The 288,358-nt window shown below is 40.2% G+C and overlaps 1 non-coding gene across 1 annotated transcript; it reads right to left on the bottom strand.

The window, feature by feature from the left end:
* Positions 1–244,468: 244,468 nt before the first annotated feature.
* LOC144998968 (small nucleolar RNA R71) lies at positions 244,469–244,575 on the bottom strand. Its single transcript, XR_013660500.1, has one exon. It is a non-coding gene; the product is annotated as a small nucleolar RNA R71 (small nucleolar RNA).
* Positions 244,576–288,358: the final 43,783 nt, after the last annotated feature.

Below are 288,358 nucleotides of genomic sequence, written 5' to 3'. Positions count from 1 at the left end.
TGTATGACTTCAGAACCTGATCAGGAATCGTAGCTTTCATAAGCCGTTGTCAATGCTGATCTTATCATATACGCGTGTCCTTTCGATAAGGGATCATATATTCCTCCATTCTCAAGATATCGTATAGACACAAGACTTGAATTTCGATCATTCTCTCTATACTGTTTCCCGACTTTCGATTTATGACGACTAACAACAGACTACAATTGAACACATCAACATAGTCCCGGCTCGGCCAAGCGCTTAGGTGTCATCACTAAATCATCAACGGGCCCACAAATATCACTTTTATCCTACCTTGGGTCAAAGGAATGTATAAACTTTGACTCAAATGCTCGCTTGTACTCACTCATCGAATCACACACAACAATAACTTTTATAACACCAAGTTATTGGTGTGTTTACTTATCAATGTGCAACTGACCAGCAAATAACAACTCACATGTGTCAGTTTCAAGACTATACAATATTATCGTCTCACAATCACTCGTGATAAAAACCATTAAGTGATTCTTGTGAGCATGGGTTTAATCCAATACTCTAATCTTATTAAAGCACTCATGAACACTGTTGCAAACTTGTGTTACGTCTAAACTCTTTAGACAATCGACAGAATCTTCATGACAGTCTTCCTTCATACATATTTCCAACGTATGACCAACTGTGGAGGTTCGAATAACCCAGTTATTTTGGAAGTCAAAACATGCAAACTGAAACACAACAATAATACTTAATACTATATGGCTCCAAACTTGTGGGAGTAAATAAAACACTTTTGTTTAAACACCATATTGATTACTCATTATTCATTGTTTACTATTTCAGAAAATTAACTTATTACTCAAATTACAACAATAGTTGTCCCATGCACAAAGCATGCACACTATGTTTCCTATGGTCCTTACTTTGTGAAGTAGATCAATTGAAAAACTTTTCCAATGATGCTCATTTCACAATTCCCAATCCTTATCAATAGTGTTAGAACACAAGGTTCTTGCCACTACTAGAATATGCTAGATTCTAACATTTTATGCAACGATCCTTTTTCAAAGTCATAGCACAAGAGACACCAAGTCTTGGCCAATGAAATTACAAAGTACTCTAGCGTAAATTGTTACAAGACAATTCCATAGACACAAAGTCTCACATTTAAAGTACATTCCTTTGAACATCGTTCTTGCATAAAAATTTCTAATCTAGACATAGACTCTCAATATCCAACTCCCAATATGGAAACATTTCCATATTTTCCATATGACAACTCATTCTTAATAGAATCTTATCTATTCATAATAATGTCGATATGTTCCATCCAATACTATACTTCCACTTACTCACAACTGACCAATCCTCAACGAACTTTAGATCATCCTTTGATAGTTGTTTAATTATTTTAGTCAAAACCGATTCTAGTCCCTTTTCCCTCTTAATGCGCTAGAGATTTGGAAAATTTTAGAATGGTCAAATATTATAGCATTTGCATCGATCCTATACCCGAAGCGTATGGGACATGATGCATAAACTCTTACATAAAGATATGATACCTTATCAATCTTCTACCATAATATTTTATGTGTCACGTTCTCATAATTCGAACTATGAAGAGGGATGCCGTAATGATAATCGAAATTTAAGAATACACTATGTATCCTTTGACTAAATTTATTAAAATTTCTCAATCTAAGCTTTAGATTTTGAAATGAAGTATAATATTCTCTCCCTTAATTATAGAAAAAACAACTTTTCAACCCATGAAACTTTGCAAATTGAATCTTTGTTTTTCTATAACTAATATTGTTTACTTGAAATACTTGCCATATTAATCATACAAACAATACACTTATGCTCCCACTATCATGATCATTATTATCATATAAGCATAACACTTATGCTCCCACTAGCTTTGAGATGTATGCAGAAAACAGCTGAACTTCCAGAACACAATGCCTATTGAATTTCTGAAGTTCATATTTCTAATACCAAATGCTTCGATAAGCTTTTATCTAAGCTTCATAAACTTATACACCTTTGCCTCAGATAGCTCATATTTGTGTATAAACAATTCAGAACTTATATCAATAAGTCCCAAATGTAAGACTAATTGCTAAGTCTCACAATTCGAACTATGGAAAGGGATGTCATAATCATAATCAAATTTGAGAATACAAATTTCACAATTGCTATCTTCATAAAATCTCTCTTAGTGAAAGAATTTCCTCACATTAATTTTCATGAAGGAGGGAATCTTATGACACTTAGATTTTGTAACATCCGGAATTTCAGGTATTATATTTATTCATTTTATTTTGAGTTTTGTGGAAGAACTCGGCGAGTTGGTGCGTAGACTCGCCGAGTAGAGATGAGATTTTTCATCCGAATTAATGACCGGACTCGACGAGTCACATTGGTGGACTCAGTGAGTCCGCGCTGTTTAATGAAACCCTAATTTCTCTGGTTTGGGGCCTATTTAAAGGGCCTTATGGCCGTCATTTGTGTTCACCAGTCCTCAGAGTGAAACCCTAGTGAGCTTGAGCGTTTAGAGTGAGAGAAGGAGGCATTGTTAACCTTGGTGGTGTTTTCTAGCAAGGGAAAGGAAGCTATAGCCAAGAGGAAGCAAGAGGGTTAACTTCCTGAAGATCTGAGATCTAGAACATCACGTTTGAGATACCATTTTCGAACCCTTTTCTGTTGAGGTGATGTTCATGTTGATTTAGGGTTTATTGAGCCCTTTTGTGGCTAGCTCTAGTGCTACTTTGGTCCCTTATGCGACATAGGTTCTCGATCTGGACCCTTGGAGGTCCAGAGTGTCCCTTTGTCCAAGCTTTTTATGAATCCATGGAGGTTTTGGTTTGGGATCTTTGTGCTTGAGGTCAAAACAACATTTATGAGTCATTAGGTGTGATATGAGCGCCAAGACATGAACTTTATGTGATAAATAAGCTTGGAAGGACTGGATCTATGAGTTAGTGCAACAGATCTGACCTCAGAAGGTCGTTTGGGGTTGTGCATGGAATGCACTCGCCGAGTCCATTGGCAGACTCGACGAGTTGGTGCGGGTTGTTCAGGGATTTCGAACCATGGGTTGAGTAACCAAGTTGGGTGAGTGACTCGGTGAGTCGGAATGGACTCAGAGGAATCGGATCCCCGTAGAGACTTGGCAAGTCCATGCCAGACTCGACGAGTTGGGTTGACCGTTGACCATTGACCAGAGTTGACCGGTGTTGACTTGATAGGGTTAGTCAACCTTAGTTGGGAAAGTTTTAATCAAAGATGTATCGTGTTATACGAGGACTCTAGCTAGGGAGATCGAGCACTAGTGATTTTACAGATTTACGAGTTACCGAGATATGCGAGATGAGTCTTCTCACTATACTTTACCTTGAGTAGGTAACCAGAGTTATGTGCCAGAGTATTTGTATGCTATATATATATATATATATATATATATATATATATATATATATATATATATATATTTATGATATGTGTTGTACTGCATTATTTCTATGTGATTTATGTCGTGCATGTTTATAGAGTTAGAACCGGAAGGTTCACAGAGTTAGAACCAGAGGGTTCATAGAGTAGGGTCCACAGACCCACAAAGTTATAGCCTCAAGTGGCTAATATGTGTTATGTGTGGTATTTTGGGGAACTCACTAAGCTTTGTGCTTACAGTGTTTTGTGTTATGTGTTTCAGGTACTAGTGAGGATCGCGGGAAGGCGTCGGCTTGATCAGTACACACACTGGATTTTTATGCTATGAGATCTTGGGATTGTTATATGTTATAAATTGAGTTTCAAACAATGATGTTTTTATCATTTACAAATGAATTATTTTTTTATAAATGCGAAAAATTGTTTTGGAAATTTACGGTGTTACAAGTTGTTATCAGAGCCTTGGTTTGAGGGATTCGAGTACACCTTCGGGCGTATTTGAACTCAAACAGAGGATTTGAGAAATATTTTCAAAAAGAGTAAAAGATTTTTGGAAAATGCAGAGCAGAGTCGTGTGTACGATCAGTCAGTGCTCGAACGGTGATTTCCCAAGATACCTTTATATTATATGTTATGATATTGATATGATGTATTCTCACGCTAGAGTGGGCTAGGTACTCCTATTAGGACTAGAGTGTCCTAATTTGTGATCCCTTAGCCTAGGGAGAGGTGAGCTGCTATGAGATGCTTGAGAGTGAGTCGGGTAGCAGCGAGGAGCTTATGAGAGATATGTTAGAGAGTGGATTATGCATAGTAGAGTACTTGGGATTTGGGATCCGAAGAGGAGGACTTGGGGTGTATACTGATATGGTGCAGACAGTAGTATTGGGCCCGTACTACTGAAAACACCGGGGCGGTGTATAGTCCAAGTAAGAATCTTTGGGATGCCAGGGATCAAAGAGGGATGAGTTATCGAGTGCGAGTATACTCGAGTGAATATCTAATATATCGTATGTTGTATTTCAGAGGTAGATCATGGTGAGGACACGTCTTATGCCAGAGAGCAGTGGGATTAGTGATGAGGAGATCCGCCGGATCATCCATGAGGAGGTGCCTGCGGCCATTAGGGCAGAGGTACCAAAGATGTTCGGGTCTATTAAGACCACGTTTATTGAGAATTTTGACGAGCGTTATGCTGCTCTTTCTGAGGCTGCTGTTGCAGCAGCTACCGCGGCTGTTGTTGCTGTTCCGAGAGTACACCAACACGAAGCCACCAGAGTTTGATGGGATGCATGATATGATTGCTGCGATGAGATGGGTGTCTGACATTGAGGGTTGTTTCTATACATGATCATGCACGGAGCACTTGAGGGTTCGGTTTGCGCTGAACCAGCTTCGCCTGGGGGCGAAGGACTGGTGGAAGTTCACGACAACACACTATTCTCCAGCAGAGCTTGCTGCGGTGACCTGGGAGAGGTTCACCACCATGTTTCATGATGAGTACGTTCCTCCGGTGGAACGGGATCGGTTGGCACAGGAGTTTTTGACCCTCAAGCAGGGTACAAAGTCCGTTACAGTTATCACGAGGATGTTTCATGAGAGGAAGATGTTCTGCCCTGAGCACGTGTCTTCTGAGCAGGCACGTATGAGCCGTTATTTGAGTATTTTGCGAAGAGATATTCGGGAGTTCGTGGCAAACTCCTCATACCGGACATTTTCCGAGCTTCAGGAAAATGCTCGGAAGAGGGAGATTGAGCTAGAGACTCAGGCTAGGGAGGAGGCGGAGTCTCAAGGGAGCGATCGGCGACCGGCACAGTCCCAGCCATCAACCAAGCGGGCCAGGCCCGCTGATTCCAAATCAGGGAGCCAGAAGGGCCGCACTTGTGGAAAGTGCGGCAAGGGTCATGATGGAGTTTGTAGAGTTGGATCTTGCTACAAGTGTGGCAAGGAGGGGCATATGGCCAAGGACTGCCCCAAGGGGTTTGCAGTGTGTTTTCATTGCAACCAGACCGGACACCGAAAGGCATAGTGTCTGCAATTGCGGGGATCAGCTCAGGGAGCACCTCAGGGATCTGCCCCTGCCGCTATCAGAGCTACCGAGAGTTGGCCAATGAAGGCCGAGGCGCCGAAGGCGCGAGGGAGAGCCTTCCAGTTCACCGCGGAGGAGGTCCGCGCAGCGCCCAATGTCGTGGCTGGTATGTATTCTTTCATGCAATTATTTAATGTTTAAGATTTTATGCTTATATTATGATATGCGTAGGTACTATTCTTGTGAATTCTGTACCTGGTTTGCTGTTATTTGACTCGGGTGTGAGTCGATCTTTTGTATCGTTGGCTTTCAGTCGGCACATCAACATTAGTCGAGAGGCGTTGAGTCGACCTCTGAGAGTTTCAATCGCCGACGAGAGAGCAGTATATGCCACGGAGGTGATTCGAGGATGTGTACTTGAGATTTTCGGTGTAGAGTTTACTATTGATTTGGTCCCGATTGCGATGGGGGGCGTCTGTGTCATCGTAGGCATGGATTGGTTGAGCAGATTTGGAGCAGTTATCGATTGTGAGCGGCAGCTGGTGACCATACGAGACCCTAGCGGGGGAGTTCTTACAGTGTACGACGAGGGTACACGCTCTGGGTCAGCGTTTTGTTCGACCGCTAGAGTGAGGCAGTGTCTACAGCAGGGCTGTAAGGGCTTTGTGGCGTATGTAATGGATACACAGGTTGATTCAGAGAGGCCGGGGTCAGTTAAGGAGGTTCCGATAGTGCGTGAGTTCTCGGATGTATTTCCAGAGGAGTTGTCGGGTGTGCCTCCCATGAGGCAAGTGGACTTCAGTATCGATTTGGTTCCGGGGGCCGCGCCTATCACTAAGGTGCCTTATCGCCTTGCGCCTCCAGAGATGCAAGAGTTATCCTCGCAGCTTCAGGAGCTGCTGGGAAACGGATTTATTCGGCCGAGCAGCTCGCCGTGGGGAGAGCCTATCCTTTTTGTCAAGAAGAAGGATGGTTCACACCGGATGTGCATTGATTACCGGGAGTTGAAGAAGCTGACAGTCAAGAACCGTTACTCGTTGCCGAGGATCAACAATTTGTTCAATCAGTTACAAGGAGCATCTTGGTTCCCCAAGATTGATTTGAGGTCTGGAGATCATCAGGTAAGGGTGCGAGATGAGGACATCTAGAAGACAGCGTTCAGGACACGTTATCGGCATTAAGAGTTTGTGGTGATGCCTTTCGGGCTCACCAATGCCCCGGCAGTGTTCATGGATCTCATGAACCGAGTGTGCAGGCCGATGTTGGATCGGTCGGTGATCGTATTCATCGATGACATTTTGGTATATTCAAGATCTAGAGAACAACATGAGAAGCATTTGAGGGAGATCCTCGGAATTCTGAGATCGGAGAGGCTTTATCCCAAATTCTCCAAGTGTGATTTCTGGTTGCGAGAGGTCCAGTTCCTAGGGCATCCCGTTAACCAGAAAGGGATATTAGTCGACCCGGCCAAAGGTAAGGTAGTGATGAGTTGGGAGGTGCCGAGGTCACCCTCCGAGATTAGGAGTTTCTTAGGATTGGCAGGTTATTATCGGAGATTTATCATGGATTTCTCTAAGATTGCAGTGCCACTCACCAGGTTGACCCGGAAGGGTGTTGCTTTTTCATGTGGCCCCGAGCAGCAGGCCTCTTTTGAGACGCTTCGCCAAAGATTATGCGAAGCCCCGGTGTTAGCCCTCCCAGAGGGAATGGAGGAATTTGTGGTATATTGTGATGCGTCGATCTTAGGGTTGGGAGCGGTGCTGATGCAGAGAGGGCATGTGATAGCATACGCATCGAGGCAGCTAAAGCCTCATGAGACGAGGTATCCCACCCATGATCTAGAGTTGAGGGTAGTAGTGTTCGCCCTCAAAATTTGGCATCACTATCTATACGGGATCAGCCTAACCTAAATATACGGCAGAGGAGGTGGTTAGATGTGGTCAAGGAATATGATTGTGAGATCATGTACCATTCGGGCAAGGCTAATGTCGTAGCCGATGCACTGATTCGTAGGGCGGAGAGCGCCCATTGCGAGATGTATGTTTGCGATTGAACATGATGGCTCCGGTGTTGGACACCATTCATGGAGCACAGTCTGAGGTCGTGAGGTCGGAGAACCAGAAGAGAGAGCGAGTTGTTGGGATGGTATCGGAGTTCGTTACCGATGATCGGGGGCTTATGACATTTCAGGGGCGTATATGGGTACCGTTTGTGGGAGGGACGCGTACCATTTTGATGGAAGAGGCTCATCGGTCGAAATTCTCGATCCATCCTGGGGCCACTAGAATGTATTTAGACCTAAGGAGAGAGTATTGGTGGCCCTGTATGAAGAGGGATGTTGCGTGGTTTGTTGAGAGGTGCTTAACCTACCGTAGGGTTAAGGCCGAGCACCAGAGACCGCATGGTAAGTTGCATCTGTTGGAGGTTCCCGAATGGAAGTGGGAACAGATTACCATGGATTTTATCACTAAATTGCCAAGGACTGTTAGGGGATTCAATGCAATTTGGGTGATTATGGACAGGTTGACAAAGAGGGCCCACTTCCTTGCTATCAGTGAGAACTCTTCCGCAGAGAAGTTGGTCGAGGTGAACGTGAGGGAGGTGGTATCGCGGCATGGGGTGCCTATCTTGATTGTCTCAGCCCGAGATGTGCATTTCACTTCCAGATTCTGGAAGAAATTTCATGAGGAATTGGGTACTAGGCTGCATTTCAGAACCGCATACCACCCCTAGACTGACGGACAGAGCGAGCGGAAGATTCAGACGCTCAAGGATATGCTCCGGGCACGTGTGTCGGATTTCAGTGGGAGTTGGGACATGTATTTTCCCTTGGCATAGTTTTCCTACAACAACAGCCATCATTCAAGCATTGGTATGCCACCTTTTGAGATGTTGTATGGGAGGAGGTGTCGGACGCCCATTTGTTGGGGAGAGGTCGGGCAGTGTGTTATGGGTAGTACGGAGATTGCGTTGTACACGACGGAGCAGATACAGCGGTTCAGGCAGAGATTATTGACCGCTCAGAGCCGCCAGAAGAGTTATGCGGATAAACTACGATCCGAGCTCGAGTTCCAGGTCGGTGATTATGTTCTAATAAAGGCATCTCCTTGGAAAGGAGTGATTCGATTCAGGAAGACAGGCAAGCTAGGGCCCCAGTATATTGGGCCATTCAGAGTGATCGCGAGGGTGGGCAAGGTAGTGTATCGCTTGGAACTACCTGCGGAATTAGAGCGGATTCGTAATACCTTCCATGTATCTTAGTTGAGGAAGTGTATAGCCGACGAGTCGGCGGTAGTGCCGTTAGAGGACATTCAGGTGCATGCGAGCCTGAACTATACAGAGAGACCAGTTGCGATTATGGATCAGAAGATCAAGGTTCTGAGGAACAAGGAGGTGCCTCTGGTACAGGTTCAGTGGCAACATCGGAAAGGATCCGAGTTGACCTGGGAGCCAGAACGTGAAATGCAAGAACAACATCCGGAGCTATTTCAGGGATGAGACTTCGAGGGCGAAGTCAGACTCAAGTGGGGGAGAATTGTAACATCCGAAATTTCAGGTATTATCTTTATTCATTTAATTTTGAGTTTTGTGGAAGAACTCGGCGAGTTGGTGCGTAGACTCGCCGAGAAGAGATGCGATTTCTCATCCGTATTAATGATCGGACTCGACGAGTCGCATTAGTGGACTCGGTGAGTCTGTGCTGTTTAATGAAACCCTAATTTCTTAGGTTTGGAGCCTATTTAAAGGGCCTTATGGTCGTCATTTGTGCTCACCAGTCCCTAGAGCGAAACCCTAGTGAGCTTGAGCATTTGCAGTGAGAGAAGGAGCCATTGTTAACCATGGTGGTGTTATCTAGCAAGGGAAAGGAAGCTATAGCAAAGAGGACGTAAGAGGGTTAACTTCCTGAAGATCTGAGGTCTAGAACATCATGTTTGAGGTACCATTTTTGAACCCTTTTCTGTTGAGGTTATGTTCATGTTGATTTAGGATTTATTGAGCCCTTTTGTGGCTAGATCTAGTGCTCCTTTAGTCCCTTAAGCGACTTAGGTTCTGGATCTGGACCCTTGGAGGTCCAGAGTGTCCCTTTGTCCAAGCTTTTTATGAATCCATGGAGGTTTTGGTTTGGGATCTTTGTGCTTGAGGTCAAAACACCATTTCTGAGTCATTAGGTGTGATATGAGTGCGAAGACATGAACTTTGCGTGATAAATAAGCTTGAAAGGACTGGATCTATGAGTTAGTGCAATAGATCTGACCTCAGAAGGTCGTTTGGGGTTTTGCATGGAATGCACTCGCCGATTCCATTGGCAGACTCGATGAGTTGTTGCAGGTTGTTCAGGGATTTCGAACCAGGGGCTGAGTAACCAAGTTGGGTGAGTGACTCGGTGAGTCGGAAGGGACTCAGAGGAATCGGGTCCCCGTAGAGACTCGGCGAGTCCACGCCAGACTCGGCGAGTTGGGTTGACCGTTGACCATTGACTAGAGTTGACCGGTGTTGACTTGATAGGGTTAGTCAAACTTAGTTGGGAAAGTGTTAATTAGAGATGTATTGTGTTATACGAGGACTATAGCTCGGGAGATCAAGCACTAGTGATTTCAGGGATTTACGAGTTACCGAGATATGCGAGGTGAGTCTTCTCACTATACTTTACCTTGAGTAGGTAACCAGAGTTATGTGCCAGGGTATTTGTATGCTATATATATATATATATATATATATATATATATATATATATATATATATATATATATATGTGTGTGTGTGTGTGTGTGTGTATGTTGTACTGCATTATTTCTATGTGATTTATGTCGTGCATGTCTATAGAGTTAGAACCGGAAGGTTCACAGAGTTAGAACTAGAGGGTTCATAGAGTAGGGTCCACGGACCCACAGAGTTATAGCCTCGAGTGGCTAATATGTGTTATGTGTGGTATTTTGGGAAACTCACTAAGCTTTGTGCTTACAGTGTTTTGTGTTATGTGTTTCAGGTACTAGTGAGGATCGCAGGAAGGCGTCGGCTTGATCAGTACACACACGGAATTTTTATGCTATGAGATCTTAGGATTGTTATATGTTATAAATTGAGTTTCAAACAATGATGTTTTTATGATTTACAAATGAATTATGTTTTTATAAATGAAAAAAAAATTGGAAATTAACGGTGTTACAGATTTTATGGTGTATGAGTTCCTATCCATGTGAATTTTCCAAAACCAAGTTTGCGAAAAATCCAAACTTATATGGATTGAACTTTCTTGATTTCTAGCCTTATGGTAACACGGGTGCCCACCATGTCTTCTAAGTAGTTTACCAACTTATCCTTATATATCAATGTACTTTCCATCGATCAAGGCCCTATGTCTTTATGCATTCAAATGAGAACTCATAGAACTCACATATATAATTAACTCAATTGGAATGGCATAGAAACAAAATAATCTCAATACGATAGGTTATAAACGTCAAATCGTGTGCTAGTGGTTATCGATAAGGTTTATTTGTGATTTGTTCTTGAAACCTTATTCAAGATCATTAAAACTCCCACTGACCTCTTGACATATATGATTCTGTTGTCGGGAAACTTTCCTAGACAAAACAAATATTCAAGAGTTAGTGTAGTTGTTATCAAGACAAAACACTTCACATAATTGGTCCTAGTTGTTCTTTGTCTTATCCGTAACATCACAACTTACCAATTTCAAATGTACAAGAATAAGAAACTTTCTTATTCTACATTTGATAAGTGCTACAAACCTACTTAAGACTTTTCACTCAAGTTACAATCTTAACTCTAAGACTTGATATTGGAACGAAGTATGATTGACATCTTGATTTTAACCATTTCTACAATTCTTGATTCCTCTTCTTAGGCATGCAATTGCACTAAGACTCTCTTAGAGGATCAACTGAGACATTGTTCTTAATCATTAAGACTTATCATAAAAACACAATAAAAGTTACTCTCCCTTCTTTTTAGAATAGAGAAACTTTTATCTTTCTTCCTACTAGATTCTTGTTATTCGTTTTGCTATTAATTGAAACTATTTCAATAAACTTAGAATTATATTTAATCTTATAAGTATAACCATATTTACGGAACTTTAGTAAATCATGACGAATATCTTTATCACTCTTGTGGTGGACTTGATCAACGCACAACCTAGTGTACTCGATCTCCTAGTCCTTCACTTGAATCATTGTCAATGAATTTGTCTTGAATTTCCAATTATAAAGTTTCTCATTCATCACACAACCAAGTTGTATGATTCCAAGTTTCTGTACAATTAAAGCTTGGGCAATGAGAAACTCTCCCTATTTGGCAAAATCTCTACATTTCCACAAATAACATAATTAAGAATCAAATCCATTATTACTAATAATAGAAACCTTCAAACATCAATTTTTCATACATTCCATTGCAAGGATAAATAAAAAAGATAAAATCAAAATTTATTTAATTGCGGAAAAACTTGTCCTTACAATGTAATTCAACAGAAAAACTATGCTATTACATATTTCTTAGCAATCTATCTTAACTCTAAAGTAGCAGCTCAAAAATCCGATCTTTGAATCCATGTGATCGAAATCCATTTCTTCATGATCAGATTAAACATGCTTCTTCCTTAAGCTTCCTTTCTTTTCTTCGATCTTGCAAAACATGAAAATGTAGTCTTATCACATCATGTATTAAGAATCAAAAATAGGAACTCATAGAGTTAGTTAATTGATTTTACCTGAAGTAGAGCCATATGTATTGACTCTCCCATCTCTTAGATATCTCAGGTAAATAGGGTAGCTTCATCTCCAATGCCCTTTCTCTTGGAAATAAAGGAAAATGGACTCGCCTGGCACATTACATGGGACAATCTCATGCTCAGTCCTTTATGGACTTCCAATGTTGCCAGTTTCCATTGAATCTTGGGAGTTTGACTCACCAGACAAATTTTCTTGACCAACACGCCAAATAATCTATGATTCAGCAGCTATAAGAAAATAAGTGAGATCAATTAGGGTCACATAATGTTCAATCATATAGTACTCTCTTATGAACTCACTATATGATTCAGGAAGTGACTAAAGAACCCAGTCAACAACCAACTCACCTGAAATCTCAACACCCAACATCCTTAACCTGTCAATGTGTGACTTCATCTCTAAGACGTGTACTCTCTCATTTCCTTGATCGTATCTCTAAACATTATCTTCATTTGGAAAGCTTGCTCCAAAGGATTTAGGAAGACCATTATAAGATTCAGACATCTACGAAATGGGAGAAAATTCAAGTCAGTTGATAAGAATCCTTGATTTAACACCCATAATGAAACACCAAGGCTAGGATCCAACACAATACTCTACAACCTAGAAGAGGGATGTCGTAATCTAGTTGTAGAATATTTGAAGGTAGGTAAATAACGATTTACCAATTTCCACCATGAAAAAGGAAAATGAAGTTTAAGTTTTAAATGAATTGAAACTCCTAGATCTTTTGAGATTCATTGAACTTTTCAATGGCATGTTCAATCTCGATTATGCCCTTCAAGTTTGCGAATGGGATGCCGAGGATCACAAACAAGGTGTCAATAACATACGAATATATGTGGTGCACTCAATGCTAGTATCACCTAGTCAATGTGCCAGTTTGCAACACACGTTCCATTGGTCTATGACAAACATCAAGTCACCCTTCACCACCAACGCCAAACCCAAATTATTGTGCCAATTAACCACACACGCTCCACTAACGTCTCGGAAAGGGTGAAAATTGTCATTCCATGGATTAACATACAATATCACATTTTTCCTAAAGTAACTATGATTTGCTAATTTGAAAAACATTTAGTTACTTTGTACTTCATTATACTTATAATGGAAGGTTTCGTCCTATCCTACCCGTTCGGCTAACGACCCTCCACTAGTCAAGAGTGTGGTGGGTAAGAGTGGATACCCATTCCATCGCCATTTTATAGGCAATTTACTTAAACACCCCTTATAGACCAGCTTCATGAATGAGGCTTACTAACGGTAAGACTGATTGTTTACTCATACATATATATAATATTAGACTTTTAATGTTATATATAGTATAGGCTGTATTTTGCCATTTTAAAATACTAGGTGGCTTAATTTACTAAATTATACTTTTAATTTAATTAAATATAAACCAAAACTTTATGGGTTTATTAAATCTCTTTTAATTATACACTTTAATTAATTAATAAAACCATAAGGGTGTGATTTGACCTTTTCAAATTACTAGGGTTTTAGAACTTAAAATTTCAAAATAAGACTTGTAATTAAATTTTAAAATCCAAAACTTGAGAGAAAGTTTTGAAACTTTTTCAAACTATTAGGGTTTAACTTATTTAAATTTCAAAAGCAAAACTTTTTTACTAACAAACAGCCCTAGGTTCTGATACCACTCATGGATTTTGAGCAATACATCAATCCTATGGTGTACATGCAAACCCTAACAAATTTTGGATCTAGTTTGTCTAATGAACATGCAATTGAATATCCAAATCCATAAACCCTAGATCTAGCATACAATTAATCATATTAACATAAAATAGGGTTTATATCTAAGCTTTGATTGTTAGATAGCAGTAACATTTAATACTTGGCTTCAGAAAGCTTAGTGCATTAAGTGATGCACCTCTAGTGGAGACATCAACACCACTAAGCAACTTGGATGAAGAGGGAAGAGAAGGGATGCACCAAAAATGGCTGGAAACCCTAAAGAAAGTGTTAGCCGCGTTATTGGTGCCCAAGGGTTCCTTATATACTTAGGTTATTAGGGTTATCAAACAAGGAAACCCTAATTGGACTGCTTAAGCCCTAAGCAGTCCATGGACTCCTTCTTTAGAAGCCTTGGACGATTTCAAATGGGTTTCCCCATAGAATTCATCCACTCCACCTTCTATGGAGTCCATAAGCCAATCTATGTGATTATCTTATAATTACACAATAAGTCCCTTAAGTTTAATTAATCTCTTTTAGCCACAAAATTAATTCTTGACTAATATTAATTAAACATTATGATTTCTCCATTAATATTATTCTTATAATATATTAATAAATCATAATTAAAACTTTCTCTCCTTAATTCATCCTACATATTGCTATGGTGAAGGCAACCCAAAAGGACCATGCTCATAATCAGGTCAAGTACATACCAAAATAGTTATGGACTTAGACACTAATCCAACAAAGGTATCATCCAATTCAAGAAGCAAGGCACGCTGTGTAACAGCTCAAATTTTCAAATAAATTTTTCATTTAAAATAAAACATCATTATTCGACAAAAGAGTTTATTCCAAGTTTATTGCAAAAGTATAAATAATAAATCCTCAAGATCTTCAACGATGGCAGTGTGTACGTGTCACGCCGGCGCCTTCCCACGGTCATCGCTAGTACCTGAAAAACATAAACACAACTAGTAAGCATAAATGCTTAGTGAGTTCCCCAGTATACGACTTACCCACATACGCCTTCCGGCCCGGACCTTTCGGTCCACATAACATTGCCTTCCGGCCCGTAACATAATCGCCTTCCGGCCCATAACATATCGCCTTCCGGCCCGTATTACATTGCCTTCCGGCCCATAGTATTTTGCCTTCCGGCCCATAACAGTATAAACATAACACATATAGCATATCACACATAACACATAAGTCATACATCATACCGTTCTTTCTATCACATAAGTCACGCCTTCCGGCCCGTATAAGCATACATCACATATAAGCATACATCACATACAAAGCATCTACCTCCCTAGACATAGCATAAATATAACACATACAACCTTCCGGTCACACAGTCAAACCCTTACGGGTGAAGTATAGTGAGAAGACTCACCTCGTAGTATGCAAGCTATAAACCCTTCGAGCTACTCGCACTCGATCCGCTAATCTGCAGGTTCCCTATAATACCACATACCTTTATTAATGATCTTATCAAACAAGACAACTGACCCTACTAAATTACATACAGGTCAACGGTCAACTTGACCGGACTCGTCGAGTGCAAAGGCAACTCGGCGAGTCTAGACACCCCGACTCTACTCGCCGAGTCTAAAGAACGACTTGACAAGTTCCTGTAGATCTTCAAGCTACTCGCCGAGTCTGAAGAACAACTCGGTGAGTCCTAGTGAACCTTCAAGCTACTCGCCGAGTCTGATCATTGGACTCGGCGAGTCCTCGCCATGCAGTCAATCCGCTGCCTCCTGTATCTCGCATGATTCCGTAGTATATAGATATGGGGCTTCCTGGACTTTCACATATACTATTACAGGGGCTTAAACACTTGTAACAACACTATAATCTATCAATTCCTTAAATGGGTTTCCTAAACCCTAAATTCGCATACAACGTAAAAGCTACAGATATGATCCGAAGATTACCTGGAAACGTGCTCCCTGTGTCCCCAACCTTCAGAACTCGACCCCTTGAACCTCCTTTGATCAGCACCTTGCCTATCCTTGTCTAACAACCTCTTCAAGCTTCCACTAGCCCTCACCCTTGCTCCAGATGCCCACAGACTCCTAAGATATCTTCAATCGGCCAAAAGACGAGACATGACGGCCCTAAAGTCATTATATACGATTCAGAATCAAAACGGCTAGGGTTTCAGCTGAACAGCGTCGACTCGCCGAGTCCCTATTGGACTCGTCGAGTCCAGTCGCGAATCTGTGACCAAGACCGCGGTCCTACTCGGCGAGTCAGGCACCAACACGCCGAGTCCCCTCCTAAATGTGCCCCAAATATAATTTAAAGAAATACCTGAAATTCCGGGCTGTTAAAACTCTTCCCCACTAGAACTAGACTTCGCCCTCGAAGTCTCATTCTGCGAATAACTCCGGATGTTGCTCCCGCATTTCTCTTTCCGGCTCCCAAGTCATCTCCGATCCCTTCCGATGTTGCCACTGAACCAACACCAGAGGTATCTCCTTGTTCCGTAGAACCTTGATCTTCCGATCCCTGATAGCTACTGGTCTCTCGGCGTAATTCAGGCTTTCATCCACCTGAATATCTTCTAACGGAACCACTGCCGCTTCATCGGCTATACACTTCCTCAACTGTGATACGTGAAAGGTATTGTGAATCTGACTCAGCTCCGCTGGCAACTCCAACCGATAAGCTACCCGACCTACCCTTGCAATTACCCGGAATGGGCCTATGAACCGGGGCCCCAATTTGCCCCTCTTCCTGAACCGAATCACCCCTTTCCAAGGAGAAACCTTTAGGAGAACGAAGTCGCCGACCTGGAATTCGAGCTCGGACCGGCGTCTGTCCGCATAACTCTTCTGTCGGCTTTGGGCGGTCAATAACCTCTGCCTCACCCGTTGAATCTATTCGGTCGTCTGAAGTACGATCTCTGTACTGCCCATCACTCTCTGTCCCACTTCTCCCCAGCAAATGGGAGTCCGACACCTCCTACCATACAACAACTCAAAAGGTGGCATCCCAATGCTCGAATGATGGCTGTTGTTGTAGGAAAACTCAGCCAACGGCAGATGCGCATCCCAGCTACCCCCGAAGTCTAACACACACGCTCTAAGCATGTCTTCCAATGTCTGAATCGTCCGCTCGCTCTGACCGTCGGTCTGGGGATGGTATGCGGTACTAAAATGCAGTTTAGTACCCAACTCCTCATGGAATTTCTTCAAGAACCTGGAAGTGAAACGTACATCACGGTCCGAAACAATCGAGGTCGGCACTCCATGCCGAGATACTATCTCTCTCACGTATAACTCTGCCAACTTCTCTGCTGATGAACTTTCGCTAATGGCAAGGAAGTGTGCACTCTTTGTTAGCCTATCCACAATCACCCAAATCGCATCGACTCCCCTGGCAGTTTTCGGCAATTTGGTGAAGAAATCCATCGTGATCTGATCCCACTTCCACTCAGGAATCTCCAAGGGTTGCAACTTACCGTGCGGTCTCTGGTGCTCGGCCTTAACCCTACGGCAGGTCAAACACCTCTCAACGAACCAGGCAACGTCTCTCTTCATGCAAGGCCACCAGTACTCCTTTCTCAAATCCAAATACATTTTCGTAGCACCGGGATGGATCGAGAATTTCGATCTGTGTGCCTCCTCCATCAAAGTAACACGCGTACCTCCCACAAATGGTACCCAGATCCGACCCTGAAATGTTAGAAGTCTCCGCCCATCCATAACGAACTCTGAAATCAACCCGACGACCCGCTCCTGTTTCTGCATCCCAGACTTCACAACCTCGGCCTGTGCCCCACGAATAGCATCTAATACCGGAGTCATCACCGTCAATCTCAAACATACGTCCCGCAATGGAGTACTCTCCGCCCTACGACTCAATGCATCGGCTACCACATTAGCCTTGCCTGGGTGGTATAGGATCTCACAGTCATAATCCTTAACCACGTCTAACCATCTCCTCTGACGCATGTTTAGGTTAGGTTGATCCATCAAATACTTCAAACTCTTATGGTCCGTGTATATGGTACAACGAACCCCGTACAGGTAGTGACGCCAAATTTTGAGGGCGAACACTACTGCCCCCAACTCTAAGTCATGCGTGGGATATCTCGCTTCGTGAGGCTTCAGCTGCCTCGATGCATAGGCTATCACATGGCCCCTCTGCATCAACACTGCACCCAGTCCTGAAATCGATGCGTCGCAATATACGACAAAGTCCTCCATCCCTTCCGGGAGAGCTAATACTGGGGCTTCGCACAATCTCTGACGAAGTGTCTCGAAGGAAGTCTGCTGCTCGGGTCCCCATGAAAATGTAACACCCTTTCGGGTAAATTTGGTAAGTGGCACCGCGATTTTGGAGAAGTCCCTAATGAACCTTCGATAGTACCCCGCCAACCCAAGAAAACTCCTGATCTCAGAAGGTGACTTCGGTGCCTCCCAACTCATCACCGCTTCCACCTTGGCCGGATCAACCAATATCCCTGCCTGATTTACAACGTGCCCCAGAAATTGGACCTCCCGTAACCAGAAGTCACATTTGGAGAATTTTGCATATAGCTTCTCCGACCTCAATACCTCAAGGACCTCCCTCAAATGTCCCTCATGCTGCTCTCTAGACCTCAAATACACCAGAATGTCGTCAATGAATACAATCACAGACCGATCCAGCATCGGCCTGCATACCCTGTTCATGAGATCCATGAACACTGCTGGGGCATTGGTGAGCCCAAAAGGCATCACCACGAACTCGTAATGCCCATACCGCATCCTAAAGGCTGTCTTTTGGACGTCCTCATCCCGCACTCTTACCTGATGGTACCCTGATCTCAAATCAATCTTGGAAAACCAAGATGCCCCTTGCAACTGATCGAATAGATCATCGATCCTCGGTAACGGATAGCGGTTCTTGACTGTCACCTTGTTCAGCTCCCGGTAATCGATACACATCCGGTGTGAACCATCCTTCTTCTTGACGAATAGAATCGGTGCTCCCCACGGCGAGCTACTCGGCCGAATAAATCCCTTCCCCAACAACTCTTGAAGTTGCGAGGACAATTCTTGCATCTCTGGAGGTGCAAGACGATAAGGAACCTTCACAATAGGCGCAGCCCCTGGAACTAGATCGATACCAAACTCTACTTGCCTCGCAGGAGGTACTCCCGGCAAATCCTCGGGAAAAACATCTGGAAACTCGCGCACCACTGGAACCTCCTTCAGTGTCTTCGGTCTCTCGGAACTCTCCCGCGTATCCATCACATACGCCACAAAACCATTACATCCCCGCTGTAGGCATTGCCTCGCCCTAGCGGCCGAACAAAAAGCTGATCCCGAACGGGTACCCTCGCCGTATATCGTAAGAACTCCCCCACTAGGGTCTCGTATAGTCACCAGCTGACGCTCGCAGTCGATAACAGCGCTGAATCGGCTCAACCAGTCCATGCCTACGATGACACAGACATCCCCCATCGCAATAGGAATGAGGTCAATCGGAAACGCGACCCCGAAGATCTCTAGCACACATCCCCGAAGAACCTCCGTAGCACAAATCACCCTCTCAGCCGCAATAGAAACGCTCAAAGGCCGACGTAACGGCTCACGACTAATGCCGATGTGCTGACTAAAAGCTAACGATACAAACGATCTACTCGCACCCGAATCAAATAACACTAGAGCAGGCATAGAGTTCACAAGGAAAGTACCTACACATACATTAACATAAGCATAGCATTTCGACCTTTAAGTAAATACGTGAATGATAACATACATGCCACAACATCGGGCGCAGCGCGGACCTCCTCCGCAGTCAGCTGAAAGGCTCTCCCGCGAGCTCTCGGGGCCTCGACCTTCGCCGGTCGGGTCTCAGTAGTCCGGGTAGTAGGTGTAGCTCCCTGACGAAGTTGCGGACACTCGGCCTTCCGATGGCCTGTCTGATTGCAGTGAAAGCAAACCATAAACCCCTTAGGGCAATCCCTGGCAATATGTCCCTCCTTGCCACACTTGTAGCAACCACCAGCTCGACACACCCCCTCGTGATTCCTGCCGCACTTCGCGCAAGTGCGACCCTTCGGACCTCCCATCCTCGAATCAGCGAACTTAGTCCGCTTGGCTGCCGGCTGAGACTGAGCCGATCGTCGATCCACCTGCCGAGACTCAGCCTCCTCCCTCGCCTGAGTCTCCAACTCGATCTCGCGCTTCCTGGCGTTCGCCTGAAGCTCAGTGAAAGTACGATAGGTGGAGTTTGACACAAACTCCCGGATCTCCCTCTTCAAAACGCCCAAATACCAGCTCATCCGCGACTGCTCCGTAGATACCAGCTCGGGGCAGAACATTGCCCTCTCATGAAACTTCCGTGTGATCACTGCCACGGAATCAGTACCCTGCTTAAGGGTCAAGAACTCCTGAATCAATCGCTCCCTCTCCACCGGGGGAACGTACTCGTCCCTGAACATCTCCGTAAACCTCTCCCATGTCACCGCTGAAATCTCCGCCTGAGTGAAGTTTGCCGTCACGAACTTCCACCAATCCTTCGCTCCCAGACGGAGCTGGTTCAAGGCGAACCGTACCCTCAAGTGCTCCGGGCATGAGCAAGTATAGAAGCACCCCTCGATGTCGGCGATCCACCTCATAGCCGCAATCGGATCCTGCGTCCCATCAAATTCAGGGGGTTTCGTGTTGCTGAATTCCCTGAATAGTAATGAATCACCCCCTTGCGGCCTAGCAGCAGCCACAGCTGCGGTAGCGGCAGCAACTGCAGCTTCAGTAAGTGCGGCGTACCGCTCCTCAAACTCCTCCATCAGAGTGGTCTTAATAGACCCAAACATCTCCGGGATCTCAGCCCGAACCGCCGCAGCTACCTCTTCCTGAATAATCTGACGAATCTCCTCGTCACTCGCACCGCTCGAACCCGCCCCATTGCGTGTGATGACCATGATGTCTCTGAAATACAACATAAAATCATCAGAGACTCCACCAAGTACAATGGTACTCGATACGCGCCCTACTCAGTCTCCGATTTCCAGGGATTCTTACTTGGGTCTTCCACTGGTCCGGTGTCTTCGGTAGTACGGGCCCAATACTACCGACCACACCGTATCAGTATTCGTCCCAAGTCTTCCTCCCCAAATCCCGAATAATGAGTACTCTACCTCTAGTATGCACTATCTACTTGTATGCTACCAAACATCCCATATAAGCAATCTCCCTAGACAAGGCATCACAAAACAGGCCATTCTAGTCCTATCATGTATACCTAGTCTTCTAGCATGCATAACAATTCATAATTCAGTGCATAATATAACATTGTAAGGTATTCGGGGGATCTTTACCGTTCGGGCGCTGGCTGATCGTACACACTGCTCCATCCTTGTTTTACCGCCTTACCATTTACGAAATGTTGTGTCCTTATTATTTAAAAAGGTTTTTCCTCAAATCCCCGGTCTGAGTTCAGTTGCACCCGAAAGTACACCCGAATCCCTCAAACCAAGGCTCTGATACCAATTGTAACAGCTCAAATTTTCAAATAAATTTTTCATTTAAAATAAAACATCATTATTCGACAAAAGAGTTTATTCCAAGTTTATTGCAAAAGTATAAATAATAAATCCTCAAGATCTTCAACGATGGCAGTGTGTACGTGTCACGCCGGCGCCTTCCCACGGTCATCGCTAGTACCTGAAAAACATAAACACAACTAGTAAGCATAAATGCTTAGTGAGTTCCCCAGTATACGACTTACCCACATACGCCTTCCGGCCCGGACCTTTCGGTCCACATAACATTGCCTTCCGGCCCGTAACATAATCGCCTTCCGGCCCATAACATATCGCCTTCCGGCACGTATTACATTGCCTTCCGGCCCATAGTATTTTGCCTTCCGGCCCATAACAGTATAAACATAACACATATAGCATATCACACATAACACATAAGTCATACATCATACCGTTCTTTCTATCACATAAGTCACGCCTTCCGGCCCGTATAAGCATACATCACATATAAGCATACATCACATACAAAGCATCTACCTCCCTAGACATAGCATAAATATAACACATACAACCTTCCGGTCACACAGTCAAACCCTTACGGGTGAAGTATAGTGAGAAGACTCACCTCGTAGTATGCAAGCTATAAACCCTTCGAGCTACTCGCACTCGATCCGCTAATCTGCAGGTTCCCTATAATACCACATACCTTTATTAATGATCTTATCAAACAAGACAACTGACCCTACTAAATTACATACAGGTCAACGGTCAACTTGACCGGACTCGTCGAGTGCAAAGGCAACTCGGCGAGTCTAGACACCCCGACTCTACTCGCCGAGTCTAAAGAACGACTCGACGAGTTCCTGTAGATCTTCAAGCTACTCGCCGAGTCTGAAGAACAACTCGGCGAGTCCTAGTGAACCTTCAAGCTACTCGCCGAGTCTGATCATTGGACTCGGCGAGTCCTCGCCATGCAGTCAATCCGCTGCCTCCTGTATCTCGCATGATTCCGTAGTATATAGATATGGGGCTTCCTGGACTTTCACATATACTATTACAGGGGCTTAAACACTTGTAACAACACTATAATCTATCAATTCCTTAAATGGGTTTCCTAAACCCTAAATTCGCATACAACGTAAAAGCTACAGATATGATCCGAAGATTACCTGGAAACGTGCTCCCTGTGTCCCCAACCTTCAGAACTCGACCCCTTGAACCTCCTTTGATCACCACCTTGCCTCTCCTTGTCTAACAACCTCTTCAAGCTTCCACTAGCCCTCACCCTTGCTCCAGATGCCCACAGACTCCTAAGATATCTTCAATCGGCCAAAAGACGAGACATGACGGCCCTAAAGTCATTATATACGATTCAGAATCAAAACGGCTAGGGTTTCAGCTGAACAGCGTCGACTCGCCGAGTCCCTATTGGACTCGTCGAGTCCAGTCGCGAATCTGTGACCAAGACCGCGGTCCTACTCGGTGAGTCAGGCACCAACTCGCCGAGTCCCCTCCTAAATGTGCCCCAAAAATAATTTAAAGAAATACCTGAAATTCCGGGCTGTTACACGCTGGGCCACATGTATATTGGTCCCTTTAGGGTTTTGGCTCGGGTGGGCTAGGTTGCGTGTCTTTCAGATCTTCCATCCGAGCTCAGTCAGATTCATAGCACATTTCATCTCTCCCGGATGCAGAAGTGTTTAATCGATGATTCTATAGTTATACGTTTGGAGGATATTCAGGTGGATGACTGCCTAAATTATATTGAGAGATCGGTGACTATTTTTTATCAGAAGATGAAAACCTTGACGAACAAGTTTGTGGAGTAGGTGAAGGTACAGTGGCTACACCACAAAGGGTCAAGGTGGACTTAAGAACCCTAGGAGGAAATAAAGGAGCACTACTCGTAGTTGTTTGAGTCGGCGGACTTCGAGGACGAAGTCGAGTTCAAGCAGGGGAGAAACGTAATGCTTGATTTCCTGATATAAATTTATTTCCAAGTTGTTTAGGTTTTCTCTTTGGGAAACGATGTGTTGGAGCCTTAACATGTGTGTCGAGATGAATTTGGCCGCGGAGTTTAATGAGCCCAAACGGCGTGTTGAGGTGCCTCAATGCGATGTGTTGGCATATGTGAAGGAAACCTAATTTTTAGGGCATTGTACCCTATTTAAAGGCTCTAAGTCCCCTTGACTGGCCTCCTTACCAGCCTCCTTTGTTATCTAAAACCCTAAATCAACTATTAAAGTTTCTTGGTGGTGCTCTTGAAGTTTTGAGTGGATTCTTATGGATTTTTGTGCTCATTTGAAGAATCTTTGTAGTTTGAAGGTGACTAGCTTGGAAGGAAGATCATAAATTCAAAATCTCACCACTTGTTGCAGTATCCTTGAGGTATGAAGTTAATATCATGCTTTGTTGTTGATTTGATCTTCTCTTATAGGGTTATGTTATGATTTTTGACTCGTCATTCGGTTGTCTAAGGAATTAAGTTGTTTCGTGGTTGGTCCTGTTAGATTTGAGATTTTTATGGCCTCCTTTGGCTAAAAGGTGCAAGTTGTTTAAAATTCTAGGTCTCATGCATGCATTAAATCCATTATTAGTCCCTCTTTAAGCTTTATAGCTTCGCTTTGGCATGCATGAATATAAATTTGGCAACTTTATGTGGTCATCTGGCTCTAACGTGTAAGATTTGCATTTTGGTGCTATGTCTTACAAGATTATGTTGGATTAGTGTCTAAGCCTGTAAACATATTTGGTAAGTACTTGACCCGGTTGTGCATGGTCCTTTTGGGTTGCCTTCACTAAAGCAACTTGACTGAAGAAATAATAGAGAAAGTGGTTATTATGATTTATTAATATATTATAAGAATAGTATATTAAAGGAGAAATCATATTTGTTTAATTAATATTGGTCAATAATTAATTAAGAATTAATTATGTGATCAAATGTAATTAATTAAAATAGAGGGGCTGAATTGTAATTATGTGATAGTTGCAAATTAGGGCATTGGATGCCCCTTGGATAGGGTGGACGAATTCAAGGTGATAAGGCCTTAGAATTCGTCCAAGATAAGGATTCTAGGCTTATCTTATGGGGTGCTTGGTGTGCAAGTAACCAGATAAGGATAAGGATTGAAACCCTAATCTCTTCCCTATATAAGGACCCCTTAGGCCTTAGAAAATTGGCCACTTGATCCCAAGAAGACCTAGAGTCGATTTTTGCTTCCCCCCTCTCTTTTTCTCTTGCCTCTCCATTTTCTTGTGCTCTTTGTGATCCATTAAAGGTACTATACTTGTGGTACTTGCTTTCCAAGACAAGGAGATTGAAGACTTGTGTTGTTATTACAATATAACAACAAGAGGTATGTAATCCCTTCTACTATATAGATTTTAAAATATCTAGGTGCATGCTAGGGTTCTTCTTATGTTCATAAAGTTGTGTATCTAATAGTGAAAACATAGATCCAAATCTAGGGTTGCATGCACACATAGGATTGTTTGTATAAAACCCATCAGTGGTATCAGAGCATATGGTTAACTGTTTTCAATTAGAATTATACAATTGTATGAATTTGACACTTTAGCGTTTATGGCCAATAAAGCCTAGGAGGCAAGATTTCGAAATTAGGGTTCTTGAACCCTGTTTTCAAAAAAATTGATAAGGGTTTTTGAAACCGTTTCCTTTGTGCCCAAGATTTCGAAATCTAGGGTTTCCAAACCCTAGGGTTTTCAAAATATGCCTCCTCCCCAAGATAAGATCCTAATTTTAGGGATTTAGATAATCCCATACCATTAGTAGGCGTCATTCACGAAGCCAATCTACAAGGGGGTATAAGGTTGTGGCCTATAAAATGGCCGTTTAATGGGTATCCACTCTTACCCATCGCTTCCTTGATTGGTAGAGGGTCGTTATCCGAACAGGTAGGATAGGGAAATCCTCTCCGCATTAATAAGTATAAGAAATCTATATAAAGTAACTAAACGTTTTTACAAAATTCCCAATCTTAGTTACTTTAGACAAAACTGAATTGATGCAATCCCATTAAATTACAGTTTGCACCCTTGCTAAGAAGTTAGTGGAGAGTGCATGGTTAACCAGCACACTAATTGGTTCTAAGCAAAGGTGACAAAGGGTGACTCATTTTTTTTTCATAGTTTGATGGAGCATGTGTGGTTAACCGGCACATCGAATAGGTGACTGCAACAATGAGGGCACCATGTACATTTGCATGGTTATTCACACCCGCTTTGTGATCCTCGGCATCCCAGTCACAAACTTGATGGGCATATCGAGATTTAAACATGCCGTTGAAAAGTATAATGAATCTCAAAAGAAACTAGGAATTATCAATACATTTAAAACTTAAGCCTTTTATGCTTTTCATGGTGAAGAATTAGTGAATCGTCATTCACTTACCTCCAAATTATTTGCATGTTGGATTACGACATCCCTTTTCTAATATGTTAATAATGTTGTTGGATCCTAACCCTAATTTCTCATTTTGGGTGTTTAATTATGGATTCAGTTCTAATCAAAATTTGTTCCTTTCTATTTGCAGATGTCTAACGCAAATGCCAAGAACGTTGCTGCTGGTTCATTCTCGCTAATGAGCCTATGTCAAAAAGTGACATTTGATGGATCGAATTTCAACGAATAGATAAGATACATTCACATGATTGATCGTTACGAGGACAAAGAATATGTCCTTGAAGAGAAGCTTGAAAATATCAATCCGGAAATTGCTACTCCTGAAGAAATGGCCGTCTTTGAGGCCCATGAGCGTGATGCAACGAAAGTTCATTGCATTATGCTGGCCACTATCAATCTTGAACTCCAAAAGTCCTATAAGGACATATATCCATATGAAATGCACCAAGATTTGCTAGAGAGGTACCACCAAAGTGCAAGGCAAGAGTGCTATGAGATCATCACCAACAAGATCACCGCTAATGGAGAGTACCTAACCTCGCATTTGCAAAAGTTGCAGAGGTATGTTGATCATCTTCGCAAGTTAAATGTTAACTTTGGGGAAGATTTAGCTATCGACATCATTCTCCACTCCTTACCCTCGTGCTACAACCAATTTAGGATGACCTACCATATGAACAAAGAAGAGGTCACCTTAAGCAAACTCCAAGGTCTCCTAAGGACTACTGAGAGCAACCTCAAGGACAAGTCTATTGCATCAACTGCCCCTCCACCCGCTGCTCCTGTTTTGGCAATTTTAAAAAGGGAAGAGCAAGAAGAGGAATGCTCCTTCAAAGAGACACCACAAGGGAAAGCCCCAAGATGGTACCTCGTCTAGTGGAACCAAAGTTTGTTCTGCTAAGCCGAACTCAAACCCGAAGGAGGCAGAGTGCCACTACTGCCACAAAATAGGGCACTGGAAGAGAAGTTGCGCGGAATATCTACAAGCCATTAAAGATGGGAAGATCAAGTCATCTTTCGCAGGTATTTACACAATTAAGTTTAATAATTCATCACATGCTATTTCTTGGGTTCTTGATACAGGATGTGGTTTTCACATATGTTCTGATTTGCAGGGACTAACAAGAGATAGGGATGTGGAGCATGGAAGAATAAATCTAGTCATGCGGAACAGAAGATCGTCGCCTGTCACCAAGATTGGAGTGTATTCTTTAATGCTTAGTAATGGATTAGGTTTAGATTTAAGTAATTGTTGCTATTCGCCATATATGGAAAGAAACATCATTTCATTTCATGGTTTGTTTAGACAAGGATTTAGATATTTGTTTGATAATGAGAAAGGTTCTATTTATGATTATCTAAATAGTGTTTTATATTTTGAAGCATTGCCTTGCATTGGAATTTATGAAACTATTATGGCTTTAGATAACCTAGGAAATGATGTATTGTGTGTGGATTCTTCCAATACTATGGACAAAGCATGCTTGTGGCATTGTCGTCTTTGACATGTTACCAAGAAACGCATAGTGCAACTCCAAAATGATGGAGTGCTGGAGTCATTCGACCTTAGGGACGATGACGTGTGTGAGTCTTGTTTACATGGAAAGATGACCAAGTCACCCTTCACTGGTACTTGTGAAAGGGGTGAGGGTCTATTAGATCTCATACACACTAATGTGTGTGGACCCTTTAGATCCACCACAAGGGACACAAGCCGCTTCTATGTGACTTTCACCGATGACTGTAGTAGATATGGGTATATTTATTTAATCAAGCACAAGTCAGAAACCTTTGAAAACTTCAAGGAGTTTAAACAAGAAGTGGAGAATCAATTGGGTAGGAAAATCAAGATGCTTTGATTTGATCGAGGAGGAGAGTACCTAAGTCTTGAATTCCACCACTACCTCAAGGAATGAGGAATAGTTTCACCATTGACACCGCCTAGGACACCGCAGTTGAATGGTGTGACTGAGAGGCATAATCGAACCCTGTTGGACATGGTTCATTCCATGATGAGTCATGCTTCACTACCTATCTCATTCTGGGGGTATGCCTTAGAGACTTCTGCCCATATCCCTAACTTAGTCCCTACAAAGGAGGTTGCCAAAAAACCTCACGAGATGTGGACAGGGAAAGCGCCCTCGTTGGCACATATCAAGGTTTGGGGTTGCGGGGATTTCTTAAGTCGAGAGACTCACGAAAAACTCGAACCTCGTAGTGAGTGGTGTATTTTCATCGGCTACCCGCATAAATCCTTTGGATATCTCTTCTATAAACTGAGTGACAATGTTGTTTTTGTTGTGAGGAGAGGGGTTTTCCGAGAGCAAGAAATCATAAGCCAAGGGGAAAGTGGGAGGCAAATCGATCTTGAATAGACTCAAGAGTCGAGCGATGAAGGAACCTCTAACTCTAGATCTCAACATAAGGAGGAAACTCCGGTTGAACCGATTGACGAATCCTTACCTCTTAGACGTTCCAAAAGAGTTAGATTTCAACCCCAGTTATATGGTTTTCATATTACTATAGAAGGGGACACATATATTAGTGATAGTAAACTAATAAATTTAGATGAACCTAACAGCTATAGGGAAACCATGGCAGGCCCGGAGTATGCAAAATGGAAAGAGCCAATGGACAGCGAGATTGAGTCCATGTATGAAAACCAAGTTTGGAATTTGGTTGACCATGTGCCCGGACGTAAGATGGTTAGGTACAAGTGAATCTTCAAGAAGAAGAGCGCCATGGATGGGAATGTGCACACGTATAAGGCGTGATTGCTTGCGAAGGGCTTTACTCAAACTCACAAAGTTGACTATGATGAGACCTTCTCACCGGTTGCCAAAATAATGTCTATTTGGGTGATGCTAGCCATACCTACATTTCATGATTATGAATATATGGCAACTGAATGTAAAAACCTCTTTCCTTAATGGGAAGTTGAGTGAGGATTTTTACATGGCTCAGCCACAGGGTTTTGTCAGTGCGAAGCATCCCAATAGAGTGTGCAAGCTTAAGAAGTCCATTTATGGACTTAAGCAAGCATCTCTCATATGGAATCTTTTATTCGATGAGAAACTCAAAGAGTTTGGATTTGTATGAAGCGAAGATGAATCATGTGTGTATGTCAAAAGCCAATGAGAGTAGATTTAGCTTCCTCGTATTATATATCGATGACATACTACTCATAGGAAACGACAACCTGACACTGCAAGAAGTTAACTCCTGGCTCGGGAAGTGCTTCGCTATGAAGGACCTCGGAGAGGCTTCCTATATTTTGGGAATAAGGATAGTGAGAGACCGAAGTAAGAGACTAATAGGACTTAGTCAGAATACTTACTTGGAAAAGGTGCTAAAACATTTTAGTATGGAAAACTCGAAGACGGGAGAATTACCGATCCAAAGTAATGCCAAGTTGAGTAAGAATCAAAGTCCGAGTACCGAATCCGAGATAGCAGAGATAAGATAAGTACATTATGTCTCCACAGTTGGCTCGATCATGTATGCTATGACTTGTACTTGCCCTGATGTGGCCTTCTCTTTAAGCATGGTCAGTAGATATTAAGGGAACCCTGGCAAAGCCCATTGGACCGCAATCAACAATATTCTTAAGTACCTTCAGAGGACCAAGGAATGGTTTCTATTCCTTGGAGGGAGTGATGACTTAAAGGTGATAGGGTATAGTGATGCTAGTTTCCAGACCGACAGGGACAACTATCGCTCACAATCAGGCTGGGTCTTTACCCTTAATGGAGGAGTAGTGACTTAGAAAAGTTCCAAGAAAGAAACCATAGCTAATTCAAAATGCAAATCAGAGTACATTGCAAGGAGCGAAGCATCAAAGGAGGCGATATGGTTGAAGAACTTCATTGGAGACCTTGGAGTTGTACCTGCCATTAAGGAGCCTATGGAAATTTTCTGTGATAATGAAGGAGTGGTTGCCTTGACCAAGGAACCAAGGGATCATGATAGATCTCGACATATCGACAGAAAATATCACTTTATTAGACATTAGGTAGAAGAAGGACTCCTCGTAGTTAAGAGGGTATCGTCAGAGAATAACCCATCAGATCAACTTACGAAGGGACTGAGTAAGGTTAAGCACTTGCAAAAAGCTAGGAGCATTGGGTTGAATGACTATATTAGTTTCTATTAGATGGCTTAGAAACGTGTAATAGATAAATGTAATTGACATTTGATGATTAAATAAAGGGGTATTATTTATAAGTATAGTCACTGTCTTGTGTTGATTGTTTAACTATTATTTTGCTTTGCATGTTTTGACTTCCTGAATAAATGAGTTAACTAAGAATAATCGAATTATTCAAACGGTCCACAATCGTTCATATGTTGGAAGTAGGTATGAATGAAGACTGTCATGAATTGGTGTGTAGATTTTCTGAAAGATATTAGACATAACAAAGGTTTGTTACAACATTCATGAGTGCTTATGAACAAGTTTTGAGCATTGGAATAAATCTGCGCTTGCTGGAATCACTTCACGGAATCCCGAGTGATCGCAAGACGATAATATCATATGGTCTTAAAACCAAGATATATGGTTTATTGTTTGCTAATTGGTTGTGCATTGATAATGTGAAAATGCATCAGTAACTTGATGTCATAAAATGCATTGTTTTGTATAACTTGATTAGTGAATAGTAAATACATATAAGTTGAAGTTTATTTGTTTCTTTTATCCTAAAAGGGTAAAAGCGATATCATGGCCCCTTGATGATTTGAGTTGACTTACGTGTCGAGCCCGGTCAGGACTGAATTGATGTGTTCAATTAAGTTCTATGTCAAATGAATCCAAGATCGAGAAACAAACTATTGGACAATAAGTATGACTATGTTCCATGAGATTGTCCGCACGATATCTAAAACAGAGGACTGTACGATCGCTTATCTAAAGGACATGTTGCTAATAAGATCAGAGTTTGACAATGACTTTCAAAGCTACGATTGCTAATCGAGTTATACTTGCATTTATGGTTACTAGACTTATCCAAGTGGAAGACTGTTGGATTAGTGTCTAATCCCGTAACCATATTTGGTAAGTACTTGACCCGGTTGTACATGGTCCTTTTGGGTTGCCTTCACCAAAGCAACTTGACTAGAGAAATAATAGAGAATAACGTTGTTATGATTTATTAATAATATTATAATAATAATATATTAAAGGAGAAATCATATTTGTTTAATTAATATTGGTGAATAATTAATTAAGAATTAATTATGTGATCAAATGTAATTAATTAATCTAGAGGGGCTGAATTGTAATTATGTGATAGTTGCAAATTAGGGTATTGGATTCCCCTTTGATAGGGTGGATGAATTCAAGGTGATAATGCCTTAGAATTCGTCCAAGATAAGGATTCTTGGCTTATCTTATGGGCTGCTTGGTGGGCAAGTAACCAGATAAGGATAAGGATTGAAACCCTAATCTCTACCCTATATAAAGACCCCTTAGGCCTTAGAAAATCAGCCACTTGATCCCTAGAAGAGCTAGAGTCGATTTTTGCCTCTCCTCTCTCTCTCTCTCTATCTCTCTCTTTCTCTCTCTCTCTCTCTCTCTCTCTCTCTCTCTCTCTCTCTCGTGCGCGCGCGCGCCTCTCCATTTGCTTGTGGTCTTTGTGAGCCATTAGAGGTACTATACTTGTGGTACTTGCTTTCCAAGACAAGGAGATTGAAGACTTGTGTTGTTATTACAATATAACAACAAAAGGTATGTAATCCCTTCTACTATATAGATTTCAAAATATCTAGGTGCATGCTAGGGTTCTTCTTGTGTTCATAAACTTGTGTATCTAATAATGAAAACATAGATCCAAGTGTAGGGTTGCATGTACACATAGGATTGTTTGTATAAAACCCATCAGATTAATTGTTTAATAGTTAAGCCCTCACTCTAATAAGCCTAAGGTTTGGTTTTTGAACCATTTTGGTGCTTCCTAAGGGTAAAGTTGGAAACCTTACCCTTATAGATACCATTTTGGTCGATATTTGAGCTTTGGAGCTCTTAGATTTGATGAAGGCAACTTAATGTATTAAGCTATTGGATTTCAACAAACATGATGTGTTTATTTGTAAACATAGCATGATGGATTGGTTTTTCCCAACTTTGTAGTTGATGGAGAAACAAGAAGTGTTGAAGGACAACACAACGTGTTGGGTCAACATGGGCTGTTGACCTTGACTTTTGACTTTTGACTTTAACCAAGGTTGATCTATATGGGGGGGGGGGGGATTGCTGAGGCATTTTCAGTTGTCTCTAAGGAATTGTTTCTGTTTAGGGGTTAAGTAGAGCTGATATTCAGAGCCAGGACCTATTCAGCTATCGTTCAACATTCAAGGTGAGTTTCCTCTCTGGGTTTAGTGTGCCTAAGGCACTTGTAACAGCCCTTATTGATTATGTTGGGATGCTAGAAGTATGCGTGATCCTTGCATGTGTTATGTGTTGTAATGTATACGTGGCTGGGCTCAATTCTAGGTGAAGCCTGAGGACTAGAACATATGTTAGTGTTACGATCATTATATATGTTATCATGATTATGTGATATTAAGTGTATGTGTATAGCGGGTGATACTCAATGACAAACGAGGTGTTGGGTCATTTAATGTGTATTTAAGTCTTTATTATTAGTGGATTGGGCCTGTCCATCCATCATTATGATGCTAGGTTTAGACTATATATAGTGCATGCGTGTATCGTTCTTGGGTTAATTGTTCAGTATTTCCCTACATTTTCTTTAAAGAAAAGTTCTAATTGAACACTTCTAAGGCATTGATTATAAATCATTCAACACACATTCGATCCTTGATATTATTGTTTGATTCAATATTTTTTTTTTAGAATCTATCAATCTTGATATTATTGTTTCATCAGTTGGCATCAGACCAGGAGATCACGTAACACATACGCAATTCTTCTGTTAAGTATTATTAGGGTTTTACATTTTTGGTAGATCTATTCTTATCATCTCCATCGTTTTCATCAATTGTAGACATTAGATTTAGGTCCTTGTTTTACCATAAACTCAATTATTATGTTGCATATCTGATTCTATATAGCTTTTTGTGAGTCAACATTATGAAGCACGAAATTCCCATACTCTTTCTTTCAATCTATCCATCAACATCAGATTTACTACCATAATCCCAATTCTTTTCCTTAAGATTATGAGGTTTGTTCCTTACACTTTAAAGACTATGTTCTCGGTCTTGAAAAACGTCTCAACCATATGGGAAGCTATGATGCATCCGATTTCTCTAACACGACTATAAGAAAGATTTTCAAAACTCAAGCCGACTACAACGCAATTATGGTTGATCATAAAGATACTCCTCAAGATGAAAAATATAAGATTTTAAGCAATGTCAATGTTATGAGAATAATCAGATTCGCTCTTCCTCCAAAGATGTTTCGTTCGGTGAGTGCGTGTTTTATGGCCAAGGAAATTTTGGTTAGGCTAAAGGAACTCTACGTAAGCGATGCTGATCTGGAACATTTTGTACAAACTTTGCTTTTATCAAAGTTTAGTTCCTTTGTTAAAAAGCCAAAAGAGATACTTGATAAAAAAATTTAATCATTTTAATCATCTCTTAACCAGGATGTTAATACACATGGTCTAGCATGAAATGATAGAGCAAAAAGTCACCTTTATGAATGGTTTAAGAGCTGAATGGAAATCAGTTGTATCCACAGAAAAAGCTTATGAATAGTTCAAGAGCTATATGTTGACAAAGCTTGTGGGAATTCTAAGATCCCATGAAGATGAAGTCAAGAAGGATGTAAAGCTTGTATCTAGCATGGGATCATCATCCCTAGTTGCAAAAGGCAAACAGGTTGCTGAAGAAGACTCCGAATCTGACCTCTCGGATTGTGATTTTACGAAAGAGGAATACGCTCTCTTGGTATCTAATCCCAAGATGTTTGCTAAAAATAACTTTGGACGTTTCAAGAATAGGAATATACTGGGAACCTACTACCCAAATAAGCAAAAAGATAAGAGCTTTAAAAACTCTCAAAAGAATGAAGAAAAATAGGAGAAGAAGTTGTTAGGAGATTTTGGATATGATTGCAACTACTGCCATGGCAAGAATCATTTTTCCAAAGAGTGCATGCTGAGAAGAATGAGTGAAAAGAAGGAAGTAGAGAAGGATGAAGTTTACTATCTCCAAAAGATAGAAGAGCTTAGGAAGAAAAAGAGTGCTGATAATGTGAAGCCTACTTTGATTGGTCAGGAAAGGGGCAATGAATTTGGTAGTGTCGAAGTTTGGTCTGTTGATTTCGAAGATGATGAGGTTCGGAAGCCCACACATGGAGGATGTTTCGTAGCGAAGTCCAAAGTGCCTCGGTATGAAGGTAGATGTCTGATGGTTCAGAGTTGAGTCTTAGAACAGAGGGGATACGCAACTGATGGCAGAGAGCCCTCTGATAATTGTTTTGCTATGAGGCATGTTTCTGAATAGGTGAGTGAATGATAATAGGTCATCAATAAGGTACACTCCTTACTTCAATCTCTCAACATCCCTGTTACTCATTACGAATCTGTATTAGATGCTTTAAATTATACTTTCACTAATTTTAGCGATAGTTTAAAGAGAACCATCTACGTAATTCTAACCTAAGTGATCAAACCAGCAGGGTAACGAATAAAAGTGAAGAGAGAAGGATGTGGATAGGGAAGATGGAGTTAGAGCTAACTAGGTCAAAAGATGATGTAATTTACCTTAAGAAACATAATTTGGAACTTTTGAAATAACGAAACATTTTCTACTTAATTGCAAAACGTTTATATTTCAACATCACTCAATTGCATCTTGTTTGTGAAATAGGAAAAAATATTCACAAAATGATTTTACCCTTTCTCGAATTGAAAGACGATGAAATCGATGCAGAGTGCTATAAATGAGAATCCATAGTGTCATGGGCTCTTCATTATGAATAGGTGCCATAGGGGAAATTATCTTCCCACTTCTAGTTGTCACAATATATATATATATATATATATATACGTGTGTGTGTGTGTGTGTGTGTGTGTCTGTGTGTGTGTGCGCGCGCGCCTCGTGGGTTGTTTCCGGTTTTACTAGGAAGTTCTCCCGGTGACCTTTGATTTATTTGTTGGGCAAGTTTCCCCAGTTGTGTCTCAATGTTGTGGATAGATGCTTGCTGATTTCTAAATATTGTTCTTGTCTCTTGTATTGCAGCATCATGGTCATTGTGTTTCTTTTCTGAAGTAGCTATAAATTTAGCAAGCATATCCTCCAAACTTGGTTTTCTTTCTTGCATCGACTCCTCTTTTTGGGAAAACCCTCTTCCTTTTTGTTTATACTTCTCCTCCTTAGCTTTCTTGTAGTCTTCGTAAAGGAGCCACTCCTTCTTTGGTTTTCGCCAGTCATCATCATATTTGTCACCATTGGAGTAGCATACTTGCGCCTTCTTGTTCCCATTCTCGTCTAAGTCACAGTCTCTAGTAAGATGAGCTCCATTGCAATTCTCACAACCCATCCGAATATCATTTATTGTTTGATCCATTTTATCCATCCTCCTATCTTTTCAACATAGCCATGACTGTTGACAAATCTTCTGAAGCTGCATAAGCTGCCCCCCTCGTCACATCATTCCTTGGGTTGTGGTATTCCTTAGAATGCTTGGAGAATTCCTCAATAGTTGCTTTATCACTAGGGGAGCTTTCTTCGTGAGGGGGCCTTGCGAGTCAAGTAATTGCCTTGTTGTAACATTCACTCCATCATAGACTTTTGTACCTTTCCCAAGCCTCATAAAGTGATTCTCCAGCTTGTTGCTCAAAGTTGGCTATGGCTTTCTTTAACTTAACAATTTTTGAAGGTGGCAAAAATTGATCAATAAACTCTTCTTTCATCTTGGCCCATGTAGTGATGGATCCAGGGGGAGTGACTTGCGCCAATCTTTTGCAGCACCCTTCAATGTAACCGGAAGCATTCGAAGTAGCTGAGTCTCGAGAGGCACATTTGGTACATTGAAATAATCAGCTACATCATTAACTTCATCCAAGTGTTTGTAAGCATCTTCATGGTCTTTTCCGTAGAAGGCGATTTCTTTGAGTTGGGCAAGTATGTGACCCTTAAGCTCAAAAGTGGTTGTTGCGGGAATTGCGAGTTGCACAAGTCCCAGGCCAGTATCATCGCATATCCTCTTCTTCGATTCCCCCATGGGTACTTCATCGATGTTATCCATAGAGATAGCTAATTCGTCGTCGGAATCTAAGTCGTGCCCGAATGTAGGTTCTTCTTCTTCTTCGGTTTCGTACTCGGTGTCCTCTTTGATTGGGTCTTCACTTGCTAAAGAGGCGTTGGATGCTCCTGATTTGCTGCTCTTCTTCTTCCCAAAAACCGTCTTTATGCTAAACAAAGGCGACTTCTTAGGTATATTCGAGCTTTCAACGTCTTGGCCTTTGTTTTTCCTCAAAGCTGATTCTAGGTCTTCAAAAGAGGGAACTAATGGAGTGTTGGATCCTCTAGTCATGAAAATCCTGCTACAAAATAGGAAAAATGTGTAAAAAGAACAAAAGATGAAACTGAAAGAAAATAAAAATTAAACTGCCAAACAACAGGGTACTCGCCGAGTAGAGTTGAGTGCGCTCGGCGAGTAGGCTGTATAAAACTAAAAAATATACAAAATTAAATAATAACGATTAAAAACTAATAAATACTAAAACCTAACCTACTTTCTGAATTACTATAAAAAATTAACTTTGTGCAAGATAAACTCACAAAAAGGATCGATAAAACTAAGAATTAGATTTAATTTTTGAACCGTTCCCCGGCAACGGTGCCAAAAACTTAATGTGTAAAAATGCACCGGTTATATTCCTACTCTAAAAATATAATTTTAGCACACAAAGGCAGTGAACCTATCTTTTAGTGGTATAGTTTAATAAGTAGGGTATCAAACTCATGGAACGGAAATTAACCTAATAACTAATTTTAACTAGACAAGTAATAAAAGTAAAGGGTTTTTTTTCAGTTTTACAAGACTAGAAACATAAACATAACTCCTAACACGTAATTAACTAAACAACTAAGACAATTAAAAATTCACCAAATTTAATAAAAGGTTTCTGTTTAGGTCCAACTAATTCACTCCTATGGTCAATTTTATGATAGAATAATATATTCATTGTTATTGGTTACCAACTATAGTGATTAGGTTTGCATTCGCTATTACCAACCCTTAGGAAATTACTCAATTTAAGCAGTGGTCAAGTGTTTAAGCTTATTAACTCCCTAGTTCAATTATTTTGATTAAATAAGATTTGTAATTGGTTAATCAAATTGGTGGTTCAACTAACCTCTTGTTTGTTGGTTTACCAAACAAGCTCACACATTAATTTACCGATTCTCTAATTAATCCTAGTTTCATATTCACTAATCGTAGGCATATAATGAAGTGTTCACATAAATCTTATGAGGTTGACAATTAAGAGATGTTCATGCAGCCTAATTGTCTTCCAATTAACAGAAAATAGTTATAATCAATGCATAACGTTCTTTACCAAACTTAGTTTAATAAGATCGCCAATAGTCAATCAAATAAAGTATAAATCACACCATAGGAGTAAATTAATCTTTCCTAAATAGAAACTACAGAATTTAGCTCATGATTATAGTCACAGAAAAGCTAAAAATGAATTCAATTAAACTAAACATGATTCACTTCTAGATTAAGTGGAAGATTTAACCTAATTCGCCTGAGTCTTCTTAGTGATCAAAGATTAGGGTTCTTCAGGTCTCCAAAGGTATCTCCAGTCGCAGGTTGCTCTCCAAGGAAGCCAAAAAACTCCACAATTCAGGATCTCAACCATTATTTATAATTATCTCAAAACAGGGTCTACTCGGCGAGTAGGTGCCCAACTTGCCGAGTTGATAGGAGAAATCCATGTACGACAAGGATTTTTGAGTTTTCTTCGCGAATATTCTTCGAAACTCGCTGAGTAGCTCCAATTTTTCTCCTCTTTCTTTATTCTCTAGCTTCTAATTGCTTCTCCTTCATCCTATTTTTTTCCAAGCATGTCTTCTGGAATGAAAATATAATTTAGACATTATTAAGTACCTTTTATCCATATTATGAAAATAATTAGCTAATAACTGATAAGAATCTATACTAAACATATGGCTAATTATGCACATATCAAGGCCTACGACTACGTGATCCTTTACCACCCAGGTAAAGAGAACGTGGTTGCAGACGCTCTAAGCCGCAAGTCAGTTGGGTCTTCTACTCCAGTGGCATGTATGAGGATATCAGTGGATTCTCCGCTTGTGAGCTTGATCAGGGAAGCGCTTGATCAGAGAAGCTCAGACAGTGGGTATGCATTTGGAGAACTAGAGACTTGAGAAGATTTGGGGTGAGAACACCCAGTTTGTGTAGGATATCTTATTGACCCACTATGGTCGGGGTTGGGTTCCGATGTCTGGTGGGGTCAGACAGATTGTTTTAGAGGAGGCTCATAAATCCCGCTTCTCTATTAACTCGGGGGCCAACAAGACGTACCGGGTTTGCGATTGAGTTATTGGTGGCCAGGTATGAAAAGGGAGATTGCATTGTATGTCGAGAGGGGCTTGACATGTTGGATGGTCAAGGCCGAGTATCAATGGCCACGAGGTCAGCTACAGTCCTTAGAGATTCCCATGTCGAAGTGGGAACATATCACATTGGATTTTAGCACCAAGTTGTCGAGGACGAAGAAGGAATCTAATGCTATTTGGGTCATCGTGGATCGATTGACCAATAGCACCCACTTTTTGGTGATTCTGGAGAGTTCATCGGTTGAGAAGCTAGTTGCATCTATATCCGTGAGATTGTTGCTCGCCATGGGGTGCTAGTCTCTATTGTTTCAGACCGCGATGTTCGGTTCACCTCCTGTTTCTGGCAGAAGTTCCACGAGGAACTGGGCACGCATCTACATTTCAACACAGTCTATCATCCATACACAGACAACCAAAGAGAGCGGACCATACAGACTCTCGAGGATATGCTAAGAGCTTGTGTTATTGACTTCGGTGGGAGCTAGGACTCTTACCTACCCCTCGCGGAGTTCTCCTACAATAACAACTTTGGTTCTAGGATTGGTTCCCCACCATATGATTTGTTGTATGGATGGAGATGTCGCACCCCAGTCTGTTGGGGTAATATCGGTCACAGAGTGATGGGACGGACAGAAGTAGTTCTTCAAACTACTGAGAGGATTCAGCAAATCAGATAGCGGCTGCAGACTGCACATAGTCGGTAGAAGAGCTATGCTAATCGGCATTGATATAAGTTCGAATTCCAGGTCGGTGACATGGTACTCTTGAAGGTCTTGCACCGGAAGGGTGTGATCCGCTTCAGGAAGAGGGGGAAATTGGGTCCCCGATACATGGGGCTATTCAGGATCATTTCCAGGGTTTACAAGGTGGCTTATAGACTAGAGCTACCAGAGGAGCTTAGTCAGATGCACAACACTTTCCACGTATCATAGTTGCGAAAGTGCGTATTAGATGAGGAGGCAATGGTGTCTTTAGATGGCATACATGTCGACGAGCGTCTAAATTACGTGGAGAGGCCGATTACCATTCTTGAAAGGAAGGTAAAGGTTATGCGGAATAAGGAAGTACCTCTGGTAAAGGTACAATGAGAGAACAGGAGAGGATAAGAATGGACATAGGAGTCGGACGCCGAGATGTGGGAGCATTACCCTGACTTGTTCGTCGTAGCAGACTTCGAGGACAAAGTGTAGTTCAAGTGGGGAGAAGTGTAATATCCTGACTCCCAATGAGAAGTGCATGAAGTACTCGATCTTAGAATAAGAAGAGTCTGTGGATCTAAGTCTTACTTCATCTTAGCATCATTTTGGAGGTAACAAGTCGTTACCTTGGCTTTACATTAGCTAGATCTTGTCCTTGTTGGGATTAAGGCCAACTTTAGCATGTTTGGGGATCATTTTAGGTGTTGGGGTAAGATCTGAAGTTGTGACTTCAGATATTGATTTCCCTAGGTCACTATTGTCATAAAGGAATCAAAGTTGCAAGCTTTGGCCTTTCTCCATTCCTTAAACCCTTTATCTACTTTGGTTTTGATGAGTAGGGCCTCGAATGCATGTAAAGTTTGCAACTTTACATGGAAAACATGTCCTAGGAGGCTAGATCTACTATTTGGAGCATTGGAGTAGCTTAGAATCACCTGGACATGGAACAAATTGCATGAATTCGACGATTCGAATAGTCCAACTCGGCGACTTGGGGAGGATTTTCCCGTTCTGAGTTTCTGCATGGACTTGGCGAGTCGGTTAGGTGATTCGACGAGTCATATGGACGGTTTTCCCAACATTTGGACGTGTTTAAACTTGGCGAGTTGCCTGGAAACTTGATGAGTCGACTAGGGTTTCATGACTTTATGAGTTCTAGATGAACTCAACGAGTCAGTATGCTGCACTCGACGAGTCGGGTCAACATGGACTGTTGACCTTGACTATTGACTTTGCCTTTGATAAAGGGTTGACTAGTTTGACTTCTGGGGTTATTTTGGTAATCTAGGAATATATGGGATTGGATCACTGATGGGTGTAGGTGTTGGTGTTGGAGTTGTATTTAGAGGAGGTTGATATTATCGTTTCTGAGCTACTTAAGAGGTGAGTTGTCCTCTGTATACTAACAGGGTCGAAGGCACCAATGTCGACCCTTTTTAAGATTTGTATCTGGGTTTATTGCATGTTATGCTTTATGATAGGTATCCTAGCTATAGGATGGTTGCTATGTTAGAGATCGGTTAGATCAATATCTTGGGTATAAGATGGTTACTATGCTAGTGATCGGTTATATCAGTATCCTGGTTATAGGATGGTTGTTATGTTAGATTTCGGTTAGATCAGTATCCTGGTTATAGGAAGGTTGCTATGTTAGTGATTTGTTAGATCTGTATGATTATTTGTTTATATGTATGTACACATGTTTGTTGGTTTGGGGGATTGGGTTGAGGCATATCCTGCTTTTTGCTGTAGGACAAGATACCCAGGGCGAACCGGATAGACTGCAGACCCGGGAGGGCAAATACTCAAGCTAAAGGCCCGACGAGCGGTTCAGATAGGTTGAAGGCCCTAAGAGGCGGTCCAGACATGCCAAAGGCTCTGAGAGCGGTCCATGTAGATTGAAGGCCTGTGAGGCGGTCCAGTCAAACTGATGGCTCATTATGCATGTTGTTTGGTTAAATATTTAAATGATATGGTTATATATGTATGGCGTTGGTATTTTGAGGGAACTCACTAAGCTTCGGGCTTAAAGTTGTTGATTATGTTTCAGGTACCTCTAATGATCGCGAGCATGCGAAGGCGTGATCGTACAACTCCTTATATTTCATAATTCTATGTTTTGATTCTGGGAAACTCTGACATTATAATATTTTGAAAACAATTTTTGTAATAGTCATTGATTTGAAAATGTTTTAAAAAGTTTAAATTTGGCATGATTTTTATGGATGTTACAGTGAAGACATTGTTTTTATGTTTGGTATTAAAGTCTATGGTGCATTCGGGGTAACCAGGTTATGAATTGTGCCATTTTAGGGCACAAGCTTAACAATTTATACAGAGACGGGTGAACAGTGTGAACTTCCAACTTACGTTTCACATTCCAAAATGACATCGTTTGGCTCCAAGACTTAAATACAATGGCATCATGTCATCGATGATGTGTCAAATTCGGACAATGTGGCAAGGTGATCGGTTAGAATAAGTGAGGGGACTAAACTGCTAGGTTGCAACACAATTGATTCCCTTATAAAGCCACTAAAAAGTTTAGTGACTAAAAGAGTTAACTCTAGAATCTTCAATAGTTATATGTGTCATTTTCCCTATACAAAAACAACACTCTTAAATATAGAGAAAAGTACAATCTAGCCAAAATTGCTAATGACTTTTTACATAATTAGCAAAAATTCACCATTAGCCTAACATAATCAACCAAACCATATACGAGATTGAGTTACCTATAGTTTGGACTAATAGCTATGGCTTGAAGAGTTTTAGATGGTATTGACCTACGATTTTGGGGAAGTTGTGTTACAGTTTTGCAGCCCATCAAAGGTTTAGGGGCCCTTAGCTCAGATTATAAAAATTAAAAAAAAATGTTTATTTAGGTCAATTTCGGATGTTAGAAGCTAACGAAACTCTTTCCAATGACAGCTCCAAACAACAATAAGATTTTTCCTCTTAAACATTTCTTTTATTTGTTTTCAGTCGTTTACCTTATCTACTAGTATTTGGTATAGATTTTTTTTTTTTGCAAAAGAACGTAAAAAACCATAGATGAGGTATGCCACATGTGCTGTACAAGCTGCTAAGGCATAAAATATGCATTAACAGTTTGTACACTGTAGATGGTAGACCCTATCTATGGTTTTCGGTACTTTTTTTTTAGTTTGTAACATGTATAGTTATTTAGTTTTCTTATTTGGCATGCTATTTAGCATTGATTCGATACTTTGAACGAAATAACATTTGAATGTCAAGAACGAAACAATATATGGAAGGACGACATTGTAGTTGTGGTCTTCCAAAATCCAAAATCAAACTATAGCTTAGTTGAGAACATATCGTAGGTGAGTACCTTTACGTGCGGTTTTGTCCAAAGAAGTGACTTTTTTTATACTACATTAATAGAATGTTAAATCGTGGTCGTGTGTCGAAACTGGAGGCTTATTTGACCCGGTTACGGTTTAGTTGACTATTGATAAATATTTGGTTGTTAAGTCAAAAGTTATTAACAGTAATGGCTGGATTAATAATTTCCTCTTAAATAAATGATTGTAGTTTAAACATCATTAACGTCACCAAATCAAATCAGAAGTGATTAATTAAGTTAAAATGCATCAATCATGGTATCTTTCACGAGTCATAGATAGTTGTTTTGTTTGCAATTTTTTTAATGTTCATTTTAAAATATGTTTATAAAAATATATTGAATGATGAAGGTGATGTTTATCTTTCTTCCGATTGTTGCATAAATTTGGATTAACAGTAGTGTTTTAATACATATATTATTAACAGTAGTGTTTTAATACGTATATTCTTAATGATTTTTATGAAAGGCATTTTAAATATGTGATATGTTAAAGCTACTCAAAATCATTTATAGAAGATTAATAATTGCTGATCCACCAACATTTCTAAATATGGAAAAAGATTTTAGGGAGAAATTGGAAAGGATAAGATGGTTATGTAATTCCATCCGTTTGTAGTTGTGAGCTGGAAACCATGAACGCCAAAAGGGCATGCTTGCCAACAAAGATTCAATCATCAAAAACAAAAAAAAGTTACTCAAAATTGAAAGGTCATCCACCCCTCAAATTTATCAAATTTAATATTTTATTCCTTTCTGCAAATATGTTGTAATAGCCTATTTAAAATATATTAATTTAAAATATGTTATTTAAAATATAAATAACGTAATACACGTAGACAAATACTCCACCGGAGATATAACTTTGACCTACATTACATAAACCAAGCTCTTAGCACTTATCCAAAGGTATTATAGTTAAAGCTAAAAAACGAGATTTAATCCGTCAACCCAGAATAAGACTATTTGGTTGGGTTGACATTTTAATTCATATACTTAAATCGTTCAATTTTTCTAAAACCAATTTAAATAAATAAATTGAATTGAATTGAGTATTTCAATACGTTTTCAACCTATCAATTTGTTTAAAAATGAATAAATTGTATAATTATTATATATATAATTGGATATAATTATTTATTTATAAAGTTATATTATACATGAAAACAGTAATCATATTTTAATTATTAATTATTTTGAACATTGTCACCGTATAAAGTTTATTTGTATTGGTGGTTGTGTTTTAACATGTGAAATTATAAAAAGAAATACCTAATAATAAAGCATATGTTAGTTTTCCATGTTACATTTATTTAGTTTAGATTTATTTGATTATTTATCTTATTTAGTTTATTTATGTTTTTAGTTTTAGTATCATGCTTCATATATTGCGTAAAAGGAAACGATGTACTGGTTTTTATATTGATTGGTTATTTTAAAATATAATATCAATTAATTATTAAGGCTACTTGATATTATAATGTTTTATCGGAAAAAGGTGAAAGTATGGATGCAAAAGGAGTAGTTATATTATATGGAACCAAATTGTTATATTACAATGTTTTACAATGTTTTATATGAAATAGATATATTTGATGTGTTTGGTAAAAGTAGCTGTTAGCTGGAAGCAGGTAACGGGTAGCGGATAGCGTGTAGCAGGTAGTTGATAGCGGAAAGCTGTAACTTTTATTTCTTAAACAAAAGTAGCTGGAAGTTTTTGAAATATATAAAATTAAATAAAATGACAATTGATTAAAAATAAATAAATATATAAATATAGATTTAAGCTAATTATCAAAATTGATTTCAAAAGTTCAGTAACATTTTATTAAATGTTACATGAAGTAGCTTTGAGATTTTGAGCGTTTTGCTTAAACTAAAAGCTAAACGTTCGTACTACCAAACACAATTTTTTGTTTAAACTAGAGCGTTTTGTCAAAAACTAAAAGCTAGAAGCTCTCAAACGCTGCAAAAAAGTCCGTACCAAACATGTCCATTATACGAAAATTTTATACGTATCCCCAAATTGCTTTATATACATCCATGTAAGTGTAATAGTGATTCTGTACTTTTCATGATGTGACGATTTATGTGAGTGTGGTGCATATAATAGCATCCATATTATTTTATAAAACATATTAGTTATATATCTTGAAATTTAAGAAATATAAGTTATAAACAAATCAATTATGTATAAATAATTCATTAATATTTACCAAAAGATTGAATGCTTGAATTAAGGAAAGTAATTAAGAAATTCAATTTGAAGCAAAATAAAAATATTAAAATATTAAAGTCATTTATATAAATTTACTACTTTATAAGTTATGAGAACCACGGTTACAAAATTAATTAAACTTTCTAAATAAAAACTCAAAACTATTAATTAATTATTTTAAATAACTTATTAATTAAGAGATATTTTTTAAGTTATATATAAAATTATAATCGTTGATTCAAATAATACGTAAAATTATATTATCTTATACTTTGTATAGATTTTATTTTATTTTTTATTATAATATTATTAATTTAATATAATTAAAATTTGAAATTTGAAATGGAGAATCAATAAATTAGCAAGTGGCGTTATATTAATTACAAGGCTTAACATGGTGACATATGATAAAAGAACTACTATTTTATTAATATAGGAAGATTTACATTTTTTAAACTAGACATTGATATTAATGAATTTACATCAATAGTATAAACAAACAAGATAAATATAAGGTATAAACATAAACATTATACTTAAAAGTTCTAATTTTTTTATTACATAATAATAATAATAATAATAATAATAAAATATTATAATTATTTCCATGTAAAAAAATTGTTCACCAAAAAACCTATCTATCGTTGCTGCCTTGCGCGAATAGACATCAAGTAATGTATAAAGGTAATCAATATATGTTTAGAAGCCTCAAGGTTTTTCCCATCTGAAGCTCAAAAAAATATTAGTTCAAAGCTTTTATAACATAGTGAGTTGAGTTTAGTTTGCTTACTCTTGGGGCAAGCCATCGTCTTGTTTGGATTTGCATATTAAAATGGTTTGAGCTCGATCGAATCCTAAGATTATTAGACAATTCACAAGATGGATTCTAGTTTTATTCATAAGGCTTAAAACAAGTTGATCTATTTTATTTTAAACTAAAGGGGTACCCATTCGCCGCATGGGATGGAGCTGTCGTCCGATTATAAACGTGCTAAAATCTTCATTTCTCAACCTCCTATTAACATGTGTAGCTACAACCATATTATCTTCCACTCCATATCATCATATTCAAATTCACACACAGATAAATCATAATATTGCAGAAATAACGAAATACTTTGTTTTTTAATAAAATCACTAAATTGTACATTTTGCATTTACTTTTCAACAAAATGTGGTAATATGATCTCCAGTATATTACAATAGAAGCAATGTATTATTATTCTTTAGAAATTTCAATCTAGTTATTCAAAAAAAGTTCAATTTTACAATTTTATCCTTGCTATCATGAAAACAACTAGATACATGTTTCCTCAATCTTGACCTTCTAGCAGATTCTTGGTTAGATTGTTTTCTCTTCTCCTTGCTTAGTTGTCGGTCATTAAGCTTATAATCATTATTCATACGAGTTAAACACATACATAACCATAATAACAACATACTTTAATCTTTCATAATAGTAATATGGATACATTTTATGTACATATAATAACACATACTTACAAATATTTACTGATAATAACAACGTGCTTACAATTCTTTAAAGATAATAATAATAAATAACAAATATGTACATTGCTACTACTCGTAAAAAAAGCACATCCCTATTGTAATTCTTTACTTATAATAGGAAAATACTAAAGTTCTTTACTCATAATAGCAATATACTTGTAGTTCTTTGCCCATAATAGCAATATGTAACTAACAAATTTTATTGTCATACAACATCAATAAAGATAATATAAATATGTTTCATCAAATTTATCAAAAATGTAACTTCTTTTACAAATAATTCCTTTAAGATAAAAAATAACCCAGACTAAAACTGGCTTGAATACCAGTCCTACAAAGACTTAGAAAAAAAAACTGAGACGATCCAATCTCATCCTTAAAAATATGTAATTTTGTTTCTAAAAAATAGAATATTTAAGATCGGACAAAACTGGACTTTGTGCATTTCTACTTAGTTGTATGTTAGATTAACAAATTAGTAACAAAAATACTTGTGCATTTATCTATCATTTATTCTTAGGAATGTTTATTTAGAAAAGATAAAGTTAAGAGAATACAACAATATTCAACATAATTATTTTATTATAATTCATAGAAAGTATCTTGGGTGGCATCCAATCAAGACCATGGATAAGAAATGCTTTATTGTAATAAGATCTTACAACAACAACAAAGAATATGCTCTTGAAGAAATGTGTGTTTCCATTATATGGTTCACTATAATGAGTTAATGATCTAACATCATCTACTGGTATAGGACCTAATGATTTAATCAAATAATAATATTAATATAAAATATTTAAATTCATCTAATCTTTTCAATTACCCATTTTATTAATTGTAACACCCCGAGTACAGAAGAGCAAAGTTCAGGGTGCTTAGTGTAAATACGGAAGACCGAGTCGGTGAGTCAACGGATAGACTCGGCGAGTCGGGTCGCGAATTTGGTCATGTGTTAAGTGACCAACTCGGTGAGTGGGAGGAGTGACTCGGCGAGTTGGCGTTGGGTGGAGAAAAACCCTAATCTGAAGTTTGTGCTTCATATAAAGGACATAATACCCTCTCTTTAGCCTCTCTACACTCCCTTTGAGTCCCATAAACCCTAAAAGCCGTGAGTAAAGCTTGGAGAGTGTTTGGATCTTTGAGAAGTGAATTTGGTGGAGGATACTTGAAGAAGCAAGAGGAAACCATCAAGGATTTCGTGTGGATCCAGAATCCACTCTAGTTTCGGGGCAAACTTGTAACGACCCAAAATTTAAGACCAAAAATTTCTTTTAATAAAACGTTACTTAAAGCAAAGTCATCATTCCAAAACATAATATGAGTATAAGTTTTCAAAACACATGTTCATTATCAGAGTAAACATTCCCAGGTTGTCTAATCTATGGTGTGTGCCATGCGATCACCCCGAGCTCTTCCCTCCGCTACCAGAAGTACCTGAAACCAAAACTGAAAACCGTAAGCACGAAGCTTAATGAGTTCCCCACCCTACCACATACCATGCATAACCACATACTGCACATACTGGGTGTAACAGCTCAAATTTTTCAAACAATTTTTTTTTTCATTTAAAACAAAACATCATTATTCGACAAAGGGTTTATTCCAAGTTTATTTCCAAAAATATAAATAATAAATCTCCAGGATCTTCAACAGTGGCAGTGTGTACGTGTCACGCCGGCGCCTTTCCACGGTCATCACTAGTACCTGAAAAACATAAACACAACTAGTAAGCATAAATGCTTAGTGCGTTCCCCAGTATACGACTTACCCACATACGCCTTCCGGCCCGGACCTTTCGGTCCACATAACATTGCCTTCCGGCCCGTAACATAATCGCCTTCCGGCCCATAATATATATCGCCTTCCGGCCCGTATTAAATTGCCTTCCGGCCCATAGTATTTTGCCTTCCGGCCCATGATAGTATAAAACATAACACATGTAACATAATACACATAACACATAAGTCATACATCATACCGTCCTTTCTATCACATAAAGTCTCGCCTTCCGGCCCGTATAAGCATACATCACATATAAGCATACATCACATATAAAGCATCTACCTCTCTAGACATAGCATGAATATAACACATACGACCTTCCGGTCTCACAGTCAAACCCTTCCGGGTGAAGTATAGTGAGAAGACTCACCTCGTATTATGCAAGCTATAAACCCTTCGAGCTACTCGCACACGATCCGCTAATCCGCAGGTTCCCTATAATACCACATCCTTTGTTAAAGATCTTATCAAACAAGACAACTGACCCTACTAAGTTATATACAGGTCAACGGTCAATCTTGACCGGACTCGTCGAGTGCAAAGGGTAACTCGACGAGTATAGACACCCTGACACCACTCGCCGAGTCTGAAGAACGACTCGACGAGTTCCAGTAGATCTTCAAGCTACTCGCCGAGTCTGAAGAACAACTCGGCGAGTCCTAGTGAACCTTCAAGCTACTCGCCGAGTCTGAAGAACAACTCGGCGAGTTCTAGTGAATCTTCAAGCTACTCGCCGAGTCTGATCATTGGACTCGGCGAGTCCTCGCCATGCAGTCAATCCGCTGCCTCCTGTATTTCGCATGATTTCGAAGTATATAGATATGGGGCTTCCTGGACTTTCACCTATACTATTACAGGGGTTTTTAAACACTTATAACAACAATATAATCTAACAAATCCTTAAATGGGTTTCCTAAACCCTAAACTCGCATACAACGTAAAAGTTACAGATTTCGATCCGAAGGTTACCTGGAAACGTGTTCCCTGTGTCTCCAAACCTCCAGCACTCGATTCCTTTGATCACCACCTTGCTCCTCCTTGTCTAACAATCTCTTCAAGCCTCCTCAAGTCCTCTCTCTTGCTTCAGATGCTCACACACTCCCAGGGTATCTTCAATCGGCCAAAAGACGCGACATGACGGCCATAAGATCGTTATATACGATCAGAAATGAAACGGCTAGGGTTCAGCTGAAACAGCGTCGACTCGTCGAGTCCCTATTTGGACTCGTCGAGTCCAGTCGCGTATCTGCGACTGCGTCCAAGACCATGGCCCTACTCGGCGAGTCATGCACCTACTCGCCGAGTCCCCTCTTAAATGTGCCCAAAAATAATTTAAAGAAATACCTGAAATTCCGGGCTGTTACAACTCTCCCCCACTAGAACTAGACTTCGCCCTCGAAGTCTCTCATTCTGCGAATAACTCCGGATGTTGCTCCCGCATTTCTCTTTCCGGCTCCCAAGTCATCTCTGATCCTTTCCGATGTTGCCACTGAACCAACACCAGAGGTATCTCCTTGTTCCGTATAACCTTGATCTTCCGATCCCTGATAGCTACTGGTCTCTCGGCGTAATTCAGGCTCGCATCCACCTGAATATCTTCTAACGGAACCACTGCTGCCTCATCGGCTATACACTTCCTCAACTGCGACACGTGGAAGGTATTGTGAATCTGACTCAGCTCTACTGGCAACTCCAACCGATAAGCTACCCGACCTACCCTTGCAATTACCCGAAATGGACCTATGAACCGGGGCCCCAATTTGCCCCTCTTCCTGAACCGAATTACCCCTTTCCAAGGAGAAACCTTTAGGAGAACGAAGTCGCTGACCTGAAATTCGAGCTCGGATCGGCGTCTATCCGCATAACTCTTCTGTCGGCTCCGGGCGGTCAATAACCTCTGCCTCACACGCTGAATCTGCTCGGTCGTCTGAAGTACAATTTCTGTACTGCCCATCACTCTCTGTCCCACTTCTCCCCAGCAAATGGGAGTCCGACACCTCCTACCATACAACAACTCAAAAGGTGGCATACCAATGCTCGAATGATGGCTGTTGTTGTAGGAAAACTCAGCCAACGGCAGATGCGCATCCCAGCTACCCCCGAAGTCTAACACACACGCTCTAAGCATGTCTTCCAATGTCTGAATCGTCCGCTCACTCTGACCGTCAGTCTGGGGATGGTATGCGGTACTAAAATGCAGCTTAGTACCCAACTCCTCATGGAATTTCTTCTAGAACCTGGAAGTGAAACGTACATCGCGATCCGAAACAATCGAGGTCGGCACTCCATGCCGAGATACTATCTCTCTCACGTACAACTCTGCCAACTTCTCTGCTGATGAACTTTCACTAATGGCAAGGAAGTGTGCACTCTTTGTTAGCCTATCCACAATCACCCAAATCGCATCGACTCCCCTGGCAGTTTTCGGCAATTTGGTGATGAAATCCATCGTGATCTGACCCCACTTCCACTCAGGGATCTCCAAGGGTTGCAACTTACCGTGCGGTCTCTGGTGCTCGGCCTTAACTTTACGGCAGGTCAAACACCTCTCAACGAACCAGGCAACGTCTCTCTTCATGCAAGGCCACCAGTACTCCTTTTTCAAATCCAGATACATTTTCGTAGCACCGGGATGGATCGAGAATTTCGATCTATGTGCCTCCTCCATCAAAGTAACACGCGTACCGCCCACAAATGGCACCCAGATCCGACCCTGAAATGTCAGAAGTCCCCGCCCATCCGTAACGAACTCTGAAATCAACCCGACGACCCGCTCCTGTTTCTGCATCCCCGACTTCACAACCTCGGCCTGTGCCCCACGAATAGCATCTAATACCGGAGTCATCACCGTCAACCTCAAACATACGTCCCGCAATGGAGTACTCTCCGCCTTACGACTCAATGCATCAGCTACCACATTAGCCTTGCCTGGGTGGTATAGGATCTCACAGTCATAATCCTTAACCACATCTAACCATCTCCTCTGATGCATGTTTAGGTTGGGTTGATCCATCAAATACTTCAAACTCTTATGGTCCGTGTATATGGTACAACGAACCCCGTACAGGTAGTGACGCCAAATTTTGAGGGCGAACACTACTGCCCCCAACTCTAAGTCATGTGTGGGATATCTCGCTTCGTGAGGCTTCAACTGCCTCGATGCATAGGCTATCACATGGCCCCTCTGCATCAACACTGCACCCAGTCCTGAAATCGATGCGTCGCAATATACGACAAAGTCCTCCATCCCTTCCGGAAGAGCTAATACTGGTGCTTCGCACAGTCTCTGACGAAGTGTCTCGAAGGAAGTCTGCTGCTCGGGTCCCCATGAGAATGTAACACCCTTTCGGGTCAATTTGGTAAGTGGCACCGCGATCTTGGAGAAGTCCCTAATGAACCTTCGGTAGTACCCCGCCAAACCAAGGAAACTCCTGATCTCCGAAGGTGACTTCGGTGCCTCCCAACTCATCACCGCTTCCACCTTGGCCGGATCGACCAATATCCCTGCCTGATTTACAACGTGCCCCAGAAATTGAACTTCCCGTAACCAGAAGTCGCACTTGGAGAATTTTGCATATAGCTTCTCCGACCTCAGTACCTCAAGGACCTCCCTCAAATGTCCCTCATGCTGCTCCCTAGACCGCGAATACACCAGAATGTCGTCGATGAACACAATCACAGACCGATCCAGCATCGGCCTGCATACCCTGTTCATGAGATCCATGAACACTGCTGGGGCATTGGTGAGCCCAAAAGGCATCACCACGAACTCGTAATGCCCATACCGCGTCCTAAAGGCTGTCTTCTGGACGTCCTCATCCCGCACTCTTACCTGATGGTACCCTGATCTCAAGTCAATCTTGGAAAACCAAGATGCCCCTTGCAACTGATCAAATAGATCATCGATCCTCAGTAACGGATAGCGGTTCTTAACTGTCACCTTGTTCAACTCCCGGTAATCGATACACATCCGGTGTGAACCATCCTTCTTCTTGACGAACAGAATCGGTGCTCCCCACGGCGAGCTACTCGGCCGAATAAATCCCTTCCCCAACAACTCTTGAAGTTGCGAGGACAATTCTTGCATCTCTGGAGGTGCAAGACGATAAGGCACCTTCGCAATAGGCGCAGCCCCTGGAACTAGATCGATACCAAACTCCACTTGCCTCGCAGGAGGTATTCCCGGCAAATCCTCGGGAAAAACATCTGGAAACTCGCGCACCACTGGAACCTCCTTCAATATCTTCGGTCTCTCGGAACTCTCCCGCATATCCATCACATACGCCACAAAACCGTTACATCCCCGCTGTAGGCATTGCCTCGCCCTAGCGGCCGAACAAAAAGCTGATCTCGAACGGGTACCCTCGCCGTATACCGTAAGAACTTCCCCACTAGGGTCTCGTATAGTCACCAGCTGACGCTCGCAGTCGATGACAGCGCTGAATCGGCTCAACCAGTCCATGCCTACGATGACACAGACATCACCCATTGCAATAGGAATGAGATCAATCGCAAACGCGACCCCGAAGATCTCTAGCACACATCCCCTAGGAACCTCCGTAGCACAAATCCCCCTCTCAGCCGCAATAGAAACGCTCAAAGGCCGACTTAACGGCTCACGGCTAATGCCGATGTGCTGGCTAAAAGCTAACGATACAAACGATCTACTCGCACCCGAATCAAATAACACTAGAGCAGGCATAGAGTTCACAAGGAAAGTACCTACACATACATTAACGTAAGCATAACATTTCGACCTTTAATTAAATACGTGAATGATAACATACCTGCCACAACATCGGGCGCAGCGCGGACCTCCTCCGCAGTCAGCTGAAAGGCTCTCCCGCGAGCCCTCGGGGCCTCGACCTTCGCCGGTCGGGTCTCAGTAGTCCGGGTAGTAGGTGTAGCTCCCTGACGAAGTTGCGGGCACTCGGCCTTCCGATGGCCTGTCTGGTTGCAGTGAAAGCAAACCATAAACCCCTTAGGGCAATCCCTGGCAATATGTCCCTCCTTGCCACACTTGTAGCAACCACCAGCTCGACACGCCCCCTCGTGACTCTTGCCGCACTTCGCGCAAGTGCGGCCCTTCGAACCTCCCATCCTCGAATCAGCGAACTTAGTCCGCTTGGCTGCCGGCTGAGACTGGGCCGGCCGTCGATCCACCTGCCGAGACTCAGCCTCCTCCCTCGCTTGAGTCTCCAACTCAATCTCGCGCTTCCTGGCGTTCGCCTGAAGCTCAGTGAAAGTACGATAGGTGGAGTTTGACACAAACTCCCGAATCTCCCTCTTCAAAACCCCCAAATAGCGGCTCATCCGCGACTGCTCCGTAGATACCAGCTCGGGGCAGAACATTGCCCTCTCATGAAACTTCCGTGTGATCACTGCCACGGAATCAGTACCCTGCTTAAGGGTCAAGAACTCCTGAATCAATCGCTCCCTCTCTACCGGGGGAACGTACTCATCCCTGAACATCTCCGTAAACCTCTCCCATGTCACCGCCGAAATCTCTGCCTGAGTGAAGTTCGCTGTCACGAACTTCCACCAATCCTTCGCTCCCAGACGGAGCTGGTTCAAGGCGAACCGTACCCTCAAGTGCTCCGGGCATGAGCAAGTATAGAAACACCCCTCGATGTCGGCGATCCACCTCATAGCTGCAATCGGATCCTGCGTCCCATCAAATTCAGGGGGTTTCGTGTTGCTGAATTCCCTGAATAGTAATGAATCACCCCCTTGCGGCCTGGCAGCAGCCACCGCTGCGGTAGCGGCAGCAACTGCAGCTTCAGTAAGTGCGGCGTACCGCTCCTCAAACTCCTCCATCAACGTGGTCTTAATAGACCCAAACATCTCCGGGATCTCAGCCCGGACCGCCGCAGCTACCTCTTCCTAAATAATCTGACGAATCTCTTCGTCACTCGCACCGCTCGAACTCGCCCCATTGCGTGTGATAACCATGATGTCTCTGAAATACAACATAAAATCATCAGAGACTCCACCAAGTACAATTGTACTCGATACGCGCCCTACCCAGTCTCCGATTTCCAGGGATTCTGATTTGAGTCTTCCACTGATCCGGTGCCTTCGATAGTACGGGCCCAATACTACCGACCATACCGTATCAGTATTCGTCCCAAATCTTCCTCCCCAAATCCCGAATAATGAGTACTCTACCTCTAGTATGCACTATCTACTTGCACGCTACCAAATATCTCATATAAGCAATCTCCCTAGTCTAAGGCATCACAAAACAGGCAATTCTAGTCCTATCATGTATACCTAGTCTTCTAGCATGCATAACAATTCATAATTCAGTGCATAACATAACATCGTAAGGTATTCTGGGGATCTTTACCGTTCGGACGCTGGCTGCTCGTACACACTGTTCCACCCTTGTTTTTACCGCCTTACCCTTTATAAAATGTTATGTCCTTATTATTTTTAAGAAAAAGTTTTTTCCCCAAATCCCCGGTCTGAGTTCAGTTGCACCCAAAAGTACACCCGAATCCCTCAAACCAAGGCTCTGATACCAATTGTAACAGCTCAAATTTTTCAAACAATTTTTTTTTTCATTTAAAACAAAACATCATTATTCGACAAAGGGTTTATTCCAAGTTTATTTCCAAAAATATAAATAATAAATCTCCAGGATCTTCAACAGTGGCAGTGTGTACGTGTCACGCCGGCGCCTTTCCACGGTCATCACTAGTACCTGAAAAACATAAACACAACTAGTAAGCATAAATGCTTAGTGAGTTCCCCAGTATACGACTTACCCACATACGCCTTCCGACCCGGACCTTTCGGTCCACATAACATTGCCTTCCGGCCCGTAACATAATCGCCTTCCGGCCCATAATATATATCGCCTTCCGGCCCGTATTAAATTGCCTTCCGGCCCATAGTATTTTGCCTTCCGGCCCATGATAGTATAAAACATAACACATGTAACATAATACACATAACACATAAGTCATACATCATACCGTCCTTTCTATCACATAAAGTCTCGCCTTCCGGCCCGTATAAGCATACATCACATATAAGCATACATCACATATAAAGCATCTACCTCTCTAGACATAGCATGAATATAACACATACGACCTTCCGGTCTCACAGTCAAACCCTTCCGGGTGAAGTATAGTGAGAAGACTCACCTCGTATTATGCAAGCTATAAACCCTTCGAGCTACTCGCACACGATCCGCTAATCCGCAGGTTCCCTATAATACCACATCCTTTGTTAAAGATCTTATCAAACAAGACAACTGACCCTACTAAGTTATATACAGGTCAACGGTCAATCTTGACCGGACTCGTCGAGTGCAAAGGGTAACTCGACGAGTATAGACACCCTGACACCACTCGCCGAGTCTGAAGAACGACTCGACGAGTTCCAGTAGATCTTCAAGCTACTCGCCGAGTCTGAAGAACAACTCGGCGAGTCCTAGTGAACCTTCAAGCTACTCGCCGAGTCTGAAGAACAACTCGGCGAGTTCTAGTGAATCTTCAAGCTACTCGCCGAGTCTGATCATTGGACTCGGCGAGTCCTCGCCATGCAGTCAATCCGCTGCCTCCTGTATTTCGCATGATTTCGAAGTATATAGATATGGGGCTTCCTGGACTTTCACCTATACTATTACAGGGGTTTTTAAACACTTATAACAACAATACAATCTAACAAATCCTTAAATGGGTTTCCTAAACCCTAAACTCGCATACAACGTAAAAGTTACAGATTTCGATCCGAAGGTTACCTGGAAACGTGTTCCCTGTGTCTCCAAACCTCCAGCACTCGATTCCTTTGATCACCACCTTGCTCCTCCTTGTCTAACAATCTCTTCAAGCCTCCTCAAGTCCTCTCTCTTGCTTCAGATGCTCACACACTCCCAGGGTATCTTCAATCGGCCAAAAGACGCGACATGACGGCCATAAGATCGTTATATACGATCATAAATGAAACGGCTAGGGTTCAGCTGAAACAGCGTCGACTCGTCGAGTCCCTATTTGGACTCGTCGAGTCCAGTCGCGTATCTGCGACTGCGTCCAAGACCATGGCCCTACTCGGCGAGTCATGCACCTACTCGCCGAGTCCCCTCTTAAATGTGCCCAAAAATAATTTAAAGAAATACCTGAAATTCCGGGCTGTTACACTGGGCCACGTCCGTTATCTTGGGCCTTACCCCCTACCTCAGGCCTCGCCCGCTACAACGACCCCGCCGCTCCGGGCCCCGCCTGGCTTCGAGCCCTACTCAGATACAGATCTGTTTTACTTAGGCCTCGCCTGTCATAGGGCCTCGCCCGTCAACAAATAATAACACATAAACATATCACAACACATAACTAAACACATGCAACTGCATCTGTCCTAAGGCCTCGCCCATGTCCTGCTACTGATGAGGCATGGAACCCCGACCACGCTCCTAATGGTAGTGAGATACGGGCCCAGCCCACTCTCACTCCTGTTCTTGTTTAGCCCTCACCCTTGTTCTGCTACTAATAAGATATGGAACCCCATCCACACTCTGCTATTGGTGAGATACGGGACCTCGCCCACACTCACCTCCATACCAGGCACATACATGTATCACACAGACAGCAAGTATAAACTATCATATAAACAAATCCTTGGGCACCCGCCCGCTATTACTGGACCTCGTCCGGAGTATCATACTAGCATACTGTGCCTAGGGCTAACCCTCGGGTCTTCTACTTGTAACTACATGGGCCGACATTGTGGCCTTAGACCTATTCACACAAAGGGAAACTCACCTGCACTGGCTGAACTTGCTGATGATATCAGTAGCTGCTGCCCTGCAACTCACTGAACTCCTGCTCCCCTTGCTCCCCGAACTACCAATATCAAAGCAATACTGAGTCTAACTGACCCCCGAAAGACAACCATGTCAACCCTGGTCAAAGTCAACCTTCTAGGTCAATCCTACTCATCGAGTCACCCTACTGACTCGCCGAGTTCAAAATGTTCAGATTCCTTCCATTCGCGTCTCGACTCGCCGAGTCAGTCCATGACTCGGCGAGTCTACTGATTTTTGAGTCCTGACCTGTCCAACTCACTGAGTCTCCACCCGACTCACTGATTCGAGTCTCAACTTGAAGGGTTTGGGGTTTCGCAACCTGACTCGCCGAGTCCAAGAACAGACTCGCCGAGTACAAGGCAATCTTCATCTGACTCGACGAGTTGTTCATCCCACTCGTCGAGTTGCTCCACAACTTCATGCTACTCGCCGAGTCCACTCAAAGGACTCGCCGAGTCTATTCAAATCCCTTTACATGCAGAGGACATTTGAGTCATGCATGGACTCCAAACTGTAGATCTACCCTTCCCAAGCCTATTCCTTACGTAAAGTTGCAAACTTTACGTGTGGGGAAGGAGATCTAGGCAAAATACACCATAAACTAGGGTTTAAGAGAACCATGCTCCACCAATATACCAAGAGCTGATACTTTACAGGATTTTAGACCAAAATAAGCATGGATCTGAGGTAGCAACCTCAGATCTGAACCCCTAGTTCGAATGGTTACTCATATGCCAAGAATTCCCAAAACACACACATAGATCTAGGTGTAAAGGAGGGAAAATAGCAGCTTGTTACCTCCAAGATGAACACAACTGAAGTAGATCTTCGATCTACACCTCCTCCTGTGAAGCAACCTTCTTTATCTTCAAGTTCCTTTCCCAAGGTTTCCTTCCTCCAAGCTATTTCTCTCAATTGATGGAAGCCCTCACGAAAACAAGGGTTTATAGGTTCTCTAGGGTGATATGGGGGCTGAGGGAGGGGCATAACACCCTTTAAATAGGATACAACTCCCAGGATTAGGGTTTTCCTCGTTCAGACCAGACTCGCCGAGTCACCTTGGCCGACTCGCCGAGTCAGTCGCTTACTCCTCGACCCGGATCCCGGTCGGACTCACCGAGTCCCTCCTTAGACTCGCCGAGTCTCCCCTTAAAATTGGGGTTTTCTTTCCTTTCTTGGATTTCCAAACATTGGGTGTTACAACTCTCCCCCACTTAAACTAAACTTCATCCTCGAAGTTTGCTATGATCCACCGACTGCGATCTGCCTCCAATACCCCACCGTTCATTCTAACACCAGCTGCCTACCTTCGTTGGCCTTTCGCTCAGTCATTCAGACTAATGTCAATCCTTACTAGATAATAATCTCGAGTCCATCCTGACCCTGAACATTCTGGAAATGCAACTTACTCAACCGACAATCTTTCTGATAATCTCCAAATACTGCACTGCCTCTGTAGGGGTTCACCCATTCTTTCCTTGCACGGTTTGCTTGCCTCCCCAAGGCTATGCTCCATAACCACCTATCTCCTTTGCCACTGTGAAGACCCTGTCTCCATCAAATCTATTACTCCCGCTACTCCTAGTATGGGTCATCATCGCCACTATCCACTGGGCATTCTTTCTACTACCATTTGGTTTCGTGCACCCCACGAACAACTGACTGAATCCTACCATACGCTGCATGCTCGCACTGCTACTGACTGAAAATTCTGCTATTCCATATCTGGCTTCCGGATGAACTGAGACCACCCTGGTCCCTACCAACCTATCAATATCTACATTACCGGCTCTCACCGATCGCTGACTCAACACCACCACTAGTTGCTCCCAGCGACGTTCGAAGAAACTTCCACCACCTATGCAGCTCAATCTATTCTACCATGCTGGAACTACAATTTCCTGGGGTCCACGATCCCCTTATCTAGAGACTAAGATCCTTACCAGGTCCCACCTGTGCTGCTAAAACTCACGGGCCTCGCCCACGAGTCTCACCCAACCATACTACTGAGCAACCCTGCTCTAGGTCTCACCTATATTGCTATTCTCATACGGGCCTCGCCCACGGGTCTCACCCGACTATCTCCTAGAGCGGACTCTCCCAAGGTCTCACCTCTCAAGGGCTATACAGGCAACTCCTTACCATTCTCACCCATTCCCGATCCCTATCTGAATGCTAGGAGATAAGGGCCTCGCCCCGACTTCGCCAACGAAGCTACTACGGAATGCTACGGCTGCCCCGTAGTCTGACAAAACTTCCCACCACTGACTGCTACTGAATGCTACGGCCGCCCCGTAGTCTTACATCACTTTCCACCACTGACTTCTGCTGAAGAAAGCCAAGGCTCTCCCGCCACTCTTCCATGCTCTACATGCTGCTTCTGCCACTGACTGCTTGATGGGTTTTGAGCAATCTAACACTTCCTAAGTGTGCATGCAACCCTAATAAACCTTGGATCTATGTTTTTCTAAATACATGCAAAATAATAATTTTTCCAAGGTTCATAACCTATCTAACATGCCATGGGGTACTTTTAAACATAAAAGAGTTAGAAGAGATTACATACCTTTTTGATGGGATTGATTCTTTGGAGTTTGAGGGCCAAGCACCAATAATGTGAATGCCTCAAATGGAATCACAAATCACCACAAACACTTGGAAAACTTTGAGAGAGTATACACACTCTTGTATTTTCGGCCACACACAAGCACACACACTAGTTCACTCGTTCCATTGCATGCTCCATAAGCATGCTTATATAGTGTGCATGGTTAGGGTGAAACCCTAATAACCCATGTCTTTTCCTTTCGAAGGATCCATGGGTTGAAAGCTCCATGGATCATCCATGGACTTCCATATAAGCCTAGCCCATTAACAAATGAGTATTAGCGCACACTATATAAACCAATAGCCCATAATCTAATTAGTCTTCCTTTTAATCTCTAAATTAATTCATAATTAATTTAAGACTAAAACTAATTAAATAACATAACTTCATATTAATATATTATAACTTATAATATATTAATAAACATATGTGTATAACTCTCATAAAATTATCCATAAATAGTTCGGATGAAATGCAACCCAAATGGACCATGCCGGGTCGGGTCAAGTATATACCAAATAAGTTATGGACTTAGACACCTTATCCAACAGACTCCCACTTGGATAAGTCTAATAAATTTATTTTCCTATTACTTCAGGAACCAACCAGCAATCGTAGCTCTCGAAAAATCTGTTGAACTATGAAGTGCCATTTTAAGACAAGTGATCACATAATCCTCTGTTCTCATGATATCAGCCGGACAAACACATGGAACTATGTCTTGCTTATTGCCTGGCAGTTGTTTCTCGATTTCCGATTTGTTTGACAAAGAACTTAACTGAACACATCAATTTAGTTATGATCGGGCCCGGTACATGGGTCAATACAAAATCATCGAGGGGCCCAGATATCGCTTCTATTTCTAGAAGGAATAGATAAACTTTTGGGTTTTGAGCATTCTAACACTCCTAAGTGTACATGCAACCCTAAATACCTTGGATCTATGTTTTCTCTATTATACATGCAAATAAGAATATCCAAGGTATTATCCTAATCTAGCATACAAAACAATGAGTGTAACAAGATAGAATACATACCTCTTTGATGTAGAAAGTCTTCATGAAGCTTGAGTGCCTAGCCCCAATAGTGTGGAAGCCTCAAATGGAATCACAATCATCAAAACACTTAGAATAACTTGAGAGAGTTCTACACTTCATGAAATCGGCTAGCCCTTTTGTTACTCTCACTAGTGGCCGATTTTGTAAAGAATAATATCTTTATATAGTGTTACAATTAGGGTAAATCCTTAATTGTCATGGCTTTCCATTTCCTTGGATCCATGGGTTCAAATACACCATGGAGCATGTAACACCTCAAATTTTCAAATAAATTTTTCATTTAAAATAGAACAACATTATTCAACAAAAGTATTTATTCCAAGTTCATTTCAAAAATACAATTAAACGAATCCCCAAGATCTCCAACAATGGCAGTGTGTACGCATCACGCCGGCGCCTTCCCACGGTCATCACTAGTACCTGAAACACATAAACACAACTTGTAAGCATAAATGCTTAGTGAGTTCCCCAGTATACGACTTACACACATACGCCTTTCCAGGCCCTGACCTTCCGGTCCACATAACATTGCCTTCCGGCTCGTAACATAATCGCCTTCCGGCCCATAACATATCGCCTTCCGGCCCGTATCATATTGCCTTCCGGCCCATAGTATATTGCCTTCCGGCCCATAACATTTACAACACATAAAACATATAACATAACACACATAGCACATATATCATACATCATACCTGTTCTTTCTGTCACATAACATATCGCCTTCCGGCCCGTATAAACATACATAACATGTATAGCATCTACCTTTCTAGTTATAGCATAAATAACATATATCACATACGACCTTCCGGTCACACAGTCAAACCCTTCCGGGTGAAGTATAGTGAGAAAACTCACCTCGTAGTATGCAAGCTATAAACCCTTGGAGCTACTCGCACTCGATCCGCTAATCTGCAGACTCCCTATAATACCACATACCTTTATTAATGATCTTATCAAACAAGACACTGACCCTACGAAATTACATACAGGTCAACGATCAGCTTGACCGGACTCGTCGAGTGCAAAGGCGACTCGGCGAGTCTAGACGTCCTCCCCAACTTCCCTGTTATTCCCCTTTTTACCCGTCGAGTAACCCCCTTGACTCGACGAGGTCCTTGTGACAAAATCGCGGGGCCACCCCGACTCCACTCGCCGAGTCTAAAGAACGACTCGCCGAGTCCCAGTAAGTCTTCAAGCTACTCGCCGAGTCTGAAGAACAACTCGGCGAGTCCTAGTGAATCTTCAAGCTACTCGCCGAGTCTGATCATTGGACTCGGCGAGTCCACGCCATGCAGTCAATCAACTGCCTCCTGTAATTCGCATGGTTCCGTAATATATAAATATGGGACTTCCTGGACCTTTACACATACTATTACTGGGATTTAAATGCTTGTAACAACACTATAATCTATCTAATCATTAAATGGGTTTCCTAAATCCTAGATTCGTGTACAACACCAAAACTACAGAAATGATCCGAGGATTACCTAGAAAACGTGTTCTCTGCGTCCCCAACCTTCAGAGCTCAATCCCCTTGATCCTCCTTTGACCACAACCTTGCCTCTTCTTGCCTAACAACCTCTTCAAGCTTCCACTAGCCTTCACCCTTGCTCCGGATGCCCACAGACATTTAGGTTATCTTCAATCGGCCAAAAGACGAGACATGACGGACCTAAAGACGTTATATACGATCCAGAATCAAAACGGCTAGGGTTTCAGCTGAACAGCGTCGACTCGCCGAGTCCCTAATGGACTCGTCGAGTCCAGTCGCGAATCTGAGTCCAAGACCGTGGTCCTACTTGGCGAGTCAGGCACCAACTCGCCAAGTCCCCTCCTAAATATGCCCCAAAGTAGTTTAAAGCAATACCTGAAATTCCGGGCTGTTACAACTCTCCCCCACTAGAACTAGACTTTGCCCTCGAAGTCTCACTCTGCGAATAACTCCGGATGTTGCTCCCGCATTTCACTCTCCGGCTCCCAAGTCATCTCCGATCCCTTCCGATGTTGCCACTGAACCAACACCAGAGGTATCTCCTTGTTCCGCAGAACCTTGATCTTCCGATCCCTGATAGCTACTGGTCTCTCGGCGTAATTCAGGCTCGCATCCACCTGAATATCCTCTAACGGAACCACTGCCGATTCATCGGCTATACACTTCCTCAACTGTGATACGTGAAAGGTATTGTGAATCTGACCCAGCTCCGCTGGCAACTCCAACCGATAAGCTACCCGACCTACCCTTGCAATTACACGAAATGGACCTATGAACCGGGGCCCCAATTTGCCCCTCTTTCTGAACCGAATCACTCCTTTCCAAGGAGAAACCTTTAGGAGAACGAAGTCGCCAACCTGGAATTCGAGCTCGGACCGGCGTCTGTCCGCGTAACTCTTCTGTCGACTCTGGGCGGTCAACAACCTCTGCCTCACCTGCTGAATCTGCTCGGTCGTCTGAAGTACGATCTCTGTACTGCCCATCACTCTCTGTCCCACCTCTCCCCAGCAAATGGGAGTCCGACACCTCCTACCATACAACAACTCAAAAGGTGGCATACCAATGCTCGAATGATGGCTGTTGTTGTAGGAAAACTCAGCCAAAGGCAAATGCGCATCCCAGCTACCCCCGAAGTCTAACACACACGCTCTAAGCATGTCCTCCAATGTCTGAATCGTCCGCTCGCTCTGACCGTTGGTCTGGGGATGGTATGCGGTACTAAAATGCAGTTTAGTACCCAACTCCTCATGGAATTTCTTCCAGAACCTGGAAGTGAAACGTACATCGCGGTCCGAAACAATCGAGATCGGCACCCCATGCCGAGATACTATCTCTCTCACATATAACTCTGCCAACTTCTCTGCTGATGAACTTTCGCTAATGGCAAGGAAGTGTGCACTCTTCGTCAACCTATCTACAATCACCCAAATTGCATCGACTCCTCTGGTAGTTCTCGGCAATTTGGTGATGAAATCCATCGTGATCTGTTCCCACTTCCACTCCGGAATCTCCAAGGGCTGCAACTTACCATGCGGTCTCTGGTGCTCGGCCTTAACCCTACGGCAGGTCAAACACCTCTCAACGAACCAAGCGACGTCTCTCTTCATGCAAGGCCACCAATACTCCTTTCTCAAATCCAAATACATCTTCGTAGCACCGGGATGGATCGAGAATTTCGATCTGTGAGCCTCCTCCATCAAAGTAACACGCGTACCGCCCACGAATGGTACCCAAATCCGACCCTGAAACGTCAGAAGTCCTCGCCCATCCTTAACGAACTCTGAAATTAACCCGACGACCCGCTCCTTCTTCTGCATCTCGGATTTCACAACCTCGGCCTGTGCCCCACGAATAGCATCTAATACCGGAGTCATCACCGTCAATCTCAAACATACGTCCCGCAATGAAGTGCTCTCTGCCCTACGACTCAATGCATCGGCTACCACATTAGCCTTGCCTGGGTGGTATAGGATCTCGCAGTCATAATCCTTAACCACGTCCAACCATCTTCTCTGACGCATATTTAGGTTGGGTTGATCCATCAAATACTTTAAACTCTTATGGTCCGTGTATATCGTACAACGAACCCCGTACAGGTAGTGACGCCAAATTTTGAGAGCGAACACTACTGCCCCCAACTCTAAGTCATGCGTGGGATACCTCGCCTCGTGAGGCTTTAGCTGCCTCGATGCATAAGCTATCACATGGCCCCTCTGCATCAACACTGCACCCAGTCCCGAAATCGATGCGTCACAATATACGACAAAGTCCTCCATCCCTTCCGGAAGAGCTAATACTGGGGCTTCGCACAATCTCTGACGAAGTGTCTCGAAGGAAGTCTGCTGCTCGGGTCCCCATGAAAATGTAACACCCTTCCGGGTCAATCTGGTGAGCGCTACCGCGATCTTGGAGAAGTCCCTAATAAACCTCCGATAGTACCCCGCCAACCCAAGGAAACTCCTGATCTCAGAAGGTGACTTCGGTGCCTCCCAATTCATCACTGCTTCCACCTTGGCCGGATCAACCAATATTCCTGCCTGATTAACAACATGTCCCAGAAATTGGACCTCCCGCAACCAGAAGTCACATTTGGAGAATTTTGCATATAGCTTCTCCGACCTCAGTACCTCAAGGACCTCCCTCAAATGTCCCTCATGCTGCTCTCTAGACCGCGAATACACCAGGATGTCGTCGATAAACACAATCACAGACCGATCCAGCATCGGCCTGCATACCCTGTTCATGAGGTCCATGAACACTGCTGGGGCATTGGTGAGCCCAAAAGGCATCACCACGAACTCGTAATGCCCATACCGCATCCTAAATGCTGTCTTCTGGACGTCCTCATCCCGCACTCTTACCTGATGGTACCCTGATCTCAAATCGATCTTGGAAAACCAAGATGCCCCTTGCAACTGATCGAATAGATCATCGATTCTCGGTAACGGATAGCGGTTCTTGACCGTCACCTTGTTCAGCTCCCGGTAATCGATACACATCCGGTGTGAACCATCCTTCTTCTTGACGAACAGAATCGGTGCTCCCCACGGTGAGCTACTCGGCCGAATAAATCCCTTTCCCAACAACTCCTGGAGTTGCGAGGACAACTCTTGCATCTCTGGAGGTGCAAGACGATAAGGCACCTTCGCAATAGGCGCAGCCCCCGGAACTAGATCGATACCAAACTCTACTTGTCTCGCAGGAGGTACTCCCGGCAAATCCTCAGGAAAAACATCTGGAAACTCGCGCACCACTGAGACCTCCTCCACTGTCTTCGGTCTCTCGGAAGTCTCCTGCGTATCCATCACATACGCCACAAAACCGTTACATCCCTGCTGTAGGCATTGCCTCGCCCTAGCGGCCGAACAAAAAGCTGATCCCGAACGGGTACCCTCGCCGTATACCGTAAGAACTCCCCCACTAGGGTCTCGTATAGTCACCAGTTGATGCTCTTAGTCAATGACGGCGCAGAATCGGCTCAACCAGTCCATGCCTACGATGACACAGACATCCCCCATCGCAATAGGAATTAGATCAATCGGAAACGCGACCCCGAAGATCTCTAGCACACATCCCCGAAGAACCTCCGTAGCACAAACCACCCTCTCGGCCGCAATAGAAACACTCAAAGGCCGACTTAACGGCTCACGACTAATGCCGATATGCTGACTAAAAGCTAACGATACAAAAGATCTACTCGCACCCGAATCAAATAACACTAGAGCAGGCATAGAGTTCACAAGAAAAGTACCTACCACAACATCGAGCGCAGCGCGGACCTCCTCCGCAGTCAGCTGAAAGGCTCTCCCGCGAGCCCTCGGGGCCTCGACCTTCGCCGGTCGGGTCTCAGTAGTCCTGGTAGTAGGTGTAGCTCCCTGACGAAGTTGCGGACACTCGACCTTCCGATGGCCTGTCTGGTTGCAGTGAAAGCAAACCATAAACCCCTTAGGGCAATCCCTGGCAATATGTCCCTCCTTGCCACACTTGTAGCAACCACCAGCTCGACACACCCCCTCGTGACTCTTGCCGCACTTCGTGCAAGTGCGGCCCTTCGGACCTCCCATCCTCGAATCAGCGGACTTAGTCCGCTTGGCTGCCGGCTGAGACTGAGCCGGCCGCCGATCCACCTGCCGAGACTCGGCCTCCTCCCTCGCCTGAGTCTCCAACTCGATTTCGCGCTTCCTGGCGTTCGCCTGAAGCTCAGTGAAAGTACGATAGGTGGAGTTTGACACAAACTCCCGGATCTCCCTCTTCAAAACGCCCAAATACCGGCTCATCTACGACTGCTCTGTAGATACCAGCTCAGGGCAGAACATCGCCCACTCATGAAACTTCCGCGTGATCACCGCCACGGAATCAGTACCCTGCTTAAGGGTCAAGAACTCCTGAATCAGTACCCTGCTTAAGGGTCAAGAACTCCTGAATCAATCGCTCCCTCTCCACCGGGGGAATGTACTCGTCCCTGAACATCTCAGTGAATCTCTCCCACGTCACCGCTGTAACCTCCGCCAGAGTGAAGTTCGCCGTCACGAACTTCCACCAATCCTTCGCTCCTAGTCGGAGCTGGTTCAAGGCGAACCGTACCCTCAGGTGCTCCGGGCATGAGCAAGTATAGAAGCACCCCTCAATGTCGGCGATCCATCTCATCGCTGCAATCGGATCCTGTGTCCCATCGAACTCAGGGGGTTTCGTGTTGCTGAATTCTCGGAAGAGCAACGAATCGCCCCCTTGCGGCCTGGCAGCGGCCACGGCTGCGGTAGCGGCAGCAGCTGCGGCATCAGTCAGTGCGGCGTACCACTCCTCGAATGTCTCCATCAGCGTGGTCTTAATAGACCCAAACATCTCCGGGATCTCGGCCCGGATCGCTGCTGCCACCTCCTCCTGGATCATCTGACGAATATCCTCGTCACTCACAGTGCTCGAACTCGCCCCATTGCGTGTGATAACCATGATGTCTCTGAAATACAACATAAAATCATCAGAGACTCCACCAAGTACATTTGTACTCGATACGCACCCTACTCAGTCTCCGATATCCAGGGATTCTTACTTGGGTCTTCCACCGACCTGGTGTCTTCGGTAGTACGGGCCCAATACTACCAACCACACCGTATCAGTATTCGTCCCAAATCTTCCTCCCCAAACCCCGAATAATGAGTACTCTACCTCTAGTATGCACTATCTACTCGTACGCTACCAAATATCTCATATAAGCAATCTCCCTAGACTAAGGCATCACAAAATAGGCCATTCTAGTCCTATCATGTATACCTAGTCTTCTAGCATGCATAACAATTCATAATTCAGTGCATAACATAACATTGTAAGGTATTCTGGGGATCTTTACCGTTCGGGCGCTGGCTGATCGTACACATTGCTCCGTTCTTGTTTACCGCTTTACCATTTATAAAATTTTATGTCTTTATTATTTTTAAAAGATTTTCCTCAAATCCTCGGTCTGAGTTCAGTTGCACCCGAAAGTACACCCGAATCCCTCAAACCAAGGCTTTGATACCAATTGTAACACCTCAAATTTTCAAATAAAATTTTCATTTAAAATAGAACAACATTATTCAACAAAAGTATTTATTCCAAGTTCATTTCAAAAATACAATTAAACGAATCCCCAAGATCTCCAACAATGGCAGTGTGTACGCATCACGCCGGCGCCTTCCCACGGTCATCACTAGTACCTGAAACACATAAACACAACTTGTAAGCATAAATGCTTAGTGAGTTCCCCAGTATACGACTTACACACATACGCCTTTCCAGGCCCTGACCTTCCGGTCCACATAACATTGCCTTCCAGCCCGTAACATAATCGCCTTCCGGCCCATAACATATCGCCTTCCGGCCCGTATCATATTGCCTTCCGGCCCATAGTATATTGCCTTCCGGCCCATAACATTTACAACACATAAAACATATAACATAACACACATAGCACATATATCATACATCATACCTGTTCTTTCTGTCACATAACATATCGCCTTCCGGCCCGTATAAACATACATAACATGTATAGCATCTACCTTTCTAGTTATAGCATAAATAACATATATCACATACGACCTTCCGGTCACACAGTCAAACCCTTCCGGGTGAAGTATAGTGAGAAAACTCACCTCGTAGTATGCAAGCTATAAACCCTTGGAGCTACTCGCACTCGATCCGCTAATCTGCAGACTCCCTATAATACCACATACCTTTATTAATGATCTTATCAAACAAGACACTGACCCTACGAAATTACATACAGGTCAACGGTCAGCTTGACTGGACTCGTCGAGTGCAAAGGCGACTCGGAGAGTCTAGACGTCCTCCCCAACTTCCCTGTTATTCCCTTTTTTACCCGTCGACTAACCCCCTTGACTCGACGAGGTCCTTGTGACAAAATCGCGGGGCCACCCCGACTCCACTCGCCGAGTCTAAAGAACGACTCGCCGAGTCCCAGTAAGTCTTCAAGCTACTCGCCGAGTCTGAAGAACAACTCGGCGAGTCCTAATGAATCTTCAAGCTACTCGCTGAGTCTGATCATTGGACTCGGCGAGTCCACGCCATGCAGTCAATCAACTGCCTCCTGTAATTCGCATGGTTCCGTAATATATAAATATGGGACTTCCTGGACCTTTACACATACTATTACTGGGATTTAAACGCTTGTAACAACACTATAATCTATCTAATCATTAAATGGGTTTCCTAAATCCTAGATTCGTGTACAACACCAAAACTACAGAAATGATCCGAGGATTACCTGGAAAACGTGTTCTCTGCGTCCCCAACCTTCAGAGCTCAATCCCCTTGATCCTCCTTTGACCACATCCTTGCCTCTTCTTTCCTAACAACCTCTTCAAGCTTCCACTAGCCTTCACCCTTGCTCCAGATGCCCACAGACGTTTAGGTTATCTTCAATCGGCCAAAAGACGAGACATGACGGCCCTAAAGACGTTATATACGATCCAGAATCAAAACGGCTAGGGTTTCAGCTGAACAGCGTCGACTCGCCGAGTCCCTAATGGACTCGTCGAGTCCAGTCGCGAATCTGAGTCCAAGACCGTGGTCCTACTCGGCGAGTCAGGCACCAACTCGCCGAGTCCCCTCCTAAATATGCCCCAAAATAGTTTAAAGCAATACCTGAAATTCCGGGCTGTTACAGAGCATCCATGGACCATCCTATGGGTTTTAGCCCAACTTGATTATCCATGGAGCATTAGCCCACTATATAAGTATGGATGATTTACACAATCAACCCATATATTTAATTAGTCTTCTTTTGATCACTTAATTAATCCTAGATTAATTCTTGATCAATACTAATTAAATAATCTTATTATTCTTATTATTAATACACTAGAACTTATAATATATTAATAACCATAAGTGTCTTATTTCTCTCATTATAGTCTATCCAAGTGCATGATGGTATGCAACCCAAATGGACCATGCCGGGTCGGGTCAAGTCTTACCAATTATAGTTATGGACTTAGACATTAATCCAACAGTCTCCCACTTGGATAAGTCTAAAACTATTATTGCGTATGACTTCAGGAACCAACTGGCAATCGTAGCTCTCAAAAGCTTCTGTCGAACTCTGACCTTGTAGATGAACTCTGACCTTGTCAATGACTTGTCCATTAGATAAGGGATCATATAATCCTCTGTTCTCATGATATCAGCCGGACAAATACATGGAACAACGTCGTACTTATTGTCCAGCAGTTTGTTTCCCGATTTTCGATTTGTTTGACAAAGAACTTAATCGAACACATCAATTCAGTTCTGACCGGCTGGTACATAGGTCACAACAAAATCATCGAGGGGCCCAGATATCGCTTCTATTTCTAGAAGGAATAGATAAACTTCGACTCATATGCTTGTTCTACTACTTGTTGAATTGTACACAAAGGCACGTTTTATAACATCAAGTTACTGATGCGTTTACGTGCAATCAATGCACAACCAACTCATAGTTAACAACTCATATCTCTAGGTTTGAAGATTTATATGATATTACCGTCTCATGATCACTCGAGATAAATTCCATGAAGTGATACAAGTGAGCGTGGGTTTATTCCAATACTCATAACTTATGAGCACTCATGAATGTTGTAGCAACCATTGCCATGACTAAACCTATTTAGCCATCTACAAACCCGATTCATGACAGTCTTGATTCATACCTACTTCCAACATATGAACGACTGTGGAGTGTTTAAATAACTTAGTCATTCGGAAAGAATAACCTAGCTATTTTGGATGTCAAAACATGCAAAGTGAAACACAATAATACTCGAATCTAATATGGTCTCAGAACCCTTTTGAATATAAATAAAACCACCTTTTATTTATCACCATATTGATTACACATTATTCAATGTTTCAAATAATCAACTTAAGACTCGAATAAAACAACAGTCGTCCCATGCTCCTAGCATGTACACTTTGTTTTCTAAACAATAGTTATGCCATACCCCAAGTATGCACACTATGTTTGTCTATGATCCTTACATTGTGATGTAGATCAATTGAACATGATTCCAATGATACTCATTTCACAATCCCAAATCCTTATTGTAAATGCAAGAATTCCAAATTCATGTCATTTACTGAAATCTGTTAGATTCTAAACTTATATGCATTGATCCTCTTGTAATGATTATGCACGAAGTCAGAAAGACTTGACAACAACCATTACAGAGCATTCCAAAGGAGATCAGCTCCTTGGGAACATTCTTCTTGCATTAAGTTTCCTAATCTTACATAGATTGAATAATTTCTACCTTTGAAACATTTCCAGATCCCATTTTGACTATCACTTCTGAACAAGAGTTGCTTCCTTACAGATTATGTCAATATGGTCCTTCCAGAATTTATCACTATACTTCCAATTGTCCTTGAGAAACCAATCTTTGGTAAACCTCAGATTGTCCTCGACAATTGCTTAATCACTTTTAGTCATATCCAGTTCTAGACTTTTCCCTTCTCAATGCCTTAAGCATTTGGAAAATTTGGAAAAGATGAATATTATAGCACATGCAATCGATCCTATATTCGAAGCATATGGGACACGATTCATGATGTTTGACATAAAGACATGATACTAGACCAGTCTTTTGCTACAATATTTTTATTTGCCATGTTCTCAAAATTTAAGTATGAAGAGGGATGCCGTAGTCATAATTGAATTTTGAGAACGCAATATATATAGAATTTCCTCAAGTTTGAACCATTCCAACATGAAATTCATATATATTATTGACTAAAAATGCTTAAAATCTCAATCTAAGCTTTAGAATTGAAATGAAGTATAATTTCCTCTCCCTTAATTATAGCAAAACAATTTTTCAACCCCTGCAACTTCACGAATTGAAACTTTGTTTTCTATAATTAACATTGCTAGCTTGCAATACTAATCATAATAATAATCATGCTCCCACTAACATGATGATTATCAGCATAACACTTATGCTCCCACTAGCTCTGACATATTTTCATAAATCTGCTGGACTTCTGAAATTTAGATTCATGTCTAAGCAATTTCAAGAACTATGAAAAGGGATGCCGTAATCATAGTCTCAATTGCTTAGGCATTTGCCATTTCTCACAAGTCCATGTTAGCGTGCCGATTAACCACACGCGCTCCACTAACGACTTTTGAAAATGTAAATAACACAATTGCTATCTATGTAAAATCTACTTAGTGAAAGCGTTTCCTCACCATCATTTTCATGAATCGGAGAGAAATCTTATGGCACTTAGTTTTTATAGTGTATGAGTTCCTATCCATGCGAATTTGTCAACACCATAATCACAAGATAAGGTTAGTGACAAATTCAGCCTTACATGGATTAAAGTTATTCAATCTTACTTTCTTGTCACCTTGGTAGCACAAGGCCCACCAATGCTTCCAAGTTGAACTCTGATAACTCACACGCAAATTCAACTTATTTGAAGTATGTACAGAAATAAGAATTATGTCAACACGATAGGTTGCAAACCTTAAGTCATGTGCTAGTGATAAATTACAGGTTTTACTCTTGATTAAATCATGAAACTCTTTCAGGATCTTTAAGGCTCCCACTGTCCCCTTGACATATAAGTTTCCCCAGTTAAGAATCATTCTTTGACAAAACAAATATTTAAGGGATAGTGCGGATTCTTATCAAGACTAACACTTCACACAATTGGTCTTAGTTGGTCTTTGTCTCATCCAAGACATCACAACTTACCAATCTCAAATGTACAAGAGTAGAGACATTTCACACTACATTTGATAAGTGTTTTAAACCTTACTTTATGTCACTCAATGTTACAATCTTGGAGTATGACTCTAAGAATTGTTTTGGAACGAAGTATGACTCATCTCCTTGATCTTAACCTATCCAACAATTCATGACCTTTCTTCTTAGCCATAACAATGCACTAAGACGTCCTTAGAGTATGAATTTGTGATATGGTTTCTAAATCATTAAGATGATCATAAAACTGATACTAAAGTACTCTCCCATCTTTTCAGATTTGAGAAACTTTTATCTTTCCGCCTAATTTGATTCTTCTCATTTGTTTTGTCATACATTGTAACCTTTCCAATGTTATAGAATTATACTTAACCTTATAAGTATAATCATATTTACTAATCATTAGTAAATCATGACAAATCAATCTTTGTGGTGGACCTTGACCAGCGCACACCCAGTGTACCTAATTCCTTAGTCCTTCAATTGACTCACATATACATGTGATCAAAGAATTAGTCTTCATTTTTCAAGGATGAAAATTCTCATTCATCATACAACACAACTTGTATGATTCCAAGTTTCTATCCAATTGAAACTTGGGTGATGAAAAACTTTCTTCATTTGGTAAATTCAGACACTACCACAAATGAAAGAATCAAATCCACTTTCCAATATTGCTATTACTGGAAACATATAAGAAACAATTTTCCACAGATGCCATTGTAAGGATATTTTTAAAATAAATAAATTAAAACCCTTTTTTTTCCCTTTTTTTTAAAACTTTGCGGAAAAACTTATCCTTACAATCCACATGAAAACCTTGTTATTATCTATTCATAAGCAATATATTATAACTCTTAAGCAACAGCTCAAAATTCTGATTACCGAACCATGCGATCGAAACCCATCTTCGCAATCAAAATCAGCATATACTTCTTTAAGCTTCGTATCTTTTCTTTGATTCTTAAAAGACATCAGCATGTGACCCATTCACATTATGTAATAAGAATCTCCAAATAGAAACTTAGCAGAGTTAGATAGCGGACTTTACCTGAAGTAGAGTCAAACTTATCGACTTTAACATCCTTAGGTAAATTATGACAACTTTGCAACCAATGCCCCTTTCTTTGGCAATATAAACATATGGACCCTTTGATAATGGTACACGGGGCTATCACAGACTTAGTTTTTCTCTTTACCATTTGGTCAACCGAGTTGACTATGGCCGATCCCTTTCCATTGGGAAGAGAATGCTTTTCTGGATTTCCTGTGTCACTATTGTCAATGTCCATCAAGTTTTGAGGAAGTTGATCTTAACAAATAGATAAAATCATTAAGGGTCTTGTCATAGTCTTTTTCATAGGTGTTCTAAAAGAACTCACTATGTGACTTAGAAAGTGATTGAACCACCAACTTTCTCAAGACTTTGACACCCAACTCTCCCGGCTTGTCAATATGTGACTACATCTCCAAGATGTGACCACACCAAGACCTTTACTTGCCAATAGGGCTCGAGTGACCTTAAACTTTTCAAGAACTTGTAGGTGAGGGAGAATAATTGGAGGAGATAGAGGAAGTGAAGCATGATGTTGAGGAACATCATCTTCAAGAGATTTGGGAAGATCATAAATGTCTAAACCAGACATGTTTTGGGAGATATTCAAGATAGTTGATTTAAAGTCCTTAATATGACACCTAATATGAAATATTAAGGCTAGGACCCAACAAACTATTTTATAACTTAGAAGAGGGATGCCGTAATCCAAGCTATAAAATATTTGAAGGTAGGCGAATGACGATTCACCAATTTCCACCATGAAAAACGAAATAATTTATTAGGTTTTAATTGGATTTGAAATTCCTAGATCTTTTGAGATTCATTGAACTTTTCAATGGCATGTTTCAATCTCGAGTGTGCCCTCTCAAATTTTTGTGACTGGGATGCCGAGGATCACAAAACAAGGTGTGAATAACCATACCAATTCACTTGGTACCCTTAATATTATCACCTAATCAATGTGCCGGTTAACCACACACGCTCCATTGATCTATGAAAAACATTAAGTCACCCTTCGTGGTCCTTACTAGTCCAAGTTAGTGTGCCGGTTAACCACACACGCTCCACCAACGACTTGGTAAGGTACAAAGTGTGAATTCCATGGGCTAGCACCAAATTCACATTTTTCCTAAAGTAACTAAGATTGGGAATTATTAAGATTTTAGTTACTTTAGTATTTATCATTAATACTTTTAATGAAGGGAGAATTTAAAGTCATTGTCCTACCCGTTTGGCTAACGACCCTCCACCGATCAACCAAGCGGTGGGTGAGAGTGGACACCCATTAAGTCACCATTTTATAGGCAACAACCTTATACCCACCTTATAGACCGGTTTCGTGAATGAGGCCTACTAACGGTAAAACGACTTGTTCTTATACATATATATAATAATTAACCATTAATGTTATAAATAGTATAAGTGTTGAATTTTAACTCTTTTAAAATTCTAAGGGCTAACTTGGAATTAAAGTATTCATAAGAGAAAACTTTTCAAATTCCAAAACTTGAGGGCAAGTTTTGAAACTATTCAAAACTAATTAATTCCATAACTTATGTGTTTAAAGTAGCTTTAATCCAAAAACTCTTCAAGTTCCATAACTTATGGAAGACTTTAAACAAATAAAAGAATTAACTTTTCTTTATTTTTATAACTTATGGAATTAATTAAGGTTACAATTTATTTATTTATTTATTTATTAATGAAGTGACTCTTGAATTTCCATAACTTGAGGACAAGTTATGGAGTCATAAAATAAAAAAAAAATAAAAAATTCAATGCAACAAGACTCTTCATTTTGTAACCATTACCAACTTTTATGAGTTTTATGAGTCTTTAATGTGACTCTTCATGTAACTTGAGGACAAGTTACACAAACACATTTTATACTCAACTCTTAGATTAAAATGGATTGAAAACAACTATTTCAATTAACTTTTCTATTAATCTAAGCAACTCATAAGAACAAGATAATTCATATCAAACTTCTTCATGTAATTAGTCTAAACCTTAAACTAATACAAAACACGAATCTATTGACAATTATCTTTGAAAATGGATTAGCATGAACATTACCACATTAAAAAACAAGTTTATAAGTTCAAAAACAACGTAGGGTAATGTTCCTAGTCCATTTCTAGCCAAAAAACTCGAAAATATGCTGTTTGGGGTCCAACTCGTCGAGTGCATGAACAAAACTCGGCGAGTTGGATGCATTTTGCCTTGGACTCGTCGAGTCCCTTCATGGACTCGGCGAGTCTGCTGGGCTGACAGCAACAAAACTCGATTTTTCAGCTCCATTTGCAAGTATAACAAGAAAACAAGCCTAGGCTCTGATACCACTGTTGGGTTTTGAGCATTCTAACACTCCTAAGTGTACTTGCAACCCTAAATACCTTGGATCTATGTTTTCTCTATTATACATGCAAATAAGAATATCCAAGGTATTATCCTAATCTAGCATACAAAACAATGAGTGTAACAAGATAGAATACATACCTCTTTGATGTAGAAAGTCTTCATGAAGCTTGAGTGCCTAGCCCCAATAGTGTGGAAGCCTCAAATGGAATCACAATCATCAAAACACTTAGAATAACTTGAGAGAGTTCTACACTTCATGAAATCGGCTAGCCCTTTTGTTACTCTCACTAGTGGCCGATTTTTGTCAAGAATAAGATCTTTATATAGTGTTACAATTAGGGTAAATCCTTAATTGTCATGGCTTTCCATTTCCTTGGATCCATGGGTTCAAATACACCATGGAGCATCCATGGACCATCCTATGGGTTTTAGCCCAACTTGATTATCCATGGAGCATTAGCCCACTATATAAGTATGGATGATTTACACAATCAACCCATATATTTAATTAGTCTTCTTTTGATCACTTAATTAATCCTAGATTAATTCTTGATCAATACTAATTAAATAATCTTATTATTCTTATTATTAATACACTAGAACTTATAATATATTAATAACCATAAGTGTCTTATTTCTCTCATTATAGTCTATCCAAGTGCATGATGGTATGCAACCCAAATGGACCATGCCGGGTCGGGTCAAGTCTTACCAATTATAGTTATGGACTTAGACATTAATCCAACATAAACTTCGACTCATATGCTTGTTCTACTACTTGTTGAATTGTACATAAAGGCACGTTTTATAACATCAAGTTACTGATGCGTTTACGTGCAATCAATGCACAACCAACTCATAGGTAACAACTCATATCTCTAGGTTTTAAGACTTATATGATATTATCATCTCACGATCACTCGAGATAAATTCCATGAAGTGATACAAGTGAGCGTGGGTTTAATCCAATACACATAACTTATGAGTACTCATGAATGTTGCAGCAACCATTGCCATGTCTAAACACCTTTAGCCATCTACAAAACCAATTCATGACAATCTTGATTCATACCTACTTCCGACGTATGATCGATTGTGGAGGTTTGAATAAATTAATTATTCTGGAAGTCAAAACATGCAAAATTGAAACAATAGTAAATAATTGACAATAACAGTAACACTTTACTCATAAATAAGTCACAAATTTTATTCATCATCAAACGTCGATTACATTTTACAAGCTTCAGGAAAAACTATCTAATCTGTAAAACTAATATCGTCCCTCAGCCCAATGCGCCTCGCATGCTGAAAATGCTTAACCCTCGTCAGTCCCTTCATAAGGGGATCTGCAGGATTCTCATCCGATGATATCCTCTTTGTCACGAGGAGTCCTTTCTCAATCTTGTGTCTTATGAAGTGATATTTTCTATCAATGTTCCGGGATCTACCATGATCTCTCGGTTCCTTGGCTAAGGCAACCGAACTATTGTTGTCACAGAAAATATCCATAGGCTCCTTAATAGCTGGTACAACTCCAAGATCTTCAATGAAATTCTTTAGCCATACCGCCTCCTTTGCTGCTTCACTCGCTGCTATATACTCTGATTCACAAGTCGAATCAGCCACCGTCTCCTGCTTGGAACTCTTCCAAGAGATTGCCCCTCCATTTAAGGTAAAGATCCAGCCTGACTGAGAGTGGAAGTTATCCCTATTAGTCTGAAAACTAGCATCACTATACCCTAATACTCTCAAGTCATCACTCCCACCAAGGGTAAGGATCCAATCCTTAGTCCTCCGCAGGTACTTGAGAATGTTCTTTACCGCGGTCCAATGAGCTTTACCAGGGTTCCCCTGATACCTGCTGACCATGCTCAAAGCAAAGGCCACATCAGGGCGGGTACAAGTCATAGCATACATGATCGAGGCAACAGCGGAAGCATACGGTAATTGGCTCATCTCAACTATCTCTGCCTCTGTACTCGGACTCTGAGTCTTACTCAGCTTGGTGTTTCTTTGGATCGGTAAATCTCCTTTCATGGAATTCTGCATGTTGAACCTTTTCAACACCTTATCCAAGTAGGTACTCTGACTAAGTCCAATTAGTCTTTTACTCCTTTCTCTTAATATCCTTATCCCTAGGATATAGGCAGCCTCCCCTAGGTCCTTCATAGCAAAGCACTTCCCAAGCTAGGACTTAACCTCCTGCAAGGTTGGGATGTCATTTCCTATAAGTAGTATGCCATCCATATACAGTATCAAGAAGCTAACTATACTCCCACTAACTCTGACATACACATAAGACTCATCTTCACTTCTCGAGAAACCAAACTCTTTGACCTTCTCATCGAAACAAAGATTCCAGCTACGAGATGCTTGTTTTAATCCATAAATGGACTTCTTAAGCTTGCATACTCTATTTGGGTACTCTGCACTGACAAATCCCTCTGGCTGATTCATGTACACATCCTTAGCCAACTTTCCATTAAGGAAAGCGGTTTTGACATCCATTTGCCATATTTAATAATCATGAAATGCGGCAATGGCTAACATAACCCTAATAGACTTAACCTTTGCTACCGGCGAGAAGGTTTCATCATAATCAATACCCTGAGTTTGAGTAAAACCCTTCGCGACCAGTCGACCCTTATAAGTTTGCATTTTTCCTTCCATGTTGGTCTTCTTCTTGAAGATCCATTTGCACCTGACTGTTTTACGGCCTAGTACATTGTCAACCAAGTTCCCAACTTGATTGTCATACATGGACTGCATCTCGTTGTCTATAGCCTCCTTCCATTTGGCAGACTCTGGGCCTGCCATGGCTTCCTTGACACTGCTAGGTTCATCCAAATTTACCAATGTACTATCACTGATAAATGTATCACCTTCCATAGTAATATGAATGCCATAATAAAACGAAGGTGTGTTTCTAACCCGTGTGGAACGCCTCGGAGGTACAAACTCGTCAGCTGGATCAACAGGAGTTTCCTCCTCAGGTTGATTGCTAGTGTCTGAGGTTCCTTCACCAGTTGATTCTTGAATTTCTTCAAGATCAATTTGCCTCCCATTGTCTCCTTGGCTTATAAATTCTCTCTCACGAAGACCCCTCTTCGTGCTACAAAGACCACATTCTCATTGGGTCTGTAGAAGAGGTAACCGAAGGATTTCTGTGGGTAGCCGATGAAAATACACCTTTCACTTCGGGGTTCGAGCTTATCTTAAGTCTCACGCCTCACGAAAGCCTTGCAACCCCAAATCTTGATGTGATCTAAATTGGGAACCTTCCCAGTCTACATCTCATGAGGTGTTTTGGTAACCTTCTTTTTAGGGACTAGATTAAGGATATGGGCGGCAGTCTCTAAGGCATACCCCCAAAAAGAGATTGGTAACAAAACTCGACTCATCATAGAGCGAACCATGTCTAACAAGGTTCGATTACGCATCTCAGCTACACCATTCAGCTGTGGTGTCCTGGGAGGAGTCAATTGTGAGATAATCCCACACTCCTTAAGATAGTCAAGGAACTCGGTACTAAGATACTCACCATCTTGATCGGATCGAAGCATCTTAATATTCCTGCCCAATTGATTTTCTACTTCCTGTTTGAATTCCTTAAACCTTTCAAAGGTTTCTGACTTATGTTTGATTAAGTAGACATACCCATATCTACTAAAATCATCAATAAAAGTCACATAATACCGATTAGCATCCCTTGTGGCGGTTTTGAAAGGTCCACATACATCAGTATGTATTAGGTCCAACAAACCCTCACCCCTTTCACAAGTTCCAGTGAAGGGTGATTTTTTCATCTTTCCAAGTAGACAAGATTCACAACTATCATGCGATTTAAGGTCGAATGATTCCAAGACTCCACTCTTTTGGAGTTGGCCTATGCGTTTCTTGTTTACATGTCCAAGATGACAATGCCACAATGATGCTTTATCTAAGCTAGTAGAAGAATCAATATAAAACACATTATTTCCTAAGTTGTCTACAATTGACACAGTTTCATACACACCATCACAAGGTAATGCTTTAAAATAAAACACATTATTAAAGAAAGCATCAATACCACCACATCCATTATCAAACGAAAAGGTAAAACCTTGTTTGTACAATGCATGAAAAGAAATAATATTCCTTGCCATTTCAGATGAGTACACACATTTATTCAAATCTAATTTCAACCCATTATTAAGAAACAAAGTATAAACTCCAATCTTGGAAACAGGTGAAGCCTTCCTATTCCCCATGATCAAGTTTATCTTCCCGTGCTCCACATTCTCACTTCTTCTTAGGCCCTGCAAATCAAAACATATGTGAATACCACATCCTGTATCAAGCACACAAGAGTTAGAATATGATGAGTAATTAGACAATATAGTGTAAATACCTGTGTGAGTGGGTTTCACATTCCCATCCTTTAGATCCTGCAAGTACTTAGGGCATTTTCTCTTCCAGTATGCCTTTTCATGGCAATAAAAGCATTCAGCATCCTTGGGAATGGCAGAAGGAGTGACAGAACCTCTCTTGGTCTTCGATGAGGAGCCTTCAAGAGGCTTTCCCTTGGTACCCTTCGAAGGGTGCTTCCTCTTCTTCCCTTTGCCATGCCCGATAGCCAAAACAAGGGTAGATGTTGGAGTAGGAGTAGTAGAGGTAACAACCGCCTTACCCTTAAGACCGGATTCCGCGGTCTTCAAGAGTCCTTGAAGCTTGCTGAGGGTGACTTCCTCCTTGTTCATATGATATGTCATACGAAAATGGTCATAACAAGAAGGTAAGGAGTGCAAAATGATGTCAATTGCCAACTCCTCAGGGATGTTTACATTCAGCTTCAGCAAACGGTCCACATACCTTTGCATCTTTTGCATGTGGCCCGTGACGGATTCACCGTCCTTCATCCGGGTAGTTATTATGGAGGAGATTATTTCATACCGCTCTTGACAAGCACTCTGATGGTACCTTTCCATCAGGTCTTGGTGCATCTCAAAAGGGTAGAAGTCCTCATAGGACTTTTGGAGCTCGGCTGTCATTGTGGCCATCATGATGCATGCCACCTTAGTAGCATCTCTCTCATGTGTCCTAAATTCAGCAATCTCCTTAGGAGTAGCAGTAGACTCATCAAGCTCTTTTAACTCCTTATCGAGGACATATTCCTTGTTGTCATAACGAGTCACCATCCTGATGTTCCTTATCCAGTCCATGAAGTTGGGACCATCAAAGATGACTCTCCCACAAAGATTCATGAGAGAGAAAGAACTAGTTGGGTTAGAGCCCGAAGCATTAGTGTTGGAAGACATCTGAAAGAAGAAAGTAAGTTTAGATTAGATATATAGAGTCCTTAATAAGATACCCAAATGTAATATTAAGGCTAGGATCCAATCACAATATATTATACTTAGAAGAGGGATGCCGTAATCTAAGTAATAATATATTTGAAAGGTAGGTGAATGACGATTAACCAATTTCCACCACGAAAATGAAATGATTTATTAGGTTTTAATTGGATTTGAAATTCCTAGATTCTTTGAGATTCATTGAACTTTTCAATGGCATGTTTCAATCTCGATTGTGCCCTTCAAGTTTTGTGACTGGGATGCCGAGGATCACAAAAAAAGGTGTGAATAACCATGCTAATTCACTTGGTACCCTTAATATTATCACCTAATCAATGTGCCGGTTAATCACACACGCTCCATTGATCTATGACAAACATTAAGTCACCCTTCGTGATCCTTACTAGTCCAAGTTAGTGTGCCTGTTACCCACACACGCTCCACCAACGACTTGGTAAGGTACAAAGTGTGAATTCCATGGACTAGCACCATGTTTACATTTTTCCTAAAGTAACTAATATTGGGAATTAAAAGGAGTTTAGTTACTTTATAATAATCATTATACTTTTAATGAGGATTTAAAGTCATTGTTCTACCCGTTCGGCTAACGACCCTCCACCGATCAAGCAAGCGGTGGGTGAGAATGGACACCCATTAAGTCGCCATTTTATTGGCAACAACCTTACACCCACCTTATAGACCGGCTTCGTGAATGAGGCCTACTAATGGAAAAACGACTTGTTCTTATACATGTATATAATAATTAACCATTAATCTTATAAATAGTATAAGGGTTGAATTTTAACTATTAAAACTCTAAGGGTTGGAATTAAAGTTTACTAAAGTGTGTGAAACTTTACAAATTCCAAAACTTGAGGGAAAGTTTTGTAACTATGCAAAACTTTTCATTTCATAACTTATGAATTAAAGGTTCATAAAAATGAAGACTCTTCATTTTCATGTAACGTATGTGTTTTAAGTGTGTGTTAAATAAAAGTGACCTTTGGAAATCCATAACTCGAGGACAAATTATGGACTCCATTAAAACACATAAATGATCAAGAATTAATTCTAAACAATTCAGCAAATAATTCCTATCATTTTCTAAATTCATAAGAACATGAACATGACCATCAAAATTTCAAGAATTATATGAACACATAAAATCATGGAATTTTGATATATGCTATTGTAAATGGATTAGAACAACCATTACACCAACTAAAATAAGTTTTAAAACACCAAAACGGTTTAGGGTAATGTTTCTAGTCCATTTCCAACAGCAAACGTCGAAAATATGCACTCTGTCGATCCTACTCGTCGAGTGCATGAACCTACTCGGAGAGTAGGTTGAAGATACACATGGACTCGGCAAGTCCCCCCATGGAATCAGCGAGTTCATCAGTCAGACAACAAGTTTTTCGACTTTTTCAACTATTTTGCATCAACTATCAAACAAGCAAACCTAGGCTCTGATACCACTGATTGGTTTTGAGCAATCTAACACTTCCTAAGTGTGCATGCAACCCTAATAAACCTTGGATCTATGTTTGTCTAAATACATGCAAAATAATAATTTTTCCAAGGTTCATAACCTATCTAACATGCCATGGGGTACTTTTAAACATAAAAGAGTTAGAAGAGATTACATACCTTTTTGATGGGATTGATTCTTTGGAGTTTGAGGGCCAAGAACCAATAATGTGAATGCCTCAAATGGAATCACAAATCACCACAAAAACTTAGAAAACTTTGAAAGAGTATACACACTCTTGTATTTTCAGCCACACACAAGCACACACACTAGTTCACTTGTTCCATTTCACGCTCCATAAGCATGCTTATATAGTGTTCATGCTTAGGGTGAAACCCTAATAACCCATGTCTTTTCCTTTCCAAGGATCCATAGGTTGAAAGCTCCATGGATCATCCATGGACTTCCATATAAGCCTAGCCCATTAACAAATGAGTATTAGCCCACACTATATAAAACCAATAGCCCATAATCTAATTAGTCTTCCTTTTATTCTCTAAATTAATTCATAATTAATTTAAGACTAAAACTAATTAAATAACATAAATTCATATTAATATATTATAACTTATAATATATTAATAAACATATGTGTATAACTCTCATAAAATTATCCATAAATAGTTCGGATGAAATGCAACCCAAATGGACCATGCCGGGTCGGGTCAAGTATATACCAAATAAGTTATGGACTTAGACACCTTATCCAACACTGCTAACACGAAAGCATCCAATGCTATTTGACCTCAAGATCTCCATTCCATCTCACACGAGTCCTACAGGCGACCCTGCACCGGAATCCGAACCACATACTCACCATTCCCATTTACACGCACGGACTGATAGGGAGTTTCTCAACACCCCACAACCCTGAACTACTCAATCCATCCAATGTTGAACTACCTCTTTTCCTTCCTAGAAATCGCGTACTCATTCTGTATTTGCATGCTCTTGCCCTTGTACACTCAGAGGATTCTCCCCCACTTCGATCCTACTTACACCTCGATGCTCAATAAGGAGAAATCCCAATCGTTGCTACCATTCCATAATCAATCCGCTGAGGAATCCCAAGCTTACCATAGCTAGGGATCTAGCATGTCCATTCTAAAACTTATATGGCTCCGATTTGAGTTTTAGAAAGAACACCCAAGTAAACCTTGAGAAGTCATCAACAATAACAAGGATGCATTTGTTACTGCCAATGCTCTCAATTGATGATAGACCACATAAGTCGATGTGAAGCAACTCAAGTGGTTCAACAACTTTTGTATTTATGATTTTTGGGTGACTTTGGTGACTTTGTTACCCCATTTCACAAGCAGCACATAAATGTTCTCGATCAAACTTGAGCAGTGGAAGACCCCAAACATGATCACAGATGACTAGCTTGTTGATGTCTTTGAAGTTGAGGTGCGAGAGCCTTCAGTGCCACAACCAACTTTCATCTTAATGAGCTTTAGATAATAGACATATGGATGGTTTTTCTTTGATTAGGTTGAGACTCGGAGGGAACATTTCACCTTTTCGTTCTGATTTGAGAATCACTTTGTTGGTTTTCTTCTCTATTATTTCTGAACCTTCATCATCGAATGAAACTTTGAGACCCGTACCTCCCACTAGTTGAGACACACTGATGAGGTTATGCTGCAATCCCTCTACATAGGCCACCTTCCTGATTGTAAAATCCCCATTGGTTATCATCCCATAACCCTTGATTGTTCCATAGGAGTTGTTACCAAACTTGACGTTACCACCGTTTTGAAGGGACCGAAACTCCCTTAGTTCTTCCTTTCTTCTTGTCATGTGACGCGAGCAGCAACTGTCTATGTACCATTCATCGTCGAACTGCTCGTCACTTATAACCTGCAAAAATTAAGCAAATTTAGGAACCCAAATTTCTTGGGTCCTTGTGAGCCTTTCACAGAAACAGGAATAGCAAGAGAAGCATCAACAAGATAAGTTCGTTTTATTAAGGTTGTTTTATCTTTCCTCTTAATAGTAAACACTTTGATTTTATTAGGGTTAGTTTCAAGTCTTTTAGATTTAGGTTCAGGAGTTTTCACTTTAGCTTGCTTTCTGTCTTCATATGCTGAGGAAATCCTACTTTTTCCTTTCAAATCCTTCGTCGATTGTGAGCTTGGTGTAGGACACAAATTATGCTTAGAAGAGGAATGAGAACGAGAAGATTTAGAGGAATAGAATTTAGAATGAGAATCTTTCCTGACTTCTGGTTTGAAATGATCCTTTTGGTTTTAATCATTTGAAGGACCGAAGCTAAACCTTCGGTTGCTATTTGCTGATGGACCGAAACTACCTTTTCGGTTGTTGTGAGTCTCTGGATCGAAACTGGATTTTCGGTTGCTGTTTCTATCAGGACTGAACCTATTCATTCGGTCTTGTACTTTCTGTTGCCCAAAAGTCTTCTTTTGGTTCTTTTGATCAAACCATACAAAGCTCCTTTTATCTTTATTCTCTTCTCCTTTTGGCTTGGATTTTCTATTAAAGTGAGTGTAGTGAGGATTTTAGGAGCGCCAAAATTGCATTCGCTCTGAGAGATTTTTCTTGTATCTCAGATTCCTCTGGTGCTTTTGATTGTTCACCTGTTTCGGTTGTTTGTGAATATTTGCCTTCTGTTTCGGCTTCTGAACAACAGGTTCACTTTTCACGGAAGAGGTTTCACTTGTTCAGGAGACGTATTCTACTGGAACCTCTTTTGTTCCGTTGGTACTGGGTACATCATAGTTGGTAGGTTTATTTAGTGGTTCTGCCACGTATCTACCTTTTTCCTTCCATGATGTTCCCTCCGACAAACCAACTGTTTCATCTGCATTGTCTATCAGTGCTGACCAGAAATACTCATCACAACCATCTACATTATCTTCATTCAGCAGCGCAGTGACTTCGGCAATCTGATGTTCGGTTACTCCTGTGACCTTATAAACTTGATTGGGAGTTGTTCTTACCTTTTGGTAAACAACAGCTTTTTCTTTAAGAACTGGGGACTTACTTTTCGATAAACGAGCGAATTCCACCGAATTTTCAGAAAACAAAATTTTGTGGTTTTCAGGTTCGCTCTTAGTAAAATCTAAACAGTCAACCTCATCCTCTACAGAGATTTCACTCATGTCATCATCCTCATTAAGTTCAGATGCATTTTCAACATCAATTTTATTTTCTGAACTTAATTTGGTACTCAATGAGTCAAATTTTTGTATGGTTTCGGCTCTGAGTTTTAACTTGTCATTTTCATCCAAAAGGTCTTTGAGCATGTTCTTATGGTCTTTGGACTTAATAAATGATTCAATTTTGTCAAGACCAAACATATAAGTGGGACTTACATCATCTGAAGATAGAACACTTTCACAGTTGTATGCTTCAGAATCAATTTCATCCTCCTTTAGCTCAAGAAAGGGCAAAATCATGCGATGTATTTTATGGCCTATTTCACAGTTCAAATACAGTTGTGTAATGTTAGTATAAAGTCTTTTTGCAATCAAACAAAAAATGTTTCTTTGTTTTAACAATTTAAGATTATCTCTTTGCAAATAGATATTTTCATCGCTAGACCTAACCAGCTCCAACTCCTTCTGCTTAATCCACTTTCTTCGCTCCTCACTCTTGGATGACACCCAGCTCATTTGGTCAGTTAGATTAGAATTCGTGACACGCGTTTGAGTTAAACAACTATCTAGATTTGAAATTCTTGAATTCAAGTTATTTAATTCTTTTTCATACGATGCTTGTGGGATTTTAAATGAAACAAAAATGGATTGTACCTTCTTGATCAGTTCATCAAGTTCATCGATCTGCACACTGAGAGGCTTGGCTGTAAAGCACACATGCTCTCGCTCGTTAGTCGCTTCATTTCCACCATCATTATTACATCCCCTCACCTGGGATACTTCTGTCACCATCAAGCATCTTCCACTAGCGTCATCACTCTTCGCCACATAAGCCTTTCCATGAGTAGGCTTTCTCACTTCATCATCTTCTGAGTCGGTCGACCATACCTGTACGCCACCGAACTCATCATCATCTACCGAACCCTTCACAATTAAAGCATTCATGGAGGGATTAGTACCAGCTTTCTTCCTTTTAATCTCCTCCAGTCTTTTCAGGAGACTCGCTTCTTCATCCTTCTCTGCCATTTTCTTCAACACGCAATCTTTTGCGTAGTGATTTTTCCCTCCACAAAAAAACAGCTGACACCAGAATCAACTTCACCCTTCGCTTCTTTCTTTGGTTCTTCAACCTTTGGCTCCTTTTTTGCTTTCTCAGAGTTATAGCTTCCTTGCCAATTTCGGTTGTTGTTGGTAGGAAACTTATTCTTGATGAACCTCCTGGTATTTGACACCATCATGGCATAGTCTTCAGATGTTAGATCGTAGTCTCCCAGATTTAGATCTTCTTCTTCTTTTGTTGCACTCTTACCCTTTGACAGAAGGACCAAGGACCCAAAGTTTGAGACCACGCTTTTTTCTTGCAACACAGTCTTTTCCTAGGATTTTAGAATCCCAACAAGTTTCGCCAAAGAATATGACTTAAACTGCTCATGTGCTTTAACTGTCGACACAACCGCCCTCCATTCGGGTCTTAAGCCATTTAAGAAAGTGACCTTCTGTTCGATGAGATTTCTTTCTATATTATGTTTGATCATCTTACTAAGAAGATGATTGAACCGATCGAACGTTTGTGTAACAGCTTCCTCTGGCTTCTGCTTGAACTCTCCAAATTCTGAGAGAAATAGGGTCTGAATTGAGTGCTCTAGATCTTCATCTGTGGAATACAGTTCTTGCAGCCGATCCCAGATTTCCTTTGCTGTACTACGTGAACTTACCAATCGAAACGTGTCAGATTAAAGGGAGAATCGAATTAGTCTCAATGCTTTAATGTTGCATTGAAACTTTTCCTTTTCGTCCTGAGTGATGTCCTTCACATCTTTAAGGAGATCATTGTACTCCTTCTAAGTTTTAATGATTCTTGAAGTGCTTGAATGAGAGAATGGGCCAACTGTGATTGCTTCCCATATAGGATACCTATTATCTTCCGACCCAATAACATAATCTTCAAAATGGTGTGTCCACACTTCGTAGTCTTGAACGTAGAGGATTGGGATCTTGTTTGTTGATCTGATGCTATTAGAGATGTTGATGGGATTGGATTGAGAATCGTCCATGCTTGATCGTTTAACCTGTTATAAGATCAGACTTTGTAATATGTGACAACCCGATATTTCAACTCTTTGTAATGGCCCAATAGGTCAAGTATTGTAAACATTTTTGAGTTACTAAAATTAAGTTTGATAATAAAATGTCCAAAAAGTTTCTATTTAAATTCTTCTATGTTTAGATATCATTAAACCATGATCGTACGTAAAAAGGACGCCCAAATCCGACTTCGTATATTGAAGTTATGATTTTTCCAAGTCCAGCTTAGCAACAGACAGCTAAAACCTTGAATCAGAGATCAAGCGACATTTGGCCGGAATGACCTAAACGAGAATCGAAGGTCTCGACAATGGTATTTCAACGGTAAAAAGTCTGGCAAAAACCGACGTCAGAAAAAGAAGTTATGAATTTTTAAAGAAATTCCTTAATCACATCATTTTAATAAATAAATATCAAAAATAATTTTGGAATTTGCCAACGGAATCTAAACGAAACTTGTAGATCATAGTCTCACCTTCGCGGGGATATAAAGAACGTCGAAAACGGAGTTCGTATGAAGGAGATATGAATTTTTGAAGTTTGATAAATAATTTATATATAATTTTTATTAAAAATTCGATATTATCCGAAGAGGAGTCAGCCTAGGGCCGAGGTACGCGCCGCGTACTCGAGGCCACGGCCTCGAATCGTCCACGTCGCCCTATGCGAAGCTATCCGACCCGCTGTCCCATCTGACCTGCCCCATCCGAAATACGTAAGCAATGACGTCCCGTACGCGCCGCGTACGGGAGTACGCCCTGTGTACGAGGGCCTTCCAGCCCCCTATAAAAGAGGTGCGAAGGGTTCCGGAAAAATTGCTCATTCACTCTCCTTTTTCTTGCGTTTTACCTCGTTTTCCATGCTCGCACTACCCCGAAGCCCTGGTCATTTTTGCTCAAGTCCCGAGGGTCGATTTTACTCCCGAGATTCCCGAGAATCCCGAGAAAAATCCGTTTCCCGAGATGAAACTCTGCCCGGTTTTCGATCTCGCTATCTTCAAACTTCCAAGTGTGCTCATACCCCTTTATTCAACCTTTGAAATGCTTTTAAATGTTTTAAATACTTTATGGGGGGGGGGGGGGGAATAGAAGTTAAACACTTATAGTTATTGCTTCGGTCACATGTGATTGCATTAATCTTATGTGATTAATAACTAGGAAACCAATGATTTCATCACTGTTCAAACTGTTTTACTTCAAAATGTTTTACAAACTCTTTTACTTATCAAATGCTTTTATGTAAACTTTGTTTTACTACTTATAAATTGCATGCCCATATATGTATAGATATATAAGTAATATTTAAAGGGCTTAGGAAGGCCATCCGCCCTATTTCCTTTTCGCGCACTGAGATGTGGTCTGGTGGGATTTCGGGTGACCATCCGAGGGTCGTTTCAATATTAGTTATATATATCATATATACATATATAGACATAAAGGTACTTCCATACTCATACTCATCAGCACATCATTAATAAGTTACCATCGGGGTAACACGGGATCATACTACTACAATTTCTAGATCAACGAGTCAGTTCATTCAGGAGTCAATACTTATTACTAAGAGAACATATACAACGATACTAGAACAAGTAACATTATATTTCATATACACGAATACGTTAACAATTGTGATCCACTATACGGGAGCATGTCTTAATTGTCATGACCCGAGTTGTAGCCAGAGTCTCTTGGAGGGAGAGCGTGAGTTTGCGTATAGATCTATACTGATTGACTATCCTACACCTCACTGCTAACTACAGTGGGACCGACAGGTCTGCGGGTGCCAAACGTCATACCTTATTTTTCGACTATACGTTGTCGATGTTACCAGTCGATAGTATGGTGCAATTTATCACATGATACCTTAATATAAATCCGGTTTAAGGTAGGACTTGAACGTATACCCTGGTGGGTACCCAAAGTAGTGCCTCACAACCCTGTATTAACAGGTTCTACATGTAGTGTTATAGCGATCTCTTGTATTAGTGACCCTTTGTATTATCCAGTAGTAATATACTTTGTAAAAAAATATACTTAAATAATTATTTTAATAGTGTGTCCTTATAGTAGTGTACTAGAGTAGTGTCTGATAAACTATACCTATATAGTTTAAATGTATGTTTTGTATGCGTTGAAAGTTCTTGTAGCTAAACAGTTTGTATAACTCTACGAAATGATAAGAATTGTACCCTCTTGCTCAACATATTACAAAGGGTTAAAGATTTATTTGAATAAAATTTTTATTCACATATGTATAAAAATCTTGTACTTGAACTAAAAGTATAAAAATACTTGAAGTAGTTTGAAAAATCTTTTTAAAATATTTTAAGTCAGTTGAAACGATTTGATGTACTTTAAATGTTTAGAAATCGTTTGCATAATAATACAAAATTTCATTGTGCTGTACTTGTATCCCCCCCCCCCTCTTAAATGTTTAAAAATTGTGAAAATGTAGGGGTATGAACTCACCTTAGATGTGCGTTAACTGGAAGTAGCGAGTCGTAGAGACGATCCCCGAGTAAGAGTACGTGCTAATAATGTTAGTCTAAAATAATTATATTCGTCGTCGTAATTAAAGTAATAAATATATTAATTTAAATATTGTGCTAAATAATAATTTAGTTATAAGGAAGATTTACAATTATATTGGACATTAATTGGAAATGTGGAAATGAAGTTTTCAGATGGCAAAATGGGGTTCCGGTTGGAGAAAATTGTGTTCAAGGTTGGATCTTGAAGATTATGAAGATTTCAATGTTCTTGGTGAATTGGTTGAGGATTTGTATGTTGTGGGTGTAAACACTTGAAGATTGAAAGGAATTGGAGCTGTTCACGGATGAAGATTAAGAGAAAACATGGGAGTGTTCACGGTTGAAAAATGACAAATGAATTGGCTCAAGGTGTAAACACACATATGTAGGGGGTGTTTACGGATGGAATTTGGGCCATGGATTGGGTTTACGTTTCATTAATGGACTAGTCTTGGATTTTAGCCCAATAAGAAGGTGTTCACGGTTGAGCTTGGCTGTGAACACATGTTTCCTTTGTCACCTTAGCCGTAAACATATCCTTGGATTCCTTTTTGGACTGTGAACACATCATTTGGAAGCTTCTTGGACCGTGAACATCTTTGATCTTTATTCCTAGATCCGTAAACCCTTTGTTCTAGATAGTGATCTTTCTTTTCTTTAGGCTGTGAACACATTATGATGTGTTATTTATGGCTCAAGCCTTGATCTTTAGCCAAATGTTGGAATTTACCCTCTAATTTACTTTAGTTTCTTTCTATACTTCCTTGTTAGTTTTAGAAACAAACCTAAGGCTATGGAGGACACATTGCAACAGGGATTGCATTGTGATTTACACTAGCACTCGGTCAGAGTTTAGACCATGCTAAGTCTAAAATTTTGAGTTGTGACACCATCCCGCCATTAGACGGAATATTGTCCCAAAATTCAACTCCTAAGTGGTTACTCATGAGCTAGGGAGAAAGGTGGGTATTTATGTTCCATGGGATCTTCTTGTTCCCAAGTGAATTCTGATCGGTAGAAAGTGTGTAGGTTTGACTTACTTATCTTTGTCTATCTGAATGGGAGAATGCCCATTCGTAGTTTTGGGCAGCTTTTGTCCTGAAGTTCGTGGCAGGACTAATACCTGGTTCATCTGTCATCACTCCGTGTATAAATTCTGTATATAATTAAGATTGATGATACAGTCGGATGGGTGACTCTGCCTCAGGTCCAGAACCAGACAAGGAACAGGAGATAGGGCGGAAACATACATCCTAAGTTTGTATAATCTTAATTATTTACCACCCTCGTGTATACACTTAACAGTGATAGGATAACTGTATCTTTCCCTAGCATTTGTGCTTGAACTTGACTTGCTGCGCATGTGGTATTTCCGAAAGGTCTATTGGGGATACTTAGAAAAGGTTACCAAAGGTGAGGTACTCCTCGTATGAGTACTTCGGAGGTTTGAAGCGAGAAAAGAGTCCGAGGTTTGGTGTTGGATTTGTTGTTAAGAGTGACGAGAGTCATGCTAGTCGGTCGGTTAAGGTGAAGGGTCTCTTCGCTAACACACATGATTGGTATAGTGAGGACCAAGCTAATCTAGGTTGGATGCCATCATTGGAGCACGTGTTAAGTTGATTCGGAAGGAGTGTTTGCTAGAGCGTGTGTACGTTTCTAGTGCTTTCTATTTTAGCCTTGTTGTGACCTATGTACCGGCCGGTCAGAACTTAATTGATGTGTTCGATTAAGTACTTTGTCAAACAAATCGAAAATCGGGAAACAAACTGTTGGACAGTAAGTACGATGTTGTTCCATGTATTTGTCCGGCTGATATCATGAGAACAGAGGATTATATGATCCCTTATCTAATGGACAAGTCATTGACGAGGTCAGAGTTCATCTACAAGGTCAGAGTTCGATAAAAGCTTTTGAGAGCTACGATTGCCAGTTGGTTCCTGAAGTCATACGCAATAATAGTTTTAGACTTATCCAAGTGGGAGACTGTTGGATTAATGTCTAAGTCCATAACTATAATTGGTAAGACTTGACCCGACCCGGCATGGTCCATTTGGGTTGCATACCATCATGCACTTGGATAGACTATAATGAGAGAAATAAGACACTTATGGTTATTAATATATTATAAGTTCTAGTATATTAATAATAAGAATAATAAGATTATTTAATTAGTATTTATCAAGAATTAATCTAGGATTAATTAAGTGATCAAAAGAAGACTAATTAAATATATCGGTTGATTTTGTAAATCATCCATACTTATATAGTGGGCTAATGCTCCATGGATAATCAAGTTGGGCTAAAACCTATAGGATGGTCCATGGATACTCCATGGTGTATTTGAACCCATGGATCCAAGGAAATGGAAAGCCATGACAATTAAGGATTTACCCTAATTGTAACACTATATAAAGATCTTATTCTTGACAAAAATCGGCCACTAGTGAGAGTAACAAAAGGGCTAGCCGATTTCATGAAGTGTAGAACTCTCTCAAGTTATTCTAAGTGTTTTGATGATTCTGATTCCATTTGAGGCTTCCACACTATTAGGGCTAGGCACTCAAGCTTCATGAAGACTTTCTACATCAAAGAGGTATGTATTCTATCTTGTTACACTCATTGTTTTGTATGCTAGATTAGGATAATACCTTGGATATTCTTATTTGCATGTATAATAGAGAAAACATAGATCCAAGGTATTTAGGGTTGCATGTACACTTAGGATTGATAGAATGCTCAAAACCTAACAGTTAGGGCCCTGTCGGAGAAGGTACAAACAACAGACTTGACTTTGCCCCTTCTGCGCACGTGCATATCTCGAAGATGGACTCCGTTTTCTCGAACCATCGCATTAAAGAAATGACTCCCCCACTCCTATCGAAGGATTTAGGTTCACAATTCATGAAGTCTTTGTATGAACACTCTCTGGTGTGTTTGTGACTTTCCCTGTGAATAGAGTTGTTAGTACCACCAGCCAATCCGTTGGCACCACTTGCGTGGATTTGGGTCATAACAACGCTCACTGCGGCTGTTACTGCAACCTGAAAGACAACCGGATCATACTTCATTAATTTTAAATTTAAAATAAACCAAATAACTAGATTTAATCTTTATCTATTAATTAACTTTTAACAAATTAATTAAATCTTGTAAGGATTATCTAATTAAATTAAACAATTAGTTTAATCCTAATCCATATCCCATCAAGATTTCGAAAAAAAAATGGGGATAGGATAATTTCCTTATTTTTCTCAACCTAATAACTAGATTTAATATTTATTTATTAATTAAATTTTAGTTAATTAATTAAATCTTGTAAGGATTATCTAATTAAATTAAACAATTAATTTAATCATAATCCATATCCCTTCTAGATTTCGAAAATATGGGGATAGGATAATTTCCTTATTTTTCTCCATTATCCAAAAAGCCAACTATTATCCAAAACAAAGAAACCCTATGTCACACCCTCTAACCCAAGGCGGAAACGTTCCGGGGCGGAGGTGAGTTCATGTCAAGTATCATAACCAATGTACATAGTAAGTGAAGTAAAACACAAAACATTACCTTACATAGATTCATTACATCAATTTGAAAGTAAAGTAATAAAAGTTTCATAGATACATAAGTTTAAACAAACGAAAGATGTGACTTCCATACGCTCCGTCTTCTACAAAAGAACACGGGATACCTATCTAAGGAGAACCAAAGAATACAAGCATTTTAAAAATCAGCATAAAGCTGGTGAGTTCATAAGCGGATTGTTTTATGAAAATAAACAAGATTCCTTTTGTTTTTTCTGAAAAAGTGGTTATCCAAGAAAATCCCATATTTTCTTCAAAGTAATTTTCAGTTTTCCGTTATGTTACACAATTCTGGTTATGAATAGTTATTACCCCAGGAAAATCCTATATTTTCCTAAAAGTTGGTTACCAATCCGAAATGTAATGTAAAATATGTATACTCAAAACCTTATTATCCTTCTGAAGTGTATGTTAGTTTACCAACCCGAAATGAAATGTAAAAGATGTATACTAAAAACCTGATTATCCTTGTGAAGTGTATGTTAGTTTACCAATCTGAAATGAAATGTAAAAGATGTATACTGAAAACCTGATTATCCTTGTGAAGTGTATGTTAGTTTACCAATCCGAAATGTAATGTAAAAGATGTATACTGAAATCCTGATTATCCTTGTGAAATGTATGTTAGTTTTAACACGTATATAAAACTCTCAACATAGTAAACTAATTCTTAAGGTTATTAATTTACTATATCCATTATTACTAATAAGTAAATCTTTGTTATCCAAATTGCGAGTTCTATAACCATACTATAGACTACATATGGCGAAGGAAGGCCAATATCATTTCTGACTTTTGTCACACTTGAACCTTTTGGTTCGGCTGTAGCTAGCCGCCAGGTGCGGGGTAGTCAGTCCCATATAGATCTATACACTCAAGTCACGCTCCTTATGTAAGAGATTCTGGTTACAGAGGCGGTCCTCCACTCGCATATCTCTGTGGAGTGTTCTCCGAGGACGTGTCTCCAATTTTATAGGAATAACAAATCTACAAGTAATAAAGCGGAATATTCTGTTTAAATTCTATTTACAAAGACGATCCTCAATTTGCGTATCCCTATGGAGTGTTACCGAGGACAAAACAGTGTACTAATCTACTGATTTTAATAATAATGTTAAGGAGAAACCATTTGTGAAAATATAAAATGCAACCACTTATAACGTTTTTCACAAATAATACAATAATGTGATCTGCAACTTCAAATGGTTATCTGTTATGATTATCAGTGTTAAAAGCATATGTAATATGAAACAGCACACATATAAAACAAGTTTTGAGTACAAGTATTTCTTGTAATTCGCTTGTATTCCCCCCCCCCCCCCCTGAAATAGTGAAAAACATTGAAAAAGGGTAGGGGTATGAACTCACCGGACGAGGAATGTGTCGACTAGGATGCTAAATGTCGGATCGAGGCTTGAAAACGTGCGAGGTTCCTATGTAATATTAAATGATACACAAATGTATCTAATTAGACTTTAAATCACTAATTAGTAGAGGATATACTCTTGTAGTCGCGAAAACACTTCATTTCAAGTGTTTGGAGTGACCCGGGTGACATTTATGGACATATATGGCTTGGGTATGGAGTTTACTCTTCAAGAGTAAACTCTTAGAAGAGTTTTACGCCCTAAACACCACATCCCCATGAGTTTATGGCCATAAACTCATGGGCGGTGTTCTTAAGTGTTAAATGGTCTTATAATATTTGAGGGATGATGCTAGGTTTGGTTCTAAGGCATTAGAAAGGGATTTGATCAATCATATGGACCATTTGATGAGTTTACAGCAGTAAACTATGAGTTTACCACCGTAAACTCTCACCCACTCAATCCTTATGTGCTTTGATGGTCCTAGGTTAATCACATGTGATTTAAACTCCTTTTACAAGCCATGGGTGAATTTAGGGCACCATTTAACCCATTTATAGGAGTTTACGGCCCATGAATCCATTCTTGGGGGGGTTTACAGTCGTGAACTCCTAAGGGAGTTGTTTTCATCAAGTTTAAGGCTTCTAATTCGATTGTGGTTGCTTCTAGTTATTAGTTCAAGGCTTAGGAGGTGTGTAAATGGCATTTTAACACCTAAAAAGGAGTTTAATACCCATGATATGGAGTTTATGGCCCAAGCATGTTCTTGGGCAGTAAACTCATGTTTACTCCCTAAATGATGAGTTTAAGGTGTTCTAAGTCCAAGCCAATAAGTCCTTAAGCCATATCTAAGCTCCAATGGTAGTTTGGAAGGGTTTTAAGGCTCAAACCCCCCCCCCCCTTTTATATGTGTTCACAGCCCTAGAGTGTTCCAGGGCCGTAAACACATGTTTATGGTCCTATTCCATGATTTGAACACGAAAATGAAGGCTAAGGATGTTATACTAGAAGCTAGGATAGTTACCTTGGTGATTTGAAGCTTGAAATGAGTGATTTTTGGACCTAGATCATGGATTGAGGAGAGAGGTTAGAAAGAGAGTGAAAAGGCTTCAAATGAGGCTTAAAAAACTTTAAATATGGTTTGGATTTGATACAAGGTTGAATTTTACCCGATACTAACGTTAACCGAGGCTTTCGGTCGCACCCGATTAAGTTGTCGTAACCCGATATGGTCGAAACTAAAATTTTTCTAATTACTGGTTTGGGACATTTTCATGTGTTTCTAATGTGTTTGGATACTTACAAGGTCAAAATAAAAGTCTTAACTTAAATGACCTAATCCAAAAACGAAGTCGGAATAATTTGCTTAAGACGAGTTTTACGGACGGAACGGGTTGCGGCGCTGGAACAACTTCGGGTTGTCACATTATCCCCCCGTTAGAGGGAATTTTGTCCCAAAATTTAAAGATTAAGATACAAGTTATGGAAACAGGGGTGCGGATATATATATATTGCTTCATCGAATTTTTTACGTTCCGAAGTGATTTCAGGTTTCCGCTCGACATTCCAGAGAACCTTCACTATCGGGATGCGGCTTTGTTTCGTATGTTTGGTCGATCGGTCTATGATCTTAATTTGTTCGTACAGGAAGTTTAGGTTCTCGATCACATCAGGATGGATTTCTATGGTTTTATCAGATGGGTATTCATTAAGAATAGAGGCGCAGAATGTAGGATGAATGTTGCTAAGTTCTGAAGGTACTCGGAGTTTGAAGGCTGCGGGATTGATTTCTAACGAGGATCTCAAAGTGTCTAAAGTACCACGAGTTAAGCTTTCGATGCTTTCCATAGTGTATCCTATCTTTCCAGGGCGAGACCATTAACAGGACATGATCTCTAGCCTGGAATTCCATAGGTTTCCGTTGTATATTGGCGTAATTCTTCTATTGATCTAGTGAAGTTTTCAATTGTTCTCGGGTATGGATGATCTTCTCGATGATTTCGCGGATGATTTCAGAACCAGTGAGGGTACTACCGGGGAATCGACTCTTGGTTAGCTACGTGTCTTCTACCTCAGCCTAACACAAGGGAATCTGTACTTTTGACTGTAGAGGGTTCCAAATGGTGCAGTTTGGATACTGGTGCGATAATTGTTATTATACGAGGGCTCGATCAAAGGTAAAGGGGTATCCCAAGTCGCTCAGCAATTTATGACACATGCTCCGAGCATGTCTTCCATGACCTGAATAACTCTCTCACTCTATCTAATTGTCTGAGGATGATAAGTTGTACTCATGTCTAGCTTGGTTCCGTGAGTTTTCTGAAGGAATCTGCCTAAATCTTGAGATAAACCTGCTATCCAAACCAAAGATAATGGACGCAGGTATACTATGTAGTCGGACTACTTCTTGGATGTGGGTTCACGTGATCCTTTCCATCTTTAATGATTCTCTAATCGAAAGGAAGTGAGCGGATTTTATTGAAGGATCGACCATTTCAAAATGGTATCGTACTCACTCGGGAAAACTGGGTAACTTGATGGTGAAATCCATGTTGGTTATTTACCATTCCCATTCGGGTATCTAGGCTGCTGGAATAGTCCTGAAGGTTTCTGACTAGGCTTCTCAGGTCTGAGCGAGTAAACGGGGACAGATAGTCATTTTCAATGTTTAAGTCTTGCTGTCTAAGCTTTCCTTTCGGCTAAGGGCGCCTCATGTTCATGTCTTTCTGATCGAAGCTATGCTATAGTCTCTTAAGGTCAGTGAAATTCGTGTACTCAATTCCATGGAGATAACGTCTCTAATTCTTCAGTGCATATTGTTTCAAATTCTAAATCGTGAGTTTTGTAGCTAACTTCATGTTCCTTTTGTTTATCTCAAAGCGTGAACGACAACTTTTCCTTCTTGCCTAAGCACATAATCTAAACTTTGATTGGACGTACTGCAAGGGACAATGAAGTCCTCTATTTCTTCTGGCAGGGACAGGTTGGGTGTGGTGCATAGGTCATACTTCAATGCTTGGAATGATGTATCTCACTTTTTACTCCAACAAAAAGGGTACACCTTTCGATGTTGGAGTGGTTAAGAATTTGATGATTTTAGAAGAAATTTCTGAATGGGTGTGCGATAACAGCCGTCAAAACCCAAGATTTGACAGGTTTTCTATGGGTGTCTTCGGTTCCGACCAATTCTCTATTGCTTCGACCTTATGAGGATCAACGCGTATGTCTTCATCGCTCACTACATGACCAAGGGAAAATGGTTTGACCGAAGGGTATCAATACGAACTCTTAGTGATCATATCGAGTCCTGAATACTGTCTTGGAAACATTATCCTCGTGAACTTGTAGCTGATGGTGTCTTGACATAGGGTCTATCTTCGAGCAGTATCTAGCGCCCTGAATTTTATCGAAGAAGTCATCTAATTAAGGAAAGAGGATATTGGTTTTGACAGTCAACTCATTAAGCCGACTGGATAACTCCTACATTTCTGATGTAGCAAAATGGTACGGAGATTTGGCTACGAGGGTAGTTCCAGGGATTAAGTAGATACGAGACTTGACTTGATGTTCGGGAGGAATTCTCGGGAGTTCTTCGGGAAGATATCAGGAATACTACAGTTTTCGGGGACACTCTAGAGGTCATTAACTTCTTGTTTCTCGTTGATTGCATGGACTAGGAATACCTAACACTCCTTTTTGCAGAAGTTTTCGAGCTTTGATACAGGAAATGATGCGAAGATTTGAGCTATGCTTGACACCATATATCATGAGGGTCTGGTTAGAGGGGAAATTGAGACGAATAACTTTTTCATAACAAAGTGTATGAGTATGATCAGGTCTCAATTGATACATGCCAAAGATAACATCAAAGCTCTTTATTGAAACTGACATCTATCAATGAGGAAAGAATGATTACTCAAGGTAAGGATACAGCTTGGGGATAAGTCGTTAGTGCACTCATTCTCACCGGTACCCATATTGACGGTAAATGTTTTGGTTATTAGACGAGGGCTACGTTTATGAAGATATTTTAATGAATGAATAATAAAACTTTCTTGACACTAGATTCGAAAAGGATGCGAGCATAAGAATTGCCGAGAAGAAATGTACCCGCGACGATGGTGGGATCAACGGCTGCCTCCTCTTGCTTCATAGCTAAAACCATCCCGGCGTCGTTGACGTTGTTGGTGGTTGCTTCTTTTGGGAAGTTTCGCTTGAAATGCCCGATTTCTCCACAACCAAAACAGGCCCGATCAGTACTCGATCCGGAAGCTTGATTGATTAATTGTACTGGTGTTTTGCAATTTCGAGCGGTGTGGCCCTTTTTGCCACATATTTTGCAGATCATCTCACGATATGGGCCAGGGATACGATGGTGATAACTGCACCTGTTGCACCAAAGGTAATTACCAGCATACCCAGTGATAGGTGCTTGAGTTGTAGACGCAGCAATAGGAGTAGTGGTAGCTTGAACTGCCATAGTTTCATGCCTCTTGGAGGCTCCTTAGGAACTCTGACTCTTTTGCTTTCTCCAGATAACCTTCTTACTCTTATCACCTTCATCATGGTACTTTTGATCATCTTCATGGTTTTGGGGATACACGTTACTTCTGGGTCCACTGGACCTGCTAGGGTTTAAATATGTCACTGCAGCCGTCATTGCAACATTAACAGCCGTTTGAAAGAAGACGAAGTCGAACGGAGGAGAGTATGGCAGCGGAGAGTTGTTGTTCCTTGAGCTGGGTCCTTTCTTTGGAGACATTTTGATCTAAAGTGATTAGGAAAAAGAGGATGGTAAGTCCTCTACATCAAATGAAGAGATATGAAACAAGGGATATCTCTTTATGACAGACATATAATTCTATTAAGCGATAAAGCAGGAATGAATTATGAAGGTTGATAAACTATCGCTAAAGGAATGATCGAGGGGCAACGCTTGAATGAGAATTTTCTACAACTAAGTTGGATCTAGAAATACTCCCATAGTATTTCATGATTCGCTGCGACGACGACTCGTTGTTTGGGGTATTTGGGTAAGTTTTAGGCATGCTGAACAACACAGTCACTCCCAGGAACATGTTGGCCGTGTATCGAATGAATATAGTTGATCAGTCTATATTGACCCTAGACACGACAACATAACTGCCACGGTTTAACCACAGTATACAACACCCATTTACTTATGTTTTGTTCTACTTATAATTACGGATCTCGACGGTTGGATATACTTCTATACTTTTGAAAATACTTGTATTTTAAAGTATACTTTTAGTTCAGAGCACTTAGGCACCTTAATGTTTATAGTCTTATACCATGTAAGGTTTAGTATACTCATTTCACTATAAACAAGGGCTCTGATACCAATCTATCACACCCCGAAACCCAGGGCGGAAACGTTCCGGGGCGGAGGTCACTTCAAGTCAAGTATCGTAACCAATGTAGATAGTAAGCGAAGTAAAACACAAAACATTACATTACATAGATTCATTACATCAATTTGAAAGTAAATTAATACAAGTTTCATAGATACATAAGTTTAAACAAAAGAAAGACGTCACTTCCATACGATCCGTCTTCTGCAAAAGAACACGGGATACCTGTCTAAGGAGAACCTGAGAATACAAGCATTTTTAAAAATCAGCATAAAGCTAGTGAGTTCATAAGTGGTTTGTTTTATTAAAACAAACAAGATTCCTTTTGTTTTCTGAAAAAGTGGTTATCCAAGAAAATCTCATATTTTCTTAAAAGTAATTTTTAGTTTTCCGTTATGTTACACAATTCTGGTTATGAATAGTTATTACCCTAGGAAAATCCTACATTTTCCTAAAAGTTGGTTACCAATCCGAAATGTAATGTAAAAGATGTATACTGAAAACCTGATTATCCTTGTGAAGTGTATGTTAGTTTACCAACCCGAAATGTAATGTAAAAGATGTATACTGTAAACCTGATTATCTTTGTCAAGTGTATGTTAGTTTACCAATCCGAAATGTAATGTAAAAGATCTATACTGAAAACCTAATTATCGTTGTGAAGTGTATGTTAGTTTACCAATCCGAAATGTAATGTAAAAGATGTACACTGAAAGCCTGATTATCCTTGTGAAATGTATGTTAGTTTTAACACGTATATAAAACTATCAACATAGTAAACTAATTCTTAAGGATATTAATTTACTATATCCATTATTACTAATAAGTAAATCTCTGTTATCCAAATTGCGAGTTCTATAACCATACTATAGACTAGATATGGCGAAGAAAGGCCAGTATCATTTATGACTTTTGTCACCCTTGAACCTTTTGGTTCGGCTGTAGCTAGCAGCCAGGTGCGGGGTAGTCAGCCCCGTATAGATCTATACACTCAAGCCACGCTCCCTGTCTAAGAGATTCGGGTTACAAAGGCGCTCCTCCACTCGCGTATCTCTGTGGAGTGTTCTCCGAGGATGTGTCTCCAATTTTATAGGAATAACAAATCTACAAGTAATAAAGCGGAATATCCTGTTTAAATTCTATTTACAAAGACGATCCTCCACTCGCATATCTCTGTGGAGTGTTACCGAGGACAAAACAATGTACTAATCTACTGATTTTAATAAAAATGTTAAGGAAAAAAACCATTTGTGAAAATATAAAATACAACAATTTATAACGTTTTTCACAAATAATACAATAATGTTATCTTCAAGTTCAAACGGTTATCTGTTATGATTGTCAGTGTTAAAAGCATATGTAATATGAAACACAACACATATAAACCAAGTTTTGAGTACAAGTATTCCTTGTACTTTTCTTGTATCCCCCCACCCCCTGAAAACTGTGAAAAACATTGAAAAAGGGTAGGGGTATGAACTCACCGGACGAGGAATGTGTCGCCTAGGATGCTAAACGTCGGATCGAGGCTTGAAAACATGAGAGGTTCCTATGTAATATTAAATGATACACAAATGTATCTAAATAGACTTTAAATCACTAATTAGTTTAGGATATACACTTCTAGTCGCGAAAACACTTCATTTCAAGTGTTTGGAGTGACCCAGGTGACATTTATGGACATATATGGCTTGGGTACGGTGTTTACTCTTCAAGAGTAAACTCTTAGAAGAGTTTTCGGCCCTAAACACCATATTCCCATGAGTTTACGGCTATAAACTCTCACCCACTCAATCCTTATGTGCTTTAATGGTCCTAGGTTAATCACATGTTATTTAAACTCATTTTACAAGCCATAGGGTGAATTTAAGTCACCATTTAACCCATTTATAGGAGTTTACAGCCTAGGAATCCATTCTTAGGGGAGGGGGGGTTTACGGTCGTGAACTCCTAAGGGATTTGTTTTCATCATGTTTAAGGCTTCTAATTCGATTGTGGTTGCTTCTAGTTATTAGTTCAAGGCTTAGGAGGTGTGTAAATGGCATTTTAACACCTAAAAAGGAGTTTACTACCCATGATATGGAGTTTACAGCCCAAGAATGTTCTTGGGCAGTAAACTCATGCTTACTCCCTAAATTATGAGTTTAAGTTGTTCTAAGTCCAATCCAATAAGTCCTTAAGCCATATCTAAGCTCCAATGGTAGTTTGGAAGGGTTTTAAGGCTCAAAAACCCCCTTTATATGTGTTCATGGCCCAAGAGTGTTCCAGGGCTGTAAACACATGTTTATGGTCCTATTCCATGATTTGAACATGAAAATGAAGGTTAAGGATGTTATACTAGAAGCTAGGATAGTTACCTTGGTGATTTGAAGCTTAAAATGAGTGATTTTTGGACCAAGATCTTGGATTGAGAAGAAAGGTTAGAGAGAGAGTGAAAAGGCTTCAAATGAGGCTCAAACAACTTTAAATATTGTTTGGATTTGATACACGGTGGAATTTTACCCGATACTAATGTTAATCGAGGCTTTTGGTCGCACCCGATTAAGTTGTTGTAACCTGATATGGTCGAAGCTAAAATTTTTCTAATTACTAGTTTGGGACGTTTTCATGTGTTTCTAACATGTTTCGATACTTACGAGGTCAAAATTAAAGTCTTAACTTAAATGACCTAATCCAAAAATGAAATCAGAATAATTTGCATAAGACGAGTTTTACGGACGGAATGGGTTGCGTCGATGGAACAACTTCGGGTTGTCACACCCTAATTCTTCTAGCATATTTCGAAAATCAAGGGAGGAGACTACGGTTTCCAAAACCCTAACCCTAATTTCGATTAGGGTTCATGGTGGCTAAGGTTTTTTTAAAAACACTTTGATCCAAAACTCTAAAATCAAAAATTTTGGCTTTTAGGGTTTAATGGCTATAAACCCTAATTTGCAATTCAACTATTATAGCAATTTAATTTAAAACAACAATCACTCTGATACCACTGATGGGTTTTAGGTAAAACAAATAAACTAGAAAAAACAATTCCTAAGTTCACATGCAACCTACTTTTGATCTATGTTTTAATTATTGAACATATAACATTGAATTGCAAAACAAGAACCCAAGAGTAGAGAGGTTATTTTTCGAAAATAACAAACTAGGCTTTAGGAGTTACATACCTTTCAATTGTTATAGCAAAAAATTGATAATCCTCTTGATCTTGATCTTGATCTTCTTGGAAGCTTAGCACTACAAATGTAATGCCTCTAATGGAATCACACCCAAGAACTAGCAAGAAGGACACTTGAAGGAGAGAGGGTAGAGGGAGTATGCAATTTCGGCCTAGCATTTCTTGCAAGGTAGGAGTGTACGATTTTAGCAGCTGGGAGGCTCCTTATATAGCTGAGGGATCTAGGGTTTTGGGAAAAACCCTAATACTCATTTGCTTGGGGCCTAAGATAATCCAAAGCCTTATCCAGGCCCCTTGGACAAAATCTTTAGGGATTCCCCTAAGAATTTCGTCCACCTCCTTCCAAGGAGGTTCTGGAGCCTTCCACTCAACTATTTGATAATTTCAAATCAGTCCTTGCACGTTATAATTAATACTTTTAACCCTGAAATTAATTCTAATTAATTTATGGCTAACTATTAATTAAATATTATGATTTCCAATTAATATATTATTTTCATAACATATTAATAAATCATTTATATTAATTTATTAATCTCATAATAAATTAATATCTCTCCTTTCATAATTTCCATGTCCAGTTGCTAGGTTTGAGGGCAACCCAAAAGGACTGTGCTGCTATCAATTCAAGTACATACCAATCATAGTTATGGGCTTAGACACCTGATCCAACAGAAGCACATTTCAGCATGAAGCTTTTTTGAAATCCAACAACCAAGCCAACATGACCATTTTAGACACATCTCCAGTAGGTAGATCAATCAGTATTTTTGACTTGGAATTACTAATAAATCTTATTTATCGGTTCATAATAACGGCTTATGACTATAAATATAAGTTACACTAAAAGCAAAAGAGTATATCTTAACTTACAGAGGTTTTAACGAAAACTAGGAAATTGCTCTGGCAAGACTTCATCCTGATAGCTACTAGATATTAGGCTCCTAGGAACTTCTATGTGACATCCCCAAAATCTCGGCCAGAAAAGACTGATTTTCATTAATGCTTTTAAAATAATTTCAGAGTAAATCCTATTGATTTGAAAGAGTTGCGGAATTTGTTCCCAAAAACAAAATGTGATAAAATAATATTTACCAAGGCATTTCATAAAAGAAATGTATTTTCATTATATAATCAAAACTCGAGATGTCATGTTCCGATACAGACCATAAAGCATAAACGATAACATTACAAGTCATTCAACAAATATATATATATATATATATATATATATATATATATATATATATATATATATATATATATATATATATATACAGACTTGTAAACAAAACAACTTGATGGTTCATCCATCTTATGCCCTTGCGCCAGTTCCTATAATACAAATAAAACTGAGTGGGTCAGGCTTGGGAGCTTGGTGAGCATATAGGGTTTTCAACCCACAATAAATAATTATATTTAATTCCACCAATCAACAATAACCCAATTACCCATTCCCGTTATTCTCACTTGACGTCCCTAAAACAACTAACACAAGGCACCTAGTCTTAGAATATTTCATCGGGGCGACAACACATGCATTCGGGGGTTTCCCGGCAATATATGTCAAATAAGGCAACCATGAGGGGGATGCAGTACAGCGAATGAACACCCAAGTTCATTAACACCTACAGGTGGCGAACCTGGTAGCATTCCACAGGACTATCTAGAAAAGTATGTGGTCGTCATCTAAACTCCGCTAGATGACTGAATCAAAAACAACATTGAGGCCTCTCATCTGTTTATCACACGTCAACTATCTACCCATGTTCTACCCGACATATTAGTAGATAAAAATATATATTTTTATACATAGTTTAAAACCTGTATAGCATTCTTATTCAATACATATTCCAAAACAACAGATGAGACACATACACATAACACGTATTTCATAGAGAATAAATCGTATATATGAGATAGAAGAAAGTGAATATACATTCACGCATATAAAAACAAAATATACACATAATACGTATTTTATATTAAATACTTAATAATTATGCGTTAGAAGAAACTAACCACACACTCACTTGATTAGAAGATGATCGGATGCCACTAGGGCTTGCAGAAGTAGTAATCCTCAGCAGATTTGGAAGATGTCTACAAAAATCAGACTTCTCGCGGGCAGAGCTTCGGCTCGGAAATCGCACTTTTCGGGATCTTCGGGGCTACGAAACTTGCTTCAGGGCTCGGGAATATTACCGGGGCTTCGGGGTACTTCTGGCATGCAAATCAAGGTAAAACGGGAGAGAGAAGAGTGAAAAAGAGCAAATGAGCCGACTGCCCTCGCATCCTATTTATAGGAGGCTAAGCCTCGCACGTAAGCTGGTACGCCTGTAGGCGGGGCGTAAGCCTCCGAAATCGTCACTGCATGCGCCATCCGAGGAACTCGAGTGCGAAGGTTGTCATGCTTCGTTTTACGCTGGGCGTACGGCAGTACGCTGGGTGTACATCAGATAGGCTCGGTGACTTCCCTTCGGATAATACCGGATTTCATAATTAATATAAATATTAATTATTTAATAAACTTTGAAAATTCATATCTTCTTCATACGAACCCCGTTTTCAACGTTCTTTATATCCACGCGTAGCTGAGACTATGCTCTACAACTTTCGTTTAGACTCTGTCGGCTAATTTTAAATTTATTTTTATTATTTATTTTTAATAGGCCCGGACAGGAAAACTTCGTTATAAATTCATAACTTCTTCATTTGACTTCCGTTCTCGCCTAACGTTTCATCGCTTCGATACCAACAACGAGATCTTCGATTCTCATTTAGATTGCTTTGGATAAAAACTGCTCCATCAAAAATCGAGTATTTCGGGTTGCATACCGCTAAGTCGAAATTTCAATAAGTCATAACTTCCTCATACGAAGTCAGATTTTGGCGTTCTTTTTATGCACGCTCTCGGTTTAATGAACTCTATGACTTTCGTTTAGATCACTAAGGCTAAATATCGCTCTAACATAAATTTCACTTTTTACGTCATTCAGCGTTGCCGGTTCTGTCGCGAAACTTCGACAGGTCATAACTTCTTCGTTATAACTCGGATTTCGGCATTCTTTATATCTTCGGAATCCTTATTTCGACCACTACATCTTTATGCAAAGATGTTGGGATTATCCCACACTTCAAATTTGATGCTTATTTTATTCATAATTAATTAAATATAATAATTAAGAAAATAAACACATAATTCACATAATACTCAAATATTTCATAATTAATACTCCAAAAAGAGTTACAAGGGTTAACCTAGACTATTACATCAATGAAAATGCCTAGCCTGGAAACGCGGGTGTTACAATTCTCTCCCCCTTAGGATGATTTCGTCCCCGAAATCACACATCAACAAACAAATGCGGATAGTGACTCAACATGTCACTCTCTGTTTCCCAGGTGAGATTTGACCCATTCGTATGTTTCCAACGGACAAACACTAATTCGGCCATCTTGCGTCGAAGCTTCTTAGTATTTCAGTCAACAATTGCCCAGGTTCTTCAATTAACCTCTTGTTTTCATCAATTCTCAATTCAGAAATTGGAATTATATCGGGAACTTCTCCCGTGAACTTCCTCAAATAATACACATGAAAAGTGTTATGAATTCCATTCGGTTCTTCGGGTAATTCGAGCTTGTAAGCTTGGTTCCCAATCCTCTGAAGAACTTTAAATGGTCCAATAAACCTTGGACTTAATTTTCCCCTTTTACCAAATCTTATAAGTCCCTTCCACGATGAGACTTTAAGAAAAACCGAATCTCCAACCTCAAAAGTCATCGGTCTTCGCTTCTTGTCAGCATAGCTCTTTTGATGATCCTGAGATGCTAACATTCTTTCCCTGATCACTTTCAACTTCTCAGCAGTTTGATGGACCATCTCGGGACCCATAAACTGTTTTTCCCCAGCCTCAAGCCAACAAGACGGTGTATGACACTTCTGTCCGTACAAGGCTTGATAAGGTGCCATCTTTATGCTCGAGTGGAAACTCACTGCTAGAAAAAAGACCTTTAACGACGCGCTTTTTACGACACGCGCTGATTAACGATACGCAATAGGACGTGCCCTTAAAATAGTGTTATCTCTCCAAAAAAAATTTAAGGATTTACGTCACGCATTATTGCATGCCCTTAATTTAGTGTCTCAAGAAAAAAAATTAGAAACACGGAGAGCGCTTTATCTTAAACGCGCGTCGTCTGTACATGCCGCTTTATAATTTTAATGAAACGCGCTTTTAGTTAATGAAGGGGGATACGAAATCCCCAAAATTTTGAAAACCCACCTTGTTTTTTCTATCTTCTATCTATTTTTCATCCTTGCAATCCACTCTCCCCTCTCTGATACTCTCTCCTCTAGATCTCCCTTCATTCTCTACCTCCCGTCTCTCTGTAAACCTCAAAGGTGAATCGTAATTGATCTGCGAGGTCTCCTTCTTTTCTTTGTTTTCTCAGGTACAGCATCATCCTAATCCATTAACCCCTTTCATTTTTCATTAAAAAAAAAACCCTAATTGACTTGGCAAGTTCATGAACCAGATGTAGCACATTCCAAACTGGGGATTTAACCGAACCCGATAGAGCCATTAACGGAATCTTCGGATCCGGTCAACAAGGACTCTCTGTAATCACGCAACTTTCTTGACAAGGGATCGCTCCAGGTCTTCAATCTATCAATCTACAATGTCCACTATCAAGTTACATCGAATCAAGGTCTAGGGTTTCAAATGCTTCAAGTTCTTCCCAAATAATTTCCCCTCTCAAGACGATTTTCCTCGATCGTATCTTTATGGCGATGATTCTCTCTCGATCGGATCGAAGACCGCTCACTCTCTCTGTAACAGCCTCGCTTCCTTCCAAAAATCGAAGACCATTCTCTCTCGATTGTCTCTTTATGGCGAAATTTAGAAACAATAATCTCAACATAAAATTCGTAACTGAACTCCTCTTCACCTCTACCCTACTCCATCTACAACGACTCCTTAAATTTACAAACCCTAGTCCAGTTGCGCTTCTAGTCAAATCAGGTACCTATCTATCTGCTTTCTGAATTCTCCTGGATTGGAAATTTCTTGATACTTCGCTAGCTTTTAAACAAACAAAAATCAGTTTTTCTCTCAATAATTCGTTGGATTTTTCATTGGTGTTCCCCTTACTGGTTTTGATAACCTCTCTAATCTGTGAGGTTTGTGTTTACTTTCTTGCCCTCCCTCTCTCTAAGAAGAAAACGCAGCCTCATCGCCTTCAATCACCCAACGACATAGGTGGAACTCAAACTTCTCAGACCAAAAGAAATATTGTACGAAAGGAAAGCTATCCATTAATGGAAGAAGTGCAGGGGGTTGCTTATTGGTGCTGTTGTGAACATGAGACCTGATTTATTTAAGGCTACTATAGCTGGAGTACCATTTGTAGATGTTGTGACTACAATGCTTGGTCCAACTATTCCTCTTACAACTGCAGAATGGGAGGTGATTTATATATAATATTTTTTTGTTTTGGAAACTAAAAGAAGGATGATATGATAATATTAGTATGTTTCTTTCTAAATGTAAATGACTTGCTCTATTGCAGGAATGGGGTGATCCTCGGAAAGAAGAGTTCTACTTTTACATGAAATCATATTCACCAGTTGATAATGTGAGTGCCAATGTATCTTGTTTCAGTTTAACTGACATAAATCCATCTGACAGATCATCAAATGAAAATGTTGAAGTTAATTACTGATGGGTGTCTATTTTGAATAGGTAAAAGCTTAGAATTATCCAGCCATAGTTGCTACTGCTGGAATAATGGTAGGTTGTCAAGAGTGATATTCAGGATGTGATTGATAAAGATGGTGAGGGGTTCACTATGGTCACAAAAAAAAGCTGGAAATGCAGGGACTGCTACTGTGAAGGGGTACAGTACAGGTGATATTCATCCCAATGTTTCTGGAAGCAAAGGTGGTAATTGGAATGGAGGGAATAACAAAAGAGGAAGCTATAATAGTGTTAATAAGGGTAATAAAGGTTGGAATAATAGAAGTCATAGGGGGAATTGGAATAAGGGGAGTGTTAGCCATTGGAATCATCAAAAGAAACACGAGTTTTTTTTGCTGCAAATAATAAATCTTTCATTGTAGATAAGCAGGGGCATAATGGGAAAGAGAGTGTGGATTCTAGGAAAAAAGAGGAAAAAGTGGAGAAGGGAAAGGATTTTAAGGGTAGCCAAATTATAAATCTTTCATTTTAGATAAGCAGGGGCATTCTTCTACTGATTCTATGGAAAAGGTTGTCACATAATCAACTTTGTGATTGTATATTGATGATTATAGATTGGTGGCTTTGAGAATCTAACAATAACTTTAACTTTTTTTCTTGCAGATATCAGCAGAATCCTGTCCTACTTCTGATCTGTTCGTCAATAATTCTGACAGTGGTCAAACTGAGGCTATAGAATCTAAGTGTGATACGAGGGTGAATTCCAATCTTGGGAACCATGATTCTTTAAATCCTATGAATGACATCCTTGATACCATGTAAGTTTGAAAATTTAATCATTGCAACTTACTAAGTATCAAAATAAGAAGGTTGGATGTTTTACTTTGTGATGTTTTTATTATTTATTGTTTTAGATGATTTGATTTCAAAGGTGATCAAGGTTCTTCTAGAAGAGATTGAGACACTAAGAAAATGAAACCTGGATGCTGTGTTGGTGAGCTAATATCTTTTTGAGCTTAGAGAAGTCAAGAAACAAGGGAGAAAAGAGAGAAGGCACAAGGAAGCCCAGGATGTGCTTGCAGCTGCAACTACTGCTGCTGCAGCTTCTTCCAGGCTTTCATCTTTCAGGAAAGATACACTTGAAGAATCCGCTCACCATGAGGTAGTTGGCTCTCATTTTGTTAGATAACATTTTAAGGGGTAATTTCGTCATTAAAAACCGTTTTTATAATGTGATTTCTCTAAAAACTATCATTTCAAGGTGTTGAAAGTTCGTGCACACAGTGAATCTTGTAGAGCTGTTAGATTTATCAATGAAGGACTTGGTAATGAACCAACATTGTTTATACTTTATATACTCTTGAGCCATGTAATTTACTTTTTACCCTCAGTAGCAACATAGTTTCTATTTCTTTAAACTTGATTTTGAATGTGTTTTTGTCATCAGTGATCCTCACTGGTTCTCCATATTGTTCTATTCTTGCAATTGATATTGAAACAGGATCTCCAGTTAGTTATGGATGGATGTTCATACAATTAGGTATTATATTCAATATTCATACAGTTAGTTATGGATGGATGTTCCAGGTGGGGGCAGATGTGCCTGAGCAAATCTTTAAGATGTCTCCCCGTTGATCGTATCTTTGTGAGGATGGGTGCAAAAGACCATATTATGGCAGGCCATGTGACTTTTATGATGCAAAGAGAGAGCTTCTGTGAATAGGTGGGGGCAGATATTACTTCATAAAGTATTGTTTTTTCTATATATATATATATATATATATATATATATATATATATATATATATATATATATATATATATATTAATTACCAAGTTTAACTTGTCAACACGTGTAGAATGCAAATGATCCCACAAATACATTGTTGGTGAGGGTATAAAACGTTTAATTACCTTTTTACCCTTGAGGCTCGGGTTTAAATATTTACACAATGTTATGACAATGGCACCTCCAAGGCTGGAAAAGGGTGTCGGGGTGTTAGATAAGCCAGTAATAGAGAAAAAAACTCCTGGAAGAGAGTCTGAGTTTGACTTGAGGTATTGTATCACTTTCAATGAAGTTTGAAATGCATATAGTAAAAGATTAGGTCGATTTACCTTTTTTTTTAGGAAATCAAGAAAAAATGGCACCACCATATAGAGTGATGCTACACAATGACAACTACAACAAGAGGTAATATGTTGTGCAAGTGTTGATGAAGGTTATACCTGGAATGACAGTTGACAATGCAGTTAATATCATGCTCTTGACCTAGACACCACTCTAATAGGGCTTTTCCAAAAAAAAATTGACCATCTTGAAAATATTCCAAAACCACAGGGTGGAAATATCTCTACAATTACATGTGATTTATCAGTAAGTATAATCTTTAATTTTAATCCATTCAAATATGTGACATGGTTTTGTTTTATTTATTTTTATTTATACTCATGTATATAATGTATAAAAAAATTACATAAACAGGAATTATGTAAAGATTGGTTATCAATTTTAATGATTGTTACTTCTGCACGATCTTCAATTAACATAAGACATTTGGAGAAAGCAACAGTGTCTACTGGAAAAGAAGGCTTGTTATCTGAAGGGAATGGTCTACTTGAAAAGAAGGCTTGTAACATTTTTGGTTCTTGTTCCCAACTTTACTTGGAGCAGGGGCCGAAAGTGTAACTTACTCTAAATTTTATATGTAAATTTAATTTTATATTTTGAAGGGAAATTTAGTGAATATTGATTGGTTGATGCAGTTAACTAGAATTGGTCGAGATGCAGTTTTATATGTTGAGTCGCTCATTGAGTCAATCATGGGAGGATTTGAAGAGCTAATCAACATTCTTGATTCTGAAGGAGGTTTTGGCTCTTTGGAGACACATGTTCTTACTATTTTATCAATTTCCTTAAAAAGTTACCAAATTCATGTATTAAATTTGATAAAGCTAACTTAATTGCTTTTTTTAAATCCCAGCTTCTACCAGAAGTCAGCTGAAACTACAAATGGCTTTTGATGGGTAGGAAAGATATATGAAGGTATGATCTATATTGTAATTCAGATTCTATAACTTTTATCATGTAATCTCTTAAGTCTTAATACCCATTATTCCTTATGCATGTAGAGATCGTGGGAGCCAAGTGATAAAGCTGATCTTCACTTTGTCTACAAAGATGTTGAAGGAGTATCAACTCAATGGGACGATATTCAAAGAAAGCTCAGGAACTTACCTCCTAAACCCTCTGCCTTCAAACCCGATCCCTTCACTCCTGCGGAAGATGAAGATTCCAAACCTAAAACCAAATCTCGGATCGATAAAAAGACAGAAGAACTCAAAGATTTAGAAGATGATCTTGATGATAGTTGTTTCCTCAAAGAATACAAGTACCTTCAACTCCCTTAATCCTAATATCATTTTATGAGGGTATTAAATTTCATGAGATATTTTCATGGTTTCATTTTCTTTTGTGTTCTTGAAGCAGAAAGATGTTAGCAGAGATGAAGCAAACAGTGGAAGTTTGAACTCGGAAAGTTCGGGCATCATCTATGGTGGCCCGGGCAGCATCTATTTCAATATTGATTGTGTGAAAGTCATCTACTAAAGCAAGGTTGGTGTAAGAGTTGATGATGAGAACATTGTTCCAAGACCTTCAGTGAGTTATGATGATGTCCCTTAATAGCAATGTAGTATTAGGTTATATAGTTACCGATGATTACTTGTATTTGACATTTTATGCAATGAATTATCTTACTTATTTATTCTATTTTATTTTGTATCTTGTATGACATTAATTTTTGTGCAATGGATTGTATTTTTTGTATATGGTGTTTTATTTCTATTATGAGAAATTAAATGCAAATTAAATTTAAAAATTAATAAATATATAAATTTATTTTTTAAAACATTTAAATTTACGATACGCAAAAATGTGTGTCATCTTCATTTATGACATGGCCTTTCTTGACAGAGGCTTTCTTGATACGCATTGCGTGTCATTAACACGCGCGTCTTAAGGTTACGACACGCGAATGCGTGTCGTCTTCCTTTATGACAGGGCCTTCCTTGATACGCATTGCGTGTCGTAAACGCGCGTCGTAATTGCACGTCGTAAATGAGCATCGTAAAAGCGCGTCGTCTCTCTTTATGACAGGGCCTTCCTTGACGCGCATTTGCGCATCGTCTGAGCCTTTTACGACGCGCAATGCGCGTCGTAAAAGGCTGTTGTAGGAAAATTCTACCAAAGTAAATGTTCATCCCAGTTACCTAGGAATTCTAGGGTACATGCCCTCAGCATATCTTCAAGCATTTGTATCGTCCTTTCACTCTGACCATCAGTTTGTGGATGGTAAGTTGTACTTAAACACAACTTGGTGCCCATTTCCTCTTGTAGACTTTTCCAAAACCTTGAGGTGAAACGGCTATCACGATCCGATACAATCGTTAAAGGAACACCGTGAAGCCTCACAATTTCCTTCACGTAAGAATTTGCGAGCTTTTCCATAGACCATTTCTCATTGGCTGCTATGAAATGCGCACTCTTAGTGAATCGATCAACGACCACCCAAATCATGTCGTGACCATTCTTTGTTTTGGGTAGTTTAGTGACAAAATCCATCGCAATGTCTTCCCAGTTACCCATAGGCACAGGTAAAGGCTCTAAACTCCCATATGGTTTCTGATGTTGTGTCTTGACTCTCGCACAAGTCACACACTCGGCCACATAATTTGCAACATCAAGCTTCATCGCTGGCCACCAGTAGTAGGGTTTCAGGTCCCTATACATTTTAGTGCTACCAAGATGAATCGAGTACATGGTTTTGTAAGCTTCTTCCATCAGAAGATCTCTTATTCCTCCTGACTTAAGTACCCAAATACGATCTTGGAATACCTTCAGTCCATGACCGTTTGTACCAAACACCAACGTTTTTCCCAAACGTTCCTCCTTTCGGTCATTTTTCTCAGAAGCTTCCTCTTGAGCTTTCTTTATACTCTCCACAATTGTCGAGACAACTTCTATTCTCAACGCTCTTGGCCTTTTTCTCTCAACATTTACTTTCCGACTGAGAGCATCAGCAACAACATTAGTTTTACCGGGATGGTAAAGTATCTCGCAGTCGTAGTCCTTGAGTAACTCTAGCCAACGTTGTTGCCTCATATTTAACTCTTTCTGATTGAAGAGATATTGGAGACTCTTATGATCAGTGAAAAGTTGGCACTTCATGCCATAGAGGTAATGCCTCCATATTTTCAGAGCGAAAACTACCGCTGCCAACTCCAAATCATGAGTCGGGTAGTTCTTTTCATACTCTTTCAGCTGTCGAGATGCATATGCTATCACCTTTTCTCTTTGGGTAAAAACACAACCCAATCCAACCCCAGATGCATCGCTATAAACATCGAAGTCTTCAACTCCATCAAGTAGAGAAAGTATCGGTGCCTCGCATAGTTTCTTCTTTAGCTTCTCGAATGCTTATTTATGCTTATCATTCCAGGCATAAGTAGCTCCTTTGTGGGTCAAAGCTGTCAATGGAGTAGCGATCGAATAAAAGCCTTGGATTAACCTTCGGTAATATCCGGCTAATCCCAAAAAGCTTCGGATCTCCGCGGGACTTTTCGGTTGTCCCCACTTCATCACAGCTTCGATCTTCACTGGATCAACCATTATCCCTTCTTGGTTGACCACGTGACCTAAGTGATTTTTCACACTTGTATCAGGTTACATCCTCGCTACATTTCCCAAAGTGCTTTTTCTTACACTTATCACACCACTTCGCTTCGCCTCCTTTTCCTCCACAAAACCTTTTCGAATCAGATTTCGAAAATTTGCTTTTCTTACCGGAACCAGATGTTCCCTCAAACTTCCTCTTCTCACCAACCTCAACCTTGTCGGTGGTTCTCCCTTTAATCATGTTCTCAACAGACTTGGCAGCCCAAATAGCTGCCTCTAGAGTAGGTGCCTGACGAACTGGCACTGTGTACTGATGGGTTTTGAGCATTCTAACACTTCCTAAGTGTACATGCAACCCTAATAACCTTGGATCTATGTTTGTCTAATTATCATGCAAAGTTGAATTCCAAGGTCATATTCCTATCTAGCATACATGGGGAACAATTTTTAACTTGAATGAAAGATAGAATAACTTACCTTGTTGTTCCTTATGTTCCTTGAAACCTTGTGAGCCTAGCACCCCAAATGTGATGCCTCAAATGCTTCACACAACACCAAATGCTCTTGGAAAGACTTTTGAGAGAATGCACACTTCCTGAAATCGGCCTAGCCCTCTTGTTTCATATGTGTAGCCGATTTTGGTGGAGAATAGGATTCTTATATAGTGTTGACACTTCTACGGTTACACCATGTAAACCCTAATGTGTCATGACTCTTCATTTCCATGACCCATGGGTTTGTAACTCCCATGGAGCATCCTATGGGTGGAACCCAACTTGATAATCCATGGAGCCTCTTAGCCCACTATACAAGATATGGATGATTTACATAATCAACCCATATATTTAATTAGTTATCTTTGGATCACTTAATTAATTCTAAATTAATTCTTGATCAAACTAATCAAATAATATTATTAATATATTAGAACTTATAATATATTAATAATCTCCAAGTGTTATTTCTCTCATTTGGTCTATCCAATTGTATGGTTCCATGCAACCCAAATGGACCATGCCGGGTCGGGTCAAGTACATACCAGAAATAGTTATGGACTTCCATTTCGAAGATCCAATCCATCACTTCGATCGGGTCCTCCTTTCCAGTGAAGGTCGATGGTTTGCAAGTCAAAAAGTCCTTGTACTTGCATCCCATTCCATCATTCCTTCCATCATGGTTGTTTTGCCTAACTATCGGTGGGTTGGCTTGACCAACAGACCCACTGAAGTTTCCACCTTCCGAGTTCCCTTCATTTAATTCGGGCTCTTCCACACGAATTGACAGTTCTTCACGATTATGTTGAAGCAAACACCTAGTTTCATCCATCTGACGATCCAACATTGTTTGAATCATCATTTGCAAACCAGTCATGGTTATTGGCTCAGGTGTTGCTGCTACGACAAGTATTTGTTCAATCACTGGTGGTTGATTCCTATTTTCATCAGCATTTCCAACTCCACTTCTTGTTCTCACCATTTTTGATCTACACACCGAATAAGGTGAAATTAGATCCTTATTCACGATAGATATTCAAATCGTCCTTATCACTCCGAAACGTTTACACGCTAATTCTAATATCGTAGACGTACGCTTAGAATCCTATACACGTAAAGTTTCTAGATCCGGTCGGCAACAGACCATAGATCCGAACAAATAACATCATATATGGCAACATATAACATTTAGCACATAATGAATTTTAGGCAACTTTCCTAAAATAAACTAGTGCTCGTGGCTAAAATATAACAGACACACATCTCAAACTTCCACTTAGCATTCTAAGTTTAAGTCTAGAAATCCTACAAATTCCTAATTCGCTTAAACTAATGCTCTGATACCAACTGTGACATCCCCAAAATCTCGGCCAGAAAAGGCCGATTTTCATTTATGCTTTTAAAATAATTTCAGAGTAAATCCTTTTGATTTGAAAGAGTTGCAGAATTTGTTCCCAAAAATAAAATGTGATAAAATAATATTTACCAAAGCATTTCATAAAAGAAATGTATTTTCATTATATAATCAAAACTCGGGATGTCATGTTCCGATACAGACAATAAAGCATAAACAATAACATTACAAGTCATTCAACAAATATATACATATACAGACTTGTAAACAAAACAACTTGATGGTTCATCCATCTTATGCCATTGCGCCACTTCCTATAATACAAATAAAACTGAGTGGGTCAGGCTTGGGAGCCTGGTGAGCATATAGGGTTTTCAACCCACAATAAATAATTATATTTAATTCCACCAATCAACAATAACTCAATTACCCATTCCCGTTATTCTCACTTTACTTCCCTAAAACAACTAGCACAAGGGACCTAGTCTTAAAATATTTCATCGGGGCGCAACACATGCATTCGGTGGTTTCCCGGCAATATATGTCAAATAAGGCAACCATGAGGGGGATGGAGTACGGCGAATGAACACCCAAGTTCATTAACATCTACTGGTGGCGAACCTGCTAGCGTTCCACAGGACTGTCTAGAAAAGTCTGTGGTCGTCATCTAAACTCCGTTAGATGACTGAATCAAAAACAACATTGAGGCCTCTCATCTGTTTATCACACGTCAACTATCTACCCATGTTCTACCCGGCATATTAATAGATAAAAATATATATTTTAATACATAGTTTAAAACCTGTATAGCATTCTTATTCAATACATATTCCAAAACAACAGATGAGACACATACACATAACACGTATTTCATAGAGAATAAATCGTATCTATGAGATAGAAGAAAGTGAATATACATTCACGCATATAAAAACAAAATATACACATAACACGTATTTTATATTAAATACTTAATAATTATGCATTAGAAGAAAATAACCACACACTCACTTGATTAGAAGATGATCGGACAACACTACGGCTTGCAGAAGTAGTAATCCTCAACAGATCTGGAAGATCTCTACAAATATCGAACTTCTCGCGGGTAGAGCTTCGGCTCGATAATCGCACTTCTCGGGATCTTCGGGGCTTCGAAACTTGCTTCGGGGATTGGGAATATTACCGGGGCTTCGAGGTACTTCTGGCACGCAAATCGAGGCAAAACGGGAGAGAGAAGAGAGAAAAAGAGCAAATGAGTCGGCTGCCCTCACATCCTATTTATAGGAGGCTGAGCCTCGCACGTACGCTGCGCGTACGCTTGTACGCGGGGCGTAAGCCTCCGAAATCGTCACTGCATGTGTCATCCGAGGAACTAGAGTGCGAAGGTCGTCATGCTTCGCTGTACGCTGGGCGTACATCGGATAGGCTCGGTGACTCCCCTTCGGATAATACAGGATTTCATAATTAATTTAAATATTAATTATTTAATAAACTTTGAAAATTCATATCTTCTTCATACGAACTCCGTTTTCGACGTTCTTTATATCCACGCATAGGTGAGACTACGCTCTACAACTTTCGTTTAGACTCTGTCGGCTAATTTTTAATTTATTTTTATTATTTATTTTTAATAGGCCCAGACAGGAAAACTTCGTTATAAATTCATAACTTCTTCGTTTGACGTCCGTTCTCGCCTAACTTTTCATCGCTTCGATACCAACAACGAGATCTTCGATTCTCGTTTAGATTGCTTCGGCTAAAAACTGCTCCATCTCAAATCGAGTATTTTGGGCTGCATACCGCTAAGTGGAAACTTCAATAAGTCATAACTTCCTCATACGAAGTCAGATTTTGGTGTTCTTTTTATGCACGCTCTCGGTTTAACGAACTCTAAAACTTTCGTTTGGATCACTAACACTAAATATCACTCTAACGTAAATTTCACTTTTTACATCATTCAGCGTTGCCGATTCTGTCGCGAAACTTCGACAGGTCATAACTTCTTCGTTATAACTCGGATTTCGGCATTCTTTATATCTTCGGAATCCTTCTTTCAACCACTACATCTTTATGCAAAGATGTTGGGATTATCCCACACTTCAAATTTGATGTTTATTTTATTCATAATTAATTAAATATAATAATTAAGAAAATAAACACATAATTCACATAATACTCAAATATTTCATCATTAATACTCCAAAAAGAGTTACAAGGGTTAACCTAGACTATTACATCAATGAAAATGCCTAGCCTGGAAACATGGGCATTACATTCTGAGCTAGCCAAAATACCCTAACTACTACGAGAAATTTGAGTTTTGTGAATGGAGGTTCGAGAGAAAAGATTTGGCAGATGTGGGGAAGGAATGAAGTCTTGGCAGAGATTTATAGGGATGAAAATGGCCATGTGTGTCGTGCACCTCAACCTTGTTGGCTCATCTCTTCCATTGCAACATGTCGCGTCCGGATTAAGCTACTCAGTCTCCTTCTAGAAGGTGCCACGTGTCGAAATTTTATGGATGTATGTCATTGTGTCTCTTGGAGGGGTGAGAGGTCGGCTTGCCATGTGGCACACTCTGATGCTACCACATCATTAGCACACGTATTTTCCTGAATTCTTTGGACGACCATAACTTTTGCGTACAAGCTCTGTTTTCGATGTTCTTTATATCCCATAATCCTCTCGACGATCTCTACAACTTTCATTAGGCTCTCAACACCTACTTATTGCTCTAACAAAAATCCATATTTGGATCGGTTTAGAGTGTTAATGTCTGTGTGAAATTCATATCTTCTTTGTACGAACTCCATTCTCGACTGTCTTTTTATCAACGAGTTCAAATGTACGAGATCTTCAATTATCATTTGTATTTTTTGGCTAACAATCAACTGATTTGAATTTCAATTGAAGTGCCCGCATTGCTGCGCTGAAACTTTGAAATATCATAACTTCCTCTCACGAAGCCAATTTTGAATTTCAATTTATGTAAGCGATGACCTTACCTCGTTGCATTAGTACGCATCCAAGACCTTGATTACATGCATCAAAGTAGACCACGAAGTCTTCTATTCCTTTTGGCAAGGACAATATAGGTGCACTGCATAGTGCTTGCTTAAGCGTTTGGAATGCAGCATCTTGTTTTCCTTCCAAATTGAAAGTTACACCCTTCTGTGTCAGGGTGGTAAGTGGTTTAGCAATCTTCGAGAAGTTTTGTATAAATCTACGGTAATAGCCAGCAAGGCCCAAGAATTGTGGAATTTCCGTTGGGGTTCTTGGAGCTGACCAGTTCTCGATTGCTTTGATTTTGGAAGGGTCCACGTATAATCCTTCTTTGCTAACCATGTAACCTAGGAAATCTACCTTCCTAATCCAAAATTCTCACTTGTAGAATTTTGCGTATAGCTTCTCTTTTCTTAGCATTTCCAAGACTTGTCGGAGGTGTTGACTCTCATCCTCTTTATTCTTTGATTAAATCAGTATATCGTCTATGAACACAATCACAAATTTATTCAAGAATGAACGACACACTTGGTTCATTAAGTCCATGAACACCGCCGGAGTGTTTGTTAATCCAAAGGGCATCACTACAAACTCGTAGTGACCATAACAAGTTCGAAAAGTTGTTTTTGGAACATCTCCTTCCAAGACTCGTAGTTGGTGATACCCGGATCTTAAGTTGATCTTTGAGAAATAACTCGCTCCTTGGAGTTGGTCGAACAAGTCATCAATGCGTGGTAGCGGGTATCGGTTCTTGATAGTAAGCTTGTTAAGTTCCCAGTAATCAATACACATGCAGAAAGATCCATCCTTCTTCTTTACGAACAAGACCGGTGCTCCCCAAGGTGAAAAGCTTGGCCTGATGAACCCTTTGTTGAGCAGTTCGTTTAATTGGTTGGATAATTCTTGCATCTCAGCGAGCGCCAGACAATACGGTGACTTAGCTACTGTGGTAGCTCCAGGAATTAAATCGATTCTGAACTCGACTTGTCGTTCTGGTGGGAATCCTGGGAGATCTTCAGAGATGATAACGGGAAAATTGTAGATATCTGGAATGTCTTTGAAGCTCTTCGTTTCTTTTTCCTTATCTACCACGTGGGCTAAGAAGGCATAGTACTCCTTTCGTAGGTATTTCTGGGCTTTTGACGCAAGAGATGATTTGTATATTGGTACTGGGTTTGTCACCATAAATGACAAGAGTATTGCCGCTTGGCAGGTTTAGGCGAACGGCCCTTTCATGACAAAGAATATCGGCATGGTGTATGCTTAACCAATCCATACTGATGATGACATCAAAGCTCTTTATAGTGATTGACATTAGATCGATTTGAAATGAATGTTCGTTTAGAGTTAGTGTGCAGCCTATATACATATCATTCGTGCTTTTTGTTCTACCATTTTCCATTTCTACTGTGAATATCTTATTGAATGATTTAGGGTTCTATTTTGTCACACTCCAAAACCAGAACGGCGGAAACGTTCGGGGGTGGAGGACATCATGTCAAGTATCACGATATATGTATATGGTAAGCAAGTAATAAACAACCATTTCATTTCAAAAGAAAGTGTTTACAAAGTGTGTTCACAAAACATAGAATTCATACACAAATAACAAAATAAGACTTGAAGCTGAAAAAGCTTCATCTTCTAAATCCCCAGCACGAGCACCTGTCTAATAGTCTCCTGAGAATACAAGTTATTTGAAAGAGTTGATTAGCAATTACGCTGGTGAGTTCATAAGATTTTAGTGACGTGAGTAAGTTGTAAAGTGTTGTTTGAAAATGTATATGTAAAAGTGATGTAAGCTGTAAGTTCTGTTTTGAAAGGTTTGCCTGTTCCTCTAGAAATCATATATTTCCTTCTTTAATGGAAAGTTAAGTAAAATGACACTACAAGCCTTTCTATGTGTACTAAGTGGGTACAAGTTATATATATACTTAGAGTAAAAAAACAATCGATTGTGCGCATCTGCCCTAAACTCACAACCCAACAGGGAACAGTAAGTAAGGCGGATAGCACACATTCCATTGGTTGTTAGATCGTTGTCATATATAACCTTGGTGTATTCACTTGTTACTCATGGAGTTATTTGTAATGGTTCCTTTATATATAATGAAGAGTTCTTTTTAAGAAAACCTATATTTCTTATAGTAAAATAATGACTACGGTGATTACTTTTATAAGAGCTTTGTTAATGCTGCTATATATAATCTGATATCAGGTAGATAGTTAATTGGGGGAATCTGCCCTAAGCCCACAATCCAACGAGAACAGGACGTCGGGGGAAAACACACATTTAAATAGCTATCGGATATTAGTTCTATATATAAACATGGTGTATTAACTAAGGTATTATAGAGCTAACTCACTTAAAGCCCTTTTAAAACTGTACTTCTTAATAAAATGGATTAAGCCCTTTCTGGGAAATCTCTAGTTTTGTCTATCAAAAACACTGACTTTCATAAGTAAGTTATGTACTAGAAAAACTGTGCGTTGACTCTGTGTTATAACCTGATCCATACTTGGTAGCCTTATGATGACTTAACGTATACTAAGCATAAATAAATATATATATATATATATATATATATATATATATATATATATATATATATATATATATATATATATATAGGTTCGGGTAGATAATAGATTGTGGGAACTCAGTTCAAGACCCCAATCCAACGAGAACAGGCAATGAGGCGGAGAACACACATCCTATTAGCTGTCGGAATCTATTAGCATATATGTATCCTATAGTGTATACATTAAGGAATCATAAGATTAGCATTATGGTCCTAACCTTTAAAAGTAGCCTTCTACCAAGACTCGATTGATATGAAAGTAGTCTTCTACCAAGACTCTACTGTTATGAAAGCAGTCTTCTACCAAGACTCTACTGTTCCTTTGTAAACTAAAAAGTACATTCTCCCTAGTTTATAACCTATCCCGATTAGAGAATAGATTAACCTTCTAGTGTTACCGACACTTTAAGAAAATAATAGGAGAAATGAGTACCCTGATGTCATTTATAATGACATACGGGGGTACTAACAACCTAAAAATATATGTGTGTTTTATTACGGTCATAATGTGAAAGTTAGAACCCCTACTAACCCGCTCTCATGTATGGAGATTGAGGGAACCAAACGCGACCCGAGCAAAATCATGCAAGTCGTGTAATTCACATTCAAGTTAGATCTTGTCTGCGTGTTGTCATGCAATAGCAAATTTACTTGTTTGTTATGTTCTATTCTGGTATTGTTTGATTCTCTTCACTGTTTGTTCTGTTCTGTGTGTGCTTCATTGTACTAGAAGTAATGAATAGCATTCTCCTAAACTATACCTATAATATTTTACTAATGTTCTAACTGGACTAATACTGAAAAGACTCATTTATCTACAAAGTTATGCTTATACTTTAAAAATGGAGTTTTGTATAACTATAAAATAACATAACCTTTAGAAGAGTTTTGAAATGTTTTAACAACTTATAAATAACATAAGTAACATTTTGAAAGATGTTTAAAACAAACATTTACACAATTATCATTGTGTTCAACTTGTATTCCCCTCCTTAAAATAATTAAAATAATTAAAAGATTCATTACGAGGTATGAACTCACCTGATGTGGGTCATTCAAACGGGTATGCGTGTAAGGATGAGAAGTTCCACGAATGAAGTCCCGAGACACAATAAGTCCTAAATTACATATAAGGACATATATTGACATGAATAGAGTGTTTATAACAACTATATGAAAGGAAACACCTTACAGGACTAGGAAACACCTTGACCAAGTGTTGGAATCACATGTGATTCAACATAGGAAGTTATAAAAGAACTTAAATGAGTTTAGTACCATGAGTTCATGGCCCAAGGGAGTTTACGGATGTAAACTCATGGTTACTCATGGGTTAGTGCAAGTTTGAAGTCTAGGGGGTGATTTAGGGACATTAGCTTTAACCTAGGATGAGAAATACCTTTTCTTTTGGCACTTTTGGGGTGTTCACGGCCAATGTGAGTTTACAACCGTAAACTCATGGCCAAATATGTTTATGAGGGTCCTAAAGGTCATAAAGAAGCATTCTAAATTCATGCCTAAGCCCTTGGAAGTGTTTGTGGCATCAAAACACCTCTATTTTGAGTTTACGGCCCATGGACCATTTGGTCATGTGTTTACGGCCATAAACACTTATGGGAGATGATATTTTGGTTATTTTGGGTCCTAAACACATCTAGGTAAAGTTCTATGCTTTTCTTCTGGGTTATGGAAGGCATTTAGGGCATTTTGGCACCCTAAAATGGAGTTCACGGCCCAAGAACTTCCTTGGCCGTGAACTCACTTTTGGTCCTTGATTTTAATTAATTTTGATGCCTAAACATGTCAAGGTTTGTCCCATGTTTGGTTTCCAAGGTCTAGGGGGCATTGGGCACACTTTGGCCCTTGAAATGGAGTTTACTCCCCAAGGTGTTCTTGGGCGGTAAACTCACAGATCTTGGTGTTTTCCTATGATTTCTAGTGTATTAACCATATATAAAGCTTTAAAACAACACTAGATAGAAGTACTCACTTTCCGGAATAAAAGATCGAAGATCCTTGGGAGAGAATTTGGCTTTTCTCTAGTTGGAATTGTAACTAATGAATAATTTGGTTCAGAATCCTATATATAGTCCTGGGATTTTTGGTAGAAAATATTTTATTCCCGGAATGAACTCTAATATCATAGACTTTTGGAATAACAGAGTTGCACAAAACCCAAGTGCAACCTCTCTCCTGATATCTCCTTAAGTGTATATCCGGAATTGCTCAAACTTATCCCAAAAGTTCGAAAGTTAGCAGAAACAGACTTGGCTTCTATTGAAGTGGTTGGTTTCACTGAATGTAAACTTTTGGGTTGTCACATGTTTTAGTATATGCTTGAATTTATGACTCACGAAACTCCTCGCCGTGCCACGATCAAAGAGTATGCATGCATAAGCATTATTGAGGAGAAACGTACTCGTAACCACCGTGGGATCAACTATTGCTTCGTTCTGCCCTATTTCCAGCACTCTTCCTATGCTGCCAACATTCCTTGCCTTAGGGCAGTCCCTCTTGTAGTGTCCAGTCTCACCGCATCCATAACATGTCTGGCCTACACCGACTCCTTGGATTTGGGTGATCGGTTGTGCTGGTGCCCTACAGAAACGGGAAGTGTGCCCCTTCTTGTTGCAGTACATCTCTCAACAATTTCCGTTGTGATGGAACTTTCATTTGCTGCATTTCGGAAGGTTTCCAGCATATGGCTTTGCTAGTGTAGTGGTAAATGGGGCAGCAGTGGGGGTAGTAGCGGCATGGACTGCCACAATCTGTTGTTTCTTGGAAGGTTCCTATGAAGGTTGACTCTTCCTTTTGTTACAGAACCTCTTCTTCTTGTTGTTGTTGCTATTCTTGTTGTTGTTGTTGCTTCCTCTGAGTTGCTCCGGTGTAGTGGTTGCGAAGTCTTGGCAGACCCCATGGTCTACGAGAGCTTGTGCCAACTGTTTGGCGCTATCGAAGGTGATTGGTTTGGAAGCTAGAACACTTCCTTGAATCTGGGGTGATAGTCCCCGGATGTATCCTTCGATCTTATTGCTCTCTAGAGCAACTATCCCTGGGCAAAGGATTGCCAAATCACTGAACCTGTTGGTATAGGTCGTGATATCTGAGCCTACCATGGTAAGGCCCCAAAGTTCCTGTTCGAGCTTTTCTAATTCGCCTTGTGGACAGTACTCTTGCAGTAATATTTGTTTTAAGTTCTCCCAGCCCATAGAGTTAGCCACTACTAGCGTTAGTGACTTGACATGGCCATTCCACCATGTCAGAGCTCTCTAAGAGAAAGTACAGGCAGCGAACTTCACTTTGTTCCCTTCCGGACAAGAACAAATTTCGAAAACCGCTTCAGTTTTCTCTATCCACTGTGATAGAGCCATTATTCCTTTGGCCCCATTAAAAGTAATGGGTTTTCTATTCATGAAATATTTGTATGTACAATCCCCTGGGCGACCTTGACATTGGCTATTCGTAGAACTATTTACTCCCCCACCAGAAGCATTGTTACTCATTTAGGCCATTGTCGCTGTTACTGCAGCCGTTACAACAACTATCAATGCGGCATTTTCCGTTGTAGGAGGGGGTGGTGGTGGAGGTGGTGCGTTGTTGACACGGCGTGTAAATCTACGTGGGCGGCATTATGCTAATAAATAAATAGAATGAAGAACATAAGTTTTTAGTGTGTTAATAAATTTGTAATTTATATCAATTTATAAATTTGACTGACCAACCAATGGTTTAGAGTTTGACTCATAATAAAAGCTTGCATAGTGTTAGATAAACCTATGAATTTGAGTGGTAGTCAAAGAATTTACACACAACGGAATTTCTTCATATATATTAAACTCATGCCGAGTTACATTTGGAGTTAGGAAAAATTTCGACCCTTCTAAGGATCTCCGATACAGAAGTTAAAGAAAAGTAATACTTTTAGCTGAGTTCCTATTCTATAACAAAATTTTGGGATTTAGCAAGCACCACTTGCGACGTAGGTTGCGCTTCAAGCTTGACTCTGTGTCTGATTGCTTTGCTTCCATAAGACGCCTATTGAAGGCGGCTTGCTGTTCCTTCATCTCAGAGAAGTTTGCAATCATTTGTTCTTGGAATGCGTCGGCGTGGAGTTGGGTGTCATCCTGCAACCTATATCCAGTCGACGAATGTCGGAAGTGTGAACTTGTACTTCCGCATTGACTTCGCGAAGTTGGTTTGCTTGGACCCAGGATTGATACGACTGGTTGGCTAGTTTTCCCACCATGACCGGGAGTGCTTGGTCGGCTGAACCTCCATCCCTGATTTCGTAGAAATCCCGACACATACCGTAGGGAGGATGTATCCCTTGTTGTTGGCTTCAATGGTGAAGGTGACTTCCCCATAAGGGAGTTGGTCCCTGAAAGTTCCTCCTAACAGCGGAAGGTTGAGCGGATGGAGGGTCAATTACTTCTGGTTCTGAGTCTGTCCCAGAGTCATCCCCTTCCTCCAACTCGATAGGTTCTTCATCCTCTTCCGGATCCTCCTCTACCCATCTTCCATTGCCCTGATTCGGGTTGTAGGGGTCCCCTGGTGGGTGGAGTCCAACCATTTATCTATATGAGAATATGGTTATAAGAATTCAACAAAATTTGAAAACATGTAACACTAAACATGTCGATTAAACTTTTGCATGCACCAAATACTCCTAAAGTATTTAAATTTGTACGTTTGATACTAGTGTTTATTTTGGTAAGTTTTGACTTGTTGCTCACTACGACCATCCCTCGACATACGTTAGTCCAATCTCGGATAAATATAGTTGATCAGGCTATATTCGTCCCAAATTCGATTACTTATATTGAGGACTAATCGTAGTGTCTAACTTGTCTTAATACTTCTTGTATAGTTCTAGCCATGAAAATATATCGTTGTATGCATGTATTTGTACTTTTACGACCCAAAATAATCTAAATTAAATGAAACAAGGTTTTAAGTGTAAAAACATTTTGTCAGAGACCTTGAGTCCCTATGCATTTATAGTTTATATATCTTATGTGGTTCGATATACTTAGTTCACTATAAACAATGTTTTGATACCAATCTGTCACACCCCCAAACCAGAACGGCGGAATCGTTCGAGGGCGGATGACTTCATGTAGTATCGCAACAATTGAATACATAGTAAAGAAAGTAATACAACCATCATATATATATATATATATATATATATATATATATATATATATATATATATATATATATAATTTAAAATTTTACATTGTTGAAAGGTACTTGTTTCAAAAACAAATTACAATATGATGTCAAAATGAAATTAAACTAACGCCGCAGCGTCCCTTCTTCAAAAGTTGTAGTTTACCTGTATTACTGAATCCCTGAGAAATACAAGTGGTTTTGAAAGAGTATGTAAACATTTAAGCCGGTGAGTTCATAATTATTTAGTGACAATGTTTATATGAAATAGAATGAAAATGGTTTGTACATGTTTAACAGTTACTAGAAAATCTCATACTTTCTACTATAGTAGATGGTAGTTTGCTTGTTCCAAAACTGTAATGCAATAGTGCTTTTCATGCCTAAAATAGTAGGTTTATGTATAAATCGTTAAGGCATTTGAAAAACCTCGTAAATCAATGTGTTTTTAATACTCCATGTGAGTCTTATAACCATACTATTTGACCAGGATGCCTATAACAACGTTCTTCAGGTGTTGGAATGTTATGACGTTTGTCACCCCAAGCCTACCGACCTAACTGTAGCTAGCAGCTTAGGTGTGGGATTGTCAATCCCATATAGATCTATACACAAGTATCACGCTCCCCCTACAAGGGATTATGGTATATAATATAGGAATTAAAATGCATACTCAAAAGTACGTGAAATGTCTCACAAAACTTACTATAAAACAGATTTACGTATGAAAATGTCAATTTGTTCTTGTGTTTGAAAATATCTCTTTGATATAGTGGTTCTAGTATGTAAATGTTCATGATTTTCTCGTAAACTATACCTATTATAGTTTTTCAAAGTGTGTGTTTCGTTCATATAGTAAACCCTAGTGTAATGCTCACTTGTTATGTAAAGTATAACATTTAAAGTGACATAAATGATCACATATACTTAAAGTATAAATAAAGTGTTTGATTCGTATATATATATATATATATATATATATATATATATATATATATATATAAACATGTTTTATTTCCAAAAGACAATGTGTTATCAAGAATATATAATGCATACGAAAGTTCTCATGTAGTAGTTATGAATCACATATGATTATTAGATAAAAAGGTTATATAGTGAAACTTTAGGTTACACACGATAATAACTGTGTGTTTACTTGCATTCCCCCCTTCCCCCCCCCCCCCCCCCCTTTAAAAGTGTATAAAAAGAATTTATCAAACATTTATAAGTGTAGTTTATAGGAGTATGAACTCACTTGATTGATCGAAGAAGGTGAGACGAAAACCGAGCAGAACTTTGACTTGAGAAAGCGGATTTTCTCAGGATTCTCGGGAATCTCGGGAGCGTAAACTGCCTTCAGGGCTTGGGTATGGAATTCGGGGCTTCGGGATATCACTTGCATGCAAAACGAGGTAAAAAACGCAAGAAATAGGAGCGAAAATGAGTAATTTACCCAGAACCCTCGCATCCCATTTATAGGGGCTAGGAACCGCCTCGGTACGTTGGGCGTACGCGTGCATCATGCGTGACCGCATCCTCGACTGCCTCAAAGCTCGGATGGGACTGGACATAGCGATGTAGAGGGACGACGTGGATGTTCCGAGGCCTAGTCCTTGAGTACGCTGGGCGTAACTCGGATTGGCCCGGTGACTCCCCTTCGAATAATACCGAAATTTTATTTAAATTTATATTTTAATTATTTAGTAAACTTCAAAAATTCATATCTTCTTCATACGAACTCCGTTTTCAACGTTCTTTATATCCACTCGTAGGTGAGACTACACTCTACAACGTTTAGACTCCGTCGGCAAATTTTAAAATTATTTTTTTTATTTATTTCTAAAAGGTCGGGGTAGGAAAAGTTTGTTAGAAATCCATAACTTCTTTATCCAATGTATGTTTTTGCCAGACTTTTTACTGTTGAAATACCATTGTCGAGACCTTCGATTCTCATTTAGGTCATTCCGGCCAAAAGTCGCTCGTTCTGTCTTTCGAGTTTTTAGCTGTCTACCGCTATACCGAACTTAGAAAAATCATAACTTTCTCATACGAAGTTAGATTTGGACGTTCTTTTTATGTACGCTCACGGTTTAATGATATCTAACATAGTAGGTTCATTTTATTTTCGAAGTTAATTTCATTATTTTCAAAAGTGGTTACAATACTTGGCTTTTTAAGTTATTACATAGAATCGAAATACCGGGTTGTCACATGTATGTATGAGTCTGAGAGAGAATATGAACATGAAAAAATGTGCGCTTAGCACTCTCCATAGAAAATCTTCCGATATTAGCATGCAAGCGTAAACTTTCAATCTAAACATTACACAATCAGGTCAATATAGAATCCTCGTTAATAACCTTAATGAAATGAACAGACGCAAACATCTGACCCAACTTATTCTATTTTTTTATTTTGCAATGAACACATGAACCTCAATACCAAATCGACTACAAGTATTCCATAATTCACGAACCGTAAAGTGTGTTAGGAATTTAGAAACATATACCGAAATCAAGATCTTCTCCAATTAAGACTCCTTAGAAACAAGATTCTTGAGTTGCCTTATTCTTTGAAAAACACAGCTGTGTTTTCTTCCCTTGACAGTGATTCATTCATCATAATCCATTGCATGCCCAAAACAAAAGGACGCAGAAAAAGGTGGGCAAAGGTCAAATGCATGAAACGAATCCTTATTGGTCGTTGTTACTCTTCGAACGCACCACGGTGGTCTACGACCACAACCCACAACGAAGCACTGAGATGGTGTCCGTTGTCGTGGTTCATGGTCACGTCAATCATGAAGGCCATCGTGATACTCATTGGAGACGGTCTTACTAAATCATAAACGGTCTTACTAAAATATAACTCTAGTAAAGTGGATCAAATTTGAACCAATGACCAAGTCCCATAAAAAAATACTATTTCAAAAGGAGGTATTTAAAATTCTACAGTTTGATTATTAACATTACTATATAAGAAAGGGATAATGACTTGAAAGGGTAACGAACTTTCGACTTTTGTTACATTTAGTCACTAAATTTTTTTTTTGTTATCTATTTGCCATTGAACTATTGAAACTTCATAAGGGTAAAATGTGAACAGTTTCAATAGTTCAATGTCAAATAGATAACGAAAAAAAGTTTAGTGACTAAATCTGAACAAAATCGAAAGTTCGTTTCCCTCTAAAAAGTTCAATGAATAAATGTGAACAAACCTCCTCTTGTATTATGTTTTAGCAAATTATTTATTTTTGTTAAATTGTAGCAACATTTGTTAATGAAGAAATCTATGAAATTAAAAAAAAAAAAAAAAAAAAAACAAAAAAAAAAAACAAAACAAAACAAAACAAAACAAAACAAAAACAAAAACAAAAACAAAAAAAAACAAAAACAAAACCCTGAAAATATATTTAATAAAAAACAAAAAACAAAAACTGAAATAAAAAACCAATGGTTTGACATTTTCCAAAATAAAAAATCAAAATTTCCAATCTGATTTTGGTTTTACAAAAAAAATGAACCATTTTCACTGATGTGAATTATGACCATTGGTTTGGCATGCGAAATTTGTGACATCCCATGAATATGTAGTTACAACATCGTCTGAACTCGTAATTCATAGTAAGGGGTTAGAGTATCATCACATGAATACGTAGTTACAAAATCGCCTGAACTCGTAATTCATCACCTACAGGTTATGGGTCTGCTGGTGTTTCCACTGGGTTGTCTAGAATAGTCTGTGGTCGCCATCTATACTTTGGTAGATGACTACATCGCCACATTGCTGGTTAAGGTTATAGTATCTCCTTTCATCCTACATCACATATTCATCATCATCTATTTACCTAATTATCACCACCTTTCTATCATCACCTATCTCTCATCATTTTATTTTATCACACACCAACTATTTCATCTACCCATGTTTCATCCGCAACATATTTGTAGATATAAAATAAATATACCGTTTAAATCTTTTAAAACATGTATAAAATCATTCATCCAACATAGACAACAAGTATTCAAATAATAGCACACATAGCTCGTAATTTATATAAAATATTTCATATCTATGTGTAAGATGAAAGTAACTATATATACCATAAATGCTTCCTAACTTTGAACCCCAAGGTTTACTCTACTAAAGCTTCATATTCTCGGCTCTCTGAACCTAGAAGGGTCCAGATCTATCACACCAAAAAGCTCAAGATAGCTCTTCTTCTCACTCTACACACTTAAGCTCGTTAGGGTTCTCACTTATGGGAAAGGTAGTCGCAATTGAAGGCCATAAGTGCCTTTAAATATGGATCGAGCCCAAATATTTAGGGTTTCTGCCAACAGCGCGGACTCGTCGAGTCGCCTCACCGACTCGTCGAGTCCATTCATTAATCCGAGTCATCAGTCGCGACCTTACTCGACGAGTTGAGGCGTCAACTCGTCGAGTCTCTCTTCTTAACTCAAAAGAAAAATACTTAAATGATGATACCTGGAAATCCGGATGTTACATTTTGTTTTTTTATTTCATAGATTTCTTCATCAACAAATGTTGCTACAATTAAACAAAAATAAACAATTTTGCTAAAACATAATACAATAGGAAGTTTGTTCACATTTAGTCATTGAACTTTTTAGAGGGAAACGAACTTTCGATTTTGTTCACATTTAGTCACTAAACTTTTTTTTCATTATATATTTGCCACTAAACTATTGAAACTGTTCACATTTTACCCTTATGATTGGTAACAGCCGGTCATAAGGGTAAAATGTGAACAGTTTCAATAGTTCAATGGCAAATAGATAACAAAAAAAAGTTTAGTGACTAAATATGACAAAAATCGAAAGTTCGTTACCCTTTCAAGTCATTATCCCTATAAAAAATTATAATCTTACACAAACGAGGGTAATTTACGTTGCTCTTTGAAAGTATACAGCAATATTACTTTTATACTTTACAAGGAATAGATTTTCCCAAATAATTGGATATCTTTTATATCTATAAAGGGGAATTTTATGATGGGATATATTTATAGGTCAACCAAGCACATAAATATGAGAGCCCCACTCGTTTTGATACTTTAGTTCAATAAATTGTCACCAACATCCGTGTCCCACCTCAAACTAGCATTTTGGTATAACTTTTTAGTTTTTCCTACAAAAAATGATTATAGAAACTTCAATCATATCCTTAGTTGTCTTATTGATAAATAGATAGGATACAGTGATTCACAATATGTTTTTTTCAATGCCTTAGATATAGTCGAGAATGGTTGCTATGAACATAAATATGAAGTTTAGTAGTCAATGTATAGTTTTTGGAACTTAAGAACTCGAAATGGATTTTGATCCAAACCTCAAGGGCAGAAACACCGTACAAACGAGTGAAGATAAACAAACAACAAGTTGTATTATTAAACATTTTTGTATGGTAAAGTCAATTCTTTTGAGGACTACATTCATAAATTTAGGGGATATAACATTGATATGTATTAAGAAGCTTCACCGTATCCGACACAAGAAAACCAAACGTATCAAATGCAAATTGTATCAACACATGTTGATTCTCCATGCACAATTTTTTATGATTGATTACCTTGCATATAGCACCTTTTAAACCAGTTTGTCCTGCCATGAAACCCTAAGCTCTCAAGCCCACGAGAAGGAATACCCTATACGGTCCACATATGTGTTTCCCTCCAACTCATCTAAAAATTAAAACGTCAGCCGGTCTAAGGGTTGACCTTCTTTCTGTCGGGTCAGTCAGGAAATTCACAGGAGTTTATTTTTTAGCGGAAACCCCGACACGGTTAAATATATCAAATAAAACATCACTAACCATATTGTGTCTGTATTTGAACTCTGAGAGATTTTTACAGTGAATTACATACTCTCTAAAAAAATCCAAACATACCTTACGACACATCGAACATATCCCATTAACTGGAAATATTGGGATCATGAATCGATATTTATAGATAATAGTATACTCCACACGAGACACACTATTATTTTTAACATAAATAAAGAAATTATATATTTTTTTTGAACGCAAACAAAATCAAACATAAGAAATGAAACCATCAAGGAACACCAAGGACAAAAAGAATATAAATATAAACTAAATAAACAAATATAAAAAAAAAGGGCAACATTAGGATAGAGTAACAGTACTTCACACCAAATATCGGAGGATATTGACTACTCCATGTAATTAGATGATTATGGGACCCTTAAAGCACCAAAAGTTGATATAAAGAAACAATCCACCAACTCTAGTAGGGATGCGACTCTTTCTCTTCCCACCTTTCCTTCTCCTCTACCTACCCCAACCCCATTAACAAACACCACCCACCCCTTGCCCACCATCACCAAATTTTTAATTTTATACTAGATATATAAAGACTTAAATTTGCAATAACCATATTATAGTAGTATTTTCCTACTCTTTTATTATTTTATAAGGATCTTTTTTTAAATATGATAAATATGAACTTGAGATTTGACACCATGAATGAATCTATATAAAAACGAAGTATGTTTATGTTTATCGTTTACAAAAACCTTTTATAAGGTAAACTATAACAAATAAATAAATAAATAAATAAAATAAATAAATAAATAAATAAAAATAAAAATTGTAGTGTATCTATTTAACTTATAATGCTGATAATGCATGTCTTGATATTAAAATCCTGGATTAGTAATGTTTGACACCAACATAATCGTTACTTAGTCAACTCATGATGGTTTAGATGGTTCCATTTATGATTTATGATCAACCAATAGAAAATTATTTTTAATAATCTTTTTCAAAAAACAATGTAATTAACAAATAAAAATATCTTAAAAATTATATACTAAAAGGTAAAATGAGGTATCTATTTAACCAACTTCATCTATTAATCTTCATCCAAATGAACGGAAAAAGCTATATCATCAATTGCAATTTTAACCATACCGTAAATTGATTTTTATTTCGTTTGGTGATGATGAGTTTCAATTTTGGTGATACATTATATCATAATTTAAAACTTCCAAATCTGTCGTGACCATCACAAAAACTTTGAAATTAAGGTTTGACATTCGGTCTTAAATATGTTTATATTTCTAATGAATTTTGTCTATAGGTAAAATTTGTAGACGTAGGTACAAATTTTTAAAAATAAAAAATAAAAAGTTAGAATAGACCCTTACAAACAAAACGCATAACAATAACAAAAGAGTTAAACGTTACATGCTAAAAAAATAGATAATCATAAACATCCCGATTAATATTTAACTAAGCTTTACCCTATGTTTGCCATAATAATGTATTAGTTATCAAGTTCTCGAATACAATTACAATTCCATGTGTTTAGTCTTTTATTGTTCAATCTTACATCATTTCTTCCTTTTCAAATGAGACATAACCTCCCCAAAATGATTGTGCGTGGCAATTTTTTTCCTTTAATTGATTGTCTTCCATGTAGATCTGAAAAAACCCGATCCAATCCATCAACCAAACGAACATCCAATCCAATAGTAATTAGAAGGGAATAGGACTTATTATGGTAATTAAGTTTTCGGGTTGTTCACATATAGGTAACTATCTTTTTTTTGTATCCATCTAGATAACAAACTTTTTGTAACTGTTCACATATGATAATTATGATCTGCTGTAGCAGGTTACATCCAGCTACAGCAGATCATATTGGTTATATGTGAACGGTTTCATCAAGTTCGTTACCTAGATGTGTACAAAAAAAATAGTTACCTAAATATGAACAAAACCAAAAGTAAGAGTAAATTACATGAATGGTCCCTATGGTTTGGGGAAATTTGTGCATTTTGTCCCTAACTTATTTTTTTTAACTCGGATGATCCCTACTGTTTATTTTTGTTGTGCTTGGTCCCTGTCTTACCTAAAAAGACTATTATGCCCTTATTAATTTATTTTTTGAATTAATTTTCTTATTTATGTTTTTTTAATATGTTTAAAAAAAATTAATAGACCCCACATATATGTATCTCCTCACCGCAAACCTGAAACCACATTTGAGAAATTTAATTTGGGTCCCACCGGTCACCATCTCATCTATCATCCTCTTCAACCTCCATTTTTTTTCAATCTTTAGTGATATGGAAGTCTTCACCATTCTTTTTTTTTGGTCCTTCAACTCTGGCGAACAAACACCATAACCCACTGTCTCTACACTTTTTGGGTTGTGGTGTTGGTTCGTTGGAGTTGAAGGACCGAAAAAGAATAGATGGTGAAGACTTCGTTGTCATTAAAGATGGAAAAGAAATAAAAGTTGAAGATGATGAAAGATGTGATGGTGAGGAGATACAGATATGTAAGGTCTATTAGTTTTTTTTAAATATATAAAAAATACATAAATAAAAAAATAATTACAAAAAATTAAATTAATAAGGACACACTAGTCTTTTTAGGTAAAACATGGACCAAACGCAACAAAACAAAACAGTAAAGACCATCCGAATTAAAAAAATAAGTTAGGGACCAAACGCATAAATTCCCCAAACCACAGCGACCATTCGTGTAATTTACTCTAACTTTTGGTTTTCTACATATTTGGGTAACTATTTTTCTTTTGTATACATCTAGGTAACGAACTTGTTGAAAGTGTTCACATGTAACCATTATGACCTACTGTAGCCGGATGTAACCTGCTACAGCAGGTCATAATGGTCATATGTGAACAGTTTCAAAAAATTTGTTACCTATATGTGTACAAAAAAAAGATAGTTACTTACATGTAAACAAACCGAAAAGTTAATTACCTTAATTAGTCCTATTCCCTAATTAGAAAGTTGGGTTAAAATTTTCAACTCTTTTAAGCTAAATGGATCAGATCGTCTAATTTATTTAATTAAACAAATTGGGTTTTGTAAAAATTATTAACTCATTTTCAACCCGTCAACCCACTTAACTTTAATATATATTTAATTTAAAAATTACTTAAAAATTATCATGTATTAATCTAAGTATTAGTTTATAAATTATAAAGTTATATTATTATTTATGTTTTATAAAACAATGCATTCTTAATTCTTATCATTTTTCTTGCACCAAAAAGACTCTAATCTCTAAATCACTTTGAAATTAAATATTTTTAATGTTATTTGAATAATATATTTGTATTTACTAATCGTGATTATGCTTTTGTCATTTTGAAATTTTATTTAAGTTTGGAATTAATTTAAATGGTATAATTTTTACTTACTTTACTTACTTTGTATTTTAAATGGGCTAATACAAGTTTAACTTATTTATTTAAAATATTACGTTAAAAAATACATAAGCAAATCAATCTGATAACAACCCGATATCTGAAAGAAAGATTAAATTGGGTTCGAGATATCAAACTTATTTAAATATACAGCTTGATTTGAAATCTTCAACCCATTGGCGGGTGTATTTACAAGAGAAGTATTTGCAAGAGAAAAGTGAACAAGATCTACAAAGGGTAGTTGAAACGGACACTTTTCTAGTCGTGTTAGTGTTAGCTTACAAAGAAATTATTACTTTACATAAAAGTTAAAATCATCTTCTAATAAATAATTAAATATCAACAATGTCAAAGACCCATTTCTTATAGAAAAAAAATCTCATAAAAGTTTGAGAAGCTTCAAAATTGAGTTGAATAGAAAACTGATGTTATATACCTGTAAAATACTTTTAAACATTTACTTTCATTTTATGAAGTTTTCATTTTGCAGGATATCAAATGTTATTAAAAGTTAAGTAGCAATTAATTATTGTTAGTCTACGTATGTATGTACTATATTTGTAGTTGTATTACACTTAACCCATTGCATTTTGTATTAGTCTAACCCACATTGTACTTATATATTGATTTAATTAGAATGAGATCAGCATGGGAAATTATCCCTTATTTATGGTGTCACACCTAATACTATTCTTTAAAATATTCTCTCTTGTAACCATAACAACCGACTCAATCTCCTTAGTTGTGTATCTTCTTAATTCATATTATCTTCTTTTTCCGCATCTCAAAATTGTTGCAGGCGATAGATACTCCTCTCACCAACAACATCACATAAAAACACTATGGGATTGCCAATCAATTCCTATAATCCTAGACAAGGATCAATATGAACTCAAACTCATGAGGGAACTATTTCATACCCATTGTGGTGGTTTTGACATGGCTAACCATCTCGAAGCACCCAAAGATTCAGCTTCATCCAACATGGAAGAATGGCTCTGTATTGACAATGATATGACCCTATTTAACTATATATTTTAGATCACTATCTTGATATATTTAATTAAAATGTTATATTTTTAGATATATGATACTTAATATTCTTGAAAATATTCAATTACAGTTAAAATGGGAGCTGTGATGCAAAAAGAAGAGAACGGAGCACAAAAAGACACAAAAATGATGTTGTTGTCAGCTTGACACCTCGTCAGTGTTTTGGTCATATCTCATGACGCGTAACTCCAATTGACGAGATTCAAAATGATTTGAAAGCTAGACAAATTTCAAACGACTTTTGTGTTTTGATAAAATGCAGATTCCCAACGACCACGATGTGGTGGCCAGAATTTGGCAAGTGTATATATATATATATATATATATATATATATATATATATATATATATATATATACATACATACGAACATTAGGTCGATTCCAGAAGGTGGAGTCATTAGGGTTGTGATTATTGACGAAGAAAAACCCTTCTAAGAACCCTTTGGCGTTAGATTTGAATCTAGCTAGAAAGCTAATTGGAGCAAGGATTTGAAGATTCAAGCGCTATTGTATCGGGATTTCACTTCGGGTTTGCTTGATGATCGTGTCTTACAATCTTTTGGTGATGTTTTTCTGCTTTTGTTTACTGAATATGATGTTAAAACCTTTACTTTATCTAAATATCAATGAAACCTTGTTGATATGCTTTGATTTCATAAGTATGATTAATTAAATTTGGTTTTAACTTATGTTCAATTGATTGATTTACCTTTAATGTTAAAGTTATGATTTTTATTGTTTATTGTTAAGTATTATTAGGTTAGATGAGCATTCTATCTTGATGTACTTGAATCATATGAATATACGATCATTAGGTTTGTATGACTAGGACTTTGATCATAAGCCTAGGGTTAGATAATATTAATCGGTGACTTTGATTGTGTTAGAGAGCATTAGATATCAATGTTATACTTGGATTGATTTCCATAATCATTGACAAGAAATCACTAGATCATATCATTCATAGTTCGAATATATTTAATTAATTATGTGTTCAATAATTGCATGATCATTGTGTTAGTTGTTCATTAATTATTAGTACTAGGAAATTCAATCAAGATAACTAGTAATATTACAATTCGGTAATCAATCATTAATCAATTGCACTTATAATATGTCAAACATAAAAACTTGGGGGAATTCGTATTCTAGTGGAAGTACTTCTTATCAATTGTTTCTAGTTAGTTCCTTACTTTTTTTTGTTTTATTTAAATCAATTTTAGTTGCTCTGAACAAAAACTCCAATTTTACTTTATTGTTATTAATTTAATTAACATTTGAATTGTTTGATCCAAACCATCACTTTTCCTGTGTTCAACACCTTTTCTTACCTTAAACTATATTACTTCATGACTAGGTACACTGCCTATTTGTGTTTAAGACTAGTTGACATTAGATATGACTTTATAAATAAAAAAACTAATGTATAAATAAAAACACAATCAACAACATTGTCCAGATATGGATATATGAAACTTTATCTCCATCCCTTCTACAAATGGCCTCTTAAAGCACCCAAATGCATATGCTCTTTGAACGTACCTTGAAGACCATTTTTTATCCAACAAAGATTCCAAAACTATACATATGACACTGAACTCTGCATCATATCTATAGGTGACTCGAGTGTGGCTGATTTCTTCACCAGGGTACAAACATTGGCTGACCATCTTGAAAATGTTGATAGTAAAGTCCTTCAAAAGAATTTAGTCATCTACACCTTCAATTTTACTTGTCTGTTCAATCACATTGTTCAATAGTTCACTTCAATTTTGATTGGGGAATTTCACCGGTTATGTAACAGCTCAAATTTTCAAATAAATTTTTTCATTTAAAATAAAACATCATTATTCGACAAAAGAGTTTATTCCAAGTTTATTACAAAAATATAAATAACGAATCCTCAAGATCTTCAACAATGGCAGTGTGTACGTGTCACGCCGGCGCCTTCCCACGGTCATCACTAGTACCTGAAAAACATAAACACAACTAGTAAGCATAAATGCTTAGTGAGTTCCCAGTATACAACTTACCCACATACGCCTTCCGGCCCGGACCTTTCGGTCCACATAACATTGCCTTCCGGCCCGTAACATAATCGCCTTCCGGCCCATAACATATCGCCTTCCGGCCCATAGTATTTTGCCTTCCGGCCCGTAATAGTATAAAACATAACACATATAACATATCCCACATAACACATAAGTCATACATCATACCGTTCTTTCTATCACATAAAGTCTCGCCTTCCGGCCCGTATAAGCATACATCACATATAAAGCATCTACCTCTCTAGACATAGCATAAATATAACACATACGACCTTCCGGTCACGCAGTCAAACCCTTCCGGGTGAAGTATAGTGAGAAGACTCACCTCGTAGTATGCAAGCTATAAACCCTTCGAGCCACTCGCACTCGATCCGCTAATCTGCAGGCTCCCTATAATACCACATACCTTTATTAATGATCTTATCAAACAAGACAACTGACCCTACTAAATTACATACAGGTCAACGGTCAACTTGACCGGACTCGTCGAGTGCAAAGGCAACTCAGCGAGTCTAGACACCCCGACTCCACTCGCCGAGTCTAAAGAACGACTCGACGAGTCCCAGTAAGTCTTCAAGCTACTCGCCGAGTCTGAAGAACAACTCGGCGAGTCCTAGTGAATCTTCAAGCTACTCGCCGAGTCTGATCATTGGACTCGGCGAGTCCTCGCCATGCAGTCAATCAACTGCCTCCTGTAATTCGCATGATTCCGTAATATATAGATATGGGACTTCCTGGACCTTTACACATACTATTACTGGGATTTAAACACTTGTAACAACACCATAATCTATCAAATCCTTAAATGGGTTTCCTAAACCCTAAATTCGTGTACAACACCAAAACTACAGAAATGATCCGAGGATTACCTGGAAAACATGTTCCCTGTGTCCCCAACCTTCAGAGCTCAACCCTTGATCCTCCTTTGATCACCACCTTACCTCTCTTTGCCTAACAACCTCTTCAAGCTTCCACTAGTCTTCTCCCTTGTTCCAGATGCCCACAGTCGTTTAGGTTGTCTTCAATCGGCCAAAAGACGAGACATGACGGCCCTAAAGACATTATATACGATCCAGAATCAAAACGGCTAGGGTTTCAGCTGAACAGCGTCGACTCGCCGAGTCCCTAATGGACTCGTCGAGTCCAGTCGCGAATTTGTGTCCAAGACCGAGGTCCTACTCGGCGAGTCAGGCACCAACTCGCCGAGTCTCCTCCTAAATATGCCCCAAAAATAATTTAAAGAAATACCTGAAATTCCGGGCTGTTACAGGTTACTAATCCAGTATCAGTATAGTAGGCCTCCTTGGCCACTCCACTAGTGGCTCGGCTTCGTCCTAGAAGCTACTGCTTCCGCTTCTCTATGCTTCGCTATCGCTCATGACTAGTATATGGATCTCTCTATGTAGTGGTCGACCTTCTAGAAGCTTTGCCAGAAGCGACTAGTCGCTTCCCGAATGCCCCTTTCCTCGCCGCCAAACCACTTGTAACAGCCCGGAATTCCAGGTATTGCTTTAATATTATTTTTGGGGCATTTTAGGAAGGGACTCGGCGAGTTGGAGCCAGACTCGCCGAGTAGGACCACAGACTTGGTCACGGGTTCGCGACTGGACTCGATGAGTCCAGATATGGACTCGGCGAGTCTACGCTGTTCAGCAGAAACCCTAGCCGTTTGGTTCTGGATCGTATATAACGCCCCATATGCCGTCATTGTCCGTCTTTTAGCCGATTGAGAAGAACCCTAAGAGTCTGTGGACATCTAGAGCAGGAGTGGAGGCTATTGGAACCTTGAAGAATTTGTTAGGCAAGAAGAAGAAGAGTTTTGGTCAAAGGATTATCAAGGGGATCGAGTCCTGAGGTTTGGGGACACAGAGAGGGTGTTTTTCAGGTAATATTTTGGATCACTTCTGCTATAATGATGTATGCACGAATTTAGGGTTTATGAAACCCATTTGGTGATTAGATGGATTATTATCTTGTTACCCGAATGATTATAACCCAGTATTAGGATGTTTAGAGGTCCAGGAGGTCCCATGCTTGTGTATTTCGGGACCATACGTATTTCAGGAAGCAGTTTGATCGACTGCATGGCATGGACTCGCCGAGTCCAATGAACAGGCTCGGCGAGTAGCTTGAAGATTGACTGGGACTCGTCGAGTCGTTCTTCAGACTCGGCGAGTGGAGTCGGGGTGGCCCCGCGATTCTTCCACGAGGATCTCGTCGAGCCAAGAGGGATACTCGACGAGTAGAAAGGGGACATCAGGGAAAGTTGGGGAGGACGTCTTGACTCGCCGAGTCGCCTTTGCACTCGCCGAGTCCGGTCAAGTTAACCGTTGACCGTTGACCGTTGACCAGAGTTGACCTGCATGTAATTTCTTAGGGTCAGTTGTCTTGAATGATAAGAGTATTAATAAGGGTATATGGTATTATAGGGAGTCTGCAGATCGGCGGATCGAGTGCGAGTGATTTCAAGAGTTGATAGTTCCATTACCACGAGGTGAGTCTTCTCACTATACTGTACCCGGAAGGGTTGACTGTGAGACCGGAAGGTCGGATATGATATGTGTTATATATGTTATAAATAGAAAGGTATTTGTTATGCATGCTATGTATGTTTATATGGGCCGGAAGGCATAATGTTATGTGACAGGAAGGTCAGGGCTTGGAAAGGCGTATATGTGTAAGTCGTATACTGGGGAACTCACTAAGCATTTATGCTTACAAGTTGTTATGTATGTGTTTCAGGTACTAGCGAGGACCGTGGGAAGGCGCCGGCGTGATGTATACACACTGCTGTTATTTGAGATCTTGGGGATTTTATAAATGTATTTGATATGAAACATGAAATAAATATATTTGGTTGAATGAAATCACTTTATTTTAAATGAAAAATTTATTTGAAAATTTGCGTTGTTACACCACTAGGAGAGTCAGCAAGCAAGCTTGCTTGCATTCTAGAAACGGTAGCTTCCGTGCCCTTCCTGCCTACTGAAATGGATGTGAATGATCGTGACAGCTCTTAAAATCCTATTCAGTCTGATTAGATATGTCACAGAAAGAAAGTGATTCTGTTCCCTCTCTTTTTTTTTGTAGGATTCCGAGGATGGGCCGGCCCATCCTAACATCATTTATGAGGAGCCGGACGACGAAGTCTCCTCCTCAGATAAAGATGTATCCGACGCAACTCTCCCGACAATCAACACTTTATCTATTTATTTGTTTTTTGGCAGGTTCGGTCAGGAGGGACAAAAGAGAGATTTTATCAGTCAAAAGAAGATATACCCCTCCCATGCTCCTATAGTCTCGACTTCATTCTCCACAATAATGGATTTACTACAATACTTTCTCAAGCATCTGGTAATTCTGGCCGCCTCTCCACTCCTCACTTTGCTTTCCACCAAGCCAATAAAATCTGCCTCTTGTGCTCTAAAAGGCCTCTCTCTATGCTTCTCGACTTTATCGATCTTTCTGACATTCCATATAAGGACCTTAATGTGGAACTATTGTTGTTTTTGAAATCCCTTCGCACCTTAGCGCTGCCTCTGGTTTTTAGTCTTGTGCAGCCCTTATTTGTCTTTTGTTCTTTGGCCTTGACTTTCCCCATCCCCCCTCTTTCTTAGAATTCAACATCTCTTATATGTTCTTTATTTTATTCGCCCACTCTTCATTCAGGGTGGTTAGAACCAGGGGAGGATCTTCCACCTTTAAGGTCATAGCACCAGCACCTGAATGCTTACTCTTACTGCTCTTCTTGCACGGAAATTTGAACAGATTGCCATTACTATCCGTCACACAACACCATTACCTTCATTTGATATGACCAAAGCCACTCTTGAATTCGAAGAACAACGCATCAAACTTCTTGATCAATCCATCATCAACACAACTCCTCTTCTTCTCCCATTGTTTTGAATGTTAATCAAACAAGTAACCCCTCTAGTAGTCGAGGAAACAATATTTATGGGGCGATTTTCTAGTCGTGGTGGTCGTGGAGGTAGAAACAAGGGAAGATGTGGAAGATACGAAAATAGTGGTTCTAGTGTTGGGTTTTATGGTCAAAATCAACGTCTCCCACCTGGGTGGGGATTTGGATGGTATCCTCTAACTAGGTTCGACAATCAACATTAGCATATGAGCCTTCTGCGCACTCCCTCACAACATTGACCCACTTCATCTCAGCCCATCTCTGTTCCTCAGCGTTCTTCTAGGCTGGCCCAAAAAGCTTATGACGTATCCATATCATAGCAACCCCCACCACCTTGGAATTTGTTTGGTCCACCTTAATCAGGTTTTCAGTTAAAGCCCACTGTACTTTCGGAACTATTCAATACCATGTTTTAAATGACCTAAACAACAATGATTGGTACATGGACACCGAGGTAACTACTCATATTCACTATGAAGCAGGTATTCTCCAAGCTATTAGTTATCACAAATTTTGTCCTTCTGTATTTGTCGTGAATGGATCTTAAATCCTTGTAAGTAAAATGGGATATACCAATCTATCATATCTAAATCCATATCGCCTGTTGTATTTCGAAAACGTCATTTTACTCCAAACCTTATTAAAAATTTTGTCTTTGTGCATCGTTTCTCTACTAACAATTAGTGTAGCATTGAATTCGATCCTTTTGTTTTTTTTTGTAAGAGATATACAAACCAAACAAATCCTCCTACAATGTGACATCACAGTAGATCTTTATCCATTACATCATCCTCAATTTTTTCCTTTCCATCAGCCCAAATCTATAACATCAACATCTTGGTCATCGAGGTCTCCCAGTATTTCAACATTTAGTATCTAATAATTTTCTTCCATGTAAAACTTCAAATTTTTAACACTTTGTGTCATGCTTGTCAACTTGGCAAACATACTAAGTTGCCTTTACTTAATATGGATCGGCTTCCAATTTTCCTTTTGAACTCGTTCATTATGATGTTTAGACTTCATCCATTTCTAATTTTAATGACAATAAATATTATATCATTTTTCTTGATAATTTCTCTCACTTTGTTTGGGTATATCCCTTAAGATATGAATCTGATATGTTCTCAAAATTTGTTCATTTTAATGAATATGTCAAACTAATTGTAACGACCAAAAAATACAACCAATTTAAATTTTTTCAAAAACAACCCGATGTCATTAAATTGTTTACAAAAAGTTTTCAATACAAATCATTGAGAGTATTCCTAGAATCACATTGCTACAAAATCATGAGGAGCGGTACGATCACGCCTTCGCCTTGCCATAGTCTTCTGAAGAACCTGAAAAACATTAAATAACAACTGTAAGCCCGAAAGCTTAGTGAGATACCCCCAAAATACCAACCACATATACGCCCTTCCAGGCTACGACCTTCCGGTCCAAAACATATTGCCTTCCGGCCCATAACATATAAAACATACATAACATAACAGAACATAGAACAGCCATGCATATCGGGTCTACTGTGTGACTGGTCCGCCGTATCGGGCCTTCAGTCCACCGGATCCATCCTCCGAGTCTAGTCATGTCCTTCGAGTCTACAGTGTGGTTGGTCCGCCCACACTGGGCCTTCAACTCACGTGGTCCACTCTCTGAGTCTACAGTATGACTTGTCCGCCCGCATCGGGCCTTCAGTCGGCCTGGTCCACTCTCCGAGCCTCAGCATGTCTGGTCCGCCCGCGTGGGGCCTACAGCATATTCGGACCGCTCCTTGGGCCTTCGGAACAACCGGTCCCCCCTGAGTATCTTGGCCTACAACACAAAGCAGGACCGCCTCAACCCATCTCCAGTCCAAACAACCATGTACACATAAACATATAATCATATAATAGTTCACATTCAAACAAGCCGATCTAGCAGATCACATAGCATAACATACTCTAAGCAGGATACCGACCTAACATGTCATTAGCATAGCATCTCCCTATCTCTCAGGATACCGATCTCGATCAGGTCTTTAACATATACCGTCCTAACTCTCAGGATGCAAGCATATCACAACAACAAAATAATAACAACTACCCGGATCTCAATCCGATAAGGGCCGGCCTTGGTGCCTTAGACCCTGTTGATATAGTGAGGATAACTCACCTCGAAACTGCCGGCTGAAAGGATAAGATCCCACTGATCCAACCCTGACACGAACTCCTCCACTGAACACCGAAACATTCAATTCAATAAATACCCTTAATTACCAAAATACCCCTGGAAGACAACTGGTCAACCTTGGACAAAGTCAAAGTCAACCCCTGACTGACCCTACTCGCCGAGTCAACCCGATGACTCGTCGAGTCCCTATGCTCAGAACTTCCCTCCATCCGCGACCCAACTCGCCGAGTCACCCCAAGACTCGTCGAGTCCAACAACTCTGAGTCCACTCGCACCCAACTCACCGAGTCATCCCTTGACTCACCGATTCTCGACTCAACCAGGAAATATTGGGACTCTTCGACAAGACTGGCCGAGTCTAAGAACAGACTCGCCGAGTCTAAGGATATCTTCAACCTACTCGCCGAGTTGTTCTTCCAACTCGCCGAGTTCCAGGCCATCTTCAAGCAACTCGTCGAGTCCACCCATGTGACTCGCCGAGTATCACCGGTCTGAATCAATTCAGAAGCACTCCAGGCCATGCAATTGATCCAAAACATAGATCCAACCTCCTACAATCCATCCATCACGTAAAGTGGCAAACTTTACGTGAATCCAAACAGATCTAGGCCTTATTCACCTTAGAACTAAGGTTTGGGACATGATAGCTCCATTAACAACACAAGAACAGGGGCTTTAATGCTCTTAAGATCTTCTCCACTCCAGATCTGAGGTAGCAACCTCAGATCCATCCTTCAAACTCAAGATGCCACACAACTAAGCTTCCCACACAACCCCAAAATGAGAATCTAAGAGAACACAACCCAAGAACGAAATATTACCTCCAAAGAATGCGCCAACAGCAATGAAACTCGAATCCAAACAAATCCCTTTGATCCAAGCCTCTTCTCCTTCAAGATTTCTTCAACAAGCACCTCTCCAAGCTACAATTTGCTCAACAATGGGGCTCCTCCACGAAATTAGGGTTTCTGGGACTCAAGGGGGATCAAGGAGGTTGTGGAGGAAACATAATGGTCTTTATATAGGGCTCATTCCTCAGATTTAGGGTTTTCTTCGCCCAGCACCTACTCGCCGAGTCCATCTTTGGACTCGCCGAGTAGGTCACTTGACACGCGACCAAAGTCGCGACTCTACTCACCGAGTCCATCCATGGACTCACCGAGTCGCCCTTCAAGATTTACACTTTTAGCCCTTCAACACTACTCTTGCTATTACGGGATGTTACAATTCTCGCCCACTTAAATTAGGCTTCGTCCTCGAAGCTTACGACAACTCAACTTTAAAATACTCCCACGACGCGCCACCTGGCTTTAACCGGACCAGGTCCCTCAAGGCATACCCCACGAAACTTGATGTGCGTAAAACTCACTTAGTTTTAATCCTACTTTAATTATCAAATAACACACAAAAGGCAGTGAACCTATCAACTGTGGTATAGCTAAATAAGCAGGATATCGAACACAGGGAACGGCAAATTAAATTAAAAACTAATTCTATCTAAGTTGATTAAGCAAAAAGAGGTTTTTCTCTAGTTTTACAAGACTAGAAACTTACTAACTAAAACTAATTTAAGACTAGAAAATGACAATTTAACTAGATTCAATAATGGGAAAGGAACTTCTGTTTAGTTCAACTCGGTTAACTTTATGGTTGATTTTAAGGTAATAGTGCAATGGATTAATTCTTTCGTTGGTTACCGATTCAAGTGATTAGGTTTATGTTCACTACCCTAATCCTTAGCAAATAAACTAATTCAAACAGTGGCCAATTGCTTAATTTAATTATATTTACTAGAATAATTATTCGGGTTAAGTTAGACTTGCAATAGCTAATTAATGCATTATTCTTAATTAACCTCTTGTTTGATGGTCATCTTACAAGCTTGCACATGAATTTACTCAATTTCCTTATTAATTCTAGTTTCATATTCATTAATTCTAGACATATGGTATAGTGGTCACATATCATATGAGGTTGGTAATCAATAGATGTTCATGCTAATCAATTATCTTCCTATTAACAGAAAATTAATTATCATTCATACACAAGGTTCTTTAGCAAGCTAAAATAACAATAATTCACCAACTTGGAATTAATCAAACCATATTGTCAACTTTGTATTCCCAAACAGAAGTCTAAAGAATTTAGTTCATAACTAAGGTAAATAACAACAAACAAATATGTTCAAGTTGCTTAATCATGTTTACAAAACAAAAGAAATAAGTAGCACTACAAGAAAATAGCCCTTTAATGACGTGCAAACAATGACACTCGCTGATAGACGACGCGCATTTGTAAGTGCCCTAAAAGATAATGTCAGTTTTGCAAAATTTGAAGGATAGAGGGCACGCATTTTTACGCGCCCTAAGATTAGTGTCAGAAATGAAAAAAAAAAAGAAATGCGGAGGGCACCTTTCATAAAACGTGCGTCATGTGAATGTGTCGCTTTATAATTTTAAGTGAAACACGCGTTTTAGGTGGGAAATGAAATCGACGAAAATTACCCCCGCCTATTGAATCCCAAAATTAATCCCCCCGCCTCTTCTACGTAGCAAGAAAAGGCCCTAGGTCCTTCATCTTCATCTTCAGTATCATCAAACATCTCGTTCATCGGATCTCTACTCGATCTCCTTCTTATTAGTATCACCAAACATCTCATTCACCACCTCCACCCTATCAACATTCCCTTAATTTCAATTTGATGCAGGTAATACACGACCAACTTTAAGTCTCTCTCTCTCTCTATCTATCTCTCTCTCTCTACCCATACTGTTCAACAACAAACTAGGCACACACCACCCCTCGTCTTCTCTCTGGTTCACCACCGCCACCAATGAAGCCCCATTGTTTTATCCAAAATGGGCCCGAAATCATGAACATAATCAAGCCCTCTTGGAATGAAAATCTTCCCGCCCAAATAGTTCTATTGCCGACGTATCGTAGCCATTTATATGTCGATTTCCTTACCCCAGTATCCCCCAATCGCAAACGAATCAAACCCTAACCCTAGATTTTTTGCTAACTAGGTATGTTTTCTTCCTTTTTTTCCTCGGTGTCGACTCTAATTTTTTTCATTTACAACCATTTTCGCTTCGATTTTTGACCTAGTTTGTTGTTTCGGTTGTTTCATTCAGGATCAAACGATGAAAGGAGGAAAATCAAGCGGTGCTACAAGGAAAGCCGATACCGTGTACCATTTAATCTAACTATGTTTAAAACATACCATCTGCTAGGGTTTAATGTTGTATTTTTTTTCATCTTCAATGAAATTATGTTTTTGTTCTTCCTCAGGATCATGATTTCGGTACTTTTTAGCAATTGTTTGTTGTAATTTTAGGTTGGCTGTAAAGAAGACTGCAGCCAAGGGGAAAGCAGCTAAGGATCCCAATAAACCCAAGAGACCCGCTAGCGCCTTCTTTGTGTTCATGTTAGTAGCTGTTCTTCGTTTATCACTACCTTCATGTTTTACTTCCATTTCCAAAGTTTAAATATTTTTCCTCTTGTTAATGTTATAAAGGGAGGACTTTAGAAAGCAGTTCAAAGAAGATCACCCTGACAACAAATCTGTTGCAGCTGTAAGTGATCTTCCTTTTTGCCTTTTGTCATCGAAACTTCTTAAGCTTTGTTTCAAGTATTCTGTATCTAGATTGAGTTGAGTTTGTGTTTTTAGATTTTGATTTGGATTTCACTTGTGTATAATTATCAGGTTGGTAAAGCTGGTGGGGCAAAATGGAAGTTAAAACTATACTAGTGCTCTCTTTCCTTTGTTTTCATACTTATTATTATGATCCAGTTGCATTGAGCATGGTCGAACAAGCTGCAAAGCCACTTGCAAGGCCTGTAAGAGTAAGGCCATGTTTTGTTTCTTGTCATTAAGTGGTGTCTGGATAAATAATATTATAAGATGTTATTATTTTTAAGGTTTGGGTTTTAGATGCTACACTTGGAAAGGTACGTGCAGGCAGAGACGGAGATGATCATCCTGCTGAATTGATCATTTTTCTAAAAGCATTGCCTAACCAGGTGTGTTTTGTGTTGCATAAAGAGTAACGACTTTTTTTTTTGGTTATTTTATAAATATCTAACTGTATATTGTCCCATGATCTCACATATTCATTTTCATATGCTATCTTGATGTATCTCATATACAGGATTCTTGTTAAACTTTTACAAACTTAATTTTTCTATTATCCTTTTTTAAGGAAGGTCACATCAAAAATGGAGGTCATCAGTGGTCTTATGCGTGAGGGGTTTTTGAATGAATTGGCTCAGGTAAATCTTTTTTTATAAGACAAATAATAAATCTATTTTCATTTTCATTTACTATTTTTCTTTCTCATTGTAGTGGGTGGTTACCAATCTTCGGAAGACAAACCCTTTTGATTCGTCTTCGTCTGCCTATTCTTGGATATTTGACCTTGATGGAATTGCCCAAATGTATCAATCCTATGAAGAAACTAATCTATGGTAATTTTGATGAATCTATTCATACGTTATGCAAGGTAAAGGCTATATAAGTTTTTCTATTTAATTTCATATGAGAATATGAAGATTTTTTTTTTATGAATGTGTCTATTATTTCAGGTGCTATAAGCATGAGTTCCTCAAGGATTTCTTTCTTTCTACTGGTCAACTTCATCTAATTAAGCACAATTAGATGCTTTTTTACACTAATCGGTCATGTTCATTGGAGATTAATTGTGTTCCTCTTCTTTCCTTTTTGTGATTAGCCAGGATTATTATTTCAATACGAAGCAGAACTTGATGCTTTCCTTGAGTTTCTTATCTGGAGGTTCTCAATTTGGGTTCATAAACCTACTCTAGGATATGCTCTCATGAATCTACGATACGGAGATGAACTCACCATGGAAACAAGAGCAAAACGTAATCTTTTTAAATCAATTACACAACATGAAACATGAAATGAAGCTTTATCTTATGGTTTCCATCATCATTCTTCTAGTTAGAACAGGGTTAGAGGGACCTGGGCTCATAGTTTATCAGAAAATATGGTACTGTGTTGCTACAGTTGATGGCCAATATATTTGAACTCGTTTGCAATCCTTTTCTGCTTTCCGCCAGTGGGGTGATTCTGAACAGGTATCTAACATTCAATATCAACATATTTTAATTAAAAAAACTTAATTTTTTTGATGATGAAATTAAAGAATCAACATCAAGTTTTTTCCCTCTCTCTCTCTCTCTCTCTCTCTCTCTATCTCCTTCTTGATATTGTTTTTTATGTGGGTAGAGGTCACTAGCTCGTAGATTATGGTTTATAGCACAACGCGTTAAAGGATTTTATAAAGCTACATTTTTTGATAATCTGCTTGTATTTCTTTACACCGGAAGGTATATGAAAGATATAGCAACATACTTTGAAGGATAATTCTTAATTTGGATTTCTTAATATATTGTCTTATGATAAGTTTGATTTATGCAGCAATGGGTGGAAATTATAGGATATGCACACGGAAATATGGATTTATTGAAAGATCAAGATGTCATTAGGATTGTGCTTAACTTATTGAAGGTTCATTCTTATACTACTGAATATAATATTTAATCGACTCTTTTTCATTTTTATTAATACAATCTTTATTTTCTGCAGACAAATACAAGTGTTGTCACTGGACTTGGAACAAATTGGATAGTAATTTGTGCCCCTGATGATGGATCATGTGTTTGGTGAGTGTGCAAGAAACTAACCTGATGCCAGAGAATCTAAAGGGTTGATTTTTGTATGCCCCACAACTTGTTTCAAGTAAGGAGGGAAGAATTACTTTAGTTTGCTCAAACCGCAATCATTGGGCTACTAAAATTACTTTAGTTTGCTCAAACTGCAATCATTTAAGGTGTAATGATTTATATATTAAATGCTTTATTTTCTACTAACGGTGCTCTTGTAATATACATATAGCCTGAAAATCACCTTCTTGATTCCAAAGAAAGGCTAAAAGTTTCAGATTTTGGACTCAATGTACTCCCACAAAAGTAAACATATAATTATTTTCCATTTGAGGAGTCAGATCTTCCAACTTTGTATAAAAAGGTTAAATATCAAAAACTTTTATTAACATAATTATTTTATGAAATGGTTTTACATTTAGTTTTTAAGATCTTCAACTACTCACACACATGCCTGTGCTGCTGAATTTTCATACCCTTTCTAGTTTTTAAGATCTTCAACTACTCACACACATGTCTGTTCACATCGTTTTTATTATATCATGTGAGATTCAATAACATGTTTGTTAACATGAATTCAGGGGATATTTTGATGTATGTAAAGATGATGTGGCGACTGTTAGCCCAACTGGACAAGATGAGAATCTATTAAGCCCTATAATGGCTCCTTTTCACTCTTCACAGTTATCAAGTCTGTTCTTAGTTACATGATTCTTGAAATTAAATATGTTGTATGCCTTGACAATGTTATCTGGAAACTTCTATTTTTTTTTTCAGTTATTCCAATAATACCAACTTGATGCTACTGTTATGGGGATGTGGCTGTGAGCTTACCATTTGCTAACGTAGCAGGGTTCACCGATGGGAATGAGGTCAAAAGAGATTTTTCGGATCTTTCTTGGGTTGGAAATGTTACAGGGCTTATAGCTAAATCTGCAATCTTTTTTCTGTTTTGAATACATTTTGAATACAAGATTGCCCCTTCCATATTTGGCCATGAGGATGTTAAAAAAGTTGTGTCTTGTCTCCTGTTTGGAGGATCAAGGAAGGTATAATTCCAACTTTGCCCTTAAATATTGTTGTCTTTACTTAATTATTTAGGAGCTCATTTCCTCTATTTCTACAGACCTTACCTGATGGTGTAAGATTGATGGGTGATATTAGTGTTTTGCTCTTGGTAGACCCATCCACTGCAAAATCATAGGTATAATTCCAACTTTGCCCTTGAATATTGGGTGACTGAAGGTGATGGATGTAAACTTGATTCTGGAACTCTCAGTCTACCAACATTAGAGTTTAATTGGGTGATTGAAGGTGATGTTGGTTCTTGAAACGAGACTCAAGATATCATATTTTTGCATGGCTAAAAGCTTTGGAGGTAACGAGACTCAAGCAAAAGTAAACACACAGAGAGTTGTTGTCACATAGTAATGTAGATGATGCAATTGTATATAAATGAGTTCATTTTTTTTTATAACATTTACTCACTATTGGAATAATTATTTGTATTTTACATATTAGTGAAATGAGTTATCTTTGTTATTTATGGTATTTTATTTTATATTATGAGATTTTTATGTATTATTTAATTTGAAAATTACTAAATCTATAAATAATATTTTTTTTAACATTTAAAATTATGATACGCAAAAATGTGAGTCATCTTCATTTATGACATGGCCTTTCTTGACATGGGCTTTCTTGATACGCATTGCGTGTCATTAACACGCGCGTCGTAAGGTTACGACACGCGAATGTGTGTCGTCTTCCTTTATGACAGGGCATTCCTTGATACGCATTGCGTGTCGTCTACGCGCGTCGTAATTGCAAATCGTAAATGAGCGTCGTAAATGCGCGTCGTCTCTCTTTATGACAGGGCCTTCCTTGACACGCATTTGCGCGTCGTCTGAGCCTTTTACGACGCGCAATGAGCGTCGTAAAAGGCTGTTTTTCTAGTAGTGTAGAATGATGAATTATGCCTTAATTACTCCCGGAATTGGATTCTAGCTTCCTTGGTCGACTTCTAGGGTTCTTCTGGCTTCTTATTCGCAGCTAAGCACTTCTGAAACTTCCCAGAATTCCCCCTCTCGATTGTGGAGTTATCTTTAAATATGCGTTCCGACTCGTCGAGTCATATGGTGACTCGTCGAGTCCCTCTCACATTCTTCGTATTGCGATAACTATCTTGACTCCCGAATCATTATCCTTCTGATTCCGTGACCGGACTCGTCGAGTCCATGCCCGACTCGACGAGTAGAAGCCTGTTTCTAGGTGTTTTCCTTCTTCATTCCACTCTTGAGCTCCTAACCGCTTCTCTTGCTTCCTTTCGCTTCCGAGCTTCATCTTTGGACTGAAAAACATAATTTAACACTTTTAAGTACCTTTTGTCCATAATATGCAACAATTTAGCTAATATATGAATAAACAAGCTACACTTAATACACACTAAATATGCACATATCAAAACTCAACTCACTCTCTCTTTTCTTACGGTGTCCTGACCACCGTCTCAAACCGGGAACTGGCTGTACCCTCCGATAGCCGCACTCACAACCGAGAATTACCCATGATGCCTTAATGCTCCAATTCTCATCATTCACTTGACCCATATGGCTAGAAAATCATGAACCATCGGATCCCCGATCTGAATCCCACTCTATCCATTCCATGACGACAGAAAGTCCCATCCTTCAATCCCGGAGCAACTCCCACGAGTTCTCCTCTTGCAATCACACACACATGCTGAACTAGCTCTAGCACCCTCAGGTTTGGAAACCCGATACACTGATGATATCCTCAAACATCCCTTCATGATGAACCACTAATACATACCCAAAACCCTGATCAGAATCTCACTGAGAGTCCAAGACTCTCTCCCTGCATCCCTTCCGACCCCCCCCCCCTTGGCTCTACGCCTGCGGAATTCCCTCCGCGCCCTGAGCAGACATCCCAAGTCGGATGAGCTTTTATTCCACTGCCGCAAACATGCTACTCAAAAACCACCGTCGGACCACTCCAATCATAACTCTACACTGCCGCTTTCACTTCCGTGAATTTGCACTCCCTTTCGGAATTTCATTCCTCCCTCTTTCCTTACCAAGGAAACCACTCGCCCGCCCTGTCACCATGAAAGGTACTATGGTGCTCACCCCACGCTACACTACCTCTTTAAAGCGCACCCGATATCCATTCGACACAACTACTCTGACTCTCTTCGCAGGGGCTCTTAAGCCCATGCACTATCTTCACTGGTCAAGATCACTACCCGGGGCCAGACCTTCCAATGCAATCACACGGCAACATATGCAATCCATAACCTTGAACCGATCCAACAGTACTCGCAGAGTCTTCAGCATGACTGGACCGCCTCACCAGGCCTTCAGCCAATCTGGACCACTCTCAGAACCTTCAGCCAACCTGGACCGCTCTCCGAGCCTTCGGCCTGACTGGACCATCCTCCGAGCCTTCGGCTTGACTAGTACGCCTACCGGCCTTCAGTCTATCCGGACTACTCAACTAGAATTCATCATTCCGAGCTATCTCTTTGGGGAGTCCTCTCGCGCATACCGTTCTAGCCCTCTAATGGTTCCGAACTCTAACTCCATCATACATACTCGATCCCGGCCTACTCCCAAGCCTTCCATAATCAAATGCCTTAGGTTTGTATTCCGCCCCGCACGCCTGCTACTCACCCATACGAGCCTGCTCTCGGCTGATCGAAATACCACTGAATTACCAAGCAGCTAACCAACCTCTCAAGTCTAACGACCATCCGGAGAATTTCCAATTCTCCCCCACTTAAGACACTAACAATTAACCACCGGTCGCTATCACCGATCTCCCAAAACAACAATGCAGAGAAAAACAACACTTACACGCACTTAGTTCCTCACCAGCGCTAACAACTTTCATAAAAACATATTTCCACACTGAACAACCAGCTCGAAAGGAACCCAATCTTTAACTTTCCATTCCTCAGACTGCAGAAGCTACCCGGCCTTCAAACCAACGCCGGATCCACCACTAATCCTCACAAAGATAATCAACGATATCTCTAAGCACTGATCCGTAACCATAACGATCCTTTATGGAACAAAGGATACCAAAACAAAATCCCGAACATCACTCACCAAACCCCTAAGGAACAACAGATGCCACACGAAAACCTGAAACGCGATCCTATAACCATCCAACGAGACTAGCAGATAGACGATACTCCACAATAATCATAAATAATCAAGACAACAGGAAAGAAACATACCCGCAACAGCAAACCAAAAAGCATGACCGTAAGCCCTTGGGGGCTCCGCTCCATTCTGACCTCCACCGGTGATCCTCAACGTGGCCGGTGCTGGAGCCTGCACCGGTCCTGCAGCAAGCTGTGGACAGTTGACCCTCAAGTGTCCAACCTGATGACAATGATAACATATCCTCAAATCCCGAACCAGCACTGATTGTCGACAATCCCTCGCATAATGCCCATCCTTTCCGCACTTGCGGCATGCACCACCGGACCGACAGACTCCGGCGTGACCCCTTCCACACTTTCCATAGACGTGGCTACTCTGCTCTCCCATCCTGAAATCAACGGTCTTAGACCGCTTCGTCGCTGGTTGCGACTGAACCGGAGCTTGCCTCAGCTCACGCATTTGCAACTCAATCTCTAACTCACGCCGCCTGGCGGCCTCCTGCAACTCTAACAAGGTCTCTCAATTCTGCGCAGACACAAACTGCCTGATGTCTCTCTTTAGCATACTCAGATATCGGGACATCTGAGCCTGCTCCGAAGCGAACTCAGGGCAAAACATCGCCCTCTCAGTAAACATCCTGGTGATTTCCGTCACCGACTCCGAATCCTGCTTCAACTCGAGGAACTCCTGAGCCAACCTCTCCCTCTCGACCTGCGGAACATAACGATTACTGAACATCCCTCTGAACTGATCCCATGAAATTGCAGCCCTCTGCGCATCCGTGTATGACCCCGTGGTCAATCTCCACCAATCCTTTGCCCCGAGCCTTAACAGGTTCAGAGCGCACCTCACCCTTTGATCAGTAGGGCATGAACACGTGAAGAAACATCCCTCCACATCTGATAACCATCTCATAGCAACGATCGGATCCTGAACTCCATCAAAGGTGGGAGGCTTCGTACTATCGAAGTCCTGATATCGAAAACCTCTACTAGCTCCTCCCCCTGCCGCTGCTACAGCTGCTGTAGCCGCCGCGGCAGCCGTCTCCGTGAGAGCCGCATAACGCTCATCAAAATACTCCACCATGACGGTCTTGATCGACCCAAACAACTCCGGCAGCTCAGCCCGAAACAATGCAGCAACCTCATCATGCAGGATCTCACGAATCCTCGCATCCAACTCGTGCGTACTCATCTGACTGACAACCTCGGGCTGTACAGACCCACCCGGAACTCCCTCTCCTGCTCCTGATCCTGACCTGGATCCATTCCCAGCGTGCCCTAAAATCTCCATACTGAAAATAAACCACCAAAAAACATCTCAGACACCTCCCACTATCCCGGGAACCAACTCTCAACCCAACCCTAGAGGTCATGGTTTCCCTAATACGCGTATGGGTCCTGTGCTTTCAGTAGTACGGGCCCATACTACCTTCCACACCTACCCATATTTGTATGAAGTACTTCCACAACACCCTAGAGACAAATATACATAACAACGCTCTATCCTCACAACTAGAGGAACACTAGAAATCTCTCACAAGAAAATCCTAGGCTAGCAGGCATCATAAATCAGGAAACACATCGAGAAATCCTGAAGATCGCTAGCCTAACTCTAGCATGCTGTTCTATTAAAGCTCAATAAAACAAATATCATGTATGGTATTTTGGGGTTACTTACTGGCTCCGGCTGATCGTACCTCCGTGTCATCCTTTACTTATTTTGAAAACCATTTTAAATTCTCTTTTGAAAACCCTCCTCGATTTGAGACTGGAGTCACACAAGTGTTCCTCCAATTCACTCAAACCAAGGCTCTGATACCAACTTGTAACAACAAAAAAATACAACCAATTTAAATTTTTTCAAAAACAACCCGATTTCATTAAATTGTTTACAAAAAGGTTTTCAATACAAATCATTGAGAGTATTCCCAGAATCACATTGCTACAAAATCATGAGGAGCGGTACGATCACGCCTTCGCCTTGCCACAGTCTTCTGAAGAACCTGAAAAACATTAAACCACAACTATAAGCCCGAAAGCTTAGTGAGATACCCCCAAAATACCAACCACATATACGCCCTTCCAGGCTACGACCTTCCGGTCCAAAACATATTGCCTTCTGGCCCAGAACATATAAAACATACATAACATAACAGAACATAGAACAGCCATGCATATCGGGTCTACTGTGTGACTGGTCCGCCGTATCGGGCCTTCAGTCCACCGGATCCATCCTCCGAGTCTATTCATGTCCTTCGAGTCTACAGTGTGGTTGGTCCGCCCGCACTGGGCCTTCAACTCACCTGGTCCACTCTCTGAGTCTACAGTATGTCTGGTCCCCCCATATCGGGCCTTCAGTCGGCCTGGTCCACTCTCCGACAAGCATGATTTGAAACTTTCAAGCCCAAGTGTCGAATGTTTACTTGTCTTAGGTATCGCATATCTACTGGAGAGTTTCGATTTAACGATTGTTGTTTTGTATCGACTTGAGACCGATCGATTTGTTTATAACGATATTTTGAGTTATACGTGTATTTATCTTTCGATTTTTGTGAACCGTAGATTAGTAGTTTTGACACAATATTCTATAAATAACATAATTGGTTTAAAAATAGTGGTTTAACCTTTTCAGCCTCTTTCTTTTGTAAAATAACAAATTTAGTCCTTAATACAAAAGAAAAGTCATTTTAGGTCCTTACAACATTTTCTTGACACTTTTGCATCATAGATTTGTTGAAATGATATGTTTAACTCGAAACTTATTTTTTTAACAGTTTCAGCCCTCCCAGAATGACATTTTTCGGTTAAAGCCCAACTTTTTTGCAATTTTTACACTTTTAGCTCAAAAGCCAAAAACTTTACATTTTTGAACCTTTTTGGAAATAAAAAGCATTTTCAATCCTTGAAATAGTTTTATTACTCTTTTTATCCCTTGTTCTGAATAAATTATCATTTCATCCCCTTTAAATGTCATTTTTTCGGAATTTTGGGCTTATTGGGCTGAAAAGCCCAAAATTAGCCCATTTAGCTAAAGATTTACATTTCAAGTCCTTTGAAAATTTTAGCGTTCATAAAAACAATTATTTTAACTGTTTTGACTCTTTAACGTTTAACAAACTATGATTTTGGCAACCTTTAACCCAAATTTTGTATTTTTGACAATTTAAGCCCAAGAATGGGCTTTATGTTGAAGTATGTTTATCACAATCTTATAAGTTATTATTCTTGACTTGTTGGGTGAAAAATAACTTCGATCATGTTTGTTCTCTTTCTTATGTCATAGATCTCGTGATATTACCCCTTTTTGATTACATGTTCATCACAAAAACACATAAAATCATACATACATGCATAGAATCACACATAGCATACACATACACAGAGATCTACATATTTTCTTGTATTCTCTCCCATAAAACATATGAAAGCTGAAAATAAAGGGGTATGAAGCTCACCTTGAGTTGTGGTTGATGTTTTTGAAGGAAGAGATGAAGAAAGTTTCGATCCTAGCAAGTCTTCTTGGAAGATTTTTAACTTAGATGTGTTCTAAGGGAGAAGATCACGAATTTTTGTATGAGATAAGGGAGATTGTTGATGTAATGAAGAAGATATGTTATTAACCAAAGAAATAACTTACCAAGGATGTGAACTACTTAATGAAAATCCTTAGATTTCTAGCCAAAATTTTGAGATCTTCAAGGAGGAAAAGGATGATCTTGAGAGTGGTTTAGAGAGAATTTTTGTGAGGGGTGTGTGTTTGTGTTGGGTTCGGCCGAGAGAAAAAGAGAGAGGAGAAGAGAGAGACCTTGATGAGATGTTTGCTTGGAAGTATGATTTGCATGCATGGAGATCCAAGAAATAAAAATGAGGTGGCACAAAAGTCAACTCTTCTTTCTTCATGCTTTGTGGTTGGGTTGAGAATTAGAGAAAGAGAAGGAAATTTTTTGGCCTTTGGTGCATAATCCATATTACGGCTCAATTAGATGACTCTAGGCCCAAAACGAATCAAGAAATGATTTTTATGGCCCATTAGGGCTAATTAGGTTAGTTATGGCCCAATAAGGTCCATTAAGGTATTTTATTTCATTCTAGGCCCAGTATGACCCAAAATATTAAAATAAATGGAAGTGGGTTCAACAAGAGCCCATTTAAGAGTTCTAAGCCCAAGATAATCAAATTGGAAGCTTATTGGCCCATTGGGCCCAATAAGGAAATCCTAGTCCAAAATGGACTTAAACCGGGATTTCTAGGGTTTCCAATTTGTTGACTATTTGTGGTGCTTGTATGAAGTGTTTGATTGGAGTTTGTTGTTATTGAATAAGAATCATACATGCTATCATATTGTTGGTTTATAGTTGGTATAATTGTTCAATGTTTACAAGGCATCAAAATTCCTAGTTGTGACAGGCAGCCAATCTCACTCCCACATCTCCTATATCGTTTGCATTCTCTCTTGTCAGCAACTCCGTTGTCTCTCTCTGATCAGTCTCCTCTCTCGATTCGACCCGATCTCCTCATGTACATTTTCACGCTATGGTCACTAGGTCTCATCTTGGAATTGTCAAAGTAATTCACAAACTCAATCTTTATATTAATGCCTCCTCCCCTATTCCCTGTAATTATTTACAAGCTTTTAAAGATCTAAACTGGTTTAATGCTATGAAGGATGAATTTCTTTCGTTTACCACTAATAAAACATGGGTATCAGTACCACAATAGTCATAATCAGCAACGTGGGATTGATTATGACGAGATATTTAACTATGTGGTTAAACCCACAACTATACTTATCGTTTTCACCCTTGCTATCTCTCATACCTAGCCAATTAGACAGGTTGATGTAAAAAATGCTTTCCTTCATGTTGATCTTCTTGAGACTATCTATATGCATCAACTGCCTATTTCCGAGACCTTTATCATTTGGATTATGTTTGGTTATTACAAAGATTTTTCTATGTTCTCAAATAGGAACCACAAGCATGGTTTAATCAATTTGCTCAGTTCATCGACAAACATGGTTTTACTAAGAGTCGTTGTGACTCTTCTTTGTTTAATTTCATACAGGAATCCAAGATTGCATTCTTTTTTCTGTATGTGGATGACATAGTACTTACTGCTTCATTTGGTGTATTTCTGCAGCATATTATTTACACCATGAGCCTGAGTTTTCAATGACTGGCCTCGAGGATCTCAACTATTTTCTTAGCATTGTGATCACTCGTGATGCTAAAGGCATGTTTTTCTCTCAACGAAAATATGCCTTGGAGATTCTTGATTGAGCTAACATATTAAACTGCAAGCCCACTCATACACTTGCTAAAACTACCACCAATTTATATCCAACAGGTCCTCCGGTCGCTGATCCTACTTTATACTGAATCCTTGATGGGGCTTTGCAGTACCTCACATTCCCTCGTCCTAATATTGCTTTCATAGTTCAACACATTTATGCATTTTCGTGCATGATCCTCGAGAGCCTCATTTCTCGGCCCTCGAACATGTTTTGCGATACATCTGGGGTACTTTTACTCATGGTCTTCAGTTGTATGTCTCCCTGGCTCGTAGTATTGTTTCATATTCTGATGATGATCGGGCGGGATGTCCCTCCACTAGGATTTCCACCTCTAGCTATCGTGTGTTTCTTGGGCAAAATCTCATTTCATGGTCATCGAAACATCAACGTATGGTTTCACAGACGAGTGTTTAAGTTGAATACTATAGTGTTGCCAATTTCATGACTGATACTTACTGTGTAATCTGTTACGTGAACTCTATCAACATCCCCTTCGTGCTACTGTTGTTTATTATGATAACATAAGTGTGGTGTATCTCTTATCAAATTTGGTGTAACATCAACGAACCAAACACATCGACATTGACATTTATTTTGTTCGTGATAAAGTTACTTTAGGCCAAATTCGAATCCTTCATTTTCCCTCGACCTCTCATTACGTTGATATTTTCATCAAGGGCCGACCATCTACATTATTCTAAGATTTTCAAGACAGTTTGAACATCCGTGAACCTCCCATTCCAACTGCGGGCAGGGGGAGGGTGGGGGGTGTCAGTCTATGTATATATGTATTATGTTTGTAATTGTATTATACTTAGGCCCATTTATTTTTTATTCGTCTAGCCGACATTGTACTTATATATTGATTTAATGAGAATGAGACCAGTAGGGGAAATTATCCTTCGTTCAATTATATATTATAATTATTATATTTTATTAAAATAAAATTTAAATATATAAATAAATTATAGGGAAAATGACTCGGGGGTAATTAACTATTGATTTTGTCCACATTTGATCTCTTTCTTTTTTGGTATGCAATATACCATTAAACTTATTGTTTGTGTTCACCATAACCCTTTTGACTGACTATCACAGGTGATAGTCAGTCAAAAGGGTTATGGTGAACACAAACAACAAGTTTAATGGTATATTATGTAAAAAAAGGGACCAAATGTTAAAAAAATCAACAGTTGGTTACTCTCCTGATTCATTTTCCCTTAAACCAATCAAAACTTCTATTTTTCTTGCTATCAATAATATTTGTTCTTGGTTTCGATATTGTCACTAGGTTGCTCACAATTGATCATTACTCATGAGAAAATAACTCGTTCATAGTTGGTATTGTTTGTTATTGTGGAATCTTTTATAATGAGAAATGATACTCTGGCTTATTTTTTCTTAGTAATCATAATATTATGAATAAGTCATTTTTTCGAAGAATTTACTGATAAGAAATAGCTTGTTCAACATTTGTGTTGTTTCTTATTGTGAAATCTTTATAATGAGAAATGATGATTTGGCTTTTTTATGTTAACAAGAATAATATTACAAATAAGTTATTTTTATGAATAAGTGATAAGATACTACTGAATCCTAGACCTATGATGATATAATAAGCATAACATTATGAGCAAGTTATTTTAAGCCATTTCTAAAAGAAGAGGAACAAAGTCAAAGTCACTAGGAGTAGTTAAGAATATATAATCGAAGTAAACTATATAAATGTTAGTATGGGTATATTACATTTTCATATTTGAAACAAGGGTAAATTGGTTATTCATAACAATTTAACAAATCAAAATTTTGATTTAACAACCGAAAAACCAAGTATGCAACATTTAGAAACTACCGACACCACCGATGTAATTTAATGAAGGTTATCATAAACTTGATATTTTTTTTGAAAACCACGAACACCATTTACTAAATTTTGTCTAACTATTAAACAAAATAAGAGAAATAATAAAAATGAAAATGATTCAGGAAGGTAAGTAACCATTGATTTTGTTCTTTTTTTTTTTTTTTTTTTTTTTTTTTTTTATATGCAACTACCATCGAATTTGTTGTTTGTGTTCACCATAACCCTTTTGACCGACTATCATCTATGATAGCCGCTCAAAAGGGTTATGCTAAACAAACAACATGTTTCATTATATATCATGTAAAATAAAAAAGATCAAATGTGAACAAAATCAATAGTTTGTTCCATTCACGAGTCATTTTCTCTAAATTATAATATTATAAAATAATAAATACATGTTTTTGGATGTGATCCGAATGTAAAAATATAATCATTTTATAGTGCTACCGATAAGTTCTTTTCCACCAAGCTCTAATATTTACATGCACTTTTTCCAATTTTGTTTTCTTTGGTTTGTATTCTTTGGATTGTCCTTATGTTTTGTTGTTTATAAAACGATATTATAAGTTTGTTGGCCACATTAACTCATTTGTTGACATATTGTTATTATATTTGTTTTACTTGAATGAGTTGCCCGACTCACTTTGACTCGTAATGTTTTATGTATTACATTTCTTAGTAATCCAAAACTCTGAAACGGGTTATGGATAAGGCCGGGTTTGCCTTTTCGTCCTCATCCTCTAAGTCTTCCACTTCATTTATGTCTTTTCTTCATCCCTATCTCCAACTGCAGGTGCAGAGATACCAATTATTTCTAACACTTCAATTATTTCGTTATGCAGATGTGAAAAAATAAATAAATAAATAAATAAATAATCAAATTTTGATGAACGAACTCCAGTCTCCAAAACAAATACACATTTAACATATTTATATATTGGAGTCTCCATTTTGCGAGATATTACGAACACGACCATATAAGTTAGAATAAATAAATAAATAAATAAATAAGTATATAGTCTTGGAAATATTACAAAACCAACAAACTTTATGCTTTTACGAACTTTTCGTTAAAGTTTTTTTTTTTTTTTTTTTTTTTAATTAATTTATTTATTTATTTATTTTTGTGTGTGTAATAGGTCACTAAAGTATCGTTTACAATGTCTTTATGGTTTCGCGGTTATATTTAAATGTTGTTTGTTTTCTTTTAAAAACCTTTTCTTGATCTCTTATATATACGCCACACAGACAACATGCATCTTCAAACTTTTTGTTTTTTACAATACGGCAAACCTAAAAAGGTTTGCATATCATATGTTTGGTATAGACTTGGACATGAACATGTGTTTTCTCACATCTTTTTACTCATTACTAAACTAAAAGAAAAAAAACTCCTTTTAGCTTCCATCCATATCTGAAGATATGGACATCTATCTTTTCACCTCTTCTTACTCACTAGCAAGTGAATAAATTTGTTAAGATAAAAGTTTTTTTTTTATTTTTTTATTTTTTTTTTTTGCTTTAAACAAATTATCTTCTCTACCTGTTATAAATACCATATATATTGATTTATATTTGTAACGTTCCAAAAATACTAGGTAAAATTTTTATTTTTTAAACAATCATAACCATTTGTTCAATAATTTAAAATACAAATCAGAGTATAATGTATTCTCAAACTATCAGAGAAGAGTTGTAAAATAGATAGTGCGGAAACTCCAAGAGATGTAATGCGATCAGGTTGGGCCTTCCCTTTGGAACCAGATGTACCTAACACATTTAAACATAAAGTAGTAAGTACAAACCTTAGTGAGTTCCCAAAATATCACATACCAATACGGGTCCCACCTAAGATACACAACATGCCCCACCCAACATACATGCGAAACTCACAAAGATAGTCTATCATCATACACAATATAGTGAGAAAACTCACCTCACACTCGAAATCGAAAACACTAAAGCTCTTACAGTCGAAAGGTTTGTGCTACACACCACCTAATGAAATATCCAAGGTCAAAACCTTAGTATACCCTTTAGAACTAGCAATTTGACTAAAAGTTAATAAGGTCAATAAGTCAACGGTCAACAGTGACCACGCCATGGGTAATCATTGGCCACGTTGTGGCTATTCAACACAGTCACAACCAACTCTGCCACCATATCGTGGCAAACATGCCACCATGCTGTTGCAACAACACAACAAAATAGTTGCAAAATCCTCATTGACCACATCATGGTGAGCATCTTGCCACGTCGTGATTTCTGTACTTAGACAGCGTAATGTATTAAGCCTTAATTGTTGGAACCTGAAAGTGAACCTCTAGCAATCCTATGCTAAAATTCTGAAATGGAGATGTACCAAAATAAATGATGTTCTGGAGTTGATTGTGAAGAGTGGTCTGGAATCTGTCTGGACCAGAAGAGTAGAAGATAAGAAGCTGAAGTAAAGGCATTCCAGAATGATTCTCATGTTCGGAATGAGTGCTAATTCGGAGTCACTATATTTTGTCTTTATGCATTTATTAAAATTTGTGTTTGTATTGATTTGACATTTTATAGGACTTAATCTTTTGTAATATTAGACAATCAGAATGTCAGAAACAATTATGTTGTCCAGTCCTAAGTCAGTATTGCTGTTCTTTCAATGTAACCTTCACTCCTATTTATAGGAGCCTTTAATGCAAAGTCAATGTGACAGATCATTCATTCAATTATAGTGTTGTTACTAAGGTTCCTTATCTCTCTCAAAAATATTCTTATTGTTTTTCATTTAATTTCTTTACATTCATCATTATCTTCTCTCTTCATTTATATCTTGAATACCTTGTTTGAAGTACTTATTCAAACTTGACTGATCTTGCCAGACTTGACTGGTACACTTATTAGTAAGTAGACATGGATCATAAGCATTCATTCAAGGTTTGAGTTTTCAAACCTTGTCCCTACGCATCAGATCATCCTTGTTATCACAATTGGTATCAGAGCTTGAGTGGTTGTCCTTTAAATCCTCATTGATTTGAAATTACATTGGTATTTCAATCATTTCCATGTTCAAGATAAAAGTTCTTCTATATACCACTTTTGCTCAAGATATCTTAACTTCAATGGCTGCTTCTAATCCTTAACAAATGTATTCAATGCAAATAGCAAATAGCATGGGTTGCCCTGCTCGTCCCCCATTGCTAGTTATTGAAGAATATGATCATTGGAAAGTAAGAATGTAGAGAGTTTTACTTGGAAAAGAAAAAGGTGAATCTATCTGGAGATCCGTTAAAAAAGTCCTCATGTTCCACTTTGAACAACTGTAAAGGACGCTGCTGCTCAACTTATGGGTCAAGAAGAAACTCGTCTAGCTCCTCTAATAGCTGATGATCTTGAAAAGTTACATGCTGATCAAATTGCCTTCTATGAAATGGTGTTTGGTGTTCCTCCTTCTCTTTTTGAGCACATCAAACTATGCAAGTCTTCTAAAGAGATATGAGAGACTCTCCAAGATCTATTTGAAGGGTCAGAGAATATGAAGGAAAAACGGTTGACTTCGATAGTTAATGAGTTCGACACATTCACTACCACTCCTAGCGAATCTGTTGCCTCAGCTTCAAATAGATACCGAATCGTTGTCAACAACATGACAACTCATGGATAGTCCCAACTCCTCTTGCGTACAACCTCAAATTCATCAACAGTCTCAGAAAAGGATGGGGTAATGTAAAGTCTTGTCTTCAGAGTAATGGATCTCTGAAAAAGTTTAAGCTCTGTCAACTTTTTGATGAGCTTCAGGGTCATGAATCAAACGTTGTTCAAACTCTAAGAGAACTCTCCAAAGGTCCCCTTGCTTTAGTCATCTATATGACCATCCTCAGACCTCCAACCCAGGCACTTCGGACCCTCTCACTGTTTCTATTCCACTTACTTCTTCCATACATCCTGTTGCTCCGGATTATGCCAATTCAAATTATCCTCTTATGGATATTTTGAATCCTGATAAAGCAGACTCACAACTTCGATTCCAACAAGAATTTGCTTTACTCTCAATGAAGTACAATTATCCATTTCACAAACCCTACAACAAACCCTTCAATAATCATTTTCAAAATTCTCAACAAAATAACCGCTTTCAAACTCCTCACCAAGACAATCCTCAACCGCTCAACAAACCTTCCAAAAAACCACCTACTTACAAGCCAAATCTTCCAAATAAGGATCACACTTCGGAACTCTCACAGACTCCGAAATCAGAAAACCCAAAAACTGTATGTCACAAGTGCGGACATGAAAATCATTTTTCCAAAGACTGCCTAGCTGAAGTCCCTCAGAAACAAAAGGTTAAGGACTCTGATTACTATGCTCGACGTGCTCAAGAATTGGCTGAAAGTGAAAAGGCCTTTGTCACCGCTGTTTCAAGAGATGTGGAAGGTTACTGGTCATCTGGAGATGATGATGATATAACTACTGGCAGAAATATGTGCCTCATGGCTTGACAAGAAATTGAGTGTGATGAGGATACTGGTCGTTTGGATCTGAAAGAGATGATGAAGATGCTGAACCCAATTACTGCTATATGGCTACAAACGGTCCTCCAGGGAAAAGCATCATTCAGTAGGTAAAATTTATGCTTATTGAAAATAATTTTGATTTATCTGTTTGTGAACCATATTTAACTCAGATTCAAGAGGACGTGAACATCATTTACAAAGCCTATAAGTCATTCATAGAAGCCAGTGAGAAGAAGGAAATCAAGTTAAATCGTCTTAGGTTACGTTTCGAGGATAAGAAGTTAAAAATAGAGTCTTTAGAACATGAGCTTGTAATGTCACAAGATGAATGTATCATTTTAAAAGACAAATGTGAAATCACTTATTCTGAAAGAAATGTTCTGATTTGTGATAACAAACGTCTCAATGCTAAGATAGATGCTTTGCACAATGCAAATGACATGCTTGAAGCAGATTTACGGATGACTCATAGCTTTCATCATCCATGGTCTAAAGCACCTGGCCTCGAAAGCAAATTTCTAAAACCAATTGCTTGTCCTTTGGATGAATTGAAAATTTTGGCATTTATGGGAGAGGTTCTGAATATCAAACATTCAGACATCCCAGTTTCTCACTTGTCACCCCTTCTTGAAAACAAAGACCATTTTGCTTCCTTAATTCCTGAGTTTCAACCAATTGTCATCAAGTGTCCTGATTCCACACCTCTTCTGCCTCTGACAAACCTGGACTTGAATCGGACCACGAAATTTCATCACATTGTTTCAAACTGTGTAGATTATGTTCCAAGACATAATCCTCCTAACAATTGTGTTGTTGAGGAAATCATTCCAACGACAACTGAAACTGCTACTTCTAAGTTTGTATGGGCATCCTTAGATGATAAAATTGAAACCTCAAGCTGTGTCACCTCTGATTCTTGTGAATAAGAATCCTTAGTTACCTCAAAAACCAAGTTGGTTCCCATTAATCCGGAATTTAGTAATCCTTCTGTAAGACAAACCTCCAAATCTTCGTTTCAACCAAAGAAAAAACCAATGCTCAATAGGAAAGATATTGTAGATCCCAAAGTGGAAGCTCGAAATTCTCACAAAAAGGAGGTTAAGTCTAGACAAAATACCAGATTCCTTGAGAACCCCAAAAAGAGTGTATCTCGGAATTCTCAATCCACAACCCCTAGTTAAAACTCCTTCACTCCCACTAAGATCCTCAAGAGACCTTCAACTTCTACTAGTTCTGTTGAACCAAAGAATGTAATTAGTTCCACCCAGCCTAAAACTCGTGTGCACTCCACTTCTGTCCAAAAGACCTCTCCTCGGACCGTCTCATCTGTTTTCATTTCTAAATCTGATGGCATGATTTTTAAACCAAAATCTTCAAAAACCAATTTGTTATCAAGCAAACAAAAAAAGTTAAAGAAATCAATCTCTTCAAAATCTTCAGAGCAAACTTTTGTGTGGAAAATCAAATCAAGCATTAATGAAACTGTTTACAAAGCAAACTACTCCGGAAATTCGTGTCATTGAATATGACTATTGGATAGATGAAAGAACAATGTCATTCTGTCTATTTCCCAAGGAATCTCAGAATTAGCCTTCAAAACCCTCAGTTGCTCATAAGTCATTTCAGAAGCCCAAGACTCGTTACCTTGTCCCAAAATCTAACTCGGAGCCTAAAAAATCCACTATTCACTAATTTTGCAGGTACCCTGTGCTTCGAAGCAAGAGACAATATGGTATATTGATAGTGCTTGCTCCATGCACATGAAGAGGCAGAAGGACTTTCTACGAGATCCGAAGCTTTCACCACATGCTGGCTATGTAACATATGGCAACAATTCCAATTCTCAAATCCGAGGTTATGGCATCCTTACCAATGGAAACTTTTCAATTTCAAATCTAGCATATGTAGATAATCTAAAGCACAATTTGATAAGTGTGGCTCAACTCATTGATGCAAATCATCGAGTTGAATTTTGCAAAAAAACATAGCTACATCATGACCGAAGATACAAAAGAATGCTTGATCAAGTCCAATCACAACAAGAACATGTACCCTCTTGACATCAACATGATCATTGGCAAGCCCCAGCTATGCTTACTCTCTAAATCCATTCCTGATGTCAATTGCTATGGCACCGAAGGCTTTCTCATTTGAATTTTCAGATACATGAATGATCTTGTTTCAGGCGAAATGGTTAGAGGTCTACCACTCCCCAAATTCAAAAATGATCACTTATGTGTTACATATGAGTATGGTAAACAGTCAAAGAAATGTCATCTAGTAATCATTGAAAAATCAATCTCCGAGCCCCTAGAACTTCTACACATTGATCTATGTGGACCATCAACAGTTGAAAGTTTACATCACAAAAAGTACATTCTTGTGGTTGTAGATGATTTCAGTAGGTTCACTTGGGTTTCTTCCTCCGACTGAAGTCAAAAACAGTCTCCGAGCTCATAAATTTCATCAAAGGATTAGATGTTCTTATCAAACTCCGAGTAAATCAACTCCGAAGTGACAATGGTTCAAAATTCGCAAAATCCATCATTGAAAATTTCCTTAATGAGAAGGGTATAGACCACAATTTTCCTGCTCCATATACTCCTCAACAAAACAGTGTAGTCGAATGAAGAAATAGAACTCTAGTTGAAGCTGCTCGATCAATGCTAAACTTTGAAAATATTCCTCTCTATCTTTGGGTTGAAGCTGTTTCCACTGCATGCTTAACTCAGAATAGCGGTATCATCAATTGACGCCTCAACAAAACACCGTACGAAGCCATGAATGGACAGAAGCCAACAATCTCGTTTTTCCATGTGTTTGGATGCAGATGCTTTATCAAGAATAACCGTAATTAGCTTACCAAGTTCCAACCCAAGGCTGACGAAGCTATTTTCCTTGGATATTCCTCAAAAGTAAAGGCTTATCGAGTCCTCAATCGACGTACTCAAGTTATTGAAGAAAATTTTGATGTTACCTTTGATGACAATTTCATTTGGAATTCTGGCCCCACTCATGTCACTACCCACATTATGGAGTCCGATGCTCCTCCTCCAAAATGTCCGAACATTCAAGTAATCCATGAAGTAGAGTTTGAAACTCTCTTTGGACCCTTCGAAACAACACTTGATTCGGAATCTCGTATAAGGAATCATGACACTCCAGATGTTCCTGTTTCTCAAAATGTCTCCGGTCCTATTCCAAGTCTTCCTCCATATGAATCAGAAATGTTTCAAACTTCATAGGTTGAGGGGGAGAATGGTCAACCTTCCCTTGAGTCAAATGTGGATGGATTTCAAGATGCAGTTGTTAACTTCGATGACTCAAATCCGATTGACAATGATCAAAATGAAAACTTCTTTCACTTCCCTTCTGATGATGATGATGTCAATCTCCCCGGTTCAGAAGTTCAAGGGGAGCATCATCCTCAAGTTCATACCATTTAGGGGGAGCAACTCAATCCCATCATTGATATTGGCTCATTTGTTGCTCAAGAACTTTCAAGGTTACATGTCTGGACCAAGGATCATCCTCCAAACCAAGTGATCGGAAACTTAAACGATGGTGTTCAAACTAGATCTACTGCAAGTTTTCAACATGAATGTCACTTTTCGGCATTTATCTCCATGGTTGAACCCAAATCCATTAAAGAAGCACTTGAACATGCTGATTGGATCACAACCATGTAAGAAGAACTGGTAGAATTTGATAGAAATAAAGTTTGGTCTCTCGTCCCTCCTCCTTAGAATCATCCTATTGTTGGTACAAGATGGGTGTTTCGCAACAAATTAGATGATGCAAGAGTCATTATTCGAAACAAATCAAGACTAGTGGCTAAAGGTTTTACTCAGATTGAAGGCCTTGACTACGATGAAACCTTTGCTCTTGTTCCATGACTTGAAGCTATTAGAATCTTCCTTGATTATGCTGCTTATAAAGGCTTCAAAGTTTACCAAATGGACGTTAAAAGTGCTTTCTAAATGGTGAACTTGATAGTGAAGTATATCTTCAACAGTCTCCCAGATTCTTCAATCTTGCATTTCCGAACCATTACTACAAACTCCGGAAAGCAGTCTCTAGCCTCAAGCAAGATCCTCGCGCATGGTATGAGACCTTGACTAACTTTCTCAAGCGCTCTGGTTTTCAAAGAGGTGTTCTAGATCGTACTTTATTCCAAAGATCGACTGGAAAGCATCTCATGTTGGTTCAAATTTACGTGGATGACATCATTTTTGGATCTACGGACTCATCAATGGTTGTTGACTTTGCTAAGCTTATGATCAATCGATTCCAAATGAGTATGACTTAGGAGTTAAATTTCTTCCTTGGTCTCCAAGTGAAATAGACTAACAGAGGAATTTTCATTCACTAAGAGAAGTACATTTCGGAACTCCTTAAAAAGTACTCAATGGACACCTATGCCTCTGCCAAGGTACCTATGGGATTCAAATACAAGATTTCTGCTGACCCTTCAGGTGTTGCAGTCGATGAAAAGAAGTACAACGGAATGATTGGATCTCTGCTTTATCTCACAGCTAGTCGTCCAGACATCATGTTATCCACATGTGTGTGTGCCAGATTTCAAGTAAACCTAAAGATGTCTCATCTGTTGGCTATCCAAAAAATTTTCCGGTACCTCAAAGGTATTAGGAACTTCGAAATCTAGTACCCAGTAAATGAGAGTTTCCTTTTACAAGCTTACTCAGATTCAAGCTATGGTGGACTACAACTAGACAGAAAAAGCACACCAGGTGGATGACCATTCTTAGGTGGTTGTTTGGTTAGTTGGTCATCTAAGCAACAAAACTACATTACTCTTTCTACATCTGAAGCCAAACACATTGTTGCTGCCAGCTGTACCTCTCAAGTTGTATGTATGAAGTCTCAACTCTTGGATTATGGTTACCGTTTTCAACGCATTTCCACCTATTGTGATTCTTAAAGTGCCATTGCAATTTCACACAATCCAATTTAGCACTCCTTGAAGAAGCACATCGATATACGGTACCATTTCATAAAAGACCATGTTTTGAATGGAAACATTAAACTCATTTTTGTTCCATTGAACGATGTGATTGTTGATGTCTTTACTAAGGCATTAGATGAAACCATATTTAACGGTTTTCTAAACAAGATGGGTATGATGATGTGAGATCCTCAGTTCTTTCAAGAGACTTGTTCTCTTTGATGAAACTTATCAAAAGAAATTTGGTTCCGACTGAGAAAAGTCAAACTGAAAAATATTTCATCTCGAAATTCACCCCATAAGGTCATCCTAGAAATCCACTCCAGAAAGGTACTGTGCTTTACACTTCGAAATTTTTTCTTAAAAATTTGACTCAAGAAGTTTTCTCAAATCTTGTTCCGGACTGCTTCTTAAATCTCTTTAAAAAACTTCAATTTTTTTTTGAAAACAGAAAATCATCATTTCAGAATTTTGCTTCGGAATCTGAAATCAAACTCTTTTACTCCAAAGTTTTAATCTTCAGATGACATTTCACTTCTTATTTTTCAAATCATAATTCCAGAATCTCAATCGAAAACCTTTTGAACTGTAAACTCACTCCGAATTAAATTTTTACTCTGGGTCTTTTTCAAAAATTGTTGTTCCGAAACTTAACTCTTTATCCACCGGTTTTTCAATATGTTCGGAATCAATCATCTGGAATACCAAAGTTCCATAAGGCGAAACATTCTCATAACGGTTACTTTTAAGAATATCCTTATCCTATCTTCCTCTATTTTTGTGACATGTTTTCACGCCTCCATAAAGCAACCATTGAATTGTCGTTTAGGGTTTATCATTTCAAGCTACAAACAACCTAACCTTTCCCTTCCCAGGTCAATTTAACCCCCAAAAAGTAGTTATTCATTTAATGCAACCCATTTGATATTCGGACCCTCATCATTACCTTCACCAACCCGACCCATTTCACTTACCTATATATACCCTTTAACACCCCCTTTTATCCCTTTACGCGCTCAAACCCTCCAAACCTTTAAACACTCCAAAGCTTCAAACCCTTTCTGTGCTCTTTGTGTTCATCAAGCACTCATCATTCTGCAATAATGGCGTCCCAATCTTCACCATAGAAAACTAATCAGTATGTGTTATGATCGAGTTAATTGCAAATCATCCAATCACTGTTCCCCTCACTATAGTTCCCGAACCACCTCTTCCATTTCATCATCTTCACAGAGCATTCACAAGCATCAAACTTGAAGATGGTGTGTTGCAGACCATGATCATCAGCGATAGGATTGTGCCTATCTTCAAATCCACCTTTCTTAAAGCCATTGGTGTGAAAGAAAACCCCAGGGGTTTCAAAGTTCAAGAGCCTATCACTGAATAGTTTCAAGCATTCCTAAATCACATTGGATACAATCAAGACTACAGAGCTAAAGACTTCAAGAAATCAGCCGTCTCTAGACTTTGGACAATGCTGATGCACTTCATCACTCGTGGGTTGTCTGGAAAGCACGGTGGTACAAACAATCTTAGCAAAGACTGGCTTCATGTGGTCTATAGCATCTTTTCTAGTCGAACAAATGCAGTTGATCTTCCGGAGGTTCTATGGCAAGACTTTTGCAAGTTTGCCATCAGGAGGAAGGAAAATGAAATATCAAGGCCTAGGTTCTGGGCACTGACTATTCAACAACTCTTTAAGGAGCTTTCTGAACCACTTCCGGTCTCCGTAACTCCTTCGTAGGTATTTATCTCCTTCAAAATAGTCAAGGCTTATAAAATTTTGGAGAAATCCTCTTTTGGTCCAATTAGACGACTTCCGGACCATATGTTGGCCTCAATACCTTCTGAATCCATTTATTTGAAACATCATACAAAGACTTCGGTTGTGTTTGACCCAACACAATCTTCCCCAGTCTCCGTTGAGACTGCTTCGGAAAAGGCCAAATATTCCATGTTTAGATCAAAAATTAAGAAATCAATCAAACGTAAGAGTTCTCCCACAAAGCCAAAGCCTAAAAAGAAATCCAAAGTCAGTTCCTCCTCTCAATGGGAAGGAACACATGACATTCAGGCTGATTCTGACCATTTGAATGCCCCCTACCCACTCATCCGAGGTACCCCTCGATGTTTCAGAATCACATGCACACACTCATGGAGAGTCTCCACATAATCCACCATCACCTTCCTAAAAAGGTGATGTCGGTGTTGATCATAGTTCCTTGCACCCCCTGGAACACACCCATGAGTCACATTTGATAACCCTCTCATTTCTTCCACTCGCACACATTACGAAACCCTTGTTTCGGATCCTAAGCATTCTGAAGCTAGAGCAGTCCCTATGACTACGTATACCACAACTGGTCTGATACCCGGAAGGTGTACAGGATGACTAGGAGCTAACGATCCCAAATGGGAGGATTATGTTAACAGGGCTATTTCCATATGTCTGGATCTCACAAGAACTCAAGTGGAGGCTTCACTGACTTCAATGTACATAGAGCTATTCAAAGCAATTTTCCATATGTTCATCCAACGGATGATGATGTTGATAAAGAACTAGCTTCGGAACAACCTCCAATCACCACTCATACCAACATTTTCCAAGCTGATCCAGATGAAGAACTTTATGAAGAAATCATGTTATCGGATGAAGGGAAATCGGTTCCGGACCCTAAATTTATGTCCTCCATTCGTCTTCAATCTAAGTTGTTATCTTCCAAGTCTGCTTTTGACTTCTGATCATCTTCTTCAACGACTCCGGATGGTGGATCCAACTCCAAGCTGCATGAAGATGATCTCACTACCAAGCCTGGTCCATCCACAAACCTATCTTCACATCAAGCAAAGCTGCAATACTCAGATTCTGACACCAGATCCTGAGTTGGTGATTACATTGATCCTTTCGCTCTCCTCGAAATTCAAACCAATGTGTTGGACACTATGAAGAAGGTCTCCTCAATAGAAACATCCATAACAGAGCTCAACACAAAAATGGATCAAAAGGTTTCTGGACTCGATACCATCCTTCAGTGTCTCTCACATCAGTCTGGACCTTCAGTTGCAGAAAGAGAAGCTCAGCTAGATCAACTGATCTCTATCCGGCTCAAGCATTATCTTGAGGAAGTTGAAGCTAAATATGATGCTTCAGTGGAACACTACTTCAACACCATCACCTCTATGCTTAAATTCCATGAAGATATGGTGTCTGCTACCAATGATCTTATTAAGCAGACCCATTTGCATCATGAAAAACAGATCCAACGCTTGGAGAGGGAAATCAAGAAAAAGGGCGAGATGAATCTCATCATTCAATAAGTATTCATCAAACTTATTCCATCCACTTAGAACATAGTCGATGTTCCGAATCGAAAGTTTGATGAGATGTTAGCCGTCCTGGGGCATCTGTTCGTTCATCTTACTGGTTAAGCGCCTACTGCGGAAGCATATGATGCCCTCACTAAACAGCTCAACATCAGACTCCAAAATGTGTTTCAAAAATTCGAAGGATTGAAAGAGTCATTGATTCTTGCATTTGTCCAGAGGTTCACCGATGTAAGACGGGGAGAAGATCCTAGCCAAAATCTGGAAGCCTGCCTCGGAGTTCACACTCCGGGATGAAATTGATTCTGATGAAGAAGACCTGAAGATCCTTTCCATATCCCCTTCTAAATGCAATGAGGAAGATAGCGATGAAGAATTTGTAACGAAGGTTGTTCTTGGTCTCGAGACTCCGAAGAAGTTGTTCCTAAAGGTCTTTTCTAATGAATAAAAGAGAATTTGGTCCGCTGTTTCCTGGCCATCTTCTCTACCTTTCGCTCTTTGGATGGGTATTCAAATGGTAAATGAAAAATTTCTACATACTGCCCAAGTCTTCCGAGCCACGCCTTCAATGCTTCCTCCGATTCTGGCCCCCAAAATAGCTCCAGCAGACCAGGGTTCCCCACTCCGAATCCTTGATGAAATTATAGAAGAACCTCTTTCGAACCATACTCCCGAATTCGTCATTGATGAAAACATGAAGCTCATCATTGACACATTGAGGAGAGATAAAGGCAAAAACCCTATAACAGTCGAACAAGAAGCTTGCTCTGGACCTCCTCCAAATCAAAAACATGGATGGTCTCAGGAGGAAATCAATCGAGCACTAGAGGACATCATCCGTATCCAAGCTCTCAAGGACAATCCTGCTCCGATGCGTGGGATTTCTCCTGTCTGTTGTGAAGGTATCCTCCATGATCATGAGATTATTCCACTCATGTATTATGATGTTCCCACCAATGATTCCGAACAACTAGATCTTCCTCTCTCTCCTTACAGCAAATACTACATAAAATTTGCTCCTCTTTATCCATTTGACGATCTGAGGTGACTCTTTAGACTGAGCGAGAAAGGCTTGAAACGTTCTACTCCAAGAAAACACAACCTCTCAAGGAAGTGTGGACGAGGAAGAGAATTACCAAATTTGATGGTTTCGGAAGAAAAACTTTGGTAAAATTCGATCTCAAGTACCCACTATTTCGATTTCACGTTCTTCGGAACAAGCTAATGAAACGATGTAAATTTTAAAACCATTTTTTTTGCAAACATCAAAAATTTCGATTAATATTTCAAATCCAAACGTAAACAATGTTGTCACAACCGAATAGATCACAAAGGTCATAAAAATAGTTTTTCCCCGATAATGTGTACGATCACACCGGCGCCTTCCCACGGTCCTCGCTAGTACCTGAAACACGTAACACAACAACTGTAAGCATAATTGCTTAGTGAGTTCCCCAAAATACAACCTACTCACATACGCCTTTCCAGGCCCTGACCTTCAGGTCCATGTGTCTCAGGGGACTTCCGTCCCGACTGAGTAAACCTTCCGGTCCTACCACGTCAACCTTACGGTCCATATTACAACGCCTTCCGACCCATAACATAATCGCCTTCCGGCCCATAACATAATGCCTTCCGGCCCATATCAAGCATATCATACATGGCACATATAACGACTAACTTATCACACACAATGCATATATCTCATATCATATTCGACCTTCCGGTCAACCCTTCCGGGTACAGTATAGTGAGAAGACTCACCTCGTGGGAAGTCTAAGATCTCGTGTCCTCGCTATCACCGAATCCAACGATGGCTCAACCTCGCCTAAGCATAAAAATATCATTTAATACACGAAGACTTCCACTACTAAAACTTTACCCCTTATCATCCTTCCTGAAAGGGTAAAAGACCATTTTACCCTTCCCTGACCTAAAGTCCTCATGTTGACCAAAACCCTAAAAGTCAACCATGAGAGTACGCGGGGCGTACATCGCCAACTCCCCCCAGATCGGGGTCTCCACCCAGTTCGCGACGCGTACTGGAAGTTACGCCCTGTGTAACCACCAGAATCAGCCACCCTCCATTTTTGGTCTTAATTAGTTAAGTCATTAATCCATCTTCCAGATCCGACTCCTTTAGTGTGTCTAAACCCATAAAGTCGAGACCTTTAAGCATTGGCATGGCCATAAAGGCTCCAACATCACATAACAACCTTTTATTCAAACTCAAGGACCTAGATCTCATGCATGGTGCAATACCCACGTCCAAGATGCCATTTTTATGAGTTTACAACTCCAATAGATCAGAAACATGAAGCATCTAAGCTTATGGAGGCCATTTGCACAAAAGTCTCCACCTTTGGGACTTAAACCCTAGAAAATGACATCTAAAGCATACAAAAAGAACCAAGTGTCAAGATCCAAACTTTTTACCTGAAATTGAAGCTTTAACCCTTGCAAAGCTCAGATCTACACTTGAGCATCACTTCTAGCCTCTCCAACAAGATCTTATTCTCCTTTACAACCTTAAAATGGCACCACCAAGCTTAGAATGCACACACAAAGGCTTAAGGACGATGGCACACACTATTTAGGGTTTCACTCTGAGGGGTGGTGGCTGAGAAGTCCAGCCACACATTCCTTTTATAGCCTCAACAAAGGAAATTAGGGTTTGGGTCTGAATGAGTTACGCCGGGCGTAACCTTGGGTACGCCCCGCGTACCTGGGGGGAACGCGTCCAAATGAGGCGCGTGAGTACGCACAACATACACCTTGTACGCCCAGCGTACTCGCCTACCATGAAAACCCTAAATCATAACTTAATCAAGATGCAAGTCCAACAGAAAAATACCTGGATTTTGGGATGTTACAATTCTCCCCCACTAAAATCAGACTTCGCCCCTGAAGTCTCATACTGAAAACAACTCCGGATACTGATCCCGCAGCTCAGGCTCGGATTCCCATGTCAGCTCGGACCGCTTCCGATGTTGCCACTGCACTTGTACTAAGGGTACTTCCTTGTTTCTCAGAACCTTAACTTTCCAATCCCTGATCGCTACTGGTCTCTCGACATAGTTCAGACCTGCATCCACCTAAATATCATCCAATGGCACCACTGCCGACTCGTCGGCAATACATTTCCTCAACTGGGAGACATGAAAAGTATCATGGATCTGCTCCAACTCAGCAGGTAGATCCAACCGGTAGGCTACCCGGCCTACCCTAGCAATTACCCTGAAGGGTCCAATATACCAGGGCCCTAGCTTGCCCCTCTTCCTGAACCGAATCACTCCCTTCCAAGGAGAGACCTTTAGGAGCACAAGGTCACCCACTTGAAACTCGAGCTCGGAGCGCCGCCTGTCCGCATAACTCTTCTGGCAACTCTACGCGGTCAACAACCTCTTCCTGACCTACTGAATCTACTCGGTCGTCTGGAGTACGATCTCCGTGCTACCCATCACCCGCTGGCCCACCTCTCCCCAGCAGATGGGGGTGCGACACCTCCGCCCATACAACAGCTCAAAGGGTGGCATACCAATGCTCGAATGATAACTGTTGTTATATGAGAACTCTGCTAAAGGTAGATAGGTGTCCCAGCTCCCTCCGAAATCCAAAACACATGCTCGGATCATATCCTCAAGTGTCTGAATCGTTCGCTCGCTTTGTTCATCCGTCTGCGGGTGGTATGCGGTACTGAAATGCAGTCTCGTACCCAACTCCTCATGAAACTTCTTCCAAAATCTGGAAGTAAAACGCACATCGCGGTCTGAAACAATCGACATCGGAACCCAATGCCGCGATACCACCTCCCTCATGTATAATTCTGCCAACTTCTCCGCAGAAGAGCTCTCGCTGATGGCTAGAAAATGAGTGCTCTTCGTCAATCTATCCACGATCACCCAAATCGCATCTACTCCCCTCGCAGTTCGCGACAATTTGGTGATAAAATCCATGGTAATCTGTTTCCACTTCCATTCGGGAATATCTAGCAGCTGCAATTTACCGTGCAGTCGCTGGTGCTCGGCCTTAACCTGCCGACAAGTCAAGCATCTCTCTACAAACCATGCAACATCCCTTTTCATATAGGGCCACCAATACTCCTTCCTTAGATCCAAATACATTTTCTTAGCCCCGGGATGAATCGAGAATTTGGATCGATGCGCTTCCTCCATCAAAATAGCACGCGCACCGCCCACAAACGGTACCCAAATCCGACCCTGAAAAGTCATAAGCCCTCGACCATCCGTGACGAACCTTGATACTTGACATACAACCCGCTCCCTCTTCTCGTTTTCTGGTTTCGCAGCCTCAGCCCGAGCTACTCGAATAGTATCCAAAATCGGGGTCATCACCATCAACCTCATACAAATATCTCGGATCGGGGCGCTTTCTGCCCTACGGCTCAACGCATCGGCCACCACATTAGCCTTCCCCGGGTGGTACAGGATCTCAAAATCGTAATCCTTCACCACATCCAACCATCTCCTATGTTGCATATTTAGATTTGGCTGATCCATCAAGTACTTCAGGCTCTTGTGGTCCGTGTAGATGGTACACCGAACCCCATAAAGATAATGCTGCCAGATCTTGAGGGCAAACACCACAGCCCCCAATTCCAGGTCGTGGGTAGGATATCTCGACTCATGAGGCTTCAACTGCCTCGAAGCATACGCTATCACATGACCCCTCTGCATAAGCACCGCCCCCAAACCCGATATAGATGCATCACAGTACACCACAAAATCCTCCATCCCTTCCGGGAGTGCGAGCACCGGAGCCTCTCACAATTTCTGACGAAGCGTCTCGAATGATGACTGCTGCTCCGGTCCCTATGAAAACGCAGCACCCTTCCGGGTCATCCTAGTAAGTGTCACGACAATCTTGGAGAAATCCTTGATAAACCTGCGATAATATCTAGCCAATCCCAGAAAAATCCTGATCTCAGTGGGCGATCTCGGCACCTCCCACCTCAACACCACGTCAATCTTGGCCGGGTCGACCAATATCCCTTTCTGATTAACAAGATACCCGAGGAACTGGACCTCTCGTAACCAGAAATCACACTTGGAGAATTTGGCATACAGCCTCTCCGATCTTAATACCCCAAGAATTTCCCTCAAATGTTCCTCATGCTACTCCCTAGACCTCGAATACACCAAAATATCATCAATGAATACGATCACCCACCGATCCAGCATCGGCCGGCACACTCGGTTCATAAGATCCATGAATGCAGTCGGGGCATTGGTGAGCCCAAAAGGCATCACCACAAACTCATAATGTCCATAATGAGTTCTGAAAGCAGTCTTCTGGATATATTCTTCCCGAACCCTCATCTGATGATAACCCGACCGCAAGTCTATCTTAGAGAACCAAGATGCCCCCTGCAACTGATCGAACAAATCGTCGATCCTAGGTAACGGATACCGGTTCGTAACCGTCAACTTGTTCAATTCCGGTAATCGATATACATCCGTTGTGAACCATCCTTTTTCTTGACGAACAAAATCGGCGCTCCGCAAGGTGAGCTACTCGGTCGAATAAACCCCTTTCCCAACAGCTCTTGAAGCTGCGAGGATAACTCCTGCATTTTCCGGTGGAGCGAGACGATAAGGCGCCTTGGCGATGGGCGCCGCTCCCGGAACCAAATCGATACGTAACTCCACTTGCCTTTTCGGAGGCACACCTGGTAACTCTTCGGGGAACACATCCGAAAACTCGCATACAACAGGAACATCATCAACCGAGTTGGGCCTCCCCGCGGCCACTCGAGTATCCGTCACGTAGGCTATGAATCCATTGTAGCCCTGCTGCAAACTCTGCCTTGCCCTGGCAGCCGAACAAAACGCCGACCCACACCGGGTACCCTCGCTATAAACCGTAAGCACTGCCCCACTATGGTCTCGAATCGTCAACAACTGTCTCTCGCAGTCAATGATTGCCCCAAACTTACTCAACCAGTCCATGCCCACGATGATGCAGACATCCCCCATAGCTATAGGAACCAAGTCTATAGGGAACTCGACCCCAAAAATCTCGAGCACACATCCTCGAATCACATCAGTGGCGTATACCGATTTCTCATCTGCTATAGAAACTCGCAGGGGTCGACTCATAACCTCCCGATCGATACCGATGTGCTGGCTAAAAGCCAATGATACAAAAGACCAACTCGCACTCGAGTCAAATAATACCAAAGCAGGTACAGAGTTCACAAGAAAAGTACCTACGCATATCATAATATAAGCACAATATCTTAGCATAAAAGTAAATACATGAAAGAATACATACCGGCTACAACATCAGGCACCGCGCGGACGTCCTCCGCAGTCAACTAGAAAGCTCTTCCACGAGCCTTCGGAGCCTCGACCTTCACTGGCCGAGTCTCGGTAACCCTGGCAGCAGGCGTAGATCCCTGGCGAAGCTGGGGGCACTCGGCCTTCCGATGGCCGGTCTGGTTGCAATGAAAGCAAACCATGAATCCCTTAGGGAAATCCCTAGCAATGTGCCCCTCCTTGCCACACTTGTAGCAAGCACCCGATTGACATGCCCCCTCGTGACCCTTGCCGCACTTTCCGCAAGTGCGGCCCTTCTGACCTCCGGATCTCGAATCGGCGGACTTGGTCCGCTTAGCTTCCTGCTGAGACTGAGCCGGCCGCCGATCCACCCGTTGAGACTCGGCCTCCTCCCTGGCCTGGGTGTCCAACTCGATCTCACGCTTCCTGGCATTCGCCTGAAGCTCAGCAAAAGTATGATATGCGAGTTCGATACGAACTTCCGGATATCCCTCCTCAGCACACCCAAATACCGACTCATCCGAGCCTGCTCCGTGGACACCTGCTCGGGGCAGAACATCTCCCTCTCATGAAACTTTCGTGTGATCACCGTGACATAATCATTACCCTGCTTGAGGGTCAAGAACTCCTGAACCAACCGTTCCCTCTCCACCGGGGGAACGTACTCGTCTCTGAACATAGTAGTAAACCTCTCCCAAGTCACAGCTGAAACCTCTGCCAGAGTGAAGTTCGCCGTCACGAACTTCCACCAATCCTTTGCTCTCAGGTGGAGCTAGTTCAAGGCGAACCGTACCCTCAGATGCTCCGGTCATGAACAAGTGTAGAAGCATCCCTCGATATCAGCAATCCATCTCATCGCAGTGATCGGATCCTGCGTCCCATCAAACTCAGGTGGCTTCGTGTTGCTGAACTCCCGGAACAGCAACGAGTCACCTCCCTGTGGTCTGGTAGCGGCCACAGCTACGGTAGCTGCAGCGGCTGCAGCCTCAGTCAACGCGGCGTACCGCTCATCAAATATCTCCATCAGTGTGGTCTTAATAGACCCAAACATCTCCGGAATCTCAGCTCGGATCGCTGCAGCCACCTCCTCATGAATCATCTGACGAATCTCCTCATCAGTCACGCTACTCGTACCAGGTCTGTGGCGTGGTCCAACCATGATGTCTCTGAAATCCAACATAAAAATATCAGAGACTCTATCGAGCATAATCGCACTCGATAACGCAGCCCTACTCAGTCTCCGATACCCAAGGATTTTTACTTGGGTTGCCCACTGACCCGGTGTCTTCAGTAGTACAGGCCCAATACTACCAACTACACCGCATCAACATTCACCCCAAGTCCTCCTCCCCAAACCCCGGATCCTGAGTACTCTATGTTTGCCATGCACTAGCTACCCACTCGCTCTCAAAGCACCTCATAGAAGCAGTTTTCCCTAGACTAAGGCATCACAAATCAGGCCACTATAGTCCTAATATAAATATCTAGTCTACTAGCACGCGTATCATATCATACCATATCACATAACACATATTGTAAGAGTATTTTGGGGATTTTACCGTTCGGGCGCTGGCTGACCGTACACACTTCTTCTTCTTTGGTTGTTTCAAAAATCACTTATCAAATTTTATTGATTTACTAATTAAAATTTTTCTCAAATCCCCGGTTTGAGTTCAGTTAAGCCCGAGGGTGTACCCGAATCCCTCAAACCAAGGCTCTGATACCAACTTGTAACGACGTAAATTTTAAAACCAATTGTTCATTTTTTTTGCAAACATAAAAAATTTCAATTAATATTTCAAATCCAAACGTAAACAATGTTGTCACAACCGAATACATCACAAAGGTCATAAAAATAGTTTTTCCCCGATAATATGTACGATCACACCGGCGCCTTCCCACGATCCTCGCTAGTACCTGAAACACGTAACACAACAACTGTAAGCATAATTGCTTAGTGAGTTCCCCAAAATACAACCTATGCACATACGCCTTTCCAGGCCCTAACCTTCCGGTCCATGTGTCTCAGGGGACTTCCGTCCCGACTGGGTAAACCTTCCGGTCCTACCACGTCAACCTTACGGTCCATATTACAACGCCTTCCAGCCTATAACATAATCGCCTTCTGGCCCATAACATAATGCCTTCCGGCCCATATCAAGCATATCATACATGGCACATATAACGATTAACTTATCACACATAATGCATATATCTCATATTATATTCGACCTTCCGGTCACACAGTCAAACCCTTCGGGGTACAATATAGTGAGAAGACTCACCTCGTGGGAAGTCTAAGATCTCGTGTCCTCGCTATCACCGAATCCAACGATGGCTCAACCTCGCCTAAGCATAAAAATATCATTTAATACACGAAGACTTCCACTACTAAAACTTTACCCTTTATCATCCTTCCTGAAAGGGTAAAAGACCATTTTACCCTTCCCTGACCTAAAGTTCTCATGTTGACCAAAACCCTAAAAGTCAACAAAAGTCAACCATGAGAGTACATGGGGCGTACCGCTAGATGTACGCGGGGCGTACATCGCCAACTCCCCCCGGATCGGGGTCTCCACCCAGTACGCGACGCGTACTAGAAGTTACGCCCTGCGTAACCACCAGAATCAGCCACCCTCCATTTCTGGTCTTAATCAGTTAAGTCATTAATCCATCTTCCAGATCCGACTTCTTTAGTGTGTCTAAACCCATAAAGTCGAGACCTTTAAGCCTTGGCATGGCTGTAAAGGTTCCAACATCACATAACAACCTTTTATTCAAACTCAAGGACCTAGATCTCATGCATGGTGCAATACCCACATCCAAGATGCCATTTTTATGAGTCTACAACTCCAATAGATCAGAAACATGAAGCATCTAAGCTTATGGAGGCCATTTGCACAAAAGTCTCCACCTTTGGGACTTAAAGCCTAGAAAATGACATCTAAAGCATACAACAAGAACCAAGAGTGAAGATCCAAACTTTTTACCTAAAATTGAAGCTTTAACCCTTGCAAAGCTCAGATCTACACTTGAGCACCACTTCTAGCCTCTCCAACAAGCTCTTCTTCTCCTTTGCAACCTTAAAATGGGACCACCAAGCTTAGAATGCACACAAAAAGGCTTAAGGACGATGGCACACACTATTTAGGGTTTCACTCTGAGGGGTGGTGGCTGAGAAGTCCAGCCACACATTCCTTTTATAGCCTCAACAAAGGAAATTAGGGTTTGGGTTTGAATGAGTTACGTCGGGCGTAACCTTGGGTACGCCCCGCATACTTGAGGGGGAACGCATCCAAATGAGGCGCGCGAGTACGCACAACGTAGACCTTGTACGCTCAGCGTACTCGCCTACCATGAAAACCCTAAATCATAACTTAATCAAGATGCAAGTCCAACAGAAAAATACTTGGATTTCGGGCTGTTACAGCCAACACCTCGGACCATTTCTGATGTGGATTTCCCTTTGATGAATCCAAACAAAATTCTCACACTGGCTGCTTACTTCATAGAAAATCAAAGAGATGACATTAGCATGGGTCCATATCACACAACTCTTAGCTTTCTGAAAGATTATGTCACGGAATTTTGTAGATGCGACTATGAGCTTGCACACCTGTATGGAACTAAACACTTTGTGGCGAAAATCAATTTTGTTCTTCCAAAAGCTGAACTACTTGCAAATGGTCCAATCGAAGAACTGGTTGTAGGGTTTTTCTACACTACCAAAAAAAGAAACAAGGAGGACTTTTTCCGAGTGCTTGACAATCACCTGGTTTCTACCAAAGCCTTGCAGAATTTCATTTGTCATGCCTCCAAATCAGAAGCTCCAGAACAAGTCACAACAACATTTATGAGCCATCTATCTTGGTACATTGAAGTTCGAGAATGGTTGTTTAGCGTCCACACCTTCATCAAAGAAGATGCTTCTTAAACTGACTGGACTGCTAAGTTCACTCAGGGGAGATTGTTGGAACCTGAAAGTGAACCTCTAGCAATCCTAAGATAAAATTCCAAAGTGGAGATGTTTCGAAATAAATGATGGTCTGGAGTCGATTATGAAGAGTGGCTTGGAATCTATCCGGACCAGAAGAGTAGAAGATAAGAAGCCAAATTAAAGGCATTCCGGAATGATTCTCATGTTTAGAATGTGTGATGATTCGGAGTCACTATATTTTGTCGTTATGCAGTTATTAAAATTTGTCTTTGTATTGATATGACATTTCATAGGACATAGTCTTTTGCAATATTAGACAATCAGAATGTCAGGAACAATTCTGTTGTCCATTCCTAAGTTAGTATCACAGTTCTTTCAATGTAACCTTCACTGCTATTTATAGGAGCCTTTAATGCAAAGTCAATGTGACGGATCATTCATTCAAATATAGTGTTTTTAATAAGGTTCCCTATCTCTATAAAAAACATTCTTATTGTTTTTCATTTAATGTATATACATTGATCATTATCATCTCTCTTCATTTATATCTTGAATACTTTGTTTGAAGTAATTTTTCAGACTTGACTGGTCTTGCCAGACTTGACTGGTATATTAATAGTAAGAAGACACTGATCTTAAGCATTCATTCAAGGTTTATATTTTAAACCTTGTCCCTGCGCATCAGATCATCCTTGTTCTCACATTAATCCATTACGCACTTTACTGAAACTTTCTAGAAATCTTCTTGGGACCCTAAAGGTTCACGAAAAGCAAAACTTTATGGAAATACATGACCCGTGCATGTCCCCCACTACAACTAGTTCAAATGATAAGAAAAATAACCTAAATCTCATGCATGGCTTTCAAAGCACTCTCAACTTCTAGATCCAGAAGATATAACACTCTAGGTACCTTGGTGAATCATTAAGTTGCTAACTTTATTTCACTTATCCATTCAAACTTCAACAATGAATCAATAAATGTTAACGTTCTTAGATCTACTAGAAATGAACCATAAATATTAAGTCTTAAAGACTTACAATGGTCCATAAAATGATCACAAAGGTGGAGATGAGTTGCTTAATGGATCATTGCACTAGAGATCTTCTTCTTCTTCCTTCAATGGTAACCATATCAACAAAATGAGATCAAAAGCTTCAAAAGAGGCTGAGATTTGATCTTATGTACATAGAGGAGTGATGGAGGTAGACACTTCCGCATCTGGGAAACATGAAAGGTGTTGTGGCTCAGACTAAGATTCATGGGAATACCCAATAAATAAGTAACCTTTGCCACCTAGGCAATAACCCTAAAAGTACCGATGTATCTGGGTACCAACTTGCACTGCTTCAAGAACTTGATGACACCCTTCCATGGTGACACATTTAGAAGCATAAAGTCTCTAACCTAGAACTCGAGGTCAGAATGGTGTTAGTCAATAGAACTCTTCCATCTACTCTGTGCAGTTCACAATCAACCATGCACCTATCGAATCAACTTTGTATTCTTGAGCAATACATCAGTGCTCCCCACCATTAGTTGACTAACTTCACCCTAGCAAATTAGGGTCCAACACTACCTCCCATAAAGAAACTCAAATGGAGGCATACCAATATTGTCATGATAGATTTTGTTGTCTTTCCATTTTAACCCCTGTGTATGAGAATTTATTTCATTTTAGCCCCTGGATGTGAATTAATTGCAAATTGGACCACAATGGTGCTTTCATAAGAACTTGAGTACGTTAGGCGTATAGATTGGTATATTGGGCATACATACATAAGTCTCAACCCCTAAGTTAGGGTTTGGACCCTATTTAAACATCCTTAACTGTGACATCACCAATTTCTCAGCCAGAAAAGACTGATTTAGTTTATACTTTAAAATAAAATCAAAGTAATCTCTTCAATAAAAATATGTAAAATTTGTCCCAAAATAAAATATGATAAAAATTTATCAAAGCATTTCTTAAAAAAATGTATTCTTCATTTCATTACACAACTCGGGATGTCCACCTTGATACAGACCAAAAGCATAAACAATATATTATAGACCTTTCAACAGATACTTACATCTAATGGCCTATAATCCAAAAATCTATCTTTATCATCCAACTATGCTATGGGTCGACTACATGTAATATAAAAAGATGAGTGGGTCAGGCTTGGGAGCCTGGTGAGCATATAGGGTTTTCAACCCGTAATAAATAAATTTATTAATTTCATCAACCAACAATAAATTTGTTAATTTCATCAACCATCAATATCCCTAATTACCCATTCCTGTTATCCTCACTTTACGTCCCTAAACACCTATCATAAGGGACCTATCCTAAGGGTCATCATCGGGATGAACACTACTACTAAGGGGATTCCTCTGCCATATGTGTCCTTAAGGTAACCATGAGGGGGATGGAGTATACCAGAGAACATATAGTTCACCAACACCTACAGATTGCGAGCCTGTAGCGTTCCACTAACTGTCTAGAAAGGTCTGTGGTAGTCATCTATACTCCGCTAGATGACAACAACAACAACAACAACATCGAGTCCTCTCATCATTTTATCACACACCAACTATTTCATCTAACCATGTTTTACCCAAAATATTTGTATATAAAAATGCATATACAGTTTAAATCATTTTAAACCTGTATAAAATATTCATTCAACACCCATCTTAAATAAACTAACAATAAATATACACAAATCACATATTTTATAGAAAATACTTAATATCTATGTATAAGATGAAAGTGATTATACACTCACTTCTTTTAATGATAATTAGGTGGCGCCTCTTCTCTTAAAATAATCTTTTCTGATGAAACCGGGATGTTTTTCTCAAAAATCGGGCTTCATGCGGGCAAAGTTTTGTCTCGAAAAACTCTTTTCTCGGGATCTTCGGGCTTTCTTATGATGCTAGAATAGTGTATATAGTGTAACAAAAAGAAAAGTATAGGGGTGAGAGGAGTAAAATGCTAAACAATTTTCGGATGGCTTTGGGTGCTATTTATAGGAGTGATCATTCGAGTTATGTTGGGCGTAACTCTATGGTACGCGGGGCCTACTGCTACTTCAACTAGTACGTTGGGCGTACATCAAGTACGTTGGGCGTACTAAGGGATTGTATCAGATGAATCAAATCTATGACATGTGTCTCTCATGCGAAGGTGTAGGGGGTGATTGACTCAGGATCACGTATACGAGTACGTTAGGCGTACTCCTTCGGACCAGCCTCGAAGTTTGTGCCTAAACTTCAAAAATTTGTATCTTTCGCATACGAAATATGTTTTTGACGTTCTTTATATCCACACGTAGGTGAAATTATGCTCTACAATGTTTGTTTAGACTCCGTCGACTAATTTTGACTTTATTTTTAAAGTTATATTCTTAACAGGCCGGAATAGGAAAAGTTCGTTAAAAATTCATAACTTCTTCATCTAGCGTCCGTTTTCGTCTGTCTTTTTACTGTTAAACTAAAATTGACAAGATCTTCGATTCTTGTGTAGGTTGTGTCAGCTAAAAATTACTCGATCTAGAATTTGAGTTTCGGGCTGCATATTGTTATGCCAAATCTTAGAATTCTCATAACTTCCTCATACGAAGTCAGATTTAGAGATTCTTTTTATGTACGCTCTTAGTTTAATGTATACTACGACTTTCATTTAGATCGCTAAGGCTAAAAAGCACTTTATCATAAATTCACTTTTTACATCATATAGTGTCATGCCGGTTCTGTCGCGAAACTTCGACAGATCATAACTTCTTTGTTATAGCTTGGATTTCGGTATTCTTTATGTCTTCGGAATCCTTATTTCAACCACTACTACTTTCTTCATAGATATCGAGTTTATTTAATAATTATTTTTTATGCTTATTTTTATCATTAATTAATTAAATCATAATCATGAAGTATAAGCACACTATATTCAAATAATAGATCTTTATTATTTCAAAAAAAGTTACAAAGGTTGGCCTAGACTATTACATCATCATTAATGCCTAGCCTAGAAACATGAATCTTACATTAACTCCTATATATTCTTCCGTTTATCAGACTCCAGTCCCATTTCGGCAATTTTGCAAACCCTAATCCATTTGAGAGCATTTGTGAGCCTTTGAGTGTGTTTTGGTGATTTTGAAGGAGGGATAAATAAGAGAAGGTCATCTTGGATAAGTGAAACTATTTGGATCCAGAATAACAACATATTTTCATACCATTTGGAGGTAAAAAGATATGAACTTGATGAAGTATTGATTAGATCTTGTTTATCCATGAAATTGTGTCCTTTTGGTCCCATAAGCTTGGTATTATGAGTATGGATTCCTTTAGTCCATATAAGTTGTCATCTCAGACATTTTGGAGCATTTAGATATATAAAATATAATATTGATTGTTAGTTTCTTTCCATGCATGAGCTACAAGGTCTTAATGGGTTAAGTAGTTAGGGTTGTTGTTATTGGGCACTTATTGGCCATGCAAGACCGTAAAGTTGGAAAATGAGAGGTGAGTTTTCGTCATTGTACTTATGGGTTTAATGCTCCAAAGCTGGCCCACTAGGTTATGTATCCTGGTATGTAGGATGATGTGATGCTAGTTATGTGATAAATTATTAGATTTGTATGATTACCTGTATTTGCAAGATATGTGTTTATGTTTATCTATTGTATATGTCAACATATTATGGATGGGTTGAGGCATTTTGACTTTGTGTTAGGGCCAATATACTCGGGGTGGTCCAAATTGGTTTTAAGACCTACGAGACGGTCCAGTCAAGTTGAAGGCTCGAAGAGTGATCCAGATAGACTGTAGGCTCTACGAGGTAGTCCAGTCAGGCTGAAGGCTCATATTTGTATGTTGTTGTTTATTATGTTTTGTAATAGTACTTTGGGGGAACTCACTAAGCTTTGGCCTATGGTTTCAATTATTGTTTTAGGTATATTACAGGATCATGGGAAAGCGAGGGCTGATCATGCGTATCTTCCTGTTTTTAGGATATTGAATCCCGGGATACTCTGATTATGATTATACTTTTGAAACAATGGTTTTGTAAACACTTTATGGTTAATGGGTTGTATTTGAAAATTTTAGAAATTCTAAGATTTTTGGGATGTAATAGGAACTCGGCTAAAAAACGATAAGTATCCCAGCTCCTAACAAAATTCAAGACATACGCCCGAAGCATATCCTTGAGAGTCTAAATAGTCTGCTAACTCTGACCATCAGTATGTCAGTGGTAAGCGGTACTGAAAAGCAATCGAGTACATAACTCCTCAGGAAACTTCCTCTAGAATTTGGAAGTAAAACGAGCATCATGATCTGAAACAATAGAAACTAGAACTTCATGTCGTGCAACTGCCTCCGTAATGTAGATCTAGACTAACCTCTAGGCGGATCAACTCTCCTAAATCGGGATGAATATTGTGCTCTTGGTCAATCTGTCCACAATAATCTAGATTGAATCAACCCAATATGCCATCCTTGGCAACTTCATAATGAAATCCATAGTGATGTCTTCCTATTTACACATGGGAATGTCCAACGAATACATCTTGTCATGGGATCAATGATGTTTGGCCTTGACTCTCTGACAAGTTAAGCACTGATCCAAATACCAAGTTATCTCCCTCGCATAAAGGTCTATTAGTAGCTAAGTCTTAGATCGTTATATATTTTTGTAGCTCTCGGATGTATTGAAAAGTTAGACATGCAAAAAAATGTTTGTCGAACCCACCAGAAATAGGAAGCCACATTCTGGTGCACTGAGTCAACAAACCCCAACTATCTCTGAAAAATGTAGAAATCTGATCCCTGATCTTTTCTTTATTCTGATTCTCCTCAATATGTTCTTCTTTGAGCAAGTCTAACTGTAGTGAAGTGATAACCATCCTCAAGCATATGACTCTGATAGAAGTAGTAGTCGCTTTGTGACTCAAGGTGTCAACCACTACATTAGCCTTCCCAAGATGATACAAGATCTCGTAATCATAATCCTTTACCACATCCAGCCGTCCATGTTTCTTCATATTTAGTTTCAGCAGATCCATCAAATATCTCACACTTTTGTGGTACGTGTAGAAGGTACACTAGACCAAATATAAGTGGTGTCTCTAAATTTTGAGGGCGAAAAACATAGTCCCCAACTCCAGATCATAAGTTGGATAATTTTCCTTAAGAGGCTTTAATTGCCTCAAAGCATAAGCAATCACATGTCCCCTCTTTATAAGAACTGCACCCAAACCATAAACGATACATCACAATAAACCAAAAAATTATCCACACCCTCGGTGAGGGTTAGTCACGGAGCTTGCACAACTTAGCCATCTCTCGCTCTGTCTGTTCGTCTGAGGATGGAAAGCGGTGCTAAAATGGAGACGAGTACCTATCTCGTCGTGAAACCGCTTCCAGAATTTGGAAGTAAAACGGACATCTCGGTCTGACACCATTGAAACAGGCACTCCATGACATGCCACCACCTCCCTCGCATAAATATCAGCTAACTTTTCTGTTGATATGCTTTCCTGGATCGGTATAAAATGAGCAGTCATTGTCAATCGATCCACAATAACCCATATAGAATCCACTCCATGCGCAGTCCTGGGAAGCTTCGTGATGAAATCCATGGTAATGTCTTCCCATTTCCACACCAGAATTTCTAACGGCAACATCTTGCCGTGAGGTCTTTGGTGTTCTGCCTTAATCTTCCTGCAGGTCAGGCACCTCTCCACATACCAGGCGACATCCCGCTTCATGCAGGGCCACCAATAATAGGGTCGAAGATCTCTATACATCTTCGTAGCCCCTGGATGAATGGAAAATCGAGACTTATGGGCCTCATCCATCAACACTTTCCGTACTCCGCACCAGTACGACACCCAAACTCTCCCGTGAAGGGTCAACAATCCTCTACTATCATAGTCAAAAGAAGCTACTCGACCCACGATCCTCTCACACTTCTGTCTCTCCTCCTTGAGGCCCTCCACCTGTTCCTCCTTAATTTGCTCCAACAATGGAGCAATCACCGTCATCCTCAAACACATGTCTCTGATCGGGGCCGCTGCTTCCTTACGACTTAAGGCATCAGCCACTACGTTGGCTTTCCTTGGGTGATAAAGGATCTCACAGTCATAATCCTTCAACACATCTAACCATCGCCTCTACCTCATGTTCAGATTCGGATGATCCATTAGGTACCTCAAGCTCTTGTGATTCGTGTAAATGGTACAACGGACCCCATAAAGGTAATGTCTCTAAATCTTGAGGGCAAACACCACTACCCCCAACTCTAAATCATGCGTAGGATAATTAGCCTCTTGAGGCTTCAACTGTCTCGAGGCATAAGCTATCACACGGCCTCGCTGCATCAAGACTGCTCCCATGCCTGTGATCGAGACATCACAGTAGACTACGAAATCCTTTACTCCCTCTGACAGGGTAATAATCGGAGCCTCACACAATCTTTTCCTGAGGGTCTCAAACGCTACCTGCTGCTCAGGCCCCCAATGAAACGCTACCAACTTCTTGGTCACTCGGGTGAGCGGTACTGCTATCTTGGAGAAATCTTGGATGAATCTCCTGTGATACCCTGCCAATCCTAGGAAACTCCGAATCTCGGATGGAGACTTCGGAACCTCCCACTGCATCACGACCTCAATCTTGGCCGGGTCTACCTAAATACCCTTCTGGTTGACGAGGTGACCAAGGAACTGCACCACGCGCAACCAAAACTCACACTTGGAGAACTTCACGAAAAGTCTCTCCCTCCTCAAAACCTCTAGCACCTCTCTCAGGTGCTCCTTATGTTGCTCCTGGGTCTTGGAATACACCAAGATATCGTCTATGAATACCATCACAGACCGATCCAGCATCGGCCTGCACACATGGTTCATGAGGTCCATGAACGCGGACGGAGTGTTGGTGAGCCCAAATGGCATCACCACAAACTTATAATGACCATACCTGGTCCTGAAGGCAGTCTTCTACACATCCTCAGCTCTGACCCGTATCTGGTGATATCTGGAGCGTAAATTAATCTTGGAGAACCAAGATGCTCCCTGAAGATGATTAAACACATCATCTATCCTCGGAAGTGGGTAAAGGTTCTTCACCATTACCTTATTCAGCTCCCGGTAATCTATACACATACGGTGCGACCCATCCTTTTTCTTCACGAATAAAATCGGTGCACCCCAGGGTGAACTGCTCAGCCTGATAAATGCCTTGTCCAGCAGCTCTTGCAGCTGGAAGACAACTCCTGCATCTCTGGGGGAGCCAACCGATACAGTGCTTTGTCTATCGGAGCCGCACCAGGGACTTGATCAATCCCAAACTCAACCTGTCTCTCAGGAGTTACCCCCGACAATTCCTCCGAAAATACATCCAAGTAGTCTCGCACCAGCGGAACATCATCAACTGTTATCTTGCCCTTTTCCCGAGCATCTGAAACATAGGCAATATAGCCAACACAACCATGCTGAAAGTAGCATCTTGCCCTCGCTGCTGAACACAGAAGTGGCCCGCACTGTGGCTTCTCTCCCTGAATCACTAACTCTCCCCCACTGGGATTGCGAACCCTCACCAACTGTAGCTCACAATCTATCACCACCCCATTCGGGCTCAGCCAATCCATGCCTACTATGACCTTATTCCCTCGCAAGGGAATAGGGACCAAGTCCACCGAAAGCTGCTCATCGAATAACTATAGAGAACACCCTCTGTGCACCCTTGTCACCCTAACGGTCCTATCAGTTGCTATCTCAACCTCAAGTGGACAATCTAGCTCCCATGGAGCTCTGCTAAACCTCTTGCTAAGTGCAAGAGAGACGAATGATCGGGTAGCTCCCGAATCAAACAATACTGTAGCTGAGATGCCGTTCACCGAGAACGACCCTATACAAAACATATAACCATAAGAAACAATAAGGAAATAAATACTGAGATAAGGGAAAAATATACCCGCCACCACATCAGGAGTCGCTTGCGCCTCCTTTGCTGTTAGCTGAAAAGCCCTACTCTTCGCCACCAGCGTCTCGACTCAGCCCTGACGGCCATCTGAAATCCTCAAGGTAGTAGGAGCTGGTGCTGACACCTTCCCCACTACCGCTAAACTCGGCCACTAAGACTTTTTAGGTCCCCTCTGATTGCACTAGAAGCAAATCAAATCTGATGCCGAACGGTGGTGGTAATGGCTGTACAATCTCTGCACATATGCCCAGTCCGGCCGCACATGTAGCAGCCGACACTCCCTGCCTTGCACACCCCATCGTGCAATCTGCCACACTTGCCACACCGAGCGTGGCTCTACCGACTCCCATCTCTATGATCTGAACCTTGGACTTTTTGTCCAAATTCCCTGAACCTTGGACTTTTTGTCCAAATTCCCTGAACCTGGAGCCGCCTCTGGCTTCCTCTTTCTCTCCATCTCAAGGTCAATCTCTCTCTCTCGAGCCCTAGCAATCATGTCATCCAACGCCTTACAGCTAGACCGGCTCACGAACTGGCAGATATCACTCCGTAGCATCTCATGATAATGGGATTTCTTCATTTCCTCATCAGCTGCGTACTGAGGAACGAGAAGTGCCCTCTCTCTGAACTTGGCGGTAATTTCCGCCACCGTCTCTGTAGTTTGAGTCAACTCCTGGAACTCACATGCTAACATGCTAACAATACCACCATCCTGGAACTCAGCTCTGAACCTGGTAGAGAAGTCTGTCCAGGTCATGACATCCAAAGCCGCGTCATCCCCAATGGCATGACCAACCTCCTCCCACAAATCTCGTGCCTTATCCTTCAGAAGACAGAATGCCAATTTGACCTTGTCCCCCTCGGTACATCTGCTTGTGCGGAATGCGTTGGCCACATCCGCCAACTAGCTGGTACTCGCAATGGGGTCCTGCGCCCCGTGGTAATCTGGAGCTCCACATGCACGGAACTCCCTGAAGGTAAGCGTGCGCGACCCCATCATGGCCGCTACCTCAGCATGGAAAGTACTCAGTCTCTCATCCATCAACTTCAAGATACCCTCCTTGATCGAACCAAAGATCACAGGATTCTGCTCAAGTATGGTGTGAGTAATCTCTGAAGAGAGAAACTCCCTGGTCTGCTTATCCATCTGCCCGACCTCTGGGCCTGAACCTGATCCCCCTTCGGCACCTGAACTGCCGACTGCTAGTCGAGGACACAATACCACCATTCTGAAAATACATCAAAATAAATTTTAGAATCATTAATATATTTCGAGGGATCACTACTATCACAAGTTTCCTGGTCTCATCTCCTCTTTCTTGATTTTAGTACGGATCCTCTGCTTTCAGTAGTATGGGCCCATACCACCTTCCACATATATCCGTACCTTCCTCAAGAACTGCCTTGACTCCACAGAGTCACTTTACAACTATTGATCTCTAATACTACCTTCCTAGGCTTGCCCTAGGGAACTTCTGACGCTACCCAAACCAATCCTCAGTTGCTGAAGGCCTCCTTGTAATGCCAATTAGCCATTACCTGAATACCATCATATATGGCGAGGCTCGAATAATCCTTCGAGTAAAGACTCGTCCCTACCACGGCCTGCCTCATAAAGAGCTATGCAATATGGCCAAGTCTAGCACTATGAGATTATTCAACCCTGTTCACATGTGACGTGACGTATTCACCTAATGGCTAACTCCCATCACTCAAAGCCCCACAAAGCACAAAGCAAGCAACATTCAGACACAGGAAACTACTCAAGCAACTCTATCATCATAAAAAGGGCCTATACTAGCATACAATGCTAAGCTCATGATATCAAGCATAACCTAAACAGGCTATCCTACTGCTGCCCACTCAACTAGTATGAAATTCTCATAAAGCAAAAGCACATACAGCTGGCACATATGGCGTCCTCTTAGACCTTAGTCCTATTCTAGCATGTTGTTCTACTGAATACTGAAACTGATAACTCATAACATAAACTTGTATGGGTAATTTGGGAGTACTTATTTGAGCTTGGCTGATCGCATGCACCACACCTCTTTTCTCTTTTCAAAGTTCTTTTCTTTTTTAAAAATTCTCTTCACTTTTCTAAAACTCTTTTCTTTAAAAAAAAAACATTTTATCACTTCCTTAGTTTGAGTTCAGACACACCCAAGATTGTGCCCGAAACCCTCAAACCAAGGCTCTGATACCAACTTGTAACATCCTAAAATACGACCCAAATGTTTTTGTTTTAATAGTAATAAAAATCATATACTAATCGTCATATCATAAAAACCATACGTAAATTATCTCAACTCATAATAAATGTCGTGAAACAACTGTATCAAATCAAACTATGAATCAAAACAAACTCCCATGATAAAGAATGAAGTTCTGGTGTGTGTGATGCCATCATCACGAGCTCTTCCCCTTACTTGCGGAAGTACCTGAAACCAAAACTGAAATGTAAGCATGAAGCGTAGTGAGCTCCCCTAAACTACCACATACCATACAATAACATATAACCACATACTGGGCCTTGCCCACTGCATCGGACCGAAGCCTGGAAACTGCATCGGACTGTAGTCCGGAACTGACTAGGACCTTGTCCCCGGCATCGGACCGAAGTCCGGAACTAGCTGCATCGGACCGAAGTCTGGAACTGACTGTATCAGACCGAAGTCCAGAATTTACTGACCATAGCATAACATAAACACATATCAACTAGAATAACACACATCATCATAGACTCATATACTACATACTACATCAGGTCGTAGCCCAGAACACATAACACATAAATCCTGTCTGAGCCACGAAAGCATCAAACACACTAGAAACTGCATCGGACCGAAGTCCGGAAACTACTACTAACTAAACGGGCTGACATTGTGGCCTTAGACCCGTTCCTACTCGAAGGAAACTCACCTCGTAGCCTAGCTGCTGAAAGGACTGCTCCGGAATCTGTATGTTGCGTCTCCGGTTTCACTCCATCTACAATATCAATGAGCACCATCAATCAAATACTGAAAATAATACTGTGGGTAAAATGACTCTCTTACCCCTGGTCCAAGTCAACCTAACTGTCAAAGTCAACATTCAGTTGACCTGACTCGTTGATTTGGGTCGCCAACTCGTCGAGTCCTTACTCTTACTTTCTTGATTCCACTCGCTACTACTCGTCGAGTTTTCGCGCAAACTTAGCGAGTTCCTCTTTGCTACTAACACTCTGACAATCTACATCCAACTCACCGAGTTGTATGAACAACTCGTCGAGTTCTCCTTCATCAGATGATCATTCTAGTTGTGACTGACTGAGTTGTATGAACAACTCGTCGAGTCTGTTCTTGAAGAATGAAGATGGCCTTGCACTCGCCGAGTTCTTCCACGAATGATTCTAACCCTCTAGCTCACCGAGTCCATCTCTCACTCACTGGTTCCACTCGGCATAACTCGAAAAAGGAAAAACAGGGGACTCACGAATCGACTCGCCGAGTCAGAAGAACGCCTCGCCGAGTCGTATGCATGCAAACATTATATACTCGATTCTTCTTGAAAGCTGTCCATACCATTAATAGATCTAGGTTCCTGGGACTTGATTTACACGTAAAGTTTCTAACTTTACGTGTAAATAACATCAAATGAAGGTTTTAAGGTTCAAAGCACACTATAATAGTGTATCTAGAGCTTCCATGCAAAATGGATCCATAAAGGTGATAGATCTAAGCTTTTGGAATTCAAACCTAGATGGATCCGAAAGCTAATCAACTCCATGAGTCCTGTATGCTACTACTAAGCCAAGAAATGGTTCAAGAATAGCTTTAATGGCTTCTAAAAGGGGATTTAAGCATAGAAACAGAAAAAGGGCCAAGATATACCTTACTATCTTCTGAAATTCCTCAAGGATCTAGGATCTCCTTCTTCTCCTCTTGATATACATTCCTTTATCTCTCAAGATCTTCAAAGAACACACCAAAATCACACAAAATGCAAAGAAGGTTCTAGGGTTTCTAGAATAGTGCTCTGAGGGGTGATGGGGGTTGACTTGTGGCCTCAAAAGTTGTTTAAATAGGGTGCAAACCCTTGAAATTAGGGTTTCATCCAGACTGGCGGACTCGCCGAGTCCGAAATATAGACTCGCTGAGTCGCCAACTTACACGTGCTTGAAATCCCGACTCTACTCGATGAGTCCAGCTACCGACTCGTCGAGTTCCCCTTAAACTTGAAGAAAAATAACAATAAATAAAAATATAAATATCATACCAGAATTGGGGTGTTACATATTAGAATTTATAATATATTAATATGTCAAAAATATCTTATTCTCATAAAAGGTCTATCCAGGTGTTCTGATGCTATGTAACCCACATGGACCATTTCAATTCGGGTCAAGTCTTACCAATTATAGTTATGGACTTAGACATTAATCCAACATGTTGTTGGTGTATTTGTGAGCCCAAAAGATATCACCACAAACTCATAATGCCCATAGTGAGCCATAAAGGATGTCTTCTAAATATCCTAATCTCTGACCTTCATCTGATGATATCCCAGTACCAAATCAATCCTAGAAAACCAAGATGCGTGTAACGTATGAAAATTCGGGCTAGAAAAATTAGTTATTATAAACCATAATAATAAATTTTAAAGAGGGGATTATTTCGGATAAATAATCTTTACCAAGTCATAGTATATGTGACAAGGATTCTGTATAAATAAAGAACGTTGAAATCTGACTTCGTATGAAGAAGTTATACTTCTGCGAAGTTTCATGATTAAACTGGCACGACTCTATGTATCATAAAATGTGATTTTTTTGATAAATCCAGTTTTATTCTAAAAGGACTAAACGAAATTTGTAGTAGTCGTTAAACCGAGACTGTGCATATAGAGCATCCAAATCTGAATTCATGAGAGGAAGTTGTGACTTTTCGAAGTTTTGACACAATAGTATACGACTTAGAAACTGAAGTAGATATTAGTTGATTGTTAGGAAAAACAATATAAACGAGAGTTGAAGATCTCATCCTATGATTCTGTCGATATAAAGATAGTCGAGAACAGATCTTGTATGAGAAAGTTATAAAATTTTAACGGAATTTAACAGTCTAAATGAAAGTTTAAGATCTCGTTGATATCTTTTCAGGGATATAAAGAACATCGAAAACGGAGCTCATATGAAGAAGTTATGACATTTTAAAAATCTAGAAATCTGCATGCACACGGCACACACAATGACATGGCACGTTCTGGAGATAACCCATGGCATGGTCGGCCACCTAACCTTTGAAGAGGAAAGGTGACATAGCACCATGAGATTTTGACACATGGCAACATGAAGATGCGACACATGGAACCTTCTAGAAGAAAAGGATGTGGACAAACCAGATGGAAACCCGTGGCAAGCAACCTCAGGAGCCATCGAACCCCAGCTATGCTGCACACCTTGGGAGGATGCGTGGCATGCTTCTCTATGATCTATATTTATGGGGTAAATCTCTCACTTGTTCTTAATTACAATCTTTCATCTTATCTGAAGATCGATTTTTAGGCTATAGGACCAACTTTTTCAGAGTTTTTTCGTATTTTAGCGATACTCTACGAGATTTAGAAGTTCGGCTAAATAGAAGTTTTCAGTTTCGAGATTCTATCCGTGCATTTCCCGGTTTTTGCTAAAACCCCTGTAAGTTAAGCTACAATTTTCTTCTTTTAGTGTAACTTATACTTATAGCCATAAGTCATTATTATGAACCTATTAATAAGATTTATCAGTAATTCCATGCCATTACACCGATTGTTCTACTTACGGGAATGATGTCTAGGCAGGATTTAGTGAGATGTTTAAAGTGGGATTTCCAAACAGTATACTCTTTATAACAAATAGACCTCACCTCCGATATGATCTTACCTGGTTGTCCCTTATCATCTATAGATCAGTAGACATTGGTATTAGTGATGATTTAGACTATTATTAGTCACCAAGTCATTAGACTAAGACTGTATGTTAATGATACTTAGGTCACATTAAGGGAATATGTTGGTGTTAAGGCAAAGTGTTGGCCTAACTTTGAGTCACCTACCCCTATCAGGTGGGTGCATAGTTACCTTCAACTTATACATAGATATCAAGTATTTAATTTTCCTAAATGTTTTATCTGCTTATTATCTGATTTTATGATATCTGTTTTACATGAGATAATGATTTTTTCTAAAATATCATATATGTATTTTACCGTACTCATAACTTATTAGGTAGGATGGGTACAAAGAGATAAGATAAATGAGATAATAGTTAGGGACCATAAGAGTAGAGATAATGGTAAGAGACCATAAGCGAAAAGAGATAATGGTGAAAAACCATACCAGAGATAGATTAGTGGTGAGAGACCATGTCAAAGATAAGGCGAAGAGTCCATGCCCAACAGAGACCAGCCATCAATCAGAGTATTGATGGCGACCACAGACTATTCTAGATAGTCGAGTAGGACACTAGCAGACTTGCAATCTGTATGTGTTAATGAAATCACACAAACTAAGAGTATGGGTTATGGATTCATTTGATTGCCTTATTTTTCCTTGGTTACCTTATCTATGCGTAACCTTAGGGTAGAACTCTAGAGAGAGAGAGAGAGAGAGAGCGAGGGAGAAAGAGAGAGAGAAAAAGAAAGAAAGAAAGAAACAGAGTAACGAGAATGAGTAATCGAGTTAACGGTTTGATGTTAAGTATATAAAGATATAAATTATATTATTATGGGTTGAAATCCTATCTACTCACTATGTTTCTCAACCTGACCCACTAAGTTTATTATATCACAGGTAATTATATATGATGACATAGGTATATGCCAAGAGATTCAAAGGATATATAGGCTATTAGTATAAAGTAATGGTGTAAGTCTTCGTTTATGCTTATGTTTCTTGTGTTGAAGATGACATCCCGAGTTTTATAGATAAAATACATTTCTTGGAAATATCTTCATAATATTATTATAATATTTTTGGGACAAATTCTGCAAATTAAATCTTTTTAAAAGGATACTTTGATTTAATAAGCATAAACAAGTCGGCCTGTTTTGGCCACAAAAATGGGGATGTAACAGTGAAACCTGAAGCTGATGAAATAAATCGTTGATCCTTAAGAGTAGATATCGGTTCTTCACCATCAGCTTAGTCAGCTCCTTATTGTTGGATTAGGTGTCTAAGCCCATAACTATAATTCATATGCACTTGACCTGAGATTAGCATGGTCCAGTTCGGGTTGCATATCACAAGGACAATTTGAGGATGGATATTTGAGGAAGAGGTTATTTACAATTTATTAATATATTATAAGTTCTAATATATTAATATGAAATCATATTATTTAATTAGTATTGATCAAGAATTAATTTGGAATTAATTTGGAATTAATTTACTGATCAAAGGAAACTAATTAAATTAACGGGGACTAATTATGTAAATCAATGGTATATATATGGTTTGGGCTATTGATCCATGATGGGATAATTTTATGTAAGTTTTCTTGAAGAGTGAGACCACGTGAAATATGGATCATAACCCAATGTGTATAGATTAGGGTTTACCCATGACTCTTGGATTCCTACATATATATAATAAAACCCCATGGCTAAAATCGGTTACAACAAGTGTTCTTGGATTTCATAATCAATTTGTGTGCCTATTAATATCTCTCAAGTCATCCAATTGTTCAAGGGTGTGTTGTGAACTGTTTGAGGCATCACATTTGAGGTGCTAAGTTCTTAAAGGCCAAATACATCAAGCTTAATTATTCTTACTATATTTTATGATTCAAGTGTCAAATCATATGCTAGTTGTAGGCTTATGCTTTGGATATTTCATTTCATGTATAATTAGAGAAAACATATATCGAAAGCATTAGGGTTGTATGGGCACAATATGATGTTGTAGTATACAAAACCCAACAGTGATATTAGAGCCTAGGATTGTTTTCTGTTATATTTGATGCTTGCTAATTTTCAAAGTTGAAAAAATCAATTTTCTGGCTTCTGACTGATGAACTCGCCGAGTCCACAGGCTGACTTGACGAGTTCTCTCAGTAAAAGGGCAACTCGACGAGTTAGGTTCATGCACTCCTCGAGTAGGTACTTTTGGTTGCAGAATTTCGAGTTTTTGGCCAAGAATTGGACTAGGATCATTACCTTAAACTATTTTGTAATCACAAAAAATGTATTTTCTGATTTGGTAATGTTGGTCCTCTTCCAATCAAAAAGATAAATGTTAAAATTTCAAGATTTATATTAGTTTATATGATAGGCTAATTTCTTGTAAATCTTTTATATGAATTGTCTTGACTTATGAGTTTAAGTAGATCATAGATAAATTATATGATAATTTTTTTATTTGTTAAAATATTGATCTAAATGTTCTTTAATGTCTTCCATAACTTGTCCTCAAGTTATGGAACATCAAAAGTTTTTCCATAAAAACCACATTAAACTCATAAGTTATGGAAATCTAAGGTTTTTCAAGAGTTATAAAACTTGCCCTAAAGTTTTGGTATTTGAAAAGTCTTAAATTTAGAAACTTTTGTAATTAAAAGGTGTAATTCTTGTGTTCATAAATTAAAAGATTAATTAATTAGTTTTTAATTTCAAATTTTTATTTAGAACCTTGATTTTTTTAATAGTTCAAATTGCACCTTATGCAATTTATTAAATTAATTACATTGTTTAATTAAAAGAGAATTAATAATTCCATAATAACATGGTTTAACTTTAATTAAATTAAGAGTATAGTTTAATTAATAAATTAGGCCACTTATTATTTTAAAAGTTTAAAATACACCCTTATACTATATAAAATTAAAAGTTTAATAATTATATATATCTATAAGACAAGTCAGTCTTACCGTTAGTAGGACTCATTCATGAAGCTGGTCTATAAGGGGGTATAAGGGTCGTTAGCCGAACGGGTAGGATAGGACATTCTTATTAAAAGTATAATTAATATTTTAAGTAACTAAATGTCTTACAAATTCCCAATCTTAGTTACTTAGGAAAAATGTGAATTTGGTGCTAATCCATGAAATTGCACTTTGCACCTTACCAAGTTGTTAGTGGAGCGTGTGTGATTAACCGACACACTAACTTGCACTAACAAGGGTGGAAAAGGGTAGCTCGATGTTTGTCATAGATCAATAGAGGGTGTGTGGTTAACCGACATATTGATTAGGTGATAAATGACATCGAGAGTACCAAGCTAATTTGCATGACTATTCACACCTTCTTTGTGATCCTCGACATCCCAGTCACAAACTTGATGGGCATAATCGAGATTAAACATGGCATTGAAACTTCAATGAATCTCAAAGAATCTAGGAATTTCAATTCATTTAAAACCTAAAGTTCATCTTTTTTCTCATGGTGGAAATTGGTAAATCGTCATTTACATACCTTCAAATAGTTTTCAATTGGATTACGACATCCCTCTTCCGAATTGTAGAATATTGTGATGTGTCCTAGGCTTAATATATTCATATTGAGTGTTATATTAAGGACTTAAATCAACTAAATTGAATTTCTCCCAAATAGATGTCTAGTTCTGACAACTATGGTCTTTCTTATTCTTTTTGGAAAAAGCTTTCCTAATAAAGATGATATCCCACGTAGTGATCAAGGTGAAAGATTAATCCCTTTATTATGCATTTGTGGGAAATACTTCACTTCCTCCACCTCCTCCAGTTATTCTCCCTAACCCACATGTTCAAATACTTGAAAAGTTCAAGATCATTCAATCCATATTGGCAAGCAAACACAAAGATGGAAATTATGTATGTTCTTACATCTTGGAGATGAAGTTACATATTGATAGGCTGGGAGAGTTGGATGTCGAAGTCTCGAGGAAGTTGCTGTTAACTGGGTTCTTCAATCACTTCCTGAGTCATATAGAGGGTTCATTAAGGACTAGTATATGGAAGACCATGACATGAACCTTATGGATCTTACCTATTTCCTTATTGTTGCTAAATCATAAATGATTTGGCACACTGGTAAAGCAAAGTTGATTGGAAGATCTACTTCCCAAATTTCCATGGACAACCGTGACAATCCAGAAATGATATCTTCTCCTAGGAGAGAGTAATTGGCTAAAGTCAAAAAGGTTGAACTTAATAGAAAGGCCAGTTCTGGGATTATCACATGTGCCGATGTGAAAGAAACCATTTGTTTCTACTGCCATTTAGAGGGACATTGGAAGCGAAACTGCCCTGACTACCTGATAAATCTAAGAGATGGTAAAGTCAAAATTTTTTACCCTACTTCAGGTAAGTCCATTGTGTAACTCTATAAAGTTCCTATTTGGAGATTCTCAATACATGATGTAATGTAATTACATTTTACTGTTTTGAAGAATCGAAGAAAAGAAAGGAAGCTTAAAGTAAGAGTAAGCTGATTTTGATCGCAAAGAGATGGATTTCGATCGCATGGTTCGATGACCAGAATTTTGAGCTGCTGCTTAGGAGTTATGATTGCTTAGAAATATTTAGCAACATAGTTTTCATATGTACTTGCATTGTAAGGGAAGTTTTTTCCGCATTTTATAGATAAATAATTTTTTGATTTTTATCTTATTTTTAAAGTTTCCTTGCAATGGCATTTATGAAAATTGATGTTTGTATATTTCTATTGTTAGCAATATTGGAAAATGGATTTGATTTTTTCGTTTATGGTAGTGTCAAAATTTACCAAATAAGGAAAGAATCTCATCTCCCAAGTTTCAATTGGATAAAAACATGGAATGATGCAACTTGTATTGTGCGATGAATGAGAACCTTTATCTTTGGGAAATTTAGACTATTTCCTTATTCACATGTATATATGAGTCAAGTGAAGGACTAGGGGATCAGGTACACTTGCTTGTGCGTTGGTCAGGTCCACCACAAAGAACATTAAGACTATTCATCATGTTTTACTAAAGGTTTAGTACATGGTTATACTTACAATATTAAGTATAATTCCAAATCATTGAAAAGGTTGTTGGATATAGTGTCTAAGTCCATAACTGTATTTGGTATGTACTTGAACCGACATGGCATGGTCCATTTGGGTTGCATGGCATTGCAATACTTGGATAGACAAAATGAGAGAAAGGACGCTTATGGTTATTAATATATTATAAGTTATAATGTATTAATATTTGTATTATTTAATTAGTGTTGATCAAGAATTAACTAAGAGTTAATTTGGTGATCAACATTAGACTAATTAAATATATAGGGTTGATTATGTCAACCATCTATTCTTTTATAGTGGGCTAATGATCCACGGTATATGGAGTTGGGCTATAACACATTAGGAGCTCCATGGATAGTCCGTGGGAGTTACAAACACATGGATCATTAGAAATGAAGAGTCATGACAATTAAGGGCATTCATGTGTAAACCCTAATTATGATAACATTATAAAAGGGACCATATGGCTAGCAAATCAGCAACTAGTGAGTTCTAAGAGGGCATAGCTGATTTTGTGTGTTAAGTGGCATTCTCTCAAGTTATTCCAAGTCTTGTGGTGTTGTATGAAGCATTTGAGGCACACCATTTGGTGTGCTAGGCTCACAGAGTCATCGAGGAATCCAAGCAACAAGAAAGGTATGTAATTCTACTAGTTTTATATTACATGAGGCGTGAGACTCATAACAAAGTTGAACCTCGAAGTGAGAGGTGTATTTTCATTGGCTACCCACATATATCCTTTGGTTACCTCTTCTACAAACTCAATGATAATGTGGTCTTTGTAGCAAGAAGAGGAGTCTTTCGTGAGAGAGAATTTATAAGACATGGGGACAGTGGGAGGCAAATTAACCTTGAAGACCTTCAAGAGTCAAGTGGTGAAGGAACCTCAAATACTATCGGACAACCTGAGGAGTAAACTCCTGTTGAGCCGATAGACTGTTGAGCCGATAGATAAGTCTGAACCTCCAAGGCGATCCACTAGAGTGAGGAACACACCTGAATTTTATCATAGTTATCATATCACTACTAAAGGTGATACATTTATCAGTGATAGTACACTGATACATTTGGATGAACATAATAATTATAAGGAAGCCATGGCAGGCCCTGAGTTTGCAAAATGGAAGGAGGCTATGGACAATGAGATTCAGTCCATGTATGACGATCAAGTTTGGAACTTGGTTGACAATGTATGAGGTCGTATGACAGTTGGGTGCAAGTGGATCCTCAAGAAGAAGACCGACATGGATGGGAAGGTACACACTTACAAAGCGTGACTGGTAGCGAAAGGCTTTACTCAAACTCTAAGATTTGACTATGATGAGACCTTCTCACCAGTAGCGAGGATTAAGTCTATTAGGGTGTTGTTGGCCATAGTTGCATTTCATGATTATGAAATATGGCAAATGGATGTCAAAACCACCTTCCTTAATTAAAAGTTGGCTGAGGAGTTTTACATGACTCAGCTAGAGGTTTTGTCGATGCAAAATATACTAATAGAGTGTGTAAGCTTGAGAAATCCATTTATGGATTAAAACAAGCATCTCACAGATGGAATCTTTGCTTTGATGAGAAAGTTAAAGAGTTTGGCTTTTCGAGGAGCGAGGATGAGTCATGTGTATATGTTAGGGCTAGTGGGAGCATAGTTAGCTTTTTTGTGTTGTATGTGGATGACATACTACTCATTGGAAATGACATCCCAACCTTACAGGAGGTTATGTCCTGGCTTGGGAAGTGTTTCACTATGAAGGACCTTGTAGAAGCTGCCTATATCCTGGGGATAAGAATATTAAGAGATAGGAGTAAGAGACTAACTGGACTTAATCAAAGTACCTACTTGGATAAGGTGCTGAAGAGGTTCAGCATGCAAGAATCCAAGAAAGGGGAATTACCTATCCAGATTAATGCCAAGCTGAGTAAGACTCAGAGTCCGAGTACAGAGGCTGAGATAGCTGAGATGAGTCATATTCCATATGCTTCCGCTGTGGGGTCCATCATGTATGCTATGACTTGTACTCATCCTAATGTGGCCTTTGCTTTGAGCATGGTCAATAGATATTAGGGGAACCAAACTGATTGTACGTTGGGCGTAACCAGTTGTACGTGGCGTGTAGTCCCTAAATCCCCAGTATGTTGTGCGTACCAAGATGGTACACTGGGTGTACGCAGCAGCAGTTGGGCCCTAAACTGTTTTGGGCCTTTGAGCCTTTGGGCCTATTTGGTTGATGGGCTTGATTTAATTTTGTGAATTAGGGGCTTGACATTTGATATGGGCCATGGATTTAATGGTTTGGCCTTTTAGGCCAAGGGGCCCATTAAAGATTTTGGACTTGGACTTCTGGGCCCATTAGCAAGGATAGGGTATTTGGGCCTGGAGTAAGGAATTGGAGGTTGGGATTTTCCCCCTTAGTTAACTTAAAGCCCTAATGTTGTTAATGTTATTATTATTATTATTAATCTAGGGAAATTACGGACTATTAGGAGAGCAGTATTTATATTCAGCAAACTAAGGTGAGTCTTCTAACCATACCTATGAGTCTCAGGCACCAAGGCCGTCCCATTATGTGATCATGTTATGTGTATGACAGTTATTTTATGATTTATCATGTTATGTGATTATATGGTTGCGTGGAAGACCTCGGGTGGAGCCCGAGGCATTGGATATAAGACCATGTAGGGTAGCCCATGGCAGTCCTCAGTAAAGTACATGTGGGGTAGCCCATGTCATTGGATGTAAGACCATATGGGGTAGTGTAACACCCGTAGATCCGAGATAGTCAATTTAGAGATAATAGAAGATGAAAATGACTTTTCAACAAAAGATTATTTAGAATAAATAATCATCACCAAGTTGTAGAATGTGTCTTAAGGGTTCCGTACATATAAAGAATGCCGATATCCGAGTTATAACGAAGAAGTTATGACCCATCGAAGTTTCCCGACGGAACCGACACAACACTGACAAGTGTAAATAGTGAATTTACAATAGAGCGATATTTACCCTTAGCGATCTAAACGAAAGTCATAGAATACGTTAAACCAAGTGTGTCCAGAAAAATAATGCCCAAATCTAACTTCGTATGAGGAAGTTATGATTTTTTTGAAGTTTCGGCTTAGCAGTGTACAGCCCGGAGTTCGAATAATATATCGAGTGGTTTCTAGCCGACACAACCTAAATGAGAATCGAATAACTCATTAATATTAGCGTAACGATAAAAAGACAGAAGATACGGACGTCAGATGAAGAAGTTATGGATTTTTAATGGACCAATCCTGTCCCGGCCTGTTAAAAATATAACTTTTAAAATAAATTCAAAGTTAGCCGACGACATCTAAACGAAAGTTGTAGGGTACGTTCTCACCTACGCATGGACATAAAGACCATCGAAAATGGAGCTCGTATGCAAAAGTTAAGAATTTTAGAAGTTAGGAAGGAAAATTGTGAAATATGTGAGGGGGTGCTAACCTGGTTCGATCGGGACCATCACTTGCTGATCATGGAATCGCTTCGGATGGGTGACAGCTGGCTCACTTCGCAGTGCATACAAGAAGGAACGCCCCGCGTTCGGATTTACTTGGCTTCGGAAGATCCACATCGCACTAGGGAGGCTCGGACAAGTGGTTGTACGAACACGCAGCGTAACGCCGGAGTGCCCTGCTTACGAGGTACGCCCCGTGTACCCTCGTAGGAGCGCCCAACATACTCCGCAGTTGGTGCCTATAAAAAGGGCCGAAGGCAACTCGTATCTCACACTTTTCAAACCTTCTTTTTCTCACTAGTTTGTCTCTCTAGCCTACCCTAACCCCTAAAAACCTAGGTAAACCCCCTAGCACCCGAAGGAAGCCCCGAGGCTCCCAAAGCCTGGAGATAAAGAGCCTTTTGGTTCGGAAACGCTGCTCCAAGAGAATCTCGGTTTTCTATAAAACCCGTTGTAACTGAGCTACGCCTACGCTATTTTTAATATAGCTTTTATTTAATTATAGTAACATTATTAGGAACTTATAATAAGTACTTGGGATACTATTATGGGTTATATAAGTATTGTTTAACGCTTATATTATAGTAATAATAGCTAGACTATAAATCAATCTCGAAAAATATTAGACTAAACTCTAGTTGTAATGATACTAGGTTTTGTCCGAGGAAAATTGTGTTGAGAGTAACGAAGTGTTATTCGAGTGTCGAGTCACCACCTTCTCAAGTGAGTGCATGGTCTCTTTCATCTTACATATAGATATGAATTATTTTATATAAATTACGTGCTATGTGTGCATATTGTCTTAATACTTGTTGTATACGCTGGATGAAATATTTTATACATGTTTTAAATGCTTTAAACTGTATATGTATTTTATATCTACAAAATATGTTGGGTAAAACATAGGTAGATGAAATATGAGCTGGATGATGAGATTAGAGGTGATATTGACTATGTGATAAGGGTGAGAGGTGAACAATGAGAGAATCCTTTTACGCAAGCATTGTTTCCGTCATCTAGCAGAGTATTGATGACAACCACGAACTATTCTAGATAGTCCAGTGGAACACTAGCTGGCTCGCAACCTATAGGTGTCGTGAATGATGTGTTCGCCCAGGGTACTTTAAACCTTGATGATCATGCAGACTTGATGCCTAAACCTTGGTGACTATGCAGACGTAGTGCCTAAACCTTGGCGATCATGCAGACTTGATTCCTAAACCCTAGCGACTATGCGGACTTAGTGTCTGTTGTATAAACCCTGGTGACTATGTAGGCTTAGTGCCTAAACTCGATGACGATGGACTTCATGCCAATTCCTTATGATAATCCTTAGGAATGAATGAACGAGGAATAGCTAATTCTTAGGGTAGATCCTTAAGAGTAAAGAAGATAATGGGGAAGGGTAATTGGGTTGATTGTTTGATGTTTAAACATAATAATTATATTATTGTGGTTTGAAAACCCTATGTACTCACTAGGTTTCCCAACCTGACCCACTCAGTTTATTTATATCACAGGTGTTGATATGAAGTCACATTACACTGAGAGATTAAGAAGATATATATATATATATATATATATATATATATATATATCAATAGTGATAATGAATGTAACTTCTGTTTATTCTTATGTTTATGTATTGACGATGACATCCCAAACATTTTAAAATGAATATAAATACTTTTCTTCAGAAATGCCTTGATAACGTATTCATCATGTTTTACTAGGAAAAAATTCTGCAACATTTTCATTAAAAGAGGTACTCTGGTTTTTATAAAGCATAAATAAAATCGGTCTTTTCTGTCCATAAAAATGGGGATGTTACAGGTAGCCCTTGCCAGTCCTAGGTAAAGGCCATGTGGGTAGCCCATGGCATTCTTGTTGGTTCATATTTGCATGGTTTTTGTGGTATATGTATAGCTTTAATAGCTATTAGGGTATGTGTATGTGGATTGTGTGTGGTATGCTTTGGGGAACTCACTAAGCATATCGCTTACAGGTTGTTGATTTGTTTCAGGTACTTCGGAGCCTAAGGGCAAGGGCAAGGCGTGATGGCGCAGCGTACACTCTATCTCTCTTTTATTGACATGTTTTGGGACACTCTAATGACTTAAAAGAAAAATAATGATTTAATGGATGTTGATTTGAAAACAGATGTTTTGGAAATTTATGATTTATGAAAATTGTTGCAATTAATTAAAATTGAAAAAATTATTATGAAAATCGGGTCGTTACAAGTTGGTATCAGAGCCTTGGTTTGAGGGATTCGGGAACACCCTCGAGTGTGTCGGGACTCAGATTATGGAAATCGTAAAATTGTTTTTAAATATATACAACCTAAAAAGGGTTTTCAAAAGGGAAATGAGAAGATTAGAGTGCACCGCGCCTGATCAGTCGAGCCAAGTAAGCAGTTCCCCCAATATGTTAGCCATGTTATACTGATTGGTGCACTCTGTTGATTATATGGAATTTGCTATCTGTCGGTTTTCATAGTTGTATAAGGTTAGGAGCTTATAGCCTCAGAATGATCGATTTGGCATTATTCTTGTTCCTTATTTGGTTGTGGTTCTAGGGTAGAATCTCTTATTCGAAAGCCTATTTGATCCTTCTTCTATGTACAACTTCCATGCATAAAGGCAACCTGTTATGATTGATTTGATTGATATGCGTAAAATAATCTTAGGACAGCCTGATATTGGTATATGGTAGTTGTGGGTCATGGTTTGGTTACGGGATGAATTATAGTTATCAGGTACGGCAACGGGAAGTGTACAGGTAGGTTTGGAAGGTAGTAGTGGGCCCGTGCTACTGGAAGCACAGGACCTGTACCCGAACCAATGGTAGATCTGATGGCTTCAAGGGGGACTGGTGTGGGAGATTCCTTCTATGGATTCCTGATCATCATGATTTATGATTTTTTTTCAGTTCAGTATGGTGACAACACGTTTCGGAGCGGGAGGATCAGGATCGGGATCTAGATCCAGGGCAACATCAGGAGACACTACTGATGATATTGATGAGAGGCTGCGTGAGTTGATTGCGGCTGAGGTCACGAGGGGCATCCTTGATGCTACCCCAGTCATCTTTGGGATGGTCAAGGAGGGCATGATGGAGATCATGGAGGAAAGACTCAAGGCATTCATGGCTGAGATTTATGTAGGACAAGTTGGAGCCCGAACTCCCTCATTCTGGGAGTTCAAGGGGTGTGGAGCTCCAGAGTTTTCCGGGGCCAGGGATCCCATTTCTAGCCAATGCTGGGTGGCGGACATTGAGAATGCCCAGCGCACGAGTTCTTTCCCGGAGGAGGAAAAGGTTGGATTTATTCTTGTATGCTAACAGATAGGGCCCGGGATTGGTGAGACGATGTTACTAGTCAGGTGGGAGCGACCGGTGTAGCTGAGATGTCATGGGATGAGTTTGTTCAACATTTCAAATTATAGTTTACACCACCCATTAAGGTGTAGCGATTGATGAGGAGTTTCACAGTTTGCATCAGACCACCGAGACTGTGGGGGAGATCACCGCCATGTTTGAAGAGCGAGCTTTGTTGATCCCACAGTATGCTACAGATATGGAGATGAGACGGACCTGATATCATTCCATGCTGAGGGATGATATTCGGGAGTTAGTGAGCTTTACGGGGTGCAAAACCCTGAATGAGATGGTGGAGAAGGCCCATGAGATGGAAATGGAGTTCGAGTCCCACATGAAGCGAAGACTGAGCATATGCAGTCAGCAGGGGCTCAGGCTAAGAAGCGTAAGACCTCTGATCCTTCGGGTAGGGGCTAGCAGGGTCGGGGCCGGTGTGCCAAGTGTGGGAGGTTTCATAGTGGGGCTTGTCGGATGGTCGGGTCATCAGAATGTTACTCATGTGGCCAGCAAGGCCACATGAGCAAGGAATACCCCAAGAAGGGCTTTATATGTTTCCACTGCAACCAGACTGGCCATAAAAAGGCTGATTGTCCGAGGGTGTTGGGAGGGGGAGGAGTAGTGGTGGCGCCCCAACCCGCCACTATAAGGATTACTAATGGCCGCCCTGTCAAGGCGGAAACTCCAGCGGTGAAGAGTCGCGCTTTCCAACTAACCATTGATGAGGCTCGGGCAGCACCAGACGTCGTGGTTGGTACGTGTTTATTCTTCTTTGCCTTATGTTGTTCAAAGTGCTTATATATGTATAAATCATGTTGTATAGGGACCTTTTTGGTCAACAATATGTCGGCTCATGTTCTGTTTCATTCGGGTGCTACCCGATCTTTCGTGTCTCTTACGCTTAGCAAGAAATTCCGAGATGCGTCGAGGACTTTGGATACCCCGCTCAAGGTGGACATTGCAAATGACCGCACTGTGAGTGTTGCGAGATTATATCGGGACTGTGTCCTAAATGTGCATTATGAGAGGTTTCACGTTGATTTAGTTCAGATACTGCTACGAGGAGTGAAGGTGATTGTTGGGATGGACTGGTTACGGGCCAACAGGGCCATGATTGATTGCAAGCATCAGTTGGTCAGGGTTCAAACCCCAAGTGGGCGAGAACTAGTTATTCATGGTGAGAGGCCCTCGCACGGCCCGACCCTCTGTTCGGCTACGAGGGCTAGGAGGTTTTTGCAGTAGGGTTGCACGGGATTTCTGGCTTATGTTTCGAATACGAGAGTAAAGACCATGTCGGATATGAGCAGTATGCCAGTAGTATAGGAATTCTAGGAAGTTTTTCCCGAAGAGTTACTAGGACTGCCTCTGGAGAGGCAGGTGGAGTTTCGCATTGATTTAGTGTCGGGTGCGGCTCCAATAGCCAAGGCACCATATCGGTTGGCACCACCTGAGATGCAAGAGTTATCTACACAACTTCAAGAACTGCTAGACCAAGGTTTCATCCGTTCGAGCAGTTCTCCCTAGGCACCACCGATCCTTTCCATGAAAAAGAAGGATGGATCGCATAGGATGTGCATTGATTATAGGGAGCTGAACAAATTGATGGTGAAGAACCGTTATCCTTTGCCAAGGTTCGATGATTTATTTGATCAACTACAGGGTGCGTCGTGGTTCTCCAAGATTGATCTTCGTTCAGGGTATCACAAGATGAGGATTCAGGAGGAGGATATACCGAAGACGGTCTTTAGGAATAGATATGGGCATTACGAGGTTGTAGTGATGCCCTTTGGGCTCACCAACATTCATGGATCTCATGAACTAGGTATGTAGGTTGATGCTGGATCGACCAGTGATCGTCTTTATTGATGATATTTTGGTCTACTTTAAGACCAAGGAGCAACACAAGCAGCATTTAAGGGAGGTATTGGAGACCCTGAGGGCGCAGAAAGTGTATGCAAAGTTCTCTAAATGTGATTTCTAGCTTTGGGAAGTATGGTTTTTAGGGCATGTCATCAATCATGAGGGGATTTCGGTTGACCCAGCCAAGGTAGAGGTTGTGATGCGATGGGTAGTACCGAAGAATGCTTCAGAGATTCGTAGCTTCTTGGGTTTAGCAGGCTACTATCAGAGATTTATTCAAGATTTCTCCAAGATCATTGTGCCATTGACATGCTTGACCAAGAAGAATGTGGCCTATTGATGGGATGAGGATCAGCAGAGGGAGTTTGAGACCCTAAGACGGAGATTATGCGAGGCTCCAATTCTAGTACCATCCGAGGGCTTGGATGATTTAGTGGTGTACTGCGATGCATCGATTTTAGGGTTGGGTGCGGTATGAATGTAGAGGGGGCATATGATTGCTTACGCCTCAAGGAAGTTGAAGCCTCATGAGGCGAATTACCCCACGCTTGACTTGGAGCTGGGGGAAGTGGTGATTTCCCTCAAGGTCTGGAGGCACTATTTATATGGGGTACGGTTCACAATTTATACCGATCATAAGAGTCTGAAGTATTTGATGGATTAGCAAAACCTCAATATGCAACAGAGGAGATGGTTGGATGTGCTGAAGGATTTTGATTGCGAGATCTAATACCATCCAGGGAAGGCCAACGTGGTGGCCAATGCATTGAGCCGAAAGACAAAAGGGTCCCCAATTAGGGATATCTGTATGAGGATGATTGTGATTTCGCCCTTGTTAGACATGATCAGAGGGGCCCGGGTTGAGGGGGCAAAGAGAGAGAATTGGAAAATGGAGAAAATTCAGGGTCTGTATCCTTTGTTTGTTAAGGATAGCCGTGGTCTTTTGACGCTGTGTGGACGAGTATGGGTGCCGGTATCAGGAGGAGTGAGGAAGAGGTTATTAGAGGAGGCGTATAAGTCCAAGTTTTCTATACACGCAGGTGCAACAAAAATGTATAGGGACTTGATGCTGAGTTATTGGTGGCCCGACATGAAGCGGGAGATCTCCTAGTTCGTTGAGCAGTGCTTGACCGACAGGAAGGTCAAGGCCGAGCATCAGCGACCTCACGGAAAGGTTCGGTCGTTAGCCATTCCTGTGTGGTAGTGGGAAGAGATCACTATGGAATGCATTACGAAACTACCAAGGACAGCGAGGAATGTAGATTCCATAAGGGTTATCATGAACAGACAGACAAAGAGTGCCCATTTCATCCCGATCTCAGAGAGAATATCCGCAGAAAAGTTGACGGACATTTATGTTCGATAAGTGGTGGCTAGACATGGGGTGCCAGTGTCAGTGGTTTCTGATAGGGATGTCTGGTTTACATCCAGGTTCTGGAAGAAGTTTCATGAGGAATTCGGCACTCAGCAGCATTTCATTATGGCATATCACCCTCAGATTGATGGTTAGAGTGAGAGGACGATCCATACACTGGAGGACATGTTGCATGCATGCGTGCTGGAGTTTGGGGGGAGTTGGAACACGTACCTCCCATTGGAAGAGTTTTCGTACAATAACAACTATCATGCAAGTATTGTATGGGCTCCATTCGAGATTTTATATGGACAGAGGTGCAGGATGCCTATGTGTTGGGACAAGGTTGGACATTGGGTCATGGGGAGCACTGAGGTAGTGCTCAACACCACCAGATTAATCCAGCAAGTGCGTAATCGGTTGTGAGTTGTGCAAATCTGTCCAAAGGGTTATGCAAACCGACGGTGCTCGGATCTCGTGTTTCGGGTGGGGGATTTCGTACTGTTGAAGGTGTCTCCCTAGAAAAGGATTATCAGGTTTCGGAAGTAGGGTAAGTCGGGGCCTCGGTTCAGAGGCATGTTCAGGATTATATCCCGAGTGGGAAAGGTGACATATCGTATATAGCTTCCAGAAGAGCTAAGTCAGATACACAATACCTTCCATGTGTCTCAGCTTCGGAAGTGTATTGATGACGAGACCGTAGTTGTTTCCATGGACGACATTCAGTTGTATGGGAGCCTGAATTATGTCAAGAAGTTGGTCGCCATCTTAGATAGGAAGACAAAGGGTCTTCGCAAAAAAGAAGTGAAGTTGGTAAAGGTGCAATGGTATCACTGGAAGGGTTCCGAATAGACATGGGACCCAGAGAAAGATATGCGGGAGCATTACCCTAATATGTTCACAGTTGTGACTTCGAGGACGAAGTCTAGTCCAAGTGAGGCAGAGTTGTAACACCGAAAAATCAGGTATGTCTTGAAACCCTAAGGAAATTACATTTTTGCATGGATGGTCTATTAAGTACGATGGGTGTACTGAAGTGTACGCTTGGCATACTATGAATGGCTAGTCACGGGAAGAATTATGGTATGGTGGGCATACCAAGCCTTATGCGGGGCGTACATGCCAGAGGTGCAAAACCCTAATTTTTGGGCATGAGGCCTATTTAAACGATCTTAAGTCCCTTGGACTTAATCCCAAATAGCCTTCATAACCTTAGAACACCCTTGTACCCCCAGAGAACCTTGTGAGATCATTCTTGAGCTTAAAAGAGTGCATTTGTGACCTTTTAGTGTTCATTGTAAAAAGAAGAAGCGGTCAAGCAAGTTTAGATTGTGTATGTGCTTCAAGATCCTGCATCAAACTCACCTTACAAAGCTTCTAGAGGTAAAAAGCTTGCATCTTTCCATGTAAATCCATATATCTAGCTAGGGTTTTCTAGTTTTGCCCATTTGGTTGGTTTTACACCTCTTTGGATGAGTTAAGAAACTCCACAAGATGAGGATGGTAGATCTGAGGTCCCTTGGTCGTTTATAAGCATAAAAATGGGATCTTGATGGATGGTTAAGTCTCATGCAAGGATTAAGGACCTTAGAAAGGTCTTAATGGATGTGTGGATGTTTTTGAGGCATGCAAGGGCATAAAGTTGGCAACTTTATGCCTTAGGACGTTTTAGCATACCTAGATCTGACTTTTGGTCTTGAGGAAATCGAGCATTAAGCACTTAATAGAGAAAGTGCTTAAACAGATTGTACGTTAGGCGTAACCAGTTGTACGCGACGCGTAGTCCCCAAACCCTCAGTATGCTGCACGTACCAAGATGGTATGTTGGGTGTACACAACAGTAGTTGGGCCCTAAACTTTTTTGGGCCTTTGAACCTTTGGTCCCATTTGGTTGATAGGCTTGATTGAATTCTGTGAATTAGGGGCTTGACATCTAATATGGGCCATGGATTTAATGGTTGGCCCTTTTAGGCCAAGGGGACCATTAAAGATTTTGGACATGGACTTCTGGGCCCATTAGCAAGGATAGGGTATTTGGGCCTTGAGTGAGGAATTGGAGGTTGGGATTTTCCCCCTTAGTTAATTTAAAGTCGTAATGTTGTTTATGTTATTATTATTATTTTTATTCAGCCTGGGAAATTACAGACTGTTAGGAGAGCAATATTTATATTCAGCAGACTGAGGTGAGTCTTCTCACCATAACTATGGGTCTAAGGCACCAAGGCCGTCCCATTATGTGATCATGTTATGTGTATGATTTTATGATTTATCATGTTTTGTGATTATATAGTTGCATGGAAAACCCCGGGGGAGCTCGAGGCATTGGATATAAGACCATGTGGGGTAGCCCATGACAGTGGATGTAAGACCATGTGCGGTAGCCCATGGCAGTCCTAGGTAAAGACCATGTGGGGTAGACCATGGCATTCTTGTTGGTTCGTATTTACATGGTTTCTATGGTATATGTATAGCTTTAATAGCTATTAGGGTATGTATATGTTGATTGTGTGTGGTATGCTCTGGGGAACTCACTAAGAATTTCACTTACATGTTGTTGATCTATTTCAGGTACTTTGGAGCCTAAGGGCAAGGTGTGATGGCGCAGCATGCACTCTAGCTCTCTTTTATTGACATGTTTTGGGACACTCTGATGACGTACAAGAAAAATAATTATGTAATGGGTGTTTATTTGAAAACAGATATTTTGGGAATTTATGATTTCTGCAAATGGTTGAGATTAATTAAAAATGAAAATGTTATTACGAAAATTGGGTCGTTACATGATGCTTCAGCTGCCTCGAAGCCTAAGCAATCACATGTTCTCTCTACATGAGGACAGCTCCTAAACCTTAGATAGATGCATCAAAATCAACTAAAATATCATCCATCCCCTAAGGAAGAGTAAGAATCAGTTCCTTACACAATCTCTGTCTCAATGTCTCAGAAGCTGACCAGTGATCGGGCCCCAATTGAAAAGTAGCATTCTTCTTCGTCAAGCGGCTCAAAGACACAAAAATCTTGGAGAAATCCTGGATAAATCTCCAATAGTAATTGGTGATACCTAGAAAACTTCGAATCTATGATGGGGTCCTAGGAACCTCCCATCTCATCACGGCCTCAATCTTATCCGGATCGACCAAAATACCCTTCTGGTTGACGATGTGCCCCAAGAACTACACCCCGGGCAAACAAAACTCTTTTGCACACAACCTCCCCCTCCTTAGAGTCTCCAACCCCTCACACGAATGATCCAGTTATTGTTCCTTGTTCTTGGATTACACCAGAATATCATCAATCAACATGATCACTGACCAACCAAGTATCAGTTTGCATACCCGATTCATGAGATCCATGAACGTTGATGGTGCGTTGTGACCTCGAAGAGCATCACCATGAACTCATATTGATCATAACGAGTCATAAAGTCTTTTTCTATACATTCTCATCTCTAACCCTCATCTAATGGTAACTTGAACGCAAATCAATCTTAGAACCAAGATGCGCCCTGAAGTTTGTCAAACAGATCATCAATACTCGGGAGTGGGTAATGGTTCTTTATCATTAGCTTATTCAAGTCCCAGTAATCTATGAACATCCAGTGAGTAACATCCATCTCTTTCACGAATAGCATGGATGCTCCCCATGGTGAGCTACGCAATCTGATAAACCCATGTCTAGCAGCTCCTGAATCTGCATAGACAACTCTTGCATCTTCGGCGATGCTAATCAATATGGTACTTTGGCTATCGGGGCCGTACCAGGAAATTAGTCAATCCAGAACTAAACTTGCTTCTTGGAGGCACTCCAAGCAAATCCTCAGGAAATGCATCAATAAAATCCCAAATGATGGATACATCATTCCCATTCGTCATGCCCCTAACTCAAGTATCTGCCACATAGGCCAAAAATCGAGAACAAGCCTGCTGACTTTATCTCTTAACCCTTATGACTAAATAGAGAGCTTGTCTATTCTGAGCTCTCTCACCCTGAATAATCCATTCCTATAATAAGCTTCGACCCTCGCAATGGAATCAGAACCAAATCAATCGAATATCTCTCGTTGAGTAGATTAAGAACACACCATCGATGAACTCCCAAAGTACTTACTAAGTGGTAATCAGAAATCTATACCTCCAAAGGGTAATCCAAAATCCCAGGAGCATCATTAACTTCTTTCTAAGTGCAAAAGATACAAAGGATCATGTAGCACCCAAAACAAACAAAATATGAGCAGTCATACCATTAGCTAACAATGTACCTATACATGATCAAATAAAAATTAAGCATCAACAAAAAATAAAATAAATAAATAAGAGGCAGAGACATAACCGCAACCAGATCAGGTGTTACCCTTGCCTCCTCGCTTGTCAACTGAAATTCCTTGCTCGTCACAATAGGTGCCTCCGCCTTGCCATCGCGACCATTGGTAATCCTCAAGGTGGTTGGTCCAAGCGCCACCCCTGCCCCTCCTGACAACCACAAACAATCAGTCTTTTATGGCCTGTCTGGTTACAGTAAAAGCAAATTAGTGCACTCTGTAGGCAATACCTAACCATATGATCGGTCTATCCAAATCTATAACAACCTGAACACATTGCTCGACATGCCTCGCCGTGCGGAATGCCATAGTGGCTCCAACCCTTATGGCCCCTAGTACGCAAATAAGAAGTCTTGGGCCTTTTATCCTGGCCCACTGATGTTTGTACCCACTCCGGCTTGCACTTCGTCTGAAGCTGCAATGCAATCTCTCACTCATATTCCCTCTCAACCTTACCATTTGGGTTCTTGCATGACAAAAAGTGTACAACTCTCTGATGTCATCCCTCAACATTCCATGATATCTCATATTCTTCATATCCTCATCCGCACATGTTGCGGGACCAATAGAGCCCTCTTACAGAACTTGGTGGTGGTCTTTGCCATAGTCTTATTAGTCTGGAGAAGGTCCTGAAACTTCCTTGTTAGTTGTTGCACCTTGATCGCTAGTGCAAACTACCCTTGGAATCTTGTAACAAACTCCTCCCAAGTTATGGCCACCACCACCACAGATCTCAATTCTCAATCGAGCTCATCCCACCAATCACATTCTTGGTCTCTTAGAAGGCAGTATGTAAGCCCTCTGGGAAAAAAGTTATCTGATGTGGATTTTCCATGTCAGCAGCCCAACGTCAACTAGCGATGGGGTCCTTAGTTGTATAAAACTTTGGAGCTCCACATCCCTTGAACTCCTGAAATGAGGAAGTAGATGATCCTATCTGCACCACAGCGATCTCTACCTGAAGGGCCCCGAGTCGCTCATCCATAATCTCCATAATCCCCTACTTGATAGTATCAAAAATCGTAATTGTGGCCTCCATGATACCGCGGGTAATATCTGATATGATAAACTCATGTAATCACTCATCCAGCGGTTCAACACTAGAGCCAAAACCGCCTCCATAAGTTCCTCCTCAAGTGGTAACCATACTCAAATAAAATACAAACATATAAATGATCAACATAAATTAAAGGGAACTTCCACCCTACAGGCCTCCCTTAGAATCTCCAAGCCTGACATTACCTTGAGTACAGATCCTATGCTTTCAATAGTACGGTCCCTTCGCTTTCCAAAAGTACTTGAAACCAAAAACATAATTGTAAGCACAAATCTTAGTGATCTTCCCCAAGATACCACAGACAACATATACTTGAACAAATACAACAGCACCTGGCTATGTCGAGTCCTTGTCAACCCTCGAGTCCATACTCCATGTAACAACATGTAGCTATGTTGGGTCCGTATCAAACCCTGAGTTTCCTATCAACCCTAAGTCCTTATTGACTTTGAACCTATATTGGCCCCATGCATATAACATACAATCATATCATTAATAGTTACATAAACACATATATCCTAAATATACAACTCAATGGGCCGACATATGTGCCTTCAACCTACCAGTGTGTTCAGAAGTCTCACTTTACAAAAAATGCTAAACTGCTACCGCTCTCGCTGATAGAAGACCACAGCTACGCACCAACAATTTAGTTAAACCAGATAAACCCTTAGCTCTTCCTCCAAACTAGGTACTTGAGCAAAATTCAACTCAAGTCAAAAGTCAATGGTCAAATTCAACGGTTGAGGTTGATTTTAGTTAACCGCAACTTCGTAGCCAACTATGGTCATGCCATGACCCTCTAGTAAACACTTTGATGCGATTTTCCCCATCGCCACGTAGTGGCGACTTAATGCCACACCATGGGAACTAGGTTTTCAACAGCTTAGTAGGTTAAGCTGCTTTCTTAGATCCTAAGAGCTCCAAAGTTGATATCTAGTCCAAAACCAGGTCTATAAGGATAAAGTTGGATTCCAACTTTATCCGTAAAGACCATCCAAATTGTCAATATCTCAAACCCTAGGTTCCAATTTTTTTTAACTAACCCATGACTTTCCCTATTAAGCATTTATTCTGAAAAGTCCATAACTCATTCACTCCAAATCAGTTTATATTATGAAAAACAACACAAAAGTTGGTGCTTTATAGACATGCATGTCCAATGAATGTCTTAAATCCATAATGAGTAAAAATTAGGATTTTTCCATGGAAATATCATGCATGGTTCAAAACCAACTAGAATCCAGATCCATCCCAACAATCATGCCAAATATCCCAAAGATCCAAAAAGTTGAAAACTTTATGAGACCCCATCACTCCAAAATGAATACTAAGGCACAAAACATAAGATCTAGCCACTTATCATCATAAAAATTAAGTCTTGGACACTTACAAAGGTCTAGAAGAGTGCCAAGACAAAGGACGAGGACTAGCTTGTTGAATCATAACTCTCTCTCTCTCTCTCCCTCTCTCTCTCTCTCTCTTTGAATCTTACTGATATCTTCTCTTCCAACATAAACAAACTTACATTAGTCTTTCTCTTTATTTCTTATTTCTTTCTCTCGGTAGTTATAACTTAGACAATGAATAAGTGATGGTGAAGTGTGAAATTTGGATAATAGATATGATACCGAGCAAAGCTAAAGGCTAATATGTTTTACTTTACTAATATATATATATATATATATATATATATATATATATATATATAAAATTTATTACTATATTCGAAACACAAGAGTACATATATGTCCGTTTTATTTTTAGTGTGAACTAACTATTAAAATAAATTAATAACTTGTAGTTTTATCACAATTTAGTTATTTGTTAATTATTAGTAAGTTTTTATATGTCACATATATTTTTTTGAAAAAACACCATATTATTAGGATTTCATATAATAAAAGCTAATTCTACTCATGATTCTGAAAAGAAAATCATAGAACGTTTTTCACTAATAACACCACCATAACTTGAGATTTTTTTGTCTATATGGTTTACTTTGAAGTTTTTATTTGGGTTATTGGCATGAAAACCCTACAAAGTTTGGATTCCATCCATAATTGGTCCTCAAAGTTTATTTTTACCCTCGGATGACATTTAAGTATCTTAATAATGTTTTAAAAAGGTATTTTGTTAATTTTATACTTTTTGTTGTTATAATCTATTGATGTGAACAATGCTATCTAATGTTCATTCCACCTTAGTAATTCCACATGTCATTTTGAATATAAATGATAAAGGTCGTTAGTCCCTCTCATATTTAAGCATAGCAAGACACACTCTCTTGATCGATTTCAGCTAGGATTTTTGGTTTGGATTTCACCTAAGTAAGAGATAGTAGTTGCAGGAAGATCATTTCTCTGAGAAGAACATTTTTTTTAGCTTAGGGATTTCTTGTCACTTTGTTTTATATGCCTGAAGAAAATCACGAAGGTATTTACTTGAAAGTTGATTTGAACTTTAATGGTGTTTTGACACATCAATGTTGTTATGTTGGAGGTGATCATTTTTTATTTATTGATGTTGATTTTTTGGGGATGGATTATGATGAGCGTATGAAATTTTTATAAAGGTTCACTGGAGAATCATTTGAGAACCTTTACTATTTTATTTATACTCTCCCTTTTTCAATTGGTATTAGGTCCATATGAAATGATATGGAGTATGTCGATTTTCTTGATACAACTAACGACGAACCGAAAGCCTAAATTCCATTTTCGCGGACCATACTAGGGATAGTTTAGAGGATTGGTTTGACTTACATAGTGATGTGACTGGTAGTTTTATATAGGGTGAGTATAAGGTGGAAAAAGAACCATCAGAAACAACTAATGTGTTTGAAAGAACTGGTTTGGAAGATGAAATCATTCTAAATGATTTTAAGGTAAAACTAAACAAGACTTCTGATGACGAAATCTTCAAAAAGTTGTGTTCAGATGCAGTAGATGATGAGGAGGAAGACAAGGAGGAGAGTTTGGTCCACCTTATTTTTAATATTGATTTACACTAGAAGCAACAAAACCTAGTTCTATGTATGACATTTGAGAGCTCTGAACATCTTAAGAGCATATTGTGTAATTATGTTGTCCATAATGGGTATCAGCTATGTTTTGAAAAAACAAATGACAAGAAAGGATTTTATTCAAGTGGTGTAAATTGGATTTCACCTTTAGATTGTGGACATCATAGATGAGTGAAGAACACTCATTTCAGATTAAGTCATTAAAGAGTGATCATCAATGTTCCAGAAACTACAAGCTAGGTCACATTGTTACCTACCAGTGGCTTGGTTCACATTATACCAAGGAGATCATGCAAAGATAAAAAAAAATGACTATCAGACAACTTAGACTAGAGGTCATAATTTTTTTTGGGATTCATGTTAGTTTAGAGCAATGTAAGAGGGCCAGGAAGCAGGCATTGACAGTTGTTAAAGGTAATCTTATTGATCATTACAAAAATTTATTATCCTATGGAGAAGAGATAAAAAGGAAAAATCCTGATTCTATAGTGAAAATGAGTGTATTAACAATGTTTGATGGCAAAACTTACTTTAGTAATTTTATGTGTGTTTTGAAGGTGTGAAGAAACTTCAAATTGAAGGGTTTAAGATGGTGATTGGAATTAATGGATGTTTTATTAAAGGGAATATGTTTTGGAGAACTATTATGTGTTGTGGGAAGGGATGAAGACAATCATATTACCTAATTGTTTGGGTAGTTGTTTGTGTTGAAAATAAGGCAAATTGGAAATATTTTTTTTAAATTGCTTATTGGTGATCTCAACATGGATGTGGGACAAGGACTTACCTTAATGTCAAATGAATATAAGGTATACATTTACTTAATTTCTTCTTATTTAATTTTGTGTTTACTAATTTTATTCTTAATACATGGTCTATTGGAGGTTGTTAAGGCAATGCTACCCCAAGCTGAGCATAGGCAATGTGCAAGGCAGATTGCCCAAAATTTCAAAAAACAATATATCATGGGACTCACTTTGACAACCTTTCTTTGAAAAGAATTTGATGCCACAATTAAGAGTATGTTCAAGGATGTTATGAAAGAACTTGAAACACTATATCCACCAGCACACAAATATTTAATGGACAAGGACCCTAAAACATGCTCAAGGGCTTACTACCAGACAAGTAGATGTTGTGTTTCTTTAGAAAATGGTAGAAATGAGATTTTTAATGTAATTATAATGGATGCAAGAAAGAATACTATAATTAGTATGTTATAAGAGCTAAAGTTTTACATGATGGAGAAGTTGTTCCAGTTTCCATTAAACGGATCGTCAGTTGATGTGGTGTCACACCCCCGAACGAGACGACGGAAACGTCCGGGGGCTTAGCCTAACTTTCAACAATGTAGTATCATTACAGAGTATATAATTAAAACATAACATCATCATCATTACATATTCAATATAAAAACATTCATAGTTTACATTGAGTATCATAATTGAATATTACATGCCAAATAGTTATAGTATAATGAAACAAAATAATACTAAACATCCGATAGTTTGTTCAGCTCAACCTGCTTCTACGGTTTCCTGAGAATACAAGTTAATTTAAAAAAGGTCAACATAAAAATATTGGTGAGTTCATAAGCATGTTTGTGAAAATGATCTGTATAACTTTGAAACCACCAGAAAATCCTATATTTTCCGAAAACTGTTTGGTATGCTTGTGTCAGATCCTATGTTAATGCATGTATGTCATTGTTTGTTAGAATAAAATGGTACAGAGAATGTAGAGAGAATGTAAAAAGAATGTAAAGAGAATGTCTTCAGACAACCCGATGTTTTCTGTAAAAGAGAATGTTGCCATACCAACCCCCGAGGTTGAGTACCAGTGAGAATGTAAAGAGAATGCCTCCGGACAACCCGACATTATCCATAAAATAAAATGATGCCATATCAACCACCGAGGTTGAGTACCAGTGAGAGTATGTTCCCGTAAATTTATATGGTTAATTCCTCTAAGTGAGCCGTCATAACCATACTAAATAATGACAATTTCGTCTGTCTTGGTGTTGTTGGATGCCAACGGAAAAATAGAATAAGGTTTTTGTCACCCTAGACTGATTTAGTCTAACTGTAGCGAACAGATCAAGTGTAGGGTGTCATCCACATATAGATCTCTACACAAATCTCTGTTCTCCCTCCAAGAGACTCTAGTTATAACTACAAGCTATGGTCGTACACTTAATAGATGTCAACCAATAAAACTCACTATATCCTTAATCGAATTTACGCGAAGAAAAAATATAAACTCATTCAAGGCCCAATGAACCATGTAAGTGAACCACTATGGCATCACTAAACATGTAAGTCATTTCAAGGCCTAATTGGAATGAGATTATATAACATGGGCCCGAAATACATATGAAAGGACAACTAAGGCCCATTTCACATGTAAGGTATTTACAGGCCCAAATAGCACACAATAGTATCCAAGGTCCGTCGCACATATTAACAGGTCAATAAGGCCCAATAAACATATAAATAGTATACAGGACCTATCAAATATATAAATTGGCCACTAAGGCCCAATAACCTAGAAAATGATCAAATAAATCCGTTCGTTAGTTTATCGTTGGTTTTGGTTCAAGTATTCACTGAAATAGCATAAAAACCCACTTTTTGTAAAAATGATGTTCTTGGCCCAATAAGCCAAAAATTTACAAATAAGGCCCAATTTTTGTAAGAATAACACATTAGTCTTGGTTTTGTTCAAAACTTGTGTTGATGACCAGTTTGTGGTAAAAATAACATTTTAAACCCATTTTTGTAAAAAATATCAGTTTTGGCTTGATTTTTGTGAAAACACACATTTTCTGGTTTTTGGGCTTTTCTGACCTAGTTGTTGGAAAATTCGTATAAAAATCATCGTAATTCGAAATTTGGATCCGTGAATTCTGGAAGTTTGGAAATTTTGTATAATTTGTTCACAATGTGTCTCATAATTTTTAATGGCCTATAACAAGAGTGAAATTTCTCACCTTCACAGGTTGGTCTGAAATTATTTCAAATCTGATAGGAAGTTTGGTAAAATTCGCCAAAAATGGTAGAAAAATAGTATCAAAACGTGAGAGTAGTCATTTTAAAGGTATAAACCTGAACTTTTTGCATGTAAAACAGTTTTGAAAAATATTATCATTAAGTTGGCCAAAACAGTCCGAGATTGGGCCAAAACTTTTCTATCAAGGGCTGATTTATGAGTCTAGTTGATAGATCTTTGAACACAACACTCCTTGGTTTGGTGGTTTGATCATGAAGTGAACAAACACTACAAAATTACATTGTTGAAGTTTAAAGCAATGTGTAATGGTACTAAACTGGTTACTGTGAGGAATGAACTGACAAGTGGGAGGAATGATCTTGCAAATGCGGAATAGGAGTTGTTATTGCAGAAACAACTAAGAGTTATTGAGAATGAAGTAGCTGCAAATAAGATTTCACATTTGGATATTAAAGTTGAAGAGGCAGTTAAAATTCGGTAGTGTCTTGTTGATGTTGTGTGTGGGAATTTATTGGGCGTATACTTTGTTTAATTTTGTCTAAAATGGTTCTTTTGATCTAGGATAGTATGTATGTGAATGGTTAAGCTAACATTTGTGTTGCTATTATAAATAGCTTGCCTTTAAGGAATATTTTAAATCATTTTGTAATGTATCTTACGAAAAATAAGTTTGGGATGTCAATATGTGTAATGAAGCTATTTATAGCTATACTTTAAAGGAACATTTTGTAATGTACCTTTTCTAAAGTTTTAGTTAATGAAGGAAACAATCATGGGATCATATCCACAACATAAACATACTTTTATTTATTATTCTTTATGTTGTCCACAATGTGTAAAGGCTTAAGAAATACACTTTCTTGTCCATATAATAACTACTAATGTTGGACCACACATAAAGAGACATGAAATTACATGGTGGACCACAAAATCATAAATAATATTGCACATGCACATGGATTCTAGCATAAAGATAACATTGATTCTATTGTTATTAATATGATACAACCAAAAGTGATAGAATTGTAGTATCAATACTTAAAAAAAACATAAACTATTTGACTACACATGCAGTAACCATCAAAATAGTTAAACTATTTTCAACACAAAATATAAATTCCACCCTATTGTTATAGCATTCTAGGCCGATTGGCTTCTTGCTACTGCATCCTTCACCATTTTGAGGCACAACACTTTTAGCATAATTGTTTTTTTATGATTCTTTTAGAAGGCTTCCTCTTGCCAACTCTTTTACCACTTTGACTTCGTTATCCCTATACCTTTCAACCATCACTACCATGAACTTGAATTCCTTGTCATGCCTCCATAGCACCATCACCACCAAGAACTTAACTTCCTACTCTTCCTTTCGTTACAATCTATCATACATTGAAATACACATTTTAATATATACTATTAACCATTATACATAATAAGAACATTATAGGTACCTTTTCTTTCTTTTTAACTCTTTTTACTGGTAGTTTATTTAGCTTATCAAGTGTATGACAATTTCTCATATTATGTCCTTATTAATTACAAATACCATAAGAAACCCTCTCTCCCACCTTTAAGATCCTATGCTTCCATAATTGCTCAGTTGCATCTCTTTTCCTCTTAGTTATGAATGTTCCATGCATTCTTCTTGATTTTAGAGGTAATGGTGGGATGTATGTGGTTTCAGGCCACATACGGCTACCATTAAGGGATAAATCTTGTACCAGTATTTTTCAAGTACATATTTGTAGTAATTATATAATTCACAAATAACTCCACATCCCTATTTAGATATGAAATTGTAGCCACTAAATGAACACAACCATACCCATTTAGCTACCAAAGTCTTCAAGAACAAGTTCTTTTCTCCAGGCCAACCTCATATGCTTCATTACTTGATCTTGTCTCAAATTTCTCTAATATGCTTAGTAACACTTCCCATAATCTTTGGTTATTTTTCAACAAACCCAACTTCAACCTAATTAAAGGTGCCACATGTCACAACTAGCATTTTTCTAGGAAATTTTACTCTTATATAATCATTGAACCAGTATAATAACTGGTACTCTAAGCGAATATCATACTCTATGCTCATTCAAATACATCTCTCATGTTTAACAAAGAGTTTGAAACTCTAAATATTCTGGTTCAAGTCTATTATATTCTAGGACATTCTTATTGGGCCTAATGGGCCAATAAGTATACAAGCTAACTATTCTAGGCCTAGGACCCTTAAATGGGCTCTAAATGGACCCACATTCACAAAACTCAACATTTTGGGCCATGTGGACATAGAATGGTCCATGTTATCTCTAATTGGCAAATTTGGGCCACAACAATTCCAATAGCCTTAATGGATCATGAACTCCATTCTTTCACCCTAATGGGCTAAAAAATATTAGTGGGCCTATGAAATCCGATTAAAGCCAAGGATTTGAGCCCAAATTCATTTTTTTTCATCCACTCCATGTGGCCGATTCTCAGCCCAAGATACAAAAGAAATAGAAGTACGATGGTCTAGATTCATGACAACACACAATTATTTAAAATGCATCAAGAAAATCAAAAACATCCATGAAGTTAATTACCCAACATGCAAAAATCCTTTCTTCCCTCCCTTCTTATTGCTCTCGGCCATTAGGGCCTCCATCACCACGATCAATTTCATCCTCCAAACTCAAGAATTTTCTCTCATCCTCCCCTCTAATATGAAGAATTTCCCCCTTCCATCCTCCTAATTTTTGAGACTATCAAGGGCACATCAACAACTCATCTTCAAAGTTCATCATAGTTGGTAAGATTTTGGTTAGACTCCATGGTTTTAACTTCAAGATGCACCTTAAATCTCATCTTAACCCACCTTATTTTATAATCTATGCTCTTAGAACACCTTAGAGCCCAAAAATCATCTCGAAAACACATCTAGGGCCGAGATCTCTTCATTTCTTCATCAAAAACTGAAATTTTCAAACAATGTGAGTTCATACCCCATATTTTCGGTTTTTACTTGGTTTTGGGGGTGAATACAAGTTGCTTTATGTAGATCTATGTGTATATGCATGAATATGTGTGTTTTTCATAACTTATTTGTTGATTATGTGCTATTTACTTCATAAATCTTAAAATATGTTAAGAATATTAAGTTTATCACTTGGATCTACATGAAAACCTTTAGAAAAGTATGTGTTATCACATATAATAGATATAAACTTTTAGATTTGGGATTTTTACAATTAAAATAGCAAAAAAAAAAAGTACTTTCAATTTTGGTGATCTACTACCTGCATACATATCATGAAAAGATAAGTTTCCTAAATACCATATAAGGTGCAATAATACATTTCTATATCATGTATTACCCTAAATACATGTACATTGCTATTTCATGAATTACCCTAAATGCATATACATTGTTATATCAAACTAATGTTGTTATCCTACATTACCCTAAATAACAATAACCTATATATATATATATATATATATATATATATATATATATATATATATATATATATCATTCATACATTAACCTAATCATTTATATATCATGATTGCCATACAAAACTATTTTTCAAAACTAAAATTGTATTTCCGTATAAGTACACATATGGATGATATATATACTGATTATTGTCATTACCCAAACCATCTGGATCATTATGATACACTTATTTACATTTCCCAAACATAGAGATGAAAAATTAGGGTTTTTATCAATTTTATGGTTTCCTACAAAAATCGATGTAGCATATAAGGATCTATTGAAATCGGGACAAAAAAAGGGATATAACAAACAATAACCTATGTAATTACTAAAACGATCTCCATAAAGCTTGAATTTTAAGGATCAACTACACAAACGATCATAAAAACCACCAAAATAGCTTCAAATAAAAAGTTTAGTGAAAAACGAAGGACAGAAACAATTGTACACTAACCAATGATGAGGCACAGTTGATGTGACATCCTAGAATTTAGGTCTAAAATTATAGACGACCAATTCATCAAGAACCTCTTTGTAACCTGACTTATTGAGCTTTAATGCATATTTTGGAAAATAAATTGTGTCATTACAATTAAAATAAGATACAAGATCATATGTTACTTCCAATGGTGGGAAATCTCAAATGAACCATAAAGCACAAACTGTAACCCTAGTTAACACGTCGAAAAACTGAAATTTTTTATTATGTATTTGTAAGTGAAGGAAACAGTCTAGTCTCATATTACATGTTCACTTGAGTTCGGAAATATAAATAACGTCCAAAACGGAGCTCATATACAAATCATATAGTTGTTATAAGAAACCAAAAGAGTATAATACATGTTTTCTTAAAACAACATAAATTGTTTTGATTCGTTGAGGTACTTTCACACCTTAGCCTGAAATTATAAGAATGTTTTTGAACTCATACTATGGTCTATTATTTGATTCCCTACTTGGAATATTTTAGAAAAAATATGTGTATAAGTCGAAAAATCGGATGAACCATATCAATTAAACACAAATCTTTAAACACGATTTCCCAGAGTTCTACAACACAAAAAAATCGATCCGTTTGGCTTTCTGGAATCATTGTACTTGGCTCTATCATTCTCCACTTCCGAAAAATATATTAGACATCGATATCTTGGCACACAAATCTAGAAAGGTTTTAAGGGCCTTTTGATAAATATGACATCACCATGTACTACAATGCATGCATTGAAGAGTGTATGACCAGCCAATGACCAAGCACCATGCCTTCCCTTCCTTTTCTCCTTTCCTATGTCCACCATCCATCCCTTAACCCCCCCCCCCCTTCATGGTACAAGGCATGAGCTAGTTTGTGTGTTTGTCTAACCACGGAAGTATGAGTGTGTGAGGCTTGCATGGGGCTATAAAAGAATCCTCTTGCTTCCTTAATTGAGCACAAAAAATCATCCACAAGCATCTCTTCATTTTTCCATCCCCCTTTCTCTCCCTCTCGGTTAATAAACCACCATCAACGGTGGTGTCATCGACCACCAAGGTCACCATCGCCCTCCACCATTTTGGACCTTGTTTCATCGACCAACCACCACCGAAGATGATATTGCTACATTTATACAAATATTTAGGCATTATTTTAATACATTTTAAGCTATATTTAGGTTACAAGCAACGATATTGGTACTTATTTATTTAAATTTCATTTTACAGCCAAATAGGACATTCTTGAACAAAAAGAACCACAACGGAAATGTAACGACCCAATTTTCAAGGCCAAAAATTTCAGTTTTGGTTTAACGTATTTAACAAACTTTTTACCAAAACATTATTAATAAAACATCCATTACAAAATCATAATGTTGTATTTCAAACCATAACATCATAAGTATTGAAAATCAGAGTACAATCCCAAAACTTCTTGCGGAACATTTGAGTGTGTGTGATGCGTTGCTACGTCGCCGACTCTTTCTCGTTCGACGAAGAGGTACCTGAAACCAAAACCAAAACTTTAAGCACAAAGATTAGTGAGTTCCCCCATCATACCACATACCATACAATATCGTCGGTATCTTTCAACCGGTAACATTCATCGGTATCTTTCAACCGGTAACCTTCTTCGGTATCTTTCAACCCGTAACCATCATCGGTATCGTTCAACCGGTAACCATCATCGGTATCTTTCAACCGGTAACCATCATCGGTATCTTTCAACCGGTAACTAAGGACTCTGTCACCCCTACTACTAACATGCAATCAACAAATATAAGCATACAGTCAGGCATATCCGAGTACTGACCTACCCTTAGGTCCTACGGACCACTGTTAGGGAAACTAATCCCTACTAAACACATAACATATAATCCAAATAAATTACATAAACAGACCAACATAATTATCATAAAGACCAATATCTTATAAATACCCCTTTTTGGTGTGCCAGCATTGTGGCCTTAGACCCACCCCTATGGAAGGTAACTCACCTCAATGTCGTGCAGTGTCTGAACTATCCTCGGCGCACAAGTCGACTTCCTATGACTCCTCGATCCGTACACGACAACCTCCAAGTCAACACAAATCATATAAAACCCTAAACAGGGTCAGTCCAAGTCCAGTCAAAGTTAACACTGGTCAAAGTCAACATTCAGTTGACCTGACTCGTCGAGTTGGCCTACCAACTCGTCGAGTCCATGCTTCACTACACCCACACAAAACCGCGGCTTCACTCGTCGAGTCTAGCAAAACTCGATGGGTTCTCCTTCAGTCATAACATCAGGACCATATTCATCTGACTCATCGAGTTCCTTCTTGAACTCGTCGAGTTCATCTCCACCTTAAGAACTTGCCAACCTATGACTCGACGAGTTGTATGAACAACTCATCGATTCCATCTTCAAAGATTGGGAGATTGCTATGGACTTGTCGAGTCTGCTCATACCACTCGCCGAGTCCCATGGCTTCCAGATCCCTTTTCGCGTCTAAACCCACAAGGGACTTCCTTCCTATCATTTACCCATTCACAGGAAGGGTTTGGTGCACAATGGTCACCGACTCGTCGAGTGCCAAGAACAACTCGTCGAGTCCAATCTTGACCAACTCCATGCAGTCGATTTAAATGAGGTCTAACACACCAAAACCATAGATTTGGCCTCATAATGTCCATTTTCTACGTAAAGTTACAAACTTGATGCACATGCATGGGGTTTTTTAGCTCAAAATCAATATAAATTGTCCTACAATGTACATGGGGCTCTCATGGCCCTAAACTTGGCACCTTTATGCCATGAGACCCCTCTTAAGGTCTAGATCTGAAGCTATAGTCCACATAACACTCCTTAAATCCGACATATGGCTTGAAAAGCCCTAAATGCACCCAAGATCCACTTTCTAAAGATGAAGAACCAAATGAAAGACCCAAGCAGGAGCATTTTACCTTGATTAACCTGAAAATGGAATGAGATTTCTGGATCTACAAGCCCAAAGTCGAATACTCAAGCTCCTATTCTTCCTTCCAAGCTTCACAAGTCAACAAAGCACCAAAATGGCCTTAACACACACACATACGGATAGGGTTTCGATATGCAGCTCTAGGAGAGTGTTAGGGATAAGGGAGGCCGAGTTAAGGTGTTTATACAGGGTGCAAACCCTCATATTAGGGTTTTTGTCCAGACAGCACGGACTCGCCGAGTCCGATTTCTGACTCGCCGAGTCAGCCACTTGACTCCCGGGTCCAATTCTCTTCTACTCGACGAGTTGGGCCACCAACTCATCGAGTCCCAAGCCAAAATGCAAAATGCTTAATTTAAAATACATACCAAGAACCAAGTATTACAAATATCCCCCACATATTTTAGACTTTATCCTCGAAGTCTGCTACTAGATCCTGAAACAGCTCGGGGTAATGTTCCATCATCTCACCCACCGGCTCCCAAGTCCACTCGGAGCCCTTTCGGTGCTGCCACTGAACCTTAACCAGCTCCACTCTGTTGTTACTTAGATCCTTTGACTTTCTATCTAGGATCGCCACTGGCTGCTCGATGTAGTTCAGGCTGTTGTCAACCTAAATGTCCTCTAAAGGCACTACCGCTAAATCGTCCACCAAACATTTCCGCAACTGGGAAACGTGAAAGGTATTATGAATCTAACTATGTTCGGCTGGCAGATCCAGCCTATATCCCACCTTGAGCACCCGGGCTACAACCCTGAAAGGTCCAATATACCTAGGGCCCAGCTTGCCCCGCTTCCTGAATCGAATGACACCCTTCCATGGTGACACCTTCAGGAGGACCATATCCCCGACCTGGAATTCCAAGTCGGATCGGTTTTTTCGGCATAACTTTTCTGCCGACTCTGAGCAGTCTGAAGCCTGCTTCGGACCTGCTGGATCCTCTCCGTAGTCAGGAGTACTACTTCGGTACTCCCCATAACCCTCTGAACAACCTCACCCTAGCATATCGGGGTCCTACACTTCCTCCCTTACAACATCTCGAATGGAGGATGGTCAATACTCGCGTGATAGTAGTTGTTGTATGAGAACTTAGCCAAAGGAAGGTAAGTATCCCAACTACCTCCGAAGTCTAAGACACATTCCCCCAACATATCCTCCAAGTTCCAAATGGTATGCTCACTTTATCCATCTGTTTGCGGGTGAAAAATGGTGCTAAAATGCAGACGAGTTCCCAGCTCGTCATGGAACTTCTTCCAGAACCTGGAAGTAAACCGAACATATCTGTCCGAAATCACCAATACTGGCACCCCGTGCCGCGCCACCACCTCCCTGATATAAATGTCGGCCAACTTTTCGGCTGAAATACTTTCTTGAATCAGGATAAAATGGGTGCTCTTGGTTAATCGATCGACGATGACCCAGATCGAATCCGCTCCCCGTGCGGTCTTGGGAAGCTTTGTGATAAAATCCATCGTGATGTCTTCCTATTTCCACAGCGGAATGTCCAACGGCTGCATCTTGCTGTGAGGTCTCTGATGCTCGGCCTTGACCTTCCTACAGGTCAAGCAACGCTCTACGTACCGTGCCACATCCTGTTTCATGCAGGGCCACCAATAGCCCAGACGAAGATCCCTATACATCTTCATCGCCCCGGGGTGAATGGAGAATCGAGATTTGTGCGCCTCCTCCATCAAAACCTGGTGCACACCCCCATGATACAGGACCCACACCCTACGACACAGAGTCAACAACCCCGGACTATCTTAGTTAAAGGAGGAAACCTAACCCACAATCCGTTCGCTCTTCCGATGTTCCTCCATCATGGCCTCCCAAATCCGCTCCAACAGTAGATTCACCACTGTCATCCTCAAACAGATATCCCTGATCAGCGCTGCCTTGCGAATAAGCGCGACGGCCACCACATTGGCCTTCCCCAGGTGGTAAAGGATCTTGCAATCGTAATCCTTTACCACATCAAGCCACTGACGATGCCTCATATTCAGATTTGGTTGGTCCATGAGATACCTCGGGCTCTTGTGGTCTGTGTAAATCGTACAACGAATCCCATAGAGGTGGTGGCAACAAATCTTGAGGGCGAACACAACAACCCCCAGCTCCAAATCATGCGTTGGGTAATTTTCCTCGTGAGGCTTCAACTGCCTCGACGCATAGGCGATGACATGCCCTCTCTACATCAGAACTGCGCCCAAACCTGAGATGGACGCATCACAATATACCACAAAATCCTCCATGCCCTCTATAAGGCCTAATATTGGCACCTCACACAATCTCTATCTCAGAGTCTCGAATGCGGCCTGCTGCTCAGGCCCCCAACGAAAGACCACGCCTTTCCTCGTTAGCCTAGTCAGGGTACGACTATCTTAGAGAAATCCTGGATGAATCTCCGATAGTAACCAGCTAATCCTAGGAAACTACGAATCTCATATGGAGACTTCGGAACTTCCCATCTCATCACAGCCTCTACTTTGGCCACATCCACTGAAATTCCATCCTGGTTGACAAGGTGCCCAAGGAATTGCACCTCGCGCAACCAGAACTCACACTTGGAGAACTTATCATACAAGTTCTCCCTCCTCAAAGTCTCCAGAACCTCCCGTAGATGCTCCTCATGCTCCTCTTGCATCTTGGAGTAAACCAAGATGTCGTCAATAAATACTATCACAGATCGGTCTACACACGCGGTTCATGAGATCCATGAACAAGACAGGAGCATTGGTGAGCCCGAAAGGCATCACCACGAACTCATAGTGGCCAAAGTGTGTCCGGAACGCCGTCTTCTGTACATCCTCTAATTTGACCCTCATTTGATGATATCCTGAGCGTATATCAATCTTGGAGAACCAAGATGCTCACTGTAACTGGTCAAAGAGGTCATCAATCCTCGGGAGTGGGTAACGGTTCTTCACTATTACCTTATTCAGCTCCCGATAATCTATACACATCCGATGCGACCCGTCCTTCTTCTTCACAAACAAAATCTGGGCTCCCCAGGGAGAACTGCGCAGTCTAATGAATCCTTTGTCTAACAGCTCCTGCAGCTATATAGACAACTCCTGCATCTCAGGAGGAGCCAACTGATACGGTACCTTGGCTATCGGAGCCACACCGAGGACTAGGTCGATCCTGAATTCCACTTGCCTCTCCGGAGGTATCACAGGCAACTCCTTAGGGAATACGTCCGTAAATTCACGCACCACTGGCACATCGCCCACCGTCTCCTTACCCACCTCCCGGGTTTCCATAACATAGGCGACATATCATGCGCAACCCTGCTGAAGGTAACGCCTAGCCCTCGCTGTTGAACATACCGTTGGTCCTTGCTGTGGCCTTTCGCCATAAACTACCAACTCTCCCCCACTTGGGGTCCTAATCCGAACCAGTTGTTACGCACAATCTATCACTGCCCAATTGGGGCTCAACCAATCCATACCTATAATCACCTTTTTCCCTCTCAACGGAATAAGAACCAGGTCTACTAGGTAATGCTCCTCGAACAGCCTCAAAACACAGTCTCGATAGACCTCCGATGCTCGCACCGATCGGTCATCCGCACTCTCGACCTCTATAGGGAAATCCAACATCCCCGAAGACTCTGGAAACTTCTTGCTAAGCGCAAGAGAGAAAAAAGATCGGGTGGCACCAAAATTAAACAACATCTGAACTGGGATTTCGTTCACATGGAACGATCCTAAACAAGGCACATGATATATCAAAATCACAACAACATAATATATAAGCATAAGGATAAGAATTCATACATGTCACGACATCGGGTGCAGCGTGTGCCTCCTTGGCGGTCAGCTGAAATGCTCGGCTCCGAACCACTGGAGCCTCCAACTTAGCCTTCCGGTCATCCACAACCCGTGCTGCCGCTAGAATCGGTGCCGCTACCGTTGCTGCTATAAACCTAGGGCAATTGGACTTTTTATGGCCCTTCTGATAGCAATGAAAGCAAATCAAGTCTGACATCTGCATCGTCGTAGTAGCGGCAGTACAATCCCTGCAAAAATGCCCAACCTTGCCGCACTTATAGCAGCTTGAACCCGGCCCAGTGCAACAAGCTCCCTCATCTGACCGACCGCATTTTCCACAGCGGTCCCACCCATACTGGCCTTTTAGCCTACCATCAGATCCCTTGGGCTTCTTCCCCGAAGCCCCTGGCATCTGCCCCTCCACTACTTTCCTCTTCCGAATCTGCTCCAGATCAATCTTCCTCTCCCTAACCCTGGCAATCATGGAATCCAAGGTAGGGAAAGCTGAAAAACTGACATGCTCCCGGATGTCAGCTCGTAGCATGTCATGGTAGCGGGTCCTCTTCATGTCCTCATCACCCTGTATACTGGGGTACCAACAAATCCCTCTCCTGGAACTTGGCAGTGATCTCTGTAACAGTCTCTGTAGTCTGTCTCATATCCAAGAACTCCCTGGCTAGCTGCTGAAGCTCTATAGCTGGTGCAAATTCTGCTCTGAACCGGGTCACGAAATATGGCCATGTCATAGCCACAACAGCCGAGTCTCCTAGAGAGTCACCAACTGACTCCCACCAGTCCCTAGCCCGGTCCCTCAAACACCCTGCTGCAAATCCTACCTTCGACCCCTCGGGGCAGAAGCTGGTCAGTTGTGCAGACTCAATGTCTGTAATCCATCGTCTGGCCACAATGGGGTCCTTCGCCCCGTGAAAATCTGACGCACCACTCCCTCTGAAGTCCTTAAAGGATAGTGTGCATGGTCCTGACTGGCGAGCCTCCATGTCACTCCGGAACGCCCTGAGTTGTTCCTCCATCAGCTCAATGATCCCCTCCTTCATCGACCCGAAGATAACCAGCATCGCATCAAGGATACCCCTCGTGATCTCGGACGCGATGAACTCGCATAACCCATCATCCACATGCTTGGATCCTGCCCCCGAGCCCGATCCTGACCCAGATCCTGAACCTCCTGCTCCATGTCGCGTGACCACCATTCTGAAAAATAAAAATACGAATGTCAGGGTCATATATACTTTCAAAGTTTCCTGATTCCATCTAGGCCCTCCTTGGTTCGAGTACGGATCCTCTACTTTCAGTAGTACGGGCACATACTACCTTCCACATTTATTCATACTTTCCCCAAGAATTGCTTCGACTTCACCCAGTCCTTTTTTCCGATACCCTTTTCACTAACCTCATCCTAGGCTACCTTATGGCACTCTCCAACCTACTCTCCACCATCAACTGCACTAAGAGTCCCCACCACCTCCCCTTAACTAGCTTGCGGATACTATTACATATCCGCTCCTTAGTTAGTTGAAGTTGGACAGAACCCCCATATCACAAAGCAAGCAGCATTCATACATTGAGTAAGCAAACCAAGCATAACCTACACAGGCCATCCTACTGCTGACTAAACATTCCTAGCTTACAGCTCATACAACAGGCAAATAAGGCATCCTTCCTAGATCCTTAGCCCTAACTAGATTGCAATTCTTATAATCATATATCAGGCACACAAGGCATCCTCCTAAATCCTTATCCCTATTCTAGCATGCAGTTCTTTGAATCAAAACCATATAACATAACATAACAAGTATGGGTATCTTGGGGAAAACTTACTTGAGCTCGGCCGGTCGCACGAATCACACACTTCGTCTTTCTTAAAATTTCTTAGTCTAGATTTTATAAAACCATTTTTCATTGAAAGATCTTTTAGTCCCTCGGTTTAAGTCCAGACACCCCCGAGGGTGTGTCCGAATCCCTCAAACCAGGGCTCTGATACCAACTTGTAACAACCCAATTTTCAAGGCCAAAAATTTCATTTTTGGTTTAACGTATTTAACAAACTTTTTACCAAAACATTGTTAATAAAACATCCATTACAAAATCATAATGTTGTATTTCAAACCATAACATCATAAGTATTGAAAATCAGAGTACAGTCCCAAAACTTCTTGCGAAACATTTGAGTGTGTGTGATGCGTTGCTACGCCGCCGACTCTTTCCCGTTCGACGAAGAGGTACCTGAAACCAAAACCAAAACTTTCAGCACAAAGCTTAGTGAGTTCCCCCATCATACCACATACCATACAATATCGTCGGTATCTTTCAACCGGTAACATTCATCGGTATCTTTCAACCGGTAACCTTCTTCGGTATCTTTCAACCGGTAACCATCATCGGTATCTTACAACCGGTAACCATCATCGGTATCTTTCAACCGGTAACCATCATCGGTATCTTTCAACCGGTAACTAGGGACTCTGTCACCCCCTACTACTAACATGCAATCAACAAATATAAGCATACAGTCAGGCATATCCGAGTACTGACCTACCCTTGGGTCCTACAGACCACTGTTAGGGAAACTAATCCCTACTAAACACATAACATATAATCCAAATAAATTACATAAACAGACCAACATAATTATCATAAAGACCAATATCTTATAAATACCCCTTTTTGGTGTGCCGGCATTGTGGCCTTAGACCCACCCCTACTGGAAGGTAACTCACCTCAATGTCGTGCAGTGTCTGAACTATCCTCGGTGCACAAGTCGACTTCCTATGACTCCTTGATGCCTACACGACAACCTCCAAGTCAACACAAATCATATACAACCCTAAACAGGGTCAGTCAAAGTCAACATTCAGTTGACCTAACTCGCCGAGTTGGCCTACCAACTCGTCGAGTCGGCCTACCAACTCGTCGAGTCCATGCTTCACTACACCCACACAAAATTCCGGCTCCACTCATCCAGTCTAGCAAAACTCGATGAGTTCTCCTTCAGTCATAACATCGGGAAAATATTCATCCGACTCGCCGAGTTCCTTCTTGAACTCGTCGAGATCATCTCCAACTGAAGAACTTGCCAGCCTATGACTCGCCGAGTTGTATGAACAACTCGTCGAGTCCATCTTCAAAGATTGGGAGATTGCTATTGACTCACCGAGTCTGCTCATACCACTCGCCGATTCCCATGGCTTCCGAGTCCCTTTTCGCTTCGAAACCCATAATGGACTTCCTTCCTATCATTTACCCATTCACGGGAAGGGTTTGGTGTACAATGGTCACCGACTCGTCGAGTGCCAAGAATAACTCGCCGAGTCTAATCTTGACCAACTCCATACACTCGATTTATATGAGGTCTAACACACCAAAAACATAGATCTGGCCTCCTAATGTCCATTTTATACGTAAGGTTCCAAAATTGATGCACATGCATGGGATTTTTTAGCTCAAAATCCATATAAAGTGTCCTACAATGTGCATGGGGCTCTCATAGCCCTAAAGTTGGCACCTTTATGCCATGTGACCCTTCTTAAGGCCCATATCTGAAGCTAGAGTCCACATAACACTCCTTAAATCCGAAAATGGCTTGAAAAGCTCTAAATTCACCCAAGATTCACATTCTAAAGATGAACAACCAAATGAAAGACCAAAGTAGGAGCACTACCTTGATTAAGCTGAAAAAGGAATGAGATTTTTAGATCTACAAGACCTAAGTAGAATACTCAAGCTCCTCTTCTTCCTTCCAAGCTTCACAAGTCAACAAAAGCACCAAAATGGCCTTAACACACACATACAGCTAGGGTTTCGATATACAACTCTAAGAGAGTGTTAGGGTCAAGGGAGACTGAGTTAAGGTAGGTATATAGGGTGCAAACCCTCATATTAGGGTTTTTGTCCAGATAGCACGGACTCGCCGAGTCCGATTTCTAACTCGCCGAGTCAGCCACTTGACTCCCGGGTCCAATTCGCTTCTACTCGATGAGTTAGGCCACCAACTCGCCAAGTCCCAGGACAAAATGCAAAATGCTTAATTTAAAATACATACCAGGAACCAGGTGTTACAGGAAAAAAGTTGGAACCTGGAAGAACTGCAACTGAAGCTTATAGCTTAACAGAGATTAAAAGGAACAAAACCATGAAAATATAAGTCCCACAACGTGGATTCATAATATCATGTCGTGGTGACTAGAAAAATATTGATGATATGCACAACATAGAGGCTCACGACGTGAGCATTATAACCTCAAGTCGTGAGGAGGAGGAATCTAGAAGATAATAACAGGAAGAAGCAGTTTCCTTGTCATACATGAATGAAACTGATCTCATAACATGAAATATGTTTTATGGAAACTATAAAGACTCCTCTATATATTCGACTTTGAGGAGTTGGATTTGATATTTTGGATGTAATAAGCCAGTGACCTGCGAAATTCAACTATTAGAAGGAGAGATAAATTGAAGATAAATATTTTGAAGACTACACATTACATTTAGTTAGCATTAGCTTAACCATGTCTAAATCTTATATGATTGTGTGCTTATTTTTTTCCATGAGTAGCTAATCATTAGGCTTTTGTTTAGTGTAGATAAACCCTAATACTATGTGTTAGTTCTATATATTGGATTTATGAAGCTGGTTTAAAACTTGTGTGTTATTATCTTTACCTAGCATCTTAAAGTTAGAATGTGTGCTACTTTAGTTCAAGTTAAGTGTAGTTTAATGACCATTTGAATTGCATGAACTTGTTTACCTAGTAGGTTATAATCATTAAATTGCTAGAGCTAGGATTAATTAAATCTTAGATTAAGTAATAAAGGTAACAACTTTATATGTGTTATAGAACATAACTTGATCATAATTGTGTTTAATTATTTGTCTTGATCATAGCTAATTATCTAAATATATCTTACATAGCCTAATTATCCTTAATAACCAATTTTGTGTTTGCTTGTGTATGATCATTACATAGTAGTTCATGAATTAGTGAAAATATTAAAAGATCGGATCAAGACTACTAATTACATTAATGTTGGTAACCAACTGAGTAAAAAAGTGGGATTCAAAGCTAAACGAAAGTGTCTTCATAATCTTGATAAATAATCATTCTTAGTTAAGTGTTTGCTTAGTTAATTGAGTAGTTAAGTTAATATGAACTAGCAAAATCAGATAAAAACCCTAATTTTAGTTATTCTTATTAGGTTCATTTTAAGTAATTTTTTTATTAGCTAAATCATGTTCCCTGTGTTTGATAACTAGCTTACTTTACTAAACTCTTAACTGACTAAGTACACTACCTAAGTGCAATTACTAGTTAAGTAGGTTAGGTTTATAAATTTAAAACTTGGTAGTTTATAAATTGTTCATCAAGTTTTTGGCATCGTTGTCGGGGAACGGCTATTTCAGTTGTCATTTTAAATATTGCATCTTAATTGACCCTTTTATGGGGTAAAAACAGCAAAAAGTTAATTTTCTACAAAATTCTTATTTTTCTGTTTGCACAGTTCTCACGGCATGAGATCAGTACTTCTCATCTTTTCGTTTATTTTCTTTCTAAATCATTTTTACGCATTTTCAGGTTTCCACAAAAAGGACAAAAAGGTCGACGAATCAACTAGCACTTTGGAAGTTGACATGTTTGAACAATTTGAGAAGACTCCAAGCAAGCAAGAAGTAGGGCACAAACTAAAAACAAAAACCTAGGAAGATTCACAAGAAGAAATAAAAAGCGAAGGAACAAAGATGGCAGATACCACGACTATGACGATGGAGGAGTACAAGAAGAGATTGTGAAATTACAACGGTCTAGGTCTAGTTCTTCCCGTAATTTCAGCTACAATAGGTTTTGAGCTCAAATGACATATCCTTTCAGTGCTTAAAGACATACCATTTTATGGGAAAGACTATAAAGATGCATTCAAACATATCGATGGAGTCTGGGACATTGCAAATTATTTCAATGTTCTAAAAGTGACAAGAGATGCAGTTTTATTAAGGATGCTTCCACTAACACTTACAAGAGATGTAAAAAATTTCGCTGAAGTCTTTAGCACCTGGAACGATAAGAACTTGGAAAAACCTTCGTGAAGCAATTATTGAGCAATTTAGTCCTCCTTAAAAAATTGTTGAACTTAAGAAAAAGATTGCTAACTTTCAACAACAAGATGAAGAATCCTTATACGAAGGTTGGGAAAGATACAAAGGTCTTTTGAGAAATTGCCCTCAACATGATTTGAACGTTCAACAAGAAATCTCAATTTTCTATGATGAGGTGAATGTTACAATTAAGAAACTCCTTGATTTGCAAGGCCCAATGACAAAGAAAAGATATGCCCACCATTATAGAGTTAATTGAAGAATTTACAAAGCACTTGAGAGAATAGCACAATCTACGAGAGGATGTGACTAGAGGAAAACGAAGTACCAATGGAGGAGATTTAGAGGTTGTGTAACATCCCGAAATCGCTAGAGTAGAGTTGAAGGGCAAAAAGTGTAAGTTTCGGGGGGCGACTCGGCGAGTCAGGTCGCGACTTTGGTCGCGTATCAAGTGGCCTACTCGGCGAGTCCAAAGATGGACTCGGCGAGTAGGTGTTGTGTGGAGAAAACCCTAATTCTCGGGGTTGAGCCCTATATAAAGATCATTATGTTCCACCACAGCCTCCTTTATCACCCCCTTGAGTCCCAGAAACCCTAAAATCGTGGAGAGCACCATTGTTGAGCAAATTGGAGCTTGGAGAGGTGTGGGTTGAAGAAATCTTGAAGGAGAAGACGCTTGGATCAAAGGGCTTTGCTTGGATTCGAGTTTCATTGCTGTTGAGGCATTCTTTGGAGGTAATACTTTCGTTCTTGGGCTGTGTTTTCCTAGATTCTCATTTTGGGGTTGTGTGGGAAGCTTAGTTGTGTGACATCTTGAGTTTGAAGGATGGATCTGAGGTTGCTACCTCAGATCTGGAGTGGAGAAGATCTTAAGAGCATTAAAGCCCCTGTTCTTGTGTTGTTAATGGAGCTATCATGTCCCAAACCCTAGTTCTAAGGTGAATAAGGCCTAGATCTCTTTAGATTCACGTAAAGTTTTCCACTTTACGTGATGGATGGATTGTAGGAGGTTGGATCTATGTTTTGGATCAATTGCATGGCCTGAGGTGCTCCTGTATGGATTCAGACCGGTGGTACTCGGCGAGTCACATGGGTGGACTCGACGAGTTGCTTGAAGATGGTCTGGAACTCGACGAGTTGGAAGAACAACTCGGCGAGTAGGTTGAAGATAGCCTTAGACTCGGCGAGTCTGTTCTTCGACTCGGCGAGTCTTGTCGAAGAGTCCCAATATTTATGGTTGAGTCGATGAATCGGTGAGTCAAGGGATGACTCGGTGAGTTGGGTGCAAGTGGACTCAGAGTGGTTGGACTCGGCGAGTCTCGGGGTGACTCGGCAAGTCAGGTCGCGGGTTGAGGGAAGTTCTGAGCTTGGGGACTCGACGAGTAGAGTCAGTCAGGGGTTGACCAGTTGTCTTCCAGGGGTATTTTATGTAAATAAGGGTATATATATATATATATATATATATATATATATATATATATATATATATATATATTGAGTTGAATGTTTTGATGTTCAGTGGAGGAGTTCGTGTCAAAGTTCGGAGCAACGGGATCTTATCCTTTCAGCCGGCTGTTTCGAGGTGAGTTATCCTCACTATATCAACAGGGTCTAAGGCACCAAGGTCAGCCCTTTATTGGATTGAGACTCAGATATGGTTATTATGTTATTGTTTGATGTGTTTGCATCCTGGTAGCTAGGATGGTACATGCTAGGAGACCTTGTTAAGGTCAGTTTCCCGATATATTGAGTGATGCTATGCTAGTGACCGGTTAGGTCGGTAACCTGGTTAGGGTAACGATATGCTATGTGATCTGCTTGCTCGGTTGTTGACTATGACTGTTATATGATTGTATGTTTTGTGCACATGGTTGTTTGGACTGGAGATGGGTTGAGGCGGGTCCTGCTTTGTGCTGTAGGCCAAGATACCCAGGGGGACCGGTTATTCCGAAGGCCCAGGAAGCGGTGCGGATAGGCTGTAGGCCCCACGAGGGCGGACCAGACGTGCCGAGGCTTGGAGAGTGGACCAGACCGACTGAAGGCCCGATGCGGGCGGACCAGTCACACTGTAGACTCAGAGAGTGGACCAGGTGGGTTGAAGGCCCGATGCGGGCGGACCAACCCCACTGTAGACTCGAAGGACATGACTAGACTTGGACGATGGATCCGGTGGGCTGAAGGCCCGATAGGGTGGACCAGTCACACAGTAGACCCGATATGCATGGTTGTTCTATGTTCTGTTATGTTATGTATGTTTTATATGTTATGGTCCGGAAGGCAATATGTTTTGGACCGGAAGTTCGTAGCCTAGAAGGGCGTATATGTGGTTGGTATTTTGGGGGTATCTCACTAAGCTTTCGGGCTTACAGTTGTGGTTTAATGTTTTTCAGGTTCTTCAGGAGACTGTGGCAAGGCGAAGGCGCGATCGTACCGCTCCTCATGATTTTGTAGTAATGTGATTCTGGGAATACTCTAAATGTTTTGTATTGAAAACCTTTTTTTAAACAATTTAATGAAATTGGGTTGTTTTTGAAAAATTTAAATTGGTTGTATTTTTCAGTCGTTACAAGTTGGTATCAGAGCTTTGGTTTGAGTGAATTGGAGGAACACTTGTGTGACTCCAGTCTCAAATCGAGGAGGGTTTTCAAAAAAAGAATTTAAAATGGTTTTCAAAATAAGTAAAGGAGGATGCGGAGGTACGATAAGCCGGAGCCAGTAAGTAACCCCAAAATACCATACATGATTATTGTTTTATTGAGCTTTGATAGAACAGCATGCTAGAGTTAGGCTAGGGATCTTCAGGATTTCTTGATGTGTTGCCTGATTTATGATGCCTGCTAGCATAGGGTCTTCTTGTAAGAGATTTCTAGTGTTCCTCTAGTTGTGAGGATAGAGCGTTGTTATGTATGTCGCTAGGGTGTTGTGGAGGTACTTCATACAAATATGGGTAGGTGTGGAAGGTAGTATGGGCCCGTACTACTGAAAGCACGGACCCATATGCGTATCAGGGAAACCATGACCTCTAGGGTTGGGATGAGAGCTGGTTCCCGGGATAGTGGGAAATGTCTGAGATTTTGGTGTTTTATTTTCAGTATGGAGATTTCAGGGCACGCTGGGAGTGGATCCGGGTCAGGATCAGGAGCAGGAGAGGGAGTTCCGGGTAGGTCTGTATAGCCCGAGGTTGTCAGTCAGATGAGTACGCACGAGTTGGATGCGAGGATTCGTGAGATCCTGCATGATGAGGTTGCTGCATTGTTTCGGGCTGAGCTGCCAGAGTTGTTTGGGTCGATCAAGACCGCCATGGTGGAGTATTTTGATGAGCGCTATGCGGCTCTCATGGAGACGGCTGTCGTGGCAGCTATAGCAGCTGTAGCAGCGACAGGGGGAGGAGCTAGTAGAGGTTTTCGGTATCGGGACTTCGATAATACGAAGCCTCCCACTTTTGATAGAGTTCAGGATCCGATCGTTCCTATGAGATGGTTATCAGATGTGGAGGGATGTTTCTTCACATGTTCATGCCCTGCTGATTAGAGGGTGAGGTGCGCTCTGAACCTCTTAAGGCTCGGGGCAAAGGATTGGTGGAGGTTGACCACGGGGTCGTACTAGGATGCGCAGAGGGCTGCGATGAGGGCTGCGATTTCATGGGATCAGTTCAGAGAGATGTTCGGCACTCGTTATGTTCCGCGGGTCGAGAGGGAGAGGTTGGCTCAGGAGTTCTTGGAGCTGAAACAGGATTCGGAGTCGGTGATGGAAATCACCAGGATGTTTACTGAGAGGGCGACGTTTTTCCCTGAGTTCGCTTCGGAGCAGGCTCAGATGGCCCGATATCTGAGTATGCTAAACAGAGACATCAGGCAGTTTGTGTCTGCGTAGAGGTGCGAGACCTTGTTGGAGTTGCAGGAGGCCGCCAGGCGGCGTGAGTTAGAGATTGAGCTGCAGATGCGTGAGCTGAGGCAAGCTCCGCTTCAGTCGCAGCCGGCGATGAAACGGTCTAAGACCATTGATTCCAGGATGGGAGATCAGGGTAGCCACGTCTGTGGAAAGTGTGGAAGGGGTCATACCGGAGTTTGTCAGTCCGGTGGAGCATGCCGCAAGTGTGGAAAGGAGGGACACTATGCGAGGGATTGTCGGCAGTCAGTGCCAGTTCGGGATTTGAGGATATGTTATCATTGTCATCAGGTTGGACATTTGAGGGTCAACTGTCCACGGCTCGCTGCAGGACCGGTGCAGGCTCCAGCACCGGCTATGTTTAGGATCACAGGTGGAGGTCAGGGTGGAGCGGAGCCCCCAAGGGCTTAGGGTCGTGTTTTTCAGCTTGCTGCTGCGGGTATGTTTCTTTCTGTTGTTTTGATTATTTATGATTTTCTGGAGTATTGTTATCTGCTAGTCTCGTTGGATGGTTATGGAATTGCGTTACGGGTTTTCGTGTGGTATCCGTTGTTTCTTGAGGGTTGGGCGAGTTGTGTCCGAGGTTCCGTTTTGGTATCCTTGTTCCTTGAAGGATCGATATGGTTAAGGAGCAGTGCTTAGAACTATCGTTGATTATCTTTGTGAGGATTGGTGGCGGATGCGGCGTTGGTTTGAAGGACGGGTAGATCCTGCGGTCTGAGGAATGGATAGTTAAAGATTGGGTTCCTTTCAAGAGGGTTGTTCAGTGTGGAAAAATGTTTTTATGAAAGTTGTTAGCGCTGGTAAGGGACTACGTGCATGTAAGTGTTGTTTCTCTCTGCATTGTTGTTTTGGGAGATCGGTGATGGCGACCGGTGGTTAATTGTCAGTGTCTTAAGTGGGGGAGAATTAGAACTTCTCCGGATGGTCGCTAGGCTTGAGAGGTTTCTTAGCTGCTTTGGGAATTCAGCGGTATTTCTTTCAGCCGAGAGCAGGCTCGTATGAGTGAGTAACAGGCATGCGGGGCGGAATACAGACCTAGGGCAATTGATTGTGGAAGGCCTGGTGGCAGGACGAGATCGAACATCTAAGATGGAGATAGAGTTCGGAACCCCTAGAGGGCTAGAACGATATGCATGGGAAGATATCCCGAAGAGATAGCTCGGAATGATGAATGATTGTTGAGCGGTCCAGATAGACTGAAGGCCGGTAGGCGTACCAGTCAGGCCGAAGGCTCGGAGGACGGTCCAGTCAGATTGGCTGAAGGTTCTGAGAGTGGTCCAGATTGGCTGAAGGCCTGGGAAGGCGGTCCAGTCATGCTGAAGACTCTGCGAGTATTGTTGGATCGGTTCGAGGACATGTATTGTGTATGTTGCAGTGTGATTACATTGGGAGGTCTGGCCCTGGGTAGCGGTCTTGAGCAGTGAAGGTAGTGCATGGGCTTGAGAGTCCCTGCGATGAGAGTCAGAGTAGCGGTGATGTATGGATGGCGGGTACGCTTTAAAGAGGTAGTGTAGCGTGGGGTGAGCACCATAGTACTTGTCATGGTGAAAGGGCGGACGAGTGGTTTCCTTGGTAAGGAAAGAGGTAGGAATGGAATTCCGAAAGGGAGTGCGAATTCACGGAAGTGAAAGTGGCAGTGTAGAATTATGATTGGAGTGGTCCGTCGATCGTTTTCGAGTAGCGTGTTTGCGGCAGTAGAATAAAAGCTCATTCGACTTGAGATGTCTGCTCAGGGTGCGGAGGGAATTCCGCAGGCGTATAGCCGGGGAGAGGGGTTCGGAAGGGATGCAGGGAGAGAGTCTTGGACTCTCAGTGAGATTCTGATCAGGGTTTTGGGTATGTATTAGCGGTTCATCCTAGAAGGATGTTTGAGGATATCATCAGTGTATCGGGTTTTCCAAACCTGAGGGTGCTAGAGTTAGATCAGCATGTGCGTGTGATTGCGAGAGGAGAACTCGGGGGAGTTGCTCCATAATTAAAGAATTGGTCTTTCTTTCGTCATGGAATGGATAGAGTGGGATTCGGATCGGGGATCCGATGGTTCATGGTTTTCTTGCCATATGATTCAAGTGAATGATGAGAATTGGAGCAGTAAGGCATCGTGGGTAATTATCGGTTGTTGAGTGCGGCTATCGGAGGGTATAGCTGGTGCCCGGGTTGGGTAGGCGGTTGGGACACCGCATAAGAGCAGAAACTGAGCTTCTGGTTTCTATGGTTGTGCCTTGAGGGGCCTGGTTCGGTTAAAGTCAGGTGGCGTGTCGTGGGAATTAATTTGAAGATGAGATGCCGTAGGCTTTGAGGACGAAGCCTAATTTAAGTGGGGGAGAATTGTAACAACCCGAAATCGCTAGAGTAGAGTTGAAGGGCTAAAAGTATAAGTTTCGGGGGGGCGACTCGGCGAGTCCATGGATGGACTCGGCGAGTCATGTCGCGACTTTGGTCGCGTATCAAGTGGCCTACTCGACGAGTCCAAAGATGGACTCGGCGAGTAGGTGCTGTGTGGAGAAAACCCTAATTCTCGGGGTTGAGCCCTATATAAAGATCATTATGTTCCACCATAGCCTCCTTTATCACCCCCTTGAGTCCCAGAAACCCTAAAATCGTGGAGAGCACCATTGTTGAGCAAATTGGAGCTTGGAGAGGTGTGGGTTGAAGAAATCTTGAAGGAGAAGGGGCTTGGATCAAAGGGCTTTGCTTGGATTCGAGTTTCATTGTTGTTGAGGCATTCTTTGGAGGTAATACTTTCGTTCTTGGGCTGTGTTTTCCCAGATTCTCATTTTGGGGTTGTGTGGGAAGCTTAGTTGTGTGACATCTTGAGTTTGAAGGATGGATCGGTTGCTACCTCAGATCTGGAGTGGAGAAGATCTTAAGAGCATTAAAGCCCCTGTTCTTGTGTTGTTAATGGAGCTATCATGTCCCAAACCCTAGTTCTAAGGTGAATAAGGCCTAGATCTCTTTAGATTTACGTAAAGTTTGCCACTTTACGTGATGGATGGATTGTAGGAGGTTGGATCTATGTTTTGGATCAATTGCATGGCCTGAGATGCTTCTGTATGGATTTAGACCGGTGGTACTCGGCGAGTCACATGGGTGGACTCGACGAGTTGCTTGAAGATGGTCTGGAACTCGACGAGTTGGAAGAACAACTCGGCGAGTAGGTTGAAGATAGCCTTAGACTCGGCGAGTCTGTTCTTGGACTCGGCGAGTCATGTCAAAGAGTCCCAATATTTCTAGTTGAGTCAATGAATCGGTGAGTTGGGTGCGAGTGGACTCAGAGTGGTTGGACTCGGCGAGTCTCGGGGTGACTCGGCGAGTCAGGTCGCGGGTTGAGGGAAGTTCTGAGCTTGGGGACTCGGCGAGTCATCGGTTGACTCGGCGAGTAGAGTCAGTCAGGGGTTGTCCAGTTGTCTTCCAGGGGTATTTTGGTAAATAAGGGTATATATATTGAGTTGAATGTTTTGATGTTCAATGGAGGAGTTCGTGTCAAAGTTCGGATCAACGGGATCTTATCCTTTCAGCCGGCAGTTTCGAGGTGAGTTATCCTCACTATATCAACAGGGTCTAAGGCACCAAGGCCGGCCCTTTATTGGATTGAGACTCGGATATGGTTATTATGTTATTGTTTGATGTGTCTGCATCCTGGTAGCTAGGATGGTACATGCTAAGAGACCTTGTTAAGGTCAGTTTCCCGATATATAGAGTGATGCTATGCTAGTGACCGGTTAGGTCGGTAACCTGGTTAGGGTAACGATATGCTATGTGATCTGCTTGCTCGGTTGTTGACTATGACTGTTATATGATTGTATGTTTTGTGCACATGGTTGTTTGGACTGGAGATGGGTTGAGGCGGGTCCTGCTTTGTGCTGTAGGCCAAGATACCCAGGGGGACCGGTTATTCCGAAGGCCCAGCGAGCGGTCCGAATAGGCTGTAGGCCCCACGAGGGCGGACCAGACGTGCCGAGGCTCGGAGAGTGGACCAGACCGACTGAAGGCCCGATGCGGGCGGACCAGTCACACTGTAGACTCAGAGAGTGGACCAGGTGGGTTGAAGGCCCGATGCGGGCGGACCAACCCCACTGTAGACTCGAAGGACATGACTAGACCTGGAGATGGATCCGGTGGGCTGAAGTCCCGATAGGGCGGACCAGTCACACAGTAGACCCGATATGCATGACTGTTCTATGTTCTGTTATGTTATGTATGTTTTATATGTTCTGGGCCGGAAGGCAATATGTTTTGGACCGGAAGGTCGTAGCCTGGAAGGGCGTATATGTGGCTGGTATTTTGGGGGTATCTCACTAAGCTTTCGGGCTTACAGTTGTGGTTTAATGTTTTTCAGGTTCTTCAGGAGACTGTGGCAAGGCGAAGGCGCGATCGTACCGCTGCTCATGATTTTGTAGCAATGTGATTCTGGGAATACTCTAAATGTTTTGTATTGAAAACCTTTTTGTAAACAATTTAATGAAATCGGGTTGTTTTTGAAAAATTTAAATTGGTTGTATTTTTCGGTCGTTACAGGTTGTAATGGCAAAGTTAGAGAATATGGATTCAAGAATGACAAAAATGGATCAATTTATATATATATATATATATATATATATATATATATATATATATATGTATATATATATATGTGTGTATATATATATATATATATATATATATATATATATATATATATATGTGTATATGTATATCATACGAGTTGGGTGTGAAAATTGCAATACGCCACACTTAACCAAAGATTGCGACTTGGATGAAAACGGGAATAGAAAAACTCAAGTTTGTTATTCTATTGGAGATTTATTTGATGAAAATTGGAGGAAGCCAAAGAAAGAACGGTTTCCATATATATATATATATATATATATATATATATATATATATATATATATATATATATATGTCATACGAGTTGGGTGTGAAAATTGCAATGGGCCACACTTAACCAAAGATTGCGATTTGGATGAAAATGGGAATAGAAAAACTCAATTTTGTTATTCTATTGGAGATAGATTTGATGAATATTGGAGGAAGCCAAAGAAAGAACGGTTGCCATATGAAGAATAGAAGAAACAAAAAGAAGAAAAATATCGGCAAGCCAGACAAGGCTACCACCAAAAGGAACAACCACCACCTGAGAAGAAGATGGACTTTAAGTTAATGCTTAATAGGTTTATGGAAGCCTCTAAAAACAACACCATTCTACCGGTCTGATCATTAGAAATTAACAAGCTTCAATTAAAAACACTGAGACTCAACTGGGGAAATCGACAACACTTGTTATCGAAAGATTACCACCCAAGAATCCTGATGCAAAACCACAGTCACATGTCATGATCATAACCACAGAAGAAAACCCTCATTTAGAGCTTATAGTGATCCATAATGAAGCCTCGAAGTAGCCTGATCCACGGTAAAAAAGAATGAAAATCAAAGAAAAAGAAAGGGTTGATGCCCGGTTATCACGACATGAGCAACATATGCTCACGTTGAGGTTTTAGTCTCGACAGAAAAATTCATCTTCTATTAAGCCATATTAGCCTCCATTACCTTTTCATTCTCGAGTAAGGGCATATCCATTAGAGAAAGAGCACAAGAGATTCATCAAGCAAGTCAAAGGTATTTCAAATAATACCCCATTTATTGAATCATTAGCAAAAATCCCCGAATACACGAAATTCCTTCAAGATCTTCTTGACACTCGCCATTAACTAGAGAAGACATCCAAGGTTGTTCCTAATGAACAACACTTAGCGGTAATCATGTAAGGCATACCAACGAAGATGGGAGATCTAGGACGCCTTACACTACCATATGAATTCGAAAACTCCACAAAAACATTTGTCTTAACCGATTCTTGAGCTAGTATAAATTTAATTCCTTACACTTTTTATCAAAAGCTTGACCTTCCAGAATTGAAAACTACAATGATGGCGATCCACATAGAAAACTGTTCGCTAACTTATCCTCAAGGAATTGTTGAAGATTTATTGGTTAAAATTGGAAATTTTGTTTTACCAATTGATTTGGTAGTTATCAACATGAAAGATGATGAATATGTACCCATCATCCATGAATGCGCCTTAGTGGATGTTCGTGAATCAAAGATTACTTTAGTAGAGGGAAAAGAAGAGATCACATTCGGAGTTGAAGAATGATTCGAGAGGTCTAAGACTCAAGATGAATTGTTCTTTATGGATGAATACAGTGAGCTTGAAGAATCAAAAAAATTAATGGAAGAAGAGGTCCACACAAGAGAAAACCAAAAGAATACATAAAGTCTACAAAGCCAAGAGCCTCAATTCCAATGATCTTTCGATTCTTCACCTTTACTACATCTAAACCTTAAGATAAAGAGGCTTATTAAATTGAAGAGATGAGTTCCAATGATGAAAAGGATGACTAAGAATGCAAGGAAGTAAAGCTTGATGGAACGGAGATAGCCAAGACATAGTTAGTTGAAAATAAATTACATAGCTCAAATGAAGATAAATACCAAGGAATTAAAAGAAAACTGGAAGTTTGCTACAATCAAACAAAAAAGGAAAATTCAAGAAAGCATACATAAGGAGGGTTCAAGCGTTTAAGGGGAGGTGGAAGGAGAAAAAGGAGAAGAGTTAGATTCTGTTCCCAACTGACGCAATGTAGAGCGAGAAGGTGTCCGACTCACGAATCCTCAAAAAGAAGCTCTTCTCTGTAGGAAACCTGAGCTCGGTTTCATTTTCTTTTTTTTTCTTTTTCAGTTTTGCATTTGACTATTAGGATAGTCATTTTAGTCATCTTCTATTTAAAAATCTAGTCTGGGATTCAATTTATGAGTGGTAAAAGAAATTTTAAAGAAAAAAGAAATGGTTTTTGCAAATGTTCAAAATTCACGACGTGAGTTTATACACCAAGGCGTGGGGAAATTTAAAAGACCGAATTTTCAATCAGTTCAAAACTCACGACATGAGCATTACTTCTCACAAAGTGGGAATAAAAGGGACCAATTTTATGTGCAGCCACAAACCTTTTGACTTTCATTCCTAAAAAAAACACTCACACATAAGAAAGTGCCATCGCTCCCCACACTTCGATTTTCTGTCGATTTTCTTCAATTCTTCTTCATTTTGTTTTCCAAATTCAACTAAGGTATGTGTTTCTTGTTTTAAAAACTCTTTGTTTATTGATTTTGAACATCTAGAGTTAGGGTTCCTACTGTTAATTGCATATGTCAAATTGGTCCAATTTCTTGAGAAAATGCTATTACACGTGGGTTTATTGGACTTAGAATCACTACTAAACTAAACCCCTAGATTTATTTTAGTTTGATTTTGTATAAATGATGTCCGACTTCATTTTGTTGCCGAATTGAGCTCACGACATGAGAACTGGGTAGACCAGCCACTATGTTTTTTTTTTGTTAACGCTAAATCTGCTATATTTCGTTTTGGTGTTCTATTTATTTTTTAGGTAAAAAGGGTCCAAAAAGGCTTCTCAACAGCCAAAAGGAAATTTCTTGAGCCATCATCCCTTTTATGAGTTTCCGGTTGATCTTCCACAAGATATGTTAAACAACTATACAAACAAATTAGGATGGCTTTACAATAGGTAATTTTCCTTTTCACCGACCATCGAATGGGCCAAACTAAATGAGATCGGGATTTTGAAGAGGCTACAAGTGTACCTCATGAAAATGTTTGTAGAAAATGCGGTGCCTTTTACATGCAGTGGATGGAAGAATTTATTCTCGATCAAGGAACTAGCTTTCAAAAAATTGCAAGATGAATTTTTCTCAACAAGTTCATTTGAAACGAATATTGTGGATCCTCAATATGCAAGTCCTTTAGTTTTCCGACTTGGTGGTGAATGTCACACACCCGACCAAGGCGGCGAAACATGCTGGGCTATACAACTTAGTTCATGGATAATAGGTAAACTTAGTATATAGCACAAGTACAATAATAAAAAGAATCACATTTGTATTCTATCTTGATGTTTGATACAATGTTCTTACATATAATAGTATAGTACACAAATTCCCTTAAACAGGTAGGCAGTCATAACTAAAACTAGTAAACTATATTTATTGAAATCCATGACCATTCTGTCATCTGAAATGCTTGATTGCTGATTTCCTAAGAATACATGTAGTTTGGAGGGACAACACAAGATTGGTGAGACTTACAAGTTTTCTACTAAAAGTAGTAATGATACTTTTTAAAACGTTCAAAAAGTATTTTCTTTGTAAGTAAAACCATATTTAAAATTGTGTTTGTAAAGAGTCTTTAAATAAACTTTGAAAACCAAAAGGTGTCTTTGCATAAGAAAATCCATACATAAAATTCTTTTGAGAGAAACCAAGTCTATGGTTTGTAATAAGAGAGAGATTCTAGTTAACGTTTAGATTGAGTCCTATAACTGAGCTATGTGACTGAATGTACCCCCTACATTGCTTCATTGTACGTCGTAGTAACTATTATATATACTTATCAGCCACTTCGATTAATTGTTCGAGGTGTTATTTAGTAACCGTAGGTGGAGATGTCAACCCCATATATATCTATACATATGTATCTCTCAATGAAAATTAACGGTTATAGTAGTGTGGGTATGCTAAGTGTTTAGAATTAGATAATGAACAATGTCTCACTATAAATCCCTTAACTAAGGTATGTGAATAGCTCTCATCCCTATTGTATGTGGATAAGTTACTAGGCATCATGATTTGCATAAAGTTTATAAAATCCAAGTATGTTTGATATAAATGTAAAAGTGTAATATACTCGCTTTTATAAAGATGTACGTTTCAAAGTAGTGATCATAAGTGTAACGACCCGTTCCCGGTGTGAAGAAGGAGAAGAAGAAAGAAGCAAGGAGAAGTGTTGTAGTGCAAAGATCCAAGGGCAAATCAGAGCTAATTGAGGTATTTTCGGAGTTCCTTCTTGTTATATGCTTTAAACTTCCATTAGAGCTCTCCTAAGAGCTAGTTGATGCTTGTTCCAAGCCTTACACTTGCATGAACAACTTAATAAGTCGAATTATCTATGGATCTGAATGTTGGGGTGTTGTAGAGCCCAGATCTGCTGTCTTTTTGGAGTTATATTGCATGTTAACCATAGATCTACCCATTTTATGCACCTTTTAGCCTTATTTCCCTTATTCATGAAGTTGTGCACGTAAAGTTGGAAACTTTACGTGGTAAAACAGCTTACTGGACTCAGATCTATCAATTGTATGTGTTGGATTCAAACAAAATCGAGTAAAAATTAGTTGCATGGTGGCGACTCGGCGAGTCGGAAGAACGACTCGACGAGTTGGGTCGCGAGTTCCCGAGTCCTTCAGTTTATCAGTGTCGAGTGGACGAGGTGAGTTAGGGAGTGGACTCAGCGAGTTGAGAGTAGACTCAGTGATGGAGGGACTCGGCGAGTTTGTTCATACAACTCGGCGAGTCCAAGGCAATCTTCTTAGGATCAAGAACAACTCGTCGAGTTTGTTCTTGCGGCTCGGCGAGTCGGATGAAGATTGTCTGAGTTCTTGGATCGAGGGGGTACTCGTCGAGTCGATGCCACACTCGACGAGTAGCAGCGTGTAGAACTGAGAAGTGAGACTAGGACTCGGCGAGTTGGGTAGCCCAACTCGGCGAGTCAGTCCAAAGAGAGTTGACCTTGACCAAGGGTAAAAGAGTCATTTTACCCCAAGTGCAGTGTTAGTATTTGATTGAGTGTGTTTATGGACTTGTAGCCGAGGAGATTCAGGAGCAACAGCCGTTAGCTTCCCGAGCCACACACTCATCAGCCAGCTTACGAGGTGAGTTTCCTTCCAGTAGGGACGGGTCTAAGGCCACAATGTCGGCCCGTCCAGTTAGCAGTAGTTTTCGGACTTCGGTCCGATGTAGTAGTTGGTATGTTTGATGCCTTCGTGGCTCAGACAGGTTTTATGTGCTATGTGTTATATGTTATGTGTTCCGAGCGACGGGCCGATGCAGTATGCAGTATATGTGTTCATGCTAGTTGATATGCCATGCTATGTTCAGTCGGTTAGTTCCGGACTTCGGTCCAATGCAAGGGACAAGGTCCCAGTTAGTTCCGGACTTCGGTCCGATGCAGTTAGTTCCGGACCTCGGTCCGATGCAGTTTCCGGGTTCGGCCCGATGCAGTGGGCGGGGCCCAATATGTGTTTAAATATTATTGTATGGTATGTGGTATTTTGGGGGAGCTCACTAAGCTTCGTGCTTACAGTTTCAGTTTTGGTTTCAGGTACTTCCGCAAGCAAAGGGAAGAGCTCGGGGTGACAGCATCGCACACACCACAACATAGCTTTTATCCTGGGGATGTCTTTTTGATGTTTTGGATTTGATGTAGTATGATACAGTCTTCCGCACAGTATTTTATTACGTTTTGGGGATACATTGCGTATGTTTTATGTCATGATACTTATATTATGGTTTTGGTTACATTGAAAAAACGAAAATTTTTGGGTTGTATTTTTGGGTCGTTTCAAGTTGGTATCAGAGCCCTGTTTTGAGGGATTCGGATACACTTCCGGGTGTATCTGAACTCAAACTAAGGGAAATAAAAGATTTTAGTAAAATAAAAATGTTTTACAAAAGAATTTTGAAAAAACTTAGAAAGAAAGAATTGTTTTTAACAAGATAGAGGTGTGTGCATGCGGTCAGCCGAGCTCAAGTAAGTACTCCCAAATTACCCATACAAGTTATTTGTTCAGTTTCAGTTTCAGTAGAACAGCATGCTAGTGTAGGACTAAGGATCCAGGAGAATGCCTTATGTGCCTGCTTATGTGTTACAGCTTTATGAGTATTGCATGCTAGAATTGAGTAGACAGTAGTAGGATAGCATGTTTAGGTTATGCCTGATAGTATGAGCTTAGCATCCTATGCTAGTACAGTTCCCTGTTATAAGAATAGTTTTGCTTGAGTCTGTTTCCCTTATCCGAATGTTGCTTGCTTCGTGGTTGGTGGGGTTCCGAGTAATGGGAGTTAGCCATTAGGTGAACACGTCACACCACATGTAATTAGGTTTGAATAATCCCAGAGTGCTGGAACCGGCCCTATTGCGCAGCTCTTGTTTGAGTCCAACCGTTGTAGGGACGGATCTTTTACTTGAAGGATTATCTGATCCTCATCACATGTGATGGTGTTTAGGTGGTGGCTAACTGGCATTATGAGGAGACCTACAGCAGCTGAGGACCAGTCGTATTGAGCTTAAGTTATCTCTAGGGCAAGCCTAGGATGAGAGTAGCAGAGAATAGCAGCAGTAGAAGTGACTTGGGGGAGTCAAGGCAGTTCTTGATGAAAGTACGGATAGATGTGAAGGTAGTATGGGCCCGTACTACTGAAAGCAGAGGATCCGTACTCGAATAAAGGAAGGCCAAGACAAGACCAGGAAGCTAGTAGTAGTATCATGATCCCTTGAGATATTTCAGTGTTCTGATGTTGTTATGATATGTTTCAGAATGGTAGTTTTGCGTCCGAGGCCAGCAGCCGGCAGTTCAGATGCCGGAGGGGGATCAGGATCGGGATCAGGCCCGGAGGTCGGGCAGATGGATGAGCAGACTAGGGAGTTCCTTTCTTCTGAGGTTACTCGCATCATACTAGAGCAGACTCCTGTGATCTTCGGTTCGATCAAGGAGGGTATTTTGGAGCTGATGGATGAGAGATTGAGTACTTTCCGTGCTGAGATGGCGGCCATGGTGGGGTCGCGCACACTCACTTTCAGGGAGTTCAGGGCATGCGGAGCTCCCGACTATCATGGGGCACGGGACCCCATAGCGAGTACCAGGTGGTTGGCGGATGTGGCCAACGCTTTCCGCACTAGCAGATGTCCCGAGGGGGACAAGGTCAGATTGGCGTCCTGTCTTCTGAAGGACAGGGCACGGGATTGGTGGGAGGAGGTCGGACATGCCATCGGGGATGATACAGCATTGGATGCCATGACCTGGGCTGATTTCTCTACCAGGTTCAGGGCGGAGTTTGCACCGGTCATTGAGGTGCAGCAGCTAGCTAGGGAGTTCCAGGACCTTACCCAGACTACCGAGACACTGGCGGAGAACACCGCCAAGTTCAGGGAGAGGGCTCTTCTTGTTCCACAGTATGCAGCCGATGAGGAGATGAAGAAGGCCCGTTATCATGAGATGTTGCGGAGTGACATTTGTATGTTTGTGAGCCGGTCCAGTTGTAAAACGCTGGACGACATGATTGCTAGAGCCAGAGAGAGGGAGATTGATCTCGAGATGGAGAAGAAGAGGAAACCGGAGGCGGTTTCGGGTTCAGGCAGTGTGGGCAAAAAGCCCAAGGTTTCAGATCACAGGTCCAGGGGTCAGGAGAGCCACGGTCGGTGTGGCAAGTGTGGGAGATTGCACGAGGGGGTGTGCAAGGCAGGGAGTTCCGGCTGCTACAAGTGCGGTCGGACTGGGCATATGAGTAGGGATTGTACGGCCCCTGCCACTACGGTTACTGCATCGGATCTGATTTGCTTTCAGTGCAATCAGAGGGGACATAAAAATTCCCAGTGTCCCAGTTTAGCTGCAGCAGGGAAGGTGTTTGCACCTGCCCCTGCCACCTTGAGGATTACGGATGGCCAGCAGGGCCGAGCTGATGCGCCAGTGGCGAAGAGCAAGGCATTTCAGATGACAGCAGAGGAGGCGCGAGCGACTCCTGATGTGGTGACGGGTATGTATATTTCTTCCATGTTTTAATTATTAGTATATTGTTTGAATATTACTTGAGGCTACGTTTTATTTAGGGTCGTTCTCGGTGAACGGCATCCCTGCTTTGGTATTGTTCGATTCAGGGGCCACCCGATCATTTGTATCGCTTGCGCTTAGCAAGAGATTTAGCAGAGCTCCAGGGGAGCTGGATTGTCCATTAGAGGTTGAGATAGCAGATGATAGGACCGTGAGGGTCGGCAGAGTACATAGAGGGTGTTCCCTTCAGATATTTGATGAGTAGTATTCAGTGGATCTGGTTCCTATTCCCTTGCGAGGGAATAAAGTTATTGTGGGCATGGATTGGCTAAGCCCCAATGGGGCGGTGATTGATTGTGAGCTTCAGCTAGTGAGGGTTCGCACTCCCAGTGGGGGAGAGATAGTGATTCAGGGCGAGAGGCCCCAGCGAGGACCAACCTTTTGTTCCGCCGCAAGGGCGAGGCGCTATGTTCAGCAGGGTTGCGCTGGTTTTGTAGCTTACGTCTTGGATGCCCGGGATAAGGGCAAGACGATGATTGGTGATGTTCCTATTGTTCGAGACTACCTGGATGTGTTTCCCGAGGATTTGCCGGGGATACCTCCTGAGAGGTAGGTTGAGTTTAGGATCGACCTAGTTCCTGGTGCGGCTCCGATAGCCAAAGCACCGTATCGACTTGCTCCCCCTGAGATGCAGGAGTTGTCTACACAGCTTCAGGAGCTGTTAGACAAGGGTTTCATTCGGCCGAGCAGTTCACCTTGGGGAGCGCCGATCTTATTTGTGAGGAAGAAGGATGGGTCGCATCGGATGTGTATTGATTATCGGGAGTTGAACAAAGTAACGGTGAAGAACCGTTACCCACTTCCGAGGATAGATGACTTGTTTGATCAGCTTCATGGAGCGTCTTGGTTCTCCAAGATCGATCTACGCTCCGGTTACCATCAAATGAGGGTTAGGGATGAGGATGTACAGAAGACTGCTTTCAGGACCCGGTATGGTCATTATGAGTTCGTGGTGATGCCATTTGGGCTCACCAATGCCCCAGCCGCGTTCATGGATCTCATGAACCGCGTGTGCAGACCGATGCTGGATCGGTCGGTGATAGTGTTCATAGATGACATCTTGGTATATTCCAAGACACAAGGGCAGCACGAGGAGCACCTGCGGGAGGTGTTGGAGACTTTGAGGAAGGAGAGACTTTTCGCCAAGTTCTCCAAGTGCGAGTTCTGGTTGCGCGAGGTGAAGTTTCTTGGGCATCTCGTCAACCAGAAGGGTATTTTGGTAGATCCGGCCAAGATTGAGGTCGTGATGCAGTGGGAGGTCCCGAGGTCTCCATCTGAGATTCGGAGCTTCCTAGGATTGGCAGGGTATTATCGGAGATTTATTCAGGACTTCTCCAAGATAGCAGTGCCGCTCACCCGACTAACCAAGAAGTCGGTGGTTTTTCGTTGGGGGCCTGAGCAGCAGGCGGCGTTCGAGACTCTCAGGCAGAGATTGTGCGAGGCTCCGATCCTTACCTTGCCAGAGGGAGTAGAGGATTTCGTAGTCTACTATGATGCTTCGATCACAGGTATGGGAGCAGTGTTGATGCAGCGAGGCCATGTGGTAGCTTATGCCTCGAGACAGTTGAAGCCTCACGAGGCTAATTATCCTACCCACGACTTGGAGCTGGGGGCAGTTGTATTTGCCCTCAAGATTTGGAGACATTACCTTTATGGGGTCCGCTGTACTATTTACACGGATCACAAGAGTTTGCGATATCTTATGGATCAGCCGAGTTTGAACATGACGCAGAGGAGATGGTTGGACGTGCTGAAGGACTATGACTTTGAGATCCTTTATCATCCAGGGAAGGCCAACGTGGTGGCCGACGCCCTAAGCCGTAAGGTGTCGGCAGCCCCTATCAGAGATCTGTGTATGAGGATGACAGTGATCACTCCATTGTTGGAGCGGATCAAGGAGGCTTAGATGGAGGGCCTCAAGGAGGAGAAGCAGAAGTGCGAGAGGATAGTGGGCCGAGTAGCTTCGTTTGATTACGACAGTCGGGGTTTGTTGACGCTTCATGGTAGGGTGTGGGTACCGTACTGGGGTGGGGTACGGCAAGTATTGATGGACGAGGCTCATAAGTCTCGATTTTCTATCCACCCAGGAGCGACGAAGATGTATCGAGATCTTCGATCAGATTACTGGTGGCCCTGCATGAAGCGAGACGTCGCTTGGTATGTGGAGAGATGTTTGACCTGCCGGAAGGTCAAAGCGGAGCACCAGAGACCTCACGGCAAGATGCAGCCGTTAGACATTCCCGTGTGGAAATGGGAGGATATCACCATGGATTTTGTCACCAAACTCCCCAGGACCGCACGTGGAGTGGACTCGATATAGGTAGTAGCGGATCGGTTGACGAAGAGCGCCCATTTTATTCTGATTTAGGAGAGTATATCGGCGGAAAAGTTAGCCGATATCTATGTGCGAGAGATTGTGGCACGTCATGGAGTGCCGGTATCGGTGGTGTCGGACCGAGATGTTCGTTTCACGTCCAGATTCTGGAAGCGATTCCACGACGAGATGGGTACTCGTCTCCATTTCAGCACCGCTTTTCATCCTCAGACTGACGGGCAGAGCGAGAGGACGATTCAGACTCTCGAGGACATGCTTAGGGCATGTGTTCTAGATTTTGGGGGCAGTTGGGATACGTATCTTCCGTTAGCGGAATTCTCGTATAACAACAATTATCATGCGAGCATTGATTGACCTCCTTTTGAGATGTTATATGGCAGGAAGTGCAGGACCCCGATTTGTTGGGGCGAGGTCGGTCAGCGAGTCATAGGGAGCACCGAGGTGGTGCTCAAGACGACGGAATTGATCCAACAGGTCCGTAGTAGGCTGCAGACTGCGCAGAGTCGGCAGAAGAGCTACGCCGACAGGAGGCGTTCGGACTTGGAGTTCCAGGTGGGAGATATGGTTCTTCTGAAGGTCTCACCTTGGAAAGGTGTCATCAGGTTCCGGAAGAGGGGCAAATTGGGCCCCCGATTCATTGGTCCTTACAGGGTTTTGGCCCGGGTGGGTCGGGTTGCTTATCGGTTAGATCTTCCTGAGGAGCTTAGTCAGATACACAACACCTTCCACGTGTCGTAGTTGAGGAAGTGTTTGGTGGATGAGACAGCAGTCGTTCCCTTAGAGGACATTCGGGTTGATAGCGGCCTGAATTATATCGAGAAGCCGGTCGTGATTCTGGAACGGAAGACCAAGACCTTGAGGAACAAGGTAATTCAGCTAGTGAAGGTGCAGTGGCAGCACCGCAAGGGGTCTGAATGGACGTGAGAGGCTGAAGAGGAAATGAGAGCGCACTACCCGGAGTTATTTGCAGATTCAGCCGTAGCAGACTTCGAGGACGAAGTCTGAGACAAGTGGGGGAGAATTGTAACGACCCGTTCCCGGTGTGAAGAAGGAGAAGAAGAAAGAAGCAAGGAGAAGTGTTGTAGTGCAAAGATCCAAGGGCAAATCAGAGCTAATTGAGGTATTTTCGGAGTTCCTTCTTGTTATATGCTTTAAACTTCCATTAGAGCTCTCCTAAGAGCTAGTTGAGGCTTGTTCCAAGCCTTACACTTGCATGAACAACTTAATAAGTCGAAATATCTATGGATCTGAATGTTGGGGTGTTGTAGAGCCCAGATCTACTGTCTTTTTGGAGTGATATTGCATGTTAACCATAGATCTACCCATTTTATGCACCTTTTAGCCTTATTTCCCTTATTCATGAAGTTGTGCACGTAAAGTTGGAAACTTTACGTGGTAAAACAGCTTATTGGACTCAGATCTATCAATTGTATGTGTTGGATTCAAACAAAATCGAGTAAAAATCAGTTGCATGGCGGCGACTCGGCGAGTCGGAAGAACGACTCAACGAGTTGGGTCGCGAGTTCCCGAGTCCTTCAGTTTATCAGTGTCGAGTGGACGAGGTGAGTTAGGGAGTGGACTCAGCGAGTTGAGAGTAGACTCAGTGATGGAGGGACTCGGCGAGTTTGTTCATACAACTCGGCGAGTCCAAGGCAATCTTCTTAGGATCAAGAATAACTCATCGAGTTTGTTCTTGCGGCTCGGCGAGTCGGATGAAGATTGTCTGAGTTCTTGGATCGAGGGGGTACTCGTCGAGTTGATGCCACACTCGATGAGTAGCAGCGTGTAGAACTGAGAAGTGAGACTAGGACTCGGCGAGTTGGGTAGCCCAACTCGGCGAGTCAGTCCAAAGAGAGTTGACTTTGACCAAGGGTAAAAGAGTCATTTTACCCCAAGTGCAGTGTTAGTATTTGATTGAGTGTGTTTATGGACTTGTAGCCAAGGAGATTCAGGAGCAGCAGCCGTTAGCTTCCCGAGCCACACACTCATCAGCCAGCTTACGAGGTGAGTTTCCTTCCAGTAGGGACGGGTCTAAGGCCACAATGTCGGCCCGTCCAGTTAGCAGTAGTTTTCGGACTTCGGTCCGATGTAGTAGTTGGTATGTTTGATGCCTTCGTGGCTCAGACAGGTTTTATGTGCTATGTGTTATATGTTATGTGTTCCGAGCGACGGGCCGATGCAGTATGCAGTATATGTGTTCATGCTAGTTGATATGCCATGCTATGTTCAGTCGGTTAGTTCCGGACTTCGGTCCAATGCAGGGGACAAGGTCCCAGTTAGTTCCGGACTTCGGTCCGATGCAGTTAGTTCCGGACCTCGGTCCGATGCAGTTTCCGGGTTCGGCCCGATGCAGTGGGCGGGGCCCAATATGTGTTTAAATATTATTGTATGGTATGTGGTATTTTGGGGGAGCTCACTAAGCTTCGTGCTTACAGTTTCAGTTTTGGTTTCAGGTACTTCCGCAAGCAAAGGGAAGAGCTCGGGGTGACAGCATCGCACACACCACAGCATAGCTTTTATCCTGGGGATGTCTTTTTGATGTTTTGGATTTGATGTAGTATGATACAGTCTTCCGCACAGTATTTTATTACGTTTTGGGGATACATTGCGTATGTTTTATGTCATGATACTTATATTATGGTTTTGATTACATTGAAAAAACGAAAATTTTTGGGTTGTATTTTTGGGTCGTTTCAATAAGTGCATATATAAGTTCTAAGTTATAATCATTATAACTTGCAAAAATATGTATTTACACACACATACACACACACACACATACACACACACACACTTATATATATATATATATATATATATATATATATATATATATATATATATATATATATATATATATGTAGGGTAAGGATTAAATGAGAACACCTAAAAGGTTGAAAAGGCGAGAACAGTTATGGACCAATCAATATGTAAGGACATATTAGCAATTGTATATTTTTAATTAAATTAAAATAAAATATAATTCAATCAAAATCCCTTAAATTTTGGATCAGTTACCAAAAAAATATATATATTCTATTTTTTATTTTTCTTATTAATGGGATATAAGAAAAACATTTTTTTCCAAAATTAATTTTAAAACTGAAAAAAAAATTCTTAAAAAATCATTTTTTTCTCCAATTTCATGTAAATTATACATCAATCATAAATGAGTAAAAAACTAAACTATCAATCATAAATGACATTATTATAATTTGATTGTGTACATTTATATTGACACAATTGTACTTAATGATAAAAATCACTTTGAGACCATGTATTCATATATGAATGCACATTTTCATTCATAAATATAAAATATTATAGTTTTTTAGAGAATATAAATATAATCATAACTGAATAAACAACATTATAAAAATAAAAATCAATGCATTTGTAATCTTAAATGAATAGAACACAACTTAGAGATAAAGCATCAACTATGCAATAAATAAATAAACAAAACACATTTACAATCATATATGAATACAATTATAATCACAAATGAAATTTTACAATGTCTTAATATAAATAAATTTCAGCTCCTTCCAAGTTCTTCTCCATGTGCATTCATCATTCATCCTTATAACCCTATATCCCATCCGTGTTAACTCGGTCAATCTATAAGAAATCAAAGAAATCAAGAATTTGTGGTGAAATAATAAAAACAAGCAGAATAAATGCTCTAGATGCCTAAAAGAGAATGAGGCAAAAGTAAGTAAAAAAACTCAAACATCAAGAAAATAATAACACACCTTGAACACAATGGGGTTTTAAATTTTTGAACGATTGTGTTGTGTATTCCCTTCCCACGATATCCCATTTCTTTTCCTTTTCTCAAATTCCAATCAAGACTCACCAAAAATCACAGCAACCATCTCCCTTCTCTTGTTGAATTGAATTACAGGTATTAGTCAAACTACAAAAAAATTCACAAATCAAAAAAAAAAAAAAAAAAAAAAAAAAAAAAAAAAAAAAAAAAAAACATATCGTGATCCAAACAAAAATTGTGCGCACATTGGCAGAGATGAGGTAGCGAGGGCAACGCAAAAATGGTGCTCAGTTCGGCCCTGAAAATCTGTTCAACACCTCAAGCCTCTTGATCTTCTCCATTCATCGAGACCTCCATAGTAGCACATTTAAGAAAAATCAAGAACAATCCTTTCTGATTAAAATCGATTTTCAAGTCTGGAATCTCAAAATAAAATTAATGAATAAAGAACGAGCAGTATGATATCGATTGGAGATCAATTTACAAGTCTTGATAACAAGTTTCAGGTTTTGTAGATGCAATAAAGGATACAAGATGAAGGTTGTGATGATGGTTTTGGAGGTGTATGGTGGTGACAGATTAATTAGGGTTTAAAGGTTTGAAATATGTTTTTAGAGAGTAAGAAGAAGAAAGATATGTGCGTGAGAGATAGAGAGACATGGAGAGAGAGAGAGAGAGAGAGTTTGTGTGTGTATGTGAGAGAGAGAAATATATATTCCTACAAGTTGACAAAAATAAGTTAAGATGTAATCACCATATAACTCTTTAGACTATTAAAAATTTCCAATCTCGTCCCATGACTTTTAGATATGTACAACTTCATCTCATGACTTTTATAAATTTATTAGTCTCAGATTGAAATATTTGAAGAGCTCAGATCTGTTCTAGCGTTCTCAACCTTTTTGGTGTTCTCATTTGATCATACTCCTGTATATATATATATATATATATATATATATATATATATATATATATATATATATATATATATATATATATATATATATATATATATATATACATGCATGGTAATAGTTTGATCTTTAAAATAATACAAAGGTGGCAATGTCACATATCATATATATATATATATATATATATATATATATATGTGTGTGTGTGTGTGTGTGTGTGTGTTTGAAAGACAAAACAGGAAAATTAATCTAAAATGTCAATTCTATTCATGATTTAGAAAAATTCTAGAAAAACCATCGGGAGTCAGGATTAGGATCCAAAATTCTCAAGGTTTAGAAATTGAGTCTAATTTTTCCTTAACTTTTTATTTGAGCTGATATGAACCCTAACTAAGGTGAAATTACCATATTTACAGGATGGTTCGAATAGGACTGCAATGATATGGAGTTTTGAAAATCTCATAATAATTTATATAAAGATCGTATGAAAGTGTGCGAGTAGTATCTGAAAAAATATTGATCTAAACTAGTTGCATACAAAATATTTTTGCAAACCATAGGATTTAAGGTGGGAAAAACAGGTCTAGATTGGAGCACAACTATTCACATAAAATCATAGCCTTTTATAGTATGTTTTTAAGAGAGTTTTTTTCATAAAAAAAATATGTGAGCACATGTATCCCCCCCTGTCCCCCTGAAATACATTAACAAAACTGTAAAAATAGGTTGTAACCACTTACTTTTGAAGTTGAACCCGTGTTAGATAAGAAGATGATTTGTCCCGAGATGCACCGCAAGAAACACGAACTAGTAATGCTACAAACCAATACTATTTTTTTTTATTGAAATAAACTCCAGAAAACAACAATAAAATCAATCCTAGCACATGGAACACCAAAGAAAATAGTAGCAAGGTGGTGGCCATTGGTGGTGTTGCGATGACAGAAAGGTGGCAGTACGGGGGCTGCTCTAGCAACACTTTCTTAACTATTTTTGGCATGTAACGATGAGGGGAAGGAGGGGGAAGGGGTAGTAGGTAATAGGTGCTTGGGTTGGTGTTTGTTCGACAAAACAGCAGGGAGATGGGGTGGAATGGAGGTAATTTACGACAATGCAACGGGTGTCTTCGGTGGTGGGGGGGGGGGGGGTTGGGTCGAGAATAAGAGAAAGATATGGAAGGGAAGTGACGGAATTTTTGTTGGTGAACGGTGTGTTCAAATGGAGAGCCAAAGGCCTTCTTTTATAGTGTCTAGCAAGGTCTCTAAGCTTGCAATAAACCATGCTTTGAAATTGAGTCAAACACTCAAGGCTAACTATGCTTATACTTAGAGGGAATTGTGCACTCCAAAGGGGTAAGGTGAAAGAGCGTGGTATCCCACATGGGAAAAAGGGGAGGGGTTCTTTGGCTGATATTGGTCACCTCTTGCAAGGATGGTGGGCCATGGTGATGTCATTTATAGCAAAAAAAAGTCCTAGTTTTGTGTGTTAAAATCCTGGAGTCTATTTTTTTTTCTAAAGTGCCGTATGATAGTGTAGAGTTCAAGGATTCCAAAACTTAAACGGATTAATTTTTCGAGTTGCAGAACTCCGTAAAATCGCGTTTAATTAACCAGAAACGTCCGAGTTTTCGACTTTTGCAAATGTTTTCAATGAAAATATTTCGAGTATGGAACTAAATATTAGACCATATTATAAGTCCAAAAATGCACTCAAATTTTCCATCTGAGGAGTGCAAGTGCCTCAACGAAGAGAAATAGTTTTAACAGTTTAAAGAAAATCGGTGTTACATTGGTTTGGTTTCTTATAACGGTCGTATCTTTTGCATAAGAACTATTTTTTGGATGTTATTTATATTTTTAGAAACATGTGACCATGTACTATTAGACTAGAATGTTTGCTTCGGTCACAACTGCTTAACACGAAATTTCAATTTTTTATACATATCAATTAGGGTTGCAGTTTGAGTTGTTTAATTCGTTTGAGATTTCCCACAATTGAAAGTACGACACCATCTGGTATCTTATAATGATTGTAATGACACTATATTTTTTAAAATATGCATTAAAGTTCAATAGGTCAGATTACAAATAAGTTGGTGGTGAATTAACCATCTATAATTTTAGACCTGAATTTTGAGATGTCACATTACCTCCCCGTTAAGGGAACTTCGTCCTAAAATTATTCCGTACTAGACTATTTTTCTCCACCAGTGAGGGGAGCACCACTGAACAATTGTGGATACTTTTGCTTCATCTGATCCTCATGTTCCCAAGTAAATTTCGGTCCTCTATGATAGTTCCATTAGACTTTTACTTTAGGTATGCAACTTTGTTTGAGGCTTTTGATTTTTCGATCCATGATCTCCACTGGTTCCTCCACGACGTGAATTTTAGTGTTGACCTAGATCCCTTTGAGAGGAATAATGAGGTTCTCATCATGGAGATACTTGTTAAGATTACATATATATATATATATATATATATATATATATATATATATATTTATATATGTAAGGTATCATGAACTTTACTGAGTTCTTGAGGTAACTTGAGTTTGTAAGCCATCGGACCAACTCTTGGCAGGATTTTAAAAGGTCCATTATAATGGGGATTTAGTTTATATCACTTTCCAAATATAATAACACCCTTCCATGGCGACCTTGTGTAGGACACAGTGCCTTACTCTTAATTCTAGGGGTTTGCATTTCCAAGGTGTCTAAGTCCATAACTTATTTGGTATATACTTGACCCGACCCGACATGGACCATTTGGGTTGCACTTCACCGAAACTATTTATGGATAATTTTATGAGAATTGTATACTTACGATTTATTATATATTATAAGTTGTAATATAGTAATATAAATTCATGTTATTTAATTAGTTTTAATCTTGAATTAAGTATGAATTAATTTAGTGATTAAAAGGAAGACTAATTAAATCATGGGCTATTATATTTATATGGTGTGGGCTAATACTCATTTGTTAATGGGCTAAGCTTATATGGAAGTCCATGGATGATCCATGGAGCTTTTAACCCATGGATCCTTGGAAAGGAAAAGACATAGGTTATTAGGGTTTCACCCTAACCATGCACATTATATAAACAAGCTTATGTTGCATGAAATAACACCCTAGAGTGTGTGTGTGTGTGTGTAACGTGTGGCCGATTTCTAAGAGTGTGTATACTCTCTCATAAAGTTTTCCAAGTTTGTGGTGATTTGTGATTTCCATTTGAGGCGTTCACATTATTGGTGCTTTGCTCTCAAACTCCAAGGAATCAACACTCATCAAAAGGTATGTAATTCATCTAGTTCCTTTTATGTTTAAAAGTTCCCCATGTCATGCTAGCTAAGTTATAAGCCTTGGAAAACAAATTTTGCATGTATTTAGACAAACATAGATTCAAGGTTTACTAGGGTTGCATGTACACTTAGGAAATGTTAGAATGCTCAAAACCCAACAGTGGTATCAGAGCCTAGGCTTGTTTGTTTGATACTTGATGCAAAATAGTGAAAAAAAGTCGATTTTTTTGCTGTTTGCATGATGAACTCGTCGAGTCCATGGGGGGACTCGCCAAGTCCATGACCAAATTCATCCTACTCGTCAAGTAGGTTCGTGCCCTCGGCGAGTAGAAGCCTCAAAATGCAGATTTTTGACTTTTGCTACTAGAAATGGACTAGAAACATTACCCTAAACTGTTTTGTTGTTTTAAAACTTGTTTTAGTTGGTGTAATGATTGTTCTGATCCATTTACAATATCTTATATCAAAATTTCATGCTTTGTATGTGTTCATATAATTCTTGAAACTTTGATAATCATGTTCATGTTCTTATGAATTTAGAAGATGATAGGAATTATTTGATGAATTATTTCGGATTAATTCTTGATCATTTATGTGTTTTAATGGAGTCCATAATTTGTTCTCAAGTTATGGATATCCAAAGGTCACTTCTTTTAAACACACATTTAAACACATAAGTTACATAAAAATGAAGACTCTTCATTTTTATGAACCTTTAATTCATAAGTTATGAAATGAAAAGTTTTGAATAGTTACAAAACTTGCCCTCAAGTTTTGGAATTTGTAAAGTTTCACACACTTTAATAAACTTTAATTCCAACCCTTAGAGTTTTAATAGTTAAAATTCAACATTTATACTATTTACAACATTAATGGTTAATTATTATATATATGTATAAGAATAAGTCGGTTTACCGTTAGTAGGCCTCATTCACGAAGCCGGTCTATAAGGGGGGTATAAGGTTGTTGCCTATAAAATGGCAGCTTAATGGGTGTCCACTCTCACCCACCGCTTCCTTGATCGGTGGAGGGTCGTTAGCCAAACAGGTAGGACAATGACTTTAAATTCTCATTAAAAGTATAATGATTATTATAAAGTAACTAAATATTTTTAAGTCTCAATCTTAGTTACTTTAAGAAAAATGTGAACATGGTGCTAGTCCATGGAATTCACACTTTGTACCTTACCAAGTCGTTGGTGGAGCGTGTGTGGTTAACCGGCACATTAACTTGGACTAGTAAGGATCACGAAGGGTGACTTAATGTTTGTCATAGATCAATGGAGTGTGTGTGGTTAACCGGCACATTGATTAAGTGATAATATTAAGGGTATCTAGTGAATTAGTATGGTTATTCACACCTTGTGGAAATCCAATTAAAAGCTAATAATTCATTTCATTTTTCAATGAATCTCAAAAGAATCTAGGAATTTCAAATCCAATTAAAACCTAATAATTCATTTCATTTTTCATGGTGGAAATTGGTGAATCGTCATTCACCTACCTTTCAAATATGTTATTACTTAGATTACGACATCCCTCTTCTAAGTATAATATATTGTGATTGGATCATATCCTTGATATTTCATATTGGGTGTTATATTAAGGATTTTGAATCAACTAACTTGATTATCTCCCATTATAGATTTCTGGTTCAGACAACTATGATCTTCCCAAATCTCTTGGAACAAGTTTTCCTCTTAAAGATGATGTCCCTCAACATCATACTTCTTTTCCTCCACCTCCTTTATTTATTCTCCCTAACCCACAAGTTTAAGGTCACTCAAGCCCTATTGGCAAGCATGGCCTATGTGTGCTCGCATCTTGGAGATAAAGTCACACATTGACGAGCCAGAAGAGTTGGGTGTCAAACTCTTGTGAAAGTTGGATGTTCAATCACTTTCTTGGTAACATAGTGAGTCCCTTTGGGACTACTATGAGACAGACTATGATATGACCCTTAGTGATCTTATCTATTTGCTTGGTGTTGTGGAATCAGCAATGGTTTGTAACATTAGTAAAGAAAATTTTGTTAGAAGATCAACTTCCCAAACCTTAAATGGACATTGATAATGGTAGCATTGGATATCTAGAAAAGGATTTCTCTTCCCAATGGAAAGGGATCGACCGTAGTCAACTCGGTTGACCAAATGGAAAAGAGAAAGGCTAAGTCTGAGATAGTCTCATGTGTCATTACCAAAGGGTCCATATGTTTTATTACCAAAGGGAGGGACACTGATTGCGAAGCTGCCATATTTGCCTGAAATATCATAAGATTGATCAAGTCAAGAAGTTTGACTATACTTCAGTTAAAGTCTACTGTCTAACTCTATTAAGTTCCTATTTGGAGATTCTTATTACATAATGTGAATGTGTCACATGTTGATGTTTTAAGAATCAAAGAAAAGATAGGAAGCTTAAAGGAAGTATATGATGATTCTGATTGCGAAGATGGGTTTCGATCGCATTGTTTGGTGATCAGAATTTTGAGCTGTTGCTTGAGAGTTATGATATATTACTTAGGAATAGATAACAACAAGGTTTTCATATGGATTGTAAGGATAACTTTTTCCGCAAAGTTTTTAAAATAAAAAAGGGGGTTTTTAATTTTATTTATTTTAAAAATATCCTTACAATGGCATTTGTGAAAAATTGTTGCTTATATGTTTCCAGTAATAGCAATATTGGATAGTGAGTTTGATTCTGTCATTTGTGGTAGTCTCTGAATTTAACACATGAGGAAAGTTTCTCATCACCCAAGTTTCAATTGGATAGAAATTTGGAATCATACAAGCTGTATTGTATGATAAATGAGAATTTTCATCTTTGTAAAATTAAGACTAATTCATTGATCACATGCATATGTGATCAATTGAACGACTGGAATTAGGTACACTGGGTGTGTGTTGATCAAGGTCCACCACAAAGATCGATTTGTCATGATTTACTAAGGATTAGTAAATACGGTTATTCATACAAGTTTTAGTATAATTCTAAAGCATTGGAAAGTTTTCAATGTGTGGCATAACGAATGGGAAGGAATCAAATTAGGCAGAAAGATAAAAGTTTCTCAAATCTGAGAAGATAGGAGAGTACTATAGTATCGTGTTTTATGATCATCTTAATGATTAAGGTACCATATCACAATTCATACTCTAAGGACATCTTAGTGCATTGTTATGACTAAGAATAGGGGTCATGAATTGTTGGAATGGTTAAAATCAAGAAGATGAATCATACTTCGTTCCAAAACAATTCTTAGAGTTATACTCCAGGATTGTAACATTGAGTGACATAAAGTAAGGTTGAAAACACTTATCAAATGTAGTGTAAAATGTTTTCTACTCTTGTACATTTGAAATTGGTAAGTTGTGATGTCTTGGATTAGACAAAGACCAACTAAGACCAATTGTGTGAAGTGTTATTCTTGATAAGAATCCGCACTATCCCTTGAATATTTGTTTTGTCAGGGAATGGTCCTTGACTAGGGAAACTTATATGTCAAGAGGATAGTGGGAGCCTTAAAAGATCCTGAAAGAGTTTCAAGATTTAATCAAGAGTAAAACATGTGTTTTATCACTAGCACATTACTTGAGGTTTATAACCTATCATGTTGACACAATTCTTGTGCCAATTAAGTTGACTATGCATATGAGTTTTGTTAGTTCTAAATTGTGAGCATAACAACTTGGAAGCATTGGTAGGCCTTGTGCTACCAGGTGACAAGAAATTAAGATTTAACAAGTTCACTCCATGTAAGGCTGAATTTGTCACTAACCTTGTCTTGTGATTATGGTTTTGACAAATTCACATGGATAGGAACTCATACACCATAAAATCTAAGTGTCATAAGGTTTCTTTTTGATTCATGAGAATGATGGTGAGGAAATGCTTTCACTAAGTAGATTTTAAGTAGATAGCAATTGTGTTATTTGCATTTTCAAAAGTCGTTAGTGGAGCGTGTATGGTTAACCGGCACACTAACATGGACTTGTGAGAAATGGCAAAGGTTTAAACCATTGAGATTATGATTATGGCATCCCTTTTCATAGTTCTTGAAATTGTTTAGACATACATGTGAACTATCTATGGAAGGGTGTATGAATCTAAATTTTAGAAGTCCAACCCATTTTTGAATACATGTCAAAGCTAGTGGGAGCATAAGTGTTATGCTAATAATCATCATGTTAGAGGGAGCATGATAATTATGATTATTATTGCAAGTGTAACACCGTAAAATTTAAGACAATTTTTCGCATTTTAAAACACATTTTCCAAACACATTTATTAACAAAATCTCATTGTATCATATCTTTGTTTCACAAAAACATTTCCCAAAATCAAAATACATAAAATCCCATGCGTGTGTACGAATCATGCCGGTGCCTTCCCGCGATCATCACTGGTACCTGAAACACATAGCACATAACACTGTAAGCATAAAGCTTAGTGAGTTCCCCAAAATACGATACATAACACTTACTAGCCACTCGAGGTTATAACTCTCTGGACCCTCTGGTCCTAGCTCTGTGAACCTTCCAGTTCTAACTCTTATATACTCTAATATAAACATGGCATAAATCACATAGAAATAATGCAGTGCAACACATCACATAAATAGCATGCAATAACTCTGTCACATAACTCTAATTACTACTCAAGGTAAAGTATAGTGAGAAGACTCACCTCAGATGTCTCGGTAAATCTCTAACTCGGTAGAAATACGATCTAGCCTCCGCCTAATCACACAAAGTAAATACTCTCATAAATATAACTCTCGGGACTAGACTCAGCCCTCTCTTGGCACCCTCAAAAAGGGCAAAAGAGCATTTTAACCCTCTTTTGGCTCAAAGGCCACATTGTTGACCAAACCCTAAAAGTCAACAAAAGTCAACAGTCAAACTTTGACCAGACTCATCGAGCACTTGGGCGACTCGGCGAGCCTACACGTGTCCACTAACTCTCTAGACTCGCTTGGCATGTCGAGTCCCTCCGCTTGCTCGATGAGTCACACCTGGCATAAATCGCGGGGCCACCCCGACTCAACTTGCCGAGTCTCAAGATCAACTCGGCGAGTTCCGCCTTGATCTACAGTCCTCCAATCCCCCTCTGACTCACTGAGTTATTCCCCAAAATCGACAAGTCTACTCACTGAGTGATTTACGGGAAACCCTAACCCTACTCCCGAGTCTGCCCTTGGACTCGGCGAGTTCATGCCATGCACAAACTCAATTGACCTCCTGAGGTCAGATCTGTTCCTTTGATCCATAGATCTGACCTTCCCAAGCCTGATAAACACGTAAAGCTCGAATCTTGACACTCATGGGACGTCTAGGAGGCTTCACTTGGTGATTTGGCCCCAAAAATAACATCCTAAGCTCAACATAAAGCAAGCTGAGATAAGCTCTTTAGACCACTATGGGTCCAGATCTGAAGTCTCAATGCGAATAGGGGCCATATTCTCCAAATTCCTTCCAATAAAGATCATAAAACTCTACATCTATGGATTTCTTCAAAACAATAGATAAAGGGGCGATATAATACCTCAAAGATGAAGTCTTTTTCTCGAAATCCACAAAGATCAAGAAATGGCTCCTTTCCTCTCACAAACGCTCCAGCTCTTTTAGGGTTTCTCTATGGGGTTTGGTAGCCGCAAATGACGGCCCTAAGGGCCTTTAAATAGGTCCCAAACCCGGGAAATTAGGGTTTCATTAAACAGCGTGGACTCACTGAGTCCAGTCATGAACCCGGATGGGAATCCGCGACCCTACTTGGCGAGTCTAAGCACCAACTCACCGAGTTCCTCCACAAACTCCAAAATAAATGAATACAATAATATACCTGGGAATCCGGATGTTACAATTCTCCCCCACTAGAATCAGACTTCGCCCTCGAAGTCTCTTTCCACAAATAACTCTGGATGTTGCTCTCGCATCTCCAACTCCAGCTCCCAGGTCATCTCGGAACCCTTCCGATGTTGCCACTGGACCTGAACCAATGGCACCTCCTTGTTTCTCAAAGTCTTGATCCTTCTACCCCAAATTGCGATCGGCCTCTCAACATAATTCAGGCTTGCATCCACCTGAATGTCCTCTAATGGAAACAATGTCGACTCATCGGCGATGCACTTTCTCAACTGAGACACGTGGAAGGTATCGTGAATCTGAATCAACTCCGCAGGTAGCTCCAAGCGGTACGCTACCTTTCCCACCCTGGCGGTCACCCTAAAAGGAACAATATACTAAGGCCCCAACTTGCCTCTCTTCCTTAATCGGATCACTCCTTTCTAAGGAGATACCTTCAGCAGTACGAAGTCACTAACTTGGAACTCAAGTTCCGAGCGACGCCTATCTGTGTAGCTCGTCTAACGACTCTGAGCCATTAGTAACCTTTGTCGGACCTGCTGAATCTGCTCAGTCGTCTGAAGTACAATCTCTGTACTACTCATCACACGCTGACCGACCTCACCCCAGCAAATGGGAGTCCGACACCTCCTCCCATACAACAGCTCAAAGGGTGGCATTCCAATGCTCGAATGCTGGCTGTTGTTATAGGAAAACTCAGCCAAAGGCAAAAATGTGTCCCAACTCCCTCTGAAGTCTAGTACACATGCCTGAAGCATGTCCTCGAGCGTTTGAATCGTCCGCTCGCTCTGCCCGTCAGTCTATGGGTGGTATGCGGTGCTAAAATGCAACCTCGTACCCAACTCCTCATGAAACTTTTTCCAAAACCTAGAAGTGAAACACACATCTCGATCTGAGACAATCGATATCGGCACCCCATGCCGATACCACCTCCTTCACGTACAACTCTGCCAACCTCTCAGCGGAAGAGCTCTCACTGATAGCAAGGAAATGAGCACTTTTCATCAACCTGTCCACAATCACCCAAATTGCATCGACGCCCCTAGCAGTCCTCGGCAATTTGGTGATAAAATCCATGGTAATTTGTTCCCACTTCCACTCGGGAACCTCCAACGGCTGCAACTTACCATGCGGTCTCTGGTGTTTGGCCTTAACCCTGCGACAGGTCAAACACCTCTCAATGAACCATGCAACATCGCTCTTCATACAGCGCCACCAATACTCTTTCTTCAAGTCCAAATACATATTAGTGGCCCCGGGATGGATCGAAAACTTCGATCTATGCGCCTCCTCCATCAGGATGGTGCGCGTCCCGCCCACAAACAGCACCCAAATCCATCCCTAAAAGGTCATAAGCCCTCGGCTATCGGTGACGAACTCCGATACCTACCCGATGACCTGCTCCCTCTTACGGTTATCTGGTCTCACGGCCTCAGTCTGGGCCCCTCAAATGGTGTCAAATATTGGGGTCATCACTTTCAGTCTCATACAAACATCCTGTATCAGGGCGCCCTCCGCCCTACGACTCAGGGCATCGGCTACAACGTTAGCCATGCCCGGGTGGTACAGGATCTCACAATCGTAATCCTTCACCACATCCAACCATCTCCTCTGTCGCATGTTCAGATTGGGCTGATCCACTAAATACCTCAGGCTCTTGTAGTCCGTGTATATGGTACACCAAACCCCATACAGATAGTGACGCCAGATCTTTAGGGCGAACACTACTGCCCCGAACTCTAGATCGTGGGTGGGGTACCTTATCTCATGAGACTTCAGTTGCCTCGATGCATATGCTATCACATGCCCCCTCTGCATAAGCACCGCTCCTAACCCTGATATTGACGCGTCACAATACACAACGAAGTCCTCCATCCTCTCCGGAAGGGCTAACACCGAGGCTTTGCATAGTCTCTGGCGAAGTGTCTCGAAGGAGGCCTGCTGCTCTAGGCCCCATGAAAAAGCAACACCCTTCCGGGTCAACTTGGTGGAGTGTACGGCGATCTTGGAGAAATCCATGACAAATCTTCGATAGTAACCAGCCAACCCTAGGAAACTCTTGATCTCGGTAAGTGACCTCGGCACCTCCCAACTCATCACTGCCTCAATCTTGGCCGGATCGACCAATATCCCTTTCTGGTTAACGAGGTGCCCTAGGAACTGGACCTTCCGTAACCAAAAATTACATTTGGAGAATTTGGCATAAAGCCTCTCCGATCTCAAAACTCTGAGGATTTCTCTCAAATGTTCCTCATGCTGCTCTCTGGATCTCGAATACACCAATATGTCATCAATGAACACGATCACCGAGAATTCCAACATCGGCCTGCACACTCTATTCATGAGATCCATGAACACCGTCGGTGCATTGGTGAGCCCGAAAGGCATCACCACAAACTTGTAATGCCCGTAACGAGTCTTGAACACTGTCTTCTGGATGTCCTCATCTCGCACCCTCACCTAATGATATCCAGACCTCAAATTGATCTTGGAGAACCAAGATGCTCCCTATAACTGATCGAACAAATCGTCAATCCTTGGCAACGGGTAACGGTTCTTGACCGTCAGCTTGTTCAATTCCCTGTAATCAATGCACATCCGGTGTGAGCCATCCTTTTTCTTAAAAAAAAAGGATAGGTGCTCCCCACGGTGAACTGCTTGGACAAAAAAACCCCTTCCCCAGCAGCTCCTGAAGCTGTGAGGATAACTCCTGCATTTCTGGAGGCGCAAGGTGATAGGGTGCCTTGACGATAGGCGCAACCCCCGGAACCAAATCGATACCGAACTCAACCTGCCTCTCGGGAGGCACACCCGGTAACTCCTCCAGAAATACATCCGGGAACTCATGCACTATCGGAACCTCATCTACTGACATTGGTCTCTCTAAATCAACCCTCGTATCCATCACATACACTACAAATCCCTTACAGCCCTGCTGTAGACTCTGCCTTGCTCTAGCGGCTAAACAAAATGTCCACCCAGAACACGTACCCTCGCCGTACACTGTAAGAACTCCCCCACTAGGGTCTCGTATGGTCACCAGCTGTCTTTCGCAGTCGATAACTGCTCTAAATTTGCTCAACCAATCCATGCCCACGATGACACAGACATCTCCCATTGCAAAAGGAACTAGATCAATCGGAAACTCAACGCCAAAAATCTCGAGTACACACCCTCGGATCACCTCGGTGGCATACACCGCTCTCTCGTCAGCTATGGAAACTCTTAAGGGTCGACTCAACGCCTCTCGACTAGTACTGATGTGCTGACTAAAAGTCAAATATACAAAAGACTGACTCGCCCCCGAGTCAAATAACACCAAGGCAGGTACAAAACTCACAAGAAAAGTACCTACGCATATCATAATGTAAGCACAATATCTCAACATAAAAGTAAATATATGAAAGAATACATACCAGCCATGACATCGGGTGCTGCGCGGACCTCCTCCGTAGTCAACTGGAAGGCTATCCCTCGTGCCTTCGGTGCCTCGGCCTTCACGGGCCGACTGTCTGTAGCTCTCACTGCAGCAGGGGCAGATCCCTGAGATGCTCCCTGAGTTGTCCCTCGCAACTGTGGATACTCTGCCTTCCGGTGTCCGGTCTGGTTGCAGTGAAAACATACTGCAAATCCCTTGGGGCAATCCTTGGCCATATGCCCCTCCTTGCCACATTTGTAGCAGGACCCCGCTCTGCACACCCCATCGTGGCTCTTGCCACACTTGCCACAAGTGCGGCCCTTCTGACTCCCAGATCTTGAATCAGCGAGCTTGGCCCGCTTGGCTGTCGGTTGAGACTGCACCGGTCACCGATCCCTCCCCTGAGACTCAGCCTCCTCCCTAGCCTGGGTCTCCAGCTCTATCTCCCTCTTCCGCAAATTTTCCTGAAGCTTAGCAAATGTCCGGTACGTCGAGTTCGCCACGAACTCCCGTATATCCCTCCTCAAAATGCTCAGATAGCAGCTCATACGTGCCTGCTCGGAGGACACGTACTCTGGGCAAAACATCGCCCACTCATGGAACTTCCTCGTAATCACTGTGACAGAATCAATACCCTGCTTGAGGGTCAGAAACTCCTGAGCCAAACACTCCCTCTCCACCTGGGGAATGTACTCATCTAGGAACATAGTAGTGAACCTCTCCCAAGTCACTACAGTAAGTTCAGCAGGCGAATAATGCGCTGTCACAAACTTCCACCAGTCCTTCTCTCCCAAGCGAAGCTAGTTCAACGCAAACCGGACTCTCAAATGCTCTGGAGATGAGCAGGTGAAGAAACACCCCTTGATGTCTGAAATCCACCTCATCGCTGCACTCGGGTCCTGAGTCCCATCAAACTCCAGTGGTTTTGTGTTGCTAAACTCCCAGAACAACAATGCATCACCACCCTACGGTCTAGCCACAGCTATAGCTATAGTGGCCGCAGCAACAGCAACATTAGAAAGAGCAGCGTATCTCTCGTCGAATGTCTCTATCAGGATGGTCTTGATAGACCCGAACATCTCTGGAATCTCATCACAGATGGCAGCAGCCACCTCATCATGAATCATCTGGCGGAGCTCCTCGTCGCTCACACCCCCTCCACTGGTCCCTGGTCTTGGTATGTCCCTACCATGATGCCTTTCTAAAATACAACATAAGATATCAGTAATTCGCTTGGTTGTACACACACTCGATACCCCAATCCTACTTGATCTCTGGTACCCTAAGGATTCTTACTTGGGCTACGCACTAACCCTGTGCCTTCGGTAGTACGGGCCCGATACTACCAACCATACCGCATCAACATTCATCCCAAGTCCTCCTCCCAAAGTCCCAAATTCCAAGCATTCTACTCTCTCAAATCATATGCTACTCACTAGTTGATCTCTCATAAACTCCTCGCTGCTATCTAAACACTCTCAAGCATCCCTATCAGCAAAGCTCCTAGACTACAGCATCATATATCAGGCCACTCTAGTCCTAATAAGGATACCTAGCATACTCTAGCATGTATAATAAAGCTCATCATATAATCATAACATAATATATCTCGTAACACTTATTACAATTTTTCGCATTTTAAAACACATTTTCCAAACACATTTATTAACAAAATATCATTGTATCATATCTTTGTTTCACAAAAACATTTACCAAGATAAAAATACAAAAAATCTCATGCGTGTGTATGAATCATGTCGGCGCCTTCCCGCGATCATCACTGGTACCTGAAACACATAACACATAACACTGTAAGCATAAAGATTAGTGAGTTCCCCAAAATACGATACATAACACATACTAGCCACTCGAGGCTATAACTCTATGGGCCCTTGGGCCCTAACTCTGTGGACCCTCTAGTCCTAGGTCGGTGAACCTTCTGGTTCTAACTCTGATATACTCTGATATACTGTCATACCCCCAAACCAGAATGGCGGAAACGTTCGGGGGCGGAGGACGTCATGTTCAATATCATAACAGTTCATAGAAAGGAAAGTACACACCACCATATATAATAAGTTTGCAAGATGTTTACATAGTTGTATTCATTACATGTTCAAAATAAAAGTGCATAAACATCATTCAAAAAGAAGTAATTAACGCCAGCGCGTTAATCCCAAAAGTTGATTCCCAACCTGCTTAGCGATTTCCTGAGAATACAAGTTATTTCAAAGAAAAAGTGTCAACAATTAAGTTGGTGAGTCCATAAGTAGTTTAGAAAAATTGGATGCCATTCCAAAATGGGTGTATGTTTTCCAGTAAACGTAGCATTTCAAAATGTAAAGAGTTGTGATTTATTGTGTTGAAAATGAATGCATTAGCTCCAGAAAATCCCATATTATCCCTAAAAGTTGAAATACGATTTGTTGTGTTTTCCAAGGAAAACCCCTTATTTTCTTATAAAAATATGTAATGCATATAAACATTCGTGTTATAAGTTGTAAATGATTGCACCGGGAAAATCCCTTATTTTCCTATTAATTGTTTGGTTTGTATGCAGGAAAAACCCTTATTTTCCTCACACAAAATGCCAGTCTCTAAGACCGAAAATTTGCAAGAAACTGGCGTTTCTCGTAAGTTGCGTCATAGTTTTATATATAATAAAACTACGCGAAGATCGAACCGGTTGGATGAAGAGTAGTTTTAATAGCTACTCGTTCATCAAAACTGAATATCATAATAATTGTATATCCGATGAGTTCTATAACCATACTAAACATAATATGCCTGTAACGACGTTCTTCAGGCGTCGCAGTGCTATGACAACTGTCACCCCAAAAGACGGACTGTAGCTAACAGTCAGGGCGCGGGATCATGACTTCCCGTATAGATCTATACACATTTGACACGTTCTCGTCGCGGGAGATTCTGGTTATAGACAGGACTTACTGCAGTACTTTCTAATAAAGAAAAGTAACGTTTGAAGATGTACACGGCTCATGGATTCTCAATTAAGTTGATATTAAAATGATAGTTTTGTATGCAAACTTTATCCTTTTTCACAATGTTTGATAAAGCAAAATCATGAGTTTTTAGAATGTATAAAATGTTTTAACAATGAAAGATCATTATACACTTCGTATAAGTCTAATGCACACAAAGTATGACAAGAGTTTTTCCATAATAGTAATGAGTTCCAAGTGGTTTATTTGATAATATAAGTGAAGTGAAACTTTATAAAATACACGATAATAACCGTATGTTTACTTGTATTCCCCCCCTAAAAGAGTATAAAAGCATGTAAAAATGTATTTAAAGTGTGTTTGAAAGGGGTATGAACTCACTTGACAGCTTGAAGATAGCGAGATGGAAAAACGGCAGAGTTTCGTCTCGGGAAATGGATTTTCCTCAGAAATCTCGGGATTCCTCGGGAGAAAATCGACCTTCGGGTCTTGCACGAAATGACCGGGGCTTCGGGTAGTACGAGCACGGAAAACGAGGAGAAACGCAAGTAAAATGAGAGAGAATGAGCCCTTTTCTCGGAAGCCCTCGCATCCCTTTTATAGGGGGGCGGATCAGCTTGCGTACGCGGGGCGTACTCCCGTACGCGGCGCGTACGGGACGTCATTGCTGACCGCTTCCTCGGCTGCAGCGTCTCGGATGGGACGGGAGAGGGATAGCTCGCATAGGGGGCGACGTGGACGATCCGAGGCCGTGGCCTCTGAGTACGTGGGGTGTACGAGGGTACGCGGCGCGTACTATAGCCCTAGGCTGACTCCTCTTCGGATAATACCGGATTTTGAATAAAATTTATATATAAATTAATTATCAAACTTCAAAAATTCATATCTCCTTCATACGAACTCCATTTTTGACGTTCTTTATATCCCCGCGAAGGTGAGACTACGATCTACAACTTTCATTTAGATTCCGTTGGCAAATTCCGAAATTATTTTTATTATTTATTTATTTAAGTGACGTGTTTAAGGAATTTCTTTAAAAATTCATAACTTATTCATATGATGTCCGATTTGAGCGTTCTTTTTATGCATGTTTGTAGTTTAACGATATCTATCACTTTCATTTAGACACCTAAGGTCAGAAAGTGTTTTATTGAAACTTTGCGTTTTTACGCAACTTTGTATTGCTGGTTTTTGTCGGAAAACTTATAATGAGCATAACTTCTTCGTTATAACTCGGATTTTTGTGTTATTTATATGTTTGGAAACCTTAAGACGATAATTACCACCTAGTGTACTCCAAATAGAGTTTTTGAATACTTCATATTCTATTTCCTTTCTCAAGGAGGTTACATGACTCGATCTTTACTGACATGAAATAACGGGTTGTTACATCATCCCCCCGTTAGAGGGAATTTCGTCCCGAAATTTTTAATACAAAAGAAGAGTCTTAGGGGCTGGGGAAGAGATGTGGATACTTCTGTTGCATTTGATCCTCTCGTTCCCACGTGAACTCGGGTCCCCTCTTAGCATTCCATCGGACCTTTACTATTGGAATGCGACTCTGTTTAGTTCGTTTAACTTCCCTATCCATGATCTCGACGGGTTCTTCCACAAAGTTAAGATTTTCATTTAGTTCGATCTCATCGAGTGGAATTACAAGTGTTTCGTCGGACAGACACTTCTTCAGGTTTGATACGTGGAATACTGGATGTACTTTGTTAAGATCTATTGGAAGTTGGAGTTTGTAGGCTACTGGACCAACCTTTGAAATGATTTTGAAGGGTCCAATGTACCTAGGATTCAGCTTCCCACGCTTTCCAAAGCGTATCATTCCCTTCCAGGGTGAGACTTTCAGTAGTACCCGATCGCCAATCTGGAATTCCAATGGTTTACGTCTTTTGTCGGCGTAGCTCTTTTGTCTATCCCTCGAGGACCTCAGTCGTTCTCGTATTTGCACGATCTTTTCAGTAGTCTCTCTGATGATCTCTGGACCAGTGAGGGTGCTATCAGGGACTAGACCTTTTGCTAGTTGGGTGTCGCCCACTTCCGTCCAGCACAGAGGTGATCTGCACTTACGGCCGTAAAGGGCTTCAAATGGTGCAGCATTGATACTGGTATGATAACTATTGTTATAAGAGAACTCAACCAAAGGTAAGTGAACATCCCATGCTTTACCAAAGTCGATTACACATGCTCGCAACATGTCTTCCAAGGTTTGGATCGTTCTTTCGCTCTGTCCGTCAGTTTGGGGGTGATAGGCTGTACTCATGTCCAATCTTGTTCCCATGGATTTTTGCAATGATTGCCAGAACCTAGACGTGAATCTGCTGTCTCTATCCGAGATGATAGACATTGGCACTCCATGGAGTCGTACGATCTCTCGGATGTAGATTCTCGATAGCTTTTCCATTTTGTCAGTTTCCTTGATCGGTAGGAAATGAGCGGACTTGGTTAATCTATCGACGATTACCCAAATAGTATCTTGGCAACCCTGAGTTTTGGGCAGTTTCATTATGAAGTCCATGGAAATCTGCTCCCATTTCCACTCAGGAATTTCAGGTTATTGGAGTAGTCCTGAGGGTTTCTGGTGTTCTATTTTGATCTTGGCGCAAGTCAAACACTTGCTCACATATGTAGCGATTTCTGCTTTCATGTTTGGCCACCAGTAGAGTTGTTTGAGATCTTGATACATCTTGTCTAACCCGGGGTGTACGGAGTATGGAGTCTTGTGTGCCTCGTTCATAACTACCTCTCTAAGTCCACCAAACTTGGGCGTTCATATTCGGTTCATGAGGTAGCGTGCTCCGTCACTCTTGATTTCTAAATTCTTGTCCATTCCCCTATGGGTTTCACTTGTCACGTTTTCGGGTTTTAGGGCCTCTATCTGAGCTTCCTTAACCTGTGTCGACAGGTGCGAATGGATTGACATGGCTAATGACTTCACTCTTCGGCCAGAGTACTCCTTACGGCTAAGGGCATCTGCCACGACATTAGCCTTTCCTGGATGATAGCGAATCTCACATTCGTAGTCGTTGAGTAATTCGACCCAACGTCGCTGCCTCATGTTCAACTCCTTCTGGTTGAAGATGTGTTGTAGGCTCTTGTGGTCTGTAAAGATAGTGCATTTGGTACCATATAGGTAGTGTCTCCAGATTTTAAGAGCGAAGACCACCGCCCCAAGCTCTAAATAATGAGTGGTGTAATTGACCTCATGCGTTTTTAGTTGTCGTGAGGCATATGCAATAACCTTTCCCCTCTGCATTAGTACACAGCCCAGCCCTTGCTTCGAAGCGTCGCAATATACTACAAAATCTTCGGTCCCTTCTGGGAGAGAAAGGATGGGCGCACTGCAAAGGGCCTGTTTCAAAGTCTGAAATGTAGCATCTTGCTTTTCTCCCCAATTGTAGGTCACACCTTTCTGGGTTAAGGCGGTAAGAGGCTTTGCGATGTTGGAGAAATTCTGGATGAACCTTCGATAATAACCAGCCAGACCTAGGAATTGGCGAATTTCTGTTGGTGTAGTTGGTGCAGACCAGTTTTTGATAGCCTTGGTTTTTGATGGATCCACGTGGATCCCTTCCTCGCTGACCACGTGACCGAGAAAGTCCACCTTTCTAATCCAAAATTCGCATTTTAAGAATTTTGCATACAGCCTCTCAGTCCGTAACGTCTCTAGAACTTGCCTCAGATGTTGACCATGCTCTTCTTTGTTCTTTGAATAAATGAGTATGTCATCTATGAATACTATCACGAATTTATCCAAGAATGGACGACATACCCGATTCATTAGATCCATGAATACGGCTGGGGCATTGGTTAGCCCGAACGGCATCACTACGAATTCGTAATGTCCGTATCGTGTTCGGAAAGCCGTCTTGGAAATGTCACTCTCCAGGACTCGCAGCTGGTGATATCCCGACCTCAGATCGATCTTGGAGAAGTAGTTGGCTCCTTGTAGTTGGTCGAATAAGTCATCGATTCGGGGTAGGGGGTATCGGTTCTTGATGGTAAGTTTGTTGAGTTCTCGGTAGTCGATGCACATTCTGAATGATCCATCCTTCTTTTTCACAAACAGTACAGGTGCTCCCCATGGTGAGAAGCTCGGCCTGATGAATCCTTTTCCAAGTAGTTCATTCAGTTGGCTGGATAGCTCTTGCATCTCTGCCGGGGCTAATCGATAGGGTGCTTTGGCTACTGGGGTAGCTCCGGGAACCAGATCGATTCGGAACTCCACTTGTCTCGCGGGTGGTATTCCCGGAAGGTCCTCGGGAAAAACATCAGGAAAATCACGTACGTCGGGCACACTCTTGATATCTTGGACTTTGCGTTTCACATCCACAACATGTGCCAAGAACGCGTGACACTCCTTGCGTAGGCATTTCTGAGCTTGGATACTTGAGATGATACGAAGAGTGGTACTTGGTTTGTCGCCCAAGATAACGAAAGTTTTGCCGGTTGGCAGATTAAGGCGAACAGCCTTATCGTAACATAGAATGTCCGCATGATGAGAACTCAGCCAATCCATGCCAATGATGACATCGAAACTCTTAATCGAGACTGGCATGAGGTTGATTGAGAATGGATGATTATTTAAAGTTCGGGTGCAATTTAAGTATATCTCCTTAGTGCCTTCGGTTTTCCCGTTGGCCATTTCTACTATGAATGGTTCACTCAATGACTGTGGTATTGATTTCAGCAGGCCTTTAAAGCCGTG

This window comes from Lactuca saligna, chromosome 5 (assembly GCF_052625555.1).
Source record: "Lactuca saligna cultivar CGN05327 chromosome 5, ASM5262555v1, whole genome shotgun sequence".
Lineage (NCBI taxonomy): Eukaryota > Viridiplantae > Streptophyta > Magnoliopsida > Asterales > Asteraceae > Lactuca > Lactuca saligna.
This window is presented reverse-complemented; position numbering and strand designations above follow the sequence as displayed.